The sequence below is a fragment of the Bos indicus genome, chromosome 8, assembly GCF_029378745.1.
Source record: "Bos indicus isolate NIAB-ARS_2022 breed Sahiwal x Tharparkar chromosome 8, NIAB-ARS_B.indTharparkar_mat_pri_1.0, whole genome shotgun sequence".
Classification (NCBI taxonomy): Eukaryota; Metazoa; Chordata; class Mammalia; order Artiodactyla; family Bovidae; genus Bos; species Bos indicus.
The window spans coordinates 5,606,211-5,894,568 of NC_091767.1; the positions used below are offsets into that span (position 1 = coordinate 5,606,211).

A 288,358-nucleotide genomic window follows, 5' to 3' on the forward strand; every position below is an offset into this window, starting at 1 on the left:
CCTCCTCTCGCATCACCTCCCTTCCTACCCTCGCATGCCCTCCCCTCCTACCCCCGCCTCCCGCCTTTTGTGCTTCGCTTCAGGAGTTAAGTGACCTCTTCGTCTAAAGTGCCAGCTCTGCAAAATCCAGGAGCTGAACACAGCTCAACTTCCCGGGAGCTACCAGAGCCAGAAAACATCACAACCCCCACCTCCCAACCACACGCCCCTGTTTTCTCAATGTATTACCGAAAGAAAAAAAAAAAAAAAAATCCAGCTCCGCCTCCGCGCGATAAATGCTGGGATAAGTAGTTCCCCTAAACCATGAAGCTCGATGTCAGACTGGAGCTCAGGTTGGCTTCCCAAAAGAGAACTACAATTCCCGTGGTGCCCTGCGGGCAGAATGGAAGGGGCGGAACGGCAAGGGCGAAACGCGCTTGCGCAGATCGAGGGCCGAAGGGAGGTGGAGGTATCGAGGTCCAACTGCTGAAGAGTCTCCATGTGACAGTGAGCGGCGTCCCAGCTCCAGGCGACGCCAGATTCCAGTTCCCGATCCCACGCCCCGTCCACTGACCCTGTGCCTGCAGACAGCAGCAGGCCGGGGCCCCGTGGTCTTGTCTGGAGGACCCTGGCTCAGAGTTAATAGTCTCCGCCAAGCAGGTGCGAGGGACCGCCGAGACCCCCTGCATCTCCAGAGAGGCAGGCGGCGCGGAGAGCAAGGCTTCTGTCAGCGCGGCGCTGCGAGTGCGGGAACATGAACGGCTTCACTCCCGAGGACATGAGCCGCGGCGGGGACGCGGCCGCCGCTGTGGCCGCCGTGGTCGCCGCTGCTGCCGCCGCCGCGTCAGCCGGGAACGGGGCTGGGGCTGGCTCCGGGGCCGAGGTGCCGGGCGCAGGGGCAGTCTCGGCGGCGGGGCCGCCGGGAGCGGCAGGGCCGGGCCCCGGGCAGCTGTGCTGTCTGCGCGAGGACGGCGAGCGGTGCGGCCGGGCGGCGGGCAACGCCAGCTTCAGCAAAAGGATCCAGAAGAGCATCTCCCAGAAGAAGGTGAAGATCGAGTTGGATAAAAGCGTAAGTGACGGCGGTACGAATCTGCTCTGCCCGCCCCCCGGGGCGCTCGGGGAGAGGAGCAGACGCGTGTCGGTGAGGGTGCGGGAGCCCCAGACCTGGGTGCCTCGCGAGCCCGTTCCGGGGTCCCTAGTAGGAAGCAAACAACAAAGTGCTGCAACTCGGCCCGCCGTCCGCAGTAAACAGTCTCGCGCCCCCCGGACCCGCTCCCGCGCCCCCACCCCTTAGGGCCCCCACTCCTCCTCTGAGGGGGTCGGTGGTGAAACAAAGGGGGCGGCCGCGCCGAGAACCCAGAGTAGCTGTTCTGCAACCCACGGCTCCTTCTGGAACCGAGGCACCTTCTTTGTTTTGCTGCCCGAGCGGGTAGCTTCCCCGGTCCAGGAGTGGAGTTCAGCCAGGACCGGACGCTGCGGGCGACTAGGACCCTGTCTCGGGTCCCGCGGGTGCGGGGTGGGGGACCCCCGGCTGCGAGCCGCGCGGCCGTGTCATCATCTAGGGCAGCTGCTCAAGACTTGGGGAGCGGGCAGCCGCTGCGGGTTAGCAGCCCTCCGTTTGGCAGCCATCAGGGTTTCTTTCTTCGTCCTTTCGCAGGTCTGTTCCTCTGACCATCTAGGAGGTTTTTAGAAACGACCGTTTCCACTTTTCCGAGCCCTGGGGAACGGTAATAAATCACAAGATGTGAGAACCGTCACACGTCCTGCATCTTCTTAACTTGCACTTTAGCTCAAAGTTTAATGTGAAAGCCTGTTAGCTCACTCCTCAATTTTTTTTTTTAAGAAGTAACTGCTGATGTATAAAACCCAGTATTTCAGAGGCTGCCGTACAGCTCTCAGAACTATGTAATTAACGTTTTTGAGAACTTTATGTGGGATACTTTCTGCCTATTCAGTTAGTTCATCAGTTCTGTTCTTGAGAAACTTTCCAGGTATACTTGAATCATTTAACACTGTTCTGGTTGGAAAAACGTATTATACATAAATGCTTTTATTTAATACTCAGGAAAGTTCATAATTCAAATTTGAATTTAGTAAGGATGTGAAATCAATTATTTGTCAAAAGTGGATGGTTTTGTGTCTGGATTATAATTTGAGTATTAAGTTAGATTAGGAAGCATTCACTATGGTATTAATATTTTTAAATGCTCTTTTAAGTAAAGAAAATACTATCAAATAGCAAAATTGTGGCCAGCATCTTTTTTCCCTTGTTTAAAAAACCGGCAAAGCTGAACTAATCTAGTTCACCATCGCTGCAATTTGATGACAGAATCCAGAGCGTAGGAATTTCTCATTCTCTGCTTCTCTCCCTTCCATTACTGGCACTTCTCCCCACCCCACCCCCCAGTCCTCTTTAACAATATTGCTAGACATGATATGTTTTAACTGGGTTCAGGACTTAAGAGTAGCAAGAAACGTTCGTTGTCTTAATAATGGCCTGTTACTAATGTTTATATTTTTAATAATTCACCGTAACTATGTATTTTACTAATACATAGACACATTTTCCTGTAATCATAAGTTGTCTGTGAAACTTTTCTGTTTCAGGCAAGACATCTTTACATTTGTGATTATCATAAAAACTTAATTCAGAGTGTGCGAAACAGAAGAAAGAGAAAAGGGAGTGATGATGATGGAGGCGATTCGCCTGTTCAAGATATTGATACTCCGGAGGTAGGTGAAAGCTTTGTAAGTTAAATGTAAAACTTCTGAAAGTTTTATTTAAAAAATACAAACAAATTCTAAAAATACTTGAAGCATTTGAAAACTCTAAAAATGAAAGCAAAATTAAATATAGCCAGTTAACATGCAGTTATGCAGTTTGACTTGTTATGGCTTCAATTGATAAATTTTTTTTTACTTTTTAAAAAATTTACTTATTTTTTAATTGAAGGATAATTACAGAATTTTGTTGTTTCCTGTCAAACTTCAACATGAATCAGCCATAGGTGTACATATGTCCCCTTCCTCTTGAACCTCCCTACTCAATTGACAACTCTTATAGTCCCCAGTCTTTAATAATCATCCTCAAAATATTGAAGCATTTAATGCATTTTTAGTTTTATTATTTAAAAGCCTTTTAAAATAGTGGAATTAAATTTTCACTGTGTTGAAGTTGAAATGTTTTTTATAGCAAATATTAGTCATTAGCAAATGATATGAACTAACTCATATACATTAATTTTTTCTAGGTTGATTTATATCAATTACAGGTGAATACACTTAGGAGATACAAAAGACACTTCAAACTTCCAACCAGACCGGGACTTAATAAAGCACAGCTTGTTGAGGTATATATAAGTTTTAAACTATTTAACCTTTAATACAAAAAAAGTCATTAAATGCTAATGATGTTAATTTAGTATATATAACAATACATTTTAGTTAGAAAAATCAAAGTTAATAAAATCTATTGTGGAAGAATCTAGTTGTCTAGAAATGTTTGTCTACCACTTAGGAAAGTCCTTTATATAATGATTAGTCAGTAGATTATATGCAGTTTTCTAAGCATCTTCTAATACTGATTTTCAGAAATAGTAAGTAAAAGGTTTTTTTTATTCTCTCTCTAGAAACCTGTTTCTTTTAAAATTTTATTTTACTCAGTAAACACTTATTGAGCACCTAATTGAGGCATAATAATAAATTAATAAGCTTTGATGTCTTTGTTAGAATTTTCTTGAAGTTTTTGTTGGAATAGATTTTACAGATAAACCTCTGAACAGTATTCCTGTAACTTGCTGATTTAACTATTTCAGAACTTGTTCTTGTTGATGTTAGTTTGTTTTACGTGAAGCATCCCTGTTTTTATGACTAGAAAACGCAAAGACTTTGATCCAAGCTTTTACTTATAGGTTCTTGAATATAGGACTTGCAGTCCTTCAGTGAATTTTGAAAAGTTGAGTGCTTGTCTTCTCAGGAAATAATAGAGCCAAGAAATGTGTGTGTCATATTAAGATATCTATAGATCTATATGTTTATACTCCTATCATGTTTAAAATAAAAATGCTTAACCTACTTGACAGACTATAAATAAATATGTAAATCAGTTTTCTTATATTCTTCAGCTTGAATTTAGAGAACTAACATTTTATAAAATGTCCATATTGAATAACATAGGTGAATAGAAGGTACACTTCTTTAGCAGAATGCTTTTTAACATTAAAGCTTTAGCCAGAATTTCTTCTTTCCTTCTTGTTTAGACAACAACAATCTAATTTTTCTTTAAATTTGATTTAAAAGGTCAAGTCCTTTTCAAGTTGTATAGTACATTAATATAACATAAACATATTTCCTGCCATGATAAATTATTAATATGTTGATATATAAACAGATACATAGTGAAAGTGCTTTTATTTTGGGACAAATGACAACCTAAGAACTGGTTATTTTAAATGTTATATTTAAATGTACATTTTTTTAAATGCAGAAATCAAACCTGATGTTTTTGATAATCTGATCTTCTTTTAAAGATCTGTTTTCTTATTTAGAAATGAGAAATCCAAATAGTATGAGTGTTATAACTTAGTCAGAAATGCAGATATTTATAAACAATTCCAGAGTTGAGTGACCAGCCTCCGTAAGTCTCTTACCTTTTTCTTTAAGAAGTTTTATCTTCTAGAATCTAAATACGCATTTCAGTGCCCCGGTTTAGTCTAATATACTTCTACTGGTAGTTGCAGTGCATGTGTTACACTAGCAGAATGAAAAGGCAAGAAGGCAGGTAAACATTCTTCAGTGGACATCCTTTCCCTTCTCATTTCTCATCCATAATTTTTATACAGAAAAAATTTCAGGGAATCTTAACAAAGAATATTTCCAATGAATGAATGAATGTTAAGTCGTAGCAAACATATTTGTAAGATAATTCTTGGTTTGTTTCTATTGTACCAAAACTTTTCTGACTTAATGGTGGTTCTTTTTCCATAAGAAAAACCATAAACCATTATATGATGCATGTGGACTCTTAACATTCTGTTTTATTTCATTGATATTTGAAGTTTACAAGTAAAAGTATTTAATTCTTGATCTATGTCTCAGCTATAAAATTTAAAAGAAAGTGCAGTGCACATTCTGATTAATATATACTTAATTGAGCGGGCTAAGGGGTCTTTTGAAATTACACTATCTCTTGTTCATAACGTCTTATTCTTATATGCCTTTTGTCCTGTTGGTGTTTTGTTAAATACAATTTATTTTTGAAAGGAAATAGCTCTTACCACACATTTTCTTTTGATGACAGTGTTTTTTTTTACCTAGTTTTTAAAATCTATTAATATCTATAATTTAATTTCCTCAATTTTGTTTCTTTATAGATAGTTGGTTGCCACTTTAGGTCTATTCCAGTGAATGAAAAAGACACCTTAACATATTTCATCTACTCAGTGAAGAATGACAAGAACAAGTCAGATCTCAAGGTTGACAGTAGTGTTCACTAGGAGAGATGGAATTAAAACTTGGATGTTCAGATGTTAAGACTGCTTACTGCTTTTTCACGTGTAGAAATGTTCCTTCTGTATTTTTTCTACAGAGGATTTTCTCTGGTTTTATTTTCTTTGTTTTGACTCTAATTAGTTGGAAGCTCATGTACAATGAGCTTTCCTAGATTAAAAAATATTTTAAATAAAGGTTATTACTATTATAGTTGCTTCAGTGTATTTATTTTGTGGAACTTGATTTTTATTTTAAACTGACTTTTAGGGACCAGTATTAATTGAAGTTTAAATTTGAAGATCACTTTATTATCTTTTTTCCCTTTTTTTAGTTCTGAGAAACTAACAAAAGTAATAGATGTCGTCCATTTGCTCTCTCTGGGGCAATCTGATTTGGAATTAAGGATATCCTAAATAGTATTATTTTTTAAGTGCTTTTTAGTACTAACAAGTTCGAAATAGCAGGAAGAACAAATAGTTTGATGCCTACTTCCTTCCAAAGAAGAGTTAATGTGTCAGCAAAGGTAAATGCAGTGCTGAAAGTTGAAATCTGAATGTAGAATTAAATAGTTTGTCATTTCTTTAAATTTTGTTTTAGTGAAAAAGTATTTACATGGCACAGATATACAAAGAACCTCTGAACTGCCCCTTAATTTTCAGTCATGTTCTGTACTGTTTACAATGCAAATTAAAACTAATAAGTTGGAGAGATCGAGAATTTATCAAGATCTTTAAATTTTGGTCATACATAGCTCTGACTTGATTTCTGTTTTATTTAGTTTTATATTTCATTCTCTGTTAGTTTTCTCTTAAATATTTTTACCTCTTCTTTTCATGAGATTGTAGTATTTAGCCAAAGGCTTACAGTTACAAATCAAATTTATAGCTTGTGACATCAGAACAAAACATGTAGTGCAGATTTTAGGATGCAAATGCACGAGCCCATTAATGCAGCTCAGGATATCTCAAAGTCAACATTTGGTCCTGATGATTCTTTATTGTGGGAGGCTGTCCTGTGTGTTTTAAAAGGTTTGGTGGCGTCACTGGAGTCCACATACTAATGCAGTAGAGCTCTAAAGGTAATAACTGAAAATATCCCTAGACATTGTCAAATGGCTCTGGGGGGACAAAATCACCCCTGCTTGGGAACCACTATGTGGATAAGTTTAAAGAACATCTTAGCTCCACAGAAGGTGAGTCTGTGTATTTCTAAGTGTTCTGTGTGTACTGACAGCTAGAAAATGTGGTGAACAGTAACACCATACTGGTGTTTAGGCCATGTAAAGATTTACTTGCAATTTTATTGATGAGCCAGAGGCTGTAATAATTAGTATATAGAAACCACTTGTTTCTAGTACTCCAGAAATCTCCACGAGAAGTTTTTTCTTAGCTGTATGAAGATGAACCAACCACACAGCTACAAAATGTGGTGGTTTGTTTGAAAAAAGTATTACTTCTATGTTGTATATTTTTGCCTAAATCTATAAAAATTTTCTTTTTCAGTAGAAACTTGACTGTAGGCTTAAATTTTATGAAATAAGCTTGAAATTTTGATCATATATAGCTCTGACTTGATTTCTGTTTTACCTTCTTTTATATTTTATTCTCTGTCAGTTTTCTCTTAAATATTTTTACCTCTTCTGATGAAAAAAGCTTGAAGCTATTTGTTGACATTAAAATCCATGTTTATGAATATAACCTTTGCCTCTCAATCTTAATTTCATACAATTACTTGCATAAAATGTAGTTGTATAAGAAAGTGAAATAATGAGAGTTGAGTGTTGATTTATCCAATGACATTAAATTTTGTTAGAGCAATTTAAAACATGAAAAACAGAACTTAAGAGCCTCCCCCTCAAAGACAAGAGACTCAAGAAGCTGCAAAGTAAAACTTTTACATAGAAATTTTAATTCTCACTGAGTTTTTAAAATCATGAGTTCTATGGAAATCTTTGTTGTACTTATCTGTATCTGAACAAGAAAAATTAAATGGAAACTCATATCTCTGAAAGGATACGGATTACGTTAAATGTTAGAACATCAGGAAAAGAATCAAAATTTGACTGCTGTTGGGGTAGAATGTGTGGCAGGAGCTCAAGAAATTGTTTGGTAACTACCCTTCATGGAATTATTTAGGTAAAGGCTAAAAATTAATGTCTGAAATGTATTTCTTTAAGAAAGTAAGCTCTATTATTTCTAAATAAAGTTTTTTTTTAGTTGAAATGTACATGATATACAATTAATCACTTTATACAGTTTGGTAGTATTTAGTTTATTCACATCTTCAAGGGTCACAGCCTTGTGATGAAGGGACTTGTGTAACTTAATGAAGCTATAAGCCATTCCATGTAGGATCACCCAAGATAGATGGGTCATAGCAGAGAGTTCTGACAAAATGCTGCTCCTTGGAAGGAAAGGTATGTCAAACCTAGACAGCATATTAAAAAGCAAAGACATCATTTTGCTGACAAAGATCAGTATAGTCAAAGCTATGGTTTTTCCAGTAGCCATATATGCATGTGAAAGTTGAACTATAAAGAAGGCTGAGTGCTGAAGAATTGGTTCTTTTGAATTGTGGTGTTGGAGAAGACTCTTGAGAGTCTGTTGGACTGCAAGCAGATCAAACCAGTCAATCCTCAAGGAAATCAACCCTGGATAGTCATTGGAAGGACTGATGCTGAAGCTCTAATATTTTGGCCACCTGATGCAAAGAATGAACTCATTGGAAAGACCCCTATGCTGGAACAGATTGAAGGCCAAAGGAGAAGAGGGCGGCAGAGGATGAGATGGTTCAATAATATCACCAACTCTATGGACATGAATTTGAGCAAACTCCAGGAGATAGTGAAGGACAGGGAAGCCTGGTGTGCTGCAGTCCATGGAGTTGCAGAGTGGGATGTGATTTAGCAACTGAAAATATCAACAAAGTGTATTTACAACGTTGTGCAACCACCAGCTCTAATTTAAAATGTTTTCATCACCCCATAGAAACACCCACAAGTAATTACTCCCAATTCCACCTCTTCCCATCCCCTGATAACCTTTAATCTTTTTGTATCTATGGATTTGCCTGTTATGGTATATCATGTAAAAGGAATCATATAACACATGTCCTTTTGTGTGGATTTTTCTTTTACTTAAGATGTTTTCAAGGTTTATCCAAAATGCAGCATATATTAGTACTTTGCTCCTTTTTATGGCTGAATGACATTCCAATGTGTGTGTGTATGTGTGTGTGACAATTTGTTTTTCCAGTCATCCATTAATGAACATTTAGACATTTTGATTTCCACCTTTGGCTATTACGACTAATGCTACTATAAACACTTGTGTACAAGTTTCTGCGTGGGCTTGTCTTTATTTCTCTTGGGTATATGTCTAGGAGTGGAGTTGCCTAGTCACATGGTAATGCTGTAACATTTTGAGGAACCTCCAAACTTTTCCATAGTGGCTGTATTAACAACTATTTCTCGAAATTGCTAATGCCTGTATTTCCTCTTTTTTTTTTTTTAATTAAAGCTGTCCTAATGGGTATTAGGGAGAAGGCAATGGCACCCCACTCCAGTACTGTTGCCCGGAAAATCCCATGAACGGAGGAGCCTGGTGGGCTGCAGTCCATGGGGTCGCTAAGAGTCAGACATGACTGAGCAACTTCACTTTCACTTTCCACTTTCATGCATTGGAGAAGGAAATGGCAACCCACTCCAGTGTTCTTGCCTGGAGAATCCCAGGGACGGGGGAGCCTGGTGGGCTGCCATCTATGGGGTCGAACAGAGTCGGACATGACTGAAGCGACTTAGCAGCAGCAGCAGCAATGGGTGTTAAGTGATAGCATTGTGGTTTTGATTTGTATTTTTTTCAATTCCTTTATTCATTTTTAAATTGGGTTGTTTGTTTTTGTTGTTCAGTTGTAGGAATTCTTTATTCTAGGTATTAACTCTATATGTGATACATGATTTACAAATATTTTCTCCCATTCTGTAGATTGCCTTTTCACATTTTTGATAATGTTCTTTGATGCAAAAAAGTTTTAAATTTTTATTTAGTATAATTAATTTTTTTTCTTTTGTTTTCTCATACTTTTGGTGTCAAGCCTAAGAATCTATTGCCAAATCCAAGGTTGTAAAGATAAGCCCCTATTTTTTTTCTAGGAATTTTATAATTTTGGCTCTTAAATGTAGGTTGTTGACCCATTTTGAGTCAATTTATGTATATATGGAGTGAGGTAGAGTTCCAGCTTCATTGTTTTGAATGAGGTTATCCAGTTTTGCAGCACTGTTGGTTGAAGAGACTGTTCTTCTCCACTGAATGGTCTTGGCACCCTTGTCGAAACTCAATTTGCGTAGATATTTGGGTTTATTTCTATATTTTCAATTCTGTTTTAGGCTGTATTTCTATTAGGCCAGTACTATTTTTTTTTTTTTTTTTGACTATTGTAACTGTGTAGTAAGTTTTGAAATCAGGAAATGTGAGTCCTCTAATTTTTTTTTTCACTACATTCAGTCACAAGTCTTGTCTGACTCTTTGCAGCCCCACAAACTGCAGCCAGGCTCCTCTGTCTTTCACTGTCTCCTGGAGTCTGCTCAAACTCATGTCCATTGAGTCAGTGATACCATCCAACCATCTCAACCTCTGTCATCCCCTTCTCCTCTTGCCCTCAATCTTTCCCAGCATCAGGGTCTTTTCCAATGAGTTGGCTCTTTGCATCAGGTGGCCAAAGCATTGGAGCATCAGCTTCACCATCAGTCTTTCCAATGAATATTCAGGGTTTATTTCCTTTTTGGATTGACTGGTTTGATCTCCTTGAAGTCTAACAGATTCTCAAGGGTCTTCTCCAGCACCACAGTTCAAAAGGATCAATTCTTTATGGTCCAACTCTCACATGAGTACATGACTGCTGGAAAAACTATAGCTTGGACTATACAGACCTTTGTCAGCAAAGTGATGTGTCTGCTTTTTAATATGCTGTCTACGTTTGTCATAGCTTTTCTTCCAAGGAGCAAGAATCTTTTGATTTCATGGCTGCGGTCATCATCTGCAGTGATTTTGGAGCCCAAGAAAATAAAATCTGACACAGTTTGCACTTTTCCCCGTCTATTTGCCATGAAGTGATGGGACTGGATGCCATGATCTTAGTTTTTTGAATGTTGAGTTTTAAGCCAGCTTTTTCACTCTCCTCTTTCGCCTTCATCAAGAGGCTCTTTCCTCTTTGCTTTCTGCCATTAGAGTAGTATGATCTGCATATCCGAGGTTGTTGGTATTTTTCCCGGTAGACTTGATTCCAGCTTGTGATTCATCCAGCCCAGTATTTCACAGAATGTTCTCTAAATGGCAGTTAAATAAGGTGACTATATACAGCATTGATGTACTCCTTTCCCAGTTTTGAACCAGTCTGTTGTTCGATGTCTCGTTCTGTTTCCTCTTGTCCTGCATACAGGTTTCTCAGGAGACAGGTAAGGTGGTTTGGTATTCCTATCTCTTTAAGAATGTTCCAGTTTGTTGTGATCCACACAATCAAAGGCTTTAGTGTAGTCAATGAAGCAGAAGTAGATGTTTTTCTGGAATTCTCTTGCTTTTTCTATGATCCAATAGATGTTGGCAGTTTGATCTCTGGTTCTGCTGCCTTTTCTAAATCCAACTCGTACTTCTGGAAGTTCTCAGTTCACGTACTGTTGAAACCTAGCTTAAAGTATTTTGAGAATTACTTTGCAAACTTGTGAAATGAGCACAATTTGTGTGGAAGTTTGAACATTCTTTGGCATTGCCTTTTTTTGGCAATGAAATGAAAGCTGACATTTTCCAGTCTTGTGCTCACTGCTAAGTTTTCCAAATATGCTGGGATATTGAGTACAGCACTTTCATAGCATCCTCTTTTAGGATTTGAGATAGCTCAGCTGGATTCCATCACCTCCACTAGGTTTGTTTGTAGTAATGCTTCCTAAGGCCCACTTGACTTCACACTCCAGGATGTCTGGCTCTAGGTGAATGACCACACCATCATGGTTATGTGGGTCATTAAGATCTTTTTTGTATAGTTCTTCTGTGTATTCTTGCCACCTCTTCTTAATATCTTCTGCTTCTGTTAGATCCTTGCTGTATCTGTCCTTTATTGTGCCCATCTTTGCATGAGACATTTCCTTGGTATCTCCAATTTTCTTGAAGAGATATCTAGTCTTTCCCATCCTGTGGTTTTCCTCTATTTCTTTGCATTGTTCACTTAAGAAGGCTTTCTTATCTCTCCTTGCTATTCTCCAGAACTCTGCATTCAGTTGGGTATATCTCTCCCTTTCTCCTTTGCCTTTCACTTCTCTTCCTTTCTCAGCTATTTGTAAGGCCTCCTCAGACAATCACTTGGCATTCTTGCATTTCTTTTTCTTGGGGAAGGTTTTGGTCACTGCCTCCTGTACAGTGTTAAGAACCTCTGTCCATAGTCCTTCAGGCACTCTGTCTGTCAGATCTGATCTTTTGAATCTATTCATCACCTCTGTTGTATAATTATAAGAGATTTGATTTACGTTATACCTGAATAGTCTAGTGGTTTTCCCTTCCTTCAGTTTAAATCTGAATTTTTCAATAAGAAGTTCATGATCTGAGCCACAGTCTGCTGCAGGTCTTATTTTAGCTGACTGTATAGAGGGCCTCCATCTTCAGCTGCAAAGAATATAATCAATTTGACTTTGGTATTGACCATTTGTTAATATCCATGTGTAGAGTCTTCTCTTGTGTTGTTGGAAGAGAGTGTTTGCTATGACCAGAGCATTTTGGCAAAATACTGTTCGCCTTTGCCCTCCATTTTGTACTCCAAGGCTAAACGTGCCTGTTACTCTAGGTATTTCTTGACTTCCTACTATTGCATTCCAATCCTCTCTAATGAAAAGGACATCTTTTTTTTGGTGTTAGTTCTAGAAGGTTTTATAGGCCTTTATAGAACCATTCGACTTCAGCTTCTTTGGCATTAGTGGTTGGGGCATAGACTTGGATTACTCTGATGTTGAATGATTTGCCTGGAAATGAACCGAGATCATTGTGTCGTTTTTGAGATTTCACCCAAAGTAGTGAATTTCGGACTCTTGTTGACTATGATAGCTACTCCATTTCTTTCATGCGCACAGTAGTAGATATAATGGTCATCTGAATTGAATTTGTCCATTCCCATTCATTTTTAGTACACCAATTCCTAGTCCAGTTTACCTTGATTCATGGACCTAACATTCTTGGTTCCTATGCAGTATTGATCTTTACAACATCAGACTTTACTTTCAGCATCAGGCACATCCACAATGGACTATAGTTTCCACTTTGGCCCAGCCTCTTCATTCTTTCTGGAGCTCTTTCTCTGCTCTTTCCCAGTAGCATATTGGACACCTACTGACCTCAGTGACTCATCTTCTGGTGTCGCATCTTTTTGGCTATTCATACTGCTCAAGGGTTTCTCAAGGCAAGACTATTGAAGTGGTTTGCCATTCCCTTCTCCAGTTTTTTCAATATGGTTTAGGATACTTGGAGACCCTTGCAGTTACATATGAATTAGAAGACTAGTTTTTCTATTTCTGCCCCCCCCAAAAAGACCATAGACTTTTGATGAGGATTGTACTGTCTCTGTAGATCACTTGATAATTGCCATCTTAAAAATTTTAAGTATTTCAATCCATGAATACGGAATGTCTTTCCATTAATTTTCAGTTTAGTTCAGTCACTCAGTCTTGTCCGATTCCTTGTGACCCCATGAATCGCAGCACGCCAGGCCTCCCTGCCCATCACCAACTCCCGGAGTTTACCCAAACTCATGTCCATCGAGTTGGTGATGCCATCCAGCCATCTCATCCTCTGTCGTCCCCTTCTCCTCCTGCCCAAAATCCCTCCCAGCATCAGGGTCTTTTCCAGTGAGTCAACTCTTCATATGAGGTGGCCAAAGTATTGGAGTTTCAACTTCAACATCAGTCCTTCCAATGAACACCCAGGACTGATCTCCTTTAGAATGGACTGGTTGGATCTCCTTGCAGTCCAAGGGACTCACAAGAGTCTTCTCCAACACCACAGTTCAAAAGCATCAATTCTTCAGCACTCAGCTTTCTTCACAGTCCAACTCTCATATTCATACATGACCACTGGAAAAACCATAGCCTTGACTAGACGGACCTTTGTTGGCAAAGTAATATCTCTGCTTTTTAACATGCTGTCTAGGTTTGTCATAGCTTTTCTTCTCAGGAGCAAGCATCTTTTAATTTCATGGCTGCAGTCACCATCTGCAGTGATTTTGGAGCCCCAAAAAATAAAGTCTGACACTGTTTCCACTGTTTCCCCATCTATTTAGGTCTTCTTTAATTTTGTTCTGTAATGTTTTCTAGTTTCCAGTGGGCAAGTCTTTTACCCCCTTGGTTAAATTTATTCATGATATTTTATTCTTTTGATGAAATTATAAGTGGAAATGTTTTCTCAATATCTTATTTTGCATTATTCATTACTTGTGTATAGAAAACTGATAGTGTGTGTTGACCCTGCAATTGTCCTGAATTCATTTATGAGCTCTAGTAGTATTTTAGTGGATTTTATGAGATTTTCTATGTACAAAATCATGTTATCTTTAAGTAGAGATAATTTTACTTCTTTTTAATTTGATGCCTGTTATTTATTTTTCTTGCAAAATTGCTCTGGCTAGGATTTATAGTACAATATTGAATAGGAATGATGAAAGTAGGCATCTGTGTCTTGTTCTTTTCCTTATGAAGACAGTTTTCAGTCTTTTACCAATGAGTATAATGTTAATTGTGGGTATACCATAAATGTTCTTTGTTTTATAAGGAAAGTTTCCTTCTATTCTTAGTTTCCTGTTTTTATCATGAAAGGGTATTGAATTCTGACAAATGGTTTCTTCTATATATATTGAAGTAATCATGTACTTTCTTCCTTTGTTTTATTAATGTAATGTATTGCATTGAATTATTTTCTTTTGTTGAATCACCCTATCATTTCTGGGGGAAATATCACTTGGTATATAATACTTATATTATGTTGTTGTGTTTGGTTTGTCACCATTTTGTTCAAGACTTTTTGCATCTGTATTCATAAGGGATATGAATATAGATATCATAGGTTTGTAGTTTCTTCTACTGTTTTTATCTCACTTTACTATTAGGATAATGCTAGCCTCATAGAATGTGTTAGAAAATGTTGCCTCTTCTGTTTTTTGGAAAAAATTAAATATGATTGACATTAATTGATCTTTAAAAGTTTGACTGAATTCACTAGGACCATCTGGTCCAGGACATTTCTTTGATGGAAAATTTTTTATTATTGATAGAACCCCTTTACTTATTATAAGGTAGATGGGGTTTTCTCTTTGTTCTTGAGTCAGCTTTGGTAATTTTGTGTTTCTAGGAATTTGTCCATTTCATCTAGATTAGACAATTTGTTATCATACATTTGTTCTTACTGTTCACTTACACTACTTTTACTTTCTGTAAGGTTGCTAATAATGCCCTTGCTTCCTCCCCCCACCCCACCCCGCCACCCCGTGCTGAGGCAAAGAAGATTTCTAAGGAAATTCTGAGGGAAAGAAGGAGATTTCTCAGTGAAAGAAGATTGCTGAGGGAATTTTGAAGGAAATAAGCAGATTTCTGAGGGAAAGAAGGAAATAATGAGGGAATTCTAAAGAAAAGGAGATTTCTGAGGAAATTGTGCAGGAAAGAAGATTTCTGAGGGACTGAAGGAGATTTCTCAAGGAAAAAAAGGGTTCAAAGGTAAAACATGACAGAACCTAGGACGTTCTGAGGTAAAATCTGACAAGCTTAGGATGTTTTGAGTAAAATCTGACAAACGTAGGACATTCTGAGATAAAATCTGACAGAAACTAGAGTCTGCTGAGGTAAAATCTGACAGAAACTTGATGCTTCTGAGGTAAAATCAGATAGAACCCAAAGAGTACTGAGGAAAATCTGACAGAACCTATAGAGTTTTGTGGTAGAATAAGATAGAACCTAGAGGTTGGATCATCGAAAAAACAAGAGTTCCAGAAAAACATCTATTTCTGATTTATTGACTATGACCAGGCCTTTGACTGTGTGGATCACAATAAACTATGGAAAATTCTAAAAGAGATGGGAATATCAGACCACCTGACCTGCCTCTTGAGAAATCTGTATGCAGGTCAGGAAGCAACAGTTAGAACTGGACATGGAACAACAGACTGGTTCTAAATTGGGAAAGGAGTAGTCAAGGCTGTATAATGTCACCCTGCTTATTTAACTTATATGCAGAGTACATCATGAGAAATGCTAGGCTGGACAAAGCACAAGCTGGAATCATAATTGCCGGGAGAAATATCAATAACCTCAGATATCCAGATGATACCACCCTTATGGCAGAGATCGAAGAACTACTAAAGAGCCTCTTGATGAAAGTGAAAGAGGAGAGTGAAAAAGTTGGCTTAAAACTCCACATTCAGAAAACTAGGATCATGGCATCTGGTCCCATCACTTTGTGGCAAATAGATGGGGAAACAGTGGAAACAGTGGCAGACTTTATTTTTGGGAGCTCCCAAATGACTGCACATGGTGACTGCAGCCATGAAATTAAAAGACGCTTGTTCCTTGGAAGAAAAGTTATGACCAACCTGCTGCTGCTGCTGCTAAGTCGCTTCAGTCATGTCCGACTCTGTGCGACCCCATAGACGGCAGCCCACTAGGCTCCTCTGTCCCTGGGATTCTCCAGGCAAGAACACTGGAGTGGGCATGACCAACCTAGACAGCATATTAAAAAGCAGAGACATTACTTTGCCAACAAAGGTCTGTCTAGTCAAAGCTATGATGTTTCTAGTAGTCATGTATTGATGTGAGAGTTGGACTGCCAAAGAATTGATGCTTTTGAACTGTGGTGTTGGAGAAGACTCTTGAGAGTCCCTTGGACTGCAAGGAGATCCAACTAGTCCATCCGAAAATATATCAGTCCTGAATATTCATAGGAAGTACTGATGCTGAAACTGAAACTCCAGTACTTTAGCCACCTAATGTGAAGAACTGACTCATTTGAAAAGACCCTGATGCTGGGAAAGATTGAAGGCAGGAGGAAAAGGGGATTATAGAGGATGAGATGGTTTGATGGCATCACCTACTCAATGAACATGAGTTTGAGTAAACTCTGGGAGTTGGTGATGGGCAGGGAAACCTGGCATGCTACAGTCCATGGGGTCACAAAGAGTCAGACACAACTGAGTGATTGAACTGAACTGAAAGGTTTCTGACATAAAATCTGATGGTTCTGATGTAAAATCTGACAGAACCTAAAGGGTTCTGAGGTAAAATCTGACAGAACCTAGAGGGTTCTGAGGTAAAATCTGACAGAACCTAGAGGGTTCTGAAGTAAACTGTGACAGAACCTAGAGGGATATGAGGTAAACTCTAACAGAACCTAGGACATTCTGAGGTAAACTGACAGAACCGAAAGGGTTCTCAGGTAAAAATCTGACATAACCTAGAATGTTCTGAGGTAAAATCTGACAAGCCTAGGACGTTTTGAGTAAAATCCAATAGAACTTAGGACATTCTCAGGTAATACCTGACAGAAACTAGAAGATTCTGAGGTAAAATCTGACAGAACCTTAGGGTTCTCAGGTAATATGTGACAGAACCTAGGACATTCTGAAGTAAGTCTTACAGAAGCTTGAGGATTCTGAGGTATAATCTGACAGAACCTAGGACGTTCTGAGTTAAAATCTGCCAGAAACTAGAAGGTTCCGTGCTAAAATCTGACAGAAACCATATGGTTCTAGGTAAAATCTATCAGAAGCCACAGGGTTCTGAGGTAAAATGTAACAGATACTGGAGGGTTCTTAGGTAAATTTTGACAGAAACTAGAGGGTTCTGAGGTAAAATCTGACAGATCCTAGAGTGTTCTGAGGTAAAATCTGACAGAAAGTAGAGGGTTCTGAGGCAAATCATGAGAGAACATACTATACTCTGAGGTGAATTCTGTCCCATGTGAGAGGGGTGTGAGGTAATATATAACAAAACCAGAGGGTTGTGAGGTAAAATCTGACAGAATCTAGAGACTTCTGAACTCAATCTGATAGAAGGTTTCTCAAAAACCTGACACAAACTACTGCTTCTAAGGTAAATATCTATGAGAAATTAAGAGGTTCTGAGTTAAAATGACCTAAATAAGGAGGTCATGAGGGATTTTTGTATGATTTCTGAGGGTAAGGAGATTTCTGAGGCTTTTTTTGTGGGAATGGAGGTTATTTCTGTGGGGTTTCTATGTGAAAGTGGGAGATTTCTTAAGTTATTCTGAAGAAAAGACAGCGATACCTGAGAGAAAGTAGGAAATACCTGAGAGAAAGTTAGATATTTCTCAGGGAAAGGTGTTTTCTCAGGGAATTTTGCAGAAAATTCTGTATATTTCTGAGATAATTCTGAGATTAAGGAACAGATTTCTGAGGGAATTCTCAGAGATAGACATTTCTTCAGGAATTCTGTGGGAAAGCAGGAGATTTCTGAGGGAAAGAAGGAGATTTCTGATGGAAATAAGATTTCTTTGGGGAATTCTGAGGGAAAGAAGATTCCTGAGATAATTCTGAAGTTAAAAAAAATCTGATTTCTGAGGGAATTCTTAGACAAAGAAGATTTCTGATGGAATCTGAAGGCAAGGAAAAGATTTTGAAGATTCCTGAGAGAAGGAATTTGAGAAGGGTTTCTGAGAGAAGGTGGGTGAGTGGAATTGTGCTTGAAAGAGAGTATGAGAGAGCTCTGAGAAAATGACGTTGAGAGGAAATTCTCAGAAAATGAAATTTAGAGGGTATTCTGTAAGAAGTGTAATGCCCCTGCTTTTATTTGTAATTTTAGTTATATGTGCTTTCTCTCTCCTTTTTTTCAGTAGTGTTGCTAGGATTTATCAATTTTGTTTATTTTTTATTTGAGGTTGTTGATTATTGTTTTTACATTTTCTATTTCATTTATATCTGCTCTAATTTTTTTATTTTCTTTCTTCCACTGGTTTTAGATTAAGTGTGCTCTTCTTTTTCTAGTGTTAAAGTGCAAAATTCAGTTGATTTGAGATCTTTCTTCTTTATTAATATATATGTTTGCAGCTATAAATTTCCCACTGAGGTCCTCTTTTGCTATGTTTTGGTATGTTTTACTTTTATTTTCATTCATGCTTAAATTATTTTCTAATTTTCCTATCTTTTTCTTCTTTGACTCACTGTTGTTAAGGATGCATTTGTTGATTTCCACGTATTTGTTGATTTTCCTGTTTTTCTTCTGTTATTGATTTCTAGCTTCATCCCATTATGGTTCGAGAAGATAGTTTGTATGATTTCAATTTTTTTAATTTACAGAAAAATGTTTTATGTGCTAACATAAAGATGCTTCAGTCTATCCTGAAGAATCTTCCATGTGCACTTGAGTAGAATGTATATTCTGTTATCATTGGGTGAAGTGTTTTGTATATGTCTGTTAGGTTTAGTTGGTTTAGAGTATTGTTCAAATCCCCTATTTCCTTTTTAATTTTCTGTCTAGATGTCTTTCCATTATTTAAAGTAAGGAATTGAGGTCTCCAACTACTATTGTAGAACTGTCTTTTTCTCCTTTAACTTCTGTTAGTTTCCTTCATATATTTTCTGGCTCTGTTGTTTGATGTGTATATATTTATAATTTTTAAATCTTATTGTAGCTTGATCCTTTGTTTACAAAATGTCTCTTGTACAATTTTTTTAACTTAAAATCTATATTGTTTGATATTAGTATGGCCAGACCAGCTGTCTTTACTGCTGTTTACATGGATTTGCATAGCTATGATAGCAAAATTTAGATTATGATCTAGGCAAGTGATAGTGGTTCAAAAATAAATTTTTGTCATGTTATTGCTTATTCATTTATCTGACGTTAGTTTAAAAGTGTCAAGAAATGTCTTATATATGTATATGTATTTTTTCAAGTGTGTGTACTATTTACTATAGAATTCATTTTTTTGAGATCATAAAATTGCTTATATTTATCTGTAGCTAAAGGCTGATACTCTAAACTTTACTGTATGTGTCATGTCCCAGTTACATTTATAGTCTACATAGTCAACTATCGTCCTCAAATCATAATCATAGTAGTTGCTGCTGGATTATCGTGTGTTTACGTGCATGTGTATCATGTTTGTGTGCATGTGTGTTGTATGTACATCCCCTTTAATGTATAAAGTGGACATCAAGTCAGTTTTATATCCATAATACCCAACAGACTTATATTTTGACTTCTAAGACTCTAGAAACATAGATCACATATACTTTTTTCATTTAAAATTTACTATAGGTCTTTATTTGTAAAATTCTGAGAGTATATTGGCTACATGTGTGCCATGCATCGCTTTCCAGTTATACCACTGTACAAAAATGAGAACATTTTGGTGATATCATTTTATAGAAGTAAATTGAGGGAGCTAATTCAATGTCAATTTACTATACTTTCAAAATATCAGATTCTTTTTAATTCTTTGAGAAAAAAATTTAGGTATAGGCTGTTAATGCAATATGATTTAGAAATATATGAATTTGATAATTTTTTTCCTTTTGTGAAAATTATTTTAAAGCCCATAGTGTTTACTGACAGATTATTTACATTTTAGAAGCACCTGCCATAATACTTTGCTAAAACAATTTATTATTAAAATAATTCCTGTGTATCTATGAGCAATTATAAGGAAGTTAAAGTTGCAGAATAAACTGTGAATGTTCTTACCTGTCCTTCTCTCCCTTTGAGAATTGTTGCTCATTGTTTTATTTCTCCATGTTGCTTCCAATCTTTAATAATCCTCTAGGATTAGTACTTAATCCCAGCAAACAAAAAAAGCAAAGCGTCCCTATCATTATAATGAGGAAAAGAAAAATTTCATCAAGAAGAGATGAGATATTAGTAAGTATTACCAACAACCATCAACTTTATGCTCAGCACCATGGAATTTATAGTAAGAACAAAAATATAGAAAGTCAAAGATAAATTGTCATTGTTATTCAGTAAGCATTTAGCATATATAAACTATATGAAATGTACAGTCTTGTTTGTCTCATACAAGTAAGTTTGCTTTCCTGAAAAGGAAATAGATTAAATGATGCTATTAAGTAAAGCAGAGGTTAAGACTTGAGTTCTGAAGGAAGACTGGCCATATTCAAAACCTGGCTCTACTGCTCTGATAATGTAATTCTGGATAAACCACTTAATCTCTAAGCCTTGCCATTTTTGTCCACAGAGTAGGGATGATGATAGTAGTACATACCTCATTCAGTTGAAAGATGGTGTTAGTACATTTTCAATAAAAGGTTAGTCATCTTGTAGCTAAAAGCTATTGAAAAAAATATCTATTCATTAAATAATTGGATGAAATATTTGCTTTTAAAAACATGTTGACCAAGTTAGAAACTGTTGCATAAGTTGTGTGAACATTCATGTTTTTACATTTATTTGCTAATTTATAAGAAACAATGTGTGCTTTGTTTTTTATTATAAAATATTACAATGTGTGCTTTTTTTCATTACAAAAACAATATAATGCATTTGTTTCTAAAAGAATGTAATATAATTGGATATTACAAGTTATTTCCAGAAAGGAAAGAATATGATGAAAATCATCATAATTATCTATAAAATTCCATGTATTAAATATTCAGCCTTTTTTCAAATACTGTTTCTCTCATCAGGGTTTGATTGCAGCATTAACGGGATACTTAATAAAATGCCATTGCTGAATTGCTTTTTTTGTCTTCCTTAGAGAGTCTATACTGAGTAGAAAATGTAACAGATGTACTGATAATTTTCTTTGTTTACCTATTCTATGCACTGTTCCAGTAAGGATGTAAGATTTCTGTTAATGAGTTAGTTTGACTTTAATACTTCACTTCAGTGAAGGAGAAAAAGCTCAATCAAATCATATGCTATGTTGATTAAAGAATAAACTTTAGTTTTTTAAACAATTCCACTTCATGTGTTTTTGCAGAGGTCATACTATTTGAAAACATGTTCTGACTTATGCTTTTGTAACTTTTAAGAGAAACTGAATTCTGACTACCTCAAAATTATTTTGTTCAGCCCAGTAACACCTATTGAACACTGAATAAATACCAGATACTGTTCTGGATGTGGTCTTCAGAAACAGATCAGGGACCCCAAAGGATGTATTTCAATGAAATAATGTCACTTTAATACACAAAATGGTTATCTCCTAGTTTTACTACAAGTGTTATGCTTCTCAAATGTTTCCCCACAGCAATACTTTATAAAGCATCCTAGACTTCTTCTTTGGAGCAGCAGGCTTCACATTTATAAATATTTGTTATGATTACTGTTTTGGTAGAATACAAGTTCCAAGAGGAGAAGCCCATCTTATTCATTACTACATTCCCAAATTGTTAACACGCCCAAATAACTGGCACTGAGCAAGTATTTAATACATTTTTATAACATGAAGGACTTTCCGAAATTACTTCTGCTGGCCACCAGTCAGTGAACACTCCTAAGGTATGGAGCATAGTCCAATACTGCCTCTAACAACCAGAAAATATCTTTGAAAGAATCTGTTTTATTTACCTTTAAAATTTGTGTGACTTTTTAATTCTCATCCAACATCCATTTCTTTTAATATATGTTTTGTTATTACCCCCAAAAAAGGACATGTCAGGGGTATGCTGCATAGTTTTAAGGATACAGCTATGTGAGTATTTTGGAGCTGGAGCTCTATTCAAAGTCTGTCTTGATTTTTTAGCAAATATCTTAAACTTGAGTTAGCATCTGAAAGATTGATTTAAGAATATTTATCTTGACAATTTTGTTGTTTTTAAAAGAGCAAAATGCAAATACACTTAAAGTATTTGGCATGCATAATATTTATTCATATATTGGCTCCCTTTTCCCCTCTTACTATTATTAGAAAATTTCTAGTTTCCCTTCCAAGAACCTCAGTTTATCTCTGGTTCTTTCCATTAAGTGTACATGGTCAATAACTGTTAATGAAGAAGTGAAAGTATTCTTCATCTTTGATCCACAGTTATGGCTCTGCATCTAGAAAACAGAATTCTTTTATCAAGCATATTAAATACCTTATAGATGAAAATTTTCTAGTGAAAAATTTTAAACAATGTCCACAGAGAAAAATTAAATTGAATTTTTATTACTACTTATTTAACACAAGTTTGCTTAGACAAGTAAGAATTTATAGAATCTGTGCTTTATTGCACTGCACAGAAACCAGAAATACAGTTACACTATTATAGCGCTGTTTGCGGGGAATTATGGGCGGTTTGTCTGGAATACATGAAGATGTTCAGTGATTGTTGCAAGGAATCACGAAAGAGATCTTTGGTCCAAAGAAGACATCTCTGAAAAAGAGTAGAACATGAATTAAATCCAGCTGGAAATTAAGATACATGTTAGTCTTTGCTGGGCTAAAAATGGACAGTGATTTCCAGGATTTCAGACATAACTGTTCTTTTTAGGTGAACAAAGTACAATGAGAATGAGTGGGAAGACTTGCCACAGGAGCAACAAAGATTAAGAAGGTAATCAATTCTTCTACTTTTCCCCATTTGTCATTGACATGATGCTATCGTTTATTGATAAAGAAAAGCAAAGACTGGGTGACTTGGAAACATTACAATCATACCAAAAAATTCATTTCTCTGTTATGGGTGGGAATGGGCATAATGTTTAAGTCTACTGATAAGAAACAGAAGTTTAAAATTTTCTAGGGAAGCAAATAAATACATTTCTAGGTTTTATAGGGAAAGGTGAAATGTTGAGCTACTCAACTTTACTCTTGTTGGAAAAATCACTTAAGGTGATAATGTGATGCTGCCTTCTGTACTAATGTTACGTGTAATCAAAATATGATCCACAGGACTTGGAATTATTAAGGTGGGAAAATACGGATAAACTAATTAGGAAAATGAGGGCTGTTTGTAATAAAATGCCACTCCATTTGAAAAAATGCATGGAATAATATCAAATTATATGTATGTGCAAGGTAGTATTATGATTATGGCTCAGTAGAAATATACTTAGCATACAGTGTACAACATGATAACCATAACTAACACTGTGTGTGATATATTTGAAAGTTTCTGAGATAATATATCCTAAAGTTATCACAAGGAAAAACAATTTTTTGACCATGTGAGGTGATTTGTGTTAACTGCACTTATTATTGTAATCATTTCATAATACAGTTGACCCTTGAACAATACAGCAATAAGGGGTACTGACTTTCTGTGCAACCAAAAATCTGTGAATAACTTTACAGTCAGTCCTCCATACCTGTAGTTCAACATCTGAGAATTCAGCCAATCATAGATGATATAGTGCTATAGTATGTATTTAGTGAAAGAAATTTGCAGGTAAGTGTACCCATGCAGTTCAAATATGTGTTGTTCAAGGGTCAACTGTCTATTTCTTTCAACTCATTGTGCTGTACACCTTAAATGTGAACAGTGCTATATTTAACTATATCTCAGTGCAACTGAAAAAAAAAAGATGCAAAATTTGTGTTTACAGGTTAAAAAAAAAAAAAGAAATGTACTTACCTATTTGTTGCTAATCCAACAGCAGTAACCCAAAATCAGATAGAAACTACTTTCATATATTCATACTTCTATTTCATCCACTAACAATGGATGATCACAAAATTATATCATAAAATAACTACAAGTACATTTCAGTAAATCAGTTTCAAGTCTTATAAGAAAATTTTAAGTATGATATTTTAATATTAGATGGCATTTCATTTATGTAGGAAAAGTTAGGTCATTTTATGGACCTAACTCAGTTAGGACCTAACCTAACTCAGTTAACTTGAGTTCTTGATATCATTCTTTAATCAAGTGATTCTGACATTTTATGATGAATCAGAATTACTCAAAGGGTTTAAATCATAATTGCTTTGCTTCCTCTCCATTGTTTCTGATCCAGCTGGTTTGGTCTGGGGTCCAAGTTTGAATTACATTTTTAACAAGAACTCAGCTAATACTGGAGCTGCTGCCCTGGGAACAACACCTAAGAACCAACTGGTTTGGTAGGAAAATTACCTGGTCCAAATCAGGAGTCCTGGGTTCTAGTGTCAGAGCTGATATTAGCTAGTTATGTGGTTGGTGCTGGTCATTTTACCTCTCTGCACCTTTCCCTGATAAAGCGGTTTTATCTGTCCTTTCTGTCTCACAGATTTCTTAGAAAAATGAAAAACAATGATGACATATGTTGAAAGTAATTTGGAAAAACTAATTTCAAATGAAATAGGCAAGATCACAGTATTTGAGATTCCCCAATAACCAGGAAAAGATTACATTAAAATCAAGAGCTAAAAATCTTTATTGATTTATCTACCTTTGTATTATACTTAAAATACATCTACTTTCCAAGTTGGTAGAAACTTCAGTTAATTTCTCGTTAACTCATATATAGAACTAGAAAGTTTTTCTCTCACTATTAACCAAACTTTTCCATCCTGTTACTTGATGTGTTCACTGGGATCTTTTATCCAAAACCTTTTAATAGACTGAAGTGTTCTTAATTTGTCTTTCATTTAGCTTAACTAAAATCTGCCAAACTCTGTCTCTTAAATGAAAACATTCAGTTGAGTACATAATGTTGATCATCCTAAAAAATAGCTGAGATCTGAATAGGATTTTATTGAAAAGGGTGACAAGTTTCAGCAAACTCCTTGTGAAGGTGTCTTAAGAAAGTTGTTATGCATGCATTTTACAACCATACGTTTTGTGACTGCATTTCCTTACTTTGGGCAGCAGAGCAGTTCGCTGAAGTTGCAGTAACAGACCATCTCACATCCCTTCCCATCCCAGAAGTGATCCTGGACATTGACATCAATCTTTGTCAGGTCAGCTACTCCTTCTGGAAGGCTGTGACAGTTGCGATCTTTTAGTATTTTTCTGTAGCAGGAGAGGCGGTTTGCAGGCATGGCTTGGACTCCTAGCAGCAAAGTTAGTCCAACGGCGAGAGCAAGTACTGTAAATTTCATTTTGGCTCTTGGCTCTGAGATAAAAGAAAATCCAAAATGTGTCAGTGTTTGTTTGTTTCGTAGGTTTTTTAAAAGGATGGAGTTCATCGGAACATAAAATTCTGCAGCGTCCTCATTAACTCTTAAATTGAAAGAGTAGGAATTGATTTTTTTTCTACTTTATTTCAATGTCTTTCTCAAAGTTTTATGACTATCTACAATAAAAATCACTTATTATATTTCTCTAAACTGACATTCCTGAGCTCTACAAAGAAATATTGAATAAGAGTTGTGTGAGGGAGGGAGAAGGAGAAAGTGGGAAGAGCCACTTGCATTTTCAAGTACTCAAGTTCATTAAAAAAATTTTTTTTTGTTGAGCTGTAATTTTCATACCATACAATTCACCTGCTTTACTTGCACAATTCAATGATTTTTGGAATATTTACAGACTTGTGTAACTATCATCACAGGCATGGATGTTCTTGTTGTTTTTTATTTTTGACCATGAGGCATACGAAATCTTAGTTCCTTGACCAGGGATTGAACCCACGCCCCTTGAGTCTTACCTGCTGGACCGCCAGGGAAGTCCCCCAAATTCACTTTTTTACCAGTATATTCAGTAGGGGAAAACTGCTTTTAAGATGATAAAACTGAAGTAAATTTCTAAAGCAGATATCATTGTTGTGTACAGTGATTCTTGACTTTGCATATCCTAACAACATTGTCAAATAACCCGGACCCCACCCTGACAGAAACAAAAAGCCCACTCATCCTGACACTGACAGATTATATTCTATAGATATATTTACAGTTAAGTTTTTAAAAGTTTCGGACTTATTTAGGGGACTGATTTTTTTCTGCATAATTTTTGTAATTTGTGAACACTTCTCCCACATGGGTTACATCTGAGCCTCAGTTGAAAGCAGAGGCTTGAATTCCCCATAAGAGACCTTTAGCCTGTTTTTAGACACCTACCGTGATGGGGAACTCAATTGTTGACTAAATCCACATATTCCACTGATATAGTTCTAATGTTTCCCTTCCTGGAAAATATTTTTCTGTGGCTTCCACCCATCGGTTCTAATTTGAACTCTTGTGGTCATACCAAGCAAGTTTAAATTCCTCTTTTAGGAGATAATACTTCAAATATAGTATTTGTATGGAATATTCCAAAAGAAGGCAGAGTGCCAAAGAATTGATGCCTTTGAACTGTGGTGCTGGAGAAGACTCCTAAAAATCCCCTGGACAGCAAGGTGATCAAACCAGTCACTTTTAAGCGAAATCAACCCTGAATATTCATTGGAAGGACCAATGCTGAAGCTGAAGCTCCAGTATTTTGGTCATCTGATGTGAACAGATGACTCATTGGAAAAGACTCTGATGCTGGGAAAGACTGAAGGCAAAAGGAGAAGGAGGCAACAGAGGATGAGATGTTTGGATGGCATCACCAATGCAATGGACATGAACTTAAGCAAACTTTAGGAGATGGTGAGGGACAGGGAGGCCTGGTGTGCTGCACTCCATGGGGTCTCACAGAGTCAGGACTGGGCGACTGAACAACAACATGGAATGTTCATGATCTATTGAATTTGGCTTCTCTGGCCTCCATATTAAACGAGAAGAGAGTAGAGGCGTTTGCAGTAAAGGAAGACTAGCAAGATAGTGGGAGCCAGAATCAGACACCACAGTCATTCAGATTTCATCTTGTAGGCAGGTGCTGAAGTATCTGAAATGTTTAGTAGAGTTCACCACGGAGCCCATCTGGCCTTGGTGATTGCTGTTTTGGGAGGTTATTAATTACTGATTCAGTTTCTTTAGTAGATACAGATCTACTCACATCATCTGAGGAAGGACACTCACTGCTTTTTATGAGTTTGGTGGTTTAGGTGGTTTAGTTGCTAAGTCATGTCCAACTCTTGCGACCCCATGGACTGTAGCCCCCCAGGCTCCTCTGTCCATGGGATTTTCCAGGCAAGAATACTGGAGTGGATTACCATTTCCTTCTCCAGGGGATCTTCCCAACTCAGGAATCGAACCCAGGTCTCCTGCATTGCAGGCAGATTCTTTTATGAGTTTAGAAACTGAAAATACTCTTTCATACTCTGACAGAATTTTAGATTTTATTTCATATTCTGATTTGAATTAGTCATTTTTGGCTTTGTTTATATATTTTCTTAGAATTATAAATATTCAATTTAATTCTTACCTCCAAATACTAGTGAAAGGAAAGACAAAAAAATGAGATCTATTTCACTGTATGTTTTTTCAGATTTGAGAGAACAAGGCACTACAGTGTTGTATTACATCACAGTCTAGTATAGACAGAATAATACCTTCCAATAATAATACCTTACACTTTGCAAATTGTAACATAAGTTGTATTTTTTTCAATGTAATTCTGTGAGGTGTTTTAGTTCTCAGTTACTTCTGATTCAGGCCTTCTTTATCCCCATAAGGTAATTGATGTTTAAAAAAAAGAGTTACATTTCCTGACATTTTTTTCAGATTACTCTTCAAAGAAGGATAATTAAATCTCTTGTTAATTGAGCATTTAATATATGCTAGGAATCACCACAGTCATTAAACTTTAAAAGACATAATAAAGTCTAAGACAGAACTCTACTATGTAAAGTTTTTTTTAAAGAGCTTTATTGAGGTAAAATTGACGTATACTAAAGGACAGATATTAGAGGATGCAGTTTGGTAAGTTCGGGCACATGTATGTCCCCATTATACCATCACTATAGTCAGGATAGTGAGGGGACCCGTCAGCCCTAAGTCTCTTCCTGCCCTCTTGTCATCCACCTGTCTCAGTCCTCCCTGCCCCCACTCCCATCCAGACAACCACTGACTTGTTTTCTCCCCCGAGATTAAGGTGCATTTTCTCCAGTTTCATATAAATGGAGTCATAAAATATGCACTCTTTTTTTATCTGGCTTTTATCACTCAGCATACTTACTTTGAGAGATATATATCTGTCCATTGCCTGTATCAATAGCTGACTCCTTTTTATTGCTGCGAATTACTGCATTATGTATGCTATAAATTGTTATCCATCCGTCTATTGATGGGTATTTGAGTTTTTTTTAGTTTCAGGCTGTTGCAAAGCTGTTATGAACACTTGTGTACAAGGCTTTGCAAGATCATAGCTTTCATTGTGTGCATGTGTGTGCGTGCTCAGTCGTGTCTGACGTTGCTACCCCATGGACTGTAGCCCACCAGGCTCCTCTGTCCTTGAGATTTTCCTCTCCAGGGGATAGCTGTCATTACTCTTGAGCATATACCTGTGAGTGGAATAACTGGTAGGTGTATGTTTTACTTTTTAAGGAATTACTAAATTGTTTTTCCAAAGTGGTTGTACCATTTAAAATTCCCACCAGCAGTCTGCAAGAGTTCCAGTTTGCTACGTCCTCTCCAACACTTGATATGGTCAGTATTTTTAATTTGTACATTCTGATAGGTGTCTTGTGGTTTTATGTAGCATTTCCTTAATGATTAATGGTATTAAACCTCTTTCATATGTTTTCTTCATCTGTGTATCTTCTTTGTTGACCTGTCCAAATCTTTTCTCATTTAAAAAAGTTGGATTGTGTTCTTGAGTTGTGAAGGTTCTTTGTATATTCTGAACACAAGTTCTTTATTAGATATATACTTTCCAAACATTTCCAAACATTTACTTCACCTATGACTTTCCTTTTCACCTTCTTATTTAAAATAAGCAAATGTTTTAAGATTTTAAAAGAAGGAAAAGTTTAAAATTAATGAAGTATAATTTCTCAGTTTTTTAAAATGGAATGTGGTTTTGGTGTTATTTCTAAGGTCACAAGGGCTTCCCAGGTGGTGCTAATGGTAAAGAACCTACCTGCCAATGCAGGACCCATAAGAGATGGGGTTCCATCCCTGGGTAGGGAAGATCCCCTGGAGGAGGGCATGGCAACCCACTCCAGTATTCTTGCCTGGAGAATCCCATGGACAGAGGAGCCTGGTGAGTTACAGTCGGTGAGGTCACAAAAGAGTTGGACACAACTTAGCGACTAAATGACAACAACATACAAAATAAATAACAAAGTCCTGCTCTATAGCCCAGGGAAGTATACTAAATATCTTGTAATAACTTATAAAAAAAAGAATCTGAAAAAGAATATGTAACTAAGTGACTAACACAACATTGTAAATCAACTATACTGTATTTCAACAACAATAAAAATTTTTTGAAATAAAATTCTATCTTCCTTCACAGATTCTTAATCTGCCTTTCTTGCTTTAATTTTCCATGACATTTATAAACCTAAATTATTATAAAATATTCTTATTGTGTCTCCCCCCGATTGAATGGAAGTTCCAGGAAGGCAGGCTTTTTTCTGGTATGTATCCACCCCAAGCACCCTTAACAGTGCCTGTCATGTTAGTGAAAGAATAAATAATATATCCTCATCTCTAGATGCTTACAGCCAGAGAAGGATGAGTCTCTCAGATTGCTAAACTCAATAGCTAGTTGCAGAGAGCTTTATAACTGGAAGAGGTTAGTGACCTGCCACATCCTTAAATTTGCATGTCATCAGGTACTATTGTTTTAATTTAAATTAATTCATTGTATTTAACTTTTTCTAAATAGTCTGACTTTAAAATGTATATCCCAATTTCTGGTTTTTGTTCATTTGCTTGATTTTTGTCAAAACTAGCATTTGTTCTGGATTACTAATTCATACCTGACTTAAAAATATATATATTTCTATGTACGTGTACATTTATGAGAAGATTCAACAGCAAACAGCAGCTGCCTTTTCTGTAACCTCCCTCCCCTGATTCCTGTCTTTCAAAAGATTGGGAGTAAGGGGAGGAGTTGGGAGGAGAGCTGTAAGCTCTTTTTAATCTTTTTGCCTTAATGTGTTAGAATTTTTCTGTTACTTTAGATCATTGGCATTTTTCATATCTTTTTGAGCTTTGATCTTCCTAGTTTTTTACTATGTAATCATGTTCTTATTTTTGGTAATCTAGTTTAATTTTGTCTATATCTTGTGGCTTTTGAACAAACTCATTCATTTAGCCAACTTGGGCTCCTATTGCCTTTCTTATATTTCCCACATATAAGTGTAGTTTGTTCTTGAGCTCATTTCATGACTGTTAACATCTTATGCTTTCTTTCTATTAGATGGTTCTAATGAGAGCCATTCGATTTTTTTAAGAAAAATTATTTTTCTAAAAAAATAGTAATACCTGGAGAAGGCAATGGCACCCCACTCCAGTACTCTTGCCTGGAAAATCCCATGGATGGAGTAGCTTAGAAGGCTGCAGTCCATGGGGTTGCTGAGGGTTGGACACGACTGAGCCACTTTACTTTCACTTTTCACTTTCATGCATTGGAGAAGGAAATGGCAACCCACACCAGTGTTCTTGCCTGGAGAATCCCAGGGACGAGGAAGCCTGGTGGGCTGCCATCTATGGGGTCACACAGAGTCAGACACGACTGAAGTGACTTATCAATAACAATAGTGTAAGGCATGGAAAATACAGAAAAGCACAGATAGAATAAAAATCAACTAGAGTTTCAATGTGGAGAGGACAGTTGTTAACCTCACTTAGGACTTCTATTTTTTTTTTAATTATGATATAGTTGCTTTACAATGTTGTGTTAGATTCTGCTGTACAACAAAATGAATCAGCTATACATACACATATATCCACTCCCTCTTGAGCCTCCCATGCAGTGGCAAGGGTGTTGAGAAGGAGAAATGGAGATGGCCAGGGACACTGGGAAGCTAACGTTTATGTTCTTGGTGGGAAGTATGTCGGAGAAAGAAGTTGATGGAAGAGATGAGGTGAGAGAGAAAGACTCCAGGATGCCTATTAGGTTTCTGACCTGAATGGTACTGACATTTATTGAGCTGAGGGGGATTTAAGAGTAAATTTCTGGACAAGTTAATCTGAGATGCCCATCAGATGTGAAATGAAGATGTTGAGTAGACAGCTGAATGCAAATCTGGAGGTATGAACTTGAGGGTCATGGGGATATTTATTGCTTTGTCTTTGTCGTGGTGGGACTTCAGGGCAGTGAGTACAGACTGGGACGAGAAGAGATGAGGGACGGAGGCCTGGGCCAGCCTCTGTGTGGGGACTGGAGGAGGCGATGCCAGTTCCGTGAAGGCAGGGCGTGCACCTTTTCCTCCTCCCTCACCTCTCGGAGGCCTGCTTCCAGGCCAGGCTCACAGGATGGGCTCACACAGCATCCGCTGAAAGAAGGAACAAGCAAATTGCTAGAGAAGGCAGTGGGTACGTTGCCACACCGTGGGCCTCTCTGGCTGTGTCCAGGCCAGAGCACAGAATGGCGTTTCTGTCTGCCTTAGTCACATACTAGGGTGGAAAGTTCCACACCTGGCAAGTACTTGCTTGAAGCTTTTTTTTTTTTTTTAAACAGTTTATAAATTACCTGTTTGAACTGAAGTCTTCTCTTTTCCTTTACTTAAGTACAGATAAATAGCTTTAACTACTATTCTGCAAGTGGGGAAATGTCTGAACCAGTATGTCCCCATGATACATTGGTTTGTTTTTTCTTTAAAAGACACTGACCTTCATCCTTAGAAATCCATCAAGACCATATATTTTCAAGTGCCAACAAGAGTGAAATTATTTTGACCAGTTTGAAGCAAATTGCTCTCTTTTTTCCCCTCGTTCTGTTGAAGGACCTCCCCTTTAAATTCCTCCTGGAATGCATGCAAATTACAACAGCAAATAAAGCTAAAAACTGAACATCTGAGGAAATAACAAGAGATCTTTAGATAGTTACCGACTGGTTTTTTTGGATTCAATTTTATGTAACTAACATTGTTTCTAATGTTGTAAGATATCATTCCTATCCCAACAGGATAGCGGCATTATTTTTTACAATAAAATTATATTGTATCTCATTTTATGTGTTTAATAATTGATATTAACAAATACGATTCAGATGAAAAACCTAAAAAAATATAGATCACCTGATAAATGTCTGATTAATCATCAGATCAGATCAGATCAGTCGCTCAGTCGTGTCCGACTCTTTGCGACCCCATGAATTGCAGCACGCCAGGCCTCCCTGTCCAACACCAACTCCCGAAGTTCACTGAGACTCACGTCCATCGAGTCAGTGATGCTATCCAGCCATCTCATCCTCTGTCGTCCCCTTCTCCTCCTGCCCCCAATCCCTCCCAGCATCAGAGTCTTTTCCAATGAGTGAACTCTTCACATGAGGTGGCCAAAGTACTGGAGTTTCAGCTTTAGCATCATTCCTTCCAAAGAAATCCCAGGGCTGATCTCCTTCAGAATGGACTGGTTGGATCTCCTTGCAGTCCAAGGGACTCTCAAGAGTCTTCTCCAGCACCACAGTTCAAAAGCATCAATTCTTCAGCACTCAGCCTTCTTCACAGTCCAACTCTCACATCCATACATGACCACAGGAAAAACCATAGCCTTGACTAGACGGACCTTTGTTGGCAAAGTAATGTCTCTGCTTTTGAATATGCTATCTAGGTTAGTCATAACTTTCCTTCCAAGGAGTAAGATTAATCATAACCCTGGATAAATTTTTTTGAGCTTTTTATTTTGTATTGGGGTATATCCAATTAACAATGTGGTGATGGTTTCAGGTGAACAGTGAAGGACTCAGCCACACATGTACATACATCCATTCTCCCTCAAACTCCCTCAATAGTGGCCTTATTTTCAAAAGATCAATGCAGAGGATATACGGCTGTAGGCAAGATGTTTCCAGTTAAACAATAAATCACTGCCACTGTCATATATGGAGGGGATTGCAAATGTTGGTTGTGTAAGGGTATTTGGCACCAGCAAGCTTTTGAATGGTTGGACTTAAGGGGAAACTGAAAAAGAAAAATTATCTCATTTAATGGCCAAAACTTGCAGGGTTATGTCGTGAAAGCGTTCAGACCTTCAGGGAGCAATGCTCCTGCAGACAGCTGATGTCTGTTCTAGAAACTGGCATTAATAGCATGGAATGAAGCAGAATTGATGAATTAGAAAGGGCAGCCCTTTTTCTGATTCCTTTTGTAACATGGCCAGAAAGAAGTGAAGGCTGCAAAAGCAATGAAAATTCCAACCCAGAGCTTGACATTTAAAATATCAAAATTATAGTTGGAAGAGATGAAAACTGCCGTCCAGTCCATGATGTTTTCCATTCATCTTTCCTGGCCGATGAAAATCAATGTTTTTTTTTTTTTTTTTTTTTTTTACAATTCCCTCTCTTTCTTATTAACTGTACCAGAAGAGATTTATATTGGAATGACTGAGCACTGAATTGAAACTTCTCAAAGTGTAGGTTAAAGGAACAGAAGTGGTATTACAAGGTGAATAAGCCTTCCAAGCATCTTTAAAACAGACACAGTCAGCTCCAAGAGACCCTCATCAGTTGAAAACCAGTCTACCTCCGCCCCGAAGGTGATCTGCCTTCGAGCGTCTTAGAGGATGCTATGAATATGCAGGCTTGCATCATTCTCATTATTTCCCTGAAATCATTACCACTGCAGCATTTGAGAGAGCTTTTCACAGCTTGTGTAACTAAGTGAAGGACCTTTAAAGAGGAATTTTCATAAGTCCCAAAGGAAGAAAGGGTTCCCTTTATTGTAGCAGTATAGACAGTGTGTTGTATTCCATCCTGGGGGTGCCGAGGATAAATTTCGTGAATTCCCTCTTTGTCTCACATATTTATACCAGTTTCTTATTTTAGGAATCAGGATTTTCAAAAGCAAAAACAAAACAAAACATTGCTTTCTCACTGTCTTTATACTTCATGTAAAGTAGGAATAAAGAGATACAGCTAGTGCCTGGAAAAGGAGCTTATAATACTTCCATCAGTCTCACATAGTCCTGAGTAATTGTGGGGCCAGATTCAGAGTAGATGGGGGCTTTAATAAGGCTTTCATAAGGACCAGTGAGGGAGCTGCCTCCTTTAAAGCCCCCAATTAAATGCCTTTCCTGTTAAGAAATGTACATTTTCTCTTCTCTTTTCATCTGATTCTTTCCCTCTAACCTGGGAAGTATCATTTTTCTCATCACCTCCTCTGAGGCTTTCTCCATCTCCCTTTCTCTTCTGACTCGGACACAAAAACACTTCTGCCCTATTCTATAGCAGTAGTTTGCAGCAGAAACAACAACCTAAAATGATTTTTAAGGAAAAAAGTACATACCGTTTTTCTTCTTTCCTTTGGTCTTCTTGGCAGAGGAATCTCCTTAAATGCTCAAACTCACTGGGTGAGTTTGGGCAAAAGGAGAAAAGAGGAGGTGCTGGAAGGAGGTTACAAGTGGACCTTTGTCTGCTTCATCCCTCACCAGCCCGCCTGCCAGGCCACTGCAGCCAAGACTGGGGAGAGAAGGCAGTGGAGAGAGACAGGGCTGCGAGATGGAGAACGGCCCCCTGGATTCTTCCAAACCAGGTGGGAGTGAGCTAAGAGCTTCTTGACAAGGAAATAGCTGGTCTGCACAGGCACCTCAGGGAGGCGGACTGTCACAGCAATGAAGTGTAGAACCTGAGGCATTTACGGAGAGCACAGAGAGTGATTTTTACCTTAGGGTGTGTGTGTGAGAGAGAGAGAGAGAGACAGACAGGCAGAGAGCACAGAGTGCTTTTTACCTTAGGAGAACAGGATGTGTGTGTGTGTGTGAGAGAGAGAGAGAGAGAGAAGGAGAGAGAGAGATAAGGGCACAGAAAGCAAAGGAGAGGAGGGAGGAGGAGCAGGAGGAATGGCCACTGTGATTCAGGAAGGCGGTTGGCTGAGGATCTTTTCCCTTTCACAGTTTCTTTGTGTGTTTTTGCCAAGTTTTCCTTACCATCTAGATGTCTTATTTTGATATGGGTTGCAGAGTTGGACACGACTTAGCGACTGAACAACAACCATCCCAGCTTACCAGGTCCTCACCCAAATGTTATCCGTCACTGTAAAACAGTTTTAATGAAGTGGATGAAACTGGAGCCTATTATACAGAGTGAAGTAAGCCAGAAAGAAAAACACCAATACAGTACACTAACGCATATATATGGAATTTAGAAAGTTGGTAACAATAACCCTGTGTACGAGACAGCAAAAGAGACACTGATGTATAGAACAGTCTTATGGACTCTGTTGGAGAGGGAGAGGGTGGGAAGATTTGGGAGAATGGCATTGAAACATGTATAATAACATGTATGAAACGAGTTGCCAGTCCAGGTTCGATGCACGATACTGGATGCTTGGGGCTGGTGCACTGGGACGACCCAGAGGGAGGGTATGGGGAGGGAGGAGGGAGGAGGGTTCAGGATGGGGAACACATGTATACCTGTGGCGGATTCATTTCGATATTTGGCAAAACTAATACAATATTGTAAAGTTTAAAAATAAAATAAAATTAAAATTAAAAAAAAAAACCATAAAATGACTAAAAACGAAATCTATTCTGTGCCTCAAAATAAAGGCATGAAAGGAATTTCATTCTGTTTGGAGTGAAGTGGAATTGTAGCATCTGTTAACTATCCTTTAGTCATTGTTGTTTTAATTCAATTTTGACCAGAATTCCAGGAGTTAGAAAGATTATAATAGAGCAGGATTATCTAGATGAAGAACAGGGGGGAAAGCATTCCTGGTTGTATCGAATGAACTTTTCAGCCAACCCAGTGTGTATGTCTGTGTGTATGTCATATATATATATATATGAGAAGGAAATGGCAACCCACTCCAGTATTCTTACCTGGAGAATCCCAGGGACAGGGGAGCCTGGTGGGCTGCCGTCTATGGAGTCGCCCAGAGTCGGACATGACTGAAGTGACTTAGCATGCCTGCATGCGTATATATATAAGTGTGTGTGTGTGTATACATTATCAGTCTTATGTTCAATCAAAGTTTATTACAAATAGAAAGTGTTAGTCACTCAGTTGTGTTCAACTCTTTGCTACTCCATGGACTGCAACCTGCCAGGCTTTTCTAAGTCCCTGGAATTCTCCAGGCAAGAATACTGGAGTGGGTAGCCATTCCCTTCTCCAGGGGATCTTCCTGACCCAGGGATTGAACCCAGGTCTCCCACATTGCAGACAGATTCTCTACCATTTGATCCACCAGAAAGAAAGAAAGTGAAGCCTCTCAGTTGTGTCAGCCTCTTTGATACCCCATGGTCTGTAGCCTGCCAGGCTCCTCCATCCATGGGCTATTCCAGGCAAGAATACTGGAGTGGGTTGCCATTTCTTCCTCCAGGGGATCTTCCCAACCCAGAGATGAAACCCAGGTCTCCCGCACTACAGGCAGATTCTATACTGTCTGACCCACCAGTTCAGTTCAGTCGCTCAGTTGTGTCCAACTCTTTGTGACCCCATGAATTGCACCATGCCAGGCCTCCCTGTCCATCACCAACTCCCGAAGTTCACTCAGACTCAAGTCCATCGAATCAGTGATGCCATCCAGCCATCTCATCCTCTGTCATCCCCTTCTCCTCCTGCCTCCAATCCCTCCCAGCATCAGAGTCTTTTCCAATGAGTCAACTCTTCGCATGAGGTGGCCAAAGTACTGGAGTTTCAGCTTTAGCATCATTCCTTCCAAAGAAATCCCAGGGCTGATCTCCTTCAGAATGGACTGGTTGGATCTCCTTGCAGTCCAAGGGACTCTCAAGAGTCTTCTCCAGCACCACAGTTCAAAAGCATCAATTCTTCGGCACTCAGCTTTCTTCACAGTCCAACTCTCACATCCATACATGACCACAGGAAAAACCATAGCCTTGACTAGACGGACCTTTGTTGGCAAAGTAATGTCTCTGCTTTTCAATATGCTATCTAGGTTAGTCATAACTTTTCTTCCAAGGAGTAAGCGTCTTGTAATTTCATGGCTGCAGTCATCATCTGCAGTGATTTTGGAGCCCCAAAAAATAAAGTCTGACACTGTTTCCACTGTTTCCCCATCTATTTCCCATAAAGTGATGGGACCAGATGCCATGATCTTCGTTTTCTGAATATTGAGTTTTAAGCCAACTTTTTCACTCTCCTCTTTCACCTTCATCAAGAGGCTTTTTAGTTCTTCTTCACTTTCTGCCATAAGGGTGGTGTCATCTGCATATCTGAGGTTATTGATATTTCTCCCGGCAATCTTGATTCCAGCTTGTGCTTCTTCCAGCCCAGCATTTCTCATGATGTACTCTGCTTAGAGGTTAAATAAGCAGGGTGACAATATACAGCCTTGACGTACTCCTTTTCCTATTTGGAACCAGTCTGTTGTTCCATGTCCAGTTCTAACTGTTGCTTCCTGACCTGCATACAAATTTCTCAAGAGGCAGGTCAGGTGGTCTGGTATTCCCATCCCTTTCAGAATTTTCCACAGTTTATTGTGATCCACACAGTCAAAGGCTTTGGCATAGTCAATAAAGCAGAAATAGATGTTTTTCTGGAACTCTCTTGCTTTTTCGATGATCCAGCAGATGTTGGCAATTTGGTCTCTGGTTCCTCTGCCTTTTCTAAAACCAGCTTGAACATCTGGAAGTTCACGGTTCACGTATTGCTGAAGCCTGGCTTGGAGAATTTTGAGCATTACTTTACTAGCGTGTGAGATGAGTGCAATTGTGCGGTAGTTTGAGCATTCTTTGGTATTGCCTTTCTTTGGGATTGGAATGAAAACTGACCTTTTCCAGTTCTGTGGCCACTGCTGAGTTTTCCAAATTTGCTGGCATATTGAATGCAGCACTTTCACAGCATTATCTTTCAGGATTTGAAATAGCTCAACTGGAATTCCATCACCTCTGCTAGCTTTGTTCGTAGTGATGCTTTCTAAGGCCCACTTAACTTCACATTCCAGGATATCTGGCTCTAGGTGAGTGATCACACCATCATGATTATCTGGGTCATGAAGATCTTTTTTGTACAGTTCTTCTGTGTATTCTTGCCATCTCTTCTTAATATCTTCTGCTTCTGTTAGGTCCATACCATTTCTGTCCTTTATTGTGCCCATCTTTGGATGAAATGTTCCTTTGGTATCTCTAATTTTCTTGAAGAGATCTCTAGTCTTTCCCATTCTGTTGTTTTTCTCTATTTCTTTGCATTGATCGCTGAAGAAGGCGTTCTTATCTCTTCTTGCTATTCTTTGGAACTCTGCATTCAGATGCTTATATCTTTCCTTTTCTCCTTTGCTTTTCGCTTCTCTTCTTTTCACAGATATTTGTAAGGGCTCCCCAGACAGCCACTTTGCTTTTTTGCATTTCTTTTCCATGGGGATGGTCTTGATCCCTGTCTCCTGTACAGTGTCACGAACCTCAGTCCATAGTTCATCAGGCACTCTATCAGATCTCGTCCCTTAAATCTATTTCTCACTTCCACTGTATAATCATAAGGGATTGGGAAGCCACCAAATAGAAAAATTCCCCCAAATTAATGACAGTGCCAGTTCATGATATAGAACTTAAGCAATAATGTTAAAAGTATTGGTATTAAATTTGAAAAGCAGGCTGATTAGTATTTCCTAAAAAACAAGTAACAGTAACAGCAAAATGCTCCCAATCAGAGGAAGTCTCGGAAGATGTTTTAGGTATAAGTAATTGCAGACATTGGACATCTTAAACTTGTGGGGGAAAAAATGGGAACATACATAAACTCTTCCCCTGATTCCCACCTGGGAGCTTAGGCCTGCACCCAGATTTAGGATATGCTGCTGTTTCCTAACCAGCCCCTTTCTCCTGTTTCCTCCAGGCTTAAAGCCTTCTGGAGTGGCTGAGGGTGAGGTGTGGAGAGAAGCAGCCTCAAGTTTCAACCTTCACAGGTCCCCTCCCAGGAGAGAAGGAGGACCTGTTTTATGTGAGTATCTTCGACAAAAGGATTTTCACAATAATCATGCTAATTGAAAACTAATTCACAATATATTTGTTGACATTATGAGACAAAATAGCCTTTGAAAATGTCTCTAAAAATCTTCCATCCGTTAAAAAGAAACAATTAACCTGTTTTATTAACTTAATTACTTTTGAGCTCCATATAAGAGTATTCTTTTTGATGAAAACTAAAGTTTCCTCTGAACCTGGAACGTTTGTGCTGAGAATGGCTTTTGCAAGTGAATTGAACAAGATAACCTCCAGTACTCAGACTTAGCTTTCTGCTACTGCAGTGAAACAGGAAAATTGACCCACTGAGGAGCCTCCATGAGGCCTGGAGGAGACAGCAGAATTAGTCACCAATGGGCTGTGGCCTGTGAGCTTATGCCGCTGCAGGAAGGCACCTGCTTCCCAAAGGCCCTCCTGTTGGTATTAGGATGCACTTGGGAACTGCTAGGACCCCCGACAGGCAGCCGTGACTGTGACGGGGCTTACGGGGGGGACTTCCTGCTCAGAAAATTTCATCAGAAGAGCAAACACACACTCTCCTTTGCCTGGGTGTGCACAGCAAGGCTCCCTGACCCGTAGAAGTCGTGAGCACCCTGCTGGACCTGATCTTTATTTTTTGTTCTTGAATAGTCTAACTTATTATTCAATTTGTTTCAAAATAATCCCTGGTGTCTCAGACAGTAAAGAATCTGCCTGCAATGCAGGAGACCCGGGTTAAATCACCTGGAGTAGGGAATGGCTTCCCACTCCAGTATTCTTGCCTGGGAAATCCTATGGACAGAGGAACCTGGTGGGCTACAGTCCGTGGGGTCGCAAAGAATCAGACAAGCCTGAGCAACTTTAATGGGGTGAAATAGTTTGGTATAACAGCAATTACCATTTAAAGTATTTTATGTTTTTAAATATAGCTTAAGGCACATGTATTCTGTTGCTTAGTCAACTCTTTGCAATCCCGTGGACTCCTCTGTCCACAAGATTCTCCAGGCAATAATAGTGGAGTGGGTTGCCATTTCTTCCTCCAGGGAATCTTCCCGACCCAGGGATCGAACTCTCATCTTCTGCATGCCTCCTGTGTTGGCAGGCAGATTCTTTACCACTGAGCCACCTGGGAAGCCCTCAGCTCAAAGAACATCCATTGCTTAAATGCACTTTGACATAATAAGACAATACTTTTATAGGCATCATTGACACCTGTGAACAATAAATAGCCTAGTAGACAGATTAAGGTTTAACCTTTCTTTTCTTTGGTGGCTATTTAGAGATTTAAAAGAACAAATAAGTCATTTCAACAGGAATCTGCTACAGATATTTACCTCTATATAATCTTCAGCTCAGACATGGAATGCCAAAAACAGGCTTTTGTTAGCTGACCCCCTCGACCCCCAACAAGGAAAATTATCCCCAAACCCATGTTTTTATTTTAGATATATTGATCTTCCAGTATAAAGCTTGTCTTTTAAATACCAAATGCAATCTAGGGCCCACAACCTGACTCCTTCTAAAGAATGAGAAGAAAGCAGAACTGAGAAATTTCTTTGAATTGTTTGGTAACTATGTACAAATTTTAAGAGGTCAGTCAATCTTGATACATGGAGCTAAACCTGCTGGTAAATAATTACACTTCTCAGACACTGCGTCTTTATCTTATGACAAAAACTGATCTTTAAATATCATAGAAATAAAGTCAGAAAAGTGGACCTCAGGAGAGAAGTGGATCGAGGAGAACTGGCCAGTTTTAGGAGCCCATGGAATATTTAGAATGAATGATCATGTTCACATGAAAATAAACCCTGGCAGGAAAAGAGGCCAAGAAAGAAGGAAACTTGAAAATGAGCCCTTTGGTTTCCTGGCAGTCTAAAAGAGGCCTTGGACTGACAGTAAATGGAATCATAGCCCAGATCCCAACAATAATTGTGTGGTTTGTTGGACACAACCTACTTATCAAACCGAGAATGAGAAAAGGTTAAGTTGCCAATGGGTGTTCTCTGTAGAGCCAAAGTGGGTGCTGAAGCCTCTACAAGCCTCTGGTCAGTTGGTAATGAGGACAATACCTGTATCAACATTAGTGATAAAAATGACATTGCCAAGTTCACCAAACACTTTAGAAATCTTGGCTTATTTCACCCAAGCAACATTCCTTCCCGAGGTACTTTTTCAGGTGGGGAACTGGGGCTCCAAAAGGTCAGGTGGCAAGACCAAGCTCACCCAGCTGATAAGCAGTGGAACTGAGACCGGAAAGAAGACAAAATTGTGCTGTTAGCCTGTCGCCTTGGTAGTAGGAGGAGTGGAACGAGAGTGAGTCTAAAATTACAATGCAGTTGGAAACGGCAACCTGCTAGGGCCAAGGGGCTTACGTGCAGTGCCTTTTGCCCTGTTTTATAGGGTCTATTTCCAAAGTTGCTCAAGTCAGCACCTTTCTCTTCATCCCACTCTCTAGAACGGTTGTTTTGTACATTTGTCATATAATTAGCTTGCTCTGTCACATTCTACTTTCCATCCTGCGATACCCCAACCTCTTAAAGATACTTTTTAAACTTGCATGCATTAAGGATCAGTTTTCATACTGTAAAGGTCAGTGGGTTTTGATGAACACATAGTATTCACTATCCCCTATTACATTATAGTACAGAATAGACTCATTGCCCTAAAATATCTCCTTCTTGTTCAGTCACGTCCAACTGTTTATGACCCTATGAACTGCAGCATGCCAGACTTCGCTATCCTTCACCGTCTCCCCTTGCTTGCTCAAACTCATGTCCATTGAGTAGATGATGCCATCCAACCATCTCTCCTCTTGCCTTCAATCTTTCTCAGCATCAGGGTCTTTTCCAATGAGTCAGCTCTTCGCATCAGGTGGCCAAAGTATTGGAGTTTCAGCTTCAGCATCAATCCCTCTAAATGAATAGTCAGGATTGATTTCCTTTAGGATTGACTAGTTTGATCTCCTTGCTATCTAAGGGACTCTCGAGTCTTCTCCAGCACCACAGTTCAAAAGCATCAATTTTTTGGTGCTCAGCCTTTTTTTGGTCCAACTCTCACATCCATACATGACTGCTGAAAAACCATAGCTTTGACTAGATGGACCTTTGTCAGCAAAGTAATGTCTCTGCTTTTTAATATGCTGTCTAGGTTTGTCATAGCTTTTCTTCCAAGGATCTAGCATCTTTTAATTTCATGGCTCCAGTTACCATCTGCAGTGATTTTGGAGCCCAAGAAAATAAAGTCTGTCACTGTTTCTCCTGGACTTCACCTATTCTTCCTGGAACTCTGACAATTTCTGATCTTTTCACCATTTCTAGAGTTTTATGTTTTCCTCACTGTCATATAATTGGAACCCTAGAGTATGTAATCTATATAGACTGGCTTCTTTCACTTAGCAATCTGTATTTGAGTTATTCATGTATTCTTAAGCTTTCTTAGCTTATTTCTCTTTATCACCAAATAACTTTCTGTGATAGTGATATACCACGGTTTGTTCATTTTTTCACCTGTTGAAGAATATCTTTGTTACTTATAGTTTTGCAATTATAGATAAAAGTGCTATAAACATTTGTGTGCAGGCTTTGTATACACATACATCTTCAAATATTTAGATCAATGTCTTTTTAATGTTTTTCAGGTTGATTGTAATTGTTGATTTATAATCAACTAACTTTTATATGGCTTCTCAAATATAGCTATTTGAAAAAATAATTTTCATATAATAATCTGTTCAGAGTCAGGTATCATTTTTACAAAAATATAAACAATGAGCCCATAAGTGTTTTATGGAAGAAGAGAGCTCTCAATATAGAGCAATTTAAATGTATTTAGATTTCATATTCTTTGAAATATGAGCAGACATGTGGTCTGCTGAGGCCATTTCTTTTACATTGCAAACAGGGAAATTTATAGGTGTTAAATGAGCCTCAAAATTGTTCCTTTATTGCTGTAACTTCACTAATAAAACATGTTGAAATTTATACATTTGGAAATCCAAATAAAACCACTTGCAAGTTGAAGTAATAAATACAATAGGGTCTTAGATAACGTAAAGCAGCTCCCTTTGTGAATATACATATCAAGTAGGACACAGGAAATGCCAAGAAATAATAAGCTTTGGAAATATTTTTCCTGGATATTTCATCTCTAAGTACATGATATGTTTTACATATATTATAATCCTATTAAAACATCACTTACTGGGAATCCCCTGGCGGTCCAGTGATTTAGACTCAGTGCTTTGACTTCTGGGACCCAGGTTTGATCCCTGCTCAGGGAACTAAGATCCATAAGCTATGCGGAGCAGCCAAAAAAGTGAAATGACTTACTGTTTCATAGGGTAGGGGCATGCATTAGAGTGGAAGGCAAATATGTTCACTGTGTATGTTAATCACTCAGTTATGACCGACTCTTTGCGATCCCATGGACTATAGCTGGCCAGGCTCCTCTGTCTATGGAGTTCTCCAGGCAAGAATACTGGAGTGGGTTGCCATTTCCTTTTTCAGGGGATCTTCCTGACCCAGGGATCGAACCCAGGTCTGCAGATTCTTTACTGTCTGAGCCACTAGGGAAGCCAGTTATACATTCACTGAAATTAATCTAAAACATGATAACAATTCTACCCAAAAGCCTTTCTGTTACACAGTGTTCTATCAATGGCAAGTCAGCCTTTGCCTTTATTACTGGTATTCCAAAGAGAGCTCCTTTGGGAATGAATTAGCAAAAATTGTCCCCACATTGTGACCACCTTATAGAACCTTTACTGAGTTTTTCCACAGAATCCAAGTGATTTGTACTGATTGGACCAGCAGGGCTGAAGTATAAAATATCCCACATCAAGAGAGTTCTAGCAGAGTATGCTATGTTTTAATTTGTGTCTTAAGTTACTCAATGTAAAGTATTTCAGAAAATGGTGTTCAAGTATCAGAATGATGGATTTAAGACCATCACACAAGTTCCATTTATTTCTCCTCTCCATAGAAATGACAGCCTTTTTAGGGTCAGAAAATTAATGAGTCCAAACCATATTGGCAAATGCTGGAATTTTTCCCCCTAACCTAAAAGTTTTGGAGATTTCTCCACTAGGAGTTTGACTCACTAAGAGGTGAGAACTGGCTTCCAAGAAGCTCATGGCGGGTGGTGGAGAGGGGGTGGGAGGGGTGGTTAGGGCTTTAATTCAGTGGAAGAAATTCAGGAGAGAATTCTTGGGAACTTGATTCTCTCTGAAGCAGAACACACCTTATGATCCATCCAACAAGGGCTTCTATAGAGAGACCCTCCCCCTTTAATATGTAAAATTATAGCAGGGGAAAATATCTTCTTCTATCTCTCTTTCACAAAAATATATATTTGTTTGTTTTAATTTGTTTTTGGCTGGAGGAGCAGCAAGACATTGGCCCTCTGGATCTTCTTGGGTTATTCCCTGAATACTGTCGATGATGCCAGTACAAGTGAGTTGATATTCATGTCTCCTGTGAAGGAAGATTTACAAAGACTGTTCTCAGTATCCTCCGCCATGTGCTAAGTTGAACTTATCAAGAGTTTTCCAGGAGAGGGGTCAAGGCCCTCTTCCCTTCCCTTCTGAGATTCAGCTTCCTAAGAACTGTGGTTTTTCCTGTGGTCATGGATGTGAGAGTTGGACTGTGAAGGCTGAGTGCCGAAGAATTGATGCTTTTAAACTGTAGTGTTGGAGAAGACTCTTGAGAGTCCCTTGGACTGCAAGGAGATCCAACCAGTCCATTCTGAAGGAGATCAGCCCTGGGATTTCTTTGGAAGGAATGATGCTAAGGCTGAAACTCCAGTACTTTGGCCACCTCATGCGAAGAGTTGACTCATTGGAAAAGACTCTGATGCTGGGAGGGATTGGGGGCAGGAGGAGAAGGGGACAACAGAGGATGAGATGGCTGGATGGCATCACTGACTCGATGGACGTGAGTCTGGGTGAACTCCGGGAGTTGGTGATGGACAGGGAGGCCTGGTGTGCTGCGATTCATGGGGTTGCAGAGTCGGACACGACTGAGCGACTGAACTGAACTGAACTGAAGCACTGAGATGGCCCTGGCACTGTTAGCAAGAAAATGTAAAAGTTCCCCCTACAAAAAAAGAGGGAGTCTTGGTCAGGGCCTTGGGCTCCAGACCAGAGCCTAGAGGTTTGTGAGGGATAGCGTGTTCTAGATACAGTGTGCAGCTGTGGTTAGAAACCCAGTTACACCCGGGCGCCTTGGCAAAGCAGCCGTGTTTGTGGAACAGTGGCTGGCTGTGTGAGTGCAAATTGACTTGGGAGCCTGTGGCCTCAGAGCCACCCTGCTGTCTGCGTGGGGTTCTGAAGCAGAAAGGACAGCCTTTCAGCCTGACAGAACCAGTTCTCAACAGTGACACCACACAGAATGGATTAGAATCAGAACTAGTTTAAGAATTGAACTATAGTTGATTTACAAGGCTGTGTGAGTTTGTGGCATACAGCAAAGTGATTCAGATATGTGTGTGTCTGTGTACTTTGTATCCTTTTCCATCATGGTTTATTACAAGATATTAAACATAGTTCCCTATGCTGTGCAGTAGGACCTTGTTTATTTTACATATAGTAGTTTGCATGTGTTAGTTCCACATCCCTAATTTATGCCCCACTTGGAAACCGTAAGTTTGTTTTCTTTCTTTCTTTTTTTTAATGTATTTTATTGAACAATGGTCGTGGCACACAGGCTTAATTGCTCTGAGGCATGTAGGATCTTCCCAGGCCAGGGACTGAATTTGTGTCTCCTGCATTGGCAGGCTGATTCTTTACTACCGAGCCACCAGCGAAGCCCTATTTGTATACTTCTTTTTAAATTTATTTATTTTTAATTGAAGGATAATTGCTTTACAATATTGTATTGGTTTCTGCCATATGTCAATATGAATCAGGCATAGGGATACGTGACCAGCGTGAGGTGGTCCCTCACTGTAGTTGCAATTTGCATTTCTCTACTAGTTAGTGTTGTTGAGCATCTTTTCATGTCCCTGTTGGCTCTCTATGTGTCTTCTTTGGAGAAAGGTCTATATTAGGTCTTCTGCCCATTTTTTTTTTTTTTGATTGGGTTGTTTGTATTTTTTAGTATTGAGTTTTATGACCTGTTTATGTATTTTGGAAATTAATTCCTTGTTGGTCACATTGTTTGTAAATACTTTCTACAGTCTGTAGGTTATCTCTTTGTTTTGTTTACGGTTTCACTTTCATGCATTGGAGAAGGCAATGGCACCCCACTCCAGTATTCTTGCCTGGAAAATCCCATGGACGGAGGAGCCTGGTAGGCTGCAGTCCATGGGGTCGCGAAGAGTCGGACACGACCGAGCGACTTCACTTCACTTTGCCATGCAAAAACTTGTAAGTTTGATTAGCTCCCATTTGTTTATTTTTGCTTTTATTTCTATTGCCTTGGGAGACTGTCCTAAAAAAAACGTTGGTATGGTTTATGTCAGAGAATGTTTTGCCCGTGTTCTCTTCTAGGAATTTTATGGTGTCCTATCTTTTAAGTCTTTAAGGCATTTTGAGTTTATTTTTGTGTAGGGTGTGAGAATGTGTTCTAACTTCATTGATTAGATGCTCTCCCAGCAGAGCTTGCTGAAGAGACTGTCTTTTCTCCATTGCATATTCTTGCCTCCTTTGTCAAAGATTAATTGAACATAGTTGTATGGGTTTATTTCTGGGCTCTATATTCTGTTCCATTGATCCATATATCTCTTTTGTGCCAATTCCACATTGTTTTGTAAAATCAGAACAGCTAATGGGCAGATCAGAGTTTTTTCTTTCTGAAACTTTGAAACAAGACTGCTCCCTTTGGACTAAGTAAATTCCCAGGTTGTGAACAATTTGGGGAATGGAGAGTCCCTGAGAGAGACATACTGAATTACCTACAATGTGGAGGGATGGAGGCTTAAACAAATAAGTAGAAAAATAGAGATGCCTAAATTTTGAATCCAAAACCAACGGAGGTCCTACAGATTAGTTCACTGTGACTCACCAAGAGCTCAAGTGTTTGCCAAATTTGTTTAACAGCTGAAAAAATATTTTTAACTAAGAATCTTGAGGGATGAGATTCTAAGGAACACCTGTTGGAGAATGGCAGAATTTTAGATACTAAATTATGACAAAGGAGCAGTCAACGTACGGCAGGAGTTCTTTCCTGGAGCCTGTCCTTATGATGCTTACCCATCTTGGGGTAGATCAGCCCCACTGTTCTGTGGAATTGATCACTGTGTTCTCATACTCCAGCCCGAGGAGGGCAGAGCAGAGGGTGGTGACTTGAGGTCAGAGGCTTCACCTGGGCTCAGTCCATCCATCCTTAGCCTTTGAATAATGACTACCTACAATTCCTCATTGACTCTGGATGTAGGGTTTTTTTGTCCTTTCTGTTGTTATGCATCTTTAGTGCCCAGACTCTGCCTGGCCCAATTTAGATGCTCACTAGCAATGTGTTAAACAGAATTCCTGGCCCTCTGTGTCCTGGCAAATTCACTAGAAAACTAACCCAGCATTTCCTTTGCAGAGTCTATACTTGCACAGCAGGTCAGACCCTTTGGAAGGTTCAGGAGAGCAGCAGTGGCTGGGAACTCGTGATTGGGTATGGTGGGCGCAGTCCTCAGCCACAGATGGAAAATGACATTTCATTTGTTAATCAAACAAAACCCAAAATCTGCCCAAGTCTGGTCATTCTGGGATGGTGGGGAGCAGGGGTTCAGTGAAGCCTTTCCAGGCTCCACTGTCTGAGTTGCTATCCCCCAGCTTACCGCCGCCCAGTCTAACGATGATGTGCAGAGTATTTAACCACTTACATGGCAAAATATATTTTATAAACAAATGTATTTCAGTAAATCATTATATAAGTAAAAACATTAAATTTCCCTGTGTATTCTCTAAACTAAACTCATCCTGAAGCTACTTATGCTGTGATATAAGACAAAATGGTCACCAAATCATTCTAATTATTTCTAAGTCTCTTATTGATGTTTAGAAATTTCTGGGTGGGGACTTCCCTGGTGGTCCAGTGGTTAAAACTTTGCTTTTCAAAGCAGAGGGTGCACGTTCAACCCGCTGGTCAGGAAGCTAAGATCCCACATGTCTCTTGGCCAAGAAAACCAAAACATAAAATAGAAACAATATTGTAAAAAATTCAATGAAGACTTTTAAAATGGTCCACATCAAAAAAATCTTTAAAAAAAATTACAGCTCATGGAGCCTGTACCTGGAGCCCCTTTACTTCCGTCCCCACCTGCAGTGCTGTCCCCCGCTGGCCTCCTGCCCACCTGGGCCCCTCCTGAGGGCCCACGGGGCCTGTGTCCATGCAGCTACCAGCCTTGAGCTGCTTGGCTCATGGACCAGCATCTCAAGTCCATTGCCACCTGCAGGGTGGCCTTAGATGGCCATCCAGTGATACGTGGTCTAACCTCAGCTGTTTATCAGCCCTCAGGGCCATGGTTCTGTGTGTTAACCTGTGGGAACACTGTGCCAGTGCATAGGGGCTAAATATCAGCCATGGTCTTGTCCTTTCTGAGTAGCTCAAGGCTCCAGGTCTTCTCCTCATGCCTTGCCTTTGGTAACCACACATCTGATCTCTTTTTTCAATGCAGTTTTTCTTTTCAAGATTCCCCGTGTAAGTGAGGGCATACAGTATTTGTCTTTCTGTGTCTGACTCATTTCACTTAGCATAATGCCCTCAAGTTCCATTCACGTCTTGCAAATGGCAGAATTTCCTTCTTTCTTATGGCTGAATATTCCATTGTGTGGCCACTTCAGTTGTTTCCATGTTTTGGCTGTTGTGAACAGTGCTGCTATGAACATGGATATCTCTTCAATGTAGTGTTTTCATTTCCTTCTGTTATATTCCCAGAAGTAAAATTGCTGGATCATATGGTAGGTCCATTTTAAATAAACCAATAGTAGAATTGGCCCATTTTTAAATTGGATTATTTGTTTGTTTGTTTGGCTATTTAGTTGTATGAATTCTTTGTTGTTGTTCAGTCACTAAGTCATATCTGACTCTTTGTGACCCCATGGACTGCAGCACGCCAGGCTTCCCTGTCCTTTACTGTGTCCTGGAGTTTGCCCAAACTCATGTCCACTGAGTCCGTGATGCCATCCAACCATCTCATCCTCTGTTCCCTCCTTCTCTTCCTGCCCTCAATCTTTCCCAGCATCAGAGTCTTTTCCAGTGAGTCGTCTCTTTGAATGAGGTGGCCAAAGTATTGGAGCTTCAGCTTCAGCATCAGTCCTTCCAATGAATATTCAGGGTTGATTTCCTATAGGATTTTAGAATAAATTCTTTATATATTTTAGCTATCAACCCCCTACTAGACATAAGATTTGTAAATATTTTTTCTCATTATATAGGATGTCATTTCATTTTCTTGAGTATTTCTTGAGTATTTTCTTTTGCTGTGCAGCCTGAATATTTTGACACTCTTTCTGCCCTGGGTAATACTTTTTCCCCAATAGCTTGGGCGCTTAAGAAGAGATCTTTAATTCCAAATGGTTTAAGGAAAATTTTCTTAACACACCTGGGCACCAGAATCAGCCATTTGATGAGTCCCTTTGCTGTCCACCTGAAGCTATCACAACATTGTTAATTGACTATACTCCAATATAAAGTAAAAAGTTAAATGCAAAAAAAAAAAAAAAAAGAAAGGAGCAGGCATTTGAGTGAGACTGAGAAATGAATACTGAAACTGCGTGTGTGGACTGGGTCTGCATCTGGTATTGAGGAGAACCTTTAGCTTAGGGGTCCTCTGTTTGGGGTCCAATGCAAGCACCCCGTTTTCCTCTCCATTTGTAGGCACAGTGCTGAATCTAGTGACATACCTCAGTGAGACTGAGACTTAGGAAATTCATGGTTGGTTGTTATCAGGGCCTCCTGCCGCTCTGCAAACCACCCCTAAGGAGAGTGATGCACAATTTCCTTTAGGTTAATTCCATAAGTTACATTTCAGAAAGAAAAAGTGACCTGACATCACAGGGAAACCACTTTTAGTTGCTCCATTTCCTGGAGCCTACAGCTTTTTTTTTTTTTTTTGGTACAGCTGGCAAAACGCCTGGGACAAGATGTATTCAAGTCAAGTCAAAGCAGAGCTGTGTTCAGAGAAACAGATGGCCCACCTAAGGTGAAAGAATTACTTTCTTGAGGGGAAAGGCCGGGTGGTTTATTCACCTCTTCCTCTAGGAAGGCAGGAATGCGAGCCGGCAGAATAAATACAACGTATCGCAAGGGCATGCCACAGATGAACAGAAGCACTGGCCGGCGGTGAGAGGCATCGTCCTGCTCCAGGAAGGCTGCCGGAACTTGTCACACACATATGCAAGTGCCCCCAGACCTGGAAAGTCACTCCATCAGTGGATGTAATAAGAATCAGGACATAAGGGAAGAGAGCCTGCAGTCCGCTCTCTCTGAGAGCCTGTAATGACACGCCGAGAAGATGGGAACGGTTAGGACGAGCCAGGCACAGGCTCAGGAAAATGATCGAATGTGAACAGAGCAGAATTGTGTTGTGTTCCACCTGAAGAAACCCTGTCTGGGTTAATGTGATTGGAGGTGTGGTAGACAGATAATCTGGGCTTGTTTAGAAAAGCGGAGACGTGGAATGGGAGTTCGTCACTGGTTATCTAATACTCTCTGCAGAGGTTGTTGTTCATTGTTTAGTTGCTAAGTCATGTCCCACTCTTTGGGACTTCATGGACTGTAGCCTGCCAGGCTCCTCTGTCCATGGAATTCTCCAGGCAGGAATACTGGTCTGGGTTTTCGTTTCCTTCTCCAGGGGATCTTCCCCACCCAGGGACTGAACGTATATCTCCTGCATTGGCAGATGGACTCTTTACTGCTGAACCACCAGTCAGGCCCTAAATGCAAAATAGAAATACCAGCATTGCATATTAATGTCTTCTTTCCCTGATGGGGAGAGTTGGCCAAAGGACTAATAATGATGACTGTTGTAAAAATGATCTTGAAATAGTCACTACATAGATAAAATAAGAGATGCCTTCACTTGCAACTGAGATTTATGGAGGTTCTGTGAGATGGCAAAATGGGGTTTGCAACGCAGGATGTTTATTGCTCCCAGAGGCTGTGGCTAATCTCTCATGAAGCAAGGTTTCAGTTGGGTAGTGATTGAGAAATTAGAACAGAGCTGCATTGTGTAACTCCTTCTTCCTCTTTATTTATTGTGAACCAGTGAATATCCCTAGTATCAAGCTATAGGCCAGCTTAATATATTTGATTTTTGAATATCTCATAAGAGCTCAACGGTTCTTGCAAAAGGTGCCCACAGAAAGCCATGGCCTTATATTTATCTCTGCTGCTGCTGAGCTTGTCTGATAGATTCATACAAGGGCATCCTAACAGCCTCGTGTTTAAAGGGAACAGTAACTTACATTTAACCACCTTATCTTTATTTCTCATGGCTAAACTGTGAGACTGATATTCTATCCCATATGCTAAGGGTGGAATTGAGATGCAGAGAGATTAAGTAACTTTCTCCAGGCAGTAGAGTACCTTCAAAGCTGAAAAAACATGCTCTCTTCCGCTCAGTTTGATACAGGAGAAGTGAGGTGTTAATGCAGTTGTTGTTCAGTCGCTCAGTCACGTCTGACTCTTTGTGACCCCATGGACTGCAGCACGGTCCTTCACTGTCTCCCCGAGCTTGCTCAAACTCATGTCCACTGAGTACATGCTGCCATCCAATCATCTCATCCTCTGTCGCCCCCTTCTCCTCCTGCCTTCACTCTTTCCAGCATCAGGGTCTTTTCCAATGAATTGGTCTCCATATCAGGTGCCCAAAGTATTGGAGCCTCAGCCTCAGCCTCACTTCTTCCAATGAATATTCAGGATTGATTTCCTTTAGGATTGACTGGTTTGAAATCCTTGCTATCCAAGGGACTCTCAAGAGTCTTCTGCTGCAGCACAGTTTGAAAGCATCAATTCTTCAGCCTTCTTTATGGTCTAACTCTCACATCTGTATGTGACTATTTGAAAAATCATAGCTTTGACTATACAGTAGAGCTGGATTTTCAGATTTCAAACTAGGCCCATCTGACCTCAAAGTCACTGTTCCTTCTGCTGTGCTCTGTGGCCACATTGGCATATAGGAGGCTTAAGAAATTGCTAAGGGTTTTTTTGTTTGTTTGTTTTTAAATAGTTATGCTATTCTATATTACTTTTCTTTTTTACAGTTGTGTGTATGTGTGTAAAGTACATATAATATACAATTTACCAACTCCAGGAGTTGGTAATGGACAGGGAGGCCTGGCGTGCTGTGATTCATGGGGTCGCAAAGAGTCGGACACAACTGAGCGATTGATCTGATCTGATCTGATACCACCTTACCCATTCTTCTTATAATTTTATTTATTCATTTATTTATTTTTATTTTTGCTGTGCTGGGGCTTCATTGCTGTGCAGGCTTTTCTCTAGGTGCGGTGAGCAAGGGTTACTCTCTGGTTGCTGTTTGTGGGCTTCTCGTTGCTGTGACTTCTCTTGTTGCAGAACACAGATTTGAGGCAAGTGGGCTTCAGTGGTTATAGCACATGGGCTTGGTCGTTGCGGCCCATGGGCTTAGTTACTCCACCGCATGTGGAATCTTTCTGGACCAGGGATCGAACCCCTGTCCCCTGCACTGGCAGACAGAGTCTCATCCACTGTGCCACCAGGGAAGTCCCATCTTACCCAGTTTTAAGTTCAGTGATATTTAAATGCATTCATAACATTGTGCATCCATCGCCACCATCCTTCTCTGTAACATTTTGCATCTTATAAAACTAAAGTTGTATTCCTACTAAACAATAATTCCCCCTTCCCTTCTGTTCCAGCCCCTGGGAACCACCAGTCTACTTTTGTCTCTAAGAATTTGACTACTCTTAGTACCTCATACATCTACTCATGTTCTCTTTTGGTGGCTGTTTGCATGAAATAACTTTTTCCATCCTTTTACTTTCATTCTATTTATGTCTTTGGATGTAAAATGGGTCTCTTGTAGATGTAGTCATATTCTGTGTTTCTTATCAATTCTGCCAATCTCTGTCTTTTGATTGAAGAGTTCATTTCAGTTCAGTTCAGTCGCTCAGTCATGTGCGACTCTTTGCGACCCCATGGACTGCAGCACGCCAGGCCTCCCTGTCCATCACCAACTCCCAGAGTTTATTCAAACTCATGTCCATTAAGTTGGTGATGCCATCCAACCTTCTCATCCTCTGTCGTCCCCTTCTCCTCCTGCCTTCAATCTTTCCCAGAATCAGGGTCTTTTCCAATGAGTCAGTTCTTCCCATCAGGTGGCCAAAGTATTGGAGTTTCAGCTTCAGCATCAGTTCTTCCAATGAATATTCAGAACTGACTTCCTTTAGGATGGACTGGTTGGATCTCCTTGCTGTCCAAGGCACTCTCAAGAGTCTTCTCCAGCACCACAGTTCAAAAGCATCAATTCTTTGGCCATCAGCTTTCTTTACAGTCCAACCCTCACATCCATACATGACTACTGGAAAAACCATAGCCTTGACTAGACGGACCTTTGTTGGCAAAGTAATGTCTCTGCTTTTTAATATGCTGTCTAGGTTGGTCATAACTTTTCTTCCAAGGAGTAAGCGTCTTTTAATTTCATGGCTGCAGTCACCATCTGCAGTGATTTTGGGGCTCCCCAAAATAAAGTCTGCCACTGTTCCCACTGTTTCCCCATCTATTTCCCATGAAGTGATGGGACCAGATACCATGATCTTTGTTTTCTGAATGTTGAGCTTTAAGCCAACTTTTTCACTCTCCTCTTTCACCTTCATCAAGAGGCTCTTTAGCTTCTCTTCGCTTTCTGCCATAAGGGTGGTGTTAATCTGCATATCTGAGATTATTGATATTTCTCCTGGTAATCTTGATCCCAGCTTGTGCTTCATCCAGCCCAGCATTTCTCATGATGTACTCTGCATATAAGTTAAATAAGCAGGGTGACAATATACAGCCTTGATGTACTCCTTTTCCTATTTGGAACCAGTCTGTTGTTCCATGTCCAGTTCTAACTATTGCTTCTTGACCTGCATACAGATTTCTCAAGAGGCAGGTCAGGTGGTCTGGTATTCCCATCTCTTTCAGAATTTTCCACAGTTTGTTGTGATCCACAGAAGAGTTTATTTACAATTAAAATAATTACTGGTAAGGATTTACTTCTGTGATTTTGCTATTTGTTTCCTAAATGTCTTGTAGCTTTTTTTCTTATTATTATTCATCTCCTGCATTACTTCCTGGTTTCTTTTGGTGTATTAAGTTGATTTTTAATTTTAAAAAATTATTATTATTTTGGCCTGTTGTGTGGCTTGCAGGATCGTAGGTCCCCTTGCAATGGGATAGTGCGGTCTTCACCTCTGGAACACCAAGGAAGGCCCTGTGTTCAGTTGATTTTTTGTAGTGAAATGTTTGCATTCCTTTCTCATTTCCCTTTGTGTATCTTCTATAGCTATTTTCTTTGTGATTACCACAAAGATTTTCTTTAACATCCTAAAGTTATAACAGTATAGTTTGCGTTTATGCCAGCCTAACTTCAATAACATGCCCAAACTCCTTTACAGCTCCACCCCGATCCCTCTCAGTTGTTGATATCATAAAATTACCTCTGTCTACATCATATGCCCCAAAATATTATATTTTTAAAATGCAATACTCTCAAGTCATGTATAAAACAAAAAGTTCAGTTGCAAACCATTGTTACAATAACACTAGCTTTCATAATTATCCATGTATTTACCTTTGTTGAGATCTTGATGTTTCCATCTTGTATAAGAGTTAATTCTTAGGTAGGTTGATAAGGAGTCTGGGGCCCTCAAGGAGGAAGGGGTCCAGGGTCCTCGAGGAGTAGAAAGGGGTCCAGAGCTCTTGAGGAAGAGAAAAAGATAAATGTTTTTCCATCTGAGGGGCTTCTTGTTTTTTCCATCTGATGGGCTTCTCTGCTGGCTCAGTCAGTAAAGAGTCTGCCTGCAATGCAGGAGATCTGGGTTCAATCCTGGATCGGGAAAATCCCCTGGAGAAGGAAATGGCAATCCGCTCCAGTACAGACAATGGGGTCACAGACAGTGGGGTCACAAAGAGTCAGACAGGACTGAGTGACTAACACTGGTGATTTTTCCATAGAGATTTGAGTTTCTCTTATGGCTTCAAGTGTCTTTTCATTTCACCTTGTAGGACTCTCTTGAGCATTTCTTGCACAACAGGTCCACTGGTAACAGACTCCCTAGCTTTTATCTTGATAGCTTAATTTCTCTCTTACTCTCCAAGGACAGTTTTGTTAGATACAGAATTCTTGGTTGACGGGTTTTTTCTTACAGCATTTTGACTATATCAGCCCACTGCCTTATGGTCTCCAAAGTTTCTGATGAGAAATCTACTGATAGTCCTATTAAAGATCCCTTGTGTGTGATTATTTGCTGCTGAATTGCTGCTTCCTGGATGTTCTCTTTTTTGGGACTTTCAGCTCACCATCCTTGGACATTGTTGAACTTGCTGGATATTTATATTTGTGTTTTTCATCAAGTTTGGCACATTTTCAGCCATTATTTCTTCAAATACCCTCTCTGCCCTTTTCTCTCTTCTCTTTCTGGGACCTCTAGTATGTGTGTGTTGGTCTGCTTATTAGCACCTCACTAACAAGCACTGTTTAAAAAAAAAAAAAAAAAAGGACACTGTTCCTTTAAATCTCCTGGCTGTCACTTAAGCCAGATGAAGAGGGACTTGCACTAGTGGGGGGAGGTGCTACAACAGTGAAACTGACTTTTTATCTGGACCTATGTGGTCAGGAACAGCGACCAGTGATCAGAGCACAGACCACTGGTATCCACTTTGCCCACCCAGGCTCCTGCAAGTTGTGGACAAGCTGCTCCAGGAATCAGGCATAGCTGCCTGCCATGGGGGTGAGGATGCAAGGCTGCTGTGGTGCTGAGAGCTGAAACTGGCCAAAATTAACTGTCCACATCGTCTCCTGGACATTGCAAGCCTTCAATAAACTGTCCAGAGTTCCACAGTAGTTACATCAGACAGATTCTGCCAGCTTAATTGTTATCCAGGGTGGGACACAGATTCTCAGAACTTCCTACTTCATCATCTTCCCAGAATTGGCCAAAATTAAAAAAAAAAAAAAAAAAAAGATTTCCTTTTTTCTTTTTTTTGAGCAGTTTAGGTTCACAGCAAAATTGATTGAAAGGTACAGAGATATCCAATGTAGCCCTGTCCCCATTATCAACAGAGAAATGCCTCTGGATTTTAAAGTGTGTGTGTGTGTGTGCCTGCTTAGTCATGTCCAACTCTTTGCAGCCTCATGGACTGTAATCCGCCAAGCTCCTCTGTCCATGGAATTTTCCAAGCAAGAATACTGGAGTGGGTTGCCATTTCCTACTCCAAGATTATGAAGTACCACCATTAAAATCATGTATAAGGAAACATTTCTCGAGAAAAGGCTAGTTGTCATATTGGAGCATTTCAATGCTTTCCACAGCTGGCAAGTCTGGCCCTTTTAAGACCAGTACTCATGCACCAGGGGCTTCTTGGTACCTAAGAGGCAGGAACCATCATGTTTTATTCTTCTGGGTGTGCATTTGAAGTGCAGGAATAACAGTAATACTGTCTCCCAAAATCATGTGCTGTCAGTGGCCCCAGCATCTTCCTACTTATCTGGGAGCCATCTTTCATTATGATTTATCCTATTTGAAGCCTCTTGATGTAAATAGTTGCCAAGTTTTAGAATCTGTTGCTGCACCGTCTCACCCATTGCTGTGCTCACTCCCACTCTTTTGTCTCAGATCCATGAACATGGATCCCATCCTGTTATATGAGTCTGCTGAATAATTCTCCCCCATGCCAGATTTCATCACATGGCTGCTATCTGTATCATCTTATAGCACAGCTCCAATGATCTCATGCTTTTGCTTAAAAAAAAAAAAAAAAAAATGTACCTCTCCTATTCCAAAATCCCTAGAAAAATGTGGTAGTTCCCAATTTCCCAGAGTCCTTTCCCAAAGCATGAGGTCCTAGGACTACAGGGAGCATTTGATGTTTTGGGGTGGTGTTTCCTCAAAGTGGTGCTTCCTGAAAAGCTATCAAATGCAACAGCTCTGCTTTGTAACAAATCTATGCTGCTGCTGCTGCTGCTATATTGCTTCAGTCGTGTCTGACTCTGTACGACCCCATAGACGGCAGCCCACCAGGCTCCGCCGTCCCTGGGATTCTCCAGGCAAGAACACTGGAGTGGGTTGCCATTGCCTTCTCCAACAAATCTACAAGAAAATAATAATTCTAGACTCTCCAATCTCCACAGAAAAGCCCTCATCTTTTTCCATTAAGTTGTTGTCTAGCGCCACCTGGTGTTAGAACTAGTCAGCAGCGGCTCTAGAGAAAAAGGAAAGAAAACCCTGTTAATATTTTATCCCAGACTGAGGATCTTTGGCCACCTCATGCGAAGAGTTGACTCATTGGAAAAGATTCTGATGCTGGGAGGGATTGGGGGCAGGAGGAAAAGGGGACGACAGAGGATGAGATGGCTGGATGGCATCACTGACTCAATGGACGTGAGTTTGAGTGAACTCCGGGAGATGGTGATGGACAGGGAGGCCTGGCCTGCTGCGATTCATGGGGTCGCAGAGAGTCGAACATGACTGAGCGACTGAACTGAACTGAACTGAGGCTCTTTAGCCCCAGAAAGGAACCTTACAGATCATTTAGATGGATGCCTCACTTTATAGATCAGTAATTTATCCAGGATTTAGAGAAAGAACTGGATCAAGGTTTCAGTCCCAGGCGTCTCAGTTTTCCCACACATCACTCCTTGCCCCTATAACTTCTGTTTTTTTTAAGCACTTTTTTTTAAAGGTACATTTGGCTTATTTGTTTATTTGGTTATGCAGCATGTGGGATCTTAGCTCCCTAACCAGGGATTGAACCCGCACCCCCTGCAAAGGAAACGCAGTCTTAACCACTGGACTGCCAGGGAATTCCACCCCACCTCCCACCCAACAGCCACCCAACCCTCCAGAGGAATTGGGCCAGAGTGATGATGCAACTTCAACTTTCACTCATCCCTTCATATAAACCAGTTACGTTGCTAAGTACATTTATAATATCTCATTTATTCTTCACAGGTAGCCTGTTCCTATTCCTGTTTCACTGTTGGATAAGGTGAGAGGCTGGGTGACTCCCCACAGTTACGCTGTATTATTTCCTCACCGTTATCCACTCCCTCCTTGCCCTTGTGTCTGGGCCACATTTACACTTTCCTGCTCCCACCGACTCTGGGCTTGGCCAGTGGGACTTTCTTTGGTCAATGGAGTGTGAATAAACTTGATGTATGCCCCAAATGAGAAGAGGCTGTAAGTTCCATGGTGCAATTAGATGTACTTCAGCCCTCTCCTCCTCTGTGGGGACAACATACCCCAGAAGGTGGCTGTCTCTTCAGCTCTACCCCTGAAATAGGACACATGTGGAGCAGGCTGAGCCCACCAGTCACAGTTGACTCAGAGTTAGCCTGCAGCCTGTACAAGATGTAAACAAAAAAGTGAATATTTGTCCTTTAAACCATTGGGAATTGGGGGTTGTTTGTTGCTGCAGCAAAGCTGACCCATATAGGCTTGAACACAAGTCTGACTAACTCTAAAATCTCTTGCGAAACTGTGAAAGAGAAACTTGCTCTCAGGCGATGTCTAGTTAAACCAACTTGAGAATCTATGTGTTAGGGTTTTTTTTTAAATGAATCTTTTCTTTGAAAAAGTAAAGAATGAATTTGGCTGCACGGGGGGTCTCAGTTGTGGTATGTGGAATCTTTAGTTGCGGCATGTGGGATCTAGTTCCCTGGCTAGGAAATCGAACCCAGACCCCCTGCATTGGGAGTGCAGAAGTCTTAGCCACTGGCAGGGAGTTCCTGTGTGTTACGTCTTAACTTATTAAGATTCTCGCCTCCTTGGACTCCTTGCTTAATTCTACCCTTGCACTGACACGTATCCTGAGGGTCTCATTTAATTCTGCAGCCTGCTTCTCCAGTTCCGCCTACTCTATGCTTTTGAGTCTCTTTCCCTTGATTTACTTTTTCCTCTTTTTAAAAGCACTTATTACCTTCCAAAATACTCCACAATCAACTTATTTACAACACATATTGTTTAAACGCTGCCCAGTTGAATTTTAAGAGGGAGGGAGTTTTTAGGTCTGTTTTGTTTATTGTCATTCCTTCGTCGGTGTCTGGCACATGTGTGATTAGCCGCTCAGTCACGTCCAACTCTTTGTGACCCCACTGACTGCAGCCCACCAGGCTCCTCTGTCCACGGGGATTCTCCAGGAAAGAATACTGGAGTGGGTTGCCACGCTCTACTCCAGGGATTGAACCCAGGTCTCCCGCGTTGCACACTGATTCTTTACCATCTGAGCCACAAGGGAAGCCTGGCACATAGTAGGCGCTAAAAAGTGTTTGATCAATGAATGAATGAAAACACTTCTGAAATCATGGTAGCTGTTGTGTTTTAATAGCTTGACCAGTAGAGGTCATAGATGAGTTCTTTAAATATCTTGGACCTGCAAAGACTTCTCCAGCTGCTTTTATGTCAGGGTCTGTTCACTCTGGATGTCTCGGGGATTAGTGTGGGTTGCCCTGTGGCAGTGATCAGTCTGGTGGTGGCATTTGGCATATATCATGACAAACCGATGATGCGTCAGATCGTTTTCTCCTCCGTCTTTGACCTAGTGTTGGGGGTCAAGGAAAACAATGTCAAGTAGGGTACAAAATGGGGCATAAAGTGTTGGCTTTAAGGTTGTATCTATTTATAGAAGTTGCTTGTAAATAAAAGTTAAATTCAGTCAAACAACCAGAGAGGATAGTAAATGCTTAGTGTCAGTTGCAAAGCAGTTTGCCTAGATTAACAACACAACCTCCCCAAAGTGTGTGTATGTGTATGTGTGTATGTTCAGATACAGCCTAGAAATCCTGGAACCCTTCACTGACCATTTCCTCTCCTTTTTTACAACAAAACGTGGCAAAGCAAGAATCATGAGCCACGACTCTGCCTGTGTGTGTTTTATTCTCCCTGACTCACATGCTTAACCTCACCGTGTATAACTGCATGGTGGGTAGGGGTATTTAAAGGGACGATGACACTGGATTGGCAGCTTATCGTTTTCTTCAGGTTGGCTGATTGATGGGTTTTGGTCGATTGATGAGTTCAAGGATAAGGATTTGAGAAGGAAAGAAATCTAATTTTGTGGCTTGCCTGCCACATACCAGGCACTGTGCTAAGTACTTTTACAGGTCATCTTGTCCACTCCCTGGAGTGAATGGCCTCAAAGGTCACACCTAGTACTTAGTGGAAGCTCAAAAATGACTGAATAAAGAAGCGAGCGAGTCGATGACTGTTAAGAAAAGGATCTGTTTCTTTGGTTTGTTTGAGGGGGTTGCTTTGCTTTCTTTCCTCGATAGAACAAAATCCAACTGAAACCCAGAAAGTGGGTACACATGTTTGGTGTTTGTTCGTACCACATGTCCATTTACTGGGCACTGAAAAAGGATGCCTGGAATGTGGTTCCCGTCTCCAGATACTGGAAGGCGGGCGTGGATGGAGCACGACAGGGGGCTGTTGTTGTTGTTTGGTAGCTCAGTCGCATCTGATTCTTTGTGACCCCATGGACTGTAGCCCACCAGACTCCTCTGTCCATGGGATTTCTCAGGCAAGAATACTGGAGTGGGTTACCATTTCCTTCTCCAGGGCATCTTCCTGACCCAGGTGTTGAACCCACCCAGTCTCCTGCATTGGCAAGTGGGTCCTTTACCACTGAGCCACCTGAGAAGCAAATCCAGATAGCATAGTTTTATTCTATTATGAGGCTTGTTGCTAGATACATGCAAGGGTGGATTCTCCTATCTGATGATATAAAAGAATCAACTACCAACTACTCAACAACACGTTTAGTGTGGTGCATTGGGCAGGAGAGGAGGAAGAGTCCCCCCAAGGTTTACAGGGGAGGTACGTCCTCACTCTGACTTCTTCCTCTCCCCTCTCTTTCCTGCTCTCCTGTGCTGAGAGCCTTCCTGGACTATTAGGCATGTGATATAGTCAATGCGAGAGTAATCGGTACACAGAATGTAAAGACACCAAGTGTGCATGAACAAATGAGAGGTTCTTAGTCAAATCCAAACAAACATATACTTGATAATGGCTTTTGGCTGAAATTTATTTTTATACTTTATAGCATGTTCCCATTTGCCCGTGGTTAGCGAAGATTAAGCTTGCCAAGCTTTAATGTGGTACAAATGCCATGTTGAAGGCAAGTGCACGGTTACAGGATCTGGCAAGTAGAAAGCATTATCAACAGCTGTGGTTTTCCAATGCTTTGTGAGACTGGAAAACTAGAGCACATGTGCCTTTACTAGAGTGGGCATTAACATGCCCATTAATTTTTTAAAATATAACTTGCGGTCACTGGTCGTTTCATATGGTTTTATAGTTACTATGAAATTCTGATTATGTGTGATAATGTCCAGAAGGCAGAAATTGGTTGAGTCCCTCATTAATTAATTATTGAAGGATTTATGGAGAGACTTCTCTGTTCACGGACATGTACTTGGTGCTAATTGTAGCCAGTCACATCCCTCCCCTCCCCATCCACACGTTTGCCAGAATTGCCATGAGTGTAAGTGTTCATTTGAACCTCATCCCTTTCCTTTTATCACCATTAAAGGATACATCTTAAGAAATAAAAAGGTCGAAAGGTAGGAGAATTGTCATAAAGATAATGAAGGAAAACAGTAGTTCTAAATTGTTCAACAGTTTACTTCTGTGGAGCAGGAGGATTCTATTTAATGGTTCAAAGTATCTGATGTCAAAAACCATTTGAAATAAGTGACATAAATTTGAAATTTTGCTTTACCTAGTGTCTTGAATTGATAAGGTTTCATCATAAATATTCTCTCACACATCTACTGAATCTCTTCCGATTGGCATAGGAACATGGAAGATTGTCAGTCATCATCTATTTCTGCCAATTTTCCATGTTCCTGTGCCAGTCATCAGAGAGAAAGCAACATATATACTTTATGACTCCTGAACTGACAAGAATTGGCTGCTGTGGAAATACTTGCATGGTTCTGTAACATCCAGTAAACCCAGCAGTAGAAGTGTATTTTAAAGAAAAAAAAAAAAAAGATGGAGCTTCCCTGGTGGCTCAGTGGTAAAGAATCTGCATGCCCGTGCAGAAGACATGGGTTCGATCCCTAGTCCCGGAAGATCCCACATGTAGCAGAGCAACTAACCCTGTGCACCACAGCTGCTGAGGTTGTGCTCTAGAGCGTGGGAGCCAAAACTACTGAAGCCCATGCACACTAAAGCCTGTGCTCCACAACAAGAGAAGCCTTGGCAGTGAGAAGCCTGTGCCGCACAGCTAGAGAGAAGCCTGTGCGGCAACGAAGACCCAGCACAGCCAAAAATAAATAAAATCCTTTTTAAAAAAAAGAAACTATAAAGAAAAAAAGGGTTATCAGTGAGCTGCCAATTTCATGACCACCACTTTGACTTAATTTTTTTTTTTCGCTCTTGTGGCATTCTTTCCATTTTCCAAAAGATCTCTCATGACTCCTTAGGAGTGTCTAGCCAGAAACTCAGAAGGTGTAAGCCGTTCAAAAAGATCACTGTATGCTTTTCTTGAGTTTCATTCAGCAGCAAGGAATTTTCTGGTTGTTTTGATTGGTAGCTGGGCTTCCTAGCAATTTTCCAGTGCCATAATACACTTAATTTAAAAGACATCCATTCCCATGTATCTCAGACATCTCCTGAATCTCTCCTGCATCCCCTCAGGAGTCAGTACAGTGGCCACTGTGTCTGCAGGCCCTAGTCCTCTGTGCTGTCAGAACTCTCTGCTTTTTCATTCCATTGGCTCAATGCCCAATGAGATGCACAAGAAGAACAGATTTGGGACATTAAAGCAGCATATCTCATCAGCCTTTCACCTCATTATATAAGCCCTCCAGTGCCAGTCTACCCTTGGAACAATAATAACAGCTCTTGTCTTCTTGCCTCCTGCCTTCCCCCGCACCTTTTCCTGAGACCTACGAGGGTAGTTCCCAATTGCTATAATAATAATAGCTGTTGTTTAGTCGCTAAGTCATGTCCAACTCTTTTGCAACTCCATGGACTGTAGCCCACCAGGCTCCACTGTCCATGAGATTTCCCAGGCAAGAATGCTAGAGCAGGTTGCTGTTTCCTTCTCCAGAGGATCTTCCTGACCCAAGGATCAAACCTGCATTTCCTGCATTGGCAGGCAGATTCTTTACCGCTGACCCACCTGGGAAGCCCCATAATAAAAATAGGCAGTATTTATTGAACATTCCCAAGCGTTTACCAGGCAATTCAAGGACTTTACATGCAGAGCAGGCTCAGTGTCCCCACCTTTGCTGACACTTTTATGCCATCGCTCTCAGCTCGGGGACTGAGGCCCCAAACTAAAAGTTCTGGGGTAGAATTTTAATTGCCAGATTTAACAAATAGAATTACAAAAATACCAGCGAGATTTTAATTTCACATTAAACAAGGGAAAAAATTAATATAAGCATGTCCCAAATATTGCATGAGAGGTACTTATGTTTAAAAATTACTTATTTTTAAAGATTGTTTTTGATATGGACCATTTTTAAAGTGAGGGACAGGGAGGCCTGGTGTGCTGCAGTCTATAGGTTGCAAAGAGTCAGACACAACTGGGCAACTGGACAACTACAAATTTTTAAAGTCTTTATGGAATTTGTTACATCTCTCCTGTTTCATGTTTTGATATTTTGGCCAAGAGGTACATGGGGTCTTAGCTGCCTGACCAGGGTTCGAACCCACAACCTCTGCATTAGAAGTCCAGTCCTAACCACGGAACCACCAGGAAAGTCCACTTTTTGTTTATATAACCTTGCCTTTTCCAAACCAGATCACTGTCTCTACCTCCCTCTCAAGCTTTCTGCAATAACTCATTCCCAAAACATAGGGAAGTGGGTCCTCAGAAAGTTCTCCTCAGAATAAGCAATTTAAAAATCCCTTGATTGTGCAATTGTAGGTATACACAGTAAGCCCATGTGCAAGCTTAGGTTGGAGGCAGCAAGATAGAGTAGCAAGCGTTAGGAACAGAACAGATCTTTGTTGCATAGCAGCCCTATGACTACTGCCTGTAGGATCTGGGGAAGGTCTTTAATTGTCTTATGCTACAGAGTTCTCATTTTAAAAAAGAGAAGAAGACTGCAATTGTAAGGTTGTGCATTCATTTTCTAGGGCTGCTGTAACAAAGTTGGTGGTTTAAACAACAGAAAGATGTTACCTCCTGGTCTGGAGGCTGAAAGTTTGAGATCAAGGGATGGTTCCTTCTGAGGCTGTGAGGGAGGCATTTGCTCCAGGCCTCTGTCCTCAGTTTCTAGATGGTGTAGACAGTTGTCTTTATAGTCACGTGGCGTTCTTCATGTGTGTGTCTCCGTGACCACATTTCCTTTTTTTTTTTTTTTTAAGGACACAAATTATATTGGATGAGGGTTCTCCCTGATACATTATGTTGACCTAATTACTTCTGTAAAGACCTTATTTCCAAATAAGGTCTCACTTTGAAGTACTGTGAGTCTGGACTCCAGGGTATCTTTTGGAGGGAACATAGTTCAACTTACAGCATTTTGCTGAAAGAATGGAATATGGTAATTTACAGGAGGCACCTAACAAAAACACTGGATTATAAGAAATACTTAACAAATAGCAGCTTTTGTGGTTGTTATTAACAGTTTTCTCTTATTTTATAATGATCTTATGAGTACATGGTTATTCTCTGGGATTAATGGACACATATATAGAAGGCAGTGGCACCCAACTCCAGTACTCTTGCCTGGAAAATCCCATGGGCAGAGGAGCCTGGTAGGCTGCAGTCCATGGGGTCACTAATAGTCGGACACGACTGAGCGACTTCACTTTCACTTTTCACTTTCATGCATTGGAGAAGGAAATGGCAACCCACTCCAGTGTTCTTGCCTGGAGAATCCCAGGGACGGGGGAGCCTGGTGGGCTGCTGTCTATGGGGTCGCACAGAGTCGGACATGACTGAAGCGACTTAGCAGCAGCATATAAAAGGTTGGGCTTCCCAGTGTTAAAAGAATCCTCCTGCCAATGCAGTAGACACATGGGTTCAATCCCTGGGTCAGGAATATCCCCTGGAGGAGAGCATGGCAACCCACGCCAGTATTCTTGCCTGGGAAATCCCATGGATAGAGGAGCCTGGTGGGCTACAGTCCATGGAGTCGCAAAAGAGTTGGGCATGACTTAGCAACTAAACAGTAACAATAAACATAGAAGGTCTTGGTGGGGAAAATGTATAAATATCCAGAAAATCTTAGCATAAGAATCAAATATTGAGAATAAAGGACTTTATGTTACTGTATGTGGTTAGAGTAGAGAAAGAGCAAGGATGTAGGATAGACGGTGAATAGAGGAGATAGTATTTAATTATACAGACTGACTGATGTTGAATTGATGAACACTATTTTAGTTCACTTTGAAAAAAGAGAATCAAAGTTTACCCTTGGACTAGACAATCTGCCAGAAACAATCAGAATCATTATGTTTTCAGAGCAGAAAAAAGTCATCAGAGAACCAGTCACTTGATTCTGATGACAGAAAAACTCAGACTGTAGTTATCCTACAAACAGCCTTACTTGGAAAATATTTACAAGAGTGACAGTTTCAAGCCCCTGAGGGATTTGAAAGTGGTGCGTTTTCTGTGGCACCTTTCACTTCAGTGTATTATTTGAAGAGAAGTTCTTACTGCTAATAAAACTAGAAAGGAGAAAATTGAACTTGGTTCATAAAGAGAGACACCCTGTTCCCTGCAGAATACCCTTGTTGGGCCGGGTAACTAAGACAGTGCAGTGGGATGTGTGGTGGGGAGGGTACGTCTTCAGTATCACAAAGAAGCGTGATTATTTAAGAAGTCTGGTCTCCATTAAGAATAGAACAAGAGGAAATATGTTTGATTTGCGGAAGGAAGGATTTAGGCTGGATCCAAATACTCTCTGTATTGGCAGTCGGTAAAATAGATACCCAAGGGAGGCGCAGTAATACCATTCCTAAGAAGGTCTATAGAATTATCATCTACATTGCATTGTTAATAGTTTCTGAAAATAGTAAGGCCTTACGAATATTCTGTCCAGCATATGAGATTTGCCTGTGAACATCTGAAAGAACATAGCCAGGGTGAGCAGCAAGAAAGAGTCTCACTGACCTTTAGCTGGGCCAGTTTTCTTGCTTTGTAACTCTGTAATGAAATCTAGAGCAGAGGACAGCCTCAGTATCAAAAACAAGGAAGCAAACAAAGCACCGCTTCCTAAGGGAAGTGTGCAAAAGGGTGTCCTCTCTTCCTGCTACCTCCTTGCCACCTGTCACAAAATTGAGGATGTCAGGAACTTTTTGCGCACAGCCAGAAGAAAGCACGCCAGATCTGTTAAGATCAAGAAAAACAGGGATCCTGTGAAGTGGGGGCTTGGGTGCAGCGGCTCTGTGACTGTCGCAGACCGAGGGAAGGCGGAGCAAGGGGGCAGCCCTGTTCTGGGTTTGCAGCTGAAGCAACCAGGCCTGCTGACTTACCTGTATTATCATTTTAAAAGTTCAAGTGAACAAGTTTTTAAAGGGATGAAAAGGCTACATATGTTCTAACTGAGCCGGCTGGTCACCTGTGCCTCCCAGCCTGGGTGATGCTGTTGGGGACTTAGCACGGATGGGCCCTGGATCTGATCGGGAAGCTCACCAGGCTTGCGGCTTCTCAGGGGGGGGATCTGTTGACATGAACAATCCTCAGCACGTTGGGTGATTTGAGTGCACTTTCATGATTCGCTCTCATTTTACCCCGTTGCTATTTCCACATGCCACAAGAACCCCTCCACTCCCCTCTGAATTATGTGCTGTTCAAGACGGATGCTCGGACCTCCCACCCAGGCAGGGCAGCCCCAGCTCCGCGAACTCACAGGACCCATTGTTCGTCCCTTCCATACCCAGTGCTGTCACCGCAGGCCTGCGCTCCAGCGCAGCCGGGAGGGTGGGAAACGAGCCCCCGGAGGGTCATCCATCATGCTCATAAACGCTCTGAGTTCTACCAAGTTCCATCAGAGTTCGCCTACACACCGAAGCAAACACAATCCTGCTCTGTGCATTCCTGTTTTCTTCAATGTATGTGCTGCCCACAAACGTGCGTGAAGTATCTGCACGTGTAATGGGTGCGCCTGAAGCTGTGCGCACATCTGGGCAACTGTGCGCAGCATGCACTGGGCCGCGTGCCAGGGTGCGCGGGACGCCTGGCGCGGGCGGAACCTGCACCTTCACGGCGGCACGGAGAGGCCGCGCTGCTTCTGGGCTTGCATGTTCATGAAGCACCATTCTCCGGTTTTCTCTCCAGCCTGCCTTCATGGGCTGGTTTTTTTTTTTTTTTCCTCCTAAAAATTGAAGTGTAGTTGATTTACAATATTAAATGTTATTAATATTTCAGGTGTACAACAAAGTGATTCAGTTTTTTATATATATACATGTGTATTATATATAATATTTATATTACATAACTGAATCACTTTGAGATATATATATACATATATATATATATATGTATATATATACATTTCAGATTCTTTTCCATTATAGGCTATTATAAGCTATTGGCTATGCTTCCCCAGTGCTATACAGTAGGATCTTGTTGGTTATCTCTTTTGTATATTTGTTGTTGCTGTTTAGCTGCTAAGTCATGTCCTGCTCTGTGACCCCATGGACTGTAGCCTGCCAGGCTCCTCTGTCCATGGGATTTTCCAGGCAAGAATACTGGAGTGGGTTGCCCTTTCCTCCTCCAGAGGATCTTCCTGACCCAGATGTGGGATCGAACCCACATCTCCCACGTCTCCTGCATTGGCCAGCAGATTCTTTGCTGCTGAGCATATAGTAGTGTGTGTATCTTGTGCCTTGGTTTTAATAGCCTCACTCATCTAAGCATCTCCAAAACCTGTGATTAGTTAGGGTCCTGGCCTGCTGCTGACTCCCCCCTCCACCGCTTCTGCCCACACACCCAAATTCACCAGGAATGTCTATGGCTCCGTAATGAGGTTAAGATTCCTCTCCATGGAATCCAGGAGAACATGAAAGACAGACTGTCTTTTGTGTTAACATCAAGTACGGCTTTCACCATCTTCTTTCTACTGTAAGCTCTCTGCCCACTTATTTAGAAAAGAAGCAAACTTTCCCTGAGCTTCCCAGAGCATGCAGTCTTGTTACTGAATAATCTTTAAACAGTTTACTATGTAAGACACCCAGAGCAACACACACACACACACACACACACACACACACACACACGCACGCGGTGTATGTTAAAACCAACCAGTCTGGCATCCTTTCCTTGTGTTTAATCTGTGGCTGCTTCCCATCTAGTTTTCACCTCATGAAACTCATGAGAAATCTGAAGTCATCACCTCAGCTTCAGTCTGCGTGTTCTGAGGAGTCCTGGAGGGCAGATGTGGTAGGAATTTGAAGGCTGTTTCTCCATATTTTTGGATCCTTTCAATATGCATCCTTTAGACACAGATGTCTAGAAGAGTCTTTTGGAATCTGTGGGAGAGGGCGAGGGTGGGATGATTTGGGAGAATGGCATTGAAACATGTAAATTATCACATGTGAAACGAATCTCCAGTCCAGGCTCTATGCATGACACAGGGTGCTTGGGGCTGGTGCACTGGGATGACCCAGAGGGATGGGATGGGGAGGGAGGTGGGAGGGGGGTTCAGGATGGGGAACACGTGAACACCCAGGGCTGATTCATGTCAATGTATGGCAAAATCAATACAATATTGTAAAGTAATTAGCCTCCAATTAAAATAAATTTATATTAAAAAATAAATAAAGTATCAGGTTAGAAAGTGCCTAAAAGTGGTAGTTTTGACGAGAAGGGAGAAGAACCCACAAATTCCTTTCTCATTCAGCTCGAGGATTTTCTAATCTCTTTCAATGTAAAACCTCTTGACTGGAATGAGGCTTCTAGTTTTACCTCTTATGAAGAGTGTTTCAGACCCCTTAGAAGACATACTAATAGTCGAGAATAAGAAGGAATTACCACAGAACAGGTGGAAAATGATCCAGGACTTGTATCAACAAAGTCGGACAACAATGATGAAATTCCGTATTTTTTATCTAGAATCAGCCCTAGCATCCTGGGATGATTAAGGCTGTAACAGGGGATGATCCTGTTACAGCTGTGGTGCCGGTGGTCCAGACTGACCTGCAGGTGCTGGTCACCTGTCTTTGCAGAGCAAGCCCCCAGACCCAGGGAGCCTGGAGAGAGTGGGGTTTGTGTTGCGTCTCCAGACAGCTAGAGGAGAATTCGTGCCCTGGGGAGATGTTTCTGCCTTGCCTTTATTGATGACTTTCTCCTCTGAACTCTCATGTTTCTTGGTTTTCTAATTAATTTTTATTTGAGTATAATTGCTTTATAATGTTGTGTTCGTTTCAACTGTATAACAAAGTGAACCAGCTGTATATATACATATATCCCCCTTTTTGTCCCCAGAGAGCACTGTGTAGAGCTCCCTATGCTGTACAGCAAGTTCTTATTCATTATCTGTTTAACACATAGTCATGTGTATATGTCAACCCCAGTCTCCCAGTCCATCCCAGCCCACCCCCTTTCCCCCGTGGCGTCTGTATGTTTGGTCTCTACGTCTGTGACTCTGTGCTTTAACCTTGATGCACAGTTCATATGATTCATGCAGTGTGCTGATATGCCATCAGCTTTCTCTCTGCATTTCGAGGACAGAGAGTATGTTTTTAGAGCCATGCTGACTTGCAGCAGTCATTGTGCATGATGGCTGCTCCCGACACTGCAAGGTCCACAGGAAAACAAGGGGCAGGGTGTTAGAGTCAGGGAAGCCTTCCCCCGAGGTCTGCACCAGGAGTCCCTGGCTGAGGACAGTCCAGAACTGGCAGGATGACAAGGCTGAGGGAATCCAGAGACGAGAGAGACCCTGACGTGCCTCACCAAGCCCACTCTGATCTGGTCTCCAAACTACACGAATTAATCAATGTTCTCAGGTAAACCAGTTAGCCTTTTTCCTTGCAAGAAAGCATATTAATTGATATATCTATATCTCTGAAATGTTTAAAATGATGTTAAATTGATGTAAATTAAATCTGGCTTCTCTTTGAAGAAATATTATATACTCCATATTACATTTCTTTTTAACATTTATTATTAGTCTGTGCCGGGTCTTAGTGTGGCATGCGGGATCTAGTTCCCCTAGCAGGGATCGAACCTGGGCCTCCTGCATTAGGAGCATGGAGTCTTAGCCACTGGACCACCAGGGAAGTCCCAGTTCATAATACAATTCTGATAAAGAACCCAGTATCCAACTTTTTATAGAAATTATTTTTTAAAAATGCCATGTTGAGTCAAACATATATGATGTATTTCTAGAAAGTTGTTTTTACAGAGCATGTAACTGATAATTAGGACAGAATAGAGCCAGTCTCTTCAAATTCAAATTCTTGTGACTATGTATCACGTGTAGTTCTTGTCTTCCACCTTCATAATTCCTCTGCTGTGTTCAGTGCAGGAAATAAGCACTCTTGCAGGTCTCAGAACCGACTGGGGTTTTTAGGGGACATTTCACAAGACTCTTTGAGGAGACTTTTAAGGATATTTGGGCCCACATGATAAATTAAGACATCATGCAAACCTACTTTTTAAAAATGGTTTTATGTATTTTTGGCTGCAGTGGGTCTTTGTCGCTGTACACGGGTTTTGCTCTGGTTGCAGAGAGCCAGGCCTACTCTAGCTGTAGTATGTGGGCTTCTCACCGCGATGGGTTTTCTTGTTGAGGACTGCAGGCTCAGTAGCTGAGGCACACAGGCTTAGTTGCTCCGCTGCATGTGGAATCTTTCTGGATCAGGGATCAAACCCATGTCTCTGCATTGGCAAGCAGATTCTTTACCACTGAACCACCGGGGAAGCCCCAAATGCACTTTTTTAATGGAGGTATTTCTAAGCCAATTATTTTTTCACTGTATTAACTGTAAAAGTCATACAGGATTATTTCTTAAAACTCAGACAATACAGAATAAAGATGCTCCCCCTTCATGCTGCTGAGGATTATACTAGTATTTATCTTCTTTGTGATTAGGCTGAGGCCATGTAACTGTCATATTTCAGAGGATCTGTGAGGTCATAATAATGCTAACGCATTGTTTGCTTTTTCACTGCATTGATGTTTGCACCGATGGCACAAAGGCAACAGTGGGTAAAACTGCTGGTCCCTTAGTGTGGAACTGCACTGCGTATCCAGCTGTGTTGGTCAGCGTTGCATTATCCATCGCGGTGCATTCACAGGAACCCAAAAAAGCCCACTTTAATTAAGCATGTTCTTGAAGATTTAGTAAAAATTGTGACTTTTACTCAATCTCAACTCTGAGCATGCATAATATTCTGTGACACATGAACCACTTCTGCATGTGACGTCCTACAAGGATAAACATTTGTGTCATTATCTACATTCCAAGATAAATGAACCTCTTTTTTCATTAAGCAGTTTTTACTTGAAAGACAGACTACAGTTATTCAGATTGAGTTTTGGCATATCTTTTCTTTCAAATGAACCCAGTGAGCCAGTGACTTCAAGGAATGTTGCCAGTGACAGTGTGCTTTCAAGAGAAAATTTGAATTTTGAAAAATGTGTCTGCTACTGTGAGAGCTTGATAGCGTCTCAATACTAGAGGCATTTCTGATGAGTCAGTGGTGTTACTAATTACTGTGATTTTTTTTTTTTTTTTTTTGGATATTGCACTGTGAAACATGTTAGCTTTTGGAAGGAATGCAAAGTCCACTGAAGGGTTTTAGAATCACATTATGTAAACTTGAAGCAAACACCACTTGCCCAGTTGTGGTTCAGAGTCAGAGAAGAAGAGCTACAACGATCTGAGATGGCTGTTAAAACACTTCTCCCTTTGCCAATGATGTATCTGATAGAGGATGGATTTTCTTCATATATTTCCCCCAAACAACATATCATAGTAGACTGATCACCCAAGAAGATAGTAGAACCAGCTGCCTCCCATGAAGTCAGACACTAAGGAAACTTGCAGAGGCATTTTATTTTTCTTTGGCTGTGCCGGGTCTTTGTTACTGCACAGGCTTTCTCGAGTTGCAGCCAGGGGCTGCTCTCTGTTGCGGCGTGCAGGCTTCTCATCGTGATGGCTTCCCTTGTTGCAGAGCACAGGCTCTAGGATGCGGGGCTTTGGTAGTTGCAGCTCATGAGCTTCATTGCCCCACAGCATGTGGAATCTTCCTGGAGCAGGGATCAAATCCGTGTTCCCTGCATGGGCACGGGGATTCCTAACCATCAGGGAACTCCTATAGTAAATACATATCTTAAATTTCACCCTTTTATTTTCTAATATGATTCATGTCAATAAATACAATTAACAAAACCTCTTCAGGGTACTCAGTATTTTTAAAGAGTGTAAAGGGATCCAGAAACACAAACTTGAAAATGTGCTTCAGGAAACATGAAAATACTGGAAACACAATGTCAGGGGTACAAAGCAGAATGCTGAAATGGAGGTACAGTGACTCCAGCGATGTGAAAATATATGTGCACAGAAAAGGAATAGGATGAAACCATAAAATAATAATAATTAGGTGATTTAAGTTTTATGTTCATAAAATTTCCAACTTTTCTACAATAACATGTTTTGCTCCTATAATCGGGAAGGATAGAATTTTGGTTCCAACCACAGAGCATATATTTATCTGCTTCTAATAGTGGTAGCCACCAAAAGAGCATCATGTTTTCATTTTATAGTTGTGTAGAAGGATTTAATGTGCCCGACTCTAAGACAGGGAGATTTTTAAATCACGAAACTTTCCCAAATCAAATAAAAGCATTTCTTTCTGGTAGTTCCCTGAGGAGGTAATAAACTTATTCAAATGACATTTTGGGGGCTCCTATTGAAGAATTGGACTTCATTTGTGGCTCAGACAGTAAAGAATCTGCCTACAATGCAGGAGACCTGAGTTCAATCCCTGGGTTAGGAAGATCCCCTGGAGAAGGAAATGGTAATCCACTCCAGTATTCTTGCCTGGAAAATCCCATGGACAGAGGAGCCTGGGGGGCTACAGTCCATGGGGTGGCAAAGAGTCAGATACAACTGAGGGACTAAACAATAACAACAAATTGAAGAACTGTCTATGAAGAGTCAGCCACAGAAGAAATGGATCTCCTCTCTATAGAGACACAGCATTCTCTCTCCTCCCTCCTCTAACAGCTTCAGCTAACAGTTTATATGCTTGTTGACACTGACCTTGAAAGCTGTTGTGAAAGACGGTAAGGCCACCTACAGGGGAGGAGCCCAGAAGAGCCCCCAGTCTCCTTATAAAAGCAAGTCTCTTTGGAGCTAGCCTAAGTTACTTGGCTGTACTCTGCAAAGGAGAATTAAAAGAAAGCAAGGGGAACTTCCCTGGTGCTGCAGGGCTAAGACACCGTGCTCCCAATGCAGGTGGCCTGGGTTTGATCCCTAGTCAGAGAACTAGATCCCACATGCTGCTGCTAAGACCTGGCACAGCCAAATAAATAAATACAAATTTTTTTTTTTTTAATAAAATGAGGACTTAATTACACTTTTCTTTTTATCCCTACTCAGTACAGAGTGCCATACTGAGCACAAAGCAAAGGCTCAATTAACTTATGTTAGTGGCAGCCTCTATGCCATCCTAGGGTCATTCAGGCTGTGGACTGGATTGTCTGTGTTGACATGGCTCAGCTAAAGAGAAGCTGAGAGTTATCAGGTTGTTTAGACTCAAAGATGATTCTGCTTTCCCCAGTAACCTAAAACTCAGTCTCCTACTGGGGTGACCACTTTAGCATTCTTAATAATGCAACTTCACTCCGTCTTAGTCTGACCTGACTTCTCCAGCTAAGCTTATTCACCCAAGGCCAACCAAAGCTGGAGAGAGGCATCTGCTGGCCTGGCCATCTGACCTCTGCCATGTATCACTGTGCTGCAGATGAACAAGTCAGAACAAAGGGACAGACTGCGCAGAGACAGGGCCCTGAACGTATAATTTTCACGGAAAGTTTGGCCTCTGGCTTACCCGTTAACTCCTTTTGAAGAACAGCTGCCTCTCAGGTTGAATCATCTCTCTTTTGCCTGCAACGTACAGAAAGATAAACCAACCTGCCCGATGCGACTCTCTTCAGAACGAGGTTTTCTGCCAGGATTCAGGTGCTGGAAAACTCATGTCCCTTGAAAAGAAGCCCCAGCAAAATGAAGACTTATTAGTATTTATTTTTGCATTTGGAGAGGGAGGGCGATGTCATTCCATGTTTTAGACACATCTTAATTTGCGGATTTTTCTTCTAAGACTCTTCTAATTGGATGAAAGTGCGCCGGGGCTGATTTATGGATCTCCGGAGGTGCCAGGCATCACTTCACATCTGCACAGCTGCTCTGCAGCAGTTTAACTTGGCGGAGGGTGTAAGCCTTGGAATTGTGTCATCTATTTGTACATGCTTACAACAGACTCCTTGTGCAGGTTCTTCAAGACTCTTTGCGGGCATGGTCGAGCCTGGGTGTTGAAGGAGTCTCACGGAGTGATTTATCCTATTGGGAGGCTTTCAGAGTTTCCATAATGAAGGATGAGATAGTGTTCTGTGCCATGGATTCAGTTCCCCAGGGAATTAGAGATGGGCTGAGGTGGAGAGGCTGCCAGAATGCAAGGCTTCAATCCCACAGTGGTCATCCAGCCAATGCTGGAAGTGCCACTGTGCACAACAGGCTCACTTTCACTCTGAGGTGTCACAGGGAAGCAGCCAAAAGCAGGAGCATGGGGGTGGGGGTGTGTGATGTCATGTGAGTCACCGCAGGTATAAATAACTTGAGAAGCTCTACTGACAATAGAGGATCTGGCCTCCACAGTAGCTAACAAGGCTATCTTCAAGCTCAAAGGCCTGAGTTCTGGCCCTGATGTCCTTTGTAGTCAAGGATGATACTGTGTGTTCCTCCCTGTAGCCAAGTGTGGCTGAAAATACCCAGGTGACAGACGATAAGGGCTTTTTGTGGGGCGGGGTGTGGGATGGGGCATGGAAAGCTTGTGTGGGGTCTCTGTGGGGGGCCTCCCAGCAGTCAGCTCAGCTTGTCACAGAGCATCAGGACTCCATCTGCAGCGACCCAGCAACCCTGGCATCATCCCCTTGGCTCCAATGGCCCACAAATGTCTCCACTCTTGAGCATCTTTCCCTGGGTCCTGTGACCAGGGATTTCCCCTCCTACCTGGCTGCTTGCTGTCCCGTGTGCCCATGCTGGGCAGGCAGGCGGGGGCCAGCTTTCTTGCTACACTGTTTTCAGGGGGTGGGGGGAGAGGCCTTTGAGGTGGGCTGGGTCCTTTGGCAGCTTTCTTGATGGGTGGTTTTATTTTGCCACTTCAGCACTGATTTGTTCCCAACCTTTAGGGCTGAAAGGACTTCCCCTGCTTTCTCAACATCTCCTGTCTTAGACCAGGGAATGCAGAGGCAGTGCTTTGGGCTAAGATCTGCCTCTCCTGTTGGTAGGCTAAGTGGACCCTTACATAGTTTATAGCCTTAAAAAAACGGTACCATACCAGCCTATTTTCAAAATCCTTTTTTTTTAAGTTAGAAATTCCTGAAGGCTAATCTCAGAAACCTAGTAACAGGTTCACAAGCCACCGACAGAGCTCAAGTGAGGCTCAGGCAGTGCTGGTGGCTTCAGCCAATGGCAAGCACTGAGTGGCTGCTTTTTACTTCGCCTCTTTGGCAAATCAAAATCTTCTCACATGTGGGTTCAAGATGGGATTAGGAAAGATAGGAAAAGGGCTTCTTGGTGGTGCCTTAGCCTTAAAATCTCCTACAGGAGGAACTGCAAACTATCTTGAACAGGGGAAGTCCAAGAAGCTTACTAGCTCCTTAACTTCCTCGAGAAGCATCTGAACTGAGGGTAGCTTTGGGCATAAGGAAGTTGTGATGAGGATGGGTGAGATGAGACGGTTGGGGCTGAGACCTACCCTGCCCACTGGGCTTCTGCAGGAGGGGAAGACAATCCAGTGCCTCCACGAGCAGCCAAGGGACACCAAGTCCCTTGGTGTCCAAGAAGGGACACCTTCTCAGGAGGGAGAAGGGCCCTGGAATTAGGAGACAAAGGAACTAAAAACAGACTTTGTCTACCTCACAATCCTGTCTCTTTGGTTTGAGGTCATCCAAGAGTCCCATCCTACACAATGTTTGAAGCTGTTTCTCCAGGGCACATCTCTAAATCAGCTTTCATCTCTTTTTGGCCCTGCGAGGATGCTGGAAGTGAGACCCAGTCCCCAAGTCTCCAGCACATGAACCAGTGGTCTCTGATCTTGTAGATATTCTTTTTTTTGACAAACTAGGAGGAATGGGATTGAGGGTAACAAGCATCTAGTATGTTTTGGTATTCTCATTTTGTAGATGAGGAAACTGAAGTTTGGTTATGGAAGCAGGCTCACGTGAGAGTGAACAGCAAAGATGGGATGTAAACTGAAGCCACCTACCAGGGGTGAGTGGGTTGGCGAGTCAGCCCGAATCAGGGAGCCCCTGCGTGTGACGTTGGCAGCCCTGTGTCAGAACCCTGGTCTTCTCTCTAAAGTCCTGACCAGGAACTCCGGGAAAACATTTAAGTTCTCCTCATGGTGTTTGAGAAGGAAATAGTTCCTCTGAGATTCTCTTTCTCCAAGGAAGATCCTAGTAGGTTTGGGTTGATAGACCCCCAGGAAGTCACTGGTAATAGAGGCTGACACCCCTATAAAATCAATCTATGCCCAGTAGGCTGAGCCCTTGGCTTCCTTTTTCCCATTGGATTTCTGTCAGGAATCCCAACTTCACAGCTTGTGACACAATCCGGCCCTTCTAGTTACAGAGCTCTTCCTCATGAATTACTCAGTCAAACCTCAAAGCCCGTGTTTCATTCCTTCTCTGTCAGGTGAGGGCATGGAGACAGAACGCCCATGCATTCCTGACAGCAGCGTGGCTAGGACCCCGGGGACCGGGGTAGACTCTAGAACACGCGTGCTCTTAGCGCTGCCCCGCCCTGCTCCTTCTCCACATCCTACGCAAGGGTTTATTGAGGACCACACTTCTGCACAAGGCAGCCGACGGCAGCAGTGGCCACCTGGAGGCAAGGCCCTAGGGTGTGGTGCTGGTGGGGTTGGCCTGAGAAATTAAAATCAGGGCTGACTGGGGTACAACAGGACGGATGCCAAGCTTGGCTGACAGGCCCAGCCTGAATTGGGCAGTGCTGGCAGCATGCAGTGTTATGAAACATTTTCAAAGTACCTAAGAAATCTTTTTTAAGGTGATAAAATGTCTATGTTCAGAGTGTTAGAAAATATTTGAAACAAGCCATTCCTAAGTAGGTTGAGGTAAGTATTGCTAAGACATACTATTCACATGTGTAAGAGTAAGTTCTTCATAAAATAGAACTGAATTCAATTGTTTAAAATGGGTTTGCTCTTGGGTTGCATGGAGACATGCACGTGATTTAATTGTTGCCCTCACTTTTCAACGTTTTAACTGTCAAACAGACATAGGATGGCACCTTTCCTAGGAAATGTGATTTATAATATCCTCTACTCTTACTGAAAATTGTTTGTGTATTAGTTAGGATTAGATTGCTAGAAGATCCAAAACAGCACTGGTTTAAAGAAAATAGTTTATTTTTCTCTCATGAAAAGAGGTCAGGATGGTCATGGATGGTTTGGTGGCTTCCTGGTGTCAAGGACTTCTGCTCTTCCTATCTTGTTACTCACTATGCATGAATTCTATTTTCAAATTCACCTCATGGCCCAGTATGGCTGCTGGAGTGCCAACAATTGTATCTGCAGTCCAGGGAGCAAAAAGAAAAAGGGAGCAAGAATGAAGGAACACTCTCTTCCACTTCCACTTATGTCTCCTCAGCTAGAACTCCGTGATTTGCCAGGTCTGGCTACAAAACAGACAGAAATGTATGATTTTAGCTAGCCATAATGTTCTCAGCTAAAACGATAGGATTATTTTTACAAAGAAAAAAAGTGAGAACAAACATTTAATGGCAATTAGGAGTCTACATACCACAGCTGGATTCTGGAACCCATTCCCTTCACCTTGTTCCCTAGGCTCCCACACTTGCTCCTTGCCCATGTGCATTTAGATTTCCAGCATTAAGGTCCTGTTGAGAACTGTGGAATGTCTGAGATTCCCCCTACTTGTGAGTGAGGAGCCAGCATGCCAGTGTTCTCAGTGCTGGCAGGAGACACAGGGCCCTGGGTCAGAGATAAAGGCTTAGTTACAGCAACAGTCTGAGTGCCAGTCTTTCCTTGTGGCAGCTCCCAGCCTCAGTCCCCATAGGGTGACAGCTGCACAGCAGCAGCTGACATTACAGGAAAGGCACTTTGAGCTCAAGGAAGGCAAGGGTTGTCTGGTGGGAAGGGAGACTGCTGGCCTTCTGCAGAGAGAAACTCCATCTCTGTACTTCCAGGCCGTCCACTGTGAGGAACCCTTGTGAAGACAGTCCATCCAGAACACCGGTGTCAGCGTCTCTGCCTGCAACATGACAGAGGAGAGGCCGTGGGGAACAAAGACCAATGTGACACAGTACACATGGAGCGGGTCACCAGGAAAGAAGCACCAGACACTCCCCGGCCTCTTGTGAGTGGGCAGAGCTCTGGGGGCTTGGGGGAGGGAGGGGCGAGGCTGGACCTCAAGCCAGGAGAGGCTCCGCCCCACATGCTGGTGTGCAGATGGGGCCGATGCTTCACAAACCTGCCCGTGTCCTGAGGAGTATGTGGAAGTTACACCTACTCTCCGTGGACAGATGGAGTCAGGTTCTGCTCATCCCGTGTGTCCTGTCGGCCCTCTGTCCCGCCCCTCAGCATCCTCTCGTCTCCCTGAAGGAATTCTTGTGCCCTGAGTGAAAGTGTATCTCCTGTATAAGGTCTGTGTTTCTCAGTTCGGGGGCCATGGGTTGCCCTGGATGCGAGGGTTCCCTGGCAGGGCATGAGGGCGCACCAGGGACAGACCACTGCTGGTCTGGGACTGGATGCCCCTGGATTCCCTCAGGGGAACGAGAATTTCAGGAACCCTCACAGCCCTCGGGATGGCAGGACTCACTGAGGTGACCTGAGCTCAGAGCTGAAAGTGCTCCTAATAGGTTGTTAGGGGCTGGGGTGTAGCAGGGGAGTACAGCTGAGCTGACCCTGTTTTGGGGAAGTTTAAAAGCGTACAAGTGAGTCCAGTCAGGGAAACAAAAGCAGGTAAGCAACTGTTTAGTGCTCCACTTGTCCTATGGAAGTAAAATGCAAGTCATGTATGGAGTTTTAAATGTTTTAGTATGTAGTTGCTGAGTCGTGACTGACTCTTTTGTGACCACATGGACTGTAGCCCACAAAGTTCCTCTGTCCACAGGATTTCCCAGGCAAGAATACTGGAGTGGGTTGCCATTTCCTCCTCCAGGGGATGTTCCTGGGATCAAACCCGTGTCTCCTGCATTGGCAGGCAGATTCTTTACCTGCTGAGCCATTGGGGAAGCCCATAAATGTTTTTTTAGTAGCAATATGAAAAATAGGTTAAATTAATTTTAACATTATATTTTATTTAACCCAATATACTGAAAATGTGATCAGTTTAGTATGCAGTCAATATAAAATTATTTGGGAAAAAGTTCACATTTTATGCTAGTCTTCCTAGTGTGCATGCATTTTATACCTACGGTGAGTCTCAATTCAGACAAGTCACATTCAGGGGTTCAATAACTATATGAAGGTTGCGGCTTCCATACCAGACAGCAAAGGCTTAGTCCAAGATTGTGGGGGGTGTGTGTGTGTGTGTGTGGTGTCAGTGGTGCTTGACACAGACAATACATGTACTGTCCTGACCTTGTCTTCTGTGTGTGGGGCAAGTGTTCTGTCTTCCCAGATGTGTAGGGTGTCCTTTTCTTTTCCTCACATCTTCCTTTGCGCACCGGAAAATCAGCTATAGGGGAGACTTGGTGCTTGCTACCTTAGCCAGGCCCATATCCGGCTGGCATAAAGAACATTTATGGAGGAAATGGCCAATCTGAAGTTTAAAAAAAAAAAAAAGAGGTTGTGGGGAGACAGGTTAAAAAGAGAAGAGGAAGCAGCAGGAGGAGAAAACCTTGTACACTGCAGAATACATTACTGCTGCTACTGCTAAGTCACTTCAGTTGTGTCCGACTCTGTGCGACCCCAGAGATGGCAGCCCACCAGGCTCCCCCGTCCCTGGGATTCTCCAGGCAAGAACACTGGAGTGGGTTGCCATTTCCTTCTCCAATGCATGAAAGTGGAAAGTGAAAGTGAAGTCGCTCAGTCGTGTCCGACTCTTCTCGACCCCATGGACTGCAGCCTACCAGGCTCCTCCTTCCAGGCAAGAGTACTGGAGTGGGGTGCCATCGCCTTCCCTGAGAACACACTACACTTGCGGTCAAATGGAACAAATTCTTTACTTGGTACATAGACTTGTCCTAGGCAGTGTGCTCAAAGGGAGAATTCCCAAGAAGCAGTGAGAGGTTCGGAGTCATTCATCAACTTAATCATGATCTATTTTCTTGCCTTGAACAGTGCCAGCTGGAATATGTTACATTCTATCCCAGGAAGGGAATCCAAGGAACAATTCCCAGCAAGCAGTTGTTCAGTGTGCAGAGAGTAAAAACCTCCAAGGCTTTTCATTAGGAGTTTCCCAAGATTTTTCCATCATCTTCCACCTAGAGCAGTGCAGTGTAGCAGTGTTAGCTGCTCAGTTGTGTCCGACTCTTTGGGACCCCACGAACTGTAGCCTGCCAGGCTCCTCTGTCCATGGGATTCTGCAGGCAAGAATACTGGAGTGGATTGCCATTCCCTTCTCCAGAGCATCTTCCTGACCCAGGGATCGAACCCAGGTCTCCTGCATTGTAGGCAGATTCTTTACCATCTGAGTTACAGGGAAGATCCACCTAGACAGATGTAGTCAAATGGAAAAATTAGGACTGTAACGGTATACAATTTGGGACCCAACACTGTGTTGGTGTGAGGAGAGACTCAGATTCCAATCAGAAGGCAATTTGAGTTTTGGTACAAGACATGCACTTAGGGCAGGCTTCCCCGGTGGCTCAGAAGGTAAAGAAGACGGAAAAAACAACAAGGCAGGCCTGGTAAATGCCTGACACAGACATGGAACAGCGCAAAGGCTTAACTCAGCCCTGTCCCAGGCACCTGAGATAAGTGCTTGGTCTAATGATGCTTTAGCATTCAACTCTGTAATATGTGACAAAATAATGGGATTAACATGCAAAACTATAAAAACGCAGTGAACTCTATATTGTGAATGGAACTGTACACTGTGAACTGGGAAAAATGAACATCAATTTGAGGGCTATGACAGACTTAAGATGTATAATTCTGAAATATGATGTTCTTTTACTTTATCTAAGATTTTAAGGAAATGCCAGTATTCTATTTGACTCACAGACCTGATGTAGCCCCCTTAACCATGAATGTCCACAGTAGGAAAAATGAACTGAGCCTATAAACTAGTTTCTCTACTTTCTGAACTATTATCAGCTATGAGTTGTCCCCCTCTTCCAAATGTGGGCCTGATATTAATACTACAGAAGGGTAGTATCTATACACATATGTATCTACAATTCCAGGAAGCTGGGAATTTTCTGGATCATGTGGACTAACAAAAAATTTCTCATGGAATATGCAATGAATTGAAACAATGCTTTAAAATTTTTTTCTTAATTATAATTTATCAAGTTAATGTAGTCTGTTCTTTATTTGGATGTGAGTAAACAGGCTACTGACAAAAGGTATTTTCCTGTTGTACTAAAGAATCACATGACCCAGTTTTTGGCATTGGTCTAGAATCTAGGCATTATTGTATTATGCAAAAGAATCACTAGAATTTAACCTAATTGACTACTCAAGTCTCTACAGATTAAAAATCAGTGAATCCACCCAGGAGACAAGCCAGCACAGGTGCACAGCAGTTGACCCATGACCTACCAGCTGTTGCCTTTTGGGTTCACGTGACTGAGAGGAAGCTGGAAAAACTCGAATTTGTTGACAAAAACTGTTAGTCACCAAAGGCCAGAATTTTTTTGCCTTGGATTATTTTGGGAGAACCCTGCCAACAATTTCATAACGATAACTTGGACATTTGCCTATAATTCTTGTAACCCCTCCCAGCTGGAGCTAAGTATTAGCATTAAAACACTCCTGTTAAAATGGTCCTCCAAGGTTCAGTGTCTCTATGCTGCCTTAATCTGCTCCCAGTTCCACTTCACCTGAATTCCCAAAGCCACACATGTTCTTCTATTCCAGTGATGCGGAGTCACATCAAGTCAGCCAAGCCAGCAAGCTTGGGAGTTGGAGAAGAACATTTTGAAATCATCTAAAAAGAACATGTTTTTTAATTACAAGAAGGTGGGAGATGAGATTTCTCCCCAAATAATTGAACCCAAATGGAACTAAGGCTTTGTAAAAATGGAATTATTTAAAAAATCAATAGTGATCAATGATTATTTCAATGATGTAAGTCAATGCTCCCTACATATTTTAGGCCAATAGGCCCACAAACTCCTCCCCCTTATCCCTCACTGATGAAAACCTTTCCATAGTGTGTGCTATGTGCCAAGCACATGGGTGGGTATCCAGACAATGCTCTGTGTGAGGGCGATAGCCCTGCTCCCAGAGCCATTCTCTGAGCTCCAGCCAGACATGGACAGCCACCTGGTGCCCTCGCATCTCTCCCACTGACACTCTTACATAATCCAGAAGAAGGAGACTGACACTTAAAAGGTCCTTAGAGTATTCCATGGCTCTCCCCTTTCCAACTGACAGACATCAGAGAACGACCCTGACTGTGGAGAGCCCAGCACACTAACGACACAAAGCATGACTTGAAAGTGGATGCTTCCCTTCTGAAACCCACTGATAAACACAAACTTTGCAGATAAAACAACAGTAACAGAGAACAGGAGGCAGTTGCTAGGGGTCGGTGGGAAGGAGGGAGCTGACGACAAAGGGCAGAGAAAGCGGGAGCTTTCTCTGGGATGGAGTGGTTGCTTCTGGGTCCTCATGGTGGTGCATCTATGACTCTGTGCATCTCTCAAAGTGTACAGAAATGTACACACACAAAATGAATTGTACTATATGCACATTAACAGTAAATTCAAAGAAAAGGGACCGACCCCTCTACACTGTTGGTAGAAATGTCAATTGGTACAGCCACTATGGAGAACAGTATGCTGCTGCTGCTGCTGCTAAGTTGCTTCAGTTGTGTCGGACTCTGTGCAACCCCATAGATGGCAGCCCACCAGGCTCCCCCATCCCTGGGATTCTCCAGGCAAGAACACTGGAGTGGGTTGCCATTTCCTTCTCCAATGCATGAGAGTGAAAAGTGAAAGTGAAGTCGCTCAGTCGTGTCCGACTCTAGTGACCCCATGGACCGCAGCCCACCAGGCTCCTCTGTCCATGGGATTTTCCAGGCAAGAGTACTGGAGTGGGGTGCCATTGCCTTCTCTGGGAGAACAGTGTGGAGGTCCTTAAAACTCTGTATGATCCAGCAATCCCACTCCTGGGCATATATCTAAACAAAACTCTTAATTCGAAAGGGCAGCACTATTCACAATAGCCAAGATATGGAAGCAACCTAAATGTCCATCAACAAATGAATGGATAAAGAAGATGTGATACATATATACGTACAATAGAAAATAACTCAGACATCAAAAAGAATGAAATTTTGCCATCTGCAGCAACACAGACAGACCTACGAAGATAAACATTTAATAGATGTACTGGACAAGAATAGGAGTCTGTCTCCTGAAAACAGCAAGAGCGAGAACTCTTTGCCCCCAGAGACAGAGTAAGCAGGGACAGCACAGCACAGGTCAAGACCCTATTCCAACCAGGCCCGTCAAATCAGGCACTGAGCCTGACCCACCTGTGTATTGCCGGCACCATGTTTTGCTCAGAGCAGGTGCTCACAATGTCTTGTTTTACCTGAAGTGTTGGGAGTAGAAGGCTTCTGGCAGGCACATACAGAGCAGCGACTCGGAGTATCCCCAGTGCAGTGATCCGTGTAACTTAGAGTTAATTCTGCCACCGTATGTAAACAAAGACTGCCCAAGATATTTTCATTTCGTTTAGTTTGGCTGTCACTCAAGGCAGAGTTCAGAATTAAGGAATTGGATACTATCTTGGATATTAGTGATGGGCCATAAAAAATAAATTAGGTCCTTTAAATAGTAAGTACTGCATAAAACCACCCAGGGATTAGCCAGAGAAAAAAATGGCAAAGCAAATCTTTAAGAAAATTTTTCTGTGATCAATTGAATCTTTTTAGAATTCAGACAACATAAGACGACTCAGAATTTGGTCATAAAAAGAAAGCTGCCAAAATAATAACACAAAATAAATGTTGAACCCTTTATTTTTATGAATTTGTTTTCTCAAAAGAAAACAGAGGTGCTGCCAATTTATCCCTCAGTAACTTTCCAACTGGGTAAAGCATTAAAATAATATATGCTATTTAAAAATTATAAGGAATTCATTAAATGGGCGAGATCTCAGATTTCATGTATTGAGGATTTTGCTTTGATAGGACACAAACTCCCTATTGGGATTAGATATTTTTGGATATGAGCAGTTCTCTTCTCACTGGAGGGAAAATGCTGAATAAATGAGTGAATAATAAATTCTTACCTGCGAATTTCTCTGTCAGCATCAGACACCAACAAAGCAGCCTGCAGGAAGGAGAGGCGGGGGAAGGTGGGGTGGGGCTCGTGGAGTCTGGCCTTCTGGGTGTAGGTAGGGAAGAGCTGCCCTCCAACCCAGGGGGAGGCTCGCTCCTGCAGCCTGACTGTCTACACATGGCAACGGACTCTGTAAGAGGCATATGTTGTTGCTTATGCTGCCTTGTAGCTGCCAAGGCTCTGTGCCTGCACACATGTCTCTCTAGCACATGAGAGACAGCATTTCCAGAGGTCTTACCTTCTTCGGGAGGGTGAGCATCTGGCCCAGCCCACATGGAGAAGCAAGGAAGAGTTAGGAACAGGGTTACAGTTCATATTAGTGATCTGTCCATTTCCTTTCTTTTTCCCCTTTCTGTCTCTCTAATCTGTTTATCATTGGTAAGCACCATAATATATATTTACCAGAGTGAAAAAGTTGGCTTAAAGCTCAACATTCAGAAAATGAAGATCATGGCATCCGGTCCCACCACTTCATGGGAAATAGATGGGGAAACAGTGGAAACAGTGTCAGACTTTATTTTTCTGGGCTCCAAAATCACTACAGATGGTGACTGCAGCCATGAAATTAAAAGACACTTACTCCTTGGAAGGAAAGTTATGAGCAACCTAGATAGCATATTCAAAAGCAGAGACATTACTTTGTCAACAAAGTTTCGTCTAGTCAAGGCTATGGTTTTTCCTGTGGTCATGTATGGATGTGAGAGTTGGACTGTGAAGACGGCTAAGCGCCAAAGAATTGATGCTTTTGAACTGTGGTGTTGGAGAAGACTCTTGAGAGTCCCTTGGACTGCAAGGAGATCCAACCAGTCCATTCTGAAGGAGATCAGCCCTGGGATTTCCTTGGAAGGAATGATGCTGAAGCTGAAACTCCAGTACTTTGGCCACCTCATGCGAAGAGTTTACTCACTGGAAAAGACTCTGATGCTGGGAGGGATTGGGGGCAGGAGGAGAAGGGGACGACAGAGGATGAGATGGCTGGATGGCATCACTGACTCGATGGACATGAGTCTCAGTGAACTCCGGGAGTTGGTGATGGACAAGGAGGCCTGGCATGCTGCAATTCATGCAGTCGCAAAGAGTTGGATATGACTGAGTGACTGATCTGATCTGATCTTAGTTTTCTGAATGTTGAGCTTTAAGCCAACTTTTTCATTCTCCTCTTTCACTTTCATGAAGAGGCTTTTTAGTTCTTCTTCACTATCTGTCATAAGGGTGGTATCATGTGCATATCTTATTGATATTTCTCCTGGCAATCTTGATTCCAGTTTGTGCTTCATCCAGCCCAGCATTTCTCATGATGTACTCTGCATTTAAGTTAAATAAGCAGGGTGACAATATACAGCCTTGACGTATTCCTTTCCCTATTTGGAATCAGTCTGTTGTTCCATGTCCAGTTCTAACTGTTGCTTCCTGACCTGCATACAGATTTCTCAAAGGCAGGTCAGGTGGTCTGGAATTCCCATCTCTTTCAGAATTTTCCACAATTTATTGTGATTCACATAGTCTAAGGCTTTGGCATAGTCAATAAAGCAGAAATAGATGTTTTTCTGGAACTATCTTGCTTTTTCAATGATCCAGCAGATGTTGGCAATCTGATCTCTGGTTCCTCTGCCTTTTCTAAATCCAGCTTGAAATTCACAGTTCACATATTGCTGAAGCCTGGCTTGGAGAATTTTGAGCATTACTATACTAGCATGTGAGATAACTGCAATTGTGCAGTAGTTTGAGCATTCTTTGGCATTGCCTTTGGGATTGGAATGAAAACTGACCTTTTCCAGTCCTCTGGCCACTGCTGAGTATTCCAAATTTGCTGGCATATTGAGTGCAGCACTTTCACAGCATCATCTTTGAGGTTTTGAAATAGCTCAACTGGAATTCCATCACCTCCACTAGCTTTGTTCCTAGTCATGCTTCCTAAGGCCCACTTGACTTCACATTCCAGTATGTCTGGCTCTAGGTGAGTGATCACACCATCGTGATTATCTGGGTTGTGAAGATCTTTTCTGTATAGTTCTTCTGTGTATTCTTGCCACCTCTTCTTAACATCTTCTGCTTCTGTTAGGTCCATACCATTTCTGTCCTTTATTGAGCCCATCTTTGCATGAAATGTTCCCTTGGTATCTCTGATTTTCTTGAAGAGATGTCTAGTCTTTCCCGTCCTATTGTTTTCCTCTATTTCTTTGCATTGATTGCTGAAGAAGGCTTTCTTATCTCTCCTTGCTATTCTTTGGAACTCTGCATTCAAATGGGTATATCTTTCCTTTTCTCCTTTGCTTTTCACTTCTCTTCTTTTCACAGCTATTTGTAAGGCCTCCTCAGACAGCCATTTTGCCTTTTTGCATTGCTTTTCCCTGGGGATGGTCTTGATCCCTGTCTCCTATACAGTGTCATGAACTTCCGTCCATAGTTCATCAGGCACTCTGTCTATAGTAGAAGTTAAAAGGCTTTTAACTGAGTGTCTCCAGTGTATAAGCATTCCACCATGCTGGTCATAGGGACGTGAGGTGCAAGATGAATGGGTCTGATCCGTCTTTCCCACTTGGCATTCACAGTCTAAATGACCGACATCAACTCACAGGCGATTTGGTGTTTAAATCATGTTAATGTGTCAGGTAGACTGGTTGCTAAGCAAGTGATGGTAAAGACTGTAGAAAAAAGCAGCAAGCAAAGACAACAACAACAAAAAAATACAAATTACCTTTCAACCAAAGCTAACTGTTAAATAACAAAGATCCAAACTGGATCACTTACCTTTTTTTTTTTTTTTTTGAGAAGTTCCTGACATTTATTTTATCCTTGTCATCATCCTGACATCTCACAGTTCATAGAGCCATTCCAGCCTTTACCATTCCGAATTTGCCTTTGAATTTTAATTTTTTTAATTGAAGGATAACTGCTTTACAGAATTTGGTGGTTTTTTGTCATACTTCAACAAGAATCAGCCATAGGCACACCCAGGTTCCCTCCCTCCTGTCTCCCTCCCCACCCACCCTTCAGCCTGTCACAGAGCCCTGAGTTCCCTGAGTCATACAGCAAATTCCCACAGGCTGTTTTACATATGGTGCGGTAAATTTCTATGTTACTCTCTCCATACATCTCCCCTTCCCCCTCCTCTCCTCCCCCCATGTCCATTGGTCTGTTCTCGAGGTCTGTTTCTCCTTTGCTGCCCTGAAAATAAATTCATCAGTGCCATCTTTTTAGATTCCATATATATGTCAGTATATGATATTTATATTTCTCTGACTTAACTTCACTCTGTATAATAGGCTCTAGGTTCATCCACCTCATTAGAATGGATTCAAATGTGTTCCTTCTTTATGGCTAAGTAGTATTCCACTGTACAAATTTACCATAGCTCTTTATCCATTCATCTGTTAATGGACGGCTAGGTTGCTTCCATGTTCTAGCTATTGTAAACAGTGCTGTAATGAACATTGGGGTACATGTGTCTTTTTCAATTTTGGTTTCCTCAGGTTATATGCCTAGGAGGGGATTGCTGGTTCATATGGTGGTTTTATTCCTAGCTTTTTAAGGAATCTCCATACTGTCTTTCCTAGTGGCTGTATCAGTTTACATTCCCACCAGCAATGCAAGAGCATTCCCTTTTCTCCATAACGTCTCCAGCATTTATTGTTTGCAGACTTTTTGATGATGGCCACTCTGATTAGTGTGATGTGGTATCTCATTGTATTTTTGATTTGTATTTCTCTAATAATGAGTGATGTTGAGCATCTTTTCCTGTGCTTGTTAGCCATCTGTATGTCTTCTTTGGAGAACTGTCTCTTCAGCTCCCTTTCCCACGTTTTGACTGTGTTGTTTGCTTTTCTGGTATTGAGTTGTATGAGCTGCTTGCATATTTTGGAAATTAATTCTTTATCAGTTGTTTCCTTTGCTACTGTTTTCTCCCATTCTGAGGCTTGTCTTTTCACCTTGTTTGTACTTCCCTTTGCTGTGCAAAAGCCTTTAAGTTTAATTAGGTCCCACTTACTTATTTTTGTTTTTATTTCCATTACTCTAGGATGTGGGTCATAGAAGACCTTGCTTTGACTTATGTCATCGAGTGTTCTGCCTATGCTTTCCTCTAAGAGTTTTATACTTTCTGGTCTTACATTTAGGTTTTTAAATCCACTTTGAGTTTATCTGTGTATGGTGTTAGGTAGTGTTCTAATTTCATTCTTTTGCATGTAGCTGTCCAGTTTTCCCAGCACCACTTATTGATAAAAACAATATGATTATCTCAATAGATACAGAAAAAGCCTTTGACAAAATTCAGCATCCACTGATGATAAAAGCATTTCAAGAAATGGGCATAGAAGGAACCTATCTCAACATAGTAAAGGTCATATATGAACCTTACAGCAAACATTATTCTCAGTGGTGAAAAACTAAAAGCATTCCCTCTAAGATCAGGAACAAGACAAGGGTGTCCACTCTCCCCACTATTATTCAACATAGTTTTGGAAGTCCTAGCTCAACAATTAGAGAAGAAAAAGAAATAAAAGGGATCCAGATTGGAAAAGAAGAGGTAAAACTCTCACTGTTTGTAGATAACATGATACTCTACATAGAAAACCCAAAAGAAACTATCAGAAAATTACTAGAGCTAACCAGTGAATTCAGCAATACAAGTTGCAGGATACAAGGTCAATACACAGAAATCACTTGCATTCCTGTATACTAACAATGAGAAATCAGAAACAGAAACTAAGGAATCAATACCATTCACCATTGCAACAAGAAGAATAAAATATCTAGGAATAAACCTACCTAAAGAGACAAAAGACCTGTATACAGAAACTTACAAGACACTGATCAAAGAAATCAAAGATGACATAAACAGATGAAGAGATAGTCTATGTTCCTGGGTAGGAAGAATCAATATTGTGAAAATGACTGTAATACCAAATACAATCTACAGATTTAATGTGATGCCTATCAAATAACCAATGGCATTTTTCACAGAACTAGAACAAAAAATTTCACAATCCATGTGGAAGCACAAAAGACCCTGACTAGCCAAAGCAGTCTTGAGAAAGAAGAATGGAGCTGGAGGAATCAACCTTCCTGACTTCACACTATACTACAAAGCTACAGTCATTAAAACAGTATGGTCCTGGCACAAAAACAGAAATATAGACCAATGGAACAAGACAGAGAACCCAGAGATAAATCCACGCATCTATGAGTACCTTATTTTTGACAAAGGAGGCAAGAATACACAATGGGGCAAAGATAGCCTCTTCAATAAGTGGTGCTGGGAAAACCATTTTGTTTTAAATGTAGTTCATAAGAACATTTGCTTACTGAGTTTTTGCATTATACAACATTAAAGAAACCCTATAACTTTTGTCTTTATTTCTTTTTAATATAGTTCAAATTATCTGGATTTGGCACCTTGATTGTTACTTTGTAGCATTATGTGAATTTTTAGAAACAACTACCCTATTAACCATTTATTAAGAAGTTTTACTTACTAGCTTTTAAAGTTAGCCATAGTTCAATACCAAAACGTGACTAAAATGAACAAATCTCATGAAGTATCAGTGGACTCTAGGAAATATGGCATTAAAAATAAAAACCTCTGTGAGCAATAGATTTTAAATGTATTTTCTCCCAAAGGTCAAAGGGTAAGATTAAAATCAAATTTCAAAACTGTGATGATTTTTAACCTTTGAAGGTTAAGTATTTACAAATAAATAAAAGCTGAAGATGTTATATATATTATGAAAATTAAAAGAAACATCGCAACTTGGCCCATGTGATGAAATAATATTGACTACACACAAAGTTTTTAAAGTCTAGTTGTCCTGGATACTGAGATTTGAAATGCAATACAGACTCAGTTAGAAAAGGAAATTAAAAAAAAAAAAAAAAGAAATCAGCTGATTGAACTTAGGGGAATAAATTCCAAATTCATGAGAAGGCAAAGAATTAAAATCAGCCTCTATAATGTCAAACACATAGTAGGTTCTTAATAAATATTGGGTACATTGGGACAAAACATTGCACTTTTAGGTTGGATGCTTAAAAAGTCTTTTAGACTCTTTTTGGCTTCTTTTTTCTTCTTTGGGCACAGCATGCACCATGTGGGATCTAGCTCCCTGACCAGGGACTGAGCCTGTGCCTGCTGTAGTGGAAGCATGGTGTCTAAACCAGTGGACTGCCAGGGAAGTCCCTCCTCTTGGTTTCTTGATTGTAGTTATGCGTCCTGACCTGGATTCTGGATGAGAATCACCCATCCACAGGGCAGCTCAATATGAAAACTGGAACAGTCTCTTCTTAAGCAAACCCTCCCTCAACAAGACACTATTTTATACTCAAATGAGTATTTAACATCAATTTTAAAAGTTTTCATGGCCATTTGAGAGTTTACAAAAATCAGGCAAACCAGTTTTTGGATTGACTTGCCTGGTTACTGCAGTGCCCTGGTTACCCTGGTAGCTTCTGCAAGCCCCTGCTCACGAGAGGCACTAACTCCTGGAGGTGGGGGTGGGAAATGACTTTGGAAAGTGGAAATCATACTGCCTCTTACTACCTCTGCTTCTTCCTTTTCTTCCCTGCTTCTTCCTTAATTTCAACAAAAGCTTTCATTTGTTATATGGAGAGTTTATCATGGAAGAATCTTTCTTTTAAGGAGGAAAAGAGAAAAATAAAATTTAATGTCTAATGCTTGGCTGCTCATGGATATTTTATCTTTACTGTATATGCTTTCCTCTACAAGTTGCAGCTCCAGTACATTAACTTTAGAAGTATTATTTTTATGTGAAGTTTTGTGATACTTTATGGCTGAACCTGACAAAACTAGATTTCCTTTTGCCGGTGTATTAGCCAGGGTCCTCCAGAGAAGCAGAACCAACAGGACACACACGTGCGTGCATGCATGTGTGTACGTACAAGTTTATTATAAAGAACTGGTTCAGACCATCATGGAAGCTGAGGTTATTAGATCTGCAGCAGGAAGCTGGGGACCCAGGGGAACTGATGCAGTTCCTGTCCAAATCTGAAGGCCTGAGAACCAGAAACGTTGATGGTAGGATCTCAGTCTAAAAACTGGCAGGTCTGACATCCCAAAAGAGCTGATGTTTCGGTTTTAGTTCAAAAGCAAGAAAAAACTGATATAGCAGCTCAAGGGCGGTCAGAGAGGAAGAGTTCTCTCTCACTCACAGGAGTGTCAAGACTTTTTTCTTCCACTCAGGCCTTCAGCTGGTTGGTTGAGGCTCACCCACATGAGGGAGGGCCAACTGTGTTCTTCAATCTACTGACTCAAATGTGAATCTCATTCTCAACCCTGCTCACAGATGCACACACCCAGAACCACGTTTGGCCAAATGTCTGGCACTCCTTGGTCCGGTCAAGCTGACACATAAAATTAACCATCACAGCAAGTGAGATTCAATTATAAGATTAAATGAGTATTGATAGATTTACTTTAAAAAATTATGCTTGCAACATAAGTTCAAGTATACAGTTATAGAGCATTTGAAGATTCAATGAGCCATCTTAAGGGAAAATTAGTTGGCCTTTTCAGTGTTCCCTGAAAAACTATTGTTTCACCAAAAACAATTCTACAAATATTAGCCACTATTTAACTACTTCACCAGTCCATCCTAAAGGAGATCAGTTCATTGGAAGGACTGATGTTGAAGCTGAAACTCCAATACTTTAGCCACCTGATGAGAAGAGCTGACTCACTTGAAAAGACCCTGATGCTGGGTCTTTTCCAGAGGATGAGATGGCTGGATGGCATCACCGACTCGATGGACATGAGTTTGGGTGGACTCTGGGAGCTGGTGATGGACAGGGAGGCCTGGTGTGCTGCGATTCATGGGGTCACAGAGTCAGACATGACTGAGTGACTGAACTGAACTGGACTGAACTAGTTCATTAAATCATCTATCAACCATGCACACATGTTCAGTTGAGTATGTATTTTGTGCCAGGCGCTGTGCCAGATGCAGGGTGTTCAGATGCCAAAGGAGAGAAACCCACTCCTGTCAGCCAGGAATTAATGTCCTGCCCAGCAGGTGAGGCAGCCAAATACATAAATTAGGAAGTAAAGTTGATTTTTTAATTTTTTCCCCAGATATAACTGACATACAACATCATGTTAGTTTTAGAATGGAGGTAGAGAAAAGATGGTGAAGTAGGACTTGAGCTCACATGCCCTCACAAAAACACCAAAATCACAGCTAGCTACTGAACAACCATGAACAGAAACGCCTGGAGCCTACCAAACCAAGATTCTACATCCAAACACAAAAAAAGCCACAGTGAAATGGTAGGAGGGGCACTTGTGCAATATAATTCAACCCCAAACCTGCAGGGTGGTGACCCACAAATGAAAATAATTATATTGCAGAGCTTCTCCCAGAGGAGTGAGAGTTCTGAGTCCCCTGTCAGGCTCCCCAGCTCTTGGGCTGAGGAGGCCCTCTCTCGGAAACTGCTGCAAACCACACATAGCAAGGACCCAGAGGTAAAGAGTGTCTTGGTGCAGGGACTCTGCAGGCAAGGACTCCTGCATGGAAGCTCCAGAATAATGTGGCTGGTCTTCCTTCACCTGTGACTCCATCTGGTGCTGTCAGTGACTTTAAAATTTTTATTTTATAAATTAAAAAAAAATTATCAATTCAACTCTTATGTATTTTCTCTTAGATGGTTGCCTGTTTGTGTTCTTGTTTGTGGGGAGGTATAGCCAAAATTTTTCATCTTGATTGAAATGCATCTTTTGCTTTGTCTTTTTTCCTTACAAGAAAATGATATTAATCTGAGTATTATTTAATTGCAGACATATAGTTGGTCAATAGGCACATGAAAAGAAGCTCAACATAGCTCATTATTAGAAAGAAGAAAATTAAAATCACAATGAGGTACCACCTCACACTGGTCAGAACAGCCATCACTAAAAAGTCTACAAACAATAAATGCTGGAAAGTGAAAGTGAAAGTGAAGTAGCTCAAGGGAGTGGATAAAAAGGAACCCTCTGCACTGTTGGTGGGAATGTAAACTGGTACAGACACTATGGAGCACAGTAGGGAGGTCCTCAAAAACCTAAAACTATATGATCCAGCAATCCCACTCCTGGGCATATATCCAGACAAAGCTATAATTCAAATACACACACACACACATATAATGGAATATTCAGTTCCCAGTTCAGTTCAGTTCAGTTGCTCAGTCGTGTCCAACTCTTTGCGATCCCATGGACTGCAGCACTCCAGGCTTCCCTGTCCATCACCAACTCCCGGAGCTTGCTCAAACTCATGTCCATTGAGTCAGTGATGCCATTCAACCATCTCATCCTCTGTTGTCCCCTTCTCCTCTTGCCTTCAATCTTTCCCAGCATTAGGGTGTTTTTCAATGAGTCAGTTCTTTGCATCAGGTGGCCAAAGTATTGGAGTTTCAGCTTCAACATCAGTCCTTCCAATGAATATTAAGGACTGATTTCCTTCAAGATTGACTGGTTTGATCTCCTTGCAGTCCAAGGGACTCTCAAGAGTCTTCTCCAACACCCGTTCAAAAGCCTCAGTTCTTTGGTGTTCAGCGTTCTTTATAGTCCAACTCTCACATCCATACATGACTACTGAAAAAACCATAGCTTTGACTAGACAGACCTTTGTCGGCAAAGTAATGTTTGCTTTTTAATATGCTGTCTATGTTTTTCATAGCTTTTCTTGAGCAATATTCAATGAACTGGTCATTGAAGACCAATAATCTTGACCAATATTCAATGGAATATTGTTCAGTGACAAAAAAGAATGAAATGTCATTTGCAGTAACACAGATGGACTTAGAGATTGTCGTACTAAGTAGCTCAACAGGAGAAAGACAAATACCATGTGATACCGCTTATATGTGGAATCTAAAATACGACACAAATCAGCGTATCTGTGAAACAGAGACAGACTCAACAAGACACAGAGAACAGACTTGTGGTTGCCAAGGAGAGAGGAGGGGGATGACCTGGGAGTTTGGAGTTAGCAGATGCAAACTATTATATACAGAATGGATAAACGAGGTCCTACTGTACAGCACAGGGAATTGTATTCAGTATCTTATAATCTGTAGTGGAAAAGAAGCTGAAGTTTTATACCTGGAATTAACACGATATTATAAATCAACTATAGTTAAATTTTTAAAAATTGTAACTGTGTATGTTGATGGATGCTAACTGAACTTATTCTGCAATATATTGCATTTTGCAATATATACAAATATTGAATCATTCTACTGTACACCTGAGAACTAATGCAATGTTATATATTTCTTGCTTAGTCGCTAAGTCGTCTCTGACTCTCTGTAACCCCATGGACTATAGCCCACTAGGTTCCTCTGTCCATGGGATTTCCCAGGCAAGAATGTTGGAGTGGGTTGCCATTTCCTTCTCCAGGGGATCTTCCCGACCCAGGAACTGAACCCACATCTCCCGCATTGCAGGTGGATTCTTTGTTACTGAGCCACCAGAGAAGCCCAGTTTTCTACTGCAGGTCCCTGTTTTCTATTTGGGCACGAAGGAAGGAACCAAGCTGAATGAATATGATTAAGTTCCTGGCCTGAGATGTCCCCACATGGTCTTGTGTTTGTTTTTCTTTAGAGGAAATGCTAAACCCTAATGGCTCCCCCAAACACCTGGATTTTAGTATCTGAAAATTTAAGCTAATTACAAAACATAATTCCTACTTAATATAGCTTTCATCTGCTCATATCAATCTAATATGATTATTCCCAGTGCCAATTTCAAGTTCTAAATATAGTCTCCTGTAACCGGCAGCTTGCACAGAATCCGCATCTTCATTTCACTAGTTCAACTGCAGATAAGTGTTCCCTTGGCTATTCGGGCAAATCCTTCTAATCCTGGGAATGTGGTCCTTAAGTAACTAACCTCTTGTTGGGGAAAAAAAAAAAATACCAGTCCTGGTCTTCATCACATTTCTATACTCTACTGAGCCCAGGTTTGAGCACTTCCCAGTTTCCTTGCATCTAGAGATTTTAGTTGCCTGTAAGGCTTCTGACTTTTCTTATTTTCCTGGCATGTCTGTTGTGGAACGTCTCACAGCTTTAGCTCATCCCCTCCTCCCACGCTCTCTCTTTCTCCTTCTAACCCTGGGAATTAAAGGTATGTGCTCTGCAGCTTCAGTAACCTGGCTTTTAAGTGAGACCGCAGCACAAAATAATAAATGAGATTTTAAACAATGTTTGAAGTGGGTGCGAGCCGTGCTGGACATTTCAAGATGGATATTCTTGCAGAAGCCATGGTAGAAGATGACGAAAGGCAAATGGATCACAGATGAGAGTGAAACAAAAACAAATGAAGAAAGAGAATGAACAGACACAGATTTTAGAAATCATTTTCTATTCCTAATTAGGCTTCATACCCCCATGTTTGGTTACTGCTATGCTTTCATTCATGTCTTTTGACCTTGTTAGAAAAAAAAAAGAAGTCACTTGGAGGGACCTCCATTTCAAATCCAGTGTGTGGCTCAATTCACTGATGGTCAGAGTCCAGCAGCCATCGTATACCTTCAGGAAAGCCCACCTTCTTGGTCACTGGGTCCTGCCTGGATCTCATTTCATTACTCAGGACAATATGTCATTCAGGTCTACAGCAGTTTACATTGCTCTAGGTCTGAACACAGGCATGGAGCAACCATAAAATACCAAGAGTGGATGAAGAAACTATAACACTCAGCTCCGGGAACCAAATGATGGCCAATGTACTAGCCCAGGTATGCATGACCACTGAAAGCCAGAATGGTGCCAAGAATGACAAAGACAGGAGGGAGAGAATGAATAATTACCTACTGGCTTAATGCAGACATTGATTTGTTTTCATAATTTTAAGTGAATATACCAACTCAATGAAAGTGTTGAAAAACCAAATATAATTCTTTATTAAAATAGAAAGTACAGTGAGGTATGCTTTAAAAAAAGACTAACTTTAGGGAACTGGATATTTTCATGGCTCCACTGATGATTTGCTAATTGACAAAGAGAAAACCCACCTTACAAATAGAGAGAGATGGGACTATCATCACCTTAACTCAGGGGTCAAACCGGACATCAGTAATAGTGTGGCAGCCAGGCTTAGTGCCCAGCTGGCGTCACGCACGATGCGGCACATGCTCGCGTGTGTGGAGTATTCTTCAAATGTGTAACCTGAGCCTCATAGAGACTCTACAGGACATATTGAACATGAAGGAATGTGTTAAACCACATGAAGAAAGAATCCAAACAGCCCAGAATTAGGGCATTCTAAAAGACAACTGGCGTGGCCTCTTCTAAAAGTCAGGAGCATGGGAAAGTGGTGTGTGTGTGTGCTATTTTGGATAAAAAGAAACTGAAGACAGACCAACTGCAACATGTGCTCTTTGATTGGATTCTAAATTGGAAAAAAAATTCTATAAAGCCCAGGTTACAATTTGAATATGGACTAGGTATGGGAATTAACTTATTAAGTGGATTATGTAAGGGGATGTTCTCATTTCGGGGGGATGTATGCTGAAGTGCTTGGGGGTGACTGACTTTAAAATGGCCTAATAACAACAGAACACAGATGAAGCAAAGATGGCAAAATAATGACAATTATGGATTAAAAGTATGGGATTATGACTGTCCATTGTACTTTTTACTATTTCTCTTCATGCTTGAATATTTTATGATAAAAAGCTTTTTTAAAAAAAAAAACCCATAACTTCATGAGTCAATATTTCTGAAAATTAGATGTTTCAAAACTAATTCATTTCTCTCCATCCATCTGGACCAGATCCACCTGCCAAATTTACCAAAAAATAAAATAATGAATAAAATACTAATGGTTAATATAAATTTTAAGTAAAATCTGCAGTTTTCACATAAAGTCATCCACTGGCAACAACAAAAGGCAGTAATTTAAACCACATCAACTTCCCTTTAATTGTCTTTATGAGGAAAAACCAAAAACTTGAATGGTAACAGTGCCTGGTAAATATCAATATAACTGAAAATGTGTTGTTTTTGTTAATGAGTGCATTTTAAAATAGATGGTGTAAAAGTGAAAAGAATCTTGCTAATCTCAAATTATCTGTGTAATCAACTTTTCAGCATGAGTAAGTTGAAGCATAAAGAACAGCTGTCAGTAAAAAAAGAACCACATGTAAGGAACTGCCCATAGCTTATAAAGTTATGCCAGTTTACAAATTAATAAAATAATAGCATAGTGGTGTAGTGTTAGTTGCTCAGTCATGTCTGACTCTTTGTGACCCCATGGACCCACTAGGCTCCTCTGTCCATGGAATTCTCCAAGCAAGAATACTGGAGTGGATTGCCATTTCCTTCTCCAGGAGATCTTCCAGACCCAGCGATCAAACCCAAGTCTCCTGCATTGGAGGCAGATTCAATCCCCACATCTATTTTAGCCAGTCAATTTTCCTCCCTGGATGTACGTGTAGAATATGAGATCAAATATTCAATACTTACATTCTACTGTATACATTTCAGTAAAATTGTTGTCCAGATTTGGGAGTCAAAGTTGACTTCTGAAATCACTAAAATTCCCTTCCGATAATAATGAGGTGATTATCAACTGGGCAGGATGAAAATAGCACAGGCTTGGGAGTTATGAAACTTATGTGACAGCCCACTCGGCAATGCTGTGTCCTATACAAACAGTCCTTAGTGTCTTTGGACTTTAATTTCCTTGTTTAAATAGGCCAATGGTTAGAATAAAGACCCTTAACATGGATTGCAAGGGTCTGTGGATCCCCTGAAAGTAAACTATTTCCTGCATATTAGTGTAGAAGCATTTCTCTGAGGAGAGAATGGTAGATAAGACATACAAATTGCAACAACTCTCATTGAAGGGTATTATCTGATTCCCTGTCCCCTGGTCTGGGTTGGCCTTGTGACTCGCTCTGAGCAACAGAATGAGGCAGAAGTGATGGTATGTGACCTGTAAGCCTTGACCTTGCAGCTTCTGCCCTTGTTCTCTTGGAAGGCTGCCACCATGTAAACGAGCCCTGCACCCCTGAGGCAGAGCTGTAGTGCAGCTGGCAGCCAGCAATGACCACCAGACATGTGGCTGAAGCTGTCCTGGTCTATCCAGCCTCAGTCTAGCTGAAGATGACTGAAGCTGCCTGAGGGACACCAGACAAAACTAGCCAGCTGGGCCCAGGAAAACAGAATTGTGAGCAAATTAATAGTGTTATAAGCCACAGAGTTTTGGGGTGGTCAGTTATAATGTATTATTTAACTATTCCAAGAGGGTTTTCAGCTTTTATAAAATTCTCTTTATTGAACCTCTGAATTTGAATTCGATTATTTAAAAGGTTATAATTCCTTGTCTCTGCTCTGTTAACTACATCATTGGTATGATTTAATGTGGCAAGTCATGTATTCAAATTGCATTTTAAAGTACGTCCTAGAATTACTGAACTGAAGAATCAGCAAGTCTTTGAGTGTATACTTCAAAGGTGTTTTCTACTTTCCTCTTAAAAAAATGTGGAACAGTCCTCAGGCTCATCTTACATTCTTATTTTTAAAGATTAAAGCAATTTCATCTGAAAATTATATTAATATTCCAGTTTGTTATTTCCATATAAGTGTTTGAACTTATTTAGGTCAGCAAGCATTTGCTCTCAAGTGATCTTATTCTTCAACCCCTTTTAACCAAACTCTGTCCCATCCTTTCTAAAGTGTGAAACAGTTTGAGGGTGTGGTCACCCTGTGCCTTTCCTGCTGACACAACATGGCTGAAATGCCATCCAGCCCTGTGTGGCTCCCGAAGTTGCTTTTTGTCAAATGACCCTCTTCATCATCGGGAATGGTGGACTCCTTCTGGATTTAGTCTTTCTGACTCTTTTCTCACATGTTCTTGACAGATTTTTTGTATCCATGCTTGTTTCTCAGATCATATTTCACATTTATATACACTATTGAAAAACATATCTGATCTCAGCAGCCAGCTTCCTACACAAAAATAGTAAATCTTTTTGGCTGCCCCCTTCCCTTTTCTTCTCTTCTTCCCCTTGGCCCCCAGCCCTTGCTTTGGATCATTCACATTTGTAGCATCAGAATTTCATTCTGAGGACTCTCCCCTGCTTCTTTTTGGACTCTCAGACCAGGGGAGACCAAAGGGTCAAAGTCAAGCTTTTATAATTTCCTGAGATATTTTAAAACTCAAACTGAGTGTGTCTGGCAGTGACCACATCCCTCTGGAATTTTCTGATGGCCAGGTGGCCCTCTTCCAGGATTCCTGTCACTTCTGATTTTCCATGCAGGGCCTCTGAGTTGGCCAGAATTAGAAGCAGAGTGTTAATCCTCTCCCTTCTGAAAGATGGAATTATCATGTGGGTTAGTGATTCTCAACCTCGCTGCACACTGGAATCACTTGGGGGCTGCTAAGTTGCTCCAGTCGTGTCTGACGGCAGCCCACCAGGCTCCCCTGTCCCTGGGATTCTCCAGGCAAGAACACTGGAGTGGGTTGCCATTTCCTTCTCCAATGCATGAAAGTGAAAAGTGAAAGTGAAGTCGCTCAGTCATGTCTGACTCTTGGTGACCCTATGGACTACAGCCTACCAGGCTCCTCTGTCCATGGGATTTTCCAGGCAAGAGTACTGGAGTGGGTTGCCACTGCCTTCTCTGCACTTGGGGGCAGGGACATTTAAAAAACAAACAATGTCTGGGGCCCCACTCCTAGAGATTCTGCTTTAATTAGAATGGGTGGGGCCTACCCTACCCATTAAAAAAAAATTATGGGATAATTCTAACAGCCAGATATGGCTGAGAACAGTAATTAAGGTGAATTATGAATTTATCAGCTGTTCTGAGTTTAGAAAATGAGGCATCTGGCAATGCCAGGGTAGTTGAAGCCCCCATCATGATGAATCTTAATGCTTCTTTTCTCTAACTCATAAAGCTAACACAGGCAATCCAGTTCTAGCATGTCTAAACAGGATAATGACAACCAGAACTGTGATATTACTTTCTGATTGTTGATATTAATTTCAATGCAGCTCTAACATCTTTAAACAAGACGAAGCTCAACAGCAAAAAAGTTCTTTGAAAAGTTCAGAAGACAGCTGGGGACAGTAACTTTTCTGAAATTCCAAATAAAGATGAACTACACTGCTGTGGATGGTTTTCCTTATTAATTAAGAGAGTAATTTGACAAAGTGTATTGAAAATGAAAAAATATAACAATATTTTTTCTCCTTCTTTGGTCAATTTTCAGGATGCTAATTCTTTGTTAGCCAAAAGATAACTGAGATGTAAAATACATTATACTTTTGAAGAATTCTCTCTCACCATATATCACATACACTACTTTTTGGGGCTTAAAAAATGTTTTAAACATCCCAATTATTATCCCCAAGTATTCAAATGCAATTTTTCATGAGGCTATTGTGCTTTCATGATGGAATTGCCTTGTTTCTATTATAATTAGTGGCAGAACTGATTCTAGTTTCATTCGCAGACATAGGCTAAGTGTCAGCCAGGTTGGGTGCTAAGGTGTGAACAGCAAATCAGTTCTGAATGAGCATCTCTCAAAGGACCTACTGAGGGCACAGTTGTATCATGATGACCAAAGCACATGCTAGGACTACCCTCTCATGATTACGCCACTCAGTAGGTGGTGTGAGACACTGCGGGCATGCAGGGGAATTCAGCTTCCTATGAATTGGTCATAGGAGATTGATTCCAGAGTTGATCGTAGGAGAGCGATTCTCCTGAATGCTCACTCCAGGAGTAGAAGGCATAGAGAGTTCTGAAACCTTAGCTCTAATCTGTTCTAAGTTATCAGTGTAGAAACTGCTATCTGTGGCCAGCAGAAGTCCAGGGGTATGCTTTGTAAAATCCAAAAGAGAAAAACAGCAGAAAAGAATGAGCAGTATTCTCATGCTGAAATCAACTGCTTTCAATCAAGCAGGCCCTTTCAGAATCACATGCATTTTGTCAACAATTCAGTTTTGCAAACATTTTGCAATACGGTATCATCTGACAAACTCTCAATAATGTATTTTCCACTAGAGAAAGCACACACGTACAAAACAGTGTCAAATATCATGAAAGGGTGTGTTCTGAAACTGTGGACACTAAGAAAACTATTGTTGCTTCTCTTTCCAACTCTAACTCATGCCATCTTGAGCTAGGATTATAGGAGCTAAAAACAATGCATGAGAAGATGGAGGAATGAAAAAGAAACCCTGACAAAACAAGAGAGTACAAACAGCGGAGCGAAGACAACTGCTACAAGGTTTCCTAAAATTGGTGCGTGTCTCAGACCCAGACTTATTTTAACCTCTCTCATTTTACTTAGAATACCTAAATACCCACAAATATTTCACCGTGTGTGCATGCTCACTCAGTTGCGTCCAACTCTTTGTGACCTCATGAACCGTAGCCTACCAGGCTCCTCTGTCCATGGAATTTTCCAGGCAAAGAGTACTGGAGCGGGTTGTGATTTCCTACTCCAAAATATTTCACCATCTACTGCCAAATATCAACACTGAAAATGATGTATACCTTTGTTCTATGTCAGGGCAAGAATTGCAGATACATGCCTAAGTGTTTATACAAGTTTAAATAAAACTTCGTTAGATTTCTCTTCCTACCGAAATTGTGCAGTCTTTCTAAACAACTCTTTTGACTTTTCCTGGAGAAAAGAGAAGACTCCCACTGTTTCAAATTAAGTCCACTTATTAGCAGAGAAATCACTGGTTATGACCAAAGGAAGACAGATTGGGTGCTTCTTCGATTAGAAGTAAGTATATTAATCTTACAAATAGCTTGCCATCAGTGGCTCAGATGATAAAGAATCTGCCTGCAATGCAGGAGACCTGGGTTCAATCCCTGGGTTGGGAAATCCCCTGGAGGTGAAAATGGCACCCCAATCCAGTATTCTTGCCTGGGGAATCCCATGGAGAGAAGAGCCTGGTAGGCTATAGTCCATGGGGTCAAAAAGAGTCAGACATGACTGAGCAACTAACACTTTCACTTTCAGAAAATAAGCACCTCAGATCTGAGGTGTGCATCCATGATTGCTTTTTCTACCTCTCTCCTTAGTAGGATGAGAAAAAAACATACTTAGTACCCTAATGTTTTGATTTTGCAAGCAATACAATCAACCTGCCAATTTCATCCTAAACCAGGAGGCATTCCTACTTTGCACAGTTCAACCAGGACTGCACAAATGACTGGGATCAAAAGAAGACATTCTGCCTCTTCACTTGAACTGAGTCAATGTGAATTAATTTAAAATGTCAAACTTGATTTCAATAAAACAGACTTGAAAAACAATACTGTTTGGTTAAGAAAGAGGTTAATGAGGAAAATGTAATCCCCACTCAAATGTCATTGGAATGCAAAGCCACATTTATTTGCATGTGTGGTATCTGTAAAAGGTCCAAGGAATTTTGTTTTTAGTGTTTTGAATTGTTTATAATGTATTCTCTTTTTTTCCATCTACTAACAATTCCCAGAAATGATGAAAATCAAAAGATGGAAAAATATAAATGCATTTGGGTTCTAAGAAAATTACCAGTTGCAACATCTGCTCTAGCCACAGTTCATAAAGCAGGTGATTATGGAGACAATAAAGAAAAATGTTATTAAGTCAGTAAAAAAAGATCTCTTGAACCTTGCCAACTCTGTGATAGCGCCTAGAAGTCTGACACTCCAAAACGGTCCATGCAAAATTTTACAACAAAATTTTCACTAATAATGATGCTCGTTTGCGAGCACAGGGTTCAGATATTCCAGGCTTCAGGACATGAAATGCACTGAGCAATTTCTCTGACCTTGTTATATTTTATTAAATCATTTACCAAAGTGTCAAATAAAACAAATCTGTTATTTAAAAATCAACCCTGGAAAGGTCATTAGCTTTTCAACAGACCAGTTTTTCGTCGCACTTTTAGATATTTTTCCGCACATTTCAGGGCCAGGAACTGCTTCATTAAGAGCACTGGGTTTCAAAACAACCCAGTTTCCCGAGTCTCGGCAGCCAGGGCAGAGCACTGTTCTGGGAGCCACAGACCTCAGTTAACGAGGAGCCAGGGATGTCTTGGCAGAGAGTCCACCCTGTTAATGTTCCGGCCACAGTTCACCTAGTAAGGAGCTGAAACTCTATTGGATAGGATTACCGTTGCTTAAAATTTTATTTAATGCCTTGATCCGTCACTTGAATGGTCTCCCTAGGCCTTCAAATATGCAAGAATGAAAATGAGACAAGAATTAACGCGTTTATAGCCTCTGCTTATATTTCTGTTTCTGGCGAATCCTTTCAGATACTGAGAGTGATATAATTCTACAGCCATGAAATCCCTTTGGAAACCCCTATTTCCCCACCCCAGAGTTTTCAGGTAACAGGACTGCCTTTGGAGTAACTCCCTGCCCTTTCCTGACCTAGCCCGGGTGTGTCTGGAAGAACCAGTGGCTCTTTTGGACCAAACCTTAGCTGGGGTGAGAGGTACAACCTATGAGGCCTCTAAAATCCCAACTACTTCACAGAACTCAACTAACTACTAGAGAATTAGTATTTTTTGAGAGTGTTAGCACCATGTCCCTCCTGGGTTCCTGCAGCAGCATCATCATTTTGGGGCCCTGGGTGGGGAGCCGCCTCTATCTGCATCATGGCTGACCTGCAGTCAGAGGGACTAAAGATCAAGGGCAGTCAGTCCCACTCCCACTTCACTGGCAGGAGCCAGTTCACAGGTTCACACCAGAGCATGGCACAGTGGGGAGGTCTCCCCCTACAGGGAGAGGCACTGTGCCCAAGAGCAGTGGGACGGTAGCACAGCAACCAAGTCCTTCTGGAAAAAATTAGTAAGTGACAGATTCAGTCTTGCCTGTGCTCAGGAAGAATTGCTGAGCCAGAGAATCAGATCCAGAATACTATCTGCAGGTTCAGGGTGTTAGGGTGGGGCTTAGGCAGCAAGGTAGACAGAGGAAGCAGCCCCACTGTGGCTGGGATCCGCATCGTCCATCTAGCAACCAGTTCACACTGAGCCAGGCCAACTTGCTCAAGTAACTAGTTGTTTAGCCTCAGGCTGAAAATAAAAAATACAGTCTCTTAAGTAGCGTAGACATAGAAGGGCTGGAGGAACAGCCACCATGAGAGCCCCCACACCCTCTAGGCTGGGGAACAGGCAGTTGGCAATGGGATGGGGCCACTGCCCAAACGCCCACCTTCCAGAGCCCTCCTAGGCACCCCCACAGCTGAGGAAAGACAAGTATTTTCCTCTTGTCTGCCTTTCAAATGCCATGTGAATGCATTTCATTGTCAGAACCTGCCCTGCATCCTGCCTCTTGCTGCAGATGTCCTGGGAATTCTAGACCGTGTACCCTGGGTCCCCAGCACAAGGAGTACCACAGGCATGGGCAAGGCTCTCCTCCAGGGACAGTCATCCACATTCTTAGTGGCCTGCCAAGAGGAAGATGTCTGGAACCCTCCGGAGTCCTCTCAAGATGGAGAGTCCCCAGATACACCACTCAGAGCCAGTGTTACTGAGTCACCCTCCTCCAGATCTGATCCCCCCAGTAGCCTTGAGTGTTAGGGGATTGGCTTGGGGTCGGGGGGTGGAGCAGGGTTCATGGAATTAAGGTGGTAAGGACAAGATCTCAGGAGGGCTTTCATCTTGCTCTGCCAGTCACCTTCTCCCCCAACCCCCTTCCCAAGAGTCTACAGACCACTGGTTCTCAAGGTCTGGTCCTGGGCCAGCAGCATCAGTTTCACTTGGCAACTTGTTAGAAATGCACCCCAGGCCTGGTGCATCAAAGCGGGAGTGGAGCCCAGTAATCTGTAACCTAAAAATGCCCTCCAGCTGATTCTGCTGCATCCTGAAGTTTGAGAACCCCTGCAGTTGGAAATTAGGCATTTCTGGAGCAATAGAAAGTGGAAACAAGGCCCTCTAGATTACCAGTGGTGAACACAGCACATACCTCAGCAGAGGTCCGGGTCAGGCTCAGATACAGCCTGGGCTAGCGTCCATTACCCCAAAGTCTAAGCCTATGTCCTCTTTCCCTCTGGCTGACCACATGAGATAGGGTTAAAGTCATGACCAGCACGAATGCAAGGAAGACAGAGAAGGAAGGCCACATCCAATGTGTGTCTGGCTCAGATAACCAATCCAAGTATCTGGAGTGGAAAAAGAGAACCTTGGTTGATATGCCTGGTGTCATACAGGGCAGGCTCCTATACCAGGAAACAGGAGATTGACTCTTAACACACAAGACCTGCCCTTTAGTACATACGGTTTAATCAGGGTGCTCTCTGCTCCTCTTAGACACTGGGGCAGAGAGGAAGATCAGGGACAGAAGCATTCCTCATCCCCAGGGTCGGTTCCCGAGCTTGGGAATTGGTTTAAGAATTGGTTTAAGACTCTTCTTTCTACCTTCCCCTGCTAAGATAAGATACCCTCCCCTCCACACCCAGACTGAATAAGCAGGCTTCTGCTATATCCCCATCTTCCCATTGCCACCTTCCCCCCTGGGGGTCCATCTCACTCTTCCATGCCAATCTTTTTCCTGGGGCCTGAGGTCTGACATGATCTCTTATCATGTATTACTTTTATAACCAGGAAAAAACCCACAGTGCTGAGATTTGAAAAACTGAATCCTCATCTCCCAATCTCATTTTCTCTGAGGATCATGCTCAGTGTCAGGTCTGCAAGAGGGCACATACCCTCTAGTTCACCACAGAGTAGCAGAAGCCCCAACTTTGCACCCCAAACTCCAAGAGCATAACACGGATGGGGCCCTTGGATTTCTCTACCACTATCACGTTCACTTTTTAATGTAATCCATGACAAGAAATATATTTTGCATTGTGACGCAGTATACATGTATACATACACATGGGGAAAACTTCTTTTCTATGCCACTTTAAAACTGCTAGTCAAATTTCACATTACTCATTTCATGAATTACTAATGGATAGCAACCTGCAGTATGAAAAACACTGTTCTGAAGTCCACCCTGGAACAAACACACCACCAGCATCACAGAAAAGGCAGCATTAGTAGCACGCTGTCATCATGACCCGCGTTGCTGAGAGCTCTGTGTGTTTGCATATGTGTTACTGTCATTTCTGTTAAAGTTCTAAAATTGCTACAGGCCATAATACCAACTCTGTGTTCCTAGTTTTCCAATAAATACCAAACAATTACTTTTATTGGATTCATCTTAACTTAAAATTTGGCGATGATTTGAAACAGCAGCACGTGTAGATGGCTAAATTCTCATTAGCAGATAAGTGGTTATTTTCTAAGTTTCAACAAACATTTCTGTTCAATGAAGTTTGGTTTAAATCAAGTAAATCTATATAATCGCATAATGGAGTTTCTCTCTTCTCCCTGTTAAATGACAGTAGTTCAAAGACTGGAAACACTTCAAGGATAAAGAATGGGGTTTGAAAGTTGAAACGTGTGCCTTCCCTAATAGAGCCAGACCCTCAGCTGTCCTGTGAGGGAAGCTCAAAGCCCTCCTTCCACAGCTGGGTTGGGTCTGCCTCTTTAGGACCTGCATTCAGGGCTCTGTCACTCAGCACAGTTATGCCTGGCTGAGGACACCAGGTCTCCGACCCTGCCCGCGTGCGTGCGCGCGTCATCTGCAGCACAGACAGGCGGACACAGGATACTGCGAGACTGAAACAGGCCTGCCCCACTCCTCGCCCTCCTTCCCCAAATCAAAACCCACCGAAAACACCGTGAAAAGCTAGAAACCTCACGGCTTTAATTACTTCCATTCCCCAAGCTGCATGTGGCACACAGGACACCTCGTATCCCTCCAGGGGTTCGCAGGGGAGGGAGCGCCAGCCCAGCCTGCCTTCCTTCCAAGTCCGCGCCCTCCACTCCGGCAGGGCTTGCGGGCTGGCGCCACCTGGCTTCTCAGAGCAGAACGGGAGGCAGGAGGTCGAGGAGGTGGGCGAGGGGCTGCGGGCACCCAGGAGGCGAGGCGCCCCGGAGCGCCTCCCACTTCAAAGCCCCGGGGCAGCCGGGCAGCTGGCAACTCGCGCTGCGGAAGGAGAGGCAATTACCCTCCTGGGAAACGAAAGACCAAGAATTTCCCCTGCTACTGACGTTAGAAGAGCAGATTCCACAATTAGGGCAGGCCCGAAGCGCAGACATAATGGTGGCAACTCAAAGCATTATAAACAAGCACCGGTCGATTTACGCCTTCATGGGTTCTGCCGGATTTTACCGATTACCTATTCTACACAAACTTCCTCCATCGACCTCCGGGAACGGAAAGACGACAGGCTCTGCTACCCACCCAGCTGAGCACTGGAAAAGGGAAGGGCTGTCGAACGGACCCCCTTGGCATGCAAACTGAGAAAACCACACGTTCAGTAACTGATGTGAAAATAAAACAAAAGCCCGGCTGGGAAGTGCTTTCAACGTAAAGGCTTTAGTAGAAAAAGCAGTAACAGCCGTAATAAAAGCTGTAATGAATTCTAATACCTGTTCAGTGCCCTATAAATTTGCACTGTTTGAATTTGTGTGTATGGGTGTGATGAATTCAGAGGACTGGTAACTGGACAGCACTGCTATTAAACCTGGACTGCTTATCAAAATTATCTACCCACCTATTTCAGCAGGTCTGTTCAGGGGGGATCAAGACCAGTGAAGGTTTTGGAAGCTGTTTTTCCAAGTAAGCATGCAGGTGCACCAAAAGACACATGGATGCATCTAACACGCACACGTTACGTGCATGCATGGAGATGTGGGTTTGCATTTATTATAATGACTCAGGTACCGTGCTATACACTTTATAGCAGACTTTTACATTCACTTTTCATTAATCCTCACAACATTAGGGGGCATCATTAGTCCCCATTTTACAGGTGAAAAACCTGCAGCTTGAGAAAAATGTGTTGGTGTCTATCACATATTTCCTGAAAGTGAGAATGGCTTCGAATCAGAATAAAAGCAGCTATAAAACCAAATATATTTATTCTAGTTCCAGGCCATTCTCATATTCAGCAAATATGTGATGGACACTTTCTATACACCAGTAAAGCACCGTGGCCATGAAGATTAAAGACTTGTTCTACTGCCCTTGGGAACGCACACTTGGCAGAAGAGAGAGAAATTACAATCCTGTAGAATATAAACTCCGTAATCAGCCTAAGGCTTAGTGAAGACTTCCTAAAAGAGAAGACACCCAGGCTGAATCCTGAAGGACCAATAGAATGACACACTTTTACTTTGTTGGGGAGGGAGGAGGTGTGCACAGCCTAGGGAGACAGCACATGGGGAGACAGGAAGGCAGAAAACCACTGGTGTCCATCACCGTTCAGCAGAGCCAGGCTTCCACGTGTGAGAAGGGAAAGTGACGAGAAAACAGATGTTATGTAAGGAGCATCACACGCTCACGTTTACATTTTCCTGAAAGTTTGTGGGAAGTGAACGAAAGATTTACAGTAGGAAAATGATATGATCACATTACATTATATAATGATGACTCTGGTTGCTTCGAGGACAAACTGAAGTGCACACTGGCGGGAGGAGAAATGATGGAATGATGCAGGCACGGTCAGTACCTGTCATTACTAAGGCAGGAGGTGGGGGTAGGTGAAGAAAGCAGATTTGAAAGATAATAGGAGGAACTGGCGATGGTTGCCAGGTTACTGGCCTAGCCCCTGACTATTATCAGTGCCATTCACAGAGACTAGACCAGACAATGAGTTGCAAAAGGGACTACAACTATATTCCATCTTGAGAATGGTGAATTTTAAAAATCTAAGTACATCTACTTAGGATATGGAAATGCCCTCCTGTACAGGGTTGGATATTCAAGTCTAGCGCTCCTAGAAAAGGCTTGAATTGTAGGAAAATCTGCCATCAACATCATCTGTGACCACAGAATGGCTAAAAAATAATAACAGTGATGATAATAACTGCTAACATGCATCTAGTACTTACTATTAGATTTTCTCATTTAGTTCTTATAACAACCTCAGGGATACTCCTGAGATTAGATTAGACTGACTCCCAGGGAGAGCTTTTCATATCAGCAGAGAAAAAGTTCTAGAACAGGACCCTGAGGATGAGGTTTACAAGGAGGGGCTGGAGCTCTAGCTAGAGTTGCAATGAACACCTTACATAATCAGCCAGACTCAAACATGAAAGGTGAGTATCTTTGCTCCAGGACAATAGCCAGGAGTAGTTTTCTGGGCTGGCAGCCCATCCCCACAGATGTAAGGTCTTTGCTGAGGGACACCCCTCAGCCCTAGTGCTGTGTGGGGTTCTTTCAGCCTCCAAGTTGTCAAGGTCTCCCAGCCTGCAGGTGATAGAGGCAGAGACTGCTTCAGTGCAGAGAAACTGCTTGTTGCACTACATACTCCTGGATTCCAGCCAGGCTCATCAAGGTCAATCGAAACAGGAGAAAGCGCCCAGACTTAATTTCCAACATGGCAGACAGTCCCCCACATCATATCTCACATCTAGAAGGTGCTTCCCCAAAGCAAGCAAGAGCAGCTTTACCATCTTTTCATTAATAGTGAATAACTCCTTTGTTAGCTCTTCCACCTGCCCCTACTGTTGATAATCTGGGAGTCTGTGTGTGAGGCAGAAGGATGACTTCTTAACATTGATTTTACTTTATAAATTTGTTAATTATTATGTTGCTTTTTTATTTGATCATGGATTTCTAAGTCTCTTACACTGAATTCAACACTCTAAAACAAGTGAGACTTGTCACTGTATCCTCAGTAGAGGAACTATAACCTTGTCCCAAAGGTCCTTATGGGCTCAAAATTCACACAACAGAGTTGATATCTTTAAAAGAACAGCACAAGTGACAAGGTGCTGACTTTAAGTTTTGCTTCAGAGTCGGACACGACTGAAGCGACTTAGCAGCAGCAGCAGCAGCAGCAGCAGCGAAGAGGGAAGAAACTACCCAGCTTGTCCTTCAACTGAGGGGCAGTTAGGTCAAAGAGAGCATGTTCCCCAGTTCCATCCTAGTATGTGCCCTGGGCAAGTAGATATCTTGTTAGGTCTCAGCTCATTTTCAGGGAAATTCAGAAGCCGAAACTAGATCATTTTAATGACCCCTTGCATGCTGAGATTTTATCTTGAGAAATTCCTGAAGCAAACGGCCTGAACTTTGGGCCAATTGTCCCATGCCTCTCTAGGCAAGGTAACTGAAAAAGCTGTGATAGTTACTATTATCCAGTAGTAATAATAATGTTAAAATAGCTGTTGAGGAAGAGGAGCTTTGCATGTGTTAAATAAATCTTGTTTGTTGTTGTTTAGTCCCTAAGTCATGTGTGAGTCTTTCGTGACCCCATGGACTGCAGCCTGCCAGGCGCCTCTGCCCACGGGATTTTCCAGGCAAGAATCTGGAGTGGATGCCATGTCTTTCTCCAGAGGATCTTCAGTACCCGGGGATCGAGCCGGCGTCTCCTGCACTGGAGGCGGATTCTCCACCACTAAGCCACCTGCTTCGGCTGCTAAGTCGCTTCAGTCCTGTCGGACTCTGTGTGACCCCATAGACGGCAGCCCACCAGATGCCCCCGTCCCTGGGATTCTCTAGGCAAGAACGCTGGAGTGGGTTGCCATTTCCTTCTTCAATGCATGAAAGTGAAGTCGCTTAATTGTGTCTGACTCTTAGCAACCCCATGGACTGCAGCCGACCAGGCTCCTCCGTCCATGGGATTTTTCAGGCAAGAGTACTGGAGTGGGGTGCCATTGCCTTCTCCGACTTAGTCACCTAGGAAGCCCCAAATCTTGTTTGCTGCTGCCGCTGCTAAGTCATTTTAGTAGTGTCTGACTCTGTGCGACCCCATAGACGGCAGCCCACCAGGCTTCCCCGTCCCTGGGATTCCCCAGGCAAGAACACTGGAGCGGGTTGCCATTTCCTTCTCCAATGCGTCCAAGTGAAAAGTGAAAGTGAACTCGCTCAAGACAGAAATAAAAAAGTAAAATGGAGCCAGGTGTGCAGGCTCCTGGCCGCCCTTCGCTTCAATACTCAAGTATTGAATTGCCCTTATCTCAGGAGCCATGCGCTAAGGCAGGCCTGGGACTCAGCTGGTGTGACTTGGCATTAAGGGAGTGCTTACCAGCAGGAAACTCACCTGCTTTTTCCAGGTAAAAAGCTAAAAGCGACCTGGCACTTCTGCTCTGGCTCCTGGCGGAGTCATGGCTCTGCGGTTTCTACAGCCCCTTCTGGGTGAAAGTCACCTTCCCAAAGTCCTCGTGGATCTTCCGCAGCCGCCTCAAGCGAAAGCCCGACTCCCGGGGAACCCAAGCCCGTGGCTCCCTCCCATTTGGGGGAGAAAAAAAAAAAAAAAGTAGACTAGAGTGGGGGTGTGGCAGGGATGGACAAAAAAAAAAAAAAGGAGGAAAATCCTGCAAAACGTGTTTTGGCAGGCCCGGCCCTCCGAGCCCTTCCATATGTGTTCCATATTGCGCAGACCCGGTCTTTGATGTTTTTCCTGAAAGTAGAGACATTATTCTTTCTCCAACTGCGCCTGAACCCACAAACAGGGAAACGGCGAGGCTGGGCCACAGGCCCCTGGCAGGTCGGCCACGTGGATGGAGTCGCTGCCCCGACACCCTCGGCCCCGGGCTCTCCCGTCGTGGACACCAGCCAGGCTGGACCCAAGGTGTCCTACCGACGGCAGTTAGGAGTTAGGCGTCACCCAGTCATCTAACTCCTAACACCCACTTAGGAGTTACCAAATGGGCTCTCATGCGCCCACTGTCAAGTCCTCCTTCCCACTGCCTCCCTCTATCTCCCTCTACCTGTGCAGTAACCTTCTAGGAGCCCTAAATCCGCTAGGGCTCTTCCTGGCAATAGGGAGGGCCAGGCCGCCACCCACCGCGACCCAGAGGCAGAGCAGTCCCGGAAGTGACTTCAATAATCCCAGCACCTCGAGAGTGGGCGGAGCGGAGAGGGCTGGCCAACAAGAGCAGCTGCATCAGAGCTCCCACCACTTCCGGGTCTCTGCAAGTACTTCTGGGTGTGCGGACTGTGTAGGCGCCTGTTGCTGCTGCTGCTTAGTCCCTTCAGTCGTGTCCGACTCTGTGCGACCCCATAGATGGCAGCCCACCAGGCTCCCCCGTCCCTGGGATTCTCCAGGCAAGAACACTGGAGCGGGTTGCCATTTCCTTCTCCAATGCATGAAAGTGAAAAGTGAAAGTAAAGTCGCTCAGTCGTGTCCGACTCTTAGCGACCTCATGGACTGCAGCCTACCAGGCTCCTCCGTCCATGGGGTTTGCCAGGCAAGAGTACTGGAGTGGGTTGCCATTGCCTTCTCTTGTAGGTGCCTGTGGTTAATTACAAATACTCAAGGCGAAGGTTAGAGCCAAAAGCGAGCAGTAAACTATCTTAGCCTACGGTAACATCCAGGTGGGTGACACTATAGCCTCTCCAGTTGGTCATGATCAAGCCCCAGTTCTCAAGCATGTTAGCGTCTGCTCAGAGAAGGGGGATCCGAAGTGGAAGACCAGGGCGCCGCTGCAGCATCCCTGCCCCACCTGTCATCGCAAGTACTCAAGCAGGGCCCGAGTGCCCCATTAGTTAGGGTGAATTTCACGAGGCACGGTCTTTATGCACTTTGGCTTCCAGGAAGGTCTTGGTTGTCTGGGGTGAATCTGGCCTGAGGGTGAGCTCGGGCGGGCGGACTCAGGTCACCTAGAGACTCTCTGGTCAGGAGAGGTGCACTGTCAGCAGAAATCACACTGATGCCCTGTCCATTCAGTGGGTCAGCTGGAGTGGGCCCCCTTGTGTTTGGGTGCTGTGTTGAAAGTAGGAGCTGATCTACCTGAGGCGATCTCATTTATGAGCTTGAAATTAACTGGATAGGCACAGGCTACACACATGTCCACCTTTATTTACAGTTGCTCTCAAACAACTGCTCCTTTTCCTTCGGAACATCCGTCTGTCAACCATGATCTATTGTTCCAGCTCCTACTGTATGCTCAGATCTTTACCAGCTCTTTCAGGGATCCAAGGCCACAGAAGGCCAGTTTTCTGGCCGTGAACCTGGCTCAGAACTGGGTATTAGTGCGTTAGTAGAAAAAAGGGAGGGGGCACATTAAAATTACTTCTTCTGTTGCACTTTTTTCTGGAATGAATCAAAGGGACCAGAGAAGAATATAATATTTCATGCCTGGACTTGAGCTCCGCTTCCTTTTTCTGACCCTTCCTCAACCCGGCTTTCGCTCCTCAAGAGATCTGGAATTCCCCTTACGGAGGGTGGGTGGGGGAAGAGCCAGCCCAGGTAAGTATGGGAGCCACATGGTCTCCGGAATGGAGAAAAGGAAATCATCTCCAAATGCAACTGGGCAGGTGGGGGTAGATTGAAGCCGAAAAGGAATAGGCAATCTGGATAACGCCCAAGGAGGCAGACCCTGGACCCTGGTGGTGAGGTGTGAGAAACAGTCAACATTTGGAGTTCTGGAGTCAGAAGATTTTTGGCAGTTAGATAACTTCCTGATCTGCAGTAAATCTCACGTGACCGAGAGGATGTTTCCGCAATTCTGTTGCCTGGCAACCTTCCTCTCTTTCCAAGTCTGCAAACTTAAGAGATTTTTACTGGGTCCCAGTTGAATGTGGTGCGGGCCAAATATGGGCCCAGGAAGGAGTCCAAGAAAGGCAGCTCCATCTCACTGACCTATTGCCTCTCGAGCTCTCAACTGCAAGGTGACACAGAGGCTCCCTTTTTGGAATGGATTCAGGGGCCCCCATTCGAGTGGCCAACCTGTCGGTTCTGGACACTCTACAACGGTCCAAACTAAACTTATTTTTTTTTTCTTTTTATGTATAATTGCAAGCGTCTTCCATGGTCCCAGCACCCTCCTGGGCGTAATTAGGGCCTGACCATTATGGAAATATATGCAAAATGTTTAATTTTCCTTAGTGAAAAAAATTTAAAAAGAGCCTGACGCACAATGCAGGATTCCTTTGGAAGCAGCAAGCGGTAAGAGGGGCCCAGTACCCTTCTCTGCGTGGGTGAAGGCAGGGGGAGGGGCTAAGGACCCCAAGCCTAGGCGGCTTCCTAGGACTCAAATCCCTGGGTTCTTCCACGGGCCAGTTGTTGTCGCCCCTTGGTCCCTGTGGCCAGCTAGCCACTGCATCATTTCCACTCCCAAGACCCCTAGTCATGCATGTAGGGCCTGGCTCGTTTGGCAGGTGAATAGGAGACCTTGCTCCACTGGCATCAGGAGTCTGGGTTTTTGCGCAGGTTCTGGTCCTTTTGGACCGTCTAATGTGGGGCCGTCTAATGTTGGCTTCTGAGACTTACAGCGAGAGGGTAATAATAGACTGGAACACAGTCGCAAGAATGCAAGGGTCAGGTCTCGCCCACTGGGTGGGAGAATGCAAATTTCGGAACAAATCGCTTGTGAGACGGAAGGGACGGACCCCAGAATCTGCGGTTAGGGGAGGCAGGGGGTCGCCTAGGAAGCCACACTTCGTGGAAAGAGGGGATGGGAGTTCCATCACATCCCGCGTTTCACATCCCGCGTTTCTAGGGAGAAAAAATGACGGGGATTTCCCCCAAGACAAATACACAGCGATAAGGCTCACCAGGGCTAGAAGCGGCACTTTCAAACCCTTATTGGGCATAGGTCCCAGTTTTTCAAACGTAAAAACAAACTTCACGAGGCCAAGATGCTGGCTCAAATCAAGTCCAGAAGCCAGGACTCAGCCCAGGCGTGCCTGGCCCCGAAATGCATTAAGGCGCTTGCCACTCAGCCGCTGGCAAAGAGCTCAAGCGGGTTCACTGCGACGTTCCTAATATTACAAGAGTCCTGGAACTGTCTGAACCCTTGAAGGCTTTGGGGGAGGGATATCATCCTTAGGAAAGGAGAGACTTACCTTAAACCTGCCGCTGGGAGGAAGTTGGAGGTAATAAGTCTCCTTAAGTAGCCAGGAGTTTTCTTAGTCTAGTCGTTTCACGTCACTGCCTTCCAGGCCGGCACCATTGCACCCTCCGCGCCTCGATGCCCACTGCCGTGCGCCTGTCGGCCGGCACCGACCCAAGGCAGCAGCTGGGGGCGTTGTCGCTGGCGCCATCCCCACTCAGCCAGCGCGCACAGCCCGCTGCTCTAGTGTTCTCATTTGGAGCCGTTTCTTTTTGGTTTTGGCTTAAGAATCACCTTGGTCATGAAAAACTGTATTAATATCACTGGTCCGAGTATTCCAGAACGGTGAGCAGCCCAGAATCTCCCCTGAGGCGGCGGGCGCGGCGCCCCTCCTGTACCACCGCCGGTGACTAGGGCCCTGAAGGAGAGCAGCCCCGCTTGCAAGTGCCCTTCCCACGCGAAGAACCCCGGAAATACTGAGCTAGGGAAGTGCGCTCTAGAAACCGTGTGGAGAAACCGAGCCAAGTGGAGACAAACAAGCTTTAGCTTCGGTTGTTGGTAACTCAGGCAGAGTTCCGAAAGCTCTTCGAATGTGCACAATTACTTCCCCTTTCCTTTCTCTTCCTACAGTTTCTGGTCCTTTTCATTTCCATCTCGAATGCCTTGATATTTACTGTTTGCAGACTGAGTCCCTGGAAGGAGAGGAGATTTCACTTCCGGGTTAGGGCATTCTGGTCGGAGGAAGAAAAACCAAGTTCAACTCAAACTGGCGACCTAATCCCAGTCTCTGTTCAGCCTCTTGGATTTGGTGTTCCTAAAGTTGAATGTGGCCAACCCGCCACAAGTAGGGGTGGAAATGATGACAGAGGAGAAATCCACGTGTGCATTCCGGCACCCTAACTTGGTTTGTACTTGTCTATCAGTCTTGTTCTCACCAGAGTCAGATAATACATCACTGTTTACTAAACAAAATCGCAGGGTAGGGGGGCTAGTTACTAGTTGGCAATTAGGAACTCACTATAGTCACTCCCTCTTTCCCACTCCCCCATGACTGTAAAATGAATTCACGTACCCTGTAGGGTTTTAAAAGTCCTGTTAAAGGACCACTCATTTAGCTGCCTCCAGATTTGGAATAGTGTTCCAGAGGAAATGAGGGTCCAGAGCTCTTAGATTAAGCAGAAATTCAGGAACTGCTCCAGAAATTCCTTTTCATGCCCGAAGGGAAAAGAGGGCTTAACAGGGATGAGTATGGCTTCAGGGGCTCTTTAAAACAATTTGTTCTTAATGCCCACCTGGAATCACTCCTCTGTGCCGCTGACTGCCCTAAAAAGAAGGATGTGGGCTCCTGCTCCAGAATGCTCCTTTCCCAGGCTCAGCATCTGGAGAGTAAAGAAAAATGGAATGGAGAAAGTGAATAGAGAATGGAGAGGCTCTGGGCTGGGATTGTCTCTGTGAAAGGAAACAGGAAAAAAAAATGGCTTCCCTAAGCAACTCTCAAATCACAACCATCTCCTGCCACAGGCCTGCACACACCCCTTCCCTGCCTGCTGGCTCATCATAACTTCCACAATGCCTCAAATCCAGAATCTAAAGTATTTTCTCTAGAGTCACCAGACTGCCTCTCTGTGGATCAAAGGGGAGCCCAGGACCCCAGGAGGCAACCACCAAACAAGTGCTGGGAGGTGGACACACACAAATAACGATATTTGGGAGGTGGGGCTCCCAGGGTTTCACTACCAAAACTTGATGCACGGTTTCCCAAGGCCCCACACTCAGTCCTCCTCCCCCAGCTTAGGGGTGGGTGGTCCCTTCTGCTCACTGGGCCAACTCTAAACTCTAGCCCTGGCAAGTGGAGAAAAAATTTAGGCAGCCCTTGGAAGTTAGGAACCATGTGAATCCCTTCCCAGGCCTCTCTAGTCTTGAGGGGAGAGCTCTGGGCTCACGTTGGATATTAGTGGGAGAGCAGAAACTAATCCAGTGAATTAGAGTTTCAATCTCAATGCTGGTGTGGTGGGGCATAATAAGTGACACTGAGGAATATATGTGATGGATGCTGGGCTCCTGAGTTGAGCAAGAGAGTCTGAGAACTTCCACTATCCTGGATTTTTTGGAGGAAGTGGTAGAAAAGCACTACAACTTGTATAGTGCCCAAAGCTTCAAGATCCCACTCCCGAATTTCCCATGACCTCAATCAGCCTCTAGGAATGCATGTTAGAGGCTCATGGAAGGCAGCTCAACTCCCTGTCAAGGTCACCAGGAGACTTGGCCCTTAGAAGAATGTAGTAGGTAGGTAGTAGAAGAACTACCTACTACTGAATGGTAGTAGGGGGCCTGGAGTATGTTTGGAGGCACAGATTCATGGCTCTGGCCAGGTATCTCATCTCTGCAACTCAGCTTCCTTGCAGACACACAGGGTTTGGAAATACTCCTCTTACAGTTGGTGAAGATGAAACAATATGCAGCCTGCAAACTGCTTCACACATAAGGGGCTCTCCTTAGAACTTATTTCCTTCCCACCCCCACCAAAGCAGGTATCATCGCTTCCCTTGATGGAAGAACTGAGGTGGGATCCTGAGGAGCAGCAGAAGATCATTCTCAGCTTCCCTGGACTCTTCAGACTGAAGCTCAGGACCTCTGCTTTAGTCCTGCTTTGGTGCCGCCTCACTGCACCTTGCAGCACACACAGGGAACCCAGGCCTGGGACACAGGGGAGGGCCAGGACCACGTTGTTGACTGTGCCCAGTGGGGTCCAGGGCACTGTCACTGGACTCTAAGGCTCCTTCTGCCCTTCCTCTGGGAGCAAGTGCCACTCCACAGAAGCCACCCAACAGCCAAAGAGTGACTCGGTGCAGGGAGCCGGGCTTCCTCACCTGCCTGACCTCTCCTCTGCTCTGAAGCTCTTAGGCCTGGTCTTGGGCTCTAGCCCCACCCCCACCCCAGGCCCCTCAGTGCCCAGAAGCTACCCCTTGGGCCCCAGGCTCCTGAAGGGAAGGCAGGACTTACTATGCAGGCCAGGTTTTACTTCTTGTCTTGCTCCTGGTATGAAGCAAGGCTTTGTTCATTGAACAATCGCCCAGCTAGCAGCACATAATTATCAAAACCTGGAACAGTCCCCACATCCATTTCCTCCCCCCACCCCAACAACCATCCCCTCTTCCGCCCTTGTAGGCCAGGGCTAAGACCTCTTCCATACCTGTGTGCTCCCTCCCAGCAGCGACCACCAGGACTGCCTTCCTAGGGTCTGAAGATAGATCTCAGGAGAGGAGAGAAGGAAGCCAACAAGGCCACGGGCTGAGAAAGCCATCTCCTCACCAGGAGAAGGCCCATGAAGGCTGTGATTGAGGGAGGGCTGACTTGGTGCATGGAAGTATTTAGCAGGTTCAGTGTTATTACTGCCTAACAGGGTGTTAAAAGTAATATGAATGTGAAATACTGTGGGAAAAACGGAGTTTCCAAAGCCAGTAGCGAGGCCCCTCCGTGGCGGCCTGGCCTGCAGGGCGGAGTCGGAGTCTGGCTGCCCCGTGCGTTGCGCCGGGAGGCGCTGCGGTGGCCAGGGACCAAAGAGGGGACTTGCTGGGAGAGATTAGGGACCAGAGAGGGGATGGGATGCGCATCGAGACTTCGGGAGGTGGGGGGAGGTCAGCTGGTAGCACACCCAGGAAATCTCGATGACGCTTTCCCCTCCTAACTTGCCAAGGTTGACACCAGGCGGCTTCCCCACCTCCCTACTGAGTGCACAGAGAAAGACTTGGAGTTTTAAAATAGATAACCAGCACGTGGTAGGTCAGGTGGAAAACAAGATTTTACTGGTTTTATGGGACAACCTATCCAGCCACTGGGTAGAGATGAGGTGTGCGGGTGTTTTCTGCAGGAGGTGGGATGGAGGCGAAAAGGCGAGGTCCTAGTTGATGTAAATTTCTCCAATCGATTCCAAATCAGTTGCACACAAACCCGGCAAGCTTTCCCACTGTGCCCTAGAGACGCGGACCGGTCCTCGCGGTCTGACCATAACCCCGTACCCCCAACACACAGCTCCTGGGCCTCCCCCAAACGCTGTCAGGCGTCCGAACCACCAGGAACCAGGCCACGGATCGCGCCCGGCGCTGCATGCCACCCAGACACCTTCTCCTCGCATGAGAGCAGGGCCCTCCAGCAAGGCCTAGAGGAAGTCCGGGGTCCCGTTCTCCCCGCACAGCGGAGAGGTACCCGCTCCGAGCTGGGTTCCGGATTGTCGCCAGCTCTTCCGACGCAAACGCGCTCCGCGACCTCGGCTGGAGCAGCATCGCGGCCCGGAGGACGAGGTGCTAAGGCCCTGTTTGGACAGGCACCCCTGCATCGTCAGGCGCCTTGTCAGCCTGGAAACGCTCGTAGGGCTCGCTCGGGGCTTTCGGGGGCTCGTGCTGGCCGAGACAGCCTGCCTCGCTCTGTCCGCGTTTCCAGAGAGGACTGCAGCGGAGCCATGGGGCGCCGGCGCTGGCGGTGGAAGACTGTAAAGATTGGGAGAAGGATCCGCAGCTCATTCTTCTGAAGCGCGAGGACTCAGCGTGTTTACGAGTGGGTGACCACGGTGGCCCCAGAAAAACTCCAAGTTCTCAAGGTAAATTGGATCCCTAGGACCGGACGTCTGCAGGGGCGCGCGTGCAGGCGAAGGGGAGGTGGGCGCGCAGGGGCGGGAGCGCGCAGCTCGGCCGGGGACGCACCCGCGCGGCTGGAGGCTGGGGCAGCACGGACCCGGTCGTGTCTGCTGGACCCCGGTGCTCACGAGGCCCCAGTCTCTGGGTTCTGTCCCGGAGGCCTGCGCCTCGCGAGTCACTCCCCGCGCCTGCACCCATAGCCGTGAAGAACCGAGTGCGCGACTGAGACCACGTCCGGGCGCGCGGCCCCGGCGGGCAGGCCGGGTTCGCAGCTCCTCCCCGGGCTCCGCAAGCCTCTCGGCGCCGCGGGCCAGCCTGCCCCGTGAGCTCACTTCCTCCCCAGCGAGCGGACCTGGGGCGCTCGGCCTGCTGTGGGAGACATGCGCGAGATGCGGGCAAATCAGTCGGGAGAAGAGAAGTCGAAACCTCTGCCAAGAGAGGAAATGGCCTCCTTCGTGGTCCAGCTCCGAGCGCGGGCCGTAGCGTGGGGATCCGAGGCGCCGGGGGAGAGGCAGCCTGGCGACCCGGCCTCGGCCCGGAGGCCTAAGTTTCTCCCCGTCCTTCTTTCGCCCCCAATCCCTGGCCCCCTGGTTTACTCCCTTAGTTTTCACCTGTGTTCAAAAATTTGATATGCGGGCACGTTTACAAAGTCATTTTGCATTTTAAAGTCGGCAGCAGCGGAGAGAGTATTACAAATAGGCTCAGATTTAATTGGCTGGTAATTCTCCTCTCCTGCCCCTTTAATTAAACGGAGATTCTAGTGGTGCTTCGGAGCCCGCAAGTGATTATGACAAGCATATCTTATATTTACATTAAAATGCTGTCCCCAGGGTGTAATTCAAGCCAGGACTCCATTAATTTCGAACCTGACCGCTGAGGCCAGAATACAGCTCCCCAGCCCTGGAAGGATGGTTTGTGGGGGCTGTTTAGTTTCCTTGCTGATTTTTATTTCTGTCCAGTTCTGTTTCTGAGACTTAAGGGAAGACCACCGATGGCTCCTGAGGCCCCAGAGAATCTTCAGCCTCAGACCCCACCGAAACCCACGCTCAAAGAATGAAATAACATTTGTTTTTAAAAGCGCGAAGTTTTGCAAAACCAAGAGCCACCCTGGTGGTGCCTTCACCCAGAGAGGCGCCCAAGCAGAATCTTTAGCCAGGACAGTGGACCGCATCAGCCGTGCGGTGGACTGATTCCACGCAGAGTCCAGCAGCCGGGCTTCCTGACCACGCAATCTCTCCTCCTGTGCTCTCTTCGTCGCCACCTCGCCTTTCTCTGATCCACATCCTCCTCCGCGATTCCCCAAGAATCCTCGCTAGTTCCCTGGCCCGGTCGCCGCCTCTCTCCGGCCAGGGACGCAGCAGCACCAGGCACGCTCACCGTGGGGCCCCGCGGCTGTCCCCCCGCGGCATCCGCGCCGCCTGACAACTCCCAGGCTCTAAGCGAAGCGCGTGTCCGTGTTGTCACCAGATCCACCAGCGCTTTTGATGAGAGCTGCCTCACTGCTTCGCTTTTGGAAACATCATTCTTTCTTCCCAAGAGAGAAGAGTGTTTTCCTGGACTGGCTTAAACACCACACACACACACACACACACACACACACACAGGACAAAGTATGTGTGAAAACAGCCTCCAATAGCTGTCGTGGAGTCCAGTAAAGACTCTTAAAAAATATGAAGACCGGCCTCCAGGAACCCACCCCCAGGTTATCACTTCTCTGGCGACCTTTCTTCCTGCCTCAGTCTCCACATCTCTTTCCTTTTTTTTCTTCAAAACTTTTCCGTCCGCCATCTCCTCCTTATTTCTCTTAAATAGGAGACCCCTGGAAATAACTAAGGCGAGGAGAGGAACCCACCACCCCCAGTTTCACTCATTAGTGGCTTGTGCTGGCCAGGGACCAGAAGCATCTCTGAGCCTGAGTCTTCTCACCTGTGAAAAAGGTTAGAACTCCAAAGTCCCACTTCCACTCTGAAATTCTATACAGTTAAGACAAAACTTTTCTTCTGAATTTCCAAACGACTGAAGATACATACACATTCTAGTAATGTTCTGTGCCAAGACACAGATAAGGACATTTTAAACTTCTGCTGATGCCCTATTTGGCTGGTTCCTCCCAGACCAGCCTTCCTTTCCAGGAATGAAAAGAGCCTCAGGGTGGAGAACACCAGGGGTAGGTCTGATCACAGCCACCATCCAAGACCACTTATGGTCACATGATTCATTAGGACCCTTAATCCTCATCTGACCCGCTGATTCAAGCACTGCCAGTGAAACCTCATAAAACTGGCCAAGAGGCTAGCCAACATATGCGCACACTAATTAGAGTTATGTGAGCCTTAGGCTTCCAGTCTGATGAACAGCTCCGGGGCTGCCGGGGGCAGGGGTTTGGGGTCCTTTTCACCTACCAATGCCCTTTAGTCCTACCAGAACATCATTTGAACTCAGTGGGTGATCTGAAAGCTACCCCTGCTTCAGAAGGTGGCTTAACCACAGTAACTAAGGCTAAAAACCTGGCAGTGGGTCCCTAAGAGGGACAAGCAAGAATCTCTTCAGAGGCAGACAAGAGAATCAGCAGTGAGCTTTTGTTGTCATTATGGCATCTCGTATTACTATGAGACAGGGGCCGGAAGAATAACAAAGTGAAAGAAGAGAGATTTTTGGCATTAATAGAAAGAGTGAATTCTTAATAACTCCATCCCTCACACACACACACACACGCGCGCGCATGCACACGCACACATGCGTGCACACACACTTACAGAGTAATAGCTATATTTCATCAAGAAGCTGAAGATCTTTCAACCCCACTGACAAGGATAAGGGAAGAAAGCATGGTGAGGAGGCTTCCACCATTGACTTGAGCCAGTTTAGCAGCTGCAATTCTGGCCAGGTACCAGAAAGTCACAGAACACCCCAGATAGCAGAACTGGCCCCATCCCTGGCAGGGGGCCCTGTGTATGGCACTTTTCCTACAAGGCATGTCTTCTTCTCCATCTGCATCTGACTCCTAGATAGAAAATGGTCGGGGACAGTAAGACCCCTGAGCCTCTTTGAGAGCTGCCCTAATGTAACTGATGTAGCTGGAGGTGCCATCTGCTTTGTATAGGGAGCTGTCAACTCTGGCTTTGTTTTTGTCTCTTTAGATTTCAGAGGACAAAATACCTGAGGTCTATCAAATCTACATATACTAACTTGTTACACTACAGAATTTATCTCAGTTGTTTTAAAATACATGTGCATTTACCAATCTCACCCCTGCACCCCACTCCATTTGTAACCCCTACAAAATATCTACAGACTAAAACATTACAGAACCTTTCTGAAAGTAGGAGGAAGTGTATTTGTGACTTACTTGATGCCTAACAATTTAGTCCTTTGAAATTTAACTGGGGGGAAGGGACACACCAAAAAATGAGAAACCACTTTTTTTCAGTTCTAAATTTGATTACCTCACTCTTTCTGTTTGCTTTTCTTCCTTTCTTTCTTCCCTTTCCCCTTACTGTTTGGATTCAGCAACACAGTTTGGAGCCTTAGGGATCATTTGTTCTGCATGTGCCATGTCTTCTCTTTCATTGATACTTTAAAATTACAGTCAGGAGGCATCTCACACCATGACCAGATTGTATTTGATGTGAGCCTCTTTAAGTTCTTCAAAGCTTCCAGGGATCTGCCCCCATCCCCCAAGCCCTCCTGATCAGCAGAACAGATACAAATGGATTAAACTGCAGCCTTCTGGATGCATAGCAATTCCATTCCTATTTGCTTTTCTATGCAGTAGGGAGCTCTGGAGGACTATTAAAGAAATTAATAACAATGAGAAAGAAACTGGACTGATAAGAGAAAGACTATTCACATACACATTTTGTATATTTTTGGACGGTGAAAGTGTACTGCCTATTCATGAGAAATTAATCTCGGAATATATATGATAGATGCTAGATGCTGAATACTATTAGACATAATATCATATCTCGAGTAGGAGGATCTAGAGTCCATTTATGGAGAATATTGGATTGAAAAACATGTAATAAACTTTCTGTTTTGTTCCATGGGTTGTAAGTTGGAAATCTGACCAGAAAATAGTATTTTAATGCAGAAGTATAGGGGCCTTCTGCTTCCCTGATGGCTCAGACGATAAAGAATCGGCCTGCAGTGCAGGAGACACAGGTTCGATTCCTGAGTGGGGAAGATCCCCTAGAAGAGGAAATGGCAACCCACTCTAGTATTCTTGCCTGGAGAATCTCATGGACAGAGGAGCCTGGAGGGCTACAGTCCCTAGGGTTGCAAAGAGTCAGACACAACTGAAGCGACTGAGCATACAAACACACACACACACACACACACACACACACACACACACACATAGAAGTATAGAACTTTAGGTCAGGCAGAAGGTAATTCCTCTCCTGTTCTCAGAAATGAATATTTGCCAATTGAAAGCCATTGACTCATCCAGTTAAGCCAGATCACTACAAACACTGACTTGAAGGACTGACCAAACCCTCAGTGCCAAGGGGAAAGGCTGAGCTAGAACACATTTGAAGGACTGACACTTCCTAATAATGTTTGAAAATGGACAATTTCTTGTATAAGGAAGAGGATACCCTTTCTCAGAAATGGTTGCCTGTCAGCACATTCCCACTCTTACCCTTCTCAGGGTGGGCTGAACACGTCACAGTCGCAATCTGCCATTGCCCTAGGCTTTAACCAACTGCAAGATTCTTGTTAGGCTAATTCTACTCAGGAAGCCTACACCAAACAAGAGAGTAAAAATTTTTAGAGGAATGATATTAACTCAGAATATCTAATGATATTAACTCAGAAACTAACGGATCAACGAAGCAGTGAATTGAGTAACCAACCCACACTCCATCCCCAGATCATTAAATAGTCCCTGGATGCCAAAAAACTTTTAGTGAGAACTGCCATGCGCTTTAAAAAGTATGGATAAACAACAAGGACCTACTGTATAGCACAAGGAACTATATTCAATATCCTGTGATAAACCATAATGGGAAAGAAATGAACAAACATTGTAAATCAACTATACTTCAATAAAAAGTTTTTAAATGTGCAAATAAACAACTCCACCCCAACTGGCAACCCATCTCATCAGCTCACACTGGAACTTACACCGCCTGTAGCTTTTCTGGGGGCACAGTCCCTGATGGTAAACAACTGAAACCATTCCTGTGGCAAAGGTGAATTGCAAAATGAAAGGGACTTTTAAAAACTTTTATGTAAAGGTACGGTATATAGAAAAACCACATGGGAGATTATCTCTGCTCTACTCACTCATGTTAATAAACAAGCCTCCCCTAAACACAGATTCAGACCCTCTTTTCCCACGAAAACAGGTGGTCATCTGTGTAATTTCTAAGGAGGTACTACTTGGTTATGTCAGAAAATGGGAGAGATTTCAGCAGGGGGGCCAGGAGAAAGAACAGGGCAATGTTTGTGAGACCCCAAAAGGTGGCATTTGGGGAAACCAGTGAAGCAGGAAGGGAAGGGAGTTGAAAGAGCCCTTGGTTTCTCCAGCTGTTATCGGCAGTTTGAACACGTGGAGTCAGGGTTTTCCAAAGACAAGGAATAGAAAGTACAATTCTTTCCCCCACCTCCCTTCACACCCACCTCCTTCTACCCCCTCCTCCTTCCACCCCCTCCTCCAGGCAGGTCTTCCTCCAAATGAATGTCTTCAGGCTGGAGAGTTTTCCTCCTGCTGGGAATGTGCAGAGGTCACTTTTAGAGCCAAATATCATCATTTAGTAAAACTCACAGTGTGGTTATGGAAGCAACAGAAGGAATCAAGGTGTTTGTGCTAAAAAAAGACTGCAAGATCAGGTCTGGCTGGGAGTGGGAATATCCAAACGGGTTCTTCATATTTCACGTTTTATAGACAGTCTTTTCCCTAAAGGATATACTTTCATTAGGTCATAAATGCACCAACAGATGAGAGAGGCAAGGAGGGTATGTGTGTATCTGCGCACGCGCACGCCCTCTTGCCTTGGGGGTGCGGATAAGCGGGTCTTAGGAGGTGGGATCCTGGCCGAGGGTGCCCGCTGCCCACTCCCGCAGGCAGAGTGGAGGAGCCCTAGGAGAGCCTTCCTCTCTTCTGCCTTAGCTCTTAGGTTTCCGGTGGGTCCACCGAAGCTCCTAACTGCCCAAGGTCCAAGCATTGACTCGCTACAGGCCACAAAGTGGGTAGAGGGCTGACATGCTTTTTCAAGAGATTTTGTTAAACATTTTAACTCAGCAAAGTTTCCTTGTTGGGGCCTCTGTGCCAGAGCCTAGGAAGAAGGAAAATGGATTTTCTGGCGACTTTCACTTCGCGGTAGACCTGGATTCGAAAGATTTACCTCCTCCAGCACCCAAGAACTGCGACTAGGTGCCCTGCTCCAGACAGGACTGGGGTCTGCAGACGTGCATACCTCGTCACCATCCACCACCCTGGCTTTTTTCAGCCCACTTCTCCAAGAGCAACTGACATCAACTCGCCGCCTATATCGAGTCCTGGAGGACGTTTCAACCCGCAGCACTGATTTCACACTTAAGCAGTCGGTAGCAATTTTGAAATTATTGTATAATACCACCTGGATGATATATTGTCTGTCTAGGCCAGATTAACAAGCCACGCGCACATACATTATGTTTAAATCACACCCCGAAACGCGAAGAAAATGTTTCAGTAGGGATCTACATGCCGCAGAGGGAAACTGGAGCAATAATTATTTCCCTCTTTTCTGATTTCCTGTTTCTAAAGAAAGCACTGGTATCAAGGACGAGTTAGGTAATGTGAACTAAAAGGCTAGCAGGTCGCTGTCATTTAAGCCCAATCACAGTTCGTAGTTCAAGGAAAACTGCCTTTAATTGACACCGTGTATATATTCTTCTGCTACTCTCGGACTCCCCACGCAGGGACGCCCCCAAGAGTATTTATTTCTAGGGCTGGAAACAAAACAACTAACCCGGTCTGCCGCGTAAGAGAGCGTTCCAAGATGGACTGCCGGAGAAAGGCTTTTTGACCCCAGTGGAAATTAGTCATATTGACAGACGCCCGGGGAAGGTAAATTACCCCGCGCGCTGACGTTACGCAGAAGCGCGCCCGGTGGCGACTCCGCCTCGGCGCCCGCGGGGCCAGAGGCTCTGTTAGTCTCTCCAGATTCCGATAAATCCCCACTCTACTTCTCTGGGGCTGGGATTTCAACGTGAAGGAGACGGGGAGAGCGGTAAAAAGGTGCTAGAGAGGAAAAGGGCAAGAGTAAACCAGAAAAGTGGAGGGAAGAGAAACGCTGTGCGCCCAGGGCAACCTGGACCGAGACCCAGAGCAAAGGAGCAGAGTCCGCAGGGGAGGGAGGGGAGGAGGAGGCGGGGAGGGATAGGGCCGTGCGGCTCCCCGCTCCCAGGTCCGCCACTTGGGAGGTCCCGGCCCCAGCACAGGCCTGGCCAAACGTCCCCCCGGGAGGCTCGCGGCTCGGGCGGGGTCGCAATTACACCTCGGCTCCAGGCGAGGACTTAAAAACCGAACGACGGGGGGCTGCTGTCTGGAAGCAAGGCCCCTGCGGTCATCAGAGGGGGGCCAGGCCCGTGCACAGGAACCTTTTACAAGGCATGTGGGTACAAGAAAGAAAAAAAAAAAAATCAAAATAAACCACTTTCATCCAGCGTGGGCCGTGAAAATAAAAGCTGCCTTCTAAAGAGGGCAAGCGGGAGTTTTGAAATTCAGTGTGTGTTTTGCTATTATATAAAGAGTTTTGTGATTTTACCTGATGACCAGGGGAAAGAACTGTCAGATTGTTTTTCCCCAAGAGAGGGTTGTAATAGGGGGTTCACAGATTTCTCTCATCTTTTGTCCCCGGACTGCAATCAGCTGCATATATCCATACAGATCATTATACAAAGTGTAGAGGGAATACTGAGAGACCGGGTTATTACTGACTTAAAATAGGACGTAGTGGTCCTACCTCTATTCTGAGTTTGCAGAGGGGGCAGAACGAAGAGAGTCTAAAGCATGACCTCTGATTTCATCAGCAGTTGCACCGGAAGATTCGGCTACAAAAGGCCCAGGTCATCAGGGCGCAAAGACATGGGGAAATGCGCCCAGCGGCTGCCGGGTGGGCGCCCAGATAAGCCCCGGCCAACCCTCGAGGTGCAGAAGGCGGTGCCTCCAGGGCAAGCCGGGGCTGAGGGAGGCCGCCAGCTCTCTTCCGACCCCCAGCACCTTGGGCCTGGCGTCTGCGGTATTTTTAGCTCCTCTCCGGGTTCCATAGAGACTCTTTTGTAAGTGGATCTGAGACTTTCCAAGCTGCCCTTACTCGGAGGGGTGTGGGAGTAGGTGGAGGCGGCTGCAAGGGTATTCTGAAGGAGAGACCAATGCCTTCTTTAAAGCACAACTCGCTCTCTCCAGGTTTCTGTCCTTCCTTTTCTCTCTTTCGCCTCCGCCCCAGGCCCGTGGGAGCACGCCAAGTGCCTGAGTTAAGAGGTCTGGATGGTTGGGGTCGAGAAATCGGAGCAGAATCAGGGAGCTCCGCGCGCTCCGCCTTTCACCCTCTCCCGTTCCCCCCACCCCCCTCCGCCTGGGCACCCTTGGGAGGGGACAGCACCTCGGAAGGAATCTCCATCGCTTCCGAAGAGATAGCGAAAGGGCTGTTTAATTGTTAGATAAAAGTGTAAAGTAAGTCGAGTAGTTTCTGCAAAGGAGTTTCCAACTCCCTGTGTGTCCAGGAATACGAAACTTGGGGCCCAGACTGGCAGCTCTCAAGCGGGCGGATGTTGATGGCTTGGAGAGCTGGGTCTCCCTGCGACGCGTCTCACCTGGGAGATGCCCTGGTCCACCTTCTGCCGCCCCGGTCCCCGCTACCTGCCCGGGTTCACGCCGAGCCCCAGAGGCTCTCGAGGCCGTCCGCACGCCCTTCCCGGTCCCGAAGGGCAGCCCCCGCCTCCTTCCCAGGCTCTGTACGGCCCCTGAAATTGTCCCGGCGGGCGGGACGGCGCTCCACCCGGGAAAAACGCGGGAGGGAAGCTGGGGGCCAGGCCAAGCGGCTCTGCTTCCTCCTAAGGTTCAGTCTCCCGCCCTCCCCATGCAGTCCACCCCGGCTGCCTGGGGTGTTCGGAGGGGCCCTCAGGTCCCCGACGCCGCGCCCCTACCCACCGGATTGCCTTCGGGGCCCTTGGGTGCTGAGTCGACGGCGCGGCGCTGGGCCCGGCGAACACGAACGACCAGGGCCGCCAGTCTGCGCCGTTAGCAGCCTGGTAACCTTGCCGGTCTAAGATGCTCAGAGGAGGAGGACGTGCAGAGAAAAAAGAAAAGGAAGGGGTCGGGGCGGGGGGAGCCTAATACACACACACACACACACACACACACACACACACACACACACGCAAGCAAGCAAAACCAACTTTGGTGTTGGACTTTTTCAGTTTCACACGAAGCGACCTGGAGTATCTGGAGAAGGTTTTTGAAGACGTTTAGGAGGGAGGGTGAGTTTTCGGCTGAGAAACTCAATCTGCCATACAGTAGCGGCCCCATCTGGGATCTGTCACTGCTGACAGCACCACAGGGCACCGCCGTGATCTTCTGCACAGCCTGCACTCCCCGGAATACCCTCCTTAATCAAAGGATGTCTGCGCGCGCCCGGGCTCAGCTGACCGCGCCGGGAGCAGAGCGGCTGGTGAATTCCACCACCACCCCCCGCCCCGCCCGCCCCCTCCCTCCCCACGGACAGAGCCCTGGCCCCTCGTGTCTCCCTAGCACATTCATTAAAAGCGGAAAAGAGACAGAGGCTGATGTCATTGCTCTCAGAAGATCATAAACGTAAAAGAGTCATCCTGTGAGAATCCCTGAAAATGACTTTAATGAATAATTTCAGAGACAGTTATGGCTCTGGGTGATTACTGAGCGAGAATATGAAAACCAGATTTGCAAAGTGAAGGCGATGGTCAGGCGGCTCCGCGGCCACTTTCTCCCAGTAAAACCGCATCAGGTTTCTTTCATGACCAAGTTCTACTCACAGAATCAGTCTGAGTTTTCTTCTTCAAAAATAAAAGCAACACACAGTTTTTGTTTCCTGTGTGGCTGCCTTACCCTAAAGACAAAATGTCAGCTCAAGGCAGCAACACTCACTTTAAACAGAAGGGAATCCTGTACTGGCATGGTGGCTTACTTCTTTCCAGAAGGAAAGAAGTATTTACTGCCATCTTAATTTAGAATGATACCTTTTTTGGCCTCTTCTCTAGGCAATGAAGGTTGAAAACTCTCTGCCAGAGTAAGTGCACTATTTGCTCTAAGTTCTTTCAGCAGGGAGAACAGCAAACAAGCAAACAGCAAATGACCCCACGTCCTACTGAAAACTGCACGTCTCCCTGACTCCTGAGTTCTTGCTCACCAACGAATTGAAAGATGGTTTGGTGCTAAAATGAGGACTGACATTCAGAAACCCTCCATCTGGTCACAGGGAAATATCAGGTTGAGTCTGGTTGTTCAGGATTAGTTGTGCATTAAATATACTATTTGAAAAAATTGGGTTTTAAGTTGGGGTGGGGGCTGGTGAGTACCCTGTGATCCTTTCTGTAAATGGTTTAGCTGCCTGCAATCCTGTCTCCTTTGCTTAGAAATGGAAACAGGGATTCATTCTCTGGGCCTGTGGGCCACATTGATTCATCCCATTTAATTCAAGTAAAAGTTGATGCATGCTAAGTGCAAGACAGTATCACAGGAAGAAGTGATGTGTTTTTGGTTTTGTTTGTTTGTGAGTGGTCTGAATGACTCAGAACACAGCCTGTCTCCACTATTAAGGCAGAACCTGGAGAAGCCACTAACCAGCACTGTGGGGAATTACTTGGTGTGGCCTCAAGCACAGATAGGTACACTCTTCTCCACTTATTAAGGATCCAATCTCTAAAAGCTTCATTCTCTATCCCCACACCACCCCCATATTTCCTTTCCCCTCTGCTAGGGATATGGGTGGGTGGGAGGGGGCGCCAATCTCTCAGTGTAATGCTTTCACCAACCTAGGAGGAAATGGTTCTTTTCCCTTCTAGATTACAAGACCACTTTGGAGTTTGCTGTACTGAGTTGCCTGGAAGAATTGAAGAGAGGTGAACGTTTGGGAAATTTTCTCAACTGCATCTTCTGTTTATTTTAGATACCCTTAGTCCCCCAATAGATCTTCTCATCACTACTCTCAAATCACAGGATACGACTTCTTTTCCCTCTGGCTAAATTATCTGTAGCCTTTGAGTAAATGCTCAGCTTGGCCTTTGCAGCCTGTGCTGAAATAAATCACATCTTCTGGCTTTTTGAATCTTTGCTTTGCTTAGTTAAATCAAGGTGTGGGGCTGATCCATGATATGGCCAATTCTGTCCCAGGAAAGACTTTAAATAATGCAGTCCTGGCCCTCCCCCATGAGAAAGCCATCCCCACACCAATTGTCCAGTGTTTCACGTGGGCCCTCCAGAGTGCCATGGGTGAGGGGCTGGTTGCAGTGAATGTGTGTGGCCTTAGGTACAGGTTCCCTAACTCCCTGGGGGTGTCTTGAAAGCTGAAGACTTCAGGTCTTACCCTGACTGGCTGAAGCAGAATTTCTGGTGGAGGTGGGGCTGTATGTATAATTTTACCAGGTTCTTCAGAGATTTCCGATCACTAGGATGGGAAGCTCAAACCTAAAGGGTTCTAGAGTTGGATTCACACCAAAGATCAGGCCAGTGCCACAGGGCAGGAGGGTGGGAGGTCAGGGGTATCCTCCTCCCAGTGCAGGAATTACTTAAATATACCCAGCCTCTGCCCTGGGCACTGACATAGTAGGGAACAAAGCTGCCCAAGGCATCCTTCCCTGGCAAATTGTCAGGGTTTGTGTCAAGGACATCTCCTGCGCGGGGAAGGGGAGGCAGGAGAGAGTCCAGAGCCTCAGATCCTTGGGCTGTAATAGCAGGTGCAAAGACGGAGGCCTGGAGAGACCTTCAGTTCCATCACCAGCGTCTCCCAGGCCGCCCAGCTGGGCAGAAACTCACTATTTTGGCTCGAGGGGTGTAAGGGTCAAACGGGTCCCAGTACCAGGAGGACGACCCGTCCCCCCCCACCCCTAAGAGCCACCTCCTCCTGGCAGCCCGACCTGCATGGGCACCGCTGCAGGGGCCGCAGCCGTTGGTGTAGGAGAGCAGCACCTCAGCGCAGGGATAGCGGAGGAGCGCGCGGTCGGGTCAGGACCAAAGGCTGGAGCCTTTCCCAGGCCAGAAGCATCAGACGCAGTGGGTTGGCAAATTTAAAGTGGGGACGGGCCCCGCCGAAGCGTTCACCGGCCCCACCTCATCTCAAAAAAAAGGAAAACAAGAACGTCTTCTGCACTAAAAATACATATTGAGAAAGTCCCCGCGCACAGACGGGCGGCGCGTTCCAGCTGCCGGCCTGGCCCGGGTGGACTTGGCCACGCGGCCGCCGATTACACCCAGTTTGGCTGGGATGGCTCCGAGCCGTCTGCCCTGACGTCAGCCCGGCTCCGGCCGCGCCGCGGCGAGATAGGCAGCGCGGCTGGGCGCGGGCGCGGCGCTAATCACTCCCAGATGGCCCTAATAGCGGAGATAAAGACGGACGGAGCGGCCGGGAATAAATTTGTAATCAGGGCTCTACCATCTGATCATCAAAGCGGCCCAACTGCTGGGAGAATTGGAAGGGAATGTGCGTGTGTGTATAGCGGGGGAGTCGGTTCAGCGGAGAGGCGGGGGCGCGCTCCTGCACCGGGGCTGGCTTGGGGAGGGTGAGAGGGGACAGGAGAGGACGCTCGTCCGTGTGCCTGGGAGTTCCTGCCCCGCGTCCTTGGACGGCCGACCCGCCGCCGCCTCTAGGGAGCTGAGCCTGGCCCCGGGACACCCGCTGCAGGCTGTGCGCGCTCGCAGTCTTCCTCTCCTAGAGCTGCCCCTCTCTTGCCAGTTAAACACTTGGTTCCCCCATTCATCCCCTCCCCCCGCCCCGTGGACGTAAATCCTACAGCTCGGCTGGGCTTCCGGGGAAGCGGGCTGCCCCCGGCCTCGGGGCCTCTCCGGAGTCTTTCCTCCGAGGGGTGCGCGGGCTTCCACAGGCCTGGGCCCTCGTCGGCGCCCCCTCCTCGCGCGAGGATGTGGATGGACCCAAGGAGTCAAGCCAGGTCGAGCGAATGGGTCTCCTCAGGTCAACAGATTCGGACAAGACAGGCGGCGCCTAGGATCCCGATGCAGCCCTCCCTGGGGCACAGGCCCCGCGCCCCCTCTCCTGGGCCACTCGGCTCGTCACCTACCGCCAGTCCAGTGTCCAGATGCAGGCGCGTGGGTGGGACTCGCGCAGAGGGAGAGCGCGCGCGGCAGTGGAGGAGGAAGTCGGGAGCCACTAGCGCTGCTGAAGACAGGAAACGCTGAGCTGTTTCCCGCGCTTTGTAGAGCCACGGCTCAAACGCAGCGCTGGCTAGAGTGGTACCGCGTGCCTAGTGTACTGCCGCTGCACACACACGCGCCTCGGGCCCTAGCAGCTGGCTCCGGTTTTCTCTGGAAAACTAGTCTCTCGGAAGCAGCTCACATGCTTCCTTCGACTCTGTATGGCTTTGCATCTAACTGTTTCCCTCGGCTCCCTATCCAGCGAAGTCCGGGTGCACACAACTCACTCCTCTGGCGACCTCAACCACGCCGGCCAGTCCCGGATGGCGGCCAGCAGTGATCCAGGTGAAGGGGCAGGAGTCCAGACGCCCTCCAGCCCCGACTCAAACGCACATTTTGTTTTCCAAGGGGCTTGCCTGCAGGCTCTGTCCCTGGCGCCAAGGCTGCGCCCACTTCAGGCAGGGCGGGGACGACCAGGCCTCCTGGTCATGCTAGCCCAAAGAAGGGCAGCTTAGGTGAGAGGCTCACCTTTCCTACGTGCCCAGACCTATTGGCTAACAGACTGGGTGGCTGGGGTCGCCCACCGACCCCCTAGAGCGTGGTCCTGGGATTCAGAAGGCAAGAACTCCCAAGTGATCTTGCTGTCATCTTCTTGGCACTTCCACCTGAAAAAAACTCTGAAAGCCACAGTAAGTGTCCTGTCCTGGCGAAAAGTTCTGGAAAATTGCGGCTGGAAACAGGGTGTGTGGTCAGGTACCCCTCTGTCGAGTTTCCCAAATTACTACCCAAGAAGTTGAGAATGGGTCTATTGGACACACGCGCGCGGGCGCGCGCCCGCGGCGGCGAGCCCTCGGCCCGCAGTGCTCCAGGGTTATCAGGCGCTCGGCCTGCGCGGCGGTCTGGGGCCCGTCCCTGACAACCAGATCCACCATCAATTTACCTTCCGCCGCCCCAGCTTCCCATTTAGCTTTTAACGTCAAATCCTGCATTTTTGTCGGCTCCGGCCTGTCTAGAGAGCTTGTGATTTCGCTGCAGGAGTGATTGCTTTTAACAAAATGGCAGCAACCACATTATCCAAGCAATTAAAACAGAGGCCTTTTAGCCAGTCCCACAAGGCAGGAGCTTGGGGGGAAAATTTTTTTTTTGGGAAGCAAAGGAGAAAGGGAGTTAAAATGGAAAGAAATGTGTAGAAGAGAAAAGCATGGAAGCGTAGAAGAATCGCCTGCCTAGTCCACCACTTGGTGCCCTGGGACTTGAGAACGTGGGACGACATGTGGGGTGTCTTGCGAGTTGAAGCGTCAGGTTAGGGGGTTCGGCACCCCCCTGGGTATCGGGTCTGCTGGATGTCTGGCCCGTTGGGGTTGCCGGTGGGTTGGAAGGTCCAAGTGCTGGAGGTGTCCAAGCACTGGAGCTGCAAAGCCCTAGGAAGAGGCGCGGCCAGCGGGCAGGAGGGCAGCGCGGGGGCCCAGGCCAGACAAAAGAGGCTTTTCTGGAGCGCGGGTTTAAACGCACGTGCAGCAACCCGCGGCCTCGTAGCAACGGTGCTGCCGGGGTGTTCTGATTCCCTCTGCTGGCTTTTAACAGACCAGAGAACGTGTTAAACCCCCTAGAAATGCGTTAAGGCCCAGATGGCAAGGAAGACCAGCCAGCCCAGGCCCGCACGGGCACACAGGCACGTGAAGATAACTCCTGTTTTGAAAACCTCACTTCCTCCACCACCATACATTCCACGCCCTTGGTAAAAACTCCTTCCCTCCACCAGTAGGTTCTGGCATCTTTTCTCTAGAACGGATTAGCGTAAAGACGCAAAGGGCGGCAGGAGAGGGAGGGAGCCACTCGGTCAAACGGACAGGAATCCCAAGAGTAATAGAAAATCAGGGCGCGCCTCCCTCCGCCCCCCAGCGCTATAAACAAAGGCAAGTGTCTGTAAACACAACCCTGCGCCCACCACGTCGGCCCAGCGCCCGCTGACCCGAGGGGAGAAAGTTCAGATCGCTTTGGCCGAGTTGTTCTAACCCCGCGCCCTCACGTCGTCCGCCGCCCGCAGAAGAACCCCGCAGCGCCGCTCGGAAAGTCTGCAGCTTGGCTCTAGCGAACTCGCCGGGGGCCCGGGAGGGGCTCAGAGGCGGCACCGGCCGGAGTGGGACCCCTGGGATGTAGGGGGAGAGTCAGTGCCCGGGGCCGGGGTGCGAACGAACATCACCCTGAGGATGGGTTCCAAGGTGGAAACCCTCTGGCAAGCCGCCCTCACAACAGATTTGAACGCGCGGCGTCTCATGAAACAAAACCGCTTTTTAATACGTTTTGCCTTTCTTCTCTCCCCCCCTGCGTACCCCCAATGCTTCCTCCTCCGCTACCCTTCCCCAGCCTGCCGAGCCCTTTACGGCACTCGAGCTCCTCCAGCTCCTGGAGCAGAGATTCCGCTCCGACCAGGCCCGCGGGCGAAGGAGGCTGGAGACTTCCTCCCGGGAGGTGCCTAGACTCCCCGAGCCCGAACCTCCGGCCGCGGGATCAGCCCCGGCGGCTGGCAGCGGGGGAGGGAGCCCTTGGGCGGACTGGCCTGCGGCCGGGAGGACTACAGACACCGCGCGGTTAATATTGAGTTCCCTATAACGCCTTGTAAATCTAGCGCCAGCTTCACCCCTCTTTAAATCCTCGGTCGAGTTCGCGATTTCTTACTTGACGTAGAATTCCTTGTTACCTAATCATGGACTTTTTCCGAGGGCCCTCCCCCTCCCCCGGGCGGCTCAGAGGAGTCTCCCCCCCGCCCCCTCCACCTACCCCACATCGAGACGACCAGCAAAAACCTCCTCTTTTCCTTTCTCCTGGTCTTTTTTCCCCTTTACTTGGATGAAAGCCCTATATTTTGAATTAAAAACCCTAGACTAGCTCCTGCGGCTGCAATAAGGGCTAGGTTCCTCCCCAAAACTCCTCCACCGAAAATGGCTTCTCCAACAAAACCCGAAGCCCCTACCGCATGGCGTCTGGTTGATTTCAGGTTGATTTCAACCAGGACAACTTTCCACCTTTGGAGCATACGGCTTAGGCCTCTCTGCGGCCCAGACTCTCCTTCTACAGACCACTTGGTGCTTTCCTGGACGCAGAGACAGAGGGAAGGAGGCAGGACTCATGGAGCCCAGGCCCTTTGGCAGGACTTTCACCAAGGACATCTCTTTTTAAAGGGCTTCCTCGCCAGCCCTGCCTTCAAGGTTGCTCACGTTGATGACTGATCCGAACCACTGACTGTATCAAACAAAGTTAGAGGCAATCACGATAATTTAGTTTACTTCTGAATATTTTAAATATAATGAAAACAAATATAACAGTTTTGTTTTCAAAACTCTCTTGAGGTATCAACCATTAAAAGATAGGGGTTTTGTAAAAAAAAAAAAAACACACAGTGGTTTATTGAATACTTACAACGTTTACACCTTCAATATTAATTCCACTTAATTTTAGAGGACGGAAGTGCACAAAACAAGGAGCTGTTGGAAACATCTTCAAAGTGGGAACCACATCAGGTGGAAATGTGGCGCTAGACACTTACCCCCAACATACATGATAATGGTGGTGGTTTAGTTGCTAAGCCGTGTCCTACTCTTTTGCGACCCCATGGACTGTAGCCCGCCAGGCTCCTCTGTCCATGGGATGTTCCAGGCAAGAATACTGGAGTGGATTGCCATGTCCTTCTCCAGGGGATCTTTCCCACCCAGGGTTCGAACCCGAGTCTCCTACATTGGCAGGCGGATTCTTTACCGCCAAGCCAACAGGAAAGCCAAACGGACGTGTTAGCCGCCCGTTTTCTGCTTTGAAATAAAACTTTATAATCCCCAGGAATATTTATATCCGAAGGCCAAGTATTAAAGATACACTTCACATACACACTAGTGTCCCGCTGTCTTTATCTGGAAGGGTTTAGGTAAGTGGAGAGGGAGCATCGCTGGTGTCTACACAGCAGGAGGAAACATTCACAAACAGAGACTCTACAAGACAACGACGGGATCCCTTACCACGAAGGAGTGTCCTCTTCATATTAAAATACGGAATGCTTTTCTTCAAATATCCACTTTTTTTTTTTTTTTTTGGAGGGGAAGGTGGGGATCGGATGCCTCGAAGGGGGGCAAAGAGAGGGAGGCACATTGCACATAAATAAACCGGATGATCCAAATGCAGGAAGTCCTCAGAGCGGAGCACGCAGAGCTTGCCTGGAGTCCTGGGTCTGCATCCAGCTCCTGGGCCCTGCTGGAGCTCTCCTTCTCTTCCTCCTCCTCCTCCTCCTCCTCTTCCTCACTGCTTGAGCTCCAGGGCCCAGACGTGCTGTGGCCAGCCCGTCCGGCCTTTGGTTTTCTTGTCGTTGCTGCTTACTGTGCTTTTCAAGATTTCATTCTGGGCAGAGAAGAGGTGAGGTGAGGGGGAGAAAAGTAGAAAGAGAAAATCAGAGAGGAGATCCGGTCCCACGCAACCCCCACGCTTTCCCGGCCAGAGAAGACAGTGAAAGAGCCAGCCAGGGACCGCGGGTGGGGTGGCCTCAAGTCCCAGCCCCTGCAGAAGAGCTAGGAAGGCTGGCGCTGTCCTAGTTACTGCCCAGGCCGACGTGCAGCGGCAGCACTCAACTCCCAGGTCGGCGAGTTTATAAACAACCACCCGTTTTCAAGTCGTTTATGGAGGAACTGGGGGCCTTCTCTCTAACTCCAGACGTAGGGGCGCGATCGGGGGTCGGCGCTCAGTCTGGTTTCCCTGTTTTCAATCGCAGTCCCAGACCCGCGCTCTAAGGCAGATGGGGAGAGGTGCCTCGGCCTCGGCCTGGGCCTGTCCGCCCAAAGCCTCCTAGGCCTCCTCCAAGGCCTCTGAAACCCCGGGCTACAGGAGATCCCTCGACTTTGCAGCAACAAAAGCGCCAAAGGCCCCAAGGAAGAAAACCTCGACAAATGGAATTATTTTCCAGGCTCTTCATGGCAGTAGCCCTGCTCTAAACTCCACCACCTATGGGCACCTGGTCAGGAACCTGAGAAAACTGATTTTCAGTTATAACTTTGTGTTACTGTTCAGAACAATGACAATGACTATGATAATATTTACTATTTGTCTTAAAATGTAAAGGCCCATGCAAACAAAAGCAGAAATACGCAGGAAGAATCCTCATCTGGGAAGTCACGTTTTAACATCACTGCCAGAGAGAAACTGAGCTGAATTTTGAAGTACTTATGTTCACCTTCACGTCTTCCCGGCATAGTAATCAGAACCACAGCAAAAACTCTTAGAATCAGTGGCTGCCTGGTTCTCAAGAAGAGGAAACGCAACCAGTAGTGAAATAACTGGAATCAAGTGCTTCTGAGCAACTTATTTTACAAACATCTGAAAGCAAGAGCGGACTGGAGGCCGAATGAAGGCTCGAAAGGACGAGGAAAGAGGGGTCCAGGCCAGTACGATCGAAAGATCAAGCTGGAGTTCGCGAGGCCCGCCCTAAGTGCCTGGGGGCGCGGCGATAACCCGGGAAGAGGATCGCCAGCGCAAAACATCCCTCTTAACCTCCTCCGCATGCTGACACCCTCCCCCGGCCTCTCTGCTTCTGCGGGACCTTCTGACCACAACCTGGTGCAAGCAACTTGGCTCAGGGAGCTGCCAGAGAACGCGGCGGGCCATCGTTCAGCCCAGCTGGAAAGAGACCGGGATCCCCGCTCCCCCGCACCCCACTGCCCTCTGCCGCCTGGTACTGACCAGCTCCTTCTTCCTCTTCTCTTCTTTCACATCTGTCTTCTTGATCTCTGCCTTGAAGGCCTCCGCCTCGCCATTCTGGTCGTCCTTGGCCAGCAGGTCCATGAGGTAGGCGATGTAGCTGGTGGCCAGGCGCAGAGTCTTGATCTTAGAGAGCTTGGTGTCGGCGGGCACGTTGGGGATGCACTCACGCAGCTCTGCGAAGGCGCTGTTGATGCTCTGAGTCCTACGCCGCTCCTTGCGGTTGGCGGTGCCCCGGCGCTTCACCGGGCGCGGCCCCCCCAGGCCTGGGGGCCCAGCGCCCGGCGGCACCCCCCCGTAATGGGAGTGGTCCAGGCTGGCGGCGCCGCTGGCGTACTCGGGGCTGTAGGACAGGGCCATGCTGTAATCGGGGGGCGACATCTCGGGGTGGCCGATGAGCCAGCCGTGGAAGTAGGGGTTCTCCTCGTGGCTGCAGCGGCTGGCGGCCGCGGCGGCAGCAGCGGCGGCGGCGGCGGCGAACGGATAGCCCTCATGATGCACCACCGGGTGGTGGGGGAAGCCCCCCACCAGACTCATCTCGCCCTCCGCGCCCCTCCACGCGCCCCAGCGTGCGCGCAGCCCTGCCGCGCCCTCGGCCCGGGCCCCCGCTTCGGCGCTCCGCGGCCTCCCCCACCCCCCACCCCCCAGCCCCCGGGCGCCCGGGCCGGCCCGGCAGCCGCAGAGGGGGCTGCTGCAGCCCGGGCCCCGGCCCCCCGCCTGGCCCGCCGGGCCCGCCTCAGCAGCGCCGCGGCCGCTGGCTCCCCATAGGGCGCGGCGAGCTGGTCCCGGCACCGTGCGCCCCTGGCCGCCGCCGCCGCCGCCGGCTCCCGCCTTGCTCCACGGCCCGCGCGCAGACTCCTGCTTCCCGGGCGGCTGCGGGCAGGCACAGTCCTCTGGAGCTCATGCAAAGGTGCCCCGGCTCCCGCGGGGCTGCTCGGTGGAGTCGCCGGGCTCCGCGCCCCGGCCGCGTGCCCGGCGCCGCGGCTACTCGCAGTCCCGGGGCGAGTCCAAAGCCGCGGCTGGAGGAGCCGGCCCGGCTCTGCAAGGAGGCGGTAGGGTCGGCTGCTCACTGTGAAGCTACCTCCATGCGACCCTCCTCTTCCCGCCCCTTCCCCTCCCCCCCACCAGCCTGATCTGGATTCTTGTGCGCTTATTGTTTTAATGAAATTTTTGGTTGTTGTTTTGGTCCTTGAACGTGATTTTAGCTGCGAATAACGTGTTCCGCGCTCCTCTCGGGCTCCCTCGGAGGGTTTTCAGAGAGGTCTCAGTGCATCCATTTTCTCAGATCCTCTCCTTTCCGGGGAAGGATCTGGGCCCTGCAGGCCCCTGGAGCGCGAAGGCGGCGGCTACGGCGCGGAGGGCTCTGCGCGGCGGCCGTGGGAGCTCCCGGACAGCGTCGGCGGCGTCGGCGGCGGCAGTTCTCCGGTACTGGACGCCGTAAGGGGAGGAAGCGGATTTTCCCAGCAAGATCTCCATGTACAGCTACATCTTTAGGGCCGCTCGGGTTAATATATGTCGTCAGAGGCTCCTCACGCCAATCCCGGGGCGGCGGGGGCGGCGCCTCGCGCTCTCCGCAATAAAACTTTTTGATGTTCTTGTTGCTAATTGCCGAGGTCCTCGTCCAGGATTGGCTGCCCCTTCATAACCAGAAGATAATTAAAACGAGGGTGGGGGGAGCAGGGTTAAAAAAACTTTTTTATCAGCCGGAGGTTAATGCAAGTGTTTAACAGATGCTTCACTATTAAATATTTTCCCCCCAGGTCTCAAATACTGAAGAATCTTAAACCAGGTACGGTATTACTCCGCTTTCTTTTCTGGTTAAAAAAAAGGAAGCAGATATTGCTTTTCGAAGTGTTTTGTAGGTAACAGAGGCAAGAGCAGAGCAGCAGGCGCAGTTCTGTGCTGGGCGGGAGAGAGGCAGAGGGCGGCGGCCCCCCTCCCAACCACCCCCCGGGAGGTGCGTCTCCGGCCGGCCGAGGCGGGCGCGGGGCGCAGGGCAAGGCTGCGGCTTTGACCTGGGCACAGACTGGAAACGCGCGTCTCTGCGTCGCTGGACTTACCCACCTCGTTACCCAGGCCAGGGCCCTCTTGGGGAGCTTGTGTTATAGTGGCTACTTTTGGAAATCGTGGTGAAGACCCCGGGACCAACGGTCAAGATTGTAAATACTCTTATTTCGATGTTCTGCAGGGACGCCAGCCCTAGCGCAGACCTTGGGCGGTTTCAAAGCGCAGGGCACCTCGATTCCCCGAATTTGTTGTGTGGCCGGTATCGGTGTTCCCCAGGTTTAACTAGCCTGTCTGGTAAGTAACTGAATATTTTTTACAGCGTGTTCAGAGCTTATTTTTCAGTTTTTATGAACAAACATATAAATACATCTCCGCATTCCTACCTCTCCCATAAAAGCGGGCATGTGTGGAAAGCAGGTTTAGTTATCGGAGGGGAACCATTAAACACCAGTTTAAGAGGCAGGCCGGGAGGACGGCTCGTGGATGTTTAGACTGCTGGCCTTGGTGATCTTGAACACATTAGAACGGAAAATGGATCTCCACTTGTAAGTCACCGGGCCGCAGGGCACCGGGACCGCGGCGCCCGAGTGGCTTCAGCCGTTTTGAGAAGAGGTTGGGGATTGGGGAGGGGGGTGGACGATGGCAGGAGCTGAAATGATCCCGGGGGTTGGCCGGCAGCCTTGGACCGAGGCTGATGTGGAGCTGACGATTCCGCCCGAAGGGTCGGTGTGGAAAAGAGTGTCAACAGGAGCCCAAGGGCCGTAAATTAGAGGGAGCCCACGCGGGGTGTGCCTGCGCCAGCACGGGCGCTGCGGCCTGGGACTCGCTGCTGGGCCTTGCCAGGCTCTACCGGAGGAGACCAAGCACCCCACCGTGGGCTTCGTCCCAGGGAGGCAGGCAGAGTCAGGCCCCAGGCTGCAGAGTCCCATTCCAAGGACTTGGTAAGGACAGTCCTTTGCTTGCGTGCTGCCCACTCTTTGGTGGGTACAGGCTTGGGGATGGAAGGCCTGGTCTGCAGGAATAGAGGGCAGGGTTTGGGGGTACCCAGAGCCCTGGGCACAGCTTTGACAAACATGTTTTAGGTTTTCTGTGGCCAGGCTGTAGGAGAAGAAAAGGAACCCAGAGGGGGCTGTAGAAAGCTGGCTGAGCGTCACCATGAGGGCCCATCCTGTCCCTTCAGCAAAGGGTCAGTTTTCTGGGATGCCCCCAGCAGAGGTCTTGAAACCGAGAATAGGGGTGGGGAGTGGCTAAAACCAGGTATGCTGGGCCCTTTGGGCTCAGAACAAAAAGCCGCCTAGAGCTTCGAACCTCCACCTTAGGCAGGTCTGCAGTTTGGAGCACAAGGACAGTCTTTTAAAGACCTTGTTCTTCAAGGAAAGAATATGGGTAGTGTGGTCAGGGTCCGGTCTGCATTTTCACCAGAAAGGTAAACCCTGAATGTGTAAATACTGGTAGTTCAATTCTCTGACATTTGATACATTAAAATAAAGAAGTCTGTTTATAAAAACACATCTAGGCCTTGAGAGCAGATAGACAAAAGTAAGGTGATTGCACCCAGATAAAAAAAACACAGGCTTTCCGGCCAGAGGGAGTTTGGGAAATTGAAAGGAGGAGGAAGAGGCCAGGCAGAGGGCTGAGCTGGGGATTGAGGTGCAGTGTCTACCAGGGATGAGTGGCCTTCGTGGCAAAGGCATCTGGACTCGCCACTTCCAGCCTTCCTCGTGCTCTTTTAATCGAAACAAACAAAAAAATGGACAAAACCCCTCATGGTCCCAGAGAGCCTGGCAAGTGATAAAAGACATGGACAACATGGGACAGGAAAAAAAAGTCGTAAAAGATGCTAATCTGAACCTCGGTCCTCCCTGACAGTGTCATTATCAGTTAATTAATGTGATCCAAGGGTCCAGGACTTCATGAATCTCAGAAAGCCAAAATGCAGAGGCGTATGGCCCCGGAAGCAGGGGACAAGTGGGAGAACTCTAGGATCCCAAAGGGGCTGAGTTCCACTCTGGGTATACAGCCAACTGAGTCCACTTTTTTCTCTCCGTCTCTCTTTGGGACTTTTTGCTGCTTCTCTGGTGAGCTGCTAGATTACTCTGCTGCCGTGAAAAGCTGCGAGGCAAAGATGCCACGTCAGATGTGCCCCCAGTTTAGACGCCTCGTGCCTTCTGGGGCACTAGTGATGGAGATGATGGTAGTGGTGGTGATGGATGGGCAGTGGGAGAAGAAAGGTAGGAGGCAGAAGTTCCTGGTTTCCTGGTCCAGACCCCATCCTGGGGTATTCTACGGTAGCCTCTGGTGTTCTGCTCTGGGAAAGGGGACACATGCTCCAGGGGCTCCCGAGCAGCTAAGAAGTTGCTGGCTTGGGGCTGCCTGGGTTGCCTGTAGGAGGAATCCTGCAAAGGTGAGGGTGTGCTAACTACTTGCCTTCCTCTGAGGCCCTGAGCTAAGATGCAGCCAGTCTTTCCAAGGTGGGGAGACCAATTCATGGGTTGGGGGCACAGCCCTGATTTTGGGGGAATGTTTGAGATCCTTGTAACTGATGATATACCCACCGAGCTGCACATCACAACTGCCTTCTTCAGCTAAGCAGACAGAACTGGGGTCCAACATTTATTTTGGGCCTGTGTCTCTTGTCTCTTTTCCCCTCACTCCCACCCCCTTGCCTAGAAAAGGGTCCAAGGGCACAGGGTTGGGGGGGGGGAGGGCACTGATGCCCTGGCAAACATTCTGGGCTTGTGAGATATTACTTTAAAAATCAATCTGCTTTAAACTAAATATTTTCTTAAAAACTTCAGTCTGTTTTAAGGGAGAATACAGATCTTTTCAAGGTATTTATTATTTCAAAGGCAAGGGCAGTTTGTATCTTGTGTTTTGCTCATGAGAACTCAAAATAAACTGGACCTGAAAAGAACCAGGCCGGAGGGCCATAAACACACATTTTATGTTTACGGGAATTATGGCTCAATTCGCCTCAGTGTTTTTCAAGTCTCGTTTTACCTTATTTTCCTAACCGACGTAGTGGAAGTGACTCTGGGCATTCCTGTTAATCTCTATAATGCTATTATGGGAGGGGAACCCCAGAACATGCCAAGAACCCCAGAAAGAACATCCAACCCAGAAGATGGGAGAAAAAACAATGTATTCTTGAAGGTGTCCCCCCGGCCTCACCTGTCTAAGGGTGCTGCTTCTTCTGACACCCTGACTGCTTTGCATTTCTGTCCCTCCAAGGGTGTGGTTGCATGGTGCATACTAGCCACTTAGCCCCAGACCCAACCACTAGAACAAGGCGCATTGTCCAAATGGTGGGCAAGAGTCCCCCTCTAACAGGGAGGGGCTTGTGGTCCCCACCTTCTGGTTTACCTTTTGGCAAGTAACAGTGGGCCCAGAAACGTGGTGGTGCTCCTGGTACACATTTCCAAAGTGGAATCACGTTTGCTCAGACTCATGTCTGTTTGAGAAACGAAGGGCAGGAAGGGCTGCCCTTGGCTCCTTTCAGGTTTCATTTCTTCTGAGCGTTTTCTTGTTGAGTTTTGGGGCGGGGATGGCGTATCTGGTGAGGGTGCCCTCATCCCTCCTCTTTTCCATCCGAGCAGAGAGCAGAGCTGTGCAGACGGGGCAGGAGAGGCTGCTGCAGCTGCAGTGCCAACTGTGGTGGGGCTCATGGCTTCTTGTTGATTAGGAAACAGTTAAGTCAGTGGAGAAAATTGGAACTTGCTGGGTGTTTGTAAATCCCCCCCTTCTCTCTTTCCTCTCCCTCTCTCTTTACCTCCTCCCCCTTCTCTCTTTTCCTCCTTACTAATTTGTCTGCCAGCAATGCTTGGATTTATAAGGTTTTTTGGTGTCACAGAAGCTGAAAGAGATGAAGAGCAAGATACTGTTTCATCCTTAAGTCAGATTCTTTAAGAAAAATATTTTTAATTGATATATAATTGACATATAACATTGTGTACAATACTTAAGGTGGACACTGTACAGGAAACGTCTGAATGCCCACTATATAGACAGTGGGAATTGCATCTTTTCCAAATAATCTCTGACTAGATCTTCATATGAACTGGCAAGTGTGCTGATGCTCTGGAGGGTCTTTATTGATCGGGGGAACTCAGTCCTTTGCTGGGTACCCACATTTGCCCACGTTTGTCTGTAAAGCTAAATTCCTTACTCAGACTGAAGGGAACAAAAGATAATGCACGTGAAGGGGGCTCCCTCCAGGCTGCATGATATATAAGTGGGAAGTGTTATTAATGAAATTCTGGTGATCCAAAGAAGTACGACAGATTTGATCTTTGCTAGTCTGTAAACAGAGGTGGAGGTGAGAGCAAAAGTGGTGTAAGAAAATACACCGCACAGGATTTATGTTAACTGCTCATTCACATTCTTGTTTCAATCACATCACCTACACATACAAGCAATATATTCTTCCAAGCCGGGAGGAAAGCTGTCGACATTCAGAAGAGGAAGTAATTGTAATTTTGCATACACACTCGAAGGGAACGGTAAAGAATAGACTTCAACTAGTCTGCCAGACAGTCTGGGGTTCAGAATAAAATTTGAAAGCAAATGTCAGTTTAACATTCGGGGCTTTGGACAAACCACTTATGTGACTGAAGGATCTGTTAGCAGCCCCAGTGCATTCCCAGTGCTAACTGCAGTATGGCTCGCATTCCTAGGAAGTCCTGTTCTGAAGCCTCCTTTGCAAGTTCATAAAGAGATTTCTGGCAGTTTCTTCCAAAACCTTGCTTCTTTCTTCCAGGGCCTTTGCTTCTAGGCGAGGGCTCACCATGATGGCTGAGTTTCAGGTTAACAAAAAGAAACCGTTTTATCGTCAATATTAATGGCAAACCTCGATTTTTACAAGGCTTGGGTTTAGCAGATCAAAAGCAGCTTGGCTTAATTTCTCAATATTCTCTGGAGCTTAGACAATTAACTGCAATTTTCCTCCTAATGAAATGACACAGAAAAAGTTAGTGATCGAAAACGTTGAAAGTAGTCTTTCAGCAGTGTTTTTCTTTTTTTAAAAAAAATACCAGTGTACAACATATCAGAATCTAAAACACTTGTCCACTGAAGGTGAGCTGTGGTTTGAAGGAAGCCTCTTTAAGAAAATGTGTGGGCAGAGTGTCTTCACTTGCAATGCCACGAGCCTGTTCAGCTCTGCATTCCTTGCTTGCCTTTTTGGATCCAGCAGACTGAGGTCTCCCTGGTAATTTGGGTACACCGAGTCTCCAGTTAATGACAGATAATCAGCCTTTGGGTCATTCGGTCATTCTCCTATTACAAACCCCTCCTGCTCTCTCTGATCTCCTTTCAAACTAAATTTCACACAAACAAATAAAGCAAGACAGGGACAAGTTCTTTTAAAAAAAGAGAGAGAAGGAGAAATATTAGAAACTCCTGATACAGAACGCCAGGCTAGGAAACGCAAGCTAAAAGAGGATAGAAAAGAACATCTTATCCAAATGAACATGTTGTGTACAAAACATTAAAGGAAAAGGCTCTGGTTTCTGTTAAAGTGACAGAAAATTAAAATAAAAATAATTGCAGGCAGAAAAGTTATAAACAGAGAAGGCAGGGTGCTTGCTGGAAATGCGCAGCACAAGGAGGCGAATTTGTTGTTACAGATTATACATCTGCCGCGTGACTGGAGAGGTGCGACTTAGTTCCATTTTCCAGAAGAGAACGCTTTTCTTTTTAATACTTGTGTGAGTGCCCACTTAAGTCAACACAGGCCAAAACCTCGAGGAACGAAAAAATGGAATTGCATTCTGCTTTGCAAAACATCCAACTTCAAACGAAGGAATTGGTTGCATGCAGAAAAAGCAGAATTCCATTCAGAAAACACTGAGCAGCTCCACTGGACGCCTGTGACTGATGCTTTTTTGTTTTGCTGACAGAAAGCGCACATCATTCTGGGAGAAGTACCACCGAAACCAGTTCTCCCTGCCCCTCGAGGGTCTCCATTTTCCCAGTCCACCTCTGCCTGGGACTCCAGAAAGACAAACTTCCGATGCGCCAAGGTACATCTCTGACCAGATTCCTCGGGAAAAACTGGGAATGTGTGGCACTAATAGCCCTGGGGAGAGTGCCCCAATGCCATGTTCCTGCTGGGCCTGCCCCTAACAGGCCCTGCTGGCCCAAGTCCAGGCCTCCTGAAGGGTCAAAGTCTTGCCTCTGGTGTCACCTGCAAGCCCTAGATTTTCAGTCCTAAGGGAGACTGAAACTTTGGCTCAGGACTTGATTAACTCACATTCTCTACGTTAGAGGGGCAGCCGGGGATCAACAGGTGGTGACCCCCACATTGTCCCCAGCTGTAGGTCTGGCACCCCTTGACTTGCCAGCAGAGCTGGCAAACAACTTATCTCTCTGCCATGTTAAAGAATCCACACTTCCTGGTTTCTTCTAGACCCAGCGTAAATGCCACCTCCTCCAGGAAGCCTTTCCAGGTTTGGCTTCCCTCCTTTGTGCTCCAGCAAATCAGGTCTCCCTTCTGAACTCTGTTCTGGTACCCAACCCTCCCCGCCCCTCCCCCCCTCATCTTCGCTCTGGTAGCTCTCCGGGCACACACCTTTCTCCTTCTGTGACTGTGGGTTCCCTGAGAACCCAGTCAAGCCACTGAATCCAGTGTGTGCTTAAACAGCTGTGTAAAGGATGAGTTTCGCGTATCCCAATGGCAATCGGATTGCAATTTTCTTTGTTTTGAAAGCGACCAGAGCTAGTGCCGGAGGCGGACATCGTCTCGCAGGGAACCGACCTCATCACCAAGTCCTTGGGAGAAGCGGGGAGAAAGCTGCTTGGATGGACCGCGCATCCAAGGGCTCCGGGACGCCGGCGTGGGATGGAGAAGAGGGGGACCAGCCTGGCCTGGCCTCCCCTGGGCCCTCCACCTCCTGAGCTGCCAAGCCAGAGCCCGCTGGGCGGGCACAGGCTCCCAAAGGACTGGTTTTCTCTAAGCCTTGGTGTCCGCATCTGAGCAATGGGGTATTGAAGCTGGCTGCGAGGATGCGCTCGGAGTTGAATGAGACCAAGGCGCGCACGGGGCTGGACGCTGAACACACGGGCTTTTTCTACGCACAATAAATGTGTGTGTGTGTTTTCTCTTCCCGCCTCTTGAGTGTCTAGCCTTCCCTTTCAGCCGCCTGGGACCCCCAGTCGGGGGTTTTGTCGGAGGGCGCCGCGGGGCCTCGGGGCCGAGGGGAGGAGGGAGATGCGGGCGCGGGCGGAGTTCAGGCCGCGGCCGCCGGGGAGCTCGCCGCGCGGGGCGGGACCGGACGGATCCCTGCTCCCCCTCCTACCCTCTCTGGGCTCCAGGGCTTTTGCCTGAAGCGGGTAGGAAGGGGTTAAAGGCGCCCCTCCCCCTCCCCCGCCCGCGCCCTCCCGCCCCAGCTCTTTCTTCCCGAAGTCTCATTAGGGAACCCTCCGCGCTATTTTCAACATTTCCTCAATCAAGGGCCTTTAAATAGAGCTGCACAAACAAATTGGCGGCAAAAGCGTAGATCTTGTCACGATTGAGACCGACCCAATATTTCAGCCTTGTTTGCTTTGCAATTACGGACAGGCTTTTGGCTACGGTGCCACCGGGGCAAATCGGCCGCCGCCCGCTTTCTCTCGGCACCGGGCGGCGGAGGAAGGACCCGCGGAGCCGGCGCGGGGCGAGGAGAATGCGGGGAGGGGGCCGGGGCTGCAGGGCCGAGCTCTGGGGCTTTTCCTTCCCGGTGGAGCGGCTGGGGCGCACGCGGTGTTAACGCGCCGGACAGTGCACACGTGGATTCCAGTGTCTCCACTTGCCCAGCTTCCTTTCTCCCCTCTTCCGCTCCACTTTTTTGCATCCCATCCAGTTTTCCTCCTGCACTTCTAGGCGGTTACCGGATTTAACTCTCTCTCTCTCTCTCTCTCTCTCTCTCTCTCTCTCTCTCTCTCTCTCGCTAGCCTACTCGGTCCCGTTTTCCTTGGCCACTTATTCTGGTTTGATTTTGTGCGCAAAGTCACTTTAGCTCGGCTGCAGGAGGATGAGGCTCCGAGGCCTTTGGCGGTGCTCCCGGGGGCGTGGGGCCGCCCACCCCTTCTTCAACCTGCGCCTTGGGCCACAGCGGGCCAGCGAGCTGGTCTCAGCAGAACAGTAGTTAACTCGAATCAGGTCCTAAGCCTGATATTTCACAGACAATTAAATCTTGGCTGCTGTTTCATAAAATTGTAATATTTACCCCTGTTTTATACCGAGGAGCACTTTTAAAGTCAAAAACAAATACTACATTTCCAAAGGAAAATATGATAATAAATCTCTTTTTTATGGATTCTCTCTGCATAAGTGGAAACCACATGATTTAACTCCTGGACACCACCCCCCCCCCCACCCCCGCCCCACTGCCCCCAATTCAGGCGCAGCTGAAGTTACACAGATACCGGCTTTTAATACACATTCTCCGTGTTGGGGGGGAGGTACCTGGGTTTGTCACGTTCAGTATAGTTTCCAAGGTTTCACATCCCATCCTAACCCGTGTAGCTGAGTGCAACAGGGATTATAATATAATTAGGTCTGGGTTGTGAGGTCCATTTTCACCGAGATTCTAGAAAGACGGGCATGCCAGGCAATTAATCCGTAGCTTCATACTACTTTCTAAATGACTACCCTTTTCCTACCCCTGTCCAGGTGAGAAAGTTGAGGCTGAGAAATAGTTTTATAAAACTCTGAGGTACATGTTAAAATATGCTTCTGTATTATTTAAAAATGCATAAGACTCTACATTTATTTGCGAGTGGTTATAAAAGAAATTCATAGCTGTTCTTGCCAATTAATCTCTTTTATGCTCTATTTTTTTGTTGTTGTTGTTTATAACCATACCTTCCTTCTTCAAAATTAATTTCCTATAGTCATGTTTTGGTTTTCGACTTTATTGAAAGGAAACTTCAGAAATGAAGGTTTCATGAAATTGTGTGATGCAAAGTCACAGAATAATGTTTCAAGTCCATGAGTTATGCACACCCACATGCATATCTCATGCAATTTTCTATCTGAGATTGCTTTAGTATTTCTAGAAGAAACACAAAGCATTAGCTAGAAAGGGTACCATTTCATAAGAATTCTTCCTTCACCAGAAGAATTGGTCTGACATATTATTCAGTGCACAAATTATATTACTTTCATGTGTGTTAATCTGTTTGGTATTAAAACTGCTAGCGTCTTTTAACCATTAACATGTTTTACCACTCCACTTTCAAATTCGTGATCTCAGATAATTATAAAGATTTTGATGTTAATCCCACATTAAGTGAACAACTATGAAAATACCCTGAGAGCATTATTATACTTACATAAATGCCAGCGAACATAATTGTACAGGGAACACAATTACTTTTTTATCTGCCATTATCCTATGGGGATATGCGTTCACTTCTTTCTTAATCAGAGCAGTTTTCAATGACTTTTTAACACAGCATTTTTTCAACACAACATTTTGCATTGCCTACAAACCACAAGCAACTTTGTCCTGACAGATACATGTTTTTCTTTCATTGTTATTCATTAGCTTCTTTGCAAACTCACTAAAATAGAATAATATAAAAATATAAATAATTATTAGACTCTACATATTTATTTGGTTTAGCTAATGTTATTAAAATAAAAAACATGTGCCTGGCATATAAATGTTTCTTTAAGAATTCTTTTTTGGATGCATAGTTATTATTTTTTAAACCAACTCAGACTTTCAAGTACTGACTTTTTGCCTCTAAACAGGCATTGCATTGTTTTAAACAGTAGCTCCTGGAACAGTACTACCCTTTCGTATTTTAGACTTCCAAACAATTGGAATTGGATAAATACTTTCAGCTGGGAGCACTTTCCTAATACCTTTGTAGGTAACACGAGTCCCTCCTTGTGCTGGGTGACCAACAGCGCACTGGACATTCAGATTCTACCCTTTGCAGCCCCCACCAGAAAATGGAGTTTTCCTCTAAGATGGCTGTGGTCCATCTAAAAAAAAAATTCTATGAAGATGTAAAATCAGAGAAAATGAGTGAGTGATTTTTCTCATGACAGTTATGAAGTGATGGCTTAAAGAGGGATACAAAAGACAAGACAGGAGGAATGCAGAAACATAAAATCTGAAAAAGAAAAGTTTCCTTTGGCAAGGTCTGGCTTTCTCTATAAACAGAAAAGGCATAAATTGCATCCACATAACCAAATAGGTTGGGTTTTGTTTTTGGTTTTTCAAATCCGTGATTTCTAAGATAGATTTTTCACTGAGTGAAGAAGCCCCCAAGAATAGAGGTAAATTCTTGGTATAGAAAATTCTAGCTGTCTTGATTTTTTTTTTTTTTTGAATGTGAACCATTTTTAAAGTCTTTATTGATTTTGTCACAATTGGTTCTGCTTTATGTTTTGGTTTTGTGGCCAAGAGGCTTATGGGGTCTTAGCTACCTGTCCAGTGATCAAACCCTCAACCCTTGTATTGGAAGGCGAAGTCCTGTCTACTGGACCACCAAGGGAAGTCCCACTATTTAATTTTTAATATTGGGTTAAAATATAAGGATCTTTAACTCACTATACCACTGTTTTTTCCCTAAATGAATGCATTTTGTCACAACTGGTGTCAAAAAGCATGTCTTTCCCCCCTCAAATTGGTGTAAAACTGGAGTAATAAAGTATATCCATGAGATGATTTCCATAAATTCCTACTTGTGGAGAAAAAGGTGAAAAAAAAAAAAAAAAAAAAAAGAAAAACCTTTACAGGAAGAAACCAGGCACCTTTGACTGTTATTAATCTGAGATAAAAAAGCAAGAAACTGCCTCCTTACATTCCCAGTAACTCTTTGTGCTTTTCCAAACATTGTTAAGTTCTCTGTATCTTTTGCTGTTCAAGATGATGTCAGCAATAAAATTACAGAATCTAATCAAGTGGTTATTTTTGCTTTATTACAAATATAAATTATATGTGGGCTGTTGAAGTGCTTTTTCTTTGCTGAATTTTTCTTTTTTCAGATAGAGTGATGTTTAATGAAGTGTTTATAAGGATAAATATGATAGTTTATCAGGGATAAAATAGCCACATCAAGAAAATAGCATTTGAGTCCACGTGGTGTAGACTGTGCTTTGTAAATGTAGTGTTTTTAAAATCACAAAAAGAGAACATTGGAGAACTCAAGTATCCTTAATGTACACAGGCAGGAACTATCTGATATGTGGAAATAACTAGATCACATCCTGAATTTTTCTCATTGCCTTGAATTCCAGGGGGTTTAACTTATAATCTCAGATACATCTGGGCAAATAGGAAGCCAGATTCATTTTATTGTATTATTATTTATACCCTGCTTCATGTTATTTACAGCAGTCTTTTTTCAAGGATTGATACGATAAAATTTTCACAAAATCTGTTTATAAAAATAGCTCCTATAAATATAATTCTAATTTATTTGGTTTATTACAATGTCAGTGAAGTACTCCTCTAAATATCTGATCCCAGGATGAAGCAAAGTCACATTTGGAATGAGACAAGTTTTAGAAATTAAGTTTGAATACCTTGTAAAGAAATATTATTAATAATACATACAAATAAAAGCTATTATTATGCATGTAAGGTAGCATAATATAGTGATTAAGACTGAGTCTCTGGAGTTGTAGGCAGACCCTTTATTTTTTTAAACTCTTTGGCCACACCCCTCAGCATGTGGGATCTTAGATTCCCCACCAGGGATTGAACCCATGCCCCTTGCGTTTGAAGCTCAGAGTCTTAACCACTGGAATACCAGGTAAGTCCCTGGAGGCACAAAATTGCATGTTGACTAGAGCAGCTGTCAGCATATGATCTTGAGAAAATTAGTGAACCATTATTAGCTTCAGTTACTCCATCTGGTACAAGGTGGATAAAACTTGTGAGATGATTATATGAGGCTCTTAACTGAGGGTCTGGCATACAGTAAATGCTTAATAAGCACTAGGTAAAGCCATACAACATTAAAGAGTGGCATGCCAAGTACCTTCCTGAAAGTCATGGAATGTGGGAGTGTTGACAGCCCATGGACTTCACAGAGATTTGTGTGAGGGGTCTGCACTGGCTTCCAGACCTCAAGGTTGACAGGGTGAAGGTAAAGACTTTTGTCTGTCTTTAGAGGCTCTAGAAAGGTATGAGGAGGTGGTCTTAGCGAGAGCACCCGTCAAACTAGCAGAGGAGATCTACCTTAATGCCATCTTGGCCACGTGTGGTAGTCTACTGCTGTCTAAACTGGGGAAAACGAAACCTTGAAGAAGTCAGATACCCTAACTCAATGGTCTCCTGCCTGTTTGAGTTGTGCACCCCAAGAGTAAAACATGTACATTTATTGGCAAATCATGTATCTGTACTACTTTACTGACATCATATGTACATTATGCTGCTGCTGCTAAGTTGCTTCAGTCGTGTCCGACTCTGTGCGACCCCATAGACGGCAGCCCACCAGGCTCTCCGGTCCCTGGGATTCTCCAGGCAAGAACACTGGAGTGGGTTGCCATTTCCTTCTCCAATGCCTGAAAGACAAAAGTGAAAGTGAAGTCGCTCAGTTGTGTCCGACTCTTAGGGACCCCATAGACTGCAGCCTTCCAGGCTCCTCTGTCCATGGGATTTTCCAGGCAAGAGTACTGGAGTGGGGTGCCATTGCCATCTCCGTTATATACATTATAAACCCATACAAAAGCTAAGGGTTTCCCACGTGGCTCAGTGATAAAGAATCAGCTTACCAATGTAGGAGACACAGGAGATGCGGGTTCTATCGCTGGGTTGGGAAGATCCCCTGGAGAAGAAAATGGCAACCCACTCCAGTATTCTTGCCTGGGAAATCCCATGGACAGAGGAATCTGGCAGTCTACAGTCCACAGGGTTGAAAAAGAGTCGGACAAAACTGAGCACAGTCTTCTCTTACAAAAGCTAAACTAAGAAAGAGCAAGATAAAGTAAACAATAGGTTTAAATATTTTAAGGTGAGATTGAACCTTACAGCTGTGGTTGAAAATCTACGTTTTAAATAGTCTTGGTGATTTACTGTTGGATTCATGTTGTCTGTGCTTGCCTTGTTTCATAGCTTTAGGACTGAAGTGCTTAACACAGAGAAAGAGCAGTATCAATTCTCTCATTTTCTCCTTGATATTTTATGCCTGTGTACTTTGAATTCAGAGAATGCAATGGCACCCCACTCCGGAACTCTTGCCTGGAAAATCCCATGGATGGAGGAGCCTGGTGGGCTGCAGTCCATGGGGTTGCTGGGAGTCGGACACGACTGAGCGACTTCACTTTCACTTTTCACTTTCATGCATTGGAGAAGGAAATGGCAACCCACTCTGGTGTTCTTGCCTGGAGAATCCCAGGGACGGGGGAACCTGTTGGGCTGCCGTCTATGGGGTCGCACAGAGTTGGACACGACTGAAGCGACTTAGCAGCAGCAGCAGCACTTTGAATTATCTTCAATCAAAGATTCCTTGTAGGAATCTTTTAAAGCCCTTTGTTGAAGTTTAGTTTAGTTAAAACTGGATTATATAATCTGCTTCTACCCAGCTGAGCCAGATAAACCATAACCTATCTCAGTCCATGTGAGCTTGTGGTGGTGTTACTGAGTCCAAGCTCATATTGCTCACCACGGGACAGAACAATAAATTGAGAGATCAGTTATTGGGGCAAAGAATAATGACTTTATTTGGCACATTAGCAGACAGAATGTTGGACTAGTGTCCCAAAGAGCCATCTTACCTGAGTTAGAATTCAGGCTTCTTTAACTAAAAGGGAAGGGGTGTTTGCCTGGCTGTTGTGAACTTCTTGCTGCTGAAATCCTTTGTTCCTCAACTGTCCTCCTAGGTATGGTCACAATGTTCCTACAAACCTTCAACAAGGCAAATGTTATTCTCTGTTCTGCAACTTCTTATCTCTATATGAGGGGGAAAGTGTTATACCTTAAAAGATCGGAGGGTTGAGATGGCTATCCAGTATCTCTTGGCTATAGGCAACATTCTTTTAGTGATTAACTTGTAGGCAAAAGCAATAGGATACCAATGTTAAAGGAAAAGAAACAGATCCAATATGGAGTCAGATTTGTTCTCTATTACAGTGGGGGTACTCTTAGCCCCTTTGCCTTTGAGATCTCCCCTATCCCTGGGTGCCTCGGGCAACTGTTGATGAGAACCAAGTGAGGTTGTTGGTGAACTCATTTCTGATTGTTTATATGAAAACAAATACAAAGGGAATTTGTGTTCTGGTCCTCTTGCACCCCCTTCTCTGGGGCATCACCGTCCTAGACTCCGAAGTCATTGTGGTTCCTGCCATTTTTCTACCTTGACGTCTGATGGCAGAATGAATGAGACCCTTTAGTGTCCTGGACTTTGTTTTCTATAACTTGCCTTCCTCTACTAGCCACATCAACATGTTACAAATTGCTTTTACATATTTCTTTCATTTGAACTCTCTTCCCAACCCAGGGATCGAACCCAGGTCTCCTGCATTGCAGGTGGATTCTTTACCGTCTGAGCCACCAAGGAAGCCCTTTCATTTGAACTCAGTACCTCTGGAAAGCAGGTAAAGTAGGTCTGATTCTGTTCCTCTGTTCATGGGATTCTCCAGGCAAGAGCACTGGAGTGGGTTGCCACGCCCTCCTCCAGGGTTCTTCCCCATCCAGGGATCAAACGGTATCTCCTGCATTGCAGATGAATTCTGTACCAACTGAGCCACCAGGGAAGCCCCTTTCCTGTGCTCTATATACACATTATTACTTTACTTGAAAGAGTTAGTTTTTACATATCAGGAAATTGAGGTCCAGAGATGTTAAGTAATTTGTCTAATATGCACAGTATGCCTGTATGTTTAAGTTGTAGAGTTTAAACAAAAGTAAGCTGATGTTAAAATATATGGATATATATATGGATATATGTAACATATATTTGTGTGTTGGCATATATATATGCCAAATATATATATATTTAATCCCTTGTAATGTTAAAAATAACAAAATATGTTAAATCTGGAAGACTTGCCAGCAGTTTTTGCCCTAAACTGGATCTCTGGCTTTGGCTAAAAATTAACTATGCCAATACCACATGCTAATGAAGATGCAGAGAAACTGGATCACTCTTACACTGCTTGTGGGGAGAAAAATGGGACAGCCAAAGGAAGACAGCTTGGCAGTTTCTTTTAATAAAAAGTAAACGTGCAACTACTGTATGACTCAGCAATTGCACTTTTAAGCCTGTATCCCAGCTCAGTGAAGACTTAGGTTCACATTGAAACCTGTGCAAGATTGTTTATTGCAGCTTTATTCACAGTAGCTCCAAACTGGAAACAACTCAGAGGACCTTCAAAGGACACTCAAATGGTTCACCATTTTGTTAGCAGTCAAGTATGTGCTGTTAATCATAGTACATCCATACCATGGAATGCATGTGTGTGTGCTAAGTTGCTTCAGTTGTGTCTGATTCCTCGTGACCGACACTATGGACTGTAGCCTGCCAGACTCCACTGTCTGTGGATTTCTCCAGGCAAGAATACTGAAGCAGGTTGCCATGCCTTTCTCCAGAGGATCTTCCCGACTCAGGGTTCACACTCACATCTCTTATATCTCCTGCATTTGCAGGTGGGTTCTTTACTACTAGCACCACCTGGGAAGCATACTGTGAAATACTACTCAGCAATATAAAGGAATAAATTATTGATCACCTCAACAACTCAAATTCATCTCCTAAGAATTATGCTGGGTGGAAAAGTCACCCCCAAATTGTTACATACTGTCCGGTTCCATTTATATAACATTTGTAAGTGGCAAAATTATAGAAGTGGAGAAAAGATTTGTGGTAACTAGGGGTTAAGGAGTGGCAGGAATGGAGGGAATAAAATAAAGTTAAAAAGTGGGCTGCCCGTCAGTGAATTCAATCCCATGCCTTCTGGATCACCTGCAAACTGAGGAAGATTGAGCTGTGAGGTATGAACTTGAAGGATGACAATGTGACACCACGAAAACTCTTCCAAACCCATTCCCTTTGATTTTTATTACTGACTGTAATGAGTTCTTACTGCTGTGTTGGTGCTGCTGCTGCTAAGTCGTTTCAGTCGTGTCCGACTCTGTGCGACCCCATAGACAGCAGCCCATTAGGCTCCTCTGTCCCTGGGATTCTCCAGGCAAGAATACTGGAGTGGGTTGCCATTTCCTTCTCCAGTGCATGAAAGTAAAAAGTGAAAGTGAAGTCGCTCAGTCGTGTCCGACTCTTAGCGACCCCGTGGACTGCAGCCTACCAGGCTCTTCCGTCCATGGGATCTTCCAGGCAAGGGTACTGGAGTGAGGTGCCATTGCCTTCTCCTTCTTACTGCTGTATTAGGGGAGCAAAAGATGCCATCTTTTTTCTCATAGAACTTCTGCTTTGTAAACCATGGTATATATATATATTTTAATCTATTGGGATTTGCACGTTAGAGGATGAAACCAGACTGATTGCCTCAATCTATGTTTAAGTCAGAGAAGAGTTTTTATTACCCTGCTTTTTTCTTTTCTACTTATTTTTCTTTTTTCCTTCTTCTATTACTATTTGACCCCGTAGTTCCCCATATTGTACTATGTAATTTGGAAAACAACGTGTGCATATTATAAATGGAATTAGCAATGTCCTTAACAAAAATTTTATTCATTTTGGCTGTGCTCAGTCTTCATTGCAGCATGCCTGCTTAGTTGTGGCAAGTGGGATCTTAGTTCTCCAGCCAGAGATGGAACCTGTGTTCCCTGCATTGGGAGTACAGAGCTCATCCACTGGACCACCAGGGAAGTCCCAGTAATATCCTTCTTAAAATGGGAAATATAGAGATAAACTGAGTCTCTGACAGTACTATATGTTTGCAGTATGCCTGTTTGCTCTTTCTTTTGGAGAGGAGTAGTGAGATTGTAACTAAAACAAAAAGCCTATTGATGGTTTGTGGAGAATATAAGTAACAGCAGTATTGCAGGGGGCTGGTCTGGCTTTCCCAGGCCACCAGCGTGGTCCCAGGGCCTCTACCAACACCTGACAATGCTGGAGAGTGATTTAGTCACCGCAGAGGAGCTGCCTTCATGACAAATAGGGGTTAAATTGTGAGAATTTCAGGACACATTTTGGGGAAGGATTAAATAAATCAGGGGACTTGCTGACAGCAAATAGTATCTTTGAGTGGCTGATTTGAAACACAGAATCAGAGAATTGAGATGAATCCCAGGTGGTCGTTGGGAGCTGGAAAAAGTCCCAATAGTTGGCTGACTTGAATCTCAGCTCCATCTCAGCATCATTAAGTAGGCTTTAAGTGATCCTTATAAGTTATCATCTTAAGAAAAGATTATGCAAAATACAATGGTGGGATCGAGGGAACGATATTTGGAGTTCATTTAAATGATTTCCCTGGTAGTGGTGGCAAAGGAAGAGACCTTTTGACAATCTCTCCAATTCCATGACTGTATTACTATAACACATCTTTCCTGAGGAACTTAAACATGCATTCAGTTTTTAGCTGTCAGAATGAAAATGATTTTTGAAAATTCTAACAATGCATTTATGCATTTATTCTACTACAATGATGAACAATAAACTTTATTCAAGGATGCCATCGTTGGATGTTGAAATTGAATCATTTTAACTCAACTAGTTCATCATGGAATGAGGGATGCCAAGAAAGTTGATTAGTACCACAAAGCCTGGAAAAAAAAAAGAAAAAGGACATTTCCAGCTGCTTACCAGGAGGAAGTGGCATGGGGGAGGCGGCAAGGGCTGTGTGAGACAGGTGAACACCAGGCAGGGAACAAAAGCCTCACATCTAATTCCACCTCGATTCAAGAGACTTTAGAATGTCTGGGCCACCTCACTTCATAGTTTCCCCAGATCAAATAGATAAAGGAAAAACAGAACAAAAACGGAAAACAAGCAAACTCCTGAAACCAACAGCAACACAACGAAAACTTTAATACAAGCCAAAACAAAAACTGGGCTTTTATGAGCTTGACTTGGGGTCAGGAAAAGAATGATAAACTTTGGAGAGGAAGAAAGAAATCCTCAAAGCCAAGAGAAGCTCAAAGTGAAGTTTAATAGCAGCTATCGTGTTGCACCCAAGCCTGTACCACTCCTGCCACAGCTGTTTCGTTTTAAGATGCTCCAGTTCCTGATTCGCTCACACAACCCTCCACAGTGACCAAGACACACACACCCAGGCACCCGGGCCATCCAAAGTACCCGGAAGCCCCCAGAGGATGACCGTAGGGGCAGCATGTGTGGAGATGGGAAACCCAATATAGCAGTTAGCTGAATCACGTTTGGGGTCAAGCCCAATGAACAATTAGCAACATCAGGGATCTCCTTGTTCCTGTCAAAATGGCACTGATGGGATTTTGTGCAAATTATGGCAGTGTGTGGAAGTTGGGGTTTTTTTGTCTTTTAAAAAAAATTAATTTATTCTTTACTGAAGGATAATTGCTTTATAGAATTTTGCTGTTTTCTGTCAAACCGCAGCATGAATCAGCCATAGGTATACATGTATCTCCTCCCTTTTGAAACTCCCTCCCATCTCCCTCCCCATCCCACCTCTCAGTTCTAATGAGGTGGATGAACCTAGAACCTATTATACAGAGTGAAGTGAGTCAGAAAGAGAAAGACAAATATCGTATTCTAACACATGTATACAGAATCTAGAAAAATGGTACTGAAGAATTTATTTACGGGGCAACAGTGGAGAAACAGACATAGAGAATAGACTTATGGACATGGGGAGAGGGGAGGAGAGGGTGAGATGTATGGAAAGAGTAATATGCAAACTTACATTACCATATATAAAATAGATAGCCAACGGGAATTTGCTGTATGGCTTAGGAAGTTATTTTTTTGCGATGAATACCAATGGACCTTGGGTAGTAACTTGGATATAACTTTAAAAACAATACTGAAGGACAGGAGTGGTTATAAGTTTCTCACTCTGGAAGATCTTTTTAAACATTGCAAGGCATTAGGACTTTTGCAGAATTCACTTTTTTGATCTGTGAGCTTTCTCTTCCTTCTTCACAAAAGGAGGATAACTTACTGTAGGTGTGACTGTCCCCACAGGGCAGTGAGCACCACATGGAATCCTGGAAGTTGGATCCTACACCAGGAATTAGAGGTGTAATAATAATACTAATGCTGATGATATATAATAATTCTATGTGCCAGATCCTGTTTAAAGTGCATTTCCCATATTAACACATTTTTCATAGGTACCAACTAAGATATAGTTATTATCCCTATTTTATACCTGAAAAGCTGCCTCTCAAAGATGTTTTGCATCACACAGCTAGTGAAGTCCATGCAGGAATGAAACCCACTCTTATCCACTGCCGTTCACTCAGGTTCTACGTATTTATTGACCATCTAATGCAGACAGGTATTGGGCTTTCTGTAGGCAAACTTCACTGTATACAGATAGATGGCTCTGCCTCCTTTCAGCTTCTCACCTATGGCGCATACAGGCTAATGACTCACTGTGTAAAGAACTTGGTATTATGACAAGTTATTCATCGGTGTTTGTTTGCATGGTGATTTTGATCTAAGCCCCTTGGTAAACACAGGGAGCTCACCTCTTACCCACATAGCCATGGTTGTCTTCTTCCTTCTGCTCCTCATGAGTGGTTCCTTCCACTGGGTTGTGAGGTATGTCTCAGACTAGGCGGGCAGGCATCCCACCTGGACATGACTGTATCAGCAACAGGGCAATAGGGGTCAGAGGTGGGAGCCCGGTGATCTTTTAATGCATTGCTTTTCTTTTGGCCATACCATGCAGCTTGTTGGATCTTAGTTCCACCACCAAGGATTGAACCCCGGCTATAGCAGTGAAAGTGCAGAGTCCTAATCGCTGAACTTCCAGAGAGTTCCCAAATGCATTACTTTTAATTAAAAACTTTGTTTTGAGGTATAACCAGAGATTCTGGAAAAGTGACTCTGGGGTCACCCACTCAGGGATGGCCTCTGGAAGGGATTTAGAGAAACTCCAAGGGCTTTCTTTTAGACAAAGAAGGTCCAAGCTACTTCTTCTGGAGATCCAGTCACATCTGTTATCTTGGACCTGGGCCTAAGCAATTCTACCTTGATCTTTTGGAAATCTTAAGACAATTTTTCTGGGATTCAAACTCGTAATTAAGTGGAATCATGAAAGGAGGTATAGCTGAGCCTAGTTTGGGGGACTTTTATCTTGAATTCCATCTGGAATATTCCCTAAGGTAGAGGGGTTGGGTTCCCCAGTTTAGGCGGCTGGAATTGATTCATTCATTCTTCACTCAGTGTGCCTGCTTTCCCAGGAGGCTAAGTGGTAAAGCATCTGCTTGCCAGTGCAGGAGACATGAGTTTGATCCCTGGATCAGGAAGATTGCCTGGAGAGGGAAATGGCAACCCACTCCAGTATTCTTGTCTGGGGAATCCCACGGACAGAGGAGCCTGGTGGGCTGCAGTCTATGTGATCGAAAAAGAGTAGGACATGACTTACTGACTAAACAACAACAACAACATTGTATACAAGACCTAAAACACGTCAGAATTAAGGTCCTGGACGTTTTGGCTTTCTTAAAGATTTTAAAAACAAAATGCTAACATTAGGGGACTTCCCTGGTTGTCTAGAGGCTAAGACTCCAAGCTTCCAATTCAAAGGGCACTGGTGTGATCTCTAGTCAGGGAGCTGAAATCCCATAGGCCATTTGGCATGGCCTATATATATACACATACATGCTATGCTAAGTCGCTTCAGTTGTGTCCAACTCTGTGTGATCCCGTAGACAGCAGCCCACCAGGCTCCCCTGTCCCTGAGATTCTCCAGGCGAGAACACTGGAGTGGATTGCCATTTCCTTCTCCAATGCATGAAAGTGAAAAGTGAAAGTGAAGTCGCTCAGTCGTGTCCGACTCTTAGCGACCCCGTGGACTGCAGCCCACCAGGCTCCTCTGTCCATGGGATTTTCCAGGCAAGTGTAATGGAGTGGGGTGCCATTGCCTTCTCCATATACACATACATACATACAAGAAAAAATGCTATCTTTAGATTTACATGAGTATTTAGGATGAAAAGGAAATAAGTCACAGATTGTTCAGAAAACAATATTTCATCTGCTGTAGAGGTGAATATTCAATGATAAAGCATACTTATACATATAAACAGGCTTCCCTGGTGGCTTGGACAGTAAAAGCATCTGCCTGCAATGCGGGAGACCTGGGTTCGATCCCTGGGTCAGGAAGAACCCCTGGAGAAGGGAATGGCAACCCACTCCAGTACTCTTGCCAGGAAAATTTCATGGATGGAGGAACCTGGTGGGCTATAGTCCATGGGGTCACAAAGAGTCGGACACGACTGAGCAACTTCACTTCATATAAACACATTTGGTAAAGTGACACAATATATTTTTTATGAGAACATATCTAATCACTAACATGGAGACCCAGCTTCTTCTGAAAGTGTGAAATGAATTAGAGATTTATTATACTCATGAAAATGGAAGTGGCATATGTGTGTGGAGTGAGTCTCCGGTTGAAGGTCCAGCAGATTAGGAGCTGTGTTCTGTGGTTTTGCCACTTATGTGTGATTAAACCCTACAGAATAGAATCTGTCCCTTTGCATTTGGTTTATGAAGAAAACTAGTAATCTGATATAGAATTAATGACCCAGTTTCTTTAAAGGAGAGACTGTTGGCCTAACACTTTCCTAAGTTGGAGCTGTCAACATGTTTCATTTGCTTCTAATGGGAGCGAGGCTGGAAAACGCAGAAGTTTTGTAGGAAAGGTTATGTGATATTAACAAGAACCACATTTCTATTTGATATTCTCTCAAATTATGTGTGCTTTATCTTACTAAAAATTGAATATTCAAAACAATAAAACCTCCTTTTCTATGGCCTATGAATGATCAATTTTTTGGATGATCAAAAAATTTTGTCCCAAAGATATCCTTACTTCTTGCCCACCTTTATTTACTGGTGCTGATTTCCAGCTGAAAGCACCCCTTCATATTATTTCTAAGCATAAAAGTCATGATGTGTTTTGCAAATACTCAAAAGAGCTTAAAAATCCATGAACCTCTGTATTTCTGTTTGTTTTTTTTTTATACTTCTGTAAGAGTGTATTTAAATTGGTTAAACAGATGGCTTTCTGTGTTTGAAAAAAACTGCTAAAAATATTCACCTTAAGATGGAGAGCTTGTAGGTTAAATTTCATTCTGGAGTGCACTTTTACAACCAAGTAATTAACCTTTGAATATGAGAGTATTTGAAGGAAACAAGGAAAATCTTAACAAGAGGATCTCACTAACAGGGTATGGTAGGCATCTCAGAGATGCTGCAGAAGGTTAATAATTAAAGACTTTAAAATAGTTTGTAAACATTGTTTCATTTTTCAAGTTTTCCTGTTTTCTTTCTTTATTACAATAACCTTAAGAGAGAAATACTTGGAGGAGGAAGTGGCAACCCACTACAGTATTCTTGCCTAGGAAATCCCATGGACAGAGGAACCTGGCGGGCTGGGGTCATAAAAGAGTCAGACATGACTTAGCAACTAAACAAAAACAACTTGTGTTTAAAAAAAAAAAAAAAAAAAAGATTAAAAAAAGAGAGAGAGAAACACTTCAAGGAGTGCTTTTGTGTAACAATAGGCTTCCACTGTGGCTCAGATGATAAAGAATCCGCTTGCCAATGCAGGAGACATGGGTTTGATCCCTGGGTCAGGAAGATCCCATGGAGTAGGGAGTGGATACCCACTCCAGTATTCATGCCAGGGAAATTCTATGGACAGAGAACCCAGGTGGGTTATAGTCCATGGTATCGCAAAGAACTGGACATGACTTAGAGACTAAACAACAGCAACAGGATGCACAAAATTCTTGGTGGAAGGATGTGTTTAGTCAGTTACTTTGGGTACTTATCACATATGGAGGTGTTTCCCATGTTTGTAAAGAGATACAGTACATTATAGCATGTAGAATCTGAGCTTTGAACCAACCATTTACTGAGGCTGTGAAGAAATGGATTAAAGAAAAGTTACAAGAAAAAGTAGACAGGAATAATATAGGGGGTGCTGAGATAGTCCCTGATTATTGTCTGGGACATTTTGTTAATAACACTAAATTAAAAGAATGAGAGACCTTTATGGGATGAAGTGGACAGGAAAGAGTTCTCCTTAAGCTTGCATTCAACCTTGAGAGTCAGATCAATTTTGGAAAAGCAGAATTTGGGTCTTTGGAAGGAGTAGCATACCCTTGAAGGGAGAAGAATTTCATTTTGAAACCAGAGAGGTCTGAGTTCAAATCTTGGTTCCATGGCTCTCCAGCTCTGGAATCTTGGGAAGTTACTCCACTTTTGTGGGCATCTTGTGGAAAATAGGTATAATAGTGACTGCTTAATTGCCAATATCTGCTGGATCATCAAAAAAGCATGAGAGTTCCAGAAAAACATCTATTTCTGCTTTACTGACTATGCCAAAGTCTTTGACTGTGTGGATCACAATAAACTGTGGAAAATTCTGAAAGAGATGGGAACACCAGACCACCTGACCTGCCTCTGGAGAAACCTGTATGCAGGTCAGGAAGCAACAGTTAGAACTGGACATGGAACAACAGACTGGTTCCAAATAGGAAAAGGAGTACGTCAAGGCTGTATATTGCACCCTGCTTATTTAACTTATATGCAGAGAACATCATGAGAAATGCTGGGCTGGAAGAAGCACAAGCTGGAATCAAGATTACCAGGAGACATATCAATAACCTCAGATATGCAGATGACACCACCCTTATGGCAGAAAGTGAAGAAGAACTAAAGAGGCTCTTGGTGAAAGTGAAAGAGGAGAATGAAAAAATTGGCTTAAAGCTCAACATTCAGAAAACTAAGATCATGGCATCTGGTCCCATCACTTCATGGCAAATGGATGGGGAAACAGTGGAAACAGTGGCCGACTTTATTTTTTTATTTATGGATGTGAGAGTTGGACTATAAAGAAAGCTGAGCGCAGAAGAATTGATGTTTTTGAACTGTGTTGTTGGAGAAGACTCTTGAGAGTCCCTTGGACTGCAAGGAGATACAACCAGTCCATCCTAAAGGAGATCAGTCCTGGGTGTTCATTGGAAGGACTGATGTTGAAACTACAATACTTTGGCCACCTGATGCAAAGAGCTGACTCATCTGAAAGGACCCTGATGCTGGGAAGGATTGGGGGCAGGAGGAGAAGGGGATGACAGAGGATGAGATGGCTGGATGGCATCACGGACTCAATGGACATGAGTTTGGGTAAACTCCGGGAGTTGGTGATAGACAGGGAGGCCTGGTGTGCTGCAGTTCATGGGGTCGCAAAGAATCGGACATGACTGAGCAACTGAACTAAACTGAATTTTGTTTTAGAATTCATTGAGATAACATATACAAAGTGATACATAATAAGCAGTTGTGGGTGCTGCTAAGTCACGTCTGAATCTTTGCAACCCTGTGGACTGTAGCCCAGCAGGCTCCTCTGTTCATGGGAGAGAATACTGGACTGGGTTACCATTTCCATCTCCAGGGGATTTTCCTGACCCAGGAATTGAACCCGCATCTCTTACGTCTCCTGCCTTGGCAGGCGAGTTCTTTACCACTAGTGCCACCTGGAAGCCCTAGTAAGCACTCAGTAATTGCTAATACCCTTAGTTGGAGAGAATGTTCTGAACAAGCACAGGGTGAGGAGAGTGCTGGCCATGTCCACAGGTTCATGAAAAGACTACTGAGAATCTTGGAGGGAAGGATTAAGTAAGAGCATTGAAGTGAGACAATGTGGAAAGATAAAACAGGATCAGAGTCTTCCACTCGTCTCCTCATTCAACATGGATTGAGTTCCTTTTATGTGGGAAGCCCTCCCCTAGGCATGGGATGCAAAGAAAAAAAAAAAAGGACTGAGCCTTGAATTTCTACTGGATCTCAACATAAGAAATTGGAACTTTATCCCACAGGGAGCTACATCTTTTGAGAGGGGAGGGGCTTAAAAGTTGTATTTTAGTGTTTTATTGGCCACGCCACACTGCATGTGGGATCTAGGTTCCCTGACCAGGGATTGAACAAATGTTCCTTGCATCAGAAGCTTGGAGTCTTAACCACTAGACCACCAGGGAGTCCTGAAAGTGGTATTTTTGGATGGTTAATTGGAATATATTTCTTGAGCCCCAAGATGTAAGTTCAGTTGTTGTTTCTGGGTGGTTGGGGGTTAATGAGCCTGCCGGCTCCTTGACCAGGGTCCTGTGATGGAGTCCACTCAGATGGATGAGGAGGAAAAGCTCATGGGTGGAACTTCATATCATTCCTTGAAATAAAACCTTGCCACTGAAACTGCTCATACTGTACTTGTGAAGTTTCTCATTGAATCCGGGATTTTCCACACTCAGTGAGTATTGCACTGAACCTGTAGTCATGATGACACTTAGAGGTTGGCACCAGGGTCACTGTCTATTCAGGGTGAAGGACAACATGAGATGCAGATGTCAGGGGCTTTCTCCAAAATTCTGTCTTCCACAAGTAGAATTCCCCTCCCTATTGCTAGATCTCTGTAACCAGAGCCCCTGTGACACACAAAATACACAGATACTCAACCAAAAGTTGTAGACTGACTGAATACAGATGTTTCTTCGTGACGTTTTGCCAGGATAAACAGCTTCTGTGTCTTCTACTCACAAATTATTGACTCTTGTTCTTAGCTCTGCTCCTATCAACTACTATTCTTACTCCCCTTTTTAAAGCCCAAGACTCAGCAGATCACAGATCAAATGAGCTGTGGAATCTATTCCTGTCTTGGATTTCCTACCAAATGGTTAACTACTATTTCAGTGGCCATTTTCTTTATTTCAGGATTCATACCATATTGAATTATGGTATAGAACTGAAAAGTGAAAGTGAAAATGAAGTTGCTCAGTTGTGTCCGACTCTTTGTGACCCCATGGACTGTAGCCTACCAGGTTCCTCCATCCATGGGATTTTCCAGGCAAGAATACTGGAGTGGGTTGCCATTTCCTTCTCCAGATCTTCCCGACCCAGGGATTGAACCCTGGTGTCCCCGTGTTGTAGGCAGATGCTTTACTGTCTGAGCCACCAGGAAAGTTCACACAGTTCTTTTATAAGATGATCATGTTTTGGTTCTCATCTTGGAAAATGGTGTGGATTACAAGATATATAATTTACAGGGGGACAAAACACCTCCTTTAGTACCTAAATACCAGTATTATGTCCAGTATTGTAGGTTATTATGTACCCGGTTTTGACACCCCTCCACAGAGACATCTATTGACTTAGTGTTCAGTCTACTTTTTTTTTGGTGGCTGTTTGACTCAGGTGGTTAGGACATTGAGCTAATGAGAACAAGGTCACAGGTTCAACCCTGTGTGGGTCAGCAAGGTTTGCTTTGTTCAGTGGCCACAGACCTGGTTGAGCCAGCTGTCTAGCATATGTCTTCCCCGGGTCATAAGAGGACACGGCAGGAGTGTGCAGATGGACAAGAGCAAATCCATCACCACTGTTACAGAAAACCACCCAGGGGGCCAAACATCTACTAATGGGGGTCAAAAATGTCTCATTCTCAGGAGGCTGACATTTTAATACCTCTTGCTGAGAGGGTCTTTTGAACATCCCATTTAAACACTGTTGCGTTTTTGGTGTCGATTCATCTCTCTAATAAATGGAAGGCTGTATAAGACCTCAGATAATTAGAGATTTCCAAACACAGATTGAATATTTGAAAAGTTGGTTTAGCATGAAAAAAGAAATTTCAGAACGGCTATTCAGTTGTCTCCCCTGATTTTTAAAATCTATTTAAGCTGGTGAAATAAAAAAATTCATTAGTTCTTTCAGAGAGTGGTTGCTAATCATCTTTTTCATTTAAGAATGAAAGCATTTTAGTTAAACATTCTTGTAATTAGATCACTAAAATGTTAGCAAGAGGGAGGCACAGTTCACTCTGTATTATTCGACTCTTGGGCCATCACCCAGCCCACACAGCCCATCTTTCATTTCTATGCAAATATGTTCCCCAACTTACTTCATTATTTAGCATCATGTCTTGTTAGATTTCAAACTGGATCAAGGTCAGCTCCATTCCAAAGTACTCTGCCTTAGCTTCTTCCCTCAGTTCGATCTTTGTGAGCACTGAAAATCCATTTGATGCACAAAAGAGGAGAGCACAGGATAAAAAGGAAACTTGGCAAGAGGAGGAGGGAGAGTAACATATTGGTAATTCTTTTAAAATCCACTTATTAAACAAACATTAGGCCAGTGATAATGGAGACATATATTACATTTTTGTGTAGATTGTACATTCACAAGATTAAGAATGAAAAATATAAAATGAGACATTGTGAAGAAATTGGTTCCTTTCCCCATCTTGCATGTAGAACCATTTTTATTAGTTTCTCATGTCTTGTCTGTAATTTCTTTACGCAAATATATCTGAAAACCTCCCCTCCTTTAATGCAAAAGGAAGCACGCTATAAACTGGTTCTTAATCTTGCTTTTGTCACTTAACAGTGTATTTCAGATATCTTCCCCTATGGGCACGGTAGCCTTGGTTTTCACAGGCCATATACTACAGTATGTATTACTATATACTATTCCATTGAAAGGATGTTTTCAGTACTATAATTACTTATTGATGGACCTTGATAGGATTTCTTATGTTTTTTATTACAAAAAAACAAAGTAATAAATTACTTGAGAATGCATTACCAGTCTTTCTTAAACATTGGCCTATCACTCCATTGAAAGGCTGTATCATGATTTATTTATCCAGTCCCTTTTTGGTGGACATCGAGTTTCCAATATCTTATTTTTGCAGACAGTAAAATAACCTAATACTTAAGTATTTTCATTTATTATCCTTTTAGGCAGTGTTAGAGCCACACAAGTCTGAAATTAGAAAAGTCTAGGTAGCCTACTAAAGATTATAGAAAATGCCTTACATGAGAAGTGCAAGCCCATGCTAACTGCATGAATAAAATGTTTGGCTGTGAATAATATTTTTCTGTTATGGATAATTTTTAGATACTATTAGCTGAGGAAAGTGGAGAAAAATCCTTCTGTCACTGAGTCAGGAATTTTATGAGATAAAAGTTAGTGCTAGTAATGATTAATATTAGTATGTACCATTTTAAAAATGTAATATATCCAGGTAATTTTTTTATACCCATTTAAGTATGATATTGGAGAAGGCAATGGCACCTCACTCCAGTACTCTTGCCTGGAAAATCCCATGGATGGAGGAGCCTGGTAGGCTGTAGTCCATGGGGTCGCTAAGAGTTGGACACGACTGAGCGACTTCCCTTTCACTTTTCACTTTCATGCATTGGAGAAGGAAATGGCAACCCACTCCAGTGTTCTTGCCTGGAGAATCCCAGGGACGGGGGAACCTGTTGGGCTGCCATCTATGGGGTCGCACAGAGTCGGACACGACTGAAGTGACTTAGCAGCATCAGCAGCAGCAAGTATGATATGATTGAGTCTAAGAATTATTTTAAATTAAGAAATAAAAAGTAGAAAAAAGGTAGAATTTAGGAAATATGGCCCAAAAATGCTTTCCTCAAAAATTGTCAACCTTACATATACTTGTAGTTAATGCTGTTTTGGGACATTTCTTTCTATGTGTCATCAATGTGACTCTTCCCTTTAAAGACAGGGAATTTAAGGAAGTCATGGATGGAAGACTGGTTTAAGGTGGGACACATTAACACCTGGGTTATTTTGGGTCCATAGTAATGGGATTTGTTGTAGAGTATTCATTCATTCATAAATCCGTTCAATTCATTTATTCATTCATTCCCTGTCAGATTCCATATTTACTTGGCTTTGGATGTGCAAATCATGCTAAAACTCTGGAAAATATAAAAAGTACAAACTACAGATCATACCTTACAGTCTTGTAAGGAAATTAAGAAATACACAGGATACAATGAAAGGGTCCGTGGTAAATACCGCAAGAATGACATAAACTGATATAAAGGCAGTTCCAGAGAGGAAGACATTACTTTCAATGGGCAAGAGATGGTGGCATTTGGCCTGGAGTACAGGATAATAGGAATAGCAAAATCTGAACATAGTAGATTTTACTGACAATGCAGTGACTTACTCAAAGTCTGCATTGATTGGATAAATTCTCAGAAACTGATGAACAGATGGCTTCCTAGCTGCCCACCTTCCCTGGTATTCCAGACACTTGCATAACCTGGTTTCATGTTGCCCACTGGGTCTGGGTGGGCTGTTGGACAGAGGATCTTGGCATTTCTCCAGATGTACACGAGGGGCAGACTACATCATTTGTTGCTCAAAGACCCAAAAGTTCTTTCTTTTATGGTTGATTGTATCCTGCTATTTTTAGAGTGTATTTTGGTGTGATCTTAGCTACCATCTTTTTTGGAAATCCCATATTAGATAGATACAAGTTGAGGTGAGCAGTGTGGTACTGGGCTTTTTCCAGGCTTTACCCTTATGCATCCTCTTTATCCATCCTGACTCCTATTGCTAAGCCACAGTGGCTCTATCTGGAACAGTTCTTCCCAGTTTTGCCACAGAATAACTATGGAAAGGATCTTGACGAATTTGGACTTAGAATGGGACATAGGAGGAAAGAGAAATAATTCTAAGTGGAAGAAACAGGACAAATGGTGTCAATAAAATGTTCCATGTTTGTGCTAATGCAGTAGCCACTCGTCACATGTATTGGGTTTGCCAGAAAGTTCTTCGATTTTTCTATACGATCTTATGGGTTTCCCTAGTGGCTCAAATGGTAAAGAATCTGCCTGCAGTTCGAGAGACCTGGGTTCAATCCCTGGGTTGGGAAGGTCCCCTGGAGAAGGGAATGGCTACTCACTCCAATATTCTTGCCTGGAGAATCCCAGGGACAGAGGAGCCTGGCGGGCTACAGTCCATGGGGTCACAGGGAGTCGGGCACAAATGAGTTACTAACACTTTCACACAATTCACATACAATCTTATGGAAAAATCCAAAGGAACTTTTTGGCCAACCCAATAGCTATTGAGCAGTTGAATGGGGCTCCAGCAAGTGCGGAACTGAATTTTTTTATTTGTTTGATTTTAGTTCATTTAAATTTGAATTTAAATGACCACATATGAAATAGTGGCTTCTATATTAGACAGCCCAGCTCTAGGCCATTCTTGGAAATTCTGAATATATAGGACTAGTTAAGAGCTGAAATAGACCTTAAAGTTTACCTAGTCTGGCATTTTGATTTTACAAATGAGGGGTTTTACAAATGGGAATACTGAAACCCAAAAGGTAGCACACCTCATTCAAGGGTTTTGCACATGGGTATTGATGAGCCGAGTTGGAAGCTGGCCTTCTGATGCCCTGACCCCCAGTTTGGTGGACTTTTGGCCCCACCATGTCGCCTCCCAGTTATGATGGCAGGGCTGTAGCCACACCCAGTTACAAGATGGTTGATTGGAAGATTTAAAAAGTGAAATCAAGCTTAGGTCCTTCAAATCAACTAACCATGAGATACGTGCTGAACTTGGTGGCATGCACTATCGGGGGGTAGTTGGTGAGGGAGGTGCAAAGTGTCATAAAGAACCCACAGTCAAGTTGAGGAAACAGGAAATTTTCTGAAATATATGTTAGAATATATTCTAATATAATATATATTTCTATAGACTTAACCTATATTGAAGTCTCTAACACAGGAGGTAAAAGATGACATTCAAACGTAACAGTGGTTGGACTTCTCTGATGGTCCAGTGGTTAAGACTACACTTCCAGCGCAGGGGGTATGGGTTCAATCCTTGGTTAGAAAACTAAGATCCCAAATGTCAGGGGACAAGGCCTAAACAAACAAACAAACAAACAAACAAACATAACAATGGTTGATATGAAGCAAACTTCTGCTCCATGGCTGACTTTGCATTCTTGCATTTTGTATTGATTACACATGCTCAGTTATCACCAGGATCATTTATACTGTTTCTGGAGTTTTAAGACGTGAAAGGAAAGTTTGTTTCTGGATTATTTTCCTATAGAGTGGCACTGATATAGAATGAATTAGTATTAAAGCTATGCTGTTAGATCACAGAAGAGTAATATAGTCATGGGAGGCTGTCTATTTAAATCAGGAGAAAAGTATTGGCTCCTATCTTTTAGACATAGCCAGGAAACCAAATCCTTACTTGATTTACTAAAGTCTGAACCTGGGGTTGCATGACAGCATTTCTAGAGTCTTTTTTTTCCCACTGGTAGGCAAAACAAATGAGACCCACGTGCTCATAGAACATTCCAAAGAGTCAACAGAGAGAAATGGAAAGTATTAGAAACATGATTGTCTTTAGAAAAGGAGACACAATTATAAGTAAAATGGGGAATGAAAAATCATCTAGAATCTAAATATCCACATTATAAATGTTTCCTAAGTTTTTTCCTTTCTCTTACTTTATAAAGGTAATGTGTGCTTGATGTATTCAGCCAGGAAAATAAAGAAAAAATAAACAAAAGCAACTAAAAATTACTCTTCATCTCACTCAGAAACAGCCCATGTTAATTTCCTTTTCCTTTCTTTCCAAAACCTACTTTTAAATATTTAGTTACTTAATATTGTAGAGAGCTTTGTACCGTAATTTTTCACTTAACCTTAATTGAATTTTGACTGGGGAATTTTTTTGAGGGAGTGACTTTTGTTAGGGGAGCCCAAGCCAGTTGGGAAACCCATGCAGCGTTTTCCACTTCTGCAGGTCTTTAAGGGTGTTAATAAATTATGTCTTGTAATGTTAATAAGTTCCAAAAGTTTTCTTTGTTGGCATGCTTTGGTAAGGGGGTAAAATTATCTGGCTTGGTACTTTATTCATTGTCTAGTTGCTGATATGAACCATCCATCAGTCTGCGCCAAGAACTTGTAATGCTTGTGTCTTCAGAGCTTTCACTTCAGAAAACAGTCATCAATTGGCAGGGATGAGAAAATATCCGTTGTCTCCTTGGCATATGGAGATCTGATTTGTCTAGGGCATTCCAAAGTGGACTTCAAGAGTCATCTCCTTTTTCCAATGAAACATACTTATGTAACCATATTGCATTTATTATGCAGACTTTTTCTATGCCATGTTGAGTGGTGTCACATTCTGTTTTCTTCAGTCCTGGGAAGGGATCTCTGACTTGGCAATTTGGTAACATTTCAGTGTCTCTTCTTGCTACAAATGATCTATTAGAAATATTGCTGTAATAAATGGATATATATATTTGAATGGCTGAGTCCCTTTGCTGTTCATCTGAAACTATCACAATGTTGTTAATTGGCTATACCCCAATACAAATAAAAAATTTAAAATAAAAAAATTACAATAGTTGGAAAAATAAAGTAATATCAATGCTGGTAAGAAAAGAAATATTGCTAAAAATGTTTGGTCCAGTTTGGATAACTTAAAATGATACTCTGTTCTTTACTAACCTTGAACTTTATAAATCAGTTTGTTATCCTCAGAGGAATATTTTTTAAAAGATGTTGTTTCCTGAACATTATTGCCTCCTTTGATCTCACACTACATTTGGTCTTTCAGATAAGCGAGCCCAATAATTCCTCAGCTATAACTTCAGCAACACAGATAACTATCAAGCACCATATGACATGCAGCTCATTACACAGTTGTGAAGAACTAACTGTGGTCCTACGTTAAATGTTTTACAGCTCATCTCTTCATGGCTTACCAAGTTAATATAACACTTAGGGCTATCTTTGTGTCCAGGACTGATAAAGCAACTCTTTATAAAATGGCATATGATATTTAAATTGAAACATTTTAAGATGTCTTAGAAGAAGAAAACACATGAAAACACACGAGTAAAGTAAATCTCCATATGTAGCTTAGTCCTTTTATTTTATTCTATCCAATAAAGGGGCCTCCTTTCTTTGATGTGTCTAGTAATTCTCATTATTGCCTTCTGGATAAAGTAGATGAATATGCAGAAGCAATACTCCGTCTTCAGAACTCTCTGTATCAGCATCTGATACTGAGAGCCATCTGATGTGCCATCATCCTTCTTTATCCACTTTATAATATACCGTTGAGTTCTTTGCAAGGCATAAAGACCTCTTTGGAATGTAATAGAAAAACAAAAGATTGGTTCAAGATCTGATCACATACTTCAGGACAATCTTTCTACAGTTTTAGCTCACCAAATAAAGAGCTGGCAGTCTGGAGATGGCTGGACAAGCAGTTTCCTAATTTCGAGTCTTTGGCAAGCTGGAATTCCACCTGCTAACATGTAACAGTGTGGAGATTGTTGTCCTCTGGGTACATTTGCAACTTTCTGTTGGGTGCTCAATAAAGCAGACTGTATTACTGCGCTGGAAAAATTTAACTTGCTGCTCATTTGAGTATTAATCTATCAAAATATTTCCTGGACTTATTTTATGAGCTAACAAAAGAGCCATTATACGTTTACCATCAGAAAGTTCTTAGTTCAGATTGATATTTTTAATTCCTTAATTGAATGGGTTTACTTCCTTGCTTAATGTAGACATTATTTTCAGATTATTGGTGAACTAAGAGAAGGTTAATTTGTAAGTTGAATTGGATTTTTGTTACAATCTGAAAAGACTTTTTGTAACCCAAAGACATTTTTTCCCCTGGGTTCTAACTCTCCCTACCACCATTTCCCCAGCATCCTTCTCCTCTCAAATGAGGCTCCCTTACTCCTTCATTTCTCCTTTTCCTCAGTAAAGTGACTCCTTGGTCAGATAGTATAGATGCACTTCTCAAGACCAACTGGTTCCCAAACATTATAAGGGGGATGCAGATGTTTATTTAAATGATAGCAAAAGAGGGAAAATGATGAGAGCCTAAAGTTTTCTGGAATATATACCAGGATAAAAGTCTGCTTGTTTTACAACCTTAGTGGGGACTTTAGCAGACTTTTATAATTTTTTTTAGAAAAAATTATTCAAGATGATAAAAAATATATAGCATTTTTTCCCCTAACTTAGCACAAATATCCAGAGTAAAATAAGAATTTTTTTTTCCCCCAATCATGTCTGGGGTTGTATTATTATTATTATTTTTTTGTCTCTTTGTGGAAATTTTTTGGCACAGTAGGTTCAAAGTTTGTTCATACTTGGAAACTAATTTTTCAAAAAGGTGGAGTTAAAATTTGTATGGTTTAATTCCTACCTTAAAAACACAAAATAAGGGTTTTTTAAAATTCTACTGTCCATTGTTCTTACTCAAATCCAATTTATTGGTGTGTGTGTGTAGGACTTGTGTATATGCATGAACAATTAAAAACAAGACTTTAATTAAAGGAAGAAATTATCATTGTGAGTAAGGTTTTGTCCACACAAACAAAATAGAAGGCGATTTCATAATTATCAGGTGAAATAGGACTATAGAAAATGGCATGGTGGTGGATCTCGGTTGTTTTTTGTTCTTTAGTCACTAAGTCGTGTCCGACTCTTTTCGACCCCATGGACTGTAGCCCACCAGGCTCCTCTGTCCATGTGAATTCCCAGGTAAGAATACTGGAGCGGGTTGCCATTTTCTTCTCCAGGGAAGCTTTCTGATCCAGGGATTGAACCTGAGTCTCCTGCATCTCCTGCAGGGTATTTCTGCAAACACTACAGACTTTTTTTGTAACCACTGCACCACTTGGGAAGTGGTGGATCTTGGTACCAAATTCTAGTCCCTTCAGTAATACTTTTACAGCATGAAGGTTAGTCTTCATTTCATCAATGTCAATCCAACTGAAAGTGTTTGGGCAAGGGGCACTACAGTACTGCAACCTGAACCTACCTTGGCAAAGTTTTGTCAGAGTAAAATCTGTGTTGAATAACAACTCCTTCATAATTCTGTTCTTTGCAACTCACCATGTGGACTGGTTTGCTGAGCAGTCAGCATGGTGAATGGGGCTTCCCTGATGACTCAGGGGTAAAGAATCTGCCTGCAATGCAGGAGATGCAGGTTCAATCCCTGGGTCAGGGTGATCCCCTTGAAGAGGTCACGGCAACCCACTCCAGTATTCTTGACTGGAGAATTCCATGGCCAGAGGAGCCCGGTGGGCTACAGTCCATGGGGTCTCAAAGAATCAGGCAACAGACACGACTGAGCTGACTTAGCACACACACAGCATGGTGAACAGAAAAGGGCGTGAGTTTTAGGATCAGAAGACCCCATTTCTGAATCTTATAGCTTCGGGGCTTTGCAAAAGTCAGATGGCTTCCTGGAGACACGATTGTTACCTCTATAAAAGAGGTGAACAGCACCTACCTTCCAGGTCTATGGTGAGGAAAAGGATTCGATATGTGAATGTCCCCCATTATGTTTTTTTTCTTGGATGTGGACTATTATTGAACTCTTTATTGAATTTGATCCAATATTGCTTCTGTTTTATGTTTTGGTTTTTTGGCATGTGGGATACTAGCTCCCTGATGAAACGTCCAACCCACACCCCCTGCATTGGAAGGCAAAGTCTTAACATCATGGAAGTCCCTGAAGGTACCTAATATTGTCCCTTATACGCAGTCACTGCTCAGTACATTTTATGTTTTCACACTTACTTACTACTAATTAAATATTTAGCTATTTTTTGTTTTGTTTTGTTTCTTTTTGCAGTGTGGCATCAGTCAAAGTATTTCGGGGATATCTCATTAATAGTCAAATGTATTCCAACAGCAGACATCCATATTATTGTATATTTGTGGCATCTGATGATCCTCAAATGAAAAAAGGAGTGAGACAGGATACCTCTTTGAAAGCTTGCTGGGGCGCCTGGCTGCCCTGTGAGTTTTCCTTCTGGAGGTCTTAATGTGCGTCTAGTTCCTCGTCTTCGGTACCTGTTGTGCTCACATGTTTTTATTGTGGACCCTCCGGGGCCTCATGCTGCCTCCCCCACCCCTTCCCCCCACCACACAGCCACGCCTCAGTACAAGCAGAAGTTCATTTCTTTGCTAAAATCACAGTGACCTTCAAAGACCCGGAGATGGGAAGTGCTGGATCAGAGACATGGCTCTTTCCTTTGTTCACCAGACCTGTGTTTTCTGCCAATCCCCTCAGATGGCTTGAAGAGCCCCGTGGTATGGGCTCTTCTATTTCCTTGGACATCCTGTGTCCTCTTTGTCACAAGAGAGGCTCTAGCTTTTATTTGAAAATCAGTCCTATGGTACATCCAAGCACTGACAAGGAAAGAACTGTCAAGATAGGCACTGTATTTTCTTGGGATTGTTCCTTCTTGAGTGGCCTGGTCCCTGCCTCCTTCCATCCTCCCAAGTCTGCGTCCTAGTGGAGGCTGAGGCCTGACCTGCTACGGCTCTGCTGCTGGATCACCCCTTGCCGGTGGTGGATGGTGGATGGTAATGTAAGGGATGAAGCTTTCTGGATTTGAGGTCTTTTTATCTCTTCCTTCTTGGGAAGCCACTCCACTTACATAGGGCTTCTCTGATGGCTCGGTGGGTAAAGAATCTGCCTGCAATGCAGGAGACACAGGAGACCTGCCTTCCATCCCTGGGTAGGGAAGATCCTCCAGGAGAAGGAAATGGCAACCCACTCCAGTATTCTTGTCTTTAAAAAATCTCATGGACAGAGGAGCCTGGCGGGGACTACAGTTCATGGGGTCTCAAGAGTTGGACATGACTGAGTGACTAAGCAGGTACCACTTACATAATTGTTAAGGGGGCTTATTTATAAAACAGAAATAGAGTCACAGATGTAGAAAACAAACCTATGGTTACCAGGGGGAAAGGAGGGAGGAATAAATTGGGAGATTGGGATTGATGTATACATACTATATGTATACATATATATGTACAGTCAGTTCAGTTGCTCAGTCATGTCTGAATCTTTGTGACCCCATGGACGCCAGGCCTCCCTGTCCATCAGCAACTTCCGGAGTTCACTCAAACTCATATCCATTGAGTCAGTGATGCCATCCCAGCATCTTATTCTCTCATCCCCTTCTCCTCCTGCCTTCAATTTTTCCCAGCATCAGGGTCTTTTCAAATGAGTCAGTTCTTCCCATCAGGTGGCCAAAGTATTGGAGTTTCAGCCTCAGCATCAGTCCTTCCAATGAATATTCAGGACTGATTTCCTTTAGGATGGACTGGTTGGATCTCCTTGCAGTCCAAGGGACTCTCAAGAGTCTTCTCCAACACCACAGTTCAAAAGCATCAATTCTTCAGCGCTCAGCTTTCTTCACAGTCCAACTCTCACATCCATACATGACCACTGGAAAAACCATAGCCTTGACTAGACGAACCTTTGTTGGCAAAGTAATGTCTCTGCTTTTTAATATGCTGCCTAGGTTGGTCATAACTTTTCTTCCAAGGAGTAAGGGTCTTTTAATGTCATGGCTGCAGCCACCAACTGCAGTGATTTTGGAGCCCCCCCAAATAAAGTCTGTCACTGTTTCCATTGTTTCCCCATCTATTTCCCATGAAGTGATGGGACCAGATGCCATGATCTTAATTTTCTGAATGTTGAGCTTTAAGCCAACTTTTTCCACTCTCCTCTTTTACTTTCACCAAGAGGCTCTTTAGTTCTTCTTCACTTTCTACCATAAGGGTGGTGTCATCTGCGTATCTGAGGTTATTGATATTTCTCCTGGCAATCTTGGTTCCAGCTTATGCTTCATCCAACCCAGCATTTCTCATGATGTACTCTGCATAGAAGTTAAATAAGCAGGGTGACAATATACAGCCTTGATGTAGCCCATTCTCGATTTGGAAACCTTTCCTGATTTGGATTTGCTATGTCTATTGCACTGTATGTACATATATACGTATATACACTATATGTACATATACAGACTATATATATAAAATAGATAATTAATGAGAATCTACTGTACAGCACAGGGAACTCTACTCAGTGCTCTGTAATGATCTATATGGGAAAAGAATCTAAAAAGAGTGGATATATGTATATGTATAACTGATTCACTTTGCTGTACAGCAGAAACTAATACAACATTGTAAACCAATTATATTCCAAAGGGCAGTACCTGGAACTCAGGTAACCCTTACCATGTTTTGCAACCTTTATTCTTATCTTTGTTATTTATTTATTTAATTTTTATTGGAGTACAGCTGCTTTACAGTGTTGTGTTAGTTTCTGCTGTACAGGAAAGTGAATCAGCTACATGTATACGTGTATTCCCTCTTTTTTGGATTTCTTTCCCATTTAGGTCACCACAGAGCACTGAGTAGAGTTTCCTGTGCAATACACTAGGTTTTTGTTAGTTGCTTATTTTCTACATAGTATCAAAAGTCTGCAGATGTCAGTCCCAATTTCCCAATTCACCCCACTCCCTTTCTTTGTTATTTAAAGTAGGAGGAGCAATGGCACCCCACTCCAGTACTCTTGCCTGGAGGATCCCATGGACGGAGGAGCCTGGTAGGCTGCTGTCCATGGGGTCGCTGGGAGTCAGACATGACTGAGCGACTTCACTTTCACTTTTCACTTTCCTGATTGGAGAGGGAAATGGCAACCCACTCCAGTGTTCTTCCCTGGAGAATCCCAGGGACGCGGGAGCCTGGTGGGCTGCCGTCTATGGGGTCGCACAGAGTCGGACACGACTGAAGCGACTTAGTAGCAGCAGCAGCAGCAGCAATAGAACCTGACTCACCTGTGAGTGTTAAGTGAGCTGAGATGCCATTGCACTTGGCACACTGTAGGGCTCCCATACATGTTTCACTTCAGATAATCAGAAAATGAGTTCTTATCCAAATGAGAAGAGCTTCAACGTCATGCCCCTTCTCCAGGCTGCACACAGGTGGGTTGGTGCTGGTGGAGAGGCAGGGTGAGCCCTCTCTCTGGGTTCTGGTGGCTCTGCATTGGGTTCTTTGGGTCCTACCCTTGCTCCATGGGTTTAAACTGCTGCGGTTTGAACAAGTGTAGAGAGCCTGGCCAGGGGTCGGGGGGCGGGGGTGTGGAGTGGGGGACCAGTGGCAGGCTTTTCTCCGTTGGTTTCTCAAGGAGCCATAACTCTTTCAGATTCACTGCTCACATATGGCCTCCAAGCAGGCCTGGCAGTTCCCGTCTATGGTGCAGGCTGGGAAAGGTAGGGTCTGGAAAACTCATAAAAGTGGACTGAGTGGTACAGGAAAATCAATCTTCTCCTGCTTTGGACCAAGTTGATGAGAATCATTCTCCCTGATTCTCCATAAATTGGAACAAGGCTTAGGACACTAATCCTACTGTAATACCATTTGAAGACGAACACTGACATTTGTGACATTTAAATAACAGTTCAGGTCTGCTATTAAACCAGGGCCTCCAACTGTTTAACCTTTGCTCTTGTGTACCGTTACCCTTGGTCCGGTGGATGCAAATGTATTTATTAATGCATTTCAGCTTTCTGATGACACATACTTATTTCATTCTGCTGGCTGTGTTGCTTCTGTGAATGGCGCCGCACCAAATGCAACATTTGTTTTCAAACTTTTCAGTGTGATACACTCCAAGACTCTCTCTTAGATTTTTTTTTAAAATAGAGTTAAAGCTAAATAAAAGTCAAGGCCATTATCCAGAAAACTTCCTCTGGGTGGAAGAGTGTATTTCCGGAACTATCTAGAGAAGCCCAAAGCCAAATTCATTCAGCAAAATTTCTCAAATGCTTTTTGTGTCACATACTGTATTAGATCTGGTAGGAAGAAGAGGTGCATCTTGCCTTTAAAGAATGTAGCCTTGTGATTTAGGGTCCTGCTTATGGGGCTCTGCACCTTAACTTGTATGAATCTCACCTTACTCTTTGTCTGCACTGACAAAATCACAAAAAGCAGATTCTTGTCTAGTTAAAGTCATGTAAACAAATGAACTAGAGACTGGAGGATATGGATCCTTTTCACTTTGATATGTCTTCCCGGGTGGCTTAGACTGTAAAGAATCTGCCTGCAATGCAGGAGACCCAGGTTCAATCCTTGGGAAGGATCCCCTGGAGAAGGGAATGGGTACACACTCCAATATTCTTGCCTGGAGAATCCCATGGACAGAGGAGCCTGGCGGTCTACAGTCCATGGGGACACAAAGAGTTGGACATGACTGAGCAACTAATGCTTTCTTTTTTTTTTTTTTCCATGGTATTTTTAAACAGTGTTGGTCTTAAAAATCAGGAATAAACTCTTCATTCTTGGATATTTTCCTGAGCAGGAGAAAACACTTTCTGCTTTGTTCTTTCTTATCATGTACCATTTCCTGAGCAGTGACAAATCTGCTCCACATCTCATAGAAAAGCAGGTCCCTTTGATACTAGGATCACTTGGAAGCTGACATTCTAGATTAGCTTCAGATAAAATTAGTCCCAGCCTGGTTGGCTCCTGAGAGACCCAACCTAAATGAGTGGTCCTGCCAGTTGCTAGAATGTGCGAAATTCACCAAGGTGCTTCTTCATTCCATGGGCCTCAGTTTTCTTATTTGTAAAATGGGTGAATTGTACTTTCTTGCTGAGTTGTCAGAAGGATCAGAGGAAAGAATTCTGGGAAAATAGCGCAAAGCCTGGCAGCCTCTGTTTGGGTCCCCATGCTCTACAGAGCCCCCACCCCATTTTGTTCCTATTCCAGCTCTGCTGCTGGTCACAACGAAAACCTTTTCCTTCTGGGCCAGTGATTCTAGACTAGGAACTATTTGTCCCCAGGGAGACACCTGAAAATGTCAGGAGACTGTTTTGGTTGTTACAGTTTTTTTGTAGGGGAAAGTTACTTGCATCTAGAGGGAAGAGGCCAGACACACCGCTAGACGTCCTATAATCTACCCTCCCCGACAACAAAGACACATCTGGCACAAAGTGTCCGTGGTCCTGAGGTTGAGAATCCCTGCAGGTCCCTGGGATGCTGACATTCTCTTCCCTGAACAACCCATTTCCAGGGTCTGTGCTTCTCTATCATTGGTCACATGGGATGAGTTGACATGTGAGAGCGATGTGGGCAAAACTTGGAAGTGTGGGATGGAGTGTTTTTGTGCTTCGGTGAGGCCCCTCCCAGAGGCCTGGGGTGGATGAAAAGGCAGTGGCCCTTGGGCTCGCTCTCTATGTTCCAATGTGGATCCTTTTAAAAAATATTTATTTATTTGGCTGCATCACAGGATCTTTCATTGTGGCACATGGATTCTCTAGTTGTGGTGTGTGGAATCCGTTGCTCCATGGCTTGTGGGATCCTAATTCCCTAACCAGGAATTGAACCTGTGTCCCCTGCATTGCAAGGTGGATTCTTAAACCACTGGACCACCAGGGAAGTCCCCTCCAATATGGATCTTACAGGAGGCTGAAGATCCTCCATTGCAAGCTGGCCTTCCAAGTCATTACAAAGGAACATCTGTCAAGGCCAGATGATAAACTATATTTTATTTGTCTGTTTGTAAACTTGAGGAGTAACTTTAAATATTTAAGCATATGACATGGGGGCCTCTGTTTGCATTCTTGCTCTGGGAAATGAAAGTGAGGGCTGGGAGCATCAGTTTGATTCCTAAGACTCTGCCCTCTTCGCTCCTGCACAGCTGGGCTACAGTGGTTCCCCCTGCAGGCTCAGCTCTAAGGTTGTCCCTGTACTGCAGGCAGGTGGTGGAGGAGGCTCTACGGCTGCAGGCTCAGCCCCAGGCTGTTTTGATTGCTGGTTTGTTCCTGAGTTGGTGATCTTTCTTTGTAGTTGAAACATTGCATTTGGGAAATTTTTGTAGTGTAGATAAGGAAACAAGTTTTCACCTGGACATGTACAGTTTATTAGATGCAATCTTGAAGTCATACCAGAAAAAATTGCATACTGCAGAAAAACTGGTAGGAGAGTATACAAATGAGTATTCAGATGCTGGTACAGGGGCCTAGCTCAGAGGACATGGCTGGCCTTGGGAATCAGAGTATGTGTGCATGTGAGTGAGTGTGGGTGGGTGTGACTAACTGTGTGAGCCTGCTGTTTTCCAAGATCTTAACATGGTTTTCTCATTGAATCTTCATTATAACCACATGCAGCTCATCTTATTATTTCCATTTTTATAAATAAGGAAACTGGAGCCCCTGTGGAGTTTGAATTTGGGTATCAGGGTAGTAGGAAGGAACCCTAGGTGGGAGCTATAGAAATCAATGGTTTTCTTATGGAAATGTTGGAATGTCTATTTTTATCTGTTTGTGTCATGCAAAAATTTAGGTTCTAAGAAACCACTTAGAGGTTAACAGTGCTTAAAAATTGTAGCCTGCAGACTCGTCTGAGACACTTCTTTTTTTTCTTCTCTGTTTGCTCACCTGAGGATTTAAGCTGCTTCCAAGAGATCCAGTTGATTCATTAATGCAGGCATTTTTTTGTGTGTGTGTGTGTGCAAAAATGTCCAAGTGGCTTAATGATATTACACAGTGAAGACAATTGACTGACTGGCTTGCTTCCTTTCCCTCTTGTGATATTTTTTTTATTCCCCTGCTGAGGTTTGCTCTTCTTTTGCTTCTCATTTTATTCAGGCTGTTCAGTCAATGTCTATGAGTTTATGTGGGTTTGTGTAAGGTTTTTTTTTTTTTTTTATAGAAGTGTAATTGATTTACAATATTGTGTTAATAACGTTTTCTTATATATAGACTCAGGATGGCTGTCTGGATAAACGGATCATCTGTACTAATATCATTGTTAAGATGAATTTTTTAAAAAGGCAAACTAATTTCAAAAGTCAATTTGTTAAACTCTTAAACATTCTATTTATGCTTTTAGTCTTAGCCTGGCCATAATTTTAGATTCAAGAACTGAACTTAATTATAGATATATGTATAAAAAGATACTTAGAACAAGTTTGTCATAGTACAGAAGATTCTATGCCAACAGTTTTATGATTTTGTTTATTCCTAAAATATCCAGTCTAATGGGCATTTGCAAGATAATTTAAATAGGGAAGTTTTACCATGGTTGTTGGCAAATTAGGGTTTTGTTCCCCCAAATTACCATATGTTTTAATCAATAATAAGTACGATTTAAAGTCTTACACATTCTCCCAGTTCTGAAAGAAAATTAAAGGTCTAATTAAAGACCCATGTCATGGTAGAAAAAATGATGAATCTTTTCACCACTCAGGATCATGGGATCCTCTAAATATATTGTTCTTTTTTCCCCCTTGGAGTTATTTATTGGCCAGAAGGGGAGGGTGGACAGAACTTCTTTTGAAGTTAAACATCTTGCTTGGATGAGTAGATACGTTGCATCAAATCACAGTAATAAAAAGATAAAATGCTTTATTAAATCTTCTTTATCACTATATTGTGCTCCAATAGAATGATCTAATTAAAGACACAGTGAAGCCTCTTTTCATCTGAAGAGGAGTTCAGAGGCTTTCCTTATTAAAAGGTTTGCACACAAACAAATACACTGCTGTCTTGCTTCCAAGAGTCTTAGGGGTGCCTCCTTCCTGTTTTGCTCTAATAATTATGGATGTCTTGGCTGTCACTTCGTGGCTTGAAACTAACTCATCTTTTTCATCTTCAAAGTACCTGCAAGGCATTTACATGATTAATATTCATAATACCACTCAGAGAGAAGCACTGGGAATGCTATTCTTTTCTCAGATATGGAAACAAAAGAAAAGAATGGAAAGTGGTGCTTATTTGCTTCTGCTAATGAACAATTTACTTTCTAGTTCTAAGCTTCCAGATATCTAAGCTGGTGCCTTTTCCTGGCAACTCTAGCAGACGCTGCCAATTCTTTCTGCCTAACATGAGACTTCTTTGAGCAATCAGATGAATTGCTATCATCATCATGGGAAAATGTATACGAATCAGAAAACGAGATTCGGGACTACCCTTCTGTTAGAGTCTCTCTAGGTTCTCTTGATTTAAGGAGCATTTATGAGGAAAGGAAAGGAAAGATATACTCATTTGAATGCAGAGTTCCAAAGAATAGCAAGAAGATAAGAAAGCCTTCCTCAGGGATCAATGCAAAGAAGTAAAGGAAAATAATAGAATGGGAAAGATGAGAGAGCTCTTCAAGAAAATTAGAGATACCAAGGGAACATTTCATCCAAAGACGGGCTCGATAAAGGACAGAAATGGTATGGACCTAACAGAAGCAGAAGAAATTAAGAAGAGGTGGCAAGAATACACAGAAGAACTGTACAAAAAAGATCTTCACAATCCAGATAATCGCGATGGTGTGATCACTCACCTAGAACCAGACATCCTGGAATGTGAAGTCAAGTGCGCCTTAGGAAGCATCACTACGAACAAAGCTAGTGGAGCTTTCAATTCCACTTGAGCTTTTTCAAATCCTAAAAGATGATGCTATGAAAGTGCTGCACTCAATATGCCAGCAAATTGGGAAAACTCAGCAGTGGTCACAGGATTGGAAAAGGGCAATTTTCATTCCAATCCCAAAGAAACACTATGCCAAAGAATGTTCAAACTACCACACAATTGCACTCATCTTACATGCTAGCAAAGTAATGCTCAAAATCCTCCAAGCCAGGCTTTAGCAGTATGTGAACCGTGAACTTCCAGATGTTCAAACTGGATTTATAAAAGGCAGAGGAATCAGAGATCAAATTGCCAACATCTGCTGGATCATTGAAAAAGCAAGAGAGTTCCAGAAAAATATCTACTTCTGCTTTATTGACTATGCCAAAAGGCTTTATTGACTATACCAAAACCTTTGATGGTGTGGATCACACCAAACTGTGGAAACTTCTGTAAGAGATGGGAATACCAGACCACTTGACCTTTCTCTTGAGAAATCTGTAAGCAGATCAAGAAGCAACAGTTAGAACTGAACATGGAACAACAGACTGGCTCCAAATCGGGAAAAGAGTACGTCAAGGCTGTATATTGTCACCCTGCTTATTTAACTTATATGCAGAGTACATCATGCGAAATGCCAGGGTGGATGAAGCACAAGCTGGAACCAAGATTGCCAGGAGAAATATCAATAACCTCAGATACGCATATGACACCACCCTTATGGCAGAAAGTGAAGAAGAACTAAAGAGCCTCTTGATGAAAGTGAAAGAGGAGAGTGAAAAAGTTGGCTTAAAACCCAACATTCAGAAAACTAAGATCATGGCATCTGGTCCCATCACAAATAGATGGGGAAACAGTGAGAGACTTTATTTTTGGGGGCTCCAAAATCACTGCAGATGGTGATTGCAGCCATGAAATTAAAAGACACTTCCTCCTTGGAAGAAAAGTTATGACCAACCTAGACAGCATATTAATAAGCAGAGACATTACTTTGCCAACAAAGCTCCATCTAGTCAAAGCTATGGCTTTTTCCAGTGGTCATGTATGGATGTGAGAGTTGGACTATAAAGAAAGCTGAGAGTCGAAGAATTGATGCTTTTGAACTGTGGTGTTGGAGAAGACTCTTGAGAGTCCCTTGGACAGCAAGGAAATCCAACCAGTCCATCCTAAAGGAAATCAGTCCTGAATATTCACTGGAAGGACTGATGCTGAAGCTGAAACGCCAATACTTTGGTCACCTGATGTGAAGAACTGACTGATTTGAAAAGACCGTGATGCTGGGAAAGATTGAAGGCGGGAGGAGAAAGAGATGACAGAGGATGAGATGCTTGGATGGCATCACTGACTCAATGGACATGAGTTTGAGTCAACTCTGGGAGTTGGTGATGGACTGGGAGGCCTGCTGTGCTGCAGTCCATGGAACAACAAAGACTGAGCGACTGAACTGAACTATGAGGTACTGAACTGTGTTTTAATTTAATCCCCTGAATAATATCCTTCTTGCATAAGAACTTCATTCAGGTTGAACGAAATTATGGATCAAAAACTAGCAGCTGGTGTATTAATGCATATTTGTGGAATCTGAAAAAAATTGGTGTAAATGATATTATTTACAAAGCAGAAATAGAGACACCAATGGACAGAACAAATGTATGGATACCAAGGAAGAAAGATAGGGGGTCGGATGAATTAGGAGATTGCAATGACATGTGTATATATGTATGTATGTATATATATATGTGTATATATATATATATATATGTATGTATATATATATGTGTGTATATATATATGTATGTATATATATATACACACACACTAAGTATAAAATAGATAACCTAATGAGAACCTACAGTATAGCACAGGGCACTCTACTCGATGCTCTTTGGTGGACTAAATGGGAAGCAAATCTAAAAAAGAGGGGATTATATATATATGTGTGTGTGTGCTCAGTTGCTCAGTCATGTCTGACTCTTTGAGCCCCAATGGTCTGTGGCCCACCAGACTCCTCTGTTCATGGAATTTTCCAGGCAAGAATACTGGAGTGAATTGCCATTTCCATCTCCAGGTGATATTACCCATCCAGGGATTGAACCCATGTCTTCTGCCTTGACAGGTGGATTCTTTACAACAAGCCCCCTGGTAGGCCCTGATATGTGTATATCTGATTCACTTTTCTGTATAGTAGAAGCTAACACAACATTGTAAAACAACTTGTTATTGTTCAGTCCCTAAGTGGTGTCCAACTCTTTGCAACCCCATGAACTGCAGCATGCCAGGCTTCCCTGTCACTGTAAAGCTGTTGTACTTTTTTCAAAAAACCAGCAGCTGTCTACAGATATTAACTGGTTGTTCACATTGTTAATAATTTTGTGTTTGTGTTTTCAATTCTTGTGATGAACTTTGTACTTCTTGATTCATCACAGACACCCTCCTCTACTCGACACAGAATGATTCTGTGGAATTTATGTTGACCATTAACTGCTGAGGGAATTTGAGTTTGCTGACTAAATAGGAAATGATTATCTTATTTCTCCAAAATGAGGAAAATTTGGTAAATTGACAAATTTGGTAAATTGTTAGATTTCTTTGACGTCATATCACTCCTGCCCTCAAATGATCACTCCCCCTTTCCTATAAAATTCTTGTTTTATTTATTTCATTTAGCGTTCTCGGAGGACAGTGATTTCACAAGGGAATCCATGCAGAATTGTAAATGGGTGACTCCAGAATGATGGTTTGCGCTCTAGAGCTACTGGGAGTTTAAAGGAGAACGCTAACCCCATCATCATCTTTGGTATCTTGCCAGGCATTGGAATATTTTTTTTGGGGGGGGGGTTGCTAATAGTATGATTGGTATAATGGTCACATTATACAGTAGTGATTGACTTTGACACTGAGTGTATAGCATATAAGGCAAGTCCTATCCAAAAACCTATTTAAAAAATAAAAAGAAAACAATTTCATTCATGAATTAATTCATTAAACTTTTTGGCTGCATGGTATGTAAGATCTTAGTTCCCTGCCCAGGGATTGAACCTGCGCCCCCTGCATTGAAAGTGTGGCATCTTAACTATTGGACTGACAGGGAAGTCCCAAAGCCTATATTTCTATATTCAGATTTCATTGTCAAAATCTAGAAACACTGGAAGAAATTCACAAGTAAATATCAAAAAAGTAGTCTAAAACATCACCTATTCCGCGAGGGTCCTCTCTGCATTAAAGAGAGTGTGAATAGGAAGAGAATGTTCTGGGGCAGCAGTGCAGAGAAGCTAGGCAGACCCTCTTACATTTCAGTTTCCATTCTGAATTTGATGCTGACCTGCCTGGCCCTGGGAGTACATACACAGACAGAATGGAGATCATGATGAATTACCCTGGACGGAGGCGCAGGTCGGGTAATGTCAACTGTGAGTAAGACACGTGAAACATTCCAGTGGTGACTTCTAGGGTGGACCAGCAGGCGGGAGGGGTGAGCTGAGAGCTAGGAGCACAGCCCACTTCGTTACTGTCCCAAGCTCTTGAAGCCTTCACTGTCCCCTGTAACTTGCGGTTAGCTGAAGTCACTCAATTTAAGTCCTTAAAGGCCCAGGCAGTGCCAGAACAAGAGGCTTTCTGAGCCATGTACAACTCAGTTAATTCCTTTGGCCTTCCATTTTTAATTTTCACAGGTTTTCAGCTTGAGTTTAACAATTGTTTGTGATCAAGGTTAAATGAAAGTTTATTTTACTTTTGGTGACATTTTCACAGCTAATTTGAACTTAGGTCCCTTGCTGGAGAAATATTTACAAAGAAATAACATCAAATTGCACAGAATAAATGCCATGCCATTCAACTATGTAAATAGCAGCTGAGATGTTTAATTGAAAATAAAACACTGGTAAAATGTAAACATTTTGTTCCAGTTGCTGTGAGTACAGGATTCAGTGGCAGCAATGAAAACGGGAACATGGAAGTTAGAGTTTGTGACAGCGTCCACTCACTCTAATGTGTCTGTAAGCCTTTTTTGTAGTCGCTGCATATTCTACAAAGCTGTTTAGTCCACCTCTCAAAACACACTCATTTGTGTTTTTCCAAAAACCCTAGATGACTAATTTGAAAAGATACACACACTCCAGTGTTCATAACAGCACTACTTACAATTGCCAAGGCCTGAGAGCAACATAAGTGTCCATTGACAGATGACTGGGTAAATAAGATGTAGCATATATACAGTGGAATAGTATTCAGCCGTATAAAAGAATGAAAATTTGCCATTTGCATCAACATGGATGGACTTGGAGGGCATTATGCTAGGTGAAATAAGTCAGACAGAGAAAGGCAGATACTGTATGATAACACTTATATGTGCAATCTGAAAAATACAACAAACTCGTGAATAAAACAAAGAATTAGATTCACAGATATAGAGCACAAATCAGTGGTTACCAGTGGGGTAAGAGAAGGAGGAAGGGCACCATAGCGGGAGAGGGAAAAGGATTACTACGGGATTATATGAAGTCATGCACGTGAAAGTTTTGAAAATTGTAAAGCACTATAGAATTTAATATAAATTAATATTTTTCATTCAATAAAAAGTCTTACCAAGATAACTAAAATGGAATAAACAAATAAATAAATAAAATCTTCCTCCCTAATAAAAGGCCACTCATTTGTTATCATAAGGATTGGTTGGTTGAGACCTATTTCCACCAGCCTTTTAATGTACAGTTCAATGGACCACCAGGCATTTGGGTCTTTCACTCATTAAGCTGTTCTGTGGCTGTCAGTCAGGTATCTCTCCAGAGTCTTCGGGCTTCCCTGGTGGCTCAGATGGTAAAGAATCTGCCCGCAACGCGGGAGACCCAGCTTCAATACCTGGGTCGGGAAGATCCCCTGGAGAAGGGAATGGCTACCCACTCCAGTATTCTTGCACGGATAATCCCCTGGACAGAGAAGTCTGACAGGCTACAGTCCATGAGGTCACAGAGTTGGACACAATTGAGCGACTAACAGTTTCACTTTTTCCAGATGTTTTATTCTTTCAGACCACTAGAAGCACACCTGGCCCTCCAAAGCATCAAATTCTGGTGTTTTGATTTGATTGTCTATTTATATAGCTGTATTTATATAGGTCTTCCCTGGTGGCTCAGAGGTTAAAGTGTCTGCCTGCAATGCGGGAGACCTGGGTTCGATCCCTGGGTCGGGAAGATTCCCTGGAGAAGGAAATGGCAACCCACTCCAGTATTCTTGCCTGGAGAATCCTGTGGACAGAGGAGCCTGGTGGGCTACAGTCCACGGGGTCACAAAGAGTTGGGCACGACTGAGCGACCTTACTTTATATAGCTGTAGTTCTGTGTTGTATGGATTTACCTCTGTACCCCAAACAAAACCCTCCCAGGTCCTATCTTGACAAGATTAGTATTGGAGTAAACATACATATTTATGTACCTTGGGGAGAGTTGTCTACGTGTATCTATTAATACTTTTTGGAAAAGGGGTCCTCTTTTCCAGATTTAAAGCTTTAAGATTAAGAATGAAATTGTGATATATTTTGACCTAAAATTTAGGAGAGGTGGAGGATTATTTTGAAAATTCCAACCAACTGTATATTTATTTTGAAATTGCATTAATTGGAGAATTTCTGTTACCTTTGTTGAAAGCCTGATCTGAAGAGGTATTATAACAACTATTAAGAGCACAGATTATGGACACAGACTTGTTGGATTAGCCCCCACCCTCACAACAAGTTACTGAACTACTCTTTGCCTCAATTTTCTCATCTGTAAAACAGGTATAAGAATAATATTTAGTTCATCAGGTCATTGTAAAGATTATACAGGGTAGCATATATAAGCATAATAATGCCTGGCACAGTTAGTGCTAAATAAATGTACTTATTATTCATTCCATTAGTACATATTTATTAAGAGCTTTTATTACTTAGCATTTACTTATCTGTATTAACTTTCTATATTATTATTATGTTTTATGGGAAATGCTTTAAACTGATTTATTTCATTATTTTTTCCAGCTTGATTGATGTATGAATGAAAAAAATTGTATATATTTAGGCTATACAATATGATTTTTTAAAAGGGTGTACAGTGTGATTATTTCATATGTATATACATTGCGAAGTGATGAGCAGAATCAAGTTAAATGGTATATATAGGACCTCATGTAGTTACCACTTTTGTTTGTGTGTGGCAAGAAAATTTAGCTACTTTTAAGTATATAATACAATATTGTTAACTCTAATCCCCATACTGTACATTAGAGCCTGAGAACGTAGTCCTCTTACAACTGAAAATTTGTACAGTACCCTTTGATCAACACCTCCTTATTTCCACAGCTTCCCAGGGAAGCAATTCTTTTTTTTTTAATTTATTTTTTGGGGTTTAATTGCTTTATAATGTTGTGTTAGTTTCTGCTGTACAATGAAGTGAATCAGCTGTATGTATACATACATCCCTTCCCTCTTGGACCGCCTTCCCTCCCCTCCCCCATCCCATCCATCTAGCTCATCACAGAGCACTTGAGTTGAGCTCCCTGTGCTACAGCAGCTTCCCACTAGCCATCTGTTTTACACACGATAGTATGTATATGTCAATTCCACTCTCAATTCATCCCACCATCTCCTTCTCCCACTGTGTCCACATATCTGTTCTCGATGTCTCTATTCCTGCCCTGAAAATAGGTTCATCAATAACATTTTTCTAGATTCCACATATATGCATTAATACGTGATGTGTGATTTTCTCTTTTTGACTTAATTCATTCTGTATAACAGACTCAAACTTGATTACAAATTATCCCTGCTTCATTCCCCACAGTGAGGGTCAAGTTTTAAAGAGTTAAAATCTGGTGAAAATGTGCTCATATCTGGCAAAATTCTTAGTATGGACACGTTTTTTAAAAAATGAGAGGGCAGCATCTGGACTTCAGTAAGCCAATATGCACTAATGTGTTACTCTGACCTTTTAAAAAGTTGATCTTCATTTTATTCAAATGGTAGAAATATTCTGAAAAGTTCCGTGTTGAATTGCATTTTGGCCATCATTTAGTGAAATACTGATGTGCAAATGATGTTTTTACCTTTTATGCTTTGTACTAAAAATTAGACTTATAGAATCATCTAAAGTAAAAAATGAGAAAGATCAGACTTCAGCTCACCAAACACAGGAATCCAAGCCGAAAACATACTTTTTAGATGGGAAATGGCTGACTCTTTCTTGTTCTAGCTTAAGGGTCAAAAACCCTAGGATGGGTGATTTTGCTCCCTGTTACAGCCAAGTCTCTATGACTGGAATCAAGCTGAACCCAGTAACCACTGGCTGCAGCCCAGACATGAGTGTGAGAGCACCTCTATTTCTGTTTCACATTCAAGGCATTTAATTTCTAAAATTCAAAGTGGACTTTGCCAGAAATAGAAAATTATTCCCCCAATTCAAAGTCTTTGTTTATTAATGAAAGAGCAAATGCTACAAGCACATTTATACTAAAGCTTTGTTGTGTGTGTGTGATTAATTAAATGTTAATATTTTACATGGAAATATCAATGCAGCTGATGGTAACTTAGCTTTCAATAATATTTTCTTTGAAGCTAATAGCTCTTGTGAAACTTCATCAGTTACATGCTTCTGTAGGGCTCCACAATGAGATTTTGCCCAAATGTGTTTTGGGTTGGCAATCATTGCTAATCAGCCAGTGAGGGTATATGTTCTAACTCAGTTCTATAGTTCAGCCTTTTTGCTACTATTTTGGGGATAAAATGTTGACAGTATTGAAATGAGCTACACTGATATCTAGGGGGAGGTGGTGTTGTTCAGTTGCTCAGTAATGTCCAGTTCTTTTGCTACCCCACGGACTGCAACACACCAGGCTTCCCTGTCCTTCACTGTCTCCTAGAGTTTGCTCAAACTCATGTCAATTGAGTCTGTGATGCCATCCAACCAGTTCGTCTTCTGTCGTCCCCTTCTCCTCCTGCCTTCAATCTTTTCCAGCATCAGGATCTTCTCCAAGGAGTCGGCTCTTGGCATCAGGTGGCCAAAGTATTGGAGCTTCAGTTTCAGCAAGGAGGGTCAATTAACAGACACAATTGGTTTCAATAGTTGCTTTCCAGAAGTGAAGTGTCTGCCACCCTGTTATTAGCTGAGATACTGTGGGTAGTTTTACATGTCAGGAACTGTGAACATGCACCCTGCAGGTCTGATTACCAGTGTTGAGGAAGTTCTGTGCTACATAACCCCCAGAGCCAAGCCTCCAGGAAAATTAAAGGTCCCTGTTCTACCAATAAAATGGGAGACTCATGAGATTTTTTTGGATTGACTATAAACTCGGACTTGTGGAACTTTATTCTTAAAGGTGAAAACAAACACAAATGGAGGACAAATTGCTTTCCTTAAAAATTGTTAAACCTTCCTTGAAAGCATTGATCAGAAAGTTTCTGAAAATAAACGGAATCAATACTGCCTTATGGTTATCAAAGGGAAAAAAAGTGAAAAAGCTGAAGTGGACATTTTCTCCTTAAAATCCAGCACAGAAGAAATTTTATACACTTAGGCCATTGCCCAGAAGAGTGGTAAATGTGATATTTTATATGTGAGATAGTTGGAGGAACAGCAGAAGGAGTCATATTTATCAACAGATTTTAGGAATAATTAAGTGATTGTGAATTTATGAGACATATCACGGACCCTTGAAATACAAAAGTAATTAGGTGAGCTTCACCCACAGATGGTGAATTAAAGGCATAACTACTCCTGTCCAGTAACATGCATATTCCCAATGACATGTAAGCACACATTTGGTAGAGTCGTAAACATGGCCTCCTGCTCTCAGCTAACCAGATAACTAACCCGAAGCCCAATTATCTTGAGTGTGAGATCAAGAGCATGGACTCTGAGAACGCAAGCTTTCTATCAGATTTGAAATTCCATGGTCCTAAAAGCATACGCTGAATATTTTTTTGAAAACTGATTATGTTCCTCTTCTCTCAGAATGAAGGGAAAAGAGACAGAAAAGAAGGGTCGAAACAGACAGTTCTAACCCTAAATGCTGGGCCTCTGAGTGAATTCAGGATGCAGATCCATTTAGTTCACATCCTCCCAGACAAAAAAGAGAGGAGGGCTGGCTGCTGTCCCCCAGAGACCACCATCTAGGGCAAAGGACACATCTCTTCACACCACAGGGTGATGCGGGTGTCACCACAGACAGTGCTGGGCCACAGTGGCGGTTTCTACCTCTGTCACCAAGAGCCCTGTGGCTTTGGACAAATTATGTAGCCTCTGTGGGCCTCATCTTCAAAAGAGGCCCTTGGACAGGCCTCCAGCATTCTTTCCAGCTCTTACATCCTTTGATTCAAAGAAAGCATTGTCTTTCGTATCATGTAACAATCCAATGTGTCTACTAATCTGAGGTCAAGTTTTCTTTATTTTTGCCTAAAATAGTATCATTCCAAGCTGCAAAGTAGAGATAGCTCCCACATTGAGACTAACTGGGCCATTTACAAGGACAAGAGGAAGATTTTGGACTTTTCCTGGAACCAAGGAATTAAAGGGCTTCCCAGGTGGAACAGTGATAAAGAATCTGCCTGCCAATGCAGGGGACGTGGGTTCGATTCCTGGGTGGGGGAGATCCTCTGGAGGAGGCAGTGGGTCTTCAGTGCAGTACTCTTGCCTGGGAAAATCCCATGGACGGAGGAGCCTGGTGGGCTACAGTCCATGGGGTCTCAAAGAGCTGGACACGACTTCGCACAAGAAAATAGAAGAGCAGGGCGCACTGTCAGGAGAGCTGTAAAGCTGTGGGGAGATGGAGAGATTAGGCATTTTTCTATCAAAGACAAAAAAGTTGTAAGAAGAAAGTGAAAAAAAGAAAGAGGGAGCAACACAGGGGAAGGAATGGGGGAGGAAAAAGGAAATAAATAGAATAAGTGCAGCCCCTCTCAGCTGCAGGTCTTTGAAGTGAGGCCAGAGTCACGGCCCAGCATCGTGGGACCAGAGGTCGACCAAGAAGGAGATGGAGCCCCGTTGTTCAAAGGTTAATAGTGTGTTACGAGGGCTTTATCAGAGTGAAACGCCCTGGCGTTTTTAGATACTTCTTAGAGGAGTAAACCAGTTCTGGGGAAGTTTCCCAACATCCTTATGAAAGAAAAGTTTGGTTTAAAACCTAAAAAAGATCCTCTGCAACTAAGGGACTCTGTTTTCACTAGAAATATCTTTGAATTATCTGAATATGAACTAGAAAAGGACTGGTCGTTCCTATTTAAAATGATCCAAAACAAAGTGGTTTGATTTTATTTTGGGTGAAAACAGTGGGTGAGTGAAGTGCTGATAGTGATCCTTTTCCCTTGCTCTGTAGGATTTGCACTGTTTCCACAAACTCAGTGCCATGGAAATAATGAATGAGACGAGAGATCTTTGCTCTCTGTAGACATTCTGGTTCCTAAGTGATGCCAGCCAAAGGTCAAAACCGAGGTAAATTCAAGTTTGCTTTGGCAAAACCTACCTTCTCATTCAGATAGCTGAGTAGGTGATTGTGTAAAATTAGCAGAGGTTACTATGGAATCATCTGGAAAGCTTCCTGCAAGTGTCGGCGACCAGGGCAAGTGGTTTCCTTGAATGAGTTATCCAGAGTGCTTCAGATCACTCAGTTCCAGGGAGATATAGATGTATTTTTTTTTTTTTTTTAATAAGAAAGCCAAACCTTTTGCTTTACATTTGGTGGGTTTCTTAGTGTGGAAGTGATGTGGTCCAGCTTTTTTATTTGTCCGGCTCTCCTCCAATGGTGCACAGTCAGACAGCTTCTCAGATGATTAAGGGGGCTCGCAGGGAACTTCCACCTCTGACTGTTTAACTTACCAGCACTTTTAAAAGCAAGGCTGATAAAATTCATAAATTTGTCACATCTCTAGTAGTGGATGGCCCTTGTCAGGTTCGTTTCTAAAACCCTTTGGTTCTGTGCTTTTGTGAAGCCGGGTCACCGATGACAAGTGCAATGCAGAGCCATCAAGTCATAACTAACCTTTAAGTGTTTCCTTGAAGGCTAAGACCCTAGAATCTAAATAAAAAGTAGCAGGATGCTTGCTCTGATCTTTTTCTGACATTTCCCAAATCCCCAAGGCTGAGGGCACAGTACAGGTTGGGGCACATAAACTGTTCCATACTTTGTCCCTCACTGTGGGCTCACAGGCATGTTGGTTTCTGCTGGCAGGGAAAGGCATAAGCATATAGTAGGCAACTCATTGGATGTGACTGTAGATATAATTTTAAGAAGCTTATCAGAACTCCTTAACTTTAAAGAAGACACAGAGGTAATAAATGATCATACATACATACAAAATGCTGAGATGCAAATTTCTTTTGTTTGACATATTATAAAAATTCTCATTTTTCTAAGCTCTTGTGGTACAGTTCTTATAAAGCATCTCGTTTCACACCAGCTCAGGATTCTGAAAATTATTTAATCTGTGAAAAAAGGATTTCCTCCTGTTTTAATTGTTCCTCAAAATTTCAGATAGAATGCAATATTAATATTTTTTTATATATGATGACAAGCAGACTGTGTGTTTCTTCTAGGATGGATGGTTTGTTGTCCTTATATAACCAAATATCATTTTCTGAAAAAGCAGGTCAAGTAAGACTGTTAGACTTAGTAATAGCTGTGGGTACCTTGAGCAGGTCTCAAATCAATAATGACAGAGGTAGCCTGATAGCAATTTATGAACCACAATCCTCTTGGGAAACGTATTTCAAACCATAACTTCATCTAAACTGTTTATCGGCTAAGCTTGCTCAAATGTATGAAGTGTCAAAAAGTTTCTTTGACATTAGGCTTGTTATTGTCCTTTGATTTATGGACAAAAGCAAAACGTAGTAAATAAAAAGAATGTTTGGTGGTTTGGTATTTTCAGGAAATGATTAGAAACATTTGCCAATGCTATTCATTTTATATGGGTTTTTTTTTTCCCTTTTCAAAAAAAAAAAAAAAAAAAGTGCTTCCATCCAGTGAATGACTTCACAGTAATATTACCTTAAATGATCATTATCGTAAGCAGAAAGGCCAGTGAATTTGCTATGAAATATTTAGAAAACTCTTAACTCAATGTGTAATGATCGTATACAGCATTTATCCCTTCCCTCAAATTTCGCATGCCCAGCAACTCACAAAATGTCCTGTTTATAATTTGACGCATATTTATGGTGGCAAATCTGACTTATTAAAAACAAGGTCATCATATCTTAGTTGGTTTTTGTGGAAACTACCAAATGGCAAAGAAAGGACTGTTTTCTTGAAAAGCATCCTTCAAGAAAATTCTCGGGTGTACACAAAGCATTTTTATTTGCTTAGAAATGGAAATACTGACTTTTTGGCTTTTTTTTTTTTTGATGATGGAATATTATAGAGGTATAAAATGAATCAAAAGGCAAGCTGCAAGATAAATCCTTTGAATTATATTTCATTTATATATTTTAGTCCAGTCCATTTTACGCTTTATTTCAATTTGATGTTTTCCATTCTTATAATTACTTAAGCAGATTTTCATATTAGACAACTCTATGGGCAGAATGTATATAAAAACTTAAATATAAGATGATGAAAATTGACCAACAATTCCAAAGGATTGCATTGTGAATTTTAAAATGTTAATTAAATAAGTGTGTTATAAATGGAATTCACTTGCATGTTGAAGAGAAACAAGAAATCCAGTGCAGATGGACACCTTTTAATGTAAGAGTTGCTTAAATGAAGACTATTTCTCTTTCCAATATATCTTGTTCTGAATGGTTAACTACTAAGTTGATGGGCACCATCAAAAAAGTCACAAAGGTAGAAGGACAAATGAGTACACAGATATCTATGCCAGCATTGTTAACTTGTTACTGAATCTGTTTCCTTGAAAACAGGATGCAGTGAATCTGGGTATATTTAATGGAAAGTGGCCACAGTTACTGGAGATTTAGGACAAAACACTCTCGCATGGAGTCAGAAATTCTGATCTGCTATCCTTCAAAGAAAGGCTGTTTCCTAGGCTGGCCAATATTCCTATGGAGCAACCTATGCCTATTGATAAGTTATCGGATTCCTCTCCGGAATCAGCTGGTCAGGAAGGATACAGAGGGGGAGGAAGGGAGTGAGGGAAGTTTGATAGTGGCTTTGTCTGATCGCCAAGGTAGGAAGGGGGTGGAGTGCTGAGAAAGGAAGAATAAGAGAGGTAAAGATAGGAAGGAAAGCTGGGAAAGAAGGGGAAGGGTTCCAGTAGAAACAAAGCAAGCAGGGAGAAGATTTGTGTTATTTGGTCACTCAGACGTGCACGACTCTTTGCGACCCCATAGACTGTAACCCGCCAGGCTCCTCTGTCCATGGGATTTCCCAAGCAAGAATACTGGAGGGGGTTGCCATTTCCTTCTCCAGGGGATCTTCCCGAAAAGAAACGCTCGCTTGTGGTGATTGGGTGCTTATTATCTTCCATGCACTATGAGAAGCATTTTATATGCTTTATGTCATTTAATCTTCCCAACAATTTTATGAAGTTTCTGTTGTGTTCATTTTCATTTTACAGATGGGGAAACTGAAGCGTAGAAGTCAAGAAATTTGCTCAGGGTCATGGAAGAAAAATGGTGGAGCTCAGTATGTGAACACAGGCTATGTGACGCTATAGCCCCTGCTCTTTATTTATTTATTTTTTTTAAGGCTTTGTTGAATTTGCTACAATATTGATTCTGTTTTTATGATTTGATGTTTTGGCTGAGAGGAATGTGAGATCTTAGCTCCCCAATCAGGGATCAAACCCTCGACCCCTGCATTGGAAGGCAAAGTCTCAACTAATAGACCGCAAGTGAAGTCCCTAGCCTGTGACCTTGTACCACCAGTCGGATTGAGGCAATGCACCTGGAAGGCTTAGCTTAGCGGTTGCTAAGTTACTGCTTTTGCTGCTGATGGGAGAGGATCCTGGTCCTTTCTTGAAGTAGTTACCATGGCACAATTTGTGCTGAAGCTGCTTCTATTCCTGAAACATGTATTGTTATCTTCTCTCCCTCCATGTTAAATGTTATACTTCAGTGTTCCTTCTTGTTTTTCTCTGCTCCCCTTCCAGGTAACTTCCTGGGTTCTTGAGATTCTGTAATTTCAGGGGAGAAAGGATCACAAGAATCTTGATATGAGTTTCAGAAGAAAACGACCTTTCCATCACCTACACAAAGTTGTCTCCTAGGAGCTCTAGGAGAAATTGCGTTTCCCCAGACACTTGATTTTCTATCAGAATTAGCTCCAATGTTTTGGAAGTGTTACCTTAGCAAGTGCTCAGTCACTCAGTCATGTCCAACTCTTTTGTGACCCTATGGACTGTTGCCCACCAGGCTCCTCTGTCCATGGAATTCTCCAGGCAAGAATACTGGAGTGAGTTGTCATTTCCTTCTCCAGGGGATCTTTCCAACCCAGGGATCGAAGGCATGTCTCCTGCATTGGCAGGCAGATTCCTTACCACTGAGCCACCAGGGAAGCCTGGTACTTGACTCAAAAATGAGCTCTTTATTTGTCAGGAGCAATGCATAGGTGGAGTAGATCTCAGTTGGAAACACAGCGTGGAGCCTCCTTCTGCAAGGCTCTGGAAAGGATGGAGTGAAGTTTCCTGATCTGTTCCTCCCTCAGCTTCACCCACCCTCCCGCCTCCTCTTCAGAAGCAGGATGCTGCGAAAGGGCTGCAGAACTGGCTTCCCTGGTGCCTGGTGGAACCTTAATTCCTTCCTGTCAGCACATCCCTAGGCCACTCTCTGAATTAGGATAAGCCCTGGATAAGCCGTTGAACTTCTGGGTAGTTTTCCAAATGAAATTCAACCTCTAGACCTTTGGGGGTTTACCAAGTCTTCTTCACTACCCTAAGCTGAGTTTGGAATGAATTTTCACTTAATGGATTCTATTTGTGGGTGGGAGAGGCAATGATTGCATTGCTCAGAGTTGTGAGCATAACTTCAAATAAGGGAAAAGAACCCAGCAGGAATGTGAGAAGAGATGTGATCCTTGGGAAGGTGTGCCTGAGGAGGTGTGGGGAGATTCTGATCGCCTGTTGAATGGAGATACCATAATCACGTGACAGAGGTCAGCTTCTGACAGGAGAGTTGTGTTTGAGTGGTGGTTTAAAAAATAATATAGCTGACAAAGAATATGAAAGATGTTGCTTCGAAGTATGGTGAAGCTGACTACGAAACATTCAGGATGAATGACCGAGTACCGATTAGCTGGGAGAAAGGCAGTAAAACATTAAAAGTAAAATTTATAGGAACAGCATCCTAAGTAAGTGGGACTATGCTTCCTGCTGGTTTATTGCGAGGAATTTTCTTTGGGGGAAATTCCCTTTGAATTCTGTGACTTGTGAATCTGGATCTAGGTCTGCAAATGTAATAATGGAAAGAGAACTTCTTAAAATACCAAGATATCTTTAAAAATGATCGTTTTTAGCTCGTGATTAACAACTCATTAGCATAAATCATTAGCATAAGTTCATTAGCATAAATCCTTACACTGCAGTTTGTCTAGCAGTTTGCCCCTGCTTTTGTACGGGGACGAAAACAAGTGTGAAGCCACCGTGTGCCCAAGGCGTGGCCCTATTTCATGGCACATGTCTTGCTTGGTAAATGAACAGGCTCCAGATATACATGTGAACAGGACTTCTCTCCATATATTTATTTTCTTAATGTAGTAAATAGCAAGAGTTTATTAAGGTTTGGCAGTAATTCTCCTTTGGACTAAGTCTTATTTTTCTTTGAAGATGACACTTGTTTCCCAAAACAGAAAAATGTCATCACCCATATCTCCTTAATAACAAATAAACGATCATTTCATTGAAAGAGGGTGGACTTCATAGCTCCACATATGAAAATGCAAAGAGAAAAATTGAATGGGCAAAATGGCTTTTTTTTAGGGTGTTTTTTTAAATGTCTTTATTGAATTTGTTACAACATTGCTTCTGTTTTATGTTTTGTGTTTTTGGCCATGAGGCATATGAGATCTTAGCTTCCCTGACCAGGGATCAAACACACATCTCCTGCATTGGAAGGCGAAGTTCTAACCACTGGACTGCCGGGGAAGTCCCAAAATAGCAATGAAAAACAATTGATGTGATGGTGATAACACGAATGTTTTCCTCCGCCAGGGAAGCAGATCTACCTGCTCTGACTTGGAGATGTCCTTTTTTGTCTCTTCTCTTTGTACATACGTTCCAACTTCCATGCAGTTTGCTCCTTTGTCTGTGGATCCGTAAATGTTGTTCAGCTCACGGTGGTGAGTATCCTATGAAATTAGACAGTGGAAAAAAATTAGCTAAGGCCCAGAAAACTCACAGACTTCTTGTAATCTGCAATCATTATGTGTAAATCTATACAATTTCAGCATGAAGGACCTTGACCACACATACGAACTAGGAACTGGGATGGAAATTGATAATAATGGTGGCTATCTGTCATCCAACAGAAATATGAAGTTTACCTCCTTTTTAGTTGGCTCTGTAATTTACCTGCTTTGGATCCACCCATAAACACCTTTCATTTCTAAGCAGGACAGGTTTTTAAATTGGAGTATAGTTGATTTATAATGTTGTATTAATTTCAAGTGTACAGCACAGTGCTTTAGCTATACACATATGTATTATTTTTCAATTTGTTTTTCACTATAGGTTATTATTGTAAGATGTTGAGTATAGTTCCCTGTCCTATACAGTAGGTCCTTGTTGTTGACCTCTGTTATATATAGTAGTATGTGTATCTATTAATTGCAAACCCCTAATTTATCCCTCCCACTCCTTTCCCTTTAGTAACTATAGGTTTGTTTTCTATTGTCTGTGAATTTGTTTCTGTTTTATAAATACATTCATTTGCACTATTTTTTGGATTCCACATATAAGTGATATAATATTTGTCTGACTTCACTTAGTTTGATAATCTCCAGGTGCAGCTATGTTGCTGCAAATGACATTATTTCTTTCTTTTTATAGCTAATATTCCATTGTATGTAAATATCATATCTTCTTTATTCATCTGTTCATGGGCATTTAGGTTGTTACCATGTCTTGGTTATTGTAAATAGTGCTGCTATGAACATTGAGGTGCATGCATGTTTGAGAAATATGGTTTTCTCCAAATATATGACCAGGAGTGGGATTGCAGGATCGTATGGAAATTCTATTTTTAGTTTTTTAAGGAACCTCCATACTGTTCTCCATAGTGGCTGCACCAATTTACATTCCCACCAACAGTGTAGGAAGGTTTCCTTCTCTCCACACCCTCTCCAGCATTTATTATTTGTAAACACTTTAATGATGGCCATTCTGATCAGTGTGAAGAGATCCCTCAGTGTAATTTTGATTTGAATTTCTCTAATAATTAGCGATATTGAGCAACTTCTCATGTGCCCATTGGTCATCTATTAATATATGTAGGACAAATTTTTTAAAAATGGCTTCAGTGAGCTATTTTGCATTTTCCCAGGTGGTGTGTCCTTGGACAGATGGGTTTATTGAGGGCAGATGCCGAGACTCTGTAACAACACAGAACCAAGAAGGTCATCTAACCCTTACAGTCCTCAGCGGAGTCCAGCCGTGAATCTGTTCCATTTCTAATTCCTCAACTGGGTTTTCTTAATTGCACTGAGGTATTTTTCTTACCCTGATCACAATGTTTGCCTTAAATCTCATAAAGTTCAGTGTGTTCCTGCTGCTCTGAAAGTCTCCTGCTTTGTGAACTATGAGGTTTAGTGCATTGGGACTATCTGTGCACATTGCATTCACTTAAAAAGGAAAAATCCTTTCAAACAGCTCCAGCTATAGAAAATCAATTTAGTTTATTTAGGAGGAAATGAGAAACTTGCATTGTAGGTGTGGAGTCTTACAACCATTCTGACTGGTAAAGTGTTCTTAAGGGGGTGGTTGGAAGAGTATGGAATTGCTGCAGCCAAAATTATTTTTGCGAGCACATTTCCAAACTCATGATCATGTTTTGATAAGAAAAATCCCTCTCCTCCTTAAGTTCTCAGGCTTCCCTCACTCCCAATTCTGGAACCCATGTCAGGCTGTTCTGTGGCTCAGTTCTTGGTGATATGTTTTCAATTTGAGTCAACTTGATGGGAGAAAAATTACTAAAAAGTGGGAATGAGCTGTGAGGTGAACAGGGTTTTCCTATCAAAGTGGAGGTATTTTTAAAAGCATTTATTATTTCAAACTAAAACATTTATAGAAAGCCATGAGTGTGAAGTGTATGGTTACCAGTTGTGGATTGCTGCATTGAAAAAGTCAAGTTCCTAGGAAATATTAACTGAGGCTCTGGCTAACAAGAAGTTTGATCGAGGGAATAATTTGGTCCAGAAGACATAGCAGCTTAAAACAATAGTTTACTAATGTGGTAGAAACTGGCAAATAGCATTCATAAATGCTGCCATGATTGAGACAGCATTTGGGGTCTTAAATGGAAACAATTCTGTCATTAACAGAATTGAAATGCTGAATGTCTATGTCTTATTCATGATGTGTATGTCAGAAGTGAGAAAACTCACTCCTCCATTTTCTATATTTTATGGCCTCTGATGTAATATGGTTATTTTTTTTCAGTGTTGAAAATGATAACTATATCATTTTCATCACATTTGTTCCATAATACAGAAGTATTTGATGGACTTCCCAGGTGGTTCAATGGTAAAGAATCTGCCTGCGATACAGGAGACGCTGGTTTGATCCCTGGGTTGGGAAGATCCCCTGCAAAAGGAAATGGCAACCCATGCCAGTATTCTTGCATGGGAAATCCCATGGACAGAGAAGCCTGGTGGGCCACAGTCTGTGGGGCTGCAAAGAGTCAGACATGACTTAGGGACTAAACAACAAAAAACAATACAATATTTAGCTTAGAAGCAAAAAAGTCTGGTTTCGACTGTGGATTAAAGAGATGGTTGTAGAGTTAAGTTCACTTTCTTAGGGAAGGTCAGTCTTGTGTGGCATCTCTGGAAATTTGTTTGAAACTTATAAAATTCTCTTATCATGGAACTGCTGGAGATCTGAGAGAAATGTGTTTAATCACATTGGGTGGGAATGTCCCTTTTTGTGTAAGTTCTTAGCTCACAATATTTCTTCTCACTCAGTTAAGCAGCGTGGGTTCATTCTGCAACAATGCATATGGTGTGTTGTTAGATAAATAGCCAGCTGCAAACTGTATTTATGGTATATGATTCTACGTAGACATAAAATTTTATGCACGTGCATGTGGGTGCATGTGTATAAAAAGAAAGATGACTTGAAGGTTGTTAATACTTAACTCTGGGCAGTGGGTTTTGGGTGATTATTGTTTTCTTTGTACAGTTTTTAGAGTGCACATTTTCTTTAGTTATTATGAAATGTCATACATTTGTTCAGTTTAAAGAACAATAATATAATGCCTACCCACTGCCTGGCTGAAAAATAGAATATTTCTTTATCTTAGAAGCCAAGCCTTCCTCTGTCCCTATCTCTTTCATGGAGGTCATTACTTGCCTGAATTTTTTTGTGCTAATCATTTCTTTATTTTTCTATATGGTTTACCCACCTATGTCATCCTCTGCTCACTTTTTTTTTAAAACAATAATTTTATTTATTTGTTTTTGGCTGTGCTGGGTCTTTGTTGCTGCACATGGGTTTTTCTCTCGTTGCGGTGAGCAGGGACTACTCCCTAGTTGCAGGGCACAGACTTCTCATTGTGGTGGCTTCTCTTGTTGCAGAGTAGGGGCTTTGGAGCACGCGGGCTCAGCAGTCGTGGCTCGCAGACTTTTAGAGTGCAGGCTGAATAGTTGTGGAGCTTGGGCTTAGTTGCTCTGCATCATGTGGGATCTTTCTGGACCAGGGATCCAACCCTCGTCTGCTGAATTGGCAGGTGGATTCTTAATCACTGAGCCACCAGGGAAACCCTCCACTCTCCTTTCTCTGCAGACATTCCCTGCACTGGCCTCTTTGCTGTTTCTGCAACACACTGGGGACCCTCTGACCTCAGGGCATGTGCACTTGCTGTTCCCACTGCCTGGACTGCTCTTCCTCCTTATCTGGCTCTTCCCCTCACTGTCTTCAGGTCTGAACTCCAGTATTACATTCTTGATGAGAATTTCCCGCTACTGTTTTCTGTGACATTGTTAACTCCCAGAGCCTATTTTTCCTACTCTCTTTCGCTACATTGCTTTTTCTGTATATACTTACATTATCTAATACATTATACATTTCACATTTTCACTTTGTCATTTTTATGTCTTCACTGGAATGTAAGGTCTGTTTTCACAACTGTGTTCTAGTCGAATGGTATTGGCACAGAGTAGGCACTCGATATATATACTTGTGAAGAGAATAAATGAACATGTGTATGAAAACAGGCTCTTACTACTACCTTATATTACTTTTCTTAGACTACCCTAGTTCCAATCCACATTTGAATTAGAGCAACATATTTGTCATTACGTGAAAGCATTTGCGTGTGTTTTCTTTTTCTGTACCACAGCTTGAATTTTGCCTTTACCAAGCTTAAAAAGTAACCTGTTGAGTGCAAGTTTAATCTTTTCTGTCACTTGGAGAAAAGAGCTTCTTGCGTTAGAAAGTGAAAAATCTTCAGGTATTTCAGATATATTCTCTTTGAGAAAATGTCTCAGGAAGAGCTTTTAAATCTATCTTTGTATAATCTACACATCCAAAGAGCAAAGAAATCTTTGAGTAGCAAGACTTATCATGAGATTCAGCTCAGTTCAGTCACTCAGTCATGTCTGACTCTTTCTGACCCGTGAACTGCACAGGCTTCCCTGTCCATTACCAAATACCAGAGCTTGTTCAGACTCATGTCCATTGAGTCGGTGATGCTATCCAACCGTCTCATCCTCTGTAGTCCCCATCTCCTCCTGCTTTCAGTCTTTCCCAGCATCAGGGTCTTTTCCAATGAGTCAGTTGGAAAAGGTGGCCAAAGTATTGGAGCTTCAGGTCAGCATCAGTCCTTCCAATGAATATTCAGGACTGATTTCCTTTAGGATGTACTGGTCGAATCTCCTTGCCGTCCAAGAGACTCTAGAGTCTTCTCCAGCACCACGGTTCAAGAGCATCAATTCTTTGGTGCTCAACTTTCTTTATGGTCCAGCTCTCACATACATACATGACTACTGAAAAATCCACAGCTTTGACTATATGGACCTTTGTTGGCAAAGTAATGTCTCTGCTTTTTAATATACTACATAGGTTGGTCATAGCTTTTCTTCCAAGGAGCAAGCATCTTTTAATTTCAAGGCTGCAGTCACCATCTGCAATGATTTTGGAGCCCAAGAAAATAAAGTCTGTCACTGTTTCCATTGTTTCCTCATCTATTTGCCATGAAGTGATGGGACCAGATGCCATGATGTGCATTTTTGAATGTTGAGTTTTAAGCCAACTTTTTCACTCTCCTCTTTCACTTTCATCAAGAGGCTCTTTAATTCCTCTTCACTTTCTGCCATGAGGGTGGTGTCAGCTGCATATCTGAGATTATTGATATTTCTCCCACAGTCTTGATTCCAGCTTAGGGCTGCTTTTACATTTGAGGTGGATGGTCACCTCCATTAGATGTCAGTTGATCTAACCCAGTTCTTCATCTTGATCTTCAGATATCAATACTTGAGTGAACATTTGGGTCAGATGGTCTACACTGCATATATATTTCCTTTTCCTTCTTTGACTTAGATTAGATTAGAAAGTTTTCTCGGCAGAAGGGAGAAAAGAAAGTGAAAGTGTGACCCCATGGATTGTAGCCTACCAGACTCCTCTGTCCATGGAATCCTCCAGGCAAGAATACTGGAGTGGGTTACCATTTTCTTCTCCAGGGATCTTCCCGACACAGGGATTGAATCCAGGTCTCCTGCATTGCAGGCCAACTCCCTACTGACTGAGCCGCCAGGGAAGAGTTGTTATCTCTTACTGTGCCAGCAGAAGGAAGATGAAGAGTCAATTAATCTGTCTGGATGCCTGTTTTTATAATGTTTTACTGGAACACAGCCTCTCCCATTTGGTTATATCTTGTATGTGAATATTGTCTATACCCGCATTCATTCTATGACAGTAGAACTGAATAATTGTAACACTGGCTATATGACTTGTGAAGCTTATTTACTTCTGGCTCTGGTTAGAAAATGTATGGATCCCTGATACCAAACTATAACCAACATGAAAGGGAGTCAAGCCGAAGGCAATTAGCCTTGTGAAAGAGGAGAAAACAAAGGTATTCAATTGGGACTTCCCTGGTGGTCCAGTGATTTTTTTGGGCTCCAAAAACACTGCAGATGGTGGCTGAAGCCATGAAATTAAAATACGCTTGCTCCTTGGAAGAAAAGCTATGACCAACTTAGACAGCATATTAAAAAGCAGAGACATTATTTTGCCGACAAAGGTCCGTATAGTCAAAGCTGTGGATTTTCCAGTAGTCATGTATGGATGTGAGAGTTGAACTGTGATGCATGATTGAAGGCAGGAGAAGGGGATGACAGAGGATGAGATGGTTGGAAGGCATCACCGACTCGATAGACATTGGTTTTAGCAAGCTCCGGGAGTTGGTGATGGACAGGGAAGCCTGGCATGTTGCAGTCCATGGGGTCGCAAAGAGTTGGACACAACTGAGCAACGGAACTGAACTGGTGGTCCAGTGGTTAAGACTTCACCTTCCAAGTCAAGGGAGGCAGGTTTGATCCCTGGTTGGGGAGCTGAGATCCCTCATGCCTCATAGTCAAAAACCAAAACATAAAACAGAAATAAATGTGTTCGATAATCCATAGGAACTCTGTCCTTAATTAATAAGCAACTATGTTTTTTAAATTTGTACAATGGCTTGATCTTGTTACATTATTTGTAAACATAAGTTTTCTAAATATGATCATTTATTCTCGCTGACATATTGAAATTCAAAGCTGTTTTATTTTAATTATGAATAGATTTTCAAGTAGCAGTGACTTCTGCCACTCATTTGCAGTTCCTTTGCAGCTTTTTAGATCAAATGCTATTCTGTAATAGGCACCACTGCATTTTTATAACACAAATTACACTATAACTTACCTGTTTTATATATGTGTCTTTTAATATGTGATTGAAATTTGTTGTAGTGATTGGTTTTGATGAAATCCTATCTCTTTAAATGTAACTACTTCACAGTGGAAAAATAAGTAGTAGTTAAATGCTGTAGTTAATTTGGTCATCCAGTCAGGTTTTATAAAAACATCTTGTTTCCTGGATTTAAAAAAAATACAGATAGCACCTACAGATTTAATGTATCTTATTTGTGGAATATCAAGATAGACTATATTGAAGTGTCTCTTGAGATGTGTGAAAAATGATAAAAATTAAGTATTTGTTAAACACTTGAAAAGCTTTCAGAATGTGTTTTCTGCATTTGGAAATCTCTAGGAAGGTCCTACTTAGATTTGTCATCTGTTTGAATTAATGAGGAAGGTATAATAGAGACAAACCCAGCCTTCAAATATTTATGGGGAAATACAAAGCCATGTCACATTTTTAGTATATAATGCAGCCTTAACAGTCTGAAAAAGTAGGTTCACTGTAAGTATTTCACAGTCAGATTTACGTAGGCACTATGGAAAACAGAGGAGACTTTTGTCTAGAACGTACGCATAAATATACAGCCATTAATTCATAAGTAGAAGACTGTATCTGGCACTACATTGTTGCAGTAATTTTTTTCTTTAATCAAAAAGTAATAATAGCAAAATTTACCAATTGTGGAGTCTCATGTGTGTCAGACTTGTTCTGTGCGCTTTCTGAGCATTGTCTTGGTGTCATGTGTCTTTTATGAGATCCTTCCAGCTCTATTTTGCTGATGAGGAAACAGGCTTAGAGAAGTTAAGTAACATCTCAGGAACAAGAGAGGAAGTCAAGGCACCCAGTTTTGGCTGATCCAATCTATCATATCTGGAAGTGTAGCTCTGAATCCCTGCAGTGTGCAACCACCCTCAATAGGTATTCAGTTCAGTTCAGTTCAGTCGCTCGGTCGTGTCTGACTCTTTGCGACCCCATGAATCACAGCACGCCAGGCCTCCCTGTCCAACACCAACTCCCAGAGTTTACCCAAACTCATGTCCATTGAGTCAGTGATGCCATCTAACCATCTCATCCTCTGTCGTCTCCTTCTCCTCCTGCCTTCAATCTTTCCCAACATCAGGGTCTTTTCAAATAAGTCAGCTCTTTGAATCAGGTGGCCAAAATATTGGAGTTTCTGCTTCAACATCAATCCTTCCAATGAACAGCCAGGACTGATTTCCTTTAGGATGGACTGATTGGATCTCCTTGCAGTCCAAGGGACTCACAAGAGTCTTCTCCAACACCACAGTTCAAAAGCATCAATTCTTCGGCACTCAGCTTTCTTCACAGTCCAACTCTCACATCTGTACATGACTACTGGAAAAACCATAGCCTTGACTAGACGGACCTTTGTTGGCAAAGTAATGTCTCTGCTTTTTAATATGCTGTCTAGGCTGGTCATAACTTTCCTTACAAGGAGTAAGCGTCTTTTAATTTCATGGCTGCAATCACCATCTGCAGTGATTTTGGAGCCCCCAAAAATAAAGTCTGCCATTGTATCCACTGTTGCCCCATCTATTTGCCATGAAGTGATGGGATCAGATGCCATGATCTTAGTTTTCTGAATGTTGAATTTTAAGCCAACTTTTTCACTCTCCTCTTTCACTTTAATCAAGAGGCTCTTTAGTTCTTCTTCACTTTCTGCCATAAGGGTGGTGTCATCTGCATATCTGAGGTTATTGATATTTCTCCTGGCAATCTTGATTCCAGCTTGTGCTTCATCCAGTCCAACGTTTCTCATGATGTACTCTGCATATAAGTTAAATAAGCAGGGTGACAATATACAGCCTGACGTACTCCTTTTCCTATTTGGAACCAGTCTGTTGTTCCATGTCCAGTTCTAACTGTTGCTTCCTGACCTGCATACAGGTTTCTCAAGAGGCAGGTCAGGTGGTTTGGTATTATCATCTCTTTCAGAATTTTCCACAGTTTATTGTGATCCACACAGTCAAAGGCTTTGGCATAGTCAATAAAGCAGAAATAGATGTTTTTCTGGAACTCTCTTGCTTTTTCCATGATCCAGAGAAAGTTGGCAATTTGATCTCTGATTCCTCTGCCTTTTCTAAAACCAGCTTGAACATCTGGAAGTTCATGGTTCACGTATTGCTGAAGCCTGGTTTAGAGAATTTTGAGCATTACTTTACTAGCGTGCGAAATGAGTGCAATTGTGTGGTAGTTTGCTCATTCTTTGGCATTGCCTTTCTTTTGGATTGGAATGAAAAATGACCTTTTCCGATCCTGTGGCCACTGCTGAGTTTTCCCAGTTTGCTGGCATATTGAGTGCAGCACTTTTGCAGCATCATCTTTTAGGTTTTGAAAGAGCTCAACTGGAATTCCATCACCTCCACCAGCTTTGTTTGTAGTGATGCTTCCTAAGGCCCTCTTGACTTCACATTCCAGGATGTCTGGTTCTAGGTGAGTGATCACACCATCATGATTATCTGGGTTGTGAAGATCTTTTTTGTATAGTTCTTCTGTGTATTCTTGCCACCTCTTCTTAATATCTTCTGCTTCTTTTAGATCCATACCATTTCTGTCCTTTATTGAGCCCATCTTTGCATGAAATGTTCCCTTGGTATCTCTGATTTTCTTGAAGAGATCTCTAGTCTTCCCTATTCTATTGTTTTCCTCTATTTCTTTGCATTGATAGCTGAGGAAGGCTTTCTTATCTCTCTCTACTATTGTTTGGAACTCTTCATTCAGTAGGTATGATCTTAGCTTATTGATTATGGGAAAGTACTTAAATGAATCCTGTGTTCACATCTGTTTTTATGTCTTATACAAAATGGTTAAAAACAGAATTCTCTCCTACCTTCTATCAAACCCTGCATCCTCAACCCTGTCTCTTTTATATTTGCATACTTCATTACCTTTTGGAGATCACTCAAAATAAAATTAAAACCTGTTTTTTTTTCCAAAGCATTACAGTCATCTTTCTCTTATTTATCCTTTTCCTAGATTCTTAAATGTGATGTTGTAAATCTCACTTCTCATTCCTGCCTCAAAAGGTGCTTTCTCATTAAAAGAAATAAAAAGAAACGTGGAAATTCCAGGGTTGCTGCAGACAGCTGTACTTTGTTGAAGTGACTTAGGTCTGGAAGGTGTTCATTCTACTAGACATTTCTGGAAACAAATATTTTAGTTTGATTTATGGTGCTGAAATAATTATTGTTATTTTACGAATCCCATGTACTTCCATTGGAAGAACATTTGGAAAGCATCTTCCAATTGTCCAAGCACCGTTCCGTGCCCGAAATGATTTCCATTTAATTAAACCAGGTGGTACTTTGTGTCAACAGATTTTAGATAATACTTCTAAAGAGACTTGAAGGTGAAACGTACAATTTAGCAGGACATGTTATTGGTGTAATGCCATCAGTCTGGATATGACAGGTCATTGATAAGCACCTTCTTTGTACAGTTTTATGGGCAGACAGTTGTTCTGGCATCTAGACAGCATCTGGAGAGTGCACTCTCCCTCCATGATCATGGGAAACTTTGGGGAAGAACCAAGGTGTTTTTTAAGTTGACCTCCTTTCTCCCTCTCCCAGCTCCTGACTGTCTGCTGAATGAGCAGAAAATTATTTTGCAGCATCTAGAAGTCGAAGCGTGCAATCATGTTGCCCACTCAGGGCACATCTGACTGAATTTCTGCTTACTCCTTTGGAAGCACATGGAGAAATGAGAATTTTTCACAAGCAGTTAATAGATTCAGCAACACTTGCATAATTATTTCAATCATTAATAAAATCTTATTGACTACCTCATTCCAGAAAATATAGTCTACCTCACTCTAGAATAGTCTTGAGGGGATGCACTTGAATGTGTAAAATTAAGTTAAAATTCTGCTGTAGTAGGAAGTCAGGACAGGGGAAATATTACATGGCAATTGAAGCTGGGAGAATCAGGGCAGAACCATTCATGTAGAAGTCAATAATGTGGAGGTCCATGTGGCTTTGAACTTCCTGTGACTGACTTGGAAAGGAAATCTTGCCTGCTGCTGCTAAGGCGCTTCAGTCGTGTCCGACTCTGTGCAACCCCAGAGATGGCAGCCCACCAGGCTCCCCCGTCCCTGGGATTCTCCAGGCAAGAACACTGGAGTGGGTTGCCATTTCCTTCTCCAAATCTTACCTGGTAAAGTCTAAATTTAATTAACTGAGAAGAAACTATGCAAACATTTCAGTGCTTTTCCCCCCATTGTTTTGAGCAGTAAAAGTCACAGAGGGTCAAAGCCTTTGTAAGTCCCGTCTTGTCACGGTGGTCATTTTGAGGGAAATTAATTGATTTTTTCCTGCCACAGATAACATAACTAAATGGATCATTCCATTCCATTAAATGGCACCTGGGAAAAAATTCCTCTCACAGTGTAGTCAATTTAGATCTGCAGAATGGACACACTTGGTAGAATCTGGCTGGTTCTCTTTAGTTTAGTTATAGGGACCAGCGATGCTGTTGAGAACTCCAGGAAGAGATATTCACATCTTTCTCTATTTCCCCCTTAGTATCCCTCTTCTGAGGCCAGCATTTGGACTGTGGTCGCTATCTCAGATCTCCCGTTAGGAACTGTGAAAGGTCTGCTGTCTTACCCCACTTACAAGCTGACAAGTGAGCCTGGCCTCGTTCATGACTCACAGCAGCAGCAGCCGGAGGATCCCCCCACACTCCAGCTCCACAGGCCACATAGAGAGGGTGAGGGGTGCCTGCACAGTCGGTGGGTTGTAGCGGTCCCCAATCTTTTTGGCACCAGGGACTGGTTTCATGGAAGACAATTTTTCCACGAATGGGAGTGGAGCGGAAGGTTTCAGGAAGATTCAAGCACATCACATTTATCGTGCACTTTATTTCTATTACTATTACATCAGCTCCACCTCAGATCATCAGGCACTGGATCCCAGAGGCTGGGTACCCCTGATCACAGGAGAGGAACCCTGAGCTTAAGGAACCCGCCTATCTCCATGTTGTATCATGGGCAGTAAGCATGCTACTTCTTCATCCAAGAGAAAGACATTTGTTTCTGTCTTGCCAGGTCATCAGTTGTACAAACATCCTTAGTTTGAAACAGTGGCCATCCGTGCCTTTTCTTGTAAGAAATGCAGAAATGTGACAGGCCCACAGAGAACAGCCTTATGACAGTACCCCTGTTCTTTAGATCTACCTAAATACTATCCATCCCTGAAAATGAACATTTTCAGAGCTGCTTTTTTTTTCAGACTTCTTGATGCCTATATTTTATTTTAACTAAAAAACGTTTTATTGAAGTATAGTTGATTTACAATGCTGTGTTTAGTATCCACTCTGCTGCTGCTGCTGCTGCTGCTGCTGCTAAGTCGCTTCAGTCATGTCCGACTCTGTGTGACCCCATAGACAGCAGCCCAGCAGGCTCCCTTGTCCCTGGGATTCTCCAGGCAAGAACACTGGAGTGGGTTGCCATTCCCTTCTCCAATGCATGAAAGTGAAAAGTGAAAGTGAAGTCGATCAGTCGTGTCCAACTATTAGTGACCCCATGGACTGCAGCCTACCAGGCTCCTCTGTCCATGGGATTTTCCAGGCAAGAGTACTGGAGTGGGGTGCCATTGCCTTCTCCAAGTATCTACTCTACAGCAAAGTCAATCATTTATGCATATGCATATATTCACTCATTTTTAAGATTATTTTCCTAATAAGGCCATTATAGAGTATCAAGTAGAGGTCCCTGTGCCATACAGTAGGTCCTTGCTGCTGCTGCTGAGTCATTTCAATTGTATCCGACTCTGTGCGATCCCATAGACAGTAGCCCGCCAGGCTCCCCCATCCCTGGGATTCTCCAGGCAAGAACACTGGAGTGGGTTGCCATTTCCTTCTCCAATGCATGAAAGTGAGAAGTGAAAGTGAAGTCGCTCAGTCGTGGCCAACTCTTAGGGACCCCATGGACTGCAGCCCACCAGGCTCCTCCATCCATGGGATTTTCCAGGCAAGAGTACTGGAGTGGGGTGCCATTGCCTTCTCTGACAGTAGGTCCTTATTAGTTATCTATTATCTCTCTCTATATATATAGTAGTATGTATATGTCAATCCCAATCTCCCAATTTATCCCTCCTCCTGTTGAGTGCTTGTGTGCTAAGTCAGTTCACACACAACTCTTTGGGACTGTATGGACTGTAGCCACCAGGTTCCTCTGTCCATGGGATTCTCCAGGCAAGAATACTGGAGTGGGTAGCCGTGCAACCCAGGGATGCCATGCTCCTCCAGGGCATCTTCCCACCAAGGGATTGAACCCATGTCTCTTTCATCTCCTGCATTGGCAGGCGGGTTCTTTACTACTAGTGCTACCTGGGAAGCCCCCTCTTTCCCTTTCAGTTCAGTTCAGTTCAGTCACTCAGTCGTGTCCAACTCTTTGCAACCCCATGAATCCCAGCATGCCAGGCCTCCCTGTCCATCACCAACTCCTGGAATTTACACAAACTTGTGCATCAAGTCCGCAATGCCATCTAGCCATCTCATCCTCTGTCGTCCCCTTCGCCTCCTGCCCCCAATCCTTTGCAGCTTCAGGGTCTTTTCCAATGAGTCAACTCTTTGCATGAGGTGGCCAAAGTATTGGAGTTTCAGCTTCAGCATCAGTCCTTCCAATGAACACCCAGGAGTGATCTGCTTTAGAATGGACCAGTTGGATCTCCTTGCAGTCCAAGGGACTCTCAAGAGTCTTCTCCAACACCACAGTTCAAAAGCATCAATTCTGTGCTCAGCTTTCTTCACAGTCCAACTCTCACATCCATACATGACCACTGGAAAAACCATAGCCTTGACTAGACGGACCTTTGTTGGCAAAGTAATGTCTCTGCTTTTGAATATGCTATCTAGGTTGGTCATAACTTTCTTTCCAAGGAGTAAGCGTCTTTTAATTTCATGGCTGCAATCATCATCTACAGTGATTTTGGAGCCCCCCAAAATAAAGTCTGACACTGTTTCCACTGTTTCCCCGTCTATTTGCCATGAAGTGATGGGACCAGATGCCATGATCTTCGTTTTCTGAATGTTGAGCTTTGAGCCAACTTTTTCACTCTCCTCTTTCACTTTCATCAAGAGGCTTTTTAGTTCCTCTTCATGGCTGCAATCACAGTGGAAACAGTGGCTGACTTTATATTTTGGGGCTCTAAAATCACTGCAGATGGTGATTGCAGCCATGAAATTAAAAGATGCTTACTCCTTGGAAGGAAAGTTATGACCAACCTAGATAGCATATTAAAGATCAGAGACATTACTTTGCCAACAAAGGTCCGTCTAGTCAAGGCTATGGTTTTTCCAGTGGTCATGTATGGATATGAGAGTTGGACTGTGAAGAAAGCTGAGTGCCGAAGAATTGATGCTTTTGAACTGTGGTGTTGGAGAAGACTCTTGAGAGTCCCTTGGACTGCAAGGAGATCCAACCAGTCCATTCTAAAGGAGATCAGTCCTGGGTGTTCATTGGAAGGACTGATGCTGAAGCTGAAACTCCAGTACTTTGGCCACCTCATGTGAAGAGTTGACTTATTGGAAAAGACCCTGATGCTGGGAGGGATTGGGGGCAGGAGGAGAAGGGGACAAGAGAGGATGAGATGGCTGGATGGCATCACTGACTCGATGGACGTGAGTCTGAGTGAACTCCAGGAGTTGGTGATGGACAGGGAGGCCTGGCATGCTGGGATTCATGGGGTTGCAAAGAGTCGGATACGACTGAGCGACTGAACTGCACTGAACTGAAGAAAGTGCCACAGTTGGAAAGGTTGTCCATGGTAACACAATGATAAATAATTGCTTATAATTTCCAATTTGTCATGCTACAATGACCAAAAACACAGAATCCATCACTAAGAATCTCAAAGTGTTTATGATTTCATAGCTGTAGCATGCCAAGATTCTATAGCCAACTCTTGGCTTGGCTTCACTGGAGTTTAATCATGGCATGTTGGTGGTTCGTGTTGATTTATCTCTGATTAAACATAAGGGTTGGAAGGAACTCTCATGAGACAAGTGTGGCTCTGTTTTTATCCAAAAGCTTTTTTCTATAAATAGGGCCAGTCATGTGCAGAAGACAGGTGGCAGCAAGGTGGAAGGCTAAATTGTGGATGAGCACAATTCATGTCTGTGTTAATTAAGCAAGCAGCAAGTCCATGTTTGTTGAAAATTAACTAGATATCTGCACTGGCAAGTCTTGTCATCTTGGTTTCTGGTACAGAAGCAGAGACTGAGACCAGTATGTATACTGGAAATGTCAGGAACCGAAGTAAATATTTTTCCTTTTTTTTTCTGTATATCTATGAAAAAGCAAGATATGTTTTGAAATGGAATTAGAAGGAAGGCAATTTTATAGACTTGTCAGAAGCACTTTAGCCTCATGGGCGGCATAGGCTTTGGAAGCAGGGTTAAAATATGGACTGCACCACTGAGTCAGGTTAAATTACATGAGTTTGCTGAGTTATCAGCAAATGCGGAAAATAAAGCCCACTTCTTGGAGAATTAAATGACATAATGGATGGCAAACACCCAGTGGATGTACATCTGATACATACAGTTGGGTCCCCAAATGGTAATTTTCATTATTATTAATATTAAACAATTGAGTTGTAAAGAAGTTTCAAGGCTGGAAAAGTGGAGAGGTAACTATAGAGGAATTAAGAAGAGCAGAATTGGGGGAAGGATTTCCCTGGTGGCTCAGTGGTAAATAATCCACCTGCCAATGCAGGAGACGCAGATTCGATCCCTGGGATGGGAAGACCCTTTGGAGAAGGAAATAGCAATCTGCTCCAGTATTCTTGCCTGGGAAATCCAATGGACAGGAGAACATAGTGGGCTACAGTCCATGGGGTTGCAGAGTTGGACACAACTTATCGACTAACCAACAACAAAACAAAGGGTTGGAAGGGAGGGATGAATTGGCAGAGAACGGGAGATGTTCAGGGCAGTGAAACAATTCTGTGTGTGTGTTATAAAGGTGGATACATGTCATTGTATGTTTATTCAAACGCATGGGATGTACAAGGCCAAGAGTGGACACTAATGTGGTGGTTATGATGTGTGTTGTAGATTCATACATAGTAACGGACGGGGCTTCTGTGGTGGTCCAGTGGTTGGGAATCTGCCTTGCAGTGCAAGGGACACCGGTTTGATCTCTGGCCTGGGAAGATCCCACATGTCTCAAGGCAGCTAGGTCGGTGTGCTGCAACTGCTGAGCCCACTCATCCTGGAACATGTGCGCCTGTGCTCAACAACAGGAGGAGCCACCACAGTGAGAAGCCCGAACACCCCAACTCGAGAGAAGTAGAGAGAAAGCTCACGGGCAGCAATGAAGACCCAACACAGCCAAACAAAAAAAATAAATAAATAAATTTAAAAGTTTAAAAAATAATAACAAATGTAGTACTGGAGTAGACAGTGATGATGGCGGAGGCTATGAAGGGCAGGGAGAGGGGGAGAAGGGACAATCTCTGTACTTTCTGCTCAGTTTTGCTGTGAACCTGAAAGTGCTCTAAAAATTAAAGTCTATTTAAAAAAAACATCATTAGAAGCAGCCCTCAAACAGGAAATAGGCCAAGGGATGCAGGAAGATTTTAACTAAAACCCAGGGCACCCACCAGGTTTCAGAGATGGAGGGAAAAAGATGACAACCCTTCATCAGGTTGGCCTGATGGATTAAAATTAAAATTACTGATGGATTAAATGAAGAATCTCAGTTTTCAGGATCACAAAGAAAGCATATTAAATTTTGTAACGCTATCGATCCTTGTAAATTTTCTATGCTAAAAGTGGACAACTCATTCATAGAGGCTTTGTCTGAGTTGACTTTTTTGTATTTTTTACTTGCTTTTTAAGACAGTTCCATTATAAACCATAAAATCAAAATTATGATGTAGAGAGTAATAGTCTCTTTGTCAAATTGAAATAAGGTAACTGGTAGTTTCCCAAGACAGTCTGAAGGGGGTGAGTTACATTTATGTGATCTAAATCCATTGGTTAAATGCACAGGGATTAACATCTGTTAAAAGAATTGTGCTTAGCATGCAGGTGTTTCAATATTTGCATTTAGTATGTGTTTCAGAAACGGCCTCTGAGAAAAACATTTATACAACAATCTGGTGGTTTTATTGTCTAAATCTGTCAGGACAGTCATTCCGTTACTCAGACTTTGTGACCCTCTTGCAAGCTGTAAACTGTTTAACGAAGTGAGTATATTGAGAAAGATGACAGACTTTCAAACTCTGGGGAAAGAGTCTTATATGAGAAGAATCAGCTTTTCCCCTGGAGACAGGGCCTAATATGTGAACAGCAAAAACAATTACATCGGTGATTTCAGGAAGTCCAATAAATTTCATGGCACAGCCCCACTTTTGAAATATTACATCACTCAGCAAAAGTTCAGGCTCATATATTAGCTGAAATGAACTAATCATGAATTAATTACCACCAGTTCATTTTTGTGAATGGACTGCAGAGGTAGGGCTCTGGTGTCAGTGCGGTCAGCGCCTTGCAGCCTAACTGTGCTGCCCTTTAAGTATCCCTGTGTCCACAGGTGAGGGGACCTGGGGGTGGACTCCATCCAGCAGATCGGGGGATCCCCTGTCATTGTGGGGGTTGACCCCATGCCCTAATCTACCTTGTTAAAATAAGTTGTACTCTGGGCATTTGTTTTGTAGGTAAAGCGGGGGAAATAAATGCAGCATTTCTCCAGGGATTTGTGGCTGAAAATTAGAAGTAAAATAGAGGAATCAATTGGTTTTGCACACTGCCAGATTGTCTTCAGAGCTAATGAAAACTGGGAAAAAGAATTAGAAATGATTTTTGCTTTATGAAAACCACACGTAGCAATGATAGTATAGGATGGCTCGCTTTGGCTTAATTACTGTATAAGTACCTTCAATGTCTTGAGGGTATGTGGACAGCCAGTCAGAAACCATGTTTTGTGTATAAATAGCAATTAGCTTTTGATGTTAACATCTGCCATGCAACTTGTTCTTCACAAGGACTCTGCATTCTGACTTCTAGATAGTCCTAAATCAAGGTGATTTCAGGTCACTTTGGAAACTCATCCAGGAAATTTCAGTTGAAGCAGATTTTCGGAGACCTTATGGCTTCAGAGTTGGACTATAAAGAAGGCTGAGTGCCAAGGATTTGGTACTTTCAAACTGTGGTGCTGGAGAAGACTCTTGAGAGTCCCTTGGACAGCAAGGAGATCAAGCCAGCCAATCCTAAAGGAAATTAACCCTGAATATTCACTGGAAGGTCTGATGCTGAAGCTGAAGCTCCAGTACTTTGGCCACCTGATGCAAAGAGCTGACTCATTGGAAAACACCCTGATGCTGGGAAAGATTGCGGGTAAGAGGAGAAGTAGGGGGACAGAGGATGAGGTGGTTGATGGCATCATTGACTCAATGCACATGAGTTTGAGCAAACTCTGGGAGACGGTGAAGGACAGGGAAGCCTGGCGTGCTGCAGCCCATCGTGTTGCAAAGAGTCAGACGTGACTTAGGGACTAAACAACAACAACAAATGGTTTCAGGTCACTGTCTTCATCAGCTGAGACTGTGTCATGTGGGGTTGCAAGTAGAATTTTGTCTGATGGTTTCTGGAAAAATCCGTACTTTTCTGGTGTCATAATAGCCATCTTCTGTGTTTTCCTCACTGAACATGTTTTATTATTTCTCCCAATTGCTGTTGCCAATCAGTCTGATAAACTGTACCTTATTCGTATATCTTCCTTTGGTGCTTTGCATGAACCAGAAACATCTCCAGAAATTTTTCTGAGGGGAGACCTGTTTTGATAATTAACTCCTGATTTTGCCAGTTATGAGTATTAAAAAAACATACTTTTAGCACTTAATAAATGAGAGTACATTTTAATACCCCAAGTTAAGAAAGATATGATGAGTGAATGAAGAATGGCATTTTGAGTAAATTTGATTTATAACACAGAAGCAGTTTCTTATTTTTCTCATTTGGGTGACATGGATTGACATCTAGCAGGAGAGTATCGAGAATCATTGACAGATCTGAAAATGCCTTTCTCTTGATACCAGAGGACCTGGGTTGGGGTGAGGCGCTAACTCCAGTTCAGTTATTGTTTGTTTGTTTGTTTTTTTCTGAGATTCCACCTCTGGGAAGAGGAGATGGGAACTTTGGCCTGGCCTTTCTGGCAAGTTTATTATGAGATTCGCATGAAATAATGTATGTAGAAGTTTGGACTATAAAGCATGCTTTTGGACTATAAAGCTCGATGAAAGTGAGGTTGTTTTATTGAAAATTTATGGAAGATGATAATGAGGTATTAGAATCCTCCGGTTGGGTGCATAGTCAGGAATCATCTGAGGAATTGCCTCCTGGTCTCTCTGCTGAGTGTTTGACCTCTCCATGTGCGCGGCAGCAATGCCGTCTTTTGTCTCCGACTGGTAAAGGATACAGAGATTTCAGCTGAGCTGGTTCAGACCTTTTCCTGAAGCACCTCCTCCTATTGCTACCAGCTCCTTTGAAGAAAGAAATGCTCCTTTTCTTTTCAGTAATGGTCTTTGAGAAAGGCAAACATGTAGTCCCTAAGATTTTATTTTTTTCCAGGGCAAACATGTCTATTTCCTTTAAACATTTCTCATGTGGAAAATTCTGAGACCCATGGTCTTCCTGTCCTGTTCCTCCCATCTCTCAGGGGCACTAACAATGGCCTTTGTATCCCAGGGATGCTCTGTAAAGCACATGGAGAGGTGTGGTACCCAACTCCTTGCTCAGCATGTGGTACTGCTAGTAAAGCTTTAAAGACCTTGGGATGTCCTTCCTGGATGTTGTATTCTCTGGTTTCCTTGGGCTTGGAATACACCTCCCTTTACTTCTACTACATTCTATTTAATGCATAGAAGCAACTGAAGTGACTTAATGCACGTGCGTGCACACACACACTAATAAGCCACGTATTTCTTATTTTCTTAAAAACACTTACTTTTCCTGGTGTCAAGAACAAAACCTTATAAAAACTTTGTTTCACCCTATAAATTTGGCCCTGTACTCAGTTCTAATATCTAGTGCAAGTCTGGTTTTTAATTTCTTAAATGATTTTAAATTCAGGTAATACATGTATAAGGAATACAATCCAAAGGGCAAAATATGTGGTATAAACCAAGTCTCCTTTTTTTGCCTGTATCTCAGAACCTGCCACCTCACCTCTCCAGATGGAATTGTTACCTGTTTCTTGTATATTCTTCAGAAATGATTTACACACACACACATTTTTCATATATACACATTGTTCTGCATGGGCTGGATATAATACAGTTGATGAGTAGTCTTTTTTTCTTATGCAAACATACATATTTCATGGGTCACACAAGGTCACATAAGCAGATCACATTTAGTGTATTTTAAATGGGAAAGAAAATAGATGTCAATTTGTTTTAATATTTAAATTTAAATTGGCATTTTGCACCCTTAAAAAAACTGCGTCCTTGCTAAGTTGCATCTGACTCTTTGTAACCCCATGGACTGTAGCCCTCCAGGCTCTTCTGTCCGTGGGATTCTCCAGGCAACAATACTGGAGTGGGTTTCCATGCTATTCTCCAGCGGATCTTCCTGACCCAGGGATCGAACCCATGTCTTTCATATCTCCAGCACTGGCAAGCAGGTTCTTTACCAGTAGGGCCACCTGAGAAGCCCTAAACTTAAGGAAGGCAGCAGAACCCATAAGTCAACCATACATTTTATTTTATTTAAAAAATTTTTTGATTTGGACCATTTTTAATGTCTTTATATAATTTACTACAATATTGCTTCTGTTATTTATGTTCTGGTGTTTTGGCCATGAGGCATGTGGGATATTAGTTCCCTGACCAAGGGATCTAAGCCACAACCCCTGCACCGGAAGGCAAAGTCCTAACCACTGGACCACCAGAGAAATCCTGTCATTTCCTCTTCTTTGCCCTTGTAAGAGGGAAGGATGGGTGTCTACAAGCCCCGGTGTTCTCCAGCACCAACCAATTTTTCCTGCCCTTCCTTCTTGTTTTCTATGACTCACAGTTTCCCTCTGTGTGTGCATTGACTCTGTGGGTGGTGGTGGGGGTTTAGTGGTGTGGGAATGGAGGAGACGAGGGAGGAAGGAGAGGTAGTACCTGATGACTGGGGCTATGTCTGTAGTCTCCGAGGAAGTGATGTAAGCACATTGTCAGGTGAGAATATGAGTGTCACTGCTTCTTATTTCAAGGGTAAGGAGGGACTGGAATGGATATTATATCAAGGAAGAGAAGGTGGGTGGGGGCTTCCATTTCACATCCTGCCTCCCCTATTCCTTCTGGTGCGTCCTAGACCATCAGTCATCATTACTACATTGCAGAATCATACCTTGTCTGTGAACAGCATATTATAATCCACAGAATCCCTATTTTGAAGAGTAGGAAAATAGATGGATGAAATTTCTTTAATTCCTTTATTTACTGTTTAGGAGGGCTTCCCTGGTAATTCAGCTGGTAAAGAATCTACCTGCAATGCAGGAGACCCTGGTTCGATTCCTGGGTTGGGAAGATCCCCTGGAGGAGGACATGGCAACCCACTCCAGTATTCTTGCCTGGAGAATCCCCATGGACAGAGGAGCCTGGTGGGTTATGGTCCGTGGGTTCACAAAGAGTAGGACATGACTGAGTGACTCAGCACAGCACAGCACTGTTTAGGAAGTTAGTAGTACATCACTGCTAGCCTAAAAGAATGTGGGAACTTCGGGGAGACAGAAGAGACATGATATCTTTAAACACTACATGTGTACTGGAGAATCATCAGGGGACCCTTCTCTGTGTGGTGTGGTGGTACCTTAACCACATACGATTAGATGCTAACATGCATTTCTCGAGGTTCTTTAACATTTATTCTGTAGGATGTCCTTTGGCTCCAAGAGACCGGCTTCCTGGGCTACTGTTTGGGTCAGATCTCAGTGTTTAAAGCAACAAGACCGTGACGGACAAATGATGCCTGTGTAAATGGAACAGTTTTCTCACACATTTCCTTCTGAGAAAGTGCTGCTAATGAAATCACTATAGATTCATATTTCCACTGAGTCTCCGATAATCTGTATCCTGCGACCTACCGCATCGTGCTTCTGCAGGTTTATATCTTCAGTGAAAATTTGCTTGCTGAAGCCTTTAGAAAAGAGAGAGGAAGCGAGGGGGTGAGAGAGAGAGAAATAGAGTAGGAGGAGTGCAGGAGGGAGAGAGACTGCAACTTTATTTTTAACTTGACTTCTAAGGGCAGAGAGGAGACAGTCACCAGCATTCATGACATTGATGTCCATGTGATGACGGCTGTCACGTTCCTAAGTTGTTCAGGATTTCAGTGACATTTCTTTTTTTTTTTTTTTAGACTCAAATTTTTTTTTTTTTTTAATTTTTTATTCCTTTATTTCTCATGTGTTCCCCATCCTGAACCCTCCTCCCTCCTCCCTCCCCATACCATCCCTCTGGGTCGTCCCAGTGCACCAGCCCCAAGCATCCAGCATCATTTCTTTAAAAATATAGCAATGGACTGGGAGTTTGGGGTTGGTAGATGCAAACTATTACAATTAAAATGGATAGACAAGATCCTACTATATAGCACAGAGTATTATACTCAATATCCTGTGATAAACCATAATGGAAAAGATACATAAAATGGAATAATGGAAAAATACATAAAAATGAATATATGTATATGTGTGTGGATAACTGAGTCACTTTGCTGTACTGCAGACATTGGCACAAGTTTGTAAATCAACAATACTTTGATAAAAAGAAATATATATATAGAAATAGAAATTATAACTAATAATAGTAAAAGAAAAATAACCTACAGATTGAATGTGCTTAACAAAAAAATCCAGAAAAAACTTATTTCCAATGAGCTTTCCAGTTGTGGGGCTGAGGAATATGTGTTACTGATCTTCTAATAGAAATAATGACTTCAATCCAGGTTTTCTAAGAAACTGAATGACTGCCCCAGGTTAATGGCCTCGAGGCACTCTCCCAGGCAGCCCTCTATCCTCAGGAAATGCCCCAGTCCTTCATCATTATTGTGTAAATAACACAAAAGTGGTACTACTTCTCTGGTCAGATGGGAAACATACAACCCTGTTCTCTCCTGAATTTCCTTTTTGATGATAAGAATAACATATTAGGGAGAAAATGCAACAATTTTGCTACCAATGCAAATAAATAGTCTTGTTCAAACAAAATTATTAAGCATAACATTAAACAACTTGAGCTCTGTACATCTGGGTAAGAAATAGGGGAAGACTCCAGGCTCAGAATTCTTAGACAGCTGTAGTTACAGCTGAGCAGATACAAGTATTGCATCAAGAATAATGCAATTACTGTCATATTAGATATTTCAAGTTAAAATCAGGGTTAAATAGACACATAACTGACTGCTTTCATGGTTGCAAAGAAAAGACGGTACTGAAATGTACTTTTAAAATTAGGACCTTCTATTCTCATAAAAATATCTTATGTAACTACACTTTAAAAGTTTTCAAATACATATTATGATGTATAAGGATTGTATTTTCTTATCTTAAAATATCAAAGGATTTTTATGGTCTTTTCATGGGCTTATTTTGCATTCCAGGATCTTCAAGCAGGCAAATAGTAAAATGAAAAACATGTGCGGGAAATTAGGATTGTAGTTGCCTCGGCCACTGTGGGGGTTACTGCTGAGGGGGAAAGGTCTTGGAGGTGTTCTTCTTACTTTGAACAGAGATGTTCGTGCATAACAGCATCCCACGCCTCACATTCAGCTGTAGAAGTTGTACGCTTTAAATATCTCACAATTGTATCTGTTAATTATATGTTAATAACACTGGAAAAAAGTAAATTAAAAAAAAATGCTCTTTCTTGCTGTGAGCGTTCTTTTTGTATTTAGAGGGGCAGCTCTTTTTCTAAACGGATTACACGCAAAGCTTTTGATTTAAAAGTCCATCTTGTTCTCACGTATGTGGTTGTTGTTGTTTAATCAATAGGAATATTTCATGCATAGATGGGCACAATAAAGGACAGAAATGGTATGGACCTAATAGAAGCAGAAGATATTAAGAAGAGGTGACAAGAATATACAGATGAACTATACAAAAAAGATCTTCACAACCCAGATAATCACGATGGTGTAATCACTCACCTAGAACCAGACATCCTGGAATGTGAAGTCAAGTGGGCCTTAGGAAGCATCACTACGAACAAAAGCTAGTGGAGGTGATAGAATTCCAGTTGCTGCTGCTACTGCTGCTAAGTCGCTTCAGTCGTGTGCGACTCTGTGTGACCCCATAGACGGCAGCCCACCAGGTTTCCCCGTCCCTGGGATTCTCCAGGCAAGACCACTGGAGTGGGTTGCCATTTCCTTCTCCAATGCATGAAAGTGAAAAGTGAAAGTGAAGTCGCTCAGTCATGTCCGACTCTTAGCGACCCCATAGACTGCAGCCTACCAGGCTCCTCCATCCGTGGGATTTTCCAGGCAAGAGTACTGGAGTGGGGTGCCATTGCCTTCTCCGAGAATTCCAGTTGAGCTCTTTCAAATTCTAAAAGATGATGCTATGAAAGTGCTGCACTCAATATGCCAGCAAATTGGGAAAACTCAGCAGTGGCCACAGGACTGGAAAAGGTCAGTTTTCATTCCAATCCCAAAGAAAAGCAATGCCAAAGAATGCTCAAACTACCGCACAATTGCACTCATCTCACAAGCTGGCAAAGTAATGCTCAAAATCCTCCAAGCCAGGCTTCAACAGTACATGAACCATGAACTTCCAGATGTTCAAGCTGGATTTATAAAAGGCAGAGGAACCAGAGATGAAATCGCCAACATCCGTTGGATCATCGAAAAAGCAACAGAGTTCCGGAAAAATACCTACTTCTGCTTTATTGACTATGCCAAAACCTTTGACTCCGTGGATCACACCAAACTGTGGAAAATTCTGAAAGAGATAGGAATACCAGACCACCTGACCTGCCTCCTGAAATATCTGTAAGCTGGTCAAGAAGCAACAGTGAGAACTTGACATGAAACAACAGACCGGTTCCAAATCAGGAAAAGAGTACGTCAAGGCTGTATATTGTCACCTTGCTTGTTTAACTTATATGCAGAGTACATCATGAGAAATGCTGGGCTGGATGAAGCACAAGCTGAAATCAAGATTGCTGGGAGAAATATCAATAACCTCAGATAGGCAGATGACACCACACTTATGGCAGAAAGTGAAGAAGAACTAAAGAGCCTCTTGATGAAAGTGAAAGAAGAGAGTGAAAAAGTTGGCTTAAAACTCAACACTCAGAAAACTAAGATCATGGCATCTGGTCCCATCACTTCATGGCAAATAGATGGGGAAACAATGGAAACAGTGACAGATTTTGCTTTTTGGGGCTCCAAAATCACTGCCGATGGGGACTGAAGCCATGAAATTAAAAGACATTTGCTCCTTGAAAGAAAAGTTATGACCAACCTAGACAATATATTAAAAAGCAGAGACATTACTTTGGCAACAAAGGTCCATCTAGTCAAAGCTTTGGTTTTTCCAGCAGTCATGTATGGATGTGAGAGTTGGACTATAAAGAAAACTGAGAGTTGAAGAATTGATGCTTTTGAACTGTGGTGTTGGAGAAGACTCTTGTGAGTCTCTGGGACAGCAAGGAGATCCAACCAGTCTATCCTAAAGGAAATCATTCCTGAATATTCATGGGAAGGACTGATTCTGAAGCTGAAACTCCAATACTTTGGCCACCTGATGGGAAGAACTGACTCATTGGAAAAGACCCTGATGCTGGGAATGATTAAAAGCAGGAGGAGAAGGGCACAACAGAAGATGAGGTGGTTGGATGGCATCACCAACTCAATGGACACGAGTCTCAATAAACTCCAGGAGTTGGTAATGGACAGGGAGGCCTTGTTGTGCTGCAGTCTATGGGGTCACAAAGAGTTGGACCCAACTGAGCGACTGAACTGAACTGAATTACTAGGTCGTTGACTCTTTTGTGACCCCCTGGATGGTAGCCCACTGTGCGCCTCAGTCCATGGGATTTCCGAAACAAGAGTACTGGAGTGGGTTAACGTTTCCTACGTCAAGGGATCTTCCTGGCACAGGGATTGAACCCAAGTCTCCTGTATTGGCAGGCAAATTCTTTAACCACTGAGCCACCAGGGAAGCTCCACATGTGTGATAAGGTACCTCAATTAGAATCTCTGTTTTCATATTTCCAAATAATTGGATCTTTTTGGACTTTTTCTTTTCTGTTGTGTTAGTCTGACTTTATTCATCTGCCATGCTTTGATACAGAGAAGTGCTAATCACTTCTGTCTTCGTTCTTCATAAGGGGGCTATCAGAAATTTTGCATATATTTTACATATACACGTGGATTTTAGAGCCTGTTTAGTACCAGGATCTAATTTACATATATATTTTTGGGGAAAATCACATTACATTTCCATTACCTAGAAAGATGTCTGGTATTTTTTTTGTTGAGTCATCTTGATGAAAAGCAAGGGTTGTCTTTCTATTTGTTCAACCTCACTTTTTTTTTTTCAGGAGTGTCTGTACTGTTCCTCGTGAAGATTTTATATGTTACTGTTAATGCACAAAATGATTTTTAGGTTTTGTTGATGTTTTTCCTGTCCTTACATCTCCTGCCTGGTTATTATTTATACATGTTATGGCTATAGATTTTTGCATAATTTTGTATTTTGCTAACATTCTCAATTATTTTATGACCACGTTATCAGTGATTCAGATATTACAAGTAAAGTATTGTATCATGTGCAAACACTAGCTCCAGTTATTTTCTCTGGTTTCATTACATTAGCTAATAAATATAATTCTGTGTTAATAGTTCAGTAGAATAGTAGGTACTCTTGCCTTTTTCTGGATCTTAGTGGAAATGCTTCTGCTGTTTACCTAGTAGTCACTGACTGGTTTTAGAATTGAGGTAATTTACTTTACCAATTTGAAGAAAAATCCATGATTTTCTATTTTACAAAGTGTTTTTTTTTAATCAGAAATGGATTTTGAACTATTGAACTTTTTTCAGTATCTTTGTGAATAATCAAATTTTCTAAAGATTTTTTAAAAAGATAATTAATGGTCATACTAAAGATTTTGTTAATATTGAATCACTCTTGCTTTCATATAATAAGCCTTAGTCATGATATATTAATTTTAAAATATGCTATTGTAATCTATTTCCTAATGTTTCATTTAAGATGTTTTTGTCCTGGGACTTCCCTAGTGGCCCAGTGGTTAAGACTCAGTGCTTTTACTGCAGGAGTCTCGGGTTTGATCCCTAGTCAGGGAACTAAGCTCTTGCATGCCATGTGTGGCCAAAAAAACTAAAACAACAACAAAAAAAGGATTTTGTTTTGTCCCAGTATTTCAAAGTGAGACTGGTCTGTGTTTTTCTTTGCTATGCTATTTTATTAAGCTTATGTATCTATCCTATATTTCGTTTATAGTAAAGTTTTTGAAAATGTCTGTCCTTGGAAAAATTAAAGTAGCATTGGATTATCTAGTCTTTGAAGGTTTGGCTGAATTCCTTGTGAAACCATCTGCACATGCTAATTTTTAAGGGCTAGTTCCCCATTTTGTCCATGAAAATTAATCCAAGTTGTTGTTTTTTTTTTGAAAGATATTTGTATACTGGTTTACAATAAAAAAATACTGGTCCCTAAAGGTGTCTATGCCCAATTCCCTGGGACCTGTGACTATGTTATGCTGCATGGAAGAAATGAGGGTGTGAATCTGATTAATGGTAGAGGACTTGAGATAAGGAGATTATTTTGAACTATGTAATCTTTTGAGAATTAAAAAATGCATAACTTTTTTTTTTCTAGGTCAGAGAGATACCTGTGAGAGGCACTTGATCTACATCCACTGAACCTGGCTTTGAAGACTGGGTGAGGGACCATCAGCTAAGGATATTGGTGGCTTCCAGAAGCAGGGAAAACTCTCAACTGACAGCTGGTAAGAAAACAGCCACAAGGAAACAAATCCTGGCAATACACCAGTCAGCTGGAAACAAATCCTCCTGTAGACAATCCAGAAAAGGAAGCAGACTGATGGCATCTTGATTTTTGTTCAGAGAGACCCATATTGGATTTCTGACCTCCAGAACTCTAAGATAATACATTTGTGTTAAGCCATTATGTATGCCAAAAGAAAAAAGTTACAATAACAGCAAATGACAAAGGAAAAAATTTACAAAGCAGAAATAGAAACACAGACATAGAGAACAAACGGATGGACACCTAGGGGGAAAGGAGTGGGATGAATCGGGAGATTGGGACTGACATATATAATCTATTGATACTATGTATACAATAGATGAGAGCCTACTGTATGGCACAGGGAACTCTATATTAAGTGCTCTGTGGTGACCAAAGTGGGAAGGAAATTCAAAAAAGAGGGGATACATGTATATGTAGAGCTGATTCACTAAGCTGTGCAGTAGAAACTAACATAACATTGTAAAGCAACTATACTCCAATAAAAATTTTAAAAAATACACAACTAAATAAAAACATTATTTCTTAAAAATTGTGTTAAGTCACTAAATTTGTGATATTTTTGTGACAGCAATAGAAAACAGGGTCAAATTTGATAAATATGTTTTCATATGAAGTGGACAAATTTAGGTAGGTTTTCAAATGTGTTTTCATATAATTACGCAATATGGAGGCATGATTTTCAAAGTTTTGTCTATTTCCCTTTGGTCATGTATTATTTTGTGTATTTGTTCAGTTCAGTTCAGTTCAGTCACTCAGTCGTGTCCAACTCTTTCGGACCCCATGGACTGCAGCACACCAGGCTTCCCTGTCCATGACCAACTCCTGGAGTTTACTCAAACTCATGTCTATCAAGTGGGTGACACCATCCAACCATCTCATCCTCTGTCGTCCCTTCTCCTCCCGCCTTCGATCTTTCCCAGCATCAGGGTCTTTTCCAATGAGTCAGTTCTTCCCATCAGGTGGCCAAAGTATTGGAGTTTCAGCTTCAGAATCAGTCCTTTCCATGAATATTCAGGAATGATTTCCTTTAGGATAGACTGGTTGGATCTCCTTGCTGTCCCAGAGACTCACAAGAACCTTCTCCAACACCACAGTTCAAAAGCATCAATTCTTCAACTCTCAGTTTTCTTTATAGTCCAACTCTCACATCCATACATGACTGCTGGAAAAAAAAAAGCTTTGACTAGGTGGACCTTTGTTGCTGAAGTAATGTTTGCTTTTTAATATGCTGTCTAGGTTGGTCATAACTTTTCTTCCAAGGAGCGAGTGTCTTTTAATTTCATGGCTTCAGCCCCCATCGGCAGTGATTTTGGAGCCCTGAAAAGTAAAGTCTGTCACTGTTTCCATTGTTTCCCCATCTATTTGCCATGAAGTGATGGGACCAGATGCCATGATCTTAGTTTTCTGAGTGTTGAGTTTTAAGCCAACTTTTTCACTCTCTTCTTTCACTTTCATCAAGAGGCTCTTTAGTTCTTTGCTTTCTGCCATAAGTGTAGTGTCATCTGCCTATCTGAGGTTATTGATATTTCTCCCAGCAATCTTGATTCCAACTTGCACTTCATCTAGCCCAGCATTTCTCATGATGTACTCTGCATATAAGTTAAATAAGCAGGGTGACAATATACAGCCTTGACGTACTCCTTTCCCGATTTGGAACCAGTCTGTTGTTTCATGTCCAGTTCTCACTGTTGCCTCTTGACCTGCATACAGGTTTCTCAGGAGGCAGGTCAGGTGGTCTGGTATTCCCATCTCTTTCAGAATTTTCCACAGTTTGGTATGATCCACGGAGTCAAAGGTTTTGGCATAGTCAATAAAGCAGAAGTAGATATTTTTCTGGGACTCTCTTGCTTTTTCAATGATCCAACGGATGTTGGCGATTTAATCTCTGGTTCCTCTGCCTTTTATAAATCCAGCTTGAACATCTGGAAGTACATGGTTCATGTACTGTTGAAGCCTGGCTTGGAGGATTTTGAGCATTACTTTGCTAGCTTGTGAGATGAGTGCAATTGTGCGGTAGTTTGAGCATTCTTTGGCATTGCCTTTCTTTGGGATTGGATGAAAACTGACCTTTTCCAGTCCTGTGGCCACTGCTGAGTTTTCCCAATTTGCTGGCATATTGAGTGCAGCACTTTTGCAGCATCATCTTTTAGAATTTGAAAGAGCTCAACTGGAATTCTATCACCTCCACTAGCTTTGTTCGTAGTGATGCTTTCTAAGGCCCACTTGACTTCACATTCCAGGATGTCTGGTTCTAGGTGAGTGATTACACCATCGTGATTATCTGGGTTGTGAAGATCTTTCTTTGTATAGTTCTTCTGTGTATTCTTGCCACCTCTACTTAATATCTTCTGCTTCTGTTAGGTCCATACCATTTCTGTCCTTTATTGTGCCCATCTTTTCATGAAATATTCCCTTGATTTCTCTAATTTTCTTGATGAGATCTCTAGTCTTTCTTATTCTATTGTTTTCCTCTATTTCTTTGCATTGATCACTGAGGAAGGCTTCCTTATCTCTCCTTGCTATTCTTTGGAACTCTGCACTCAAATGGGTATATCTTTCCTTTTCTCCTTTGCCTTTAGCTCCTCCTCTTTTTTCAGCTATTTGTAAGGCCTCCTCATACAACCATTTGCATTTTTGCATTTCTTTTTCTTGGGAATTGTCTTGATCACTGCCTCCTGTACAATGTCAGGAACCTCCATCCATAGTTCTTCAGGCACTCTATCCGATGTAATCCCTTGAATCTTTTTGTCACTTTCACTGTATAATTAAGGGATTTGATTTAGGTCATACCTGAATGGTCTAGTGGTTTCCCCTACTTTCTTCAATTTAAGTCTGAATTTTGCAATAAGGAGTTCATGATCTGAGCCACAGTCAGCTTCTGGTCTTGTTTTTGCTGCCTGTATACTTTGTACTTACTCTCTTTTTCTTCAGTGAAGTTAGCTAATTTTTGTCTATGGCTGCTTTCAGGTCTTTGGAATCGGCAGTTTTGGAGGGGAATGCCAGGGGCTATATCTTCCCTGATCTTTGCCCCATTAGCTCTGTGATGATTTCGAGAAGACAGGGCCAGGCTTAGCTCATGCTGAATCTACCTCTTATAATTCTCTCTCTCTTTTTTAATTTTTAAATTTTTTATTGGAGTATAGTTGATTTACAGTGTTGTGTTAGTTTCTGCTGTACAGAAAAAGGAGTCTGTTATACGTATATCCCCTCTTTTTTAGATTCTTTCCCCATATAGGCCATTACAGAGTATTGAGTAGTTTCCTGTGCTATACAATAGGTCCTTATTTGTTTATCTATTTTATTTTCTTATTTATCTGTATAGTACTATGTACATGTCAATCCCAGTCTCCCTATTTATTCCACTCCCACCCCCGTATACTTCTCTTGAATTAATTTCTCTTGCAGGAATGCTAAACTCAGCAAGGAAAAGCCAAGTCTCACCAGAATTCTGATTCCCTCCCCACCACTTAGTCTCACTCACAGGCTCTACCTGCGTGTGAATTTGGACCCTCTGATTGGTTTGCTTTGTCTGCGTGGTTGCACATGGCTCACTCTACACCCTCCAGGCCTGACCCATCACCTCTGCTTACACTGAGTTGGACGGAGCTTAGACACACCCTACATTCTTTCTCTCCTACTGGCAAGGAAGGCTGGGAAACGTAGTGTTTATTCTCAGTGGCTGTCTGTTCAGCTAAAACAGACATCATCTTGTAATGGCAGAAGAGAATGCATAGCTGGCCAGCTGTTGGCATGTGCCATGTCTTTATCTCATGATTTTTTTCTTTTATTTTCCCCAGTCAAAATAAGGATGTTTCTTTGCACTTAAATGCTTAAAAATTTACCGTACACTAAGTAATATTTACATTGAGAGAAATTTAAACTAGTTTATTCTTCATTTAGTTGTTAGTTTTTTCCTCCAATGAAAATAGCCCTTTATCAGATATATTATAGTTAATAATGATCATTATTTTAAAAATAATGAGAGAAATATCCAACATTTATGCACATTGAGAAAAAATATCAATAATGATGACTATTCTTTCCTGTAACATTTTAGAAATATACACCCACTTTTCCAAAGATTTTATCAAAAAGTCATCATGTAATACTGCCTTTACTGTATAAACTTTTAAAAATGCAGTTTTCTTTTTGTTCATTGTCTTTTCTCCTCTCTCCAAGTAATTAACCCTAGATATCAATGTTATCACTTTGGTATGTATCTTGGCTTACTTTAATTTATGGTCATAAAAGTATATTCATACATATATTTGCATATATTCATACACATGTATAATTGTATGTATATTCAAAAATCTTGGTATTGTTTGTTTAGAAAAGTGGGATAATACATATTACATATTGTATTATAATGCAATATGTTATTACTGTATTTCTCTGCCTCTTACCTTTCTGACTTAACAGCATGCTGTAGAAATCTTTTCAATCATTGACTTTATGATTCTATTTATTATTATTCATTTATTTATTTTTGGCTATGCTAGGTCTTGGTTGCTGCAGGGCTACTCTCTAGCTGTGGTGTGCGGGCTTCTCACTGCGGTGTCTTCTCTTGTTTCAGAGCACAGGCTCTAGGGCTTTCGGGCTTCAGCAGGCGCAGCTCCTGAGCTTTAGAGCACAGGCTAAGTAGTTGTGGCATGCAGACATAGTTGCTCTGCGGCTTGTGGGATCTTCTGGATCAGGGATTGAACCCATATCCCTTGTGTTGGAGGGCAGATTCTTTACCACTGAGCCACCAGAGAAGTCCTCAGTCACTGATTTTAGATTGAAATTATTCTTTGCAATTGCTGCCTGTTATCTCATAGTATGGTTTTACCCAACTTATTTAAATTTTGGGGTTTCCCTGATAGCTCAGTTGGTAAAGAATCTGCTTTGCAATGCAGGAGACCCCAGTTCGATTCCTGGGTGGGGAAGATCCCCTAGAGAAGGGATAGGCTACCCACTCCAGTATTCTTGGGCTTTCCTTGTGCCTCAATTGATAAAGAATTTGCCTGCAATTCAAATTTTTACCTGATACTGAGCATGCATTTTTTCTCCACATTTTTTTGTCTCTGCCCTGAAAAACAGCATTAACCTTCCTTATACACCAGTACTTCATTTCTACAGAATAGATGGCCAGTAACAGGAATACTGATGGGAAGAGTGCATGTACTTTAAATTTTAATAGATATGGCCAGGGTGCTTGTCCAAAAGGCTATAACAATTCATACTTCCTCCAGCAACATATAGTTATATCCTTTCCCACAACTCTATCAGGAATAGGTGTTACCACTCTTAAATCTTACCAATATCGTGTGTGAAGTGATATCTCATTGCTACTTTAACTTTTCATTTTATGATCACTGAGACTGTGTGTGTGTCTGTGTTATATGTGTAGTATTTTTTAGGCTAACTGAAAAATGTTATAAAACAAAACCCATGAATTTTAGTACTTCAGTGACACGTATGTGTGTGTCAGTCGCTTAGTCATGCCCGACTCTTTGCGACCCCATGGACTGTAGCCCGAGAGGCTCCTCTGTTCATGGGATTTCCCAGGCAAGAATACTGGAGTAGGTTGCCATTTCCTTCTCCAGGGGATCTTCCCGACCCAGGGATCGAAACTCGGTCTCCTGTATTGCAGGCAGATTCTTTACTGTCTGAACCACCAGGGAAGCCCATAGTTTGTCTATAGAAGGCCACATCAGCTGTTCAAAAGATAAAAAATTCTGTGCAGAGCTTTGTGTGATATGAAATACCCATCTCACTGCTCTTTTTCTTTTCAGAAGTAGTTTCAAATGTTAAATTGTCTAATTAACTGGTTGTTTTCTTATTCTTTAAACCCAGCAGATGACTAAATAGCTAGAAAGCTTCTACTTCCAGGTGAAAATATGCTATACATCCCATTGCTTCAACAGTAAACATTTGGCTATTTTTGCAATGTTTAAAAATACTTGGATTACTTTAATCTTAAAATTTTGGCAGTCAATTTAGAGAGCATCGTTTGGAAGCTCTTCCTGACCTGTCTGGGTCTTTTCAAGGTAAATGTAATTGCTGTTTCAGGAGGTTAAGATTCTAGTCCTGTAGCTTTGACACAGGTGAACCTACCTAAAGACTAAGAGAAATAATTTTGTCATAATTCAGACTAATGGTAGTCTGTTAGTCTAAAGACATAAACTTTAAGTTAAACATTGAAGCCATTGATTGTGTTCAATGTAATTGATTTTGGTAAACATTAAAACCAGTCTTGTAAAAGTCTTGGTCTAGGTATTTAAAGAGAACAGCCTAGGTATTTTTCAAATATGGTTGTTTGTGTATTTATTACATACCTGTTCTATTTAAAATAAAAAAAAATCTTACAAAATGTTCCTTTATGCCATTATGTTAGTTCCCAAATATTACAGCTTGATTTACTTATACCAGTCTCAACTTTTAAAACCTATTCAAATATCAAATATATTTTTACAAAGGCACCGCAATTGCTCTTACAAACTCAAATTGCATGATTACTGTACCTATATGTAAATAGCATGTATATTATGGATGCCAAAATCTAATACTTGTATTAGGTTGTACTTGAGAATTGCCCCCTCATGGTATCATGTTTCTCTTAAATTTTTAGGAGTCTGTGGTCTGTAATATAAATGCTCTGAGTGCTGGGTCAATTTTTTAAATATAGATGTACAAAATTGTAGCTACTTGTCATTGGGTTTTTCTTACAGAAAAACCAGCACCAACCTTTTGGCCAACTCAGTCTGATGTGATAGACACAGAAACTGTGAAGTCAGGTTTGGTTGTTCCTGTGGCATTTTAAACAAGCAAAAAATGTTAAACTGTCTATAAAGAAACTGTGTTTGTAAGTTTTATTATTAAATCTGCCACTGCTTTGCTGACTCATAAAAATGGAAAATGTGTGCTTTTATAGGTTTATAAAAAGGCAAGCTATCGTTTCATGAAAAATATCTTGCACCGATTGAATACAGGTGGCTGCTTGTTTGGGCTTTGAAGATGTAAAGGCTTCGTATAGATGTCTGAAAAAGGTAATACAGCAATATAAAAAAAAATCTTCCTCTCTTTGCTCATCAATCCTTTGGGTATTCCATGTCAAATAAACGCTACAACAATTTATAGTAAGAGTACACAGTGGAAGTGCCAACCCTAACACTCCTTAGGACTGGATACCAGCCAGGTTTTTCACACCAATATTTAATGCGAACTAAAACGTCTTTTCCACTGGAAGTGTGAGAAGGAGCCTGCTTTCCTATATTTGGCTACGCGCTTACGTGAAGTATAAAGTCAAATGCCCGTGATGTTCTCTTTATTTCAACCGTGATGAATTGTGTTCATTTGTTTAAGTGCATGTGGCAGCTTTAGTGTTCCAACTATAAATTTTGGTTAACGTCTATTGACATGCTGTATTAAACTTAAGAAAAACAAATTACACTTCACCCGTTTTAATTGACTAAATGTGTCAAAAACACAGTGCGTCGAACACGAAAGGTCAGCGCCTTCGTCTACACTGTAATGGGTGTCATGGCAAGGATCCAACTTTTCTCGTACATTTCATTTTTCACTGAGTTTGAGGACGAAGCATGCGTTTCACGTTCACTTCCACTTCTCATTTGTACTTCAGAGTTTATCACGGGCTGTGTGACTACCAGGAACACTTCTCTCCTGTGCTATTTAAAATTCTCTTCGCTGTGACGTGCCTGCCGAGAGAATACTGATGTTCTCCTGTAAACACGGCCTCAAGAATGGACTGCGGCGTTCTCAGGAACAAAATGCTGATTTATGGCACACATAGATCACCGTAGTGATGCCTGGAAAGGGCCCCGTTTACATATCTTGTCCCTGCTTCCACGACTGAACCAGCAACTGTGTGGCTAAACTTGGCATCCCAGATTCCCTTGGGATCTGATTAAAGTTACCAGTTCTTTGGCTCTGCATCCATCGGTTTATATAAACCTTGATTCCTCCAGTAATTTATTAGCTTGATGCTTGATGATTATATAATGTTTATGAAGCTCTCTCTCACCTGCTACCACCCACCTGTCCTTCCCTGCCCCCGCCCCCGTCCTGAATTACCTCTTGGTCTGGGATCTTTTCATCTCTTTTCTCAAAATTAGCTCCTTTTCAAGGGTTCCACCATGAGTTTCCAGTGTGAATTTCTGTCTGGAAAAACTCTCCATGCAGCAGGTGTTTGCAAAGTGTTACATTTCATAGTGGATAAAACAGAGATTCTAAATCTTAAAGTTTATGCCACTTTCATCATCGCTTGCAACAATCTCATTCCTTATGACATTCTTCATTCTGTAAAACCACATGTTTTATGTCAGCAATAACGAGACACTGTCAATATTTGTTCTACTCGGATCAACTAGGGGTGGAAAACCTAATAGTCGTCCTTATCTGAGAAGCTCAGACACTGCCTGGTGGAGCTTCATTTGGACTTTCAATCCTGCTTAAGGAAAGGAGAGGGCTTCCCTGGTGGCTCATTGGTAAAGAATCTGCCTGCCGTGCAGGAGATGCAGGTTCAGTTCTTGGGTCAAGAAGATCCCCTGGAGAAGGGAATGGCAACACACTCCAGTATTCTTGCCTGGAAAATTCCACGGACAGAGGAGCCTGTCAGGCTATTGTCCATTGTGTCGCAAAGAGTCGGACCTGACTGAATGGCTAACACTTTAAAGAAAGGAGGAGACCACCCCACCCCAAGGAATCGCTACTACCATGAAGATTTTCTGTTTATTTTTGCTTTTTTATCTCAAAGATTTGATGAGAGTGAGTCTGGTTCTAAATGATGGGCAGGCAGCTTTCTGTAAGGGACCAGAGAGGGAAATTTTAAGCCAAGAAGCCCAGATGGTCTCTGTCACAGCTCCTCAGCCCTGCCATCCATGGCACAACTTTCAGCGTTGTGTAAACTGATAAGTGTGGCTGTGTTCCCATAAATATTTATAGACAATGAAATTTGAATATCATATAAATTTCACGTGTCATGAAACAGTCTTCTTCTGACTTTTTTCCAACCTTTTTAAAATGCAACACCATTTTTAGCTTGGGGGCCATAAGAAAACTGTTGGCAGGCTGGATTTGGCTGGAGGGCCCTAGCCTGCCAACCCCTGCTTTAAACTCACATGATATTAACTTCTAAAAGGCCCAAGACAATTAGAGTTAGGAAGTTTCCCTTTTAAAATAGAGTTGCTCTAGTCTTCTCTATGGATTTCCCATGTGACTCAGTGGTAAAGAATCAGCTTACTAATGCAGTAGGCACAAAAGATGAGGGTTTGATTCCTGGGTTGGGAAGATCAACTGGAGAAGGAAATGGCAACCAGTATCCTTGCCTGGGAAATCCCATGGTGGGCTGCAGTCCACAGGGTCGCAAAAGAGTCAACTGAGCACAGTCTTCTCTTAATACAAGAATTGTTTCCCTCCCTTCCCTCATTTTTGGGTTGGATGGTAAATATGGTGGCATTTGGAGTTGAATCCTGTGAGAATGAGATGTAGCAAGGGCATGTGATGCCTGGCCAGTATTTGCTCCATCCTTATCCCCATGCCTGTCCTCTCTGCCGCTTATAGCAGCAGGCCCCGAGCCTCTGTGTGCTGTCTTCTCTGGCCTCCGGGGCGCCTTTGGCCCACAGGGCAGGCTGTGCCGGAGGTGCTGAGGCAGTAAGATCCCTTGGGGGTAAGTATCCCCAGTGTGGGTGGTCTCCAAGGGAAGGTCTGCATTGCCCCTCTGGTTCCTCAGCGGGGTGGGAGCCCTTGTTGCTCATGGCTGCAACATGCTCAAAAACATACCCTTGACTGGCCTCCATCCTTCTCTGTTGCATCCTAACCTCTCTCCTGGTACATCTCAAGACTCCCCCCAAAACCACCTGCTTACTAGAGCCTCTACAGGTAGCATGTTCTTTTTTTATTTTTTTAATAAGTGATTAAAAAAATATGTATCGACTGCACTGGGTCTTTACTGTGGCATGTGGGCTTTCTCTAGTGGCAGAGAGTGGGCTACTCTCTAGCTGTCAGTGTGCACGGGCGTCTCTTTGTGATGGCTTCAGTAGTTGGGGTGCCTGCACTCAAGAGTGCAGCTCTCGGGCTCTCAAGTGCAAGCTTAGTAGTTGTGGCCCATGGGCTTAGTTGCTCTATCAGGGATAGAACCCATGTCCCCAGCACTGGCAGGCAAATTCTTAACTACTAGATCGCCAGAGAAGCCACAGATGGCATGTTCTTAAATTTAAAAATAATGAGGCCCGCTGGCTTAGGTTGTAAATCTTAAATCCTTCCTTTTCCATCTGTATTTAGGCAGGGACAGCCACCTGTCCTTGAGTGTGGTGGGGACTTTTTCCTCCTCTTTTGTCTTTGGCTGAAGGGCAGATACCAGAGGTCCTGGCCCTCTGAATGATTGCTCACCAAAGAGCATTCCGAGAAGTGGCATGACACCTCCACCCAGGTCACAGCAATCGTTGGGACACTGTGTCATTGCCTCCCCCCCATACCAGCCTGTGACATGTCAAAGGTTATCTCTCTGTGACAGCTCACTTTCTCTTTTCTGTTGTGACGTGTAGGATTGGGATGAAGTAAAGTGATATGGTCTCTTTGAACTCCACATCTCTGATAAATCTTACTCTGTGTTCAGTCCACTGCTGATTTTCTTACTGCCCTTTGCAACTCTGACCCATCTGCTAACTTTTCTTCTTTATGGTGCTGGGTGGCGTAAAGTCATTCCAGAAAACAACTTTTACATTTTTATTAAGACTTTTTAAAAAGTAGTTAAATGTTTTCCCCTGATAACACCCTCACTCTGAATCTTTCTTTCATTAGCAGGAGGCATGGACATGCCTTACTAGTATTTCTTCTACTGACTCCTGTTTTTGAAAAGTACAATGTCTTCATTACTTACAGTATAAGTGGAAAAGGAATAGGGTGACCAGAAGTGTTCTTAGGGTAAAATTTTCTTGAGGAAAGAGAAATAAAGTGAGAAAATGCAAAGGAGAGATATTAAGATTCCATGTATAGCAACAGAAGGGGATGAAGAAGGATCTGAAACCATTAAATACAAAGTTGGTAAGATAGAAGGGTTATGCTTACCTAAAGTCAAAGACACTTAGAGAAGCAAATTTATAATTTAATCAAAATATTTTATTTTATTTTTTAAAAATACTTTTTGATGTTGACCATTTTAAAAGTACTGAATTTATTACAGTATTGCTTATGTTTCTTTATGTTTGGGTTTTTTTTGGCTCCAAGGCTTGTGGGATCTTAATTCTCTGACTAGGGATTGAATCTGCACCCCCTGCATTGGAAGGTGAAGTCTTAACCACTGGACTGCCAGGGAAGTGCCAAAAGTTTTATTTTTAATAGAAGCCCCTACCACTACTTCAAGTTGAATGTCAGATTTTAAAGAATGTATGGTTTTGAATAATTATCACCATAGTAATTTCCAATTGCTATGAATATTAAATCAATGTTTACTTAGACTGAAAATTTCTTAGATACTTTGGCATAGAGAATGATGTGGAAGGCTAAGGTAAGAAAAAGAAAAACCAGGGATTGACCAGGAATTATACTTTTATAGGCCATACTTGCACACTTTGAAGTGAAATAGATGCCTTCATATAGTTGAGAACTTGGCTTTGAGGCTACACTGAATATGGCCAGTATAATTCAGCAAGTGATCAAGGTCGTTCAGGAAAGAAAAGTACAGTTAAGAGTAGTCCCATGTCTATGATGAGCTGTGTTTTAGATGAAGTCTTCTCATTTAACATTGTTACAAATAGGAACCTGGATGGATCAATGGATTGTCTTAATTCTTTCTACATATTGGCCTAGACCTGGGTGTTAAAGGTACTTCAGTTACTAAGATGTGGTCCCTGGCTTAGGCAGCCTCTGGTGACTTCATGAGCAGCACCAAAAATGGTACAGGAAAACCCAAGACATGCCTTATGCTCTTTGACTGATTCCACTGCAGTGTGGAAAACCGGTGGTGTGGTCATCGCTTTCCTTGGTCAGGGATTCATACTGACTTCATCCATCCATTCATTTCACTCACTCAATGTTTTTGGATCACGAGCCGTAAACTGGATATTGTGCTCAGTGTTTCAGATGCCCTCAGGGAGCTTACTCTCTTGTCTTTAGAACAAACCAACACTGAGATAAAAGAATGCATTAGTAATCTTTGAGCTCCAGGAGTCATTAAAACTGAATTCTGACATTGAATAATCCACATATGAAAATTAATTTATTGCAGATGACAGTCTTTGAGGGCAGCCTCCTGACAACACATGACGACATTCACATGAAGATGGGAGGTAATTTGAAGACAGGACATCTTCTCTATTATGTTCAAAGATTTAGTTGCCAACTGTTGCTTTTAATAATCTATACTATCCATGCAGCAAAACTCGGCAATGAATTTTCAAGTTTCCTACTGGTTATTTGAATAACTCTGCAGATACAACTTTTTACTTTATGAATGGATGTCTACCACCTTAAGATCACTGCTCATCTCACTTCATCCTTCCTTGGGGTCCTCAGTTGCACATCATCATGTATCATCACCTTTCAGCCTGCTCTGGTTCCCCCATCTCACACTTCATCATGTCTTACATTCTTTGGGAGCTCTCTGCTCTGTCAAGGAATCTGTCTCCACTATTTACTAATTCATTATTTCCAAATCAAGTATAATGCAATTGAATTTTATTGGTATCCAAATTAGTTCCTTTTAATGTATTAAAACTAGGACTACTGTACATTATCAAAAGGGATAATTTCTTTGATAAAACGTGGCCAAAAAGTAGTAAATGATACTACGTGGTGTCTGGGCTTTCTTCTTCTTTTCTACATTGATTCTGTGAACTTGAGCAGATAACTGACTATGGTGCTTTTGTGACATTAAACAGAAAGTTACATGCTGACTTCCCTGTTGAGGTGTCTGCATTATGAGTTGGTCATATTGCTTTTGGTGATGTTGACTTAAGCAGGTTATTATTTTGAGTACATTTCAGAGTAGTGAGTGTCATTTTGGGGGAAGTCACCTTCTTTACCTTCAATAGCTAAGTAATTTCTTTCATTCTGATTGACCAATGAAGGCTGAATGAGAACTAATCTGGATCATTTGAAAGATGACAACATTGAAAAAACTAAGGAAATCCCTGGCGGTCCAATGTTCAGAACTCCATACTTCCACTGCAGGGTACAGGGACAGGTCAAGGAACTAAGATCCTGTAAGCCGCTCAGCATGATCAAAAAAAAAAAAAAGTAATAAAAAAATTAAAAGACCAGTTGTTACATGGTTTACTCTTGATGTAAGTAAATTTTCCTGAGTGAATTATTGCTTCAAATTTTCTAAGGCAAATTGCTAACATATATTTTATTATGTGATAGAGTTGGGCATAGCAAATGTAATATTTTTATTCACAATCATTTCACTTTATCTATTCAGATTCTAAGCCACCCTTGTGGCTTCCTTCGTGGCTCAGCTGGTAGAGAATCTGTCTGCAATGCGGGAGACCTGGGTCAGTCCCTGGGTTGGGAAGATCCTCTAGAGAAGGGAAAGACTCCCCACTCCAGTATTGTGGCCTGGAGAATTGCATGGACTGTACACCATGGGCTTGCAAAGAGTCAGACACGACTGAGTGACTTACTTTCACTTCATTCAGATTCTCATGTATTCTATGTACAACTTCTCACTCTTTGCTAATATAATAATTTCAAATTACCCAAAAAGATTTTTTCCATTGCTCTGTGTGTCTCAGTCTATTCAAGCTGCAAATACCATAGACTGGGTGGCTTATAAACAACAGAAATTTATTTCTCACAGTTCTGAAGCCTGGGAATTCCAAGATCAAGGTGCCAACATGGTTGTGTCCTAGTGGCAGCACTCTTGCTTGTTCATAGCTGGCCATCTTCTTGCTGTGTCCTCATGTGGTAGAAAGGGAGACATTGGAGCCTTTTTCTTAAGGGTACTAATCCCATTCATGAGAGCACCACCATCATGACCCAGTCACTTCTCAGAGGCCCCCACCTCCTAGTACTATCATCTTTTGGGGTTAGGTTTCAAATATGAATTTTAGGGGGACACAAACACTCAGACCATAACATCATGTTCACTAGAATCAAAGGTTGTACATTTAAGAAGTTCACCCTCCCCCACAAAGTTACTGCAATTCAATGTGTTTCAATGTGTTTTGGTAGCTAGCACCTCAGGGTGGGGAGACAAGCAGCAATTTCAAATCTAATGTGAAAGCATCACGATTTCTGATCTAGAATTTTAATAATTCTTGAAGTTGCATAGATATATATTATGTCTCGTTGCTGTGACTAGAGCATTATTCCATTCGTCCTAGTGAATATTTAATTCATACTATTAGAGTGGGAAAAACGTGCCAATAGGAGGCATTTAAATTGCGATGCAGAGAAATATTTATTATTTAGAACAATATTTCAGTTTAAAGAATCAAACCTGCAAATTCAAGATGACTAACTTTTACCAAGGCACCGTGTTATTGCCTAGGCTTAAAGCATGATATTAAACACATATGTTACAACAAAGCAGTCAGGTGTGTGTGGTCAATTTTTAATTTTGTTTTCATTCTACTCTTTGGCCTGTGGAATTTAAGACTTCATTTATTCAGAAGATGATGAGAAAACCCTGCCTTTGGAGTACTCCATAAAAATTTACAGAGACAATGCTGTTTTCTTTAGTCAAAACAATGCATTGCATTGACTTTAATGGTTGCTTGCAGTTGTAACTGATTTGTACTTTGAAGCACTTTGATATTTGTTATCAGTTTTTGACTTAAGAGATGCTGGTTGAAATACAAATAGGTTGATAAGTCTTGACTGATGTTAGAAAAAGGCATTTTCAATTTAACTTCAGGAATCTGAGAAAACAAATGTTAATGTTTGCAGAATAAGAAGGTATGATGTTACATAATCAAGTATTCACAGAAACATGAGGTCCTTGGTGGCTCAGACAGTGAAGATCTGCCTGCAGTGCAGGAGACCTGGGTTCGATCCCGAGGGTGGGGAAAATCCTCTGGCGAAGGAAATGGCAACGCACTTAAGTATTCTTGCCATGGACAGAGGAGCCTGGCGAACTACAATCCATGGTGTCGCAAAGAGTCAGACACGACTGACTAAGCACACACATGCCATACAGAAACAGATTTATTGGGTATGATCCAGAATAGGAACAGTGGGAATTAAAAAAATTGAGACAGGCAATGTGGCACTGATATTTATAAGTGATGGAGGGAACATCCAGAAGAATTTTGTGTGATCTCTGATGGCCAGTAGATATAAGACTTTCTATTAGATTCAGATGGAAAAGGTGAGATGACTCAAATGATGTATTTTAGGATGCCGACAGCCGGTCTACGGAAGCCCACGGCCTGCCAAGAGAAGACCAAAATGTCACCTGTGCTCACTCTTGGCTCAGCAAGCATTTCTTGCGTCCCTTTAACGTGTTAGGCACAGGTGATGGAGACATAAAGATTAATAAGACACTATCCCTCATCTAGAATCAGGCTATATGGAAATAATAAAAGTAGTAGTAGGCAAAATAATAATCATCATTTATTAAACACTAAAGTATGCCCACTGCTTAAATGCAGTTACTCCTAACACTCTGATTCTACAAAGTATCATTTGTTGCCATTTGCCAAAAAAAAAAAAAAAAAAGAAAGAAATAGCCCTGAAGTGATTAATGAACTGAGCTAAGTCACAGAGAGCAAATAGAGAATCTGGTTTGGACCTTGCTCGGATTCCAAGGTCTAAGGTCACCATTTTGAAAATACATGGGTCAGATCATGTAGGTCATTTAGGACATTTCAAGTAATTTATAATTTATTCTGAAGGCTATTGAATGCTACTGATTTTAAATAGCCTGTGGCATGCCAGGATGTAGGCTTTATTTTTTAATATATATTTTTTAAATCACTTTTTTAGTTTTCCTCTAGTTTCAGCAAGCCAGGGCTCTCTAACTGTAGTGCATGGGCTTTTCATTGCAGTGGCTTCTCTTGATTCAGAGCACAGGCTCTAGGGAGTCTGCACTCAGTCATTGCAGTGGATGGGCTTAGTAACCCTGTGGCATGTGAGATCTTCCCAGACCAGGGCTGGAACACGTGACCGCTGCATCGGCAGGAGGATTCTTAACCATTGGACACCGAGGAAGTCCAGGGTGTGGGCTTTAGAGAGAAGTGTCAGACGAGGATGGAGAATGGAGATGAAACCTCAAGAAGGTAACACTGGATTAACAGGTTAAGTTGATGAGCCATGAGGAAAAAGCCTTGAAAATGAAAGTGAAGTGAAAGTGTTAGTCGCTCAGTCATGTCAGACTCTTTGTGACCCCATGGACTGTAGCCCTCCAGGCTCCTCTGTCCATGGGATTCTCCAAGCAAGAGTACTGGAGTGGGTAGCCATTCTCTTCTCCAGGAGATCTTCCCTACGCAGGAATCGAACCCAGGTCTCCCACATTGCAGGCAGATTCTTTACCATCTGAACCACTAAGGAAGCCACTCAGGGAAAGGATAGACCCTTTGAGGACCTCAAATATTTAAGTGGGAGAGACAGGAGATGACTTTCCATCTCAATCCATTCTTCATGTACAAGAAAAACATAGAGCTATCATGTTATAGAAACTGGTTGAGGAAAGAGATTGAAAAAGTTGTTCATAGTGTCAAATGTCACAGAACAATCAAGTATGATAGGGTACATAATTATCCAGTGGCTATAGCAATTTAGAAACTGCATGAATAGCAATTTGATCTCATCAGGAATAGTTGTTGGAATTCCCTGGTGGTCCAGTGGTTAGGACTCTGAGTTTCCACTGCAGGGGGAGTGGGTTTGATCCCTGGTTAAGGAACTAAGATCCCAAATGCCTCATGTTACCACCCTCCTCCCTCAAAAAAAAAAAACAAAAAAACAAGCAGTTGTAGAATGGTGGAGAAAGAAACCGCATTACAGTGAGTGAAGAACCGAGTGGGAAGCAAAGACTACTGTTAAGAAATGATCGTGAAAGACAAGGGGCCCTAGAGAGATTGCTCAAGAGATGCACTGGCTGGAGAGAGGGCTTGTTTCTTCACAAGGAAGAGGCTTGAATCACACGCAGAAGGTAAAATCCAGGACAGAGGAAGAGGTTCAAGGGCAGGGAAGAGCAGAGCTGACTGGCTGTGGAAGACATGGGATGCTAGACTAGCTTTTGGCAGGAGGCGGGACATCTCATTCTCTGTGACAGAAGGGATGTAGGTATGAAGATATGCCATGTAGGAAAATAGGACTTCAAGAAAGTTTTTCCTAAATGATTTCTGTTTTTTATGTTGAGAAAAGGATAAGACAATCTATGGCAAATGAGAAAGATAGGGTTTGAAAAGAAGTAAATGTAAATGGTAAAAAATTGTGGAAATGGGAAAAGGAGCGGACTGCTGCTGCTGCTGCTAAGTCGCTTCAGTCGTGTCTGACTCTGTGTGACCCCCGTAGACAGCAGCCCACCAGGCTCCCCTGTCCCTGGGATTCTCCAGGCAAGAATACTGGAGTGTGTTGCCATTTCCATCTCCAATGCATGCAGGCATGCTAAGTCGCTTCAGTCATGTCCGACTCTGTGCAACTTCATGGACAGCAGCCCACCAGGCTCCTCTGTCCATAGAATTCTCTAGGCAAGAGTACTGGAGTGGGGTGCCATTTCCTTCTCCAAGGAGCAGACTAGGGATATGTATAGAAAGGACTGCTGCTTGTCCTCAAAGATTTGATCAGAGCTCTGAAACCATGTTTCCTCCTGATGCCAGATTTCATGGCCCTGGGATTGTCTTCATGGTACTTAGATATAGAAACGGAGTAGATCCATGGCTAGGTTGATCCAAAGGTTTTCAACCTTTATGGGTCATAAAAGAGACTGACAAAGTCAAGAGCCAGTAGATGTTAACAAGAGAATGTGTGAATATTTGAATAGAGTCTGAGACTCAGGCTAGATATGAAGGAATAGGAGGAAGAAGGGGCAGGTTCTTTGAGATATATGACAGATACTGATAAAAGTAGGAGAGTGGGGAATCTGTAAGGAGAAAAATTTGTGATTGGGATGTGGTGCTTTAGATATAAAAAATGTAATACTTTCAGGGGAAATGAGAAATTTAAAACACCCCAAAGCAATTTGCATATTTTTTCATGCAGGGATCATGGCATCTGGTCCCATCACTTCATGGCAAATAGATGGGGAAACAATGGAAACAGTGACAGACTTTATTTTCTTGGGCTCCAAAATCACTGCAGATAGTGACTGCAGCCATGAAATTAAAAAGATGCTTGCTTCTTGGGAGAAAAGCTATGATCACCCTAGACAGCGTATTAAAGAGCAGAGACATTATTTATTGACAAAGGTCCATGTAGCCAAAGCTATGGTTTTTCCAGTAGTCATGTATGGATATGAGAGTTGGACCATAAAGTTGAGAGCCGAAGGAAGAATTGATGCTTTTGAATTGTGGTATTGGAGAAAACTCTTGAGAATCCCTTGGACAGCAAGATCAAACTAGTCAATCCTAAAGGAAACCAGTACTGAATATTCATTAGAAGGACTGATGCTGAAGCTGAAGCTCCGATACTTTGGCCACCTTATGCGAAGGACTGACTCCTGGGGGAAGATCCTGACGTTGGGAAAGATTGAGGGCAGGAGGAGAAAGGGATGATAGAGGATGTGATGGTTGGATGGCATCATCAACTCGATGGACATGAGTTTGAGCAAGCTCTGGGATTTGGTGATGGACAGGGAGGCCTGGCATGCTGCAGTCCATGGGGTTGCAAAGAGTCGGACATGGCTGAGCGACTGAACTAAACTGAGCTGTGTAGCAGAGGGAATTCAACTCAGTATCCTGTAATAATCTATAAGGGAAAAGAATCTTGAAAAGAATAGACTCATGTAGATGTATATAACTGAATCACTTTGCAGTACAACTGAAACTAACACAGCATAGTAAATCAACTATTCATGTGTGCTCAGTCACTCAGTCGTGTCTGACTCTTTGTGACTCATGGACTGTTGCCCTCCAGGCTCAGCAAGGATACTGGAGTGGGTTGCCATATCCTTTTCCAGGGGATCTTCAATTTAAAAAAATGAGTTGAAAAAGCCCAAAGTAACAAGATTATGTGAAACAGTTCTTTTGGTCTCTTGTCCATCACGATCTTGCTGTTACAGAGCTGAGCACACCGTTTGGTGAGCACTGTAGTGTCTGTCCCATTCTACTATGATTTCATCCATGGCAGTGACTACAACTTATTTATTTCAGAACTTCCAGTGCTTAGCAGTGTCTGGCACAACTTGCATGTGTGTGCTTAGCTGCTCAGTCATGTCCGACTCTTTGTGACTCCATGGACTGTAGCCCGCCAGGTTCCTCTGTCCATAGGATTCTCCAGCTAAGAATACTGGAGTGGGTTGCCATGCCCCTCCCCATGGGATCTTCCCTACCTAGGGATTGAACCCAAGTCTCCCACATCGCAGGCAGATTCTTTACCATGAGCCACCAGGGAAGCCCTGGCACATCCTAGGAATTCAGTAATGTTTATTTTCTTATGTAGACAGAAATAATCAGAAAGACTTCATGAACTAAGCATGTTTTCAACAATCTGCTGTCCTTTTTTTTTTTTTTAAGTCACTGTTTTCCATATTCAATTTTTCTCCCAAAGGATCAATACAGCACACATTAAAGTGAGAGTGTTAGTTACTCAGTCGTTTCTGACTCTTTGTGACCCTGTGAACTGTGCCCACCAGTCTCTTCTGTCCATGGAATTCTCCAGGCAAGAATACTAGAGTGGGTTACCATTTCCTACTCCAGGGATATTCCCCACCCAGGAATCAAACCCAGGTCTCCTGCACTGACTGCAGGCAGATTCTATACTGTCTGAGCCACAGCATTTATACTCACAGAACACAATAGGTACATAGTAAATAGTTGCAATTAGTTGATTATAAAAGGGCAACCTTCCTTGATTGTAGAATGTTGGAGTTTGCTTTGTTGCTACCTCTGTAAACCCACATCTGGGGAAATATATTTAAACAGATTCCATTTACTTTGCTTAGTTATGACAAAAACATGTTTTACTTCCTGAAAACATGCCTTTGAGATATGGCTTCTTCACCTTGTTGAAGGTATTCAGCACATGATTCTGACGCTGATGGAATGATTTCAGTTGAGTCGGATATCTCTGTACATTGCGTGCACCTGTCTGGGATGCTCACAGACATTTAGAAGTTTACAGAGAACTCTTCTGAAAATTTTATTCCAGTTGATTAATAGCTCATCTACCTCACAAAAGTGGAAAATTGAACTTCTTGCTTATTTGTATCTTTTTTTTTTTCTTGACTAGCTTTATACCAGTCAAAATCTGTGAATAATTACTCAGAGAGCTCAAGTGAGGTTTGGGTAAATCAACATGTCTGGGGGATCATTTGACTGATATAGGATGGAAAAAATATTGCCATTTAAAAAAGTGAAAAAGCCTTTTAATTACAGGGATATTTGTGTACTGGCAACAGGAATGACTTGTTTCTTTCAGGTGCACAAACAAACGTCAGAACTAGTTAGAATGTTTGGCTGGATCCTGTGCTGTAGTTTCTGAGATTCTCTCTGCTCCACTCTCAATTTTAGAGGCTGCTGTTCTTCCTATCTTGGACCAAAGTGGTCTTCTTTATTTTTAATGTTTGTGAGAACTCATTACCTATCACCCATTTATCTATAATTTAGAGAAGTTTGAAGTACTGTATTCCTTGGAAGGAAAGTTATGGCCAACCTAGATAGCATATTCAAAAGCAGAGACATTACTTTCCCAACAAAGGTTCGTCTAGTCAAGGCTATGGTTTTTCCTGTGGTCATGTATGGATGTGAGAGTTGGACTGTGAAGAAAGCTGAGCACCAAAGAATTGATGCTTTTGAACTGTGGTGTTGGAGAAGACTCTTGAGAGTCCCTTGGACTGCAAGGAGATCCAACCAGTCCATTCTGAAGGAGATCAGACCTGGGATTTCTTTGGAAGGAATGGTGCTAAAGCTGAAACTCCAGTACTTTGGCTGCCTCATGCGAAGAGTTGACTCATTGGAAAAGACTCTGATGATGGGAGGGATTGGGGGCAGGAGGAGAAGGGGACGACAGAGGATGAGATGGCTGGATGGCATCACTGACTTGATGGACGTGAGTCTGAGTGAACTCCAAGAGTTGGTGATGGACAGGGAGGCCTGGCGTGCTGTGATTCATGGGGTCGCAAAGAGTCGGACACGACTGAGTGACTGATCTGATCTGATCTGATCTGATCAGGTTCCTAGATGTCTCTTATAGATAGTTATAAAACTCCACTTAACACAGGACTTGCCAGGTGGCTCAGTGGTAAAGAATCCACCTGCCAATGCAGGAGATGCAGGAGACATGGGTTTGATCTCTGGGTCTGTAAGGTCTCCTGAAGGAGTAATGGCAACCCACTCCAGTATTCTTGTCTGGGAAATCCCATGGACAGAGGAGCCTGGGGGGCTACAAATCCACTGGGTTGCAAAGAGTCAGACCAACTGACTGACAGAACACGCGCACACACACACACACACCACTTAACACAGAAAAAGACCATAAGGATATAAACATCATCTGATGTAATTGTGAACCCAATTGAAAGTATTTCTATATTCAGTGGCCATCACAAATAGCCACATCCTAACAGTAGCATCTTCAATCTTTATTTTGACCACAGATATAAAAAACCTTAGTAAGGTCTTCCAAATTCTTCTTGGATCCTAAGAAACAAAAAAGGGATGGAGGGGTGCATAAAATCTGTTACTTCCTGTCATTAAGCTAGACAATTTACTTTAGCTTTTTCAGATTTAATTCATATACATTTTCCTAATGTGTCAGGTGGACTGGACTTACCTCATGGCTCTAGCTTCACCTCTAGGCAAATTATTTTAGTATCAATTGCCCCCACTTCTGCACCTGGATTTATTTGAATCAAAACCAAATTTTGAATTCACTTTTGATATTGCTGACTGCAAAATTCTAATAATCTACCTCTTCAACAACTCTTTCTTTTTTTCTTACACCCAAGACACCTATTTTTTTTTTTTTTTTTTTTAATATTTCTTTGGCTGCTTGGCGTGAGGAACCTGGTGGACTACAGTCCATGGAGGTTGCATAGAGTTGGACGTGATTGAGCATGCACACGTTTCAAAAGCAATGCATTTGCACATCTTTTTAAAAAAATCACATTTTATTTGTTTGTCGTTGTTATTATTTGGGCTTCCCTGGTGGCTCAGCTGGTAAAGAATCTGCCGGCAATGTGGGAAACCTGGGTTTGATCCCTGGGTTGGGAAGATCCCCTGGAGAAGGGAATGGCTGCTCACTCCAGTATTCTGGCCTGGAGAATTCCATGGACTATAGTCCACAGGGTCAGAAAGAGTTGGACACGACTGAGTGACTTTCACTTTCATTATTATTTATTTTTGCTGGGCTGGATCTTAGTTACAGCACACTGGATCTTTACTTTCAACATGTGGGATCTAGTTCCCTGACCAGGGATTGAACCCAGGCTGCATGCACTGGGAGAGCAGTCTTGGGCAATGGACCATCAGGGAAGTCCTGCACATCTTTTTAAGATGGTGCTTCTGCCAGTGACTGAGGTCACGTGGTGTACATTGATTTTTTTTGAAGTTTCAGTTTCAGAATGGGATGTTCTCTTACCTGAGAGCATACACTTGGAGTTCAGTGAACAGATTCTTGCTGACACAATGCAATAAGAGGAAGTCTTCACCAAAATCTCAATCAAGCAACAATTTCCTAGGAGTCGTTATTGGAAAATGCTCCATTTTCTTCAATAGATATTAATGAAATTATGTGCTACATTCAAGGTTACTAGAGATAGTGTGTGTGTAAAAGAGAAAATCCATTAATTTTCAAATAAAATTATCTTAAATATTGAAGCTCTGTAAATGGATTAAAAAAGAAAATGCTTTTATTTGTGGTGTCTTACTATGTTCTCTCATATGCAATCTCATTTATCCCTTAGTAATCTTGGGAGCTTTATATGAATGAGTCAACTGAAGCTTTGAGATTTTAAGTTAATTTTCCAAGATCACTCTGTTCACAACTGGTGATGTCACTCATCCATATTTGATTTGAAAAGATTTGTGAGATGGTTAAATCTTATTCCAGTGCAAATTTGATATTTGACAAATTTCAAAGCAACATGAAGTGGTGTGTGTATGGATTTTGCAGAAACCAGTAAGTCTATCTCTCAAGAGCATGGATTTTTTAGTAGACTGGACCTGAGTTTCAGTTTCTGCTTTTCCATGTAGAAGTTTTTTTATTTTTTAAACCTTTTGTAAACCCCAGAAGCCTGTTTCCTCATTTAGAAAACAGGCATCATAATAGTTCCTGTCTCGTGGAGTTGTGTTAGAGCTGAATGAGCTGATATAGGAAAAGCACACGGTGCCAGGCAGAGGCTAATGACTCACCAAACGTTAGCTGCAAGTTCTTTTTTTTTTTTTAATCATAGACAGTAACAGGTCTGATACATATTTATTCATTGAATTTACAGTTTTCATTTCTAGACTATGTATATCTTATATATGTGTATATATACATATATAACAGGTCTGATACATATTTATTCATTGAATTTACAGTTTTCATTTCTAGACTACGTATATCTTATTAATCACATTAAAATGTGAATGTGATTAATCAGAGAATGCCTGAAGTACATTTCCATTGTAAATTGCTCAAACCGTCTCAGAGAATGAGAATAGCCCTGAGATGCAGCGCTGACATTCTCCGACAGCTGGGGCAGCAGACAGTGCTGATGTCTTTCTACCTATGAACTAAGAGTTTTATCCGATGGAGGTGGTGACCGTGATTTCTCTCTGAAAGATGCCTGAATGCCCGCCAATGCTGTATTAGGAGCTGACACACCACCTGACCCATCTAAAAGCAGATAGAAGAATAAGGTTCTTCAAAGGTCACTTTGAAACCACGCAAAGTGTTTTATGTGTTTTTGCTATGGCTGAAGAGTGTGTTTAAGACAATTGTAACAAACGCAACAAAAATAAAAATGAACCAACAAACAATGAAAATAGAGAAAGAAAGGGAAAAAAGGAGGGAGGGGAGTTTGGGGGAGAATGAATACATGTATATGTATGACTGAGTCCCTCGGATTGTTCATCGGAAACTATCACGACATTGTTTGTTAATCGGCTATACCACAATAAAAAAAGTTTGTTTTTATTTTTTTTTGAAGAGCTTCTGTCCAGGATCGAAATGCTTGCACTTTAGTCAGTCTTAATGTTTTTGATAATGACATTATGCATGGCAGCAAAGAAACAAAAAGGGATAAAGGTCTTAGGAGTTATATTGATAAACTATGTGTGGTGCTCAAAAATGGCACGGAGTATCTTGTTTAAGCTGTAAAAATATATTAGCGTGTCATGTTATCTTCATAAATTCTTCTCACACGTAGGGTGGGTGGAATTCCCAAATCCCAAGGCACATCACCCATTCGGCCGGTCGCTGCAATTCATCCTTTGTTTTGCAGGCTCACGGTGGAGACTGAGGTATTATGATTCTAGAGGGTTTGATAATAGGTGAATTATTAGCTGTTGGGGACAGATTCGTTTTGGAGCCTTTCTGTGGCAGTCTCTCCTATAGGACGGCAATCATTCTCATGGCACTTGCTCGCTCAGACTTAAAGAGATTCCAACTCTGGCTTGTAATTTTTTTTTCTAGTAAAATTTCGTTAGTGGTTAATTATGACGGGTAGAGCTGTCCGGAAGTTCAGCAAGTGTGTGGAGAGTTCAAACATGTCAAATTCTAATCAGCCTCACGATGGAACAGCCTTTGGGATTCTTTGTCACCATGGTTATACACATTTGTATTCCTTTCTTCCATAGAGGATCATGTGTTGAACCTGAGATTTTGACTTTTTTGGAAAACAAAAAGACTCTTAGAACTTATTTCTTCTTATGTTGAGCAGTTTTACTTTTTGGTCTTCGAGTATTTCCGCAGCATCTAACTTAGACAAGGGTGCAAGAAATTAAATGCTCTTTTGAATGTTGTAGATTAGGCCAGATGAACCCAAAGTGTGCTTAAGCCTCTTCACTCCTTTCTAAAAGCTTTCTAAGGAAGCCAGATCAGCCAGGGCAGATTAAGCAGAATCATCTTCTTTTTCAAAGGTGTATATTTGTGGGAAACTGAAAGGCGACAAACCACCCAGGAATGTCATAAAGTTCTCAAGAAATTCTCAAAGTTCCAAACTGCAGTTTTAGAAGAGTTTCTTCACATTTAGGTAGGATTTTAGTTCACATGTTGCCATCAGTTTCAAAGTTAGCTTGACTACTAAAATATTTATTAATCACTTGTATTTCTTTCAGTGGGGGTTGGAAGACATGCAAATAACAAAGGATTTTCAGAAAGTCAACACAAAATATAGTTGCGTGTGTGCTCAGTTGCTTAGTTGTGTCAGACTTTTTGTGACCCCTGGACTGCAGCTACCCAGGCTCCTCTGTCCATGGAACTTTCCAGGTAAGAATACTGGAGTGGGTTGCCATTTCCTTCTCCAGGGGATCTTCCTGACCCAGGGATTGAACCCACATCTCCTGCATCTTCCTGCATCGGCAGGTGAATTCTCTACCACTGAGCCAACTGGGAGGCCCCCAGATACAGTTGCATTGAAATAATTAGATAATTAAACACACAAATTATGCTGAAACCAAAGTTTTTGCTAGGAATATATTGTTATCAGAATTTTGTGCTGTTTTTTCTCTCTAATTTTCTGAAAACTGGGTTTTTCAGAAAACCACATCTATAATTTCATAACTGGAGGACACAGAGGAGAATAGCAAACCTGAATTAAAGATGGAGAAATGGTCCCAATGGCAGAAGTCCCAAGTGGCAACTGCATCTACAGCAAGCATTCTAGAATGCTGAAGTTGATTTAGAATGTTTTCTAAAGCACTTTATGTTTTTGCTATGTCAGATATTTTTTGGGTGAGGGGCATTTCTGTTTCAGCAAAGAATTATGTGGCTGAATTATCAGGAGTGAGATTCAGGACCTGAAAGATATTTGTTTATGTGCTGTTGAGGGCTCATAATTGAAATGAGGTATGAGTCACAGACATTATGTATTCAAGAGTTATGTGAATTATTTCTGATAAGTTATTTTGAATCCTTTTGTCAGCCCCTGCAGCTCTCATGCCATTTTAGAGAACTCTTGGCCAAGGGCAGATTCAGTGTTAGATTTTCCTATTTAAAGGGCCTTATGAAGGGGGCTTCCCTGGCTGTCCAGTGGTTAAGACTGTGTCTTTACAATGCAGATGGTGCAGGTTGGATCCCTGGTTGGGGAACTGAGATTCCACATGCCTCATGGCAAGGTCCCCCCACCCACCCACCCCCCCAAAAAAAGTGCATTATGAGGGATACAAAAGAAATCAAAATGATAGACTATATTCTGGAAACTTACAAACTATTTTGGGAAAGCAGCATTCACTGGTAAGACTAGAGAGAGGGAGAAGACAGTGAGGGCTTGAGGTGCTATGGAGTGATGAACTTGGATGGCAATGAACACGGAGGGTGATAATCCAAGACTAACCTGAGGGATGGAGCAAGCTGACTAGGTGTTGAAGTTGAGATGTGTCTGGCATAAAGCACTGGAAGGCCTTCTCCCTCTTCTCTGTTTATTCAGTTGCTCATTCAAAACAAGTATGTTGGGTGTGGACAGTGGGCTGGGTGCCTTCAGGAATGTAGCGTTGAGGATGGTGGGCATTGGTGCCTCCACCAGGAAGTTTAAGGTCCAGAGTTCAGCAGGCAGAGACTATCTCCCAGAATTTGCCCAAACTCATGTCCATTGAGTCAGTGATGCCATCAAACCATCTCATCCTCTTTGGCTCACTTCTCCTCCTGTCCTCAATCTTTCCCAGCATCAGGGTCTTTTCCAGTAAGTTGGCTCTTTGCAGCAGGTGGCCAAAGAACTGGAGCTTCAGCTTCAGCATCAATCCTTCCAGTGAATATTCAGGGTTGATTTCCTTTAGGATTGACTGGTTGGATCTCCTTGCAGTCCAAGGGATTCTCAAGAGTCTTCTCCAACACCACAGTTCAAAAGCATTAATTCATTGGTGCTCATCTTTCTTTATGGTCCAGCTGTCACATCTGTACATGACCATTGGAATCTCAGTTAACTCTTGCAGTGGTCCTGTGGGTCGGACAGGGCAGGCCCTGCCAAGTCCCATCTTGTTTGAGAAATTGAATCTCAGAGGCTGGCTGCCCTGCTGGCATCCTGCAGTTGAGAAGTGGAGGAGGTGCTGAAACTAACTTCAATTAAAAAAAAAAAAAATCACAGCAGTTTCCAATGGAAAGTTTCAAAGCAGAGAGGATCTAGGACTCTCACTGTTCTCAGAAAATTCGAGAATGTTGGGATAATCAGGAGCTTTTGTTTATAAATGTGTCCAGTGAAGAAAGAACTGTGGTTGGAAGGAAAATTCCACTTTATCTGAAGGACTGTTCAAATACCTCCTTTCTGGCTGTTTCCTTCTTGAGAACACCAGTAGCTGGCCTGGAAGCTCTTTGAGGACAGTCTTGGGTCAGTTTCTGTCTTTGCTGTCACAGGTTCTTACTCTCAGTACAGTGGTGTTTTGAAAAGTTTTAATAAGGCTCCTTTGTTTGCTATGTAGAGAAGAGACAGGGGATGAGGTGGAGGCAGGAGGGAACACCTGGAAGGCTGCTGCCCTGGTCTGAGTGAGAGAGAGGATGATGGTGTTGGTCAGAAGTACTGGGTGTATTGGATATACTTTTATATTTTGAGACTTCCCTGGTGGCTTAGGCAGTAAAGAATCTACCTGCAATCCAGGAGACCCAGGTTCAATCCTTTGGTTGGGAAGAGCCCCTGGAGAAGGGAATAGCTACCCATTTCAGTATTCTTGCCTGGAGAATTCCATGGACAGAGGAGCCTGATGGGCTATAGTCCATGGAGTCACAAAGAGTCTGACATGACTGAGCGACTAACACTTTCACTTTTGTATTTTGAAAGCAGAGCCAGCGGTACTCTGACAGGTTAGATGTGGGTTGTGGGAATTGAGGTCAAGACAAGTGTTTTGGCCTGAAGTCTGGAGGGAAGGAGGGGCCCCCAGAGAGGATGAGGAGGTGGGAGGAGAAGCCAATGTGGATGGAAGATCAAGAATCCAGTTCTGGAAATGTGGAGCTCAAGGCACCTGGTTGATTTTCTTTTTCTCATTCTTTCTTTCTTTCCTCCCTCCTTCCTTCCTTTCTCTCTTACTTCCTCCCTCCCTCCCTCCCTCTTTCCCTCCCTTCCTTTATCTTTCCTTCTTTTTCTCCACTTGACCTTTCGTAACATCAAATTAAGGCAGACATACCGGATTTCTATTTAATACAGTTTATTTCACTTTTCTAACTTCAAAATATTTACCTGCAAGAGGAGGAAAAAAGAAATTAAAAACAAATACTCTAGTTTTTGAGTGGGGACATTATTTTACTAATGCATTCTTGTAGTTAAATAAGAGATTCATTTTTCAATCGATTTTGTTTTTTCAGTTTTACAAGAGATGTTGTGCACCTCCGGGCTATGTTTTCCTTGACTGGTTCTGTTGGAACTGGTCGAGGGAGAGTGGCGTCCCGTCACTGCAACAGCGTCTCTGCTCAGGGTTTGATCCACTCCCTTGGAAGGCAGTGCTGTGTCCTGCTGATTCTATATCGATTCCAACTTGGTAAAGAATGTCAAACATCTTCAAAGGTTCAGTATGAGGATAGAGTATATGAAATATGAATTCTTAACATTATACACTGTCCTGACCCTTTCACTGAAGTACAGGCCTGAAACTCAGGGCTCTCACTAATTCTTTCATGTCGTTAGGGTACTGTTCTTTGATAAGCAACTTTATTGCATTGAATTACAAGCAAGCATGGATCTATTTTAAGACACCTAATATTCAAGTACAGGATAAGACAATGAGCATGTCTGAGATTGAATATTTCTGAAAATATTTTCAGTACCTTGTAATCATAAAAAGCATATGGATATGGCCATGTTAAGGCACTCCAGGACTTTCTTTTATCTTTTATATATTAAAACCCTTTCTTCTAAAAGCACTTAAATTTTTTAAACAGGTATAATTCAGTAGCACTCATGCTAACTTTTGATTAAATTACGTGAAGCAAAAATAATTGCATCTTAGCACATGAGTAGAGATGAACGGTTTTTATTTCATTCTTTTAAACTTCAAATCATGAGAATCTCAACATTGCCAGGGATATGTAATTTAATATTCACTATGTGCTTAAATTGGAAAACTTCCACTAGAAAAAATGCATTGTTAAGAAAATACAACTTCAACAAACTAGGAAATGTAACAAAAAAGAAGCAGGATCACAGAGATAGAGAACAATCTGGTAGTTAACATTGGGGAGGGGAGGGGCAACACAAGGGAAGAGTGTTAAGGGGTACAAACTACGATGTATAAAGTAAGCAACGAGGCTCTAGTATGCAACATGGAGAACATACCCAACATTTTATAATAACCACAAATGGAGTATAACAGCAAAATGGCTATAAAAGCAAAATGGCTGTCTGAGGAGGCCTTACAAATAGCTGTGAAAGAAAAGTGAAAAGCAAAGGACAGAAGGAAAGATACACCCATTTGGATCCAGAGTTCCAAAGAATAGCAAGGAGAGATAAGGAAGCCTTCCTCAGTCATCAGTGCAAAGAAATAGAGGAAAACAATAGAATAGGAAAGACTAGAGATCTCTTCAAGAAAATTAGAGATACCAAGGGAACATTTCATGCAAAGATGGGCACAATTAAGGACAGAAATGGTATGGACCTAACAGAAGCAGAAGATATTAAGAAGAGATGGCAAGAATACCTAGAAGAACTGTGCAAAAAAGATCTTCATGACCCAGATAATCACGATGGTGTGATCACTCACCTAGAACCAGACATCCTGGAATGTGAAGTCAAGTGGGCCTTAGGAAGCATCACTACAAACAAAGCTGGTGGAGGTGATGGAATTCCTGTTGAGCTCTTTCAAATCCTAAAAGATGATGCCATGAAAGTGCTGCACTCAATATACCAGGAAAACTCAGCAGTGGCCACAGGACTGGAAAAGGTCATTTTTCATTCCAATCCCAAAGAAAGGCAATGCCAAAGAATGTTCAAACTACCACACAATTGCACTCATCTCACACGCTAGTAAAGTAATGCTCAAAATTCTCTAAGCCAGGCTTCAGCAATACGTGAACTGTGAACTTCCAGATGTTCAAGCTGGTTTTAGAAAAGGCAGAGGAATCAGAGATAAATTGCTGACATCTGCTGGATCATTGAAAAAGCAAGAGAGTTCCAGAGAAACATCTATTTCTGCTTTATTGACTATGCCAAAGCCTTTAACTGTATGGATCTCAATAAACTGTGGAAAATTCTGAAAGAGATGGGAATACCAGACCACCTGACCTGCCTCTTGAGAAACCTGTATGCAGGTCAGGAAGCAACAGTTAGAACTGGACATGGAGCAACAGACTGGTTCCAAATTGGGAAAGGAGTATGTCAAGGCTGTATATTGTCACCCTGCTTGTTTAACTTACATGCAGAGTACATCATGTGAAATGCTGGGCTGGATGAAGCAGAAGCTGGAATCAAGATTGCCAGGAGAAATATCAATAATCTCAGATATGCTGGTGACACCACCCTTAGGGCAGAAAGTGAAGAAGAACTAAAGAGCCTTTTGATGAAAGTGAAAGAGGAGAGTGAAAAAGTTGGCTTAAAGCTCAACATTCAGAAAACTAAGATCATGGAACCTGGTCCTGTCACTTCATGGCAAATAGATGGGGAAACAGTGGAAACAGTGGCTGACTTTATTTTTTTGGGTTCCCAAATCACTGCAGATGGTGATTGTAGCCATGAAATTAAAAGATGCATATTCCTTGGAAGGAAAATTATGACCAACCTAGACAGCATATTCAAAAGCAGAGACATTACTTTGCCAACAAAGGTCCGTCTGGTCAAGGCTATAGTTTTTCCAGTAGTCATGTATGGATGTGGGCGTTGGACTACAAAGAAAGCTGAGTGCCAAAGAATTGATGCTTTTGAACTGTGATGTTGGAGAAGACTCTTGTGAGTCCCTTGGACTGCAAGGAGATCCAACCAGTCCATCAGATCAGCTCTGAGTGTTCATTGGAAGGATGGATGTTGAAGCTGAAACCTCACCTGATGTGAAGAGCTGACTCTTTGCATTGGAAAAGACCTGGATGCTGGGAAAGATTGAGGGCAGGAGGAGAAGGGGATGACAGAGGATGAGATGGTTGGATGGCATCACCAACTTGATGGACATGAGTTTGGGTAAACTCTGGGAGTTGGTGAAGGACAGAGAGGCTAGGTGTGCAGTGGTCCTTGGGTTCACAAAGGGTTGGACATGACTGAGCGACTGAACTGACTGATAAATGGAGTATAACTAAAAAATTGTGAATCACTATATTGTACACCTTTAATTTCCATAATATTCTACAGCAACTGTACTTCAATAAAAAAAGAAGAAAATAAAAAGTACAACTCCATTATGGACTGAATTTTTTCTTCCTATTTTTGATGATCTCTTCCCTAATGTCCTGATCTGAAATTCACAACTCTTGGTTTTTTTTGTTTTTAATTGGGGTATAGTTGCTTTACAATGTTGTGTTAGTTTCTGCTGTACAGCAAAGTGAATCAGCTATATGATACATATATCCCCCTGCTCTTGTACCTTCTTCCCCCTCCCCCTATCCTACTCCTCTAGGTCACCACAGAGGACTGACCCACAAGCCTTTCAAGATCTACCTCAAATTGCTACATAGTGAAAGCTGCTGAGAACTTCTGCCTTCATCAAACTCTACCTCCTGGGCAGCCATGCACTTATTAGCTGCATCAGTGATATAGAAACAATTATTTCTTGTAGTATAGAAAACTGATTCCATGCAACTTCACACAGCATTACATAGCATTTAAAAGTTTTCCATGCATGTAATTATTCTCTCTGCAGTAAGTTTCTAAGGTGTCTGAAGACAGGTATGTCATGCCTTTTGTTCTGGGTGCCATGTATTTTTTGTTGAATGAAATATTTTATACATTCAACTATCATTTATTCAGTTCACTATAAGCCAAGGATGATGCTGGTATTGGCACACAAAGCTTTATTTGTTATTTATTAATTCAATGCATTTTTGAGTATCTGACATCTGTCATTTGCTTGAGATACAGGAATAAAGTAAATTACATTTCTAGTTTTGTAGATCTTACCTCCTAGAATGGGGGACAGATCACAAAAAAAGTAAATAGCCAATAGGTACATATTTTTAAGTAGTGATAAGGGCTATGAAGAAAATGAAATAGTAAGGAGAGATGGAGCGTGAGCATGGGGGTATCTGAGAGAAGATGTTGAGGAAGGGTCTCTCTCAGGAGATGGCATTTGAGCAGAGAACTGAGCAAAGTGAGCGACAGACCCAAGCAAACATTTGCCAGGAGAGAGTTCCTGCCAGAGGAAAAGAAGGGCACTTCCATGTGCTGGGGATGGGGGTACCCATGGCATGTCCTGGCACAATGAGAAGGTCACTGTGTCTGGGACACCCTGAGTGATGGGAGAGGGGGCTCCCGGGAGGTGAGGTCAGGGAGGAGGCAGTGCCAGCTCATGGTGGGCTTTAAAGGATTTAATTCCACGCACGATAGGAAGACATTGAGAGGTTTTAAGTAGGTTACTGACATGGTCTGATTTATGCTGAGATGAGTGAGAAAGATCCTGGAATTGTTCTAAAGAAACTGAAAATCTGTTATTCAGAGTTCTGCTGCACAAACATTCATAGTCATTTTTATTAAACTATGAAATCAGAAAAGGAAATTTCCTAAAAATTAAAAAATTCCAGCTATGTGTATGGTATTAAGTAGGGTGCACATATAAGTGGGTAATTGTGTGAAGTGGCACATAGTAAACTTAAGTAGAAAATTATAGCCTCAAAAGTTATAAAGACAAGCAATGTAGACTTAACAAACTGAAAACCTAAGTCCAAGAAATGCAATATTTTCATCTGAGAAATGAAATGTGTGGCTATTTTATTTACTTCCATATTTTTGCATGTCAAAATATCAAGGTATGATTTAAATATTTTATGTAAGTATGCATTTCTATTATTTGAATCACAGGACTAAAGGAATGTTAATAAATAATTACGGCCCATGTTTGGCTCAGAGAAGGGCATAGTTGTTAATTGGATCTGAAGAGCTGTGAAATAGAAATAATTATATGCTCTTATGGTATTAAATGATGGCTCAGACCATAAAGAATCTATCCGCAATGCAGGAGACCTGGGTTCAATCCCTGTTTTGGGGAGATCCTGTTTTGTGGATCCCTTTGTGGAGAAGAGAATGACTACTCACTCTAGTATTCTTGCCTGGAGAATCCCATGGACAGAGCAGCCTGGTGGGCTACAGTCCATGTGGTGGCAGAGTCAGACAGGACTGAGCAACTAACGCTTTCATGGTATTAAATAACCAAAGCTATTTTTTTTTTCTGTCCACAGATGAAATCTTTGCACAAGGGCACTGGGTTGTGATATTAATTTTGACACTGATGTGATAGACTGTGTGGTTCACGATAAACTGTGGAAAATTCTGAAAGAGATGGGAATACCTGGCCGCCTGACCTGCCTCTTGAAAAACCTGTATGCAGGTCAGGAAGCAACAGTTAGAACTGGACATGGAACAACAGACTGGTTTCAAATTGGGAAAGGAGTACATCAAGGCTGTATATTGTCACCCTGCTTGTTTAACTTATATGCAGGGTACATCATGAGAAATGCTGGGAAGAGATGAAGCACAAGCTGGAATCAAGATTGCCAGGAGAAATATCAACAATTTCAGATATGCAGATGACACCACCCTTAGGGCAGAAAGTGAAGAAGAACTAAAGAGCCTTTTGATGAAAGTGAAAGAGGAGAGTGAAAAAGTTGGCTTAAAGTTCAACATTCAGAAAACTAAGATCATGGAACCCGGTCCTGTCACTTCACGGCAAATAGATGGGGAAACAGTGGAAACAGTGGCTGACTTTATTTTTTTGGGTTCCAAAATCACTGCAGATGGTGATTGCAGCCATGAAATTAAAAGATGCATATTCCTTGGAAGGAAAGTTATGACCAACCTAGACAGCATTTTAAAAAGTAGAGACATTACTTTGCCAACAAAGGTCCGTCTGGTCAAGGCTATGGATTTTCCAGTGGTCATGTATGAATGTGAGCGTTGGACTACAAGGAAAGCTGAGTGCCAAAGAATTGATGCTTTTGAACTGTGGTGTTGGAGAAGACTCTTGTGAGTCCCTTGGACTGCAAGGAGATCCACCCAGTCCATCAGATCAGCCCTGGTTGTTCATTGGAAGGACTGATGTTGAAGCTGAAACTCCAGTACTTTGGCCACCTGATGCAAAGAACTGACTCATTTGAAAAGACCCTGATGCTGGGAAAGATTGGGGGCAGGAGGAGAAGGGGACGATAGAGCATGAGATGGCTGGATGGCATCACTGACTTGATGGACTTGAGTTGGGTAAACTCTGGGAGTTGGTGATGGACAGGGAGGCCTGGTGTGCTGCGGTTCATGGAGTCGCAACGAGTCAGACACGACTGAGCGCCTGAACTGAACTGAACTGATGTGATAGACAACTTGGAGCCAGACAAATAATGGCAGAAACAGCCAGTGTTTATTCAGTGTCTTTTCTGGGAACTCTGTGAGTTACGTGCTTTGTGTGTGGGTTTTCTTGCCAGAGTTCTGAACTAGATGAGCGAGAAAACAAAACTGGTCACAAGGAGAAGCCCTTTTACTGCTAATGAAGCTATCACCAGACAGTGTGGCAACAACAGGCTTCAAACACTAAACTCTGGAATTCCATGAACATCAGTATCCAGATTTGCCACTAAATAGCAGCCTAAGATGAATAGAACAGAGCAGAAGTTGAGTGTTCTGTTGGCAGCTGATCCCAGGATAAAAAAAGCAGAGAAAGGATCTGGGCTACACTGCTCTACCTCATCTTCTTATGTCATAGTTGAGGGTATTTGAGGAAATCCCCTTTTGAGGCTTTCCTGGTGTCTCAGTCAGTAAGGAGACTGCCTGCAATGCAGGAAATCCAGGTTCTATCCCTGGGTCAGGAAGATTCCCTGGAGTAGGAAATGGCAACCCACTCCAGTATTCTTGCCTGGGAAATTCTGTGGACAGAGAAGCCTGGCGGACTATAAAGTCCATGGGGTCACAAGAGTCAGATACGACTCAGAAACTAAACCACCTCTTCAGTTAGATTATGGAGGGACTTCCTTGGTGGCCCAGTGGTTAAGACTTCCAGTGCAGGGGGAGTGGGTTCGATCCCTGGTTGGGGAGCTAAGATCCCATATGTCTGGAGGCCAGAAAACCAATATGTAAAGCAGAAGCAACATTGTAATGAATTCAGTAAAGACTTTAAATGTGGTCCACAGAGAAATGCAAATCAAAACCACTATGAGATACCATTTCACACCAGTCAGAATGGCTGTGATCCAAAAGTCTACAAATAATAAATGCTGGAGAGGGTGTGGAGAAAAGGGAACCCTCTTACACTGTTGGTGGGAATGCAAACTAGTACAGCCACTATGGAGAACAGTGTGGAGATTCCTTAAAACACTGGAAATAGAACTGCCTTATGATCCAGCAATCCCATTGCTGGGCATACACACTGAGGAAACCAGAAGGGAAAGAGACACGTGTACCCCAATGTTCATCGCAGCACTGTTTATAATAGCCAGGACATGGAAGCAACCTAGATGTCCATCAGCAGATGAATGGATAAGAAAGCTGTGGTACATATACACAATGGAGTATTACTCAGCCATTAAAAAGAATACATTTGAATCAGTTCTAATGAGGTGGATGAAACTGGAGCCTATTATACAGAGTGAAGTAAGCCAGAAGGAAAAACACCAATACAGTATTCTAACGCATATATATGGAATTTAGAAAGATGGTAACGATAACCCTGTATACGAGACAGCAAAAGAGACAGTGATGTATAGAACAGTCTTATGGACTCTGTGGGAGAGGGAGAGGGAGAGGGTGGGAAGATTTGGGAGAATGGCATTGAAACATGTGAAATGTCATGTATGAAACGAGATGCCAGTCCAGGTTCAATGCACGATGCTGGATGCTTGGGGCTGGTGCACTGGGACGACCCAGAGGGATGGTATGGGGAGGGAGGAGGGAGGAGGGTTCAGGATGGGGAACACATGAGAAATAAAGGAATAAAAAATTAAAAAAAAATAAAATAAAATAAAAAAAAGCTTAAAAACTTATAAAAATGGACAAGAACTGTTGTTCTTCATAGTAATGAATGTATTAGTTTGTTTAATTCTCACAGAAATTTTATGACATAGAAACAAAGGCACAGAGAGGTGAAGTAAGTCACCAAATATCCCGCACCCAGCACTGGGGGAAGCAGTCTTGAACTTAGGGAGTTTGGTCCTGGAGTCCTCATCCATCTTTCTTCTCCAATCATTATTTTTAGCTGAGCTTTCTTATCTGAAAAATGGCAGGATTAGGCTAGAAACATCTCTAAGAATTCCTTTCAACTTTAAAATGCTTTCACATGTTGGGTTTATTGTAAAAATATCTGGGTGTGTGAACTGTTTTAAACTCCTCAGGCAAGGGAGGTTATGGAACAATATTATACACAACTTAAAATGTTATTCTGATGAAAAGTTGCAGTAGGTAATTGTAACCCAATTCTCTTTTCAGTGTGGAAAACTTAACAGTTTAAAAAGGAGCAGACAGATGGAATTTTGCTAACGTGTCCAAGTAGGAAACATGACTTCACATGCATATTATATGCAAGTTTATGAATGCAGTCATAGGGTCTGGATCCAAGATAGGAAACTGTGATGAAAATCAGTGAAGTAAAATATCAAAATAAAACATTGCATGACAACCCCTAATGGGGAGCAATGCTGATGCCTGTAATAAAACTTCAGAGTATTAACATGAGACATAAATGGCTGAAAGATTCTGAATTTCCCTGGTGATATTCATATGTCACAAAATGAATGTTAACTGGCAACAATTCAAGAAGCGATGCATTTAACATGCCACTGTCTAGATGCCCGGGTTGTGATCACTTACAATAAATTGTGACATTTTACTTTGTGTCAAATTAACTAGACCCTTGTTTATAATTTCCTAAGAACTTGTTGAACGCAAAGATTTAGGATTATAATCTCCGCTAAGAATGGAATGTGTGATTTAGGTAACAAGCTCACCTTTGTGTATTTGACATTATCAACATATTTCCAACAAAATGGCTTCAGTTTTCTTTTTTTTTTTTTTAAGTCTTTCTGGAAGTAGAGAATTTCAGTTCAGTTCAGTTCAGTTCAGTCACTCAGTCGTGTCTGACTCTTTTCAACCCCATGGACTGCAGCACACCAGGCCTCCCTGTCCATTGCCAACTCCCAGAGTTTACTCAAACTCCTGTCCATCCAGTCAGTGATGCCATCCAGCCATCTTATCCTCTGTTGTCCCCTTCTCCTCCTGCCTTCAACCTTTCACAGCATCAGGGTGTTTTCAAATGAGTCAGTTCTTTGCTTCAGGTGGCCAAAGAATTGGAGTTTCAGCTTCAACATCAATCCTTCCAATGAACACCCAGGACTGATCTCCTTTAGGATGGAATGGTTGGATCTCCTTGCAGTCCAAGGGACTCTCAAGAGTCTTCTCCAACACCACAGTTCAAAAGCATCAATTCTTCGGCGCTCAGCTTTCTTCACAGTCCAACTCTCACATCCACACATGACCACTGGAAAAACCATGCCCTTGACTAGATGGACCTTTGTTGGCAAAGTAACGTCTTACTCCACGTTTAAATACATTCTGGGCATTTTGAAATAATATTTTGTATTTAAAATTTTAAAAAGCCCTCAAATTAATGTTTCTAAAAACAGCTTCAAACAAATATAAAGTCTAATTACACAGTTAATTGTTCTGTGTATGTGTGCTCAGTCATGTACAACTCTTTGAGACCCCATGGACTATAGCCCACCAAGCTCCTCTGTTCATGGGATTTCCCAGGCAAGAATACTGGAGTGGGTTGCCATGCTCTCTTCCAGGGATTCTTTCCCACCCAGGGATTGAACCCTAGTCTCCTGCATTGCAGGCACATTCTTTACCAATGTGTCACCTGGTAAGCCCAGTTAATGGTTCAAATAACTTCGATTTTTATGTCAAATTAATTTGGTAGTTGGAAAATGTCAAATACCTTTATTCAATGGAATACGTTTAAATTCTAGCTGATGAGCTTTTTTCTCCACCAAAAAAAAAAAAAAAAAAAAGCAAAAACAAAAACTAATCAGAAGAATAGAATTGCCTCTGCTAATTAAGTAATGTATCTTTGAAGAGTGTGATTAAAAAAAAAAAGCATTTCTTTTCTTCAGGGGTTGCTTTGGTATTATGTATAGCTATAGTTTTAATTCTCTGTTTATCTCTACTATCGTCTTAAGAGTATTATCTTCCAGAATCCTTCTGGCACCTCAGAAGTACTTTCCAAAGATTTTTTTTTTTTTTGGTTAAAAAGAGGTTTGATTTGCCCACTTCATGTATACTTGCTCTTTCCCATCTGTGTGTGTGTGTTTTGAAATTATGTCTTTAAAATTATGATATGAAAGGGTATTATGATTCTTGATTTCCATAAGTAGCCTAAGCACAAGAATGACTTTTTAATGATACAGTTTAATCTATATATCCATTATAAATTGCTTCTAAGAATATGCTTAGTTTATTGACTAACATCTCAGGATAGAGGACATGATTTAGTCAGGAGCAGACTTGGCATATTAAAAAGAGAAATGACCAATGCCAATACTCTGGAGCAGAGAGGTTTATTAAAATAAATAGAAAAGGGACCAGAGTCTTTTATCTTCATTGTATATTACAAAGTGTGATAAAGTATCTCAACTCATAGCATAAACTAAAACTACATTATTTGATTCCTAATAAATTTGGCTGATGGCTTGTTACAAAAATGAACAGTAAGGACTAAATACAAGTGTATAAATAAGTTGACATGTATTCAAAAAATTCTAATAATGTCCAGGGTGTAGTGGGGTAGAGATGCCAGGCGAGGAGGAGGGCTGTCTGAATAGTTAGGTCTCCTCTGTGGCTTATTTTGAGAACAGACTTGGAGTTGTTGTGAAATATTCTCTTGTGATTCCTCCACCTATAAATAGCTCGCTTTGGGTCTGATGGCTTCTAATCAGTGAATAATGATTGCCGACTGGGCCACGGTTATCAACAGCAACAACAGTAGCATTTATGGGACTTGAATCCTCATAACAAGCCAGTGAAGTAAGGATTATAATTACCTTCATTTTACCCACAAGCAAACCAACACTCGGAGAGTTTAGGCCACTTGCCAAAGACCATGAAACCAGGCAAATATCACTGATATTTATTGTGCTCCTGCTATGTTCTAGGCACTGTTGCTGGTCTCGAGGACAAAATGCAACAAAAGGCAGCCTGTGTTCTCAGTCCCTGTATAGTCTTGTGCGGGAAACAGAAGAATTCTTAGGCAGCAACGGTGTACAGAGCTAAGCGCGAATACAAGAAGTGTTGCATTGAGGTGCCATGAGATACCGAATACATTCCCAGGGGGCCGGGGGAGACTTCTGCAGGCAGAAAGTAACAGAACAAGGTAAAAGAGCGCTCTTTCTTGTGTTATAGTTGTTGTTGTTAGGTTGCCGAGTTGTCATGTCCAACTCTTTGTGACCCCATGGACTGCAGGACGCCAGGCTTCCCTGTCCCTCACTATCTCCTGGAGTTTGCCCAAGTTCATGTCTGTTGAATCAGTGATGCTATCCAGCCACCTCATCCTTTGCCACCCACTTCTCCTTTTGCCTTCAATCTTTCCCTGCATCAGGGTCTTTTCTACTGGAGGAGGGAATGGCAAACCACTCCAGTACTCTTGCTGCAAGAACTCCTCTTTCTTGAGTACCTTGCTTGTAAAAATACATTGTGTTCATCATAGTCTTCCGGCTCTGTGAGTCTTTAGTTCTATGCAACTGTATTAGAGCTGACCACGGTATAACCTGGGAAACTCCTCTCTCTGCAAATGTACTGCCAGCTCCCACCTTACATTTACTTTCAGGGCTGTGTTTAGATGGGTACTTATCTATTGTGCCAAAGAAAATATATACCTGAGAAAAACACCGAATAGTTTGATAGATATGTGGAATCTGAAGCCAGTTGTTTATAAGATCAAGTTGTTGTTGCTCAGTTGCTAAGTCATGTCTAACTCTGTGATCCCATGGATTGTACTGTGCCAGGCTCCCCTATCTGTTATCTCCCAGAGTTTACTCAAATTCATGTGCATTGAATCGGTGATGCCATCAAACCAACTCATCCTCTGCTGCCCTGTTCTCCTTTTGCCTTCAATCATTCCCAGCATCAGGGTCTTTCCCAACATGTCTGTTCTCTTCACATGGGGTGGTCAAAGTATTGGAGCTTCAGCTTCAGCATCAGTCCTTTCAAAGAATATTCAGGGTTGATTTCCTGTAGGATTGACTGGTTTTATCTCCTTGCAGTCCAAGGACTGCAAGACTCTAAAGAGTCTTCTCCAACACCACAGTCTGAAAGCATCAATTCTTCGGCACTCAACCTTTTTTACAGTTCAACTCTCACATCTGTACATGACTACTGGAAAAACCATAGCTTTGACTATCTGGACCTTTGTTGGCAAAGTGATGTCTCTCCTTTTTAATACACTGACAGTTTACCTAATTTTCTAGAAGAGGAAATGGGTACATGCTAAGTATAAAAAGCATACCTAGAGTGAGAAACTGGGTATTTCTATACCAGACTAGAGTTTTTGCCCTACATTACACTGCAACCTCAAAATAAAAGTCATCATCTTCTTTAAAAGTGTTTTTCTGGGCATAGTTTGATTAGCAAAAGCAATAATTACATTTCGGTTCTACAGTTGAAAAGTTTTAACAAATTCATTTTAAAACTTATTTCCAATAGTGAATTTGAGAATACTTTAAAAATTAACATTTTGTGTGGTTTTTAAAGAGCTCATGCCTGCTCAGTTGTGTTTGGTTCTTCTGTGACCCCCATGGACTGTAGCCCACCAGGCTCCTCTATCCATGAGATTTCCCAGGCAAGAATACTGGAGTGGGTTGCCATTTCCTTCTCCAGGATATCTTCCCAACCCAGGGATTGAACTCACATCTCCTGTGTCGCCTGCATTTGTACTCGGATTCTTTACCCCTGAGCCACCTGGGAAGCCCTCTAAGAGGGACATCATCTAATAAAACTTTTGCTTAAGATAAAACCCTTGTTTCAAGATTTCTTGGCAGGGTATTGTTTCCTAAATGCCATACGTTATACACTTAAAATTCAAATATTAGGTTGGCCAAAAAATTTGTTTGGGCTTTTCTTAACATCTTATGGAAAAGCCCAAATGAAATTTTTGACCAACCCAATACTTTGAAAGAACAAGTCAAATAATATTAACACAATTGTTAAGTCTGTCTAGATATATTTATCCTTTTAAAAGTCTAATAAGATAAAATCAGTAAAACAGACATATGTTTTCCTATTTGGTCTGAGTATGTACATGTGTGTTTTTTCTGGCCGTGCAGATGTAGCTAAACAAACTCTTTCAATTAGTGAAATGAGTTCCTTAATTTATAAAGCAAATTCAATTAGACTGATATTATGTAGAGGATCCATTTGAGTTTGACCTAAATTTTTGGAACCTGAAACAGCAAACCATTATATCGAAAATATCATTAAGTCCCTAGCTCTTGCAGTCACGGTTCCAGCCATTTCTAATTTTATTTGCTGTGGTTACCTGTCTCGGTCTGAGCTCTTATGGAGGAACCAAAATTCACAACAATGCATTATTGCCAACATCTTTGATTCTCTCTTTTATTTCCCCTTTGCAAATGATGATGATGATTAGTGCTTAGTGATTTGGAAGGCTGTTTTTTATGACTCAGCCTCTGAAGGGCTATAATTTCCCATAAAATTGCTGTCCACACTTGGACCACAAAGCAACTCCTCCCTTTATAACCATGAAAATTTTGTTAAAGCTGGATCTTACTTGAGAGTCCTTACTTTAAAAGTTTTAGGGGTTCTTGGTAAGTGAATAGAAAAAGTTATCTGCAAGTGAATTTTTATTTCATTTAGTTCCAAAAAAAAAAAAAAAAAAATGAGGAGCTCATCAGGGATTTAGAACAATTTCATCACCAGTGCATCAGCAACTTTCTTGTTCATGGTGGGAAACCAGATAAGTGGCAAAACAGGCTCAACATATGGCATTCAAAACTGCTCCTGGTGTTCCTGGGCCAAGACACCTCCCATGGCATCACTGCTGTCCACACCTGTTCCTCCAAAGGCCCTGTGGCTGCTACAGTTGAGCCTCAGGATGGTGGCAGTATTGGATATGCGGAACTCTCAATCACCAAAGCTTTGCTGTGTTCCAGCTCTCACACTCTGTTCAGAATGCTTCGTTTCCTCTGAAAGCCATGTTTTTCAGTAAATTTGTTAGGAAATAACTGAGAAGATGAAATCTTTCTCAGGAGGCTTCTCAGTCCCTCATGTAAAAGAGAAGACTATTTCTTGGGTTAATAATTTTGACACAAGGACTTCCCTGGTGGTCCAGTCTACACCTTCCAATGCAGGGGACATGCGTTTGATCTCTGGTCTGGGATTTAAGATCCCACATGCTGAGGGTCAACTATGCCCATGAGCCACAATGAAAGATCCCACATGACTCATCAAACATCTCACATGCCACGACTAAGACCTGAAGCAGACAAATAAATAAATACTTTTTAGAAACTTTAATATTGATGACAAAATAACCAATGACCACTATATTAAAACAGGGGGTTCAGTTCAATTCAGTACAGTCACTCAGTCGTATCCGACTCTTTGCGACCCCATGAGTCGCAGCACGTCAGGCCTCCCTGTCCATCACCAACTCCTGGAGTTCACCCAGACTCACATCCATCGAGTCAGTGATGCCATCCAGCCATCTCATCCTCTGTCGTCCCCTTCTCCTCCTGCCCCCAATCCCTCCCAGCATCAGAGTCTTTTCCAAACAGGGGGTTATGTGGCATTTATATTGAATCAATAACTATGAATTCCTATTGGGTCAATTCCATTGACCTTTCTTTTCTTTGTTTATATGACTAAAAATTGGCTTTCACTCTGCCGTGTTTTCATATTTGCAAGTTGTAAGGTTATATAAGCATTCATTCAACCATTTTTTCAACTATATTCACTGATCCTTAATCTGTGCTAGGTACTATTACTCGGTGAGATTCAAACCTCTGTCCTTGTCCAAATGTATTTAATATTGATCTATGTAAAGAATTGGTCTCTTGCCATGAATAGTAAATATAGTTTTAAAAATGCCACCAAGCCCTAGTCCTGACTGAGACTTTTTTCAAGGTTAGCAAGCTGCTTGATCTTTCCCCCTGTATCTTGGAAATGCTTATAGAAGAGGTTGCCTTAGACAAGGCCAGAGGAACTCTTGACCTGGGTTCACCCTTTAGAGGATCCCGTACATTGTAAACACCACTCAGTTCCAAGGAAATGCTTTCCCACTTTTCTTGCCCTGTATCCACAAAACAAAAGCCTCCAGTGTCCCAATGCCATGAAGGCTTATGGATTTTGTCACTGCCAATGTCAGAGACAGACACTGCTTTGGAAGTGTGGGAAAAAATACTGAGGTGGAGCAAAAGAAATGAATGTGCAAATCCTTTCTATCAGATAACATGAATACAACATTGTCTTGAGTCATAAAGTATTTGTTTCCCAGGAGTGCTGAGTGTCTATATTTCTTTCCTTGTTGCTAGGGATTGAACTGTGTTCTTCCAGATTCATATGTTGAAGCCCTACTCTCCAACATGACAGTATTTGGAGATGGGGCTTTCAAGGAGGAAACCAAGGTTAAATAAGGTCATATGAGCGAGCCATGGTCTGACAGGACTAGTGTCTTTATAAGAAGGGATACCCAGTGTTCTCTCCCTCTAGCTGTCCCGTAACCACCAGTTGCATGGGCTCAGAGTAAAGACCAAGGGAGGACTGCGGCAAGAAGACAAGCATTGTATAATCTCACGTATATTGGAGTCTAAAATGTCAAACTCATAGAACCAGATGGGGTTCCCTCATGATTCAGTCAGTAAAGAATCTGCCTGCAATGCAGGAGACCTGGGTTTAATCCCTAGGTCAGGAAGATCCTCTGGAGAAGGAAATGGTAACCCAGTCCAGTATTCTTTCTGGGAAATCCTATGGACAAAGGAGCCTGGTGGGCTACATTCTATGAGGTTGCAAAAGTCGGACATGACTTAGTGACTAAGCCACCGCATAGAACTGGATGAGTTGCCAGGGGCTGGGGGTTGGCAGGGTGAGAAAAACAGCAAGATATTGGTCCAAGTTTGGTTATAAGTTCTGAGGAGCTGATGTACAGCCTGGTGATTATAATTAATAATACCATACTTTTTTTGAAATTTGCTAAGAGACTACATGTCAAGCACGCTCATCAAGTAAGTAAATAAATGAGACTATGTAAGGTGATAGCTGTGTTAATTACCTTGGCTGTGGTAATCATTTCACAGTGTAAACATTATCAATTTGCCTCATTGTACCCTTTAACATATACAATTCTATTTATCTATTACACCCCAATAAAACTAGGGGGAAAAAGAATCAGTGTCATGCTTCATATGTTTCATCTAGACTTACATATATGTACGTATTTTTTAAGCAGCAGAAGTAATTAATATTGCAAAATGATACTCAGACACCATGTTGTGTCTGAGTACATGGTGTACTTGGTGTACACAACAAGTGTGTACAAATGTTGTGTACACTTCACTAATCTATGACCATCTCCAGATCCAGGAATTAGAACATGCACATATTAACCAGCTCAGCCTGCCATAACAAAACACAGTGTGGGGGTCTTAAACTGTAGAAATCTACTTCTTACAGTTCTGGAGGCTAGAAGTTCCAGATCAACATCCAGCAGGTTTGGTTTCTGGAGAGGGGTTTTCCTAGCTGAGGATAAATGCTTTCTTACTTTTCCCCCCCCTTTTTTCCCCTAGCTTTATTCAGGTATGACTGATAAATAAAAATTGTATGTATTTAAGCTGTACAATGTGATTTTTAAAAAGCATACAACAGTATGATTTGATACGTATGAAAGAAAGTGAAAGTGTTAGTCATTCAGTTGTGTCTGACTCTTTGCAACCCCATGGATTGTAGCCCTCCTTGCTCCTCTGTCCATGGAATTCTCCAGGCAAAGAATACTGGAGCGGGTTGCCATTTCCTTCCCCAGGGGATCTTCCCAACCAAAGATCGAACCCGGTCTCCTCCTGCATTTGTCGGCGATTCCTTACTCCCTGGGCAACCAGGGAACCCCTGGCCTCTGAGCCTTTGCAAGTGCTGTTTCCTCTGTCTGAGCATCTTCCCAATCATTAACCCATCCCCTCCCTGAGTTTGTCCTCACCATCCTTCAGGTGTCAGGTTCAAGGTCACTCACCACAACCACCCCCCACAAAGTAGGTTGGATCACCCTGGTGTCTGTCCCCATAGCATCCTGTCCCTCCCCTGACGCCCACTCTCTTCACGTTCTCATAGCAGAGCGTAGATGCTCAAACCGTGTTTTCAAATAAATACTTTGGGGTTAATATCCGCTTAAAACAAACAATAAGATGATACAGCAATAGAGAATAGGTTATCTCTGCAGATATGTCATTGTCCTACGCACACATACCATATGTTTGGAGTCTGTTGCTAGAAACTTCAAAGGCCTCTGGTGATGCAGAAAAATGTTTTCGTCACCTAATGGACTCATTTGCTAGACTGAAATGAACAGATATTGATAAATGATACTGCTGCTGCTGCTGCTAAGTCGCTTCAGTCGTGTCCGACTCTGTGCGACCCCATAGACGGCAGCCCACCAGGCTCCCCCGTCCCTGGGATTCTCCAGGCAAGAACACTGGAGTGGGTTGCCGTTTCCTTCTCCAATGCATGAAAGTGAAAAGTGAAAGTGAAGTCGCTGAGTCTTGTCGGACTCTTAGCGACCCCATGGACTGCGGCCTACCGGGCTCCTCCCTCCATGGGATTTTCCAGGCAAGAGTGCTGGAGTGGGGTGCCATTGCCTTCTCTGTAAATCATACTATAACAATCCAAATCAGTTATCATTTTATAAATTGAGGTTCTGCCTGTATGATGCAATATGGAAATACAATGTAGGGATACAGTTACTCTCCAGAAGGGAAGGGGGGGTCTTTTTTTTTTTTTCCCACAAATAAGATTTTCTGGCTTTCAGATCATTTACTAACATTCTGTGAGTTGCGGAAAACAACATAGGTGACACATTTCCTTGGAAAAAAATGGAAGAGGTGACAAGCTTTATCAGAACGAAAGAATGTGCTCAAGGATTTTCAGTCCGGAAATGTCAACTTTCTCCTGTTGCTTCCTATTAATAGAATGAAAAGGCAAACTTCAGGGCATTTCCCCCTATTGTGTATTGAATGAATCTGTGAAGAGCCATGAAGTGCTAACCAAAAGGACAACCCAAAATAAATTTAATAAGAAGCGCAGACTCTACAAGGAAAGCCCTTTGTAATGTTTTCCAAGGCATGGCCCCTTTTGAACGTTACATTCAGGAAAATATTATACGGAGGAAACGTCACTTTATGAGGTTTTAGATGAAGCCTTTTCTATTTTAATGAATGTCACATAGAAGGAAATGTTCAATATAACAGAGTTTCACCGAACTGTATTGTTGGAATAAGCTGCAGTTACTCTGGATTTTCAGCTTTAATCTTGTGAGAAATGCATTTCTAAACATCTCTGGCCAGGCCTTCAAAGTTTATTCCCTTCCCAGTGTGGATTTTAACTCCCAAGGTCCAGCCACACTCACATTTGTGGTATTCTTCAGGTTAATGAAAGGCAAACAAATTGACAAAACACTGTATCAAATGAGTGGTAAGGACATTTCCATTCAATTATTCTCAAGCCCTGCAAAACAGGGTGTGTGTGACTTTGCTCCGTGTTAAATTACCTCAGCATTTAGAAACCACCTGGATGGGCTCAAGAAGTAATGTGAGGCTGAGAAAAATATGAATTAATGAAGAACACATTTTGGTGATAGTCCTATAAATAAATTGTGTCTGTAGTTGGCACCCAGAGATTGAATAAGGCTAAGGCAAGCAGACACAGATTGCTGAAGTCTTTTTATGTAAAGTGCGGTTAGTTCCTGCTGCCTTTGCTATGCTAATGAGTGCCAGGGAAAGTGTAAGCTGTATTTTAACTTTTGTTTACATCGGTGGACACACGCTGAGAAAGTTCCCATGGAATTCCGCTTACCACATGTATTTAAAAGGTCCAAGCTCATGGAATTAATCACATTTTAAAAAATGATTTGGCTTCCCACATTCAAGATAATAGTCCTTTGTTATTTTTAACAACTTTGGCGTATAAGATATGGAATAACTGCTCAAGTATAACAGCATAGCCTTCGTTACAATAAATCGTTAAATTTAATAGGTCTGAATGGTGACAGAGGGCTGATTCTCTTAGACGGTCAGACATTTAATCTCCCTGGAAGCATGGAGGAAAAATCCACAAGCAAAGTTCTTTGGATTTTCTACAGAGGTGGGTTTTCTCAAAACCAAAGCATCTTTCTCAGTCAAGAAGGCATGCTTGATTAGTTGTGTCCAACTCTTTGTGACCCTATGGACTATAGTCTGCCAGGCTCCTCTGTCCATGGGATTTTTCAGGCAAGAATAATGGAGTGGGTTGCCATTTCCTCCTGCCATGGATCTTCTTGACCCAGAGATCAAACCCACATCTCCTGTGCCTCCTGCATTGCAGGCTGATTCTTCACTACTGAGCCATTGGAGAAAGCCCTGAAGGTGACAAAGTAGAAAGGAAATAGTGAAATCTTTGAGGGTGGAGAAGTCACCCTATGTTCTAGGAACAGCAGGAGAAGACATGTCACTTTCTCTGTCATCAACACACTTCTGCATTGTATCTCATCCAAGTTCCTTATAATAAGCCATGAAGATGAGTCCGGTGGGGCCACCCCAAGCCTGAGAGCTGAGGGGACTGTTGGAGGCCAACACACCACATATCTAGATATTTAAGTTTGAGAGCAAGCAAACAAGTTGTTACATAAAATATGTAATCTGTTCTATTCTCCTACTTATATATCTTTTTTTTTTAAATTAATGGGTTATATGTTGACTTTAAAAAATGCACAACATGGGAATTTTGAGTTAAGTTTTATTTGGGGCAAATGAGGACTTCAGCCTAGGAGACAGCACCTCAGATAGCTCTGAGAAACTGTTCCAAAGAGGTAAGGGAGAGGTCAGTATATATATGATTTTGGTGAAGGAGGAATACATGCAATCAAGCACATGTTTTTCTATAAAGTTTCTACTAGTTTCATGAAGCTTTTGCTAATCACAAGGAATAGTCATCACCATGAAGGATTTTAGTGCTTTTCTCGATATGGGGAGTTACAAGAATTGGGCTCATAAAATTGGCTTCTGAAAATATCTATCTGAATACCTGTCCTGCCAATTTTCCCCTGAGCACAAGGTGCTTCATTTCTGCTCTCCACCCTGAACTCCTTTCAGTAGGTGTTGAAGTTCAGCAGTTGCAACAGCACATTGTTTAATCCTTGTAGAGGTAGATGACAAGTACCCATGGCAAGTGCCAACTTGTAGTTGACATATAGGTGACTTACAATGTTGTGTTAATTTCAAGTGTACAGTATATGTGAAATCTAAAAACATGGCACAAATGAGCATATTTACAACACAGAAATAGAGTCACAGATGTAGAAAACCAATATATCTTCTTAACAGTAAAAATGAAAAATGCATGTGAAACCGTGGTTTGTAATATGACTGAAAATGAGTAAAATGTCAAAGAAAACTGAATTGAACTTTTACTGTCCAGATCTGGGTGTTCAGTTGGTGAGCCAGCACTTTTTAGGTGAGTAATAAAACACAAGTATATAATCATTTATTTTTTAAATTACACATTTGTCTCATAAGATTTCTGCAAATTCACTTGTTATACTGTTATGGTCATTGTTTTCATGTGGATGGCATCTGTTGGCAGCCAAATCAGCTGATGTTTCTTGAGTCCTTGTGGTTATTAAATAGTTTTTTATTCATTAATATTTGTTCTATGACAGTAGCAACTAGAATTTTTCATCAAAATGTAATGCAATACTTAGATTCAGAAGTGAATATGAAAATTAATAAATCATGTTCAAACATTATAATAAGGATATTGATAATAATTATTATCACAAAAGCATGTCAAAGTAGTGTAGTTATAAATGTCCATCCCTCCTATAGGATTTTCAAAGTATCTTAAAGCAATATCAAGAGTCATAGCATATCTCTTAGACTGTTCTCTTTAGAATCTTCAATGCTTGGGATATTATCCAAAAAAGTGAAAATGTCAGCATGTGACTTAGTTTGTTCCAGTCTCTGTTCAACTGAGATCATAACTTGCTTCCTAATGGCTAGAAAATAATTTTTATAAAAAGTTGTTTTGGAAGCATTTGGGTATGCATCTTTTTCTTCATAGTCAGGAAATATTTTAATTTCTTGTTGGAATTTCCTTCTATTTTAAAGAAATGTCACATTTGTTGCATATTTAACATCAGTTGCTCACAATTTGGAAAAATAATTTTCTCCAATTTTTAAAAACATTTCAAAGTTCTTTTTAAAATGATGCAACAAACATCTCATTTGCATTGTTGGTCATTATATTTTGCTAATATTATTAACACAAAATAAAATTTGTAATAAATTTTCCACTGAAAGTTCCAATTTGACTTTTATTTGAGGAGCTTTTCAACATAATTTTTTGAAATCCAGTTAAACTGAGTAACATTTGCTTTTTTATGGGTATTCTTCTCTGACTTTCTTGTGCAATGATCTAATTTGAATCCTCCATCCAAAAGAGAAATCATATTTTTCATTTTTTATTCATATGACAGGCTTAGCCATTCTGTTAACAAATTTGGAAACCATTTCTGCGAAATTCAAAAATTTTCCATGTTTTCATGGTTTGTAGAAATGTTAAGGAGCAGTTAATACAAAGGGTACAAACTTCCAGTTATAAAATGAATAAAGTCTGAGGATCCAAAGTACAACATGGGACTATAATTGATAACACTATGTTGCATAGCTGAAATTTGTTAACAGAGAATTTAGATGTTTTAAAATATGTATATGTGTAAATATGTGAGTTGATGGATGTGTTAATTAACTAGATGGGAGGAATTCCTTCACAATATATACATATATCAAATTATCATGAGGTAGACTTTAAATATGACACCACCCTTATGGCAGAAAGTGAAGAGGAACTAAAAAGCCTCTTGATGAAAGTGAAAGAGAAGAGTGAAAAAGTTGGCTTAAACCTCAACATTCAGAAAACGAAGATCATGGCATCTGGTCCCATCACTTCATGGGAAATACATGGGGAAACAGTGGAAACAGTATCAGACTTTATTTTTTGCGGATCCAAAATCACTGCAGATGGTGACTGCAGCCATGAAATTAAAAGACGCTTGCTCCTTGGAAGGAAAGTTATGACCAACCAAGATACCATATTCAAAAACAGAGACATTACTTTGCCAACAAAGGTCCGTCTAGTCAAGGCTATGGTTTTTCCAGTGGTCATGTATGGATGTGACAGTTGGACTGTGAAGAAAGCTGAGTGCTGAAGTATTGATGCTTTTGAACTGTGGTGTTGGAGAAGACTCTTGAGAATCTCTTAGACTGCAAGAAGATCCAACCAGTCCATCCTAAAGGAGATCAGTCCTAGGTGTTCATTGGAAAGACTGATGTTGAAGCTGAAATTCCAATACTTTGGCTACCTCATGAGAAGAGTTGACTCATTGGAAAAGACTCTGATGCTGGGAGGGACTGTGGGCAGGAGGAGAAGGGGACGATGGAGGATGAGATGGCTGGATGGCATCACTGACTCGATGGACATGAGTTTGGGTAAACTCTGGGAGTTGGTGATGGACAGGGAGGCCTGGCGTGCTGCAGTTCATGGGGTTACAAAGAGTAGGACATGAATGAGCGACTGAACTGAACTGAACTTGGACTCTAAATATCTCACAATTTTATTTGTTCCCTACACCTCCACAAAGCTGAAAGAAGAGTTGCAGTAAGCATCATTGTGCTTATATTACACCCATGATAGCATCTTCTTATATGCTTTTAAGAACATTATAATAATGCTGTGTATTCCATTCTGTATTTGCTTATTTGTTGAAAAATATCTGCTATTTGTCATTTATTCTGACTGTTTTTCCAGTGTAGTATTTGCGAAGTTTATATGCATATAACATTTCATGTTCTTTTTGGAAATAGTTTATGAATTTATTTTTGACTGCACTAGGTCTCCACTGTTGCACAGTCCTGTCTCTAGTTGCAGAGAGTGGGGGCTAGTCTCCAGTTGTAGTGTGCAGCCTTCTCATTGCAGCTGCTTCTCTTGTTGTGGAGCACAGCCTCCACACAGGCTTCAGTAGCTGCGGCTCCCGGGCTCTGGAGCACAGGCTCAATAGTTGTGGTTCACAGGCTTAGTTGCTCCATGGCATGTGGGATCTTCCCAGACCAGGGATCGAACCTGTGTCTTCTGCTTGATAGGTGGATTCTTTACCACTGGACCACCAGGGAAGTCCTGACATTCGTGTTCTTTTAATCAAGAATGTACATCCAGTCATGAGTATCTTCATTGGCCAAAACCAATTATGAACATTGGTTAAGAAACACAGGACAGTAATAACAAGATACTTTGAATTTAGAATGTAACAGCTTTTTTCCCAGTGTGAAAGAATTTGGGTTCAAAGTGAAATATATGGAGCACAGAGGATTTATGGAGCAGTGAAGCTACTCTGTATGATACAGTACTGATGATACATGTCATTATACATTCGTCCAAACCTACAGAACGTATAATACCAAGCATGAACCCTGACGTCAACTCTGAACTTGTAGCCATAATGATGTGTCAGTGTACATTTATCCATTATAACAAGCGTAGCACTAAGGGGAGCATTGATGGTGGGGGAGGCTGTGTATATTCGCTATGGAAAATCTCTGTACTTCTATTTTGCTGTGAACCTAGAACTGCTCTTAAAAAAAAAAACAGCCTATAAAAAAATGAAATATAAATTTTCTTTCACATTTATCCAATGGAAAACTGTAATCACTGATTTGAATCAGATTGTGCTTTGCTAGAAATGTTCTCATTTGTGTCAGGCTATGACAGTCATTTTCCAGAATCATCATCCAATAAACAGAGTTGAGTTCCAGAGGTTTTGACTTTTCTTACCCAATATGTAGATTTTATGAATGTAGTTTTCTTCAACCCCTAACAAGCATGCCAGAGTTAGATTTGCTGCTTCTGAATCATGAATTTGATAGGAATAATTTTCTCTTTCATTTTCATTGTTTGGATCAGTGGTTACAGCTTTGTTTGTTGAGAATCTGACACAGCAGCCATTGTAGTTGACCAATTCCAGTTGTGGACTTGATGAGAAAAATTTCCTTCTGTATTGTCATTACATCCTATTTAAATCAAGAATTTCCTGCTTGCAGTTTTATGTGGGCCATACTGTACATAAGTCTGCTCACTTTCCTGGCTTCCAGTTATTTAAATTTGAAGCACTAATTTGAAAAATTTCTCTCTCTTATTGCTTTTTAGCTTTTATCCTATTTTAAGATCTACCTTTGTATTATATATTTTTTCTTTAATTTTTTATTTATTTGTTTATTTTGGGCTGTGCTTGGTCTTTGCTGCAGTGCGGGCTACTCTCCAGCTGTGGTGTGCACGCTTCTCATTGCAGCAGCTTCTCTTGTGGAGCAGAGTCTAGTCATGTGGGCTTCAGTCATCGCACCAAGTGGGCTCCATGGTTGTGGTGCACAGACTTAGCCGCTCAGAGTCATGTGGAATCTTCCTGAACCTGGGATCGAACTGGTGTCTCCTGCATTGGCAAGCATATTCTTTTCCACTGAGTCACCGAGGAAGCCCCTGTATTTTATCTGTTTATCATAATTCAAATTGTACACATTCTTAGTGATCTAAAGTAAGCATCAGCATTAATACTCATTCCTTGCACCAAGTCGTGGAATAACAGTACTGTTACTATCACCCAGGGTTTCTCAAGTGGCTCAGTGGTAAAGAATCCATCCGCATGCAATGTTCAGTTCAGTTCAGTTCAGTCGCTCAGTCGTGTCCAACTCTGCGACCCCATGGACTGCAGCATCCAAGGCTTCCCTGTCCATCAGCAACTCCTGGAGTTTGCTCAAACTCATGTGCATTGAGTCAGTGATGCCATCCAACCTTATCCTCTGTCGTCCCCTTCTCCTTCTGCCCTCAATCTTTTCCAACATCAGGATGTTTTCCAAGGAGTCAGTCATTCGCATCAGGTGGCCAAAGTATTGGAGCTTCAGCTTCAGCATCAGTCCTTCCAATGAATATTCAGGACTTATTTCCTTTAGGATTAACTGGTTTGATTTCCTTGCTGTCCAAGGGACTTCTAAAGAGTCTTCTCCAACACCACAGTTCAAAAGCACCAATTCTTTGCTGTTCAGTTTTCTTTATATTCTGCCTCTCACATCCATATATGACTACTGGAATAACCATAGCTTTAACTAAATGGACCTTTGTTGGCAAAGTGATGTCTCTGCTTTCTAATATGCTGTCTAGGTTTGTCATAGCTTTCCTTCCAAGGAGTACGTGTCTTTTAATTTCAAGGCTGCAGTCACCATCTGCAGTGATTTTGGAGCCCAAGAAAATAAAGTCTGTCACTGTTTCTGTTGCAACGTAGGAGACACTGATTGGATCCCTGGATCAGGAAGATCCCCTGGAGGAGGAAATGGCAACCCATTCCAGTATTGTCTTGGAAATCCCATGGACAGAGAAGCCTGGTGTGCTACAGTCCTTGGGACTGTAAAAAAGTAGGACACGACTTAGCAATTAAACATTATCATCAAATCTCAAAAAATGGAAACCAAAGCAGAAAGATGTAAGTAACTCATTCAAAGTCGCAAAGTGAATAGACCGCAGAGCTGGGATTTGAACACCTAAGCACCCAGTGTCTTTAAGCAAAAAGTCACTTTGGGAATAGCATCCTTTGTATAGTTGGCTAAAGGGATGAGGGTAAGAAAAATAACCCCAAATCACATTTTGATTGGACTATTATGTCTGGTCATTGAGCATACATTTATGGTATAAAGCTAAGAATTTTATTGTTTCGAGAAAGATGAATGGGAAGGAGCTTCCTTTGTAAAAGCCCATGCTTCTCCTTTTATCTCAGAATGCATTCCAAGTAGTTTTGGATTTAGGGTTGACTTTGCCAATGGGGTTCATGTGCAAGGTCTGATTTGATGGTCTTCTTGCTCCCACAGGTTTCTACCACTACCTGACTGTGCCTGAAATTCCACTATTAGATACTCATTCCTTTGTATGTTGAAGACTTTTAATTTTGTATAGGCAGAAGGCATGTGTGCTCAGTTGCGTCTGACTCTTTGCAACACCATGAACTGTGTAGCCCGCCAGACTCCTCTGTCTGTGGAATTTTCCAGTCAAGAATACTGGAGTGGGTTGCCATGCCCTTCTCCAGGTATCAAACCCAAGTTTCCTGTGTTTCTTGCGTTGCCAGTGGATTCTTTACCCCTGAGCTATCAGGGAAGATTTTGCAGGATGCTCTTCCCCGGTGGCTCAGATAGTAAAGAATCCACCTACAATGCAGGAGACCTGGATTCAATTCCTGGGTTGGGAAGATCCCCTGGCAACCCACTCTGGTATTCTTGCCTGGTGAATCCCCAGGGACAGAGGAGCTTTGGGGGCTATAGTCCATGGGGTCGCAGAGTTGCACACTCTTAAAGTATGCAGGTCCCTTTTGAAAGATACGCTTAAATCCCCTGCTGCTGCTGCTGCTGCTGCTAAGTTGCTTCAGTGTGTCTGACTCTGTGCGACCGCATAAACGGCAGCCCACCAGGCTCCGCCATCCCTGGGATTCTCCAGGCAAGAACACTGGAGGGGGTTGCCATTTCCTTCTCCAATGCATCAAAGGGAAAAGTAGAAGTGAAGTAGCTCAGTCATGTCCGACTCTTAGTGACCCCATGGACTGCAGCCTACAGGATGGCAAATACCTGTATCCTGAAATTGTTTGGAGAGTAGGGAAGGTTCAGGAGAGCAGGAAACAGAAGAGAAGACAAATACAGAAAATGGTTTCCATGAGAGGCTGTCAGTGAAAAATTACAAGTCCTTGAATTTATATGTAGTTGCCTGATGACACAGTTCTTATAGAATTGTGATCAGTAATCCAGTACTTTGGCCACCTCGTGCGAAGAATTGACTCATTGGAAAAGACTCTGATGCTGGGAGGGATTGGGGGCAGGAGGAGAAGGGGATGACAGAGGATGAGATGGCTGGATGGCATCACTGACTCGATGGATGTGAGTCTCAGTGAACTCCGGGAGTTGGTGATGGACAGGGAGGCCTGGTGTGCTGCGATTCATGGGGTCGCAAAGAGTCGGACACGACTGAGCAACTGAACTGAATGCAGATGAGCTTTAGTGGATGGGTTCTTTTATTCTAAATGATTTATTGTTTAGAATGTTGACTGGCTATGTCAAGATAAGTTAATCATTTAAACACATGCCTTGTGGCCCTTGTTCAGTGGACACGCAGATGGCTGAACATCTGGGGAGGGACAAGAAGTGCAGAGATGATGATCATTCTCCGTTCGCCTTGTAAGGTGCCAAACCTGGCTGAGGCCTTTGATGTGAAGACTGTGGTTTGGGGGCTTTGCAGACTCCTGGGGGTTCTGCCCTTGAGGGCTGAGGAGATTAGTGCTTCCATCTGGGGCATAACTAACAGAAAAGCTCTGGACTGGGGTTTTTCAGTCTTTAGTGTGCATCCGAGTCACCTGAAAATCTTGTTGGAACACAACTTCTGGGTTCCATCCCAGTGTCTAATCCAGTAGGTTTGGGGTATATCTCAAGAGTCTACATTTCTTTCTTCTTCTTTTTTTTTTTGGCTTTGACATGTGGTTTGCAGGAACTTAGTTCCCTGACCAGGGACTGAAACTGTGCCCTTGGCAGTTAGAGTCCTAACCATTGGACTGACAGGGAATTCCTGAGAATCTGCCTTTCTAAGATATGCCCAGGTGATGCTAACATTGCTGGTGGGGAACCATGTTTGGAGTACTATTATTAAGGAACATGAATTTTCTAACAGGATTTGATTAAATAAAACTTAAATTTATAAATATATTTATTTATAAATTCCCATTTTCCTTAAATAAATTTCTAGAATCCATCTTTTTTAATGTGTATCCTTCTGTCTTTAGGAATAGCGTTCAAAAATTCCTTGCCACTCACAGATTTAAGATGTGCAGTTTTGAAAATATGAGGGCAGCCCAAATAAAATAATTCTTAATTTTGCAGAAACATGAAATTCAATTTCATGTTCAATAGCCTCTGTGTGTCAAAGAAGGCAATGGCACCCCACTCCAGTACTCTTACCTGAAAAATCCCATGGATGGAGGAGCCTGGAAGGCTGCAGTCCATGGGGTCGCTGAGGGTCGGACACGACTGAGCGACTTCACTTTCACTTTTCACTTTCCTGCATTGGAGAAGGAAATGGCAACCCGCTCCAGTGTTCTTGCCTGGAGAATCCCAGGGACAGGGGAGCCTGGTGGGCTGCCATCTATGGGGTTGCACAGAGTCGGACACGACTGAAGCGGCTTAGCAGCAGCAGCCTCTGTGTGTACGAGCTGACAGTTAGGAGCTGGTGAGTGAGTATGTACTCAGAGGCTAGTGTCAGACCGTCTTTGTGTACTACTCAGGCTGTTGTGGGCTTCCCTGGTGGCTCAGTGGTAAAGAATCTGCCTGCGAATGCAGGAGACGCAGGAGACTTGGGTTTGATCCTTAGGTTGGGAAGATCCCCTGGAGGAGGAAATGGCAACCAACTCTGGTATTCTCACCTGGAGAATTCCATGGGCAGAGGAGCCTGGCAGCTACAGTCCACGGGGTCCCAAGAGTTGGACACGACTTAGCGATGAAACCAGCACCAGCACCACAGGCTGTGGTGCTCTTTGATCAAATAATTACATACTGTCATGTGGGAATCACAAACTAAAATGCCTGAAGGAGCCAGGGAATCAGCTGCACATCAGTGGAGAGAGCCAGATGGGGAATGTGGTCACCTGAAGGACTCATGTCCGTCCAAGGCCAGAGGCGTCCAGAGCTTCAGCTGACTGATGCCAGGAAGGAAGGTGGGGCTGCTTTGAATCTGATTTTTTATGTGAAATCTCTCCCTGCCTTTTAATGTCAGCCTCCTGAAGTCACAACAAAACACCTTTGTTAAGCTGATTCTAAATTTACTTTCCTCATCCCAAAATACCCCACTATTTGAGCAATAGTAAAGAGTTTAGAAACCTAGCTTTTATGAATGTCAAGTGCTCACAGTTCAGTATTTTAAGAGTTTCGTTTACATGTGCGCCTGCCCTTTTCAGCAGTTTTATTTTAATGAAGGGAAACAAATGTACTACGGACGTTCATTCTTGGGGCGGGAGACTCCTCAGAGGAAAACTCAAACCAACTTGAGAAAGTCTAAATTCCATGCCACGAGTATATAGCCTGGTGCCAAACAGAGATGGTATTCTCCGTGCTGTGCCTTATCATTATTCACATTCTTTTACTAGCTTGAAAATCATTTTGGGAAACAAATCCCCAGCTGTTGAAAACAGATATAATTTCCCTAAAGTGAAACAATTTGCCATTAAAATGTTTTTATCCAAAGGCCAGAGTTACCGTGTGACAGTTGGGGTGTTTATGGTCCACTCCCAATTATCTAGGACCATGCTGTTGGACATTCATATGAATTCTCCTTTCCTTTGCTTACCCTTTGACTATTTTATTGCTCATGCCCCCTCCAATTGCAAGCCTGGCTGACGGAATGGTAGGATGTGGTTTTACTAGCAGTTCTTTTAAGAGGCAGGTCGAGGGGCTCTTGGAATTGGAGCCTTAATTTGAAGTTAGGGTTTTGGCATTTTTCATTTGTACAGCTTCCTGCCAGCCCTGCTTTCATGGAAGGAGCTGAGGCTAACTAGGTTTTGTGTTTTTTCTCCTTCCAAAACACCCAAGATTTTTGGTGCTTTGCCTTGAGAGGGGAAAATGTCAATCTTTTTTTAGGAAAAGCAAGAAGGATAAACATTGGCTACCAGTGAGAGGTAAGGCAAGGACTAGCACGTGGAGGAACCAGTGGCATCCTTGATAAATAACCTCACGTCTCTGGACCTAGGAAATGAAAGGGATAGACGGGCAAAATCAGTGATTTTCCCATTATGCTCTGGGAAGCTGTAAGTTTTCTACCAGTACTGCAGGTTTTCTACCAGTACTGCAGGTTTTCTACCAAGTGGTTTTCTACCACATCTTCTAATTGGACTGCAGGTCTTGAGATAAATGGTTTATAAGGATTGTGTCATCCTTAGAGGCCAGGTGGTGGTGGCGGTGGTTTAGTC

At 42.5% G+C, this 288,358-nt stretch overlaps 3 protein-coding genes and 1 long non-coding RNA gene across 8 annotated transcripts; 1 reads left to right on the top strand and 3 right to left on the bottom strand.

Annotated features, from left to right (window-relative positions):
• The first annotated feature begins 281 nt into the window (after positions 1-281).
• On the top strand, positions 282-85,055 carry SAP30 (Sin3A associated protein 30). Of its 3 annotated transcripts, XR_011567984.1 has the most exons (6): positions 282-1,048; positions 2,587-2,712; positions 3,231-3,329; positions 22,936-22,998; positions 39,130-39,234; positions 78,775-85,055. XR_011567984.1 is itself a non-coding variant. In XM_070794366.1 (4 exons), the coding sequence occupies exons 1-4, from the start codon at positions 734-736 to the stop codon at positions 22,951-22,953; spliced, it is 558 nt and encodes a 185-aa protein (XP_070650467.1). In that variant the 5' UTR covers positions 282-733; the 3' UTR covers positions 22,954-25,230. The 3 variants fall into 3 exon arrangements, 2 of the variants coding, with proteins under 2 accessions (XP_070650467.1, XP_019821333.2); XM_070794366.1 differs by lacking the exons at positions 39,130-39,234; positions 78,775-85,055 and having other exon boundaries at positions 22,936-25,230; XM_019965774.2 differs by lacking the exons at positions 22,936-22,998; positions 39,130-39,234; positions 78,775-85,055 and adding an exon at positions 5,352-5,677 and having other exon boundaries at positions 325-1,048.
• Positions 22,591-25,466, bottom strand: SCRG1 (stimulator of chondrogenesis 1). The gene is made up of 2 exons (XM_019965775.2): positions 25,225-25,466; positions 22,591-22,818 (listed from the first exon to the last, which is right to left on the bottom strand). The coding sequence occupies exons 1-2, from the start codon at positions 25,464-25,466 to the stop codon at positions 22,764-22,766; spliced, it is 297 nt and encodes a 98-aa protein (XP_019821334.2). The 3' UTR covers positions 22,591-22,763.
• Positions 77,957-130,120, bottom strand: LOC109562768 (uncharacterized). Of its 3 annotated transcripts, none has more exons than XR_011567986.1 (4): positions 129,615-130,120; positions 115,849-117,214; positions 85,001-87,695; positions 77,957-78,839 (listed from the first exon to the last, which is right to left on the bottom strand). It is a non-coding gene; the product is annotated as an uncharacterized lncRNA (long non-coding RNA). The 3 variants fall into 3 exon arrangements; XR_011567987.1 differs by lacking the exon at positions 85,001-87,695 and having other exon boundaries at positions 115,849-116,527; positions 117,128-117,214; positions 129,615-130,116; XR_011567985.1 differs by lacking the exon at positions 85,001-87,695.
• Positions 130,121-137,073: 6,953 nt separating this feature from the next.
• HAND2 (heart and neural crest derivatives expressed 2) lies at positions 137,074-140,166 on the bottom strand. The gene is made up of 2 exons (XM_019965512.2): positions 139,524-140,166; positions 137,074-138,191 (listed from the first exon to the last, which is right to left on the bottom strand). The coding sequence occupies exons 1-2, from the start codon at positions 140,076-140,078 to the stop codon at positions 138,093-138,095; spliced, it is 654 nt and encodes a 217-aa protein (XP_019821071.2). The 5' UTR covers positions 140,079-140,166; the 3' UTR covers positions 137,074-138,092.
• Positions 140,167-288,358: the final 148,192 nt, after the last annotated feature.

Excerpts from the sequence above, each read along its gene's own strand:
- SAP30 (XM_019965774.2), top strand. The coding sequence starts at position 734 with ATGAACGGCTTCACTCCCGAGGACATGAGCCGCGGCGGGGACGCGGCC. Across the intron at positions 1,049-2,586 it reads AGATCGAGTTGGATAAAAGC|GCAAGACATCTTTACATTTG; the intron begins GTAAGTGACGGC and ends TTTCTGTTTCAG. Across the intron at positions 2,713-3,230 it reads AAGATATTGATACTCCGGAG|GTTGATTTATATCAATTACA; the intron begins GTAGGTGAAAGC and ends AATTTTTTCTAG.
- SCRG1 (XM_019965775.2), bottom strand. The coding sequence starts at position 25,466 with ATGAAATTTACAGTACTTGCTCTCGCCGTTGGACTAACTTTGCTGCTA. Across the intron at positions 22,819-25,224 it reads GAACTGCTCTGCTGCCCAAA|AGATGTCTTCTTTGGACCAA; the intron begins GTAAGGAAATGC and ends ACTCTTTTTCAG.
- HAND2 (XM_019965512.2), bottom strand. The coding sequence starts at position 140,078 with ATGAGTCTGGTGGGGGGCTTCCCCCACCACCCGGTGGTGCATCATGAG. Across the intron at positions 138,192-139,523 it reads AGAAGAGGAAGAAGGAGCTG|AATGAAATCTTGAAAAGCAC; the intron begins GTCAGTACCAGG and ends TTCTCTGCCCAG.